Raw genomic sequence first — 236734 nt, forward strand, 5'->3', positions numbered from 1 at the left:
TATACCTACCTACTTTTACAGGCTTTGAACTTTTTTTAGTTCAATGCTTGGCTATATCCAAAGGAGTGCCGGTTTATTTTAACCCATAAAGTCAAACTTGTTTTTACTCAACTTCCGATTTGATTCTTGACACCTTCTCAAAACCTAATGTCAGAATAATGTTCAGTATATTTTCTCTAGATACAAATTAAATTTGCATGCAATTTCACACAAGCCCCCGTTACCCCAAGCCATATATTTACCAATTACACAGATAGCAACAAAATGATTTTCATTTGTTAAATTTAACAGCAGTAAAAACCTGTAGGATGTGGTTGAGAGTTGTCATATTTGTTTTGTGTTTCCTTGAGCTTTCCACTATACCATATCGAATAATGTAGAGCACCCACCTCTACTATAATTCTTTGATTAGTCATCAAATGGGCTTGCATTCCAGAACAAAGGCTTACTTCCTGCTATACATATGTCCACGTATCCCAAATGTCTATTTTTTTCTTTTTATAATTCCTTAAATTTAAGCAAATTCACAAAACAACAAAATTGCATATGTATGCATTCTTAAAGATTGACAACTGCCAATAAGTACCTTACCAACAAACAGCGAATATGGTCAGCAGCAACAAAAGTGTACCAATATTGTGTACACCAAACTTCTAGGCTACAACCTAGTATATCTCCTCCACTTGAACCAATACCTTGTTAAACTTCTTGTTAAAAAGTCTTGTGTGCAGCTGTATACGTAACTGTCTGTATCCATATTACCTATCCGGCATGAAAAATAATGGTATCTTTTGCTAACCAATTCGAAGGTGCTTATATCAAGGTATAAAAGCTCCCACAAACTTTTATAAGTGTTCAGTTATATTAGAGATTTATATATCATATGAAGTGTTATAACGGTGATTTAGCTATAGATTTTTTTTTTTGAATTTTTTTTAAATAGTAAACTATTACCGAATTAACTTTTAGATATAATATAAAATATAAAACAAGGAACAAAGATAGTTTTCATATCTTTGTATCCCTAATTAAAAAAAAAAAATAAAAAAAATAATTGTGTCAAATTTTGTTGTGTTCGCAAAAATGAGTCTGGTACGTGTTGACAGTGGATACAAAGCTTCTATATAAAAATTTCCTCTTAATGACATTTAAACTATTATTAATATGTACATGGAACTGCTAAAAGATACCAATCTCACAGTGTGCATTAAAGAAAAAAAAAAGTGCAGTGAAAAAAAAAATTGATACTCCCCCACCAAAAATATTGAGAGTTAGCCATGGATTTTTATTAACCTGATTGTCGATGGCTTAATTGCATCCCAGTGTGCTCTTGGTGTTTGTTTTTCATTCGTTGCAACTCTTGTTGCACAAAAAAAAAAAAAAAATAAAAAAATATTGCAAAAGAGGTGAAGTGAATTTAATGCAATTATCTTGTTGGCTGAATTATTTTATGCACAAGTATACCCTAGCTATGTATAGTCTATACCGTGTGCTACACCCAAAGCAATGACATAATGGCACATTCCCCATGACTATGGAGGCGCGACACGACCGACATAGCAGCAGTGCCTTCAGGGGAAGAATTTTCAAACTTTTATAAAGTACATATCTGTGGATTGTATCTGATTCTGAAAAACATAAACCACTTTTTTCCCGCTTAATAAAATCTCTGCTATTCCAACTAGAAGAAGATAAAAGTCTGAAGAAGAAATTTTCATGTCTCAAGACATTTTGCATTGTTTGCAAAAAAAAACTTTTGGATACTCTTTAATTTACACAACAACTCAATTTTCTTTTTTCTTTTAGCTTCGTGGAATATTATTGTGCTCAATTGTGAGTCTGGTAGTGTCACAAGATTATCAAGACTTTGATCCCTCTTCACGTTCAGCACCTCCGCGACTACGTTCGAATGTGGGAGGAGGTGGTGGTGGTAGTTCGGAAGCAGCAAGAGCTGCACCAGTAGCAATTTTAAAACAAATAAATAGGTAAACAAAAAAAGTTGAGATTTTACACAGAGAGAAAATAACGCTGGTAAATTTAACTTTATTTCTGGTTAATCTAACTCTTTTCTGGTATATTCAACTATATTGTATGATTAGATATACCAGGCGTTATTTTTTCTCCGTGTATTGTTAGTTATTGAAGACGAAAAAAAAAATAATACAAAAAAACTTGTATTTCAAGGCATAATGAAGATGGTTCTTATACCTATGGATACGAAGGGGCTGATGGCTCATTTAAAATAGAAACTAAACTTGCAACAGGCGAAGTTAAGGGCAAATACGGATATGTTGAGGAGTCTGGGAAGGTCAGAGTTGTAGAATATGGAGCAAATAAGTATGGCTTCCAACCTTCAGGGGAGGGTATAACTGTTGCTCCACCAACTTTGGTTGATGAAACTACAAACAAGAATCGAGAGGTTCCAGATTATGAAGATGAAATTCGACCAAATCGTCCCTATGTAAGTTTATTTTGAAATTTCTTTGTTCGATATGCCTACACGGAGAGACAAGTATAACTTTACTTATGGTTAATTTAACTTTATTTCTGGTAAATTTAACTATTTTATGATTAAATTTACCAGATGTAAAAATATCGTTATTTTTTCTCCGTGTACTTAAGAAAATGTAAATATCAAGGTTTCGAATAGGTTTATTAACTAAGTTCAAACTTAAAGGTTCGTCCAAATCGTCCACAACCAGCTCCCCGTCCACAGCCAAGACCTCAACCTCAATTCCCTCAGTATGATGATTACGAACAGGAAAATCGTCAGCAGCAATATGCTCCTCCACCACAACAACACTCTCAACCGGCACCAGCCCCACCAAGACTTCAAATACCAGGTGCTAGACAAACAGATGTTGTATATTCACCTCAGCAACGTCCAGCCCGTCCAGAATCACAGTTTTCTCAAAGCGTGGTGAGGCGTTTGTTTCTCCTTTCCTATAAAATTTGCAATAAACATTTTTATATCTTTTTTTTTTTTGCAGTCATTTGGTGGAGATCAATCAAATCTAAGACTTTCCAGGCCATCATACGCACCAGTGCCAAGTGGTAATAGTATAAATCATGAGCCAATTAGGCCAGTTGTGGAACCTGTTCAATTTGGTCCACGTTCACAACCACCACCACCACCACCGCAGCAGCCTAGTTATAGAGCACCACCACCACAACAATCTCAAGGCAGAAGTAGCCCCAGTTTATTGGATCAATTAGCTAAAGACTATGCTTTACCACAAACTGATACGCAACCTCTGCATGATATTTCATTTGGTTACTATTAAACCTTAAGCCCTAAGAAAGAGTCTGAACAAAAAAAGCTAATAATTAATAACATTTAATTTCAAAGTGATAAGTTTATAAAATAATTTAAAATGAAAACAGAAAAATATAATAAGATTCCTCTTTCTGAAGACCGTGTTTGAGAGTTAGGGTGTAAGTGTATAAAAACGAAATTGGAGAATTGAATGGTGCATCAAGATCAAGTCTTAACCACACCCAAATGATAAAAAAAATAAATAAAAGAGAGTGGGGAGTTGTAAATAAAGTTTATATAAAAAAATTTTGTTATTTTTTTTTTGTTTAGTTGATAATAAGGGTTCATAAGTTGGAAGTTTTAAAACTTTATTCAATATTTTTCTTTAAGTAAAATTACTTCACTTTTCAACTGCAACTTGTGACGCTACATACAAAAATTGTTTTCCTGGTTTATAGCCAGAAGGTCAATTGGTTTAATACAAGATCAATGCACATGCGTTTTTATGGCACATAGTTGTTAACTAGTTATTGAAGACATTCACATTGCGCATGTTTATGTACGCATTCCAAGACTATGATCAAGGTTATGAATGTACGCAGGCGGAAGTTTTGTAACATGTTGAGGTATGTCTATCCACAGTGACAGTGACTTGTTTTCGAATTGGCCTTGAATAAGAATTAACCTCGAAATGATCTTTGCAACATATTTGTGGTTTAATTAGTTTTGAACTTTCTCCTGGATTTGTATTATTATTTTTGAACCTTGAATTCTTTATTGTGATATACATATAACATAAGTAGTTTTTATGTATGTAGGTATTTATTTAATTCAGGTATACGAAAAGAGTTTGATGAAGGCGTGTGATCTGATTTTATAATTACTTTGACAACTAGGCTTTTTGATTTTGCTTGAGATTTTTTAATTTTTTTTATTTGAACTAACTATTACTGTACTGTACTATTACAGTAGCGCCTTAAATCGGTCTTCTTCATCAACATTGAACCGCCCATGAGTTTCTGCAACAATGTGATTGGGTATCACGTGTGCACATAGTAGATATGGTACTCCACGTGTTTCGTACTTTGCTTGCATTGCTAACGTTACTTCATGTCCATTGTTAAGTTTAAAATTATTCAGTTATATAGTGCATTGCATTTAATTTTTACATAAAATATTGTTTTTGAGAATAAACCCAGTACGAGTATGCTAAAGTAAGATTTAAGGCATCTAGGTGTGTAGAAATGAGTTTGGAGCTGAAGGAGTGCCTTAAATAGAGTCGGTAATATTCCATAAACTGAGATGTTTGAAAATATGAAACAGAAAACTCGAACATTTTATGTGTTTATATATAAAAATGAATGATGCATGGCGCTACAGTCGCTTTACAAGATTGTGTATTGGATATACAAAAAACCTCTGCAAAGGACTTTTTGGTTACTTAGTAGCCAAAATTTATACAAAATAGTTTTTATGCATGTTCTGTGTAATTGAATTGGTTTTATTTTGTGTTGAGATTGTATTTATTAGTTTTTTTTTTGTTTTTGTAACATTTAAAAAAAGCAGAATTAATGAGGCTGAAGAAAAATTTTTAAAATTTTTGATTTGAAAGGATTTTGTTTTTCTGTTTATTTTCTAACACTGACGACAAAAAGATGAGCATTTTGTTCAATTATTGAGTGCAAGTGTTTATTTAATTTCGATTAGGTTTTATACTTCACATTATTTGCACCTTGTCCACGTACACTGTGGCGTATACGTAATCTTTTTTATTGTTTTTTTTTTTACCGTATAATGCATTTATTTGTTTAAACATGCTTTGTACTTATTTTGTCGATTAAAAGAACGTTCACTCATGTTTTTTCTTGGAAAAACTTGAGTTATTTGGTTCTAAATGTAGCTGATTGTCAATTACTTGAGGAGAAAAACAAACCTTGGCCAAAAAATTTCCCAATGTCAAACAAATAAAGGTGTAAAAAGAGTAAAAGTACAAGATGAGCAATATCTATTAGATGCTTATTTGCTGTGAAACCATTTTTCTAATGATTGATATCGTCGCTTTTCTTTCTCAACATCTGCAAAGTTTAGTTTCTTTTTCTGACCATATCTGAATAGCAATCTCAAGTTAGTCGAAAGAGACCCCGTCAATTCGTTTTATCTTACTTCCTTTATTCTTATTTACTGCAAGAACCTCGCAACTCGGAATTACGTTAAATTAAAGAAAAATAGTTCAAAACTACCAAAAAAAAACAGTAGATTTTCAAATACCATAATTTCTGCAATTTTAGCCGCATTCCATTGTTACCACCATCATGTTAAAAGATCAAGCATCCTTTTTTCTCCTTCATATGTTCAATATCTACACATGCTCAAATCTTAAAAATGAACTTTTTAGTAAAAACATCAAAAATGTCATTATTTTCTCTTAATTTTAATAGTTTTCGTTAAGTTTTGTACAATATATAAATTAGGTCTGTTCGTTGTTTTCCCGCTCCAGGGCACTCTGAGTCATGTCAATCAACTGTCAAACAATCAGAGTTTCTCGGGTTTTATTTTACATCGAACACCTCAGAGCTTTAGTTTAATCAGCTGATTTCTGTTTTGACATTTTTTAGTTTCATTTCATGAATTTCGTGAAAAATCTCATATTTACCACACAAATTTTGTATCCACAAACGACAAATCACTTTTCGCACTCCAAACAATTTTTATTTTTTTTTTAAATGACAACAGCTGATTTGATTTTGATAACTCTGAATTCCGCGCTCTGACAAAATACTCAGAGTTGTTCAGGGTGCGTTCAGAGCGAACATCGAACACAGAGGAAATAACTCTGGTTGAAAAAGGATCTACAAAAAACGCTTGAAAACGAATTCGGAGCTCCCCAGAGTGCTCTAGAGCTCACAACGAACAAATCTAATATCGATATAAAATTTAACTATCCGCACTAAATTTCTTAATAAAAATTTTCAAATTCAGCTTGCTTTTCAAGTTATAGAAAAAAACTCGAAAAGAAACAAAAAATTTTGCATCCTTATAAAAATGGTCGTGTCTTTATAACTTATCCATAGATTTTAAAGAAAAGTATCTTTGTCAGAAAGTGTAGCTGTGTAGGTACTACACATACACAATTAAAACTACGAGAATTCAAAAGATTTTGATTTTTTCTTTTAATAAGAAGTTGTTTTTGCCAAAATTTTCTTTTAAAAATATTTTGATTTATTGCACTTATACATCTGAAGTGACCCAGAAAAGTTATTCTAGTGTTTCTGGATTTTTCAGGTGCCGGTTCTTCTATTCAGATTGGTCATTTATTACTCAAGATATAGCTCGAATACTAAGCATACTTAGAAAAAACAACGGCAAAAAAATCATATCTCAAAAGCCTATCCATAAATATATCCTTTCTTGTGAATAAGGATCATTGTACTTTTTCTCCATGGTATCCGCCTGTTCGTTCATTAATTCTAACGATTGCTTTACTTCATGCTGTTCAAAGCGTAGGATGTTAGCTGCGTTCCTTTGGAAATATTTATCTACTGCTTAGTACTTAAAGCTGCTTTGAACTACTTTTTCAGTACAGCAAAAGTAGTTCAAAGTAGTTTTAAGTACTAAGCAGTAGATAAATATTTCCAAAGGAACGCAGCTGTTATTGTGTAATTTAAAATTTTGATAATCATACGGTCATCTTCTGATTTGTCGTCGGTCGTCTAAAGATTAGCATAATGTTCCGAATTTTATTTTGTATCAATTTCATTAACGTAAAGATTTTCCATTCTACTTGTTCTTGTTCATATTTTTATTCTTTCTTGTCGTTAATCAATAGTTTCAAGTATCTTACATCAATTTTGTTTCATTTCTTTTGAATTTGTATACTTTGTTACTCAAACCTTAATTGATAAAGAGTTCTTCATATTTTGTTGGCTCCGTTTTCTTTTATGTTGTCTGAGATGTGTTCTTTATTGTATTCTCGTCATATGTATGTAAAAGGATGTCTTCATCCCTTTTTTGATGTATACTTTGTATTTTTTCTTTTGAGTTTTATATTTTTTTCTTCTAAGGAGTCAAATATAGAGAGGATCTGAAAAAAGTTGTGACGTCAGCATAGTTTGGAAGTTGTACTCTGAAGATGGTTTCATTCTGAGTATAAATCTCGAACTGGAGTAAAGTCTGATGGGGTTTTCAATATCTTGGAACGACTTGTCACACAGAAAACTAATGAGGATGATTCAAATTTTAAATATAAATATATTTCTTTCTCAGATAAATCATTTTCTTATAAGAGTTATACTTTTAAAGTTGGAGTAAGGAACATAACGAAAATTGAGATTTATATTCAAAAGAAGCCACTCTTTAATATTGCATGGAACCATTTAATAAATATACATATGCAAATCAGTAATCAGGCAACAACTCAAACTATAAGGGCCATTTGGTTTCAGACTTTTAGTTTCTGTAATTTTTAATTTTAACTTCATCATTAATTTTATAAGAAGTTTAAAAAATAACACTGGTCAACAAGGTTTTTGCCACAAGAACCAAAATATACTTTTCTAGTAGTTTTTGGGGTGCTGAATCCGAATCTGAAGACAGAAAAGTTTGATTGGCCTTCGTTTTTGAAATATTACCGTTAGAAAATGTCAAGTTAATGTTTTTATGTTGAGTAATTCATTATGAATTAATTTGTAACGGTGCCTTTAAGAGCTAGTTTTATTCATTCAAAAAATGTTTAAATCTTTCCGATATCTCTTTTATTGCCCGAGATATTTAAAATTTAAGTAGCGGTCTTTGAATCAGAAACAACACTGGCCAACCAAATTAAACTTTTTTTGCCACAAGAATCAAAATATACTTTTCTAAAGGTTTTTGGGTTGCTGAACTCGAATCCACAATCAGAAAAATTCTATTAGCCTTCGTTCTTGAAATATTACCGTTATAAAATGCAAAAAAAGGGTTTTTTATAACGGTAATATTTCAAGAACGAAGGCTAATAGAATTTTTCCGATTGCGGATTTGAGTTCAGCAACTCGAAAGCCTTCAGAAAAGTATATTTTGGTTCTTGTGACAAAAATTCTGTTACCAGTGACTTATACTTTAGATTAAGTTTAGTTTCTCTTTGGCTTATTAAATGAAACTTAAGATATCTCCAGCAATAAAAGAGATATCTGGAAAATTTAAACAGTTTTTGAAAGAAGAATATATGTTGTTATAATAACCGTTACAAATTTGTTTATAATGAATTACCCCACATAAAAACAGAATCTCGAAAACAGCCAAAATGACGTTTTTAAGCTTTTTATAACGATTTAAAAAAACGGAGGCCAATCAAATTTTTCCCACTTCAGATTCGGATTCAGCACCCCAAAAACTACTAGAAAAGTATATTTTGGTTCTTGTGGCAAAAAAAAAGTTAAATTTTGTTGACCAGTGTAATTAGGTAGGTATAACTTTACTTTAAAACTACAAAACAGTTTCATAATTGGTCTTAATCTCCAATTGATGTATACCAAGGATTATGTATAACAAAAAAAAAATGTTTAGATTTCTTTTTTGAAAATTATTGGAGTGGGTTTTTTTTAAATAATTTTTTATGTATACAAATTTTCCAAAAAAAAATTTGATATGCCATATTGATAAAAATTATTTTTCTACATATTTAAACAAAATTTCAAGTTAATTCATTAATCCATTTTGAAAACATTGATTTATCAAAAAAAAAAATTGAAATAATACTTGAAAATCCAAAATTGACTTTTTAAATTTTGTATTTATTAAATTAAAAATTAAAGCTATTATAACGTTTTTGCAAAGATTTTCGTCGAAATCGGTTAAGTAGTTTACGAGAAAGTCAGAAATCAAGAAAACTGTTCTATAAGAGATTCCGTTAGTAAAGATCCAAAAAAAAAGTTTTTTTTCTACACTTATTAGCAAAAAAACGAAATCAAGTAAAATCGTATATTAAAAACAAAAATTGCAATGTATAAAATATTCTATTCTTCAAAATCTCTTGGTCTCATTTAAAAGCTTGAATTGTTGGTAAAAACATAAAAATGCATACGATAGTATTAGCGCTATCTGTCAATAAATTGCACTTCATTTTCTTTAAATGTTAAATTTTCCAAATACTTTCTTTTTCAATTTGAAAATCTATGTAAAACATTTTTCTTAGTTTTATTATGTCGGGTTAATTTTTTTTTTAAACTGACATTTAAAAATTCAATGTGTGTTTTGGTAGGATTTTGGAGAATTTCGATATCAATTTTTTTTTCACGAGTGGCATTGGTGTATCGAATACAAAATCATATAAAGCGACTGCAGTGCCACACCTCATTCATATTCACTTCTATATAATAATGCTGTTGATTTTGAATTAAAACAAAAATCTATCCATATTCTAAACAGCCATTTTGTAAGTCAATGTAGCAGTTGTTGCAAAATGTACTAATTTACCATAACACCATTTTGTGCTGTGTAGGGAATTCCATAGACCTATTTAAAAAAAAAAATCTATTGAAGTTTTTTCATTTGTCAGTATTTTTTTTCTGGACATTTTATAATGACATCTATAAAGCAAGATTCTGTAGCTTTATTCACAACATCTGCAAAACTCTGATGTTTTGTGCATAGATAAAAAGTAATTTGTCTTATTTTTTATCAAAAAATATAATTAAAATGAAAAAGCCTTAAACTGTAACTAAGCCTTATATGAATACTAGCTGACCCGGCGGACTTCGTTCCGCCATTTTTTGTATTTATTTTTAATTTTCGACTCTATAATTAGTTAACATTTTAAATGAAAAAGGGAATCAAAACTTGAAAAATTCGTAAAATGAGTTTAAAAATATTCACTTTTAAACTTTTAGCAAAAGTGGCCTATGTAAAATATGGCCTATGTTAAAAACGGCCAAAAAACTTTCTACATGCATGCGCATGATTGAAACCTATATTTCCTATAATTTTGAGATTTTTTGCAGACTTTAAAAAATTCCAAAAAAATAAAAGACTACTCAAAAATGTCCATAAAAATTAGGTTGTTTTTCAAAAATTTTTATTTCAAAATACAGGGCCTATGAAAAAAATCCGTTTTAGACCCCTAATTTTTTTTTTAAATATCTTTCTCATGGTGTAACTCAAATTTCTGTGCAAAATTTTGCGTACCTGTAATTAGTCTTTTGTCGAAGGTCTATGACTGCAAAAAAAACCTTCACAACTTGGTTTTGAAATTTTTTTGAATTTTTTCAATACCTTTTTTAACTATTGAATAAATTTGTCTATCATTTAAAAAAAAAGTCAACTCTTTACGACTTACCGTTTAGAAAATAGCCTCTTTTTTCAATGTCTTGTCTATTTACCCTATAAAATCTTAAATTTTTTTTGCCTTAAACCTTCTCCTCTTATGCCTCTTTGATTTAAAAAAAAAAAATTAAGAAAATAAGTCAGTCGGTGTGGCCGGTTAGCGAACGTATACAAAACCAAACTTTAATATATATAATAGATGAAGTATATTTGCTAACCATAGATGTTAAGTTTGAGTAATTGTATTTTTAAAACCGAAAAGCATAAACATTTTACTTTAAGATATATCTTCAATTGCTGAATGTATCGTTGTCTTTTTCATCGTGAAAATGTTCAATCAATCAATCTTTTTGATATAATTTGGCATTCATTTCAATATACTGATATTTTTTTAAAGAAAAATGATACTAAGACTAAATTAGTATTAAAAGAAAACAATATTATGGCATAAATAGAACAAATTTATTATTTCCTATATTACATTGTTTTTTGTTTTCAGTTTTCATTCATAGCACTTGCAATTTCAAAAAAACGTTCTATCACTAACAATCAAAAAAAAAAAAAAAATATTAACAAAAATAAAATATAGGTACACTGCAAATTTCCCAAATGGAACTTAACTTATTTTTTTAAAAACTATTGTGACAATCACTTTGCTTTCCATTTTTTTTTTGACATTTTCCGTAATTTATGTATTGTTTATTTTTCATTTTTACATCTTGGAAGATTGATCTTTTTGATTAAGCTTTTTAATGCTTTTTTCTTATGCCACAGTTTAAAATTAATATAATTCATTATACTATCACCAGATGATCACCTCAGTAATATTCATCTGGAAAAGAAAACATATTAAATTTTAGTTTAAATTAAAAAATAAATAAATAAAATATTTAAATAAGATACAAATAAAAATTAAAATAAAAGAAATAAATAAATTGTGTGTGTTTTTTAAAATTTTTTTTTTTTGAAGAATATAAATTCATCATACTTACTACAATGCTTATATTATCACATTATTGTAGATTTTTGTTTAAATAGTTTTAAATTAGAGATTGTGAATTAAGAAAAATAAATAGTAGATACATGCAAATCATCCCTGACTATATGATAATAGAGTTCTTCCCCAGTTGTGTCGTTGAGTTTTTTTTTTCATATAAATTTACATCAACATATTTCGATTAAACATTGCGGCATTCCGTATCTGAGAATCTCTGAGATATTCAAACTTTCTAACATTTTGCCTCAAGTCACGTCTTCGTTCGAATTGAGTGTCGATTTTGTTTTCCGCCGGATTAAAGTATGTGTACTGTTGTGCTTTTGACTGATGGGGGTGACTTTGACCTAATGACGAGGATGGGGATGATCGATACGGGTCAATGTTTACTTGATAACTTGTGGATTTGACTATGTTTTTAAGGACACTACCGCCACCGCCAGAGTGGGAATTTGGAGGAGGAGGAGGAGGAGGATGGAAGTTGTTTAAGGTGTTGTCACGATGATGTGGATTTGGATATGTGTATCCTTCGGCTTGATTATTGTTTGGGGGAGAGTTGTTGTTGTTGTTAGTGTCCTTATTTCTGTGTGCCATTTGGCGGTAAATATCGGATGGGTTTTTATTTTCAAAATTAGACTGTATTTTGTGTGGAAGCGGTGGTCCGTAGGCTGCCGTTATTGATTCGACATGCGATACGGATTCGAGTTGTCTCAACGGCGGTATATCGTACTGATTGAAGTCATTAGGTGGCTCCGAGTACGTGTAGCCCTCGTGTTGGTCTTTTTGAATAGTTACTGATGTCTTGGTAATTTCTTTTTGTTTATTTTTGGCAGGAAGTAATTGAAGAATTTCCTGCAGAGATTCGGCTGCCTTGCGTACTTCTTTTTCGGAAAGTTTCGTGTGTCGTCCGTAAATATTGAATGCATCTGAATGTTGTCCTGTGTATAGAATATAATATGTTCTATGTGTTTAAGTTTAATGCTATCAATTTTGTTAAATGAGTGTAAGTATAGCTGTATTTACATTTCGTTTTTTATTTTTTTGTAAGTGGGTTTTTTTTTGACATTTTTTTTTTGTTGTTGAACGTAGTTAAGACAAACATACGAGTTTCATATAGATTATTTATTTATAGTAATTCTGTCGTTAATTATTTATGTACAAGAAAAGGAAGTTACTTGAGCGCATTTCATATACTGATTAACAGCACTCAAAATGTCAAGGTATGTAGAGATAACATTATTTACATAAGGGTTTATTGACACTGTGTTTATTTTTATATAAATCAATAACTTTTGATTGGTTTTTATATTAGATAAAAAGCATTAAGTATGTAGTTGGTTTTATGGAGAATATTTTAAATAAATTAACTTAAATTCTATTAATCTAGTTGACTGAATATAGGGACTAGTGAGCCATTGTAATTGATCATGTAATTTCAAGTGACAGGTTATCAACGAAGAGCGCTAAATTTAATCGTAATGATTACGCAGTCCTTAGACAATCTATTCCCATGATGTAGCTGAACAGTGAAGAAGTTATATTATGATTGTGCTATCTTTTAAAGCTGACTATCAGTAGCTCTATCTTTGTAAATTTGATCATCATCAAATCCGTAGCTTTTTTTGACAATGATTTTTATATTCTAATTTTAGTGTGCTCATTTTGTAAATTTTAAAATTGGATGTTATACTTAATTTTTATATAGGGGAAATGGAGACAAGACCGTTTTTGTACTATGTTGTATGAAAAAAATTACCATTGACAACACTTGTAATGTAAAATAAGTGGCTTCTGGTATGATAGATCATGTCTGTATGTATGAGCAAGTTCGGTTGAAACCACAATCAGTTATGGCTAGAGGTGTAGCAAATCGTATGAATTCGTTACTAAAATGCGGGTATTAGCTTCAGTAACGAGTAACGAAACGTTACTTTCTAAACAGTATCGTTACTCGCATGTTTCGTTACTGGGTACTGAAGTAACGAAACATACGAGTAACGACCCCATTCCAATTTCAATACTAAATCATCCGATATATGAGATACGAAACGAAGTGATACACTCAATTTGGCACATTTAGCATCTCGTATCGATATCATTAGCGTAGTCGGAATGCTAGCTCCAGATAATTATCTGGAGTTTACTTTTGTCTCGATAAAAACAGTAGTGCCAAGGTATAGTTGAGTTATCGATAATAATTTATACAGAAATATCAAAAGAGACGTTTTTTTTCTCTATGTGACCGAAATATACCCATGGCGAAACCAATGTGCTTATGACCTTTTTGTTATTATTCTTGAAATGTTGCTTAAGAATGTACAAAAGTGTTTTGGTTTTTGAAAAAATTTGTTAATTTTCAGTGCAAAATGTTCAACTAAAAAAAAGCCGAGAAAACGAGGTTTGAAAATCACTGTCAATAGAAAAAAATAATGAAAAATTGCTCGACATGGTTTGAAGTGTTAATATTCCGAGATCCGCGTGATGTACTTTTGAAATAAAAGTCTCTAAAGAATTGTGATAAGATTACTGAACGGATATAAACAAAAAATTACCAAAGATTTGTCGAAAAATTAGAAAAAAATAAAAAAAAAGTGCATTTTGTTTACTCGATGATTGTACCGTTCTCTGCCATAGACATAGGTTTGCTTAAAAAGTGGTTCTGTGGTGTAGTTTTTTGCGAATTTGGTTTATACTTTTTCATGTCGCTAGAACATTTTTCGGTCTCACTATTTTATAGAGAATCATATATGAAATTGATGTAGAATTTTCCAAGGAATTCGAATATTGTATTCATAATTCCAAAAAAATGTATTTTCACCCTTATAAAGACACTTTTCTGTGACCACTTTTTATTTTTGTATGCCAAATTCGCACCCGTGTGCCGACAGATGGTTAATTATAGATGTGAAAAAGGTGCATTTTTTTAAGTATTTACTTCTTACACTTCTCCATAAGAAAAAAACAATAGTCGAGGTAAAACTTGAGAGGAAACATTTTTAGAAATTTTTTTACAACAAATTATCTTACTTGCGATTATGTATGCATTTAGGTATTATAGTGCAAAATTAGCATTCGTAAGATCCAACTTGAGAAAACAAGGAGGCATGACATTACAATGATGAAGAATGCCAAAATAGTAAGCCTTTTGAAAATTCTTCTATAGGTACAAAAAATTATCTTTTAAAAATACGACTTTTACAAATTTAACAAAATTTCTAAAATTTTTTTTTGTTATACAAGAAAAATAATGATATACTTTATTCGGGAATTAAAACCACTTAAAAATGCGTTTTCGTAACTTTTAATACTTGTTTGCACATTTCTTTTAAAATTAGTGATAAAATTAAATTGAAATTATTCTTTAATTCTATTAAAAGCTTTAGTATTCTAAGCATTTTTTACCACAAGAACAAGCAAGTGCATTCATGCATTTTATTTCTTATATAGATGGCAATGCAGTCTAGTAAAGAATATCAAACATCTTTTAAGTCAGAAAAATGTATTTCCTGGACTAGACAATAACTTTACAATTATATATTTAGTTACGAAAAAGTTGTGTAATTGTTTTCTTAATAAACCTTGCATTAACATTTTACTGTTTTCAAACTACTTTGTTATATTCAGTTTTTAAAATGGTGGTGGATTTTGAGATATTGTAGTTTTCATAAAAAACTAATGCATACTCCATTACTTTCTGTTGAGCAATATTAAATTTCCTTAATTAAATATTTTGGAAATGATAATTTTCATTCGTATTTATTTCCCTGCACAAAATACAAAAGTATGTCCAAGCAAATCGATTAATGTACTTGATATTTTAATTGAGGACAAATTACAGCCTTCTTGCAAAACTTTATTTAAATCAAGTTTAAAGTTTTAAATTTTTCAAAATCTGTAATATTAGCAGCACTTTAGTCATCTAACATATGAATTTTCAAAACATGTTTTGAAAAAAAAAAAAAAAATATTTGTATAAAATAAAACGAATAGAGTTTTGGTGAACTCTTTTTCTAAAAGCTAGTAATACAATTGCGAAACTATCTGTAGTAAAAACAAGCTATAAACAAGTTTTAAAGTTTTTTTTTTTTTTGATAAAAACTTGTTTTTTTTTTGTGTGTTAATACCTAGCATGCGGGTTAATCTTTTTTATGGGTAAAATTTTTAAAAACCAAATATTTTTTTAAAATGTTTTGACTCTTGCGCTCAGGCTTTTAAGCTTACCTATCTAAAAAATCTTGTATTATTGCCTACCAATACAAGACAAAAGCCTTTGAAAAATCATATTTCAAAAACGTATCAATAAAGTTTTTAAGTTCTATCAATACAAAAAGTATAACGAACTTCTAAGTTGGATAATTTTCTGGATTGAATATTAGATACATATTTGTTTGTTATTTATTGCTACTCTGTTAAATTTATGTACATTATTTACAAAATATATCAATGTATTGATTCTATTTATATATAATAACTTAAGCTAAGGCTAAGATGAAAGTGATTTCTACTCCCGCGGTTAAACGATAATCGGAAGGAATACTGAAAAAAATTTAAATATTTCTTAATACATTAAAAATGTGTCACAAATTTAAGTACACTCTGATTTTAAAATGAGTTAATTGCTTACTTTTATGTTTACAAATCTCTACATCTAGCGATTTAAAACCGTTTACCAAATTCCAACAAATTCGAGCGAGTTAACTGAGCGATTAATCGCTTCAAATTCCTTACTAATGCGAGTATAAATCACATTCATCAAATCCGCAGTCTTATTGTTATCAATTTTTGTTGTTGAGTACCTTCCATCTTTCTTTCCCTGACCATGAACTCCTTTAAATATTTCTCCTCCTATTTTAATTAACATATCATCTTTAAAAAAAAATTACATTTCAATGTAATCATAGTAATTACAAAAAAACAAATTTCAAATTTATGTTCAAGTGTTGAAATTCAACTTTTAAATGCAACAAAATTCATATACATACATTTAAAAGTTCCCCACTAATTAATTTATTACAAAACTGATCTCATTTCTGATTCAAAGCAAAAACAAAATTACGCAACAACAAAATTCTTTAACAAATATTATTACTATGCTTAAATATTTATCTGTATGTGACTTTAAACCATGAACCATGGCTAAAAATTCCAACACACTCAAAGACAACCGCAAACTTATGAATAAAATAAAACCGTCAACAGCACTTTCTGTGTGTACTTTCACTTTCTTTGCCAGCTCAAGATTTTTGTCTTCAAAAACATAATATTGATACGTGTAGGTCGTTTGGCTTTCTTCAAATCGTGAGACATTAATAATCACGTAAAAATTGTTGTTAGAGATACTTTTAAGTCGCGCATATATAAGATTGAAGACAACCTTTTAAATTAACATTAGTGATGCATTTTATTTTATTTTATTTTTTTTTGTCTGTTTGTATTTACAAGTCGCCCAGCAGGTCTAATAAGTTTGGTGACTTTTCAGGAAACATTGCGGAAGCCTTTTTAAACGTTGCGATTAAGAAGGTGATGCAGTTCAATGAATTGAATCATTGATAGTTTAGTTCAGTGCGTGATAATGCATGAGATTGAAAAATTTGCTTACATGAATTTTTATGTATATAATGTACAAAAATGTGGTCATAATGATTAATTTATAATTTAAGTTTAGTAGTCAGTACAAAATTCAATGGGATTTATATTTACAACTTGTGGTATGAATGTTATAAGGCGAAGTTAGTAATTCAAATTCTTACGCACCACCGTCTTCGTATGATGGGCCATATTTGGATGGCAGGTAGTTGTTCAACGGAGCTTCAAATGATGCATGATTCGCAAATGGAGCTCCACCTGAATAGCTTTGCGGTGGAAGGTATTGCTGATGTGTTGCACCGTTAAATGATGGTGGCTTAGATGGTGGGCCATAGTTGTGATGACCAGGCGGGATTTCGTATGTTGTAATAGCTGGAAGAAGAAGAAAAAGAAAATAGTAAAAACAAATGGAAAGGTATCAGTCTGATGATGTCTTGAGGCAAGAACTTGTGCATTTTGCCAATTGGTTAAATAATATAATTGATTCAAATCATTTAAGACTCTTTTTTTTTGCTTGTTTCTATCTGTCTGTAAAGTTGATCCACACGTAACAACGTGGACAAGAAACCAGTTGGGTTTTATTTTGTAGTGGAAAATGAAAGTTGTCTTGCAATTTATTCGGTCGTTGGACTCAATAACTTTACCATACAGGCAGATAGATAATCGTAATACTGGTCCATTGGATTAAAAAAAAGGCAATTATATATTATATACATTGTGTTTGTTGTCAACTTGTGTTTTATGTTAGTTTTTTTTTCAACTTCCTTCCGTTGTTTGTGCAAGTTGAACTTGATGTATGCACATGCAACTTTATTTTGCATTTTTGTATTTTAATATGTAAATTCTTGTTTAACAAAATTGGATGTTTTGTTAGCTTTTTTTCTTTTTTTTTTAATAGAATTTATATTTGGAAAGGATGTCTTGGAATAGTTTCTTCCGAAATAAATCGATAGTTAAAACATTTCCCTGAGGGTTTATTTCAAAATATTTGATTTTCTTTCAAGTGAGCCACTCGAAAGTTCTTTAAATGAAAATGAATCATTTGAATGAATTTTACATATATTTTGAAATAAGCACTTAGATTTAATATCTGAGTACTTATAAATTATACTAACTTTCTGTATGGACAACAGGTCCGGGTCCATGACCTCCACCCGAAGAGCCACCTGATAAACTACTCAATTTAAAGAAAGGATGTGACGATTGTCCATGTCCTTCCGATGGTGTTGGAGACAATTGCGCAGAATTAATAATACTTTTGCCAACATCTGTGACTTTATCGCCGGACGCTGCTACTAACTGGAAAATGAATGTTATAATTTAAATTAAAGTAAGGTTTTCTAAATGATGTTTAGATGTTTAGATACATACTTTACCACCAGCACTTAATACGTAACCACTACCTTTGATAAGTTGTCCTTTAAGTGCTGTTACTCCACCAGTAATTGCTTTGACAGCTTGGAAAATTGTATTTAGGACTGATTTTTTTAGCGACCATGGATCAAATTCTACAGAATTGCCCTGTAAATTAAATCAAATATAAAGTGTCAAAAAATAAAAAAAAATTAATCCTACATTAATGTCGTTTTCGATTGGTTTCACTCAAGGATTCACTCATTCTGAAATCCAATAAAACAGTTTGAATCACTGTCACTCAATTCTGAAATTTTATATCTGTATTTGTTAATAAACAAATAAAATTGTGAACTTTCAAACGTCAAACATTAAATAATTTTTTTTTCCTTCAAACGAAATAATATAAATTAATATTCAAAAACGGTAATATTCAACAAATTAATAGGATAGATGGGTGGTAAAATATTTTAAATAAATATAATAATGCTCTTATTTGTTTGAAAGTAAATTAAAAAAATAATTTCAGAAAACAAAACAAAAGAAACTGATTGAGTGATTATTTTGACTTTTGAATATTGATGTATTAGTGCTTCTTGACTGGATTCTGATTTTGAATCGAGAAGAGAATTTCTCTTCTGAGAAGAGTTTTTTCTGTCATTTTCGTTCGAATAAAACAGTTTCAGAAGGCTTCTGAATGATTCCGGACGCTTCCGGAGAGCCAATCGAAAACGACATAAGTTTGTTTTATTTTTTTTAAATTATATATTTGACAGTTTTGTATTGCACTTTAGCTCTTATTTTTGCTTCTTTTTCGTTTATAATTGACCTGATGAGTTTCTTCACTGTAACCGAGGTTTCTTTCCTTTGGCCGACCACTGCCATTTGCTAGTGTTCGTTAAACATCGATAGTCTATCGATAGTATCGATAGTAAAAAACTATCGCGTACATCGATAGTTCTAAAAAACTATCGACAAAACTATCGATAGTTTTAAGTTTAACAGTTTACCCCAAGCTTTTCGTTCTAAACGCAATAGCTTTTTAATTTTGAACTCCTAAAACACTGAAAAACTTTTGAAAATTTAGTGAAATCTTTGGGATTGGGTCAAAATTCTGGCTTCAAAATTCTGCTTTTCAAAATTCTGCTTTTTTAACGAAAATTCTGCTTTTTCTCTATTCTGCTTTTCAAAATTCTGCTTTTTAAATTCTGCTTTTCAAAATTCTGCCAGCATTATACTTAAACAAAAAAATTCTGCCAATTCTGTTTTTTTTTTATAGCATATGTGCTGACTAAAGAAAAATACACCTCATTAATGTAATTCAACATTATTACTTTCCTAATTTTTTTTGTTTAAGTGTCGGAAATATTTTTTAAATGCATAGACTGACTTTCTTTCGAATAAAATCTATAACTTATTGGAACCGATGTTGTTTGATACAAAATATTCCTTTTCTTATTCAAATTTTTGATTATTCATCTTTATTTGATAAATTAAAAAAAATTTGAATTATTTTCGGAAATGTTTAGTATTAAAACAAAAATTAATATGCATTCAAAGAATGACAAATTATGTAGGTAAGTAATCAAATAAGCAGACAATTTATCAAGAAGATGATTTTACAGAATTTTGCAAAAAATTAAAAAAGGGGTTGGAAAATGTTAAAAAGAGCGCGCTTTTTAACATTTTCCAAACCCTTTTTTAATTTTTTGCAGAATTTTGAAAAACAGAATTTTGAAAAGAAGAATTTTGAAAAACAGAATTTTGAAAAACAGAATTTTGAAAAGCAGAATTTTGAAAGCAGAATTTTGTAAAGCAGAATTTTGAAAGCAGAATTTTGACAAAAGAATTTTGACCCCGGCAGAATTTTGACCCCAACCCGAAATCTTCATTTCTCATCATTTCAATTATTTATGAATGATTTTTCGTTTGGGAAACCACAGAATTATAATACTAATTGTCATACTATGTCACTGTTGCATTTTGTTTACTTTCGGTTTTGGTTGCTGCGCGATTTGTTTCAATAAATTTTATTTTATTGTATTGTGTTTTTAGCTGTATCATTTCAAAAATACATTCAAGGCAATAGTTTGGTTCGTTATGACAACATCAAATAAAAAATCATCTGCTTGCTTAGTATTTTTGTCAAGCCGGTCGGTCGGTGGAAACACGACTAAACTTTATTTTTGAGCCCTTTTTTAGTATTTATACATGCACTTACTAGAATGTAGGACCTTTATTCTCTTTGTTAAATAAATATGTATATGTAGGAATCGACAAAGTTACATTATCTTATTTGCTGATGTACCTAAAAGAGTATGCAGTACTGCTAGATGTATGTATGTATTATACATATGTATATCTATTTATACAAAAATGTTCTCTTGTGCTCGATAAACTCGTGCACATATGCGTTAAATATTTTCATCGAACCGAATATTTTTTTTTCGGACCTCAATACATCTGGTTTTTTGTTTTTCAAAATGTTTTGCAAGTAAACAATTGAAATATGTAATACATTTCCAGTTGCTAAAAATAAGTTTTAAATTGCAATATTCTGATTATTAAACGTTTTTTATTATTCAAAAAAGCCTTTTTAAAGCTTTTTAGGAAATTTGGTAAAACTATCGATACTATCGATAGTATCGATAGGGTTTTCCCAAAACTATCGATACTATCGAAATCTTAAACTATCGATGTTTAACGAACACTACCATTTGCCTATTCCAAAGTAACGGAGAGGACATATTGAAGAGTGTTTCCAGTTTATCTCGTTGGAGAATCAATCATTTTTCTTAAAATTTGGTGAGACTAATGTCGATTTATTTTAAGTTTCACGAAAAAACTAATTGATCGTAGACAAATTATTCCCAGATATTCAAACATATTCAGACAGATATTTGATTGAGGACATTTAAATTAAGTATATTGCAGTTAAATGTGGTGCCATGGCATCCTCGAATCATCGAAGAGGACTTTTTGGTTACTAAATAACCATTAGGTAACTAAAACTATAATCAAAAAACTATATTTTTATTTTGTTTGTTGGATGTTGACTTGTAGCCAAAGTTGTAATTCAATTTATTTACACGTTGTCCGTCCACATGCACTGTGGCGTATACGTACTCTATTTTACATTTATTTGCTGTTTATTTTTTAAGAACACATGTAGTGGGGTCGGAGAAGACGGCTCGAAACTAGAAAATTTAGATTTATCCCATGTGGCTATATGACTCATTATTTTAAATTATTTTATAATGCTCTAAAATGTTAATAAAACTCGCTTAAATAATGTACTACATTTCTCGGAAATTAGCTTTTTATTCTTCTCAAAAGATCACTCTTTGAATTTGGATAGTTAAGGGTGATTTTGTTCACTAGAAGTTGAGCATAACTTGAGGATTTTTATCTTCAACTTCTGGATTTTGTTTTGTTCACGCAAAGTTGACGTTTTTAACTTTCGATTCTCAACTCGAGAGTTTATAAACTTTCGGTTTTCTCAACTTCCGGAAAAAGTAGAAGTTTGCCGACCAAACTTGAGAGTTTGCTTTAAAATTATTATTTTTTTTATTTTTCTGTCAAAATTTTGTTGGCAGTTATTGTGATAAAAGTTTATGTTCCGAAGGAAAAAATCGAAAAATAACATTTTCTTTTTAGTGGTATAGATATAAAATGTTGCTCATGGAAAAGAACAAATTCATAGAAAAAAATATGATGCAAAAACAAAACGAAAACAAAGACAAATTTAAAGAGAAAGAATTGCATTATTTATTTTCTTATGTATGTACATATTTTATTAAAACATTATTTGTCTTTGCTGTCACAAATATCCCAGGGATATTTTCAAAACTGAAAGTTGGCCAACTTTTTTTTTTTAAACTCGAGAGTTAAGAAAAAAATAGTGAACAAAATAGATTCTCAACTTTTGTTTTAACTCTCGAGTTAAAGTCAACTCTCAAGTTTGTCAACTTGAGAGTTTGCTCCAAGTTGAGCAATAGTGAACAAAATCGCCCTAAATAAACTGTTTTTAGCCTAAACTATCCCATTTCCATTTCCAATGTTCACAAATTAAAAAAAAAAAAAAAAAAATTGGTGTTGGGTTTCGATACATACACTCCTGCTCAAAATTAACGCACACTTTTTTTTTCTTTAGTTATACCCCTGCATCTTGTTTGAAATGGCTTTAAAATTATTTGTTGTATTTTTTTGTGTTTGCTTATTGTTTAGCAAGTCAGAAAAATGCTAAATTGCAACAGTATTATTAACCAAAAAAAAGATAAACCAAATTTAGCAATTCAAGGTCTGAAAACTGATATTAAAATAATTTTTGTTTTTTAAGAAAAAAAATTTAAAAAAATGGAAACGCGTGACAGTTCTTTCCAATAATTTTTTTCAATACTTGGCATTGTCTCCTCTAGCGCATATGGTAATTTGGAGTAGTCTATTCATTCCACGAATTAAGTTTTGAAGGTTTTGTTGTAACTTTTCTTTCACTGCAGTTTTCTGTTAATCAAGAATGCTTGGAGGTGGATTTCGGCCGCAAATGCATTTTTTTCAACATTTCCTAGACATGTTCTATTGAATTAACATCCGGATATCTGTGTGGTCAATTCAAAGGTGGCACATTTTAATCATGAAGATATTCTCAAACCACTCTAGCATGCATTATCGTCCATCAGACTGATTTGTGGACCAAATCTAGGGGTGATTGGAACCGCATGCTGTTCGAGAATATCAGCCAAGTATCTTTGGGTACTTAAATTAGGTCTAGGAGATCTCACTAACTCCGTAGGTGTTGTGAGGCAGAGTTTACTCCATGAAAATTTATGACTCATCTCTAAAAGGTTCGCGGGTTGACAGATAGACTTCAGCATACCTCTCCAAATCTTCCCCACAAACATTTTATTCCATACCTTCAACTTAAGCTAACTCCTGTCTTATTTGAGAAAATAACCACGATACTGTGAGATAAAGTAATAGTAGGACTTTTTTGTAAAATAAATATAATGTGCGTTAAATTTGAGCAGGAGTGTATGAACAAAATTTCCAAAGAAATCATCGACGCATTTTCGAAAGTTTAATTTTTTTAATCCTTTAAATAGATCCAGAAGTAGAAAACAAAAGTTCGAAATTTTAAGAAATGGCTATAAATGTATAAACATAGAAAATTTAATTTCTGTCTATAACTTTTTAATTATGGAATACCAATGGAATGGACCAGTTACCGGGATACAAGGAAAAAACATTAAAATAGAAATGTGATTTTTCTATTACCTAATATTGCAAGCAAGTGGGAATTTTTTGACAGATACTAAAAAAAAAATTAAAAAAAAACGTTTTGGAAATACATGAATAAGAAAACTATGTCTCTTTCCGCTATATTTAAAGAGAAGCTTCTTAGGTATCAAATAAAAAATGCTTCTTCTTCATGAAGAAGTTATTTTTCCAAACCAAAAAATTGATGTTTGTTTTCAAAAAAGTCAACGAAATTAATATCTGCAAAGAATTATCTTAAAAATAATAATAAATTTTTTAATCTCAACATTTTGAGGCCTTAACAATAAAACCTTATTTAGGATTTTACCAGTTGCATTTTTTCCCAAGTATCATAAAATGTATGAGTTTTCTAGCAAACTTGTGAATACCTTTTTGTGTTTTATTTTCTTAATAAGAAACATTTATAAAATACTATGTTTATCATGCATTTTTCGAAGAGAGAGATCTCAAGTTAAAAATTTTTAAAGGACATCCTTTAAAAATTATTGTCTGAGTTATCCAAAAAGATATCAATATGTTTTAAACACAGTTTAAAAGAAAAATCAGCAAACGTAGTGGATATAGTGTATTAATGTAAAAGATTTTTTCTTAGAATATATCCAAAGAATTACCACCTAAAATTTCTTTATCTACTTACAGGACTTCCTGTACATTAAATTTTAGTTTTATACTCACATGTCCACTATCAATTGACTTATAGCTGCTGCTACCACCAGAACTTCCAGATGCTATTGATGCTGATGCTTTACTTATGCTTGCTAATAGTCCCTTAAAAATCAAACTTTAACGTAATTTTAATTTGAAAGTAAATATGATCATAGTTACCGATTTAATATGTGTCACTAGATCAAGACCACCAGATCTTTTTGTTATTTGTGGATCACTTTCAGCTAATTCACTATCTTCACTTGAATTTGTATCGTCTGTTGGAAATGTATGGCATAGCAGTGGTAATATAAGAAGTAGTATGTGAAGGTACTGAAAAATGAAAATAATTTCATTTTATTAAACCGCAGAAATATTGAAATTACTTATTTATTTAAGTAAGTAAAGGTAAAAACTTTTGTTGCATATAAAAATTTTGTACTGTACTGTTGCTTAGTTCCAAACTAACGATTGTTTTCATAAGATCTTCAATTATGAAAAAAAAATGTTCATTAATAAAAAAACACGTATACGCCATAGTGAACTCTAGAAAAATAAAAATGTTTAAAATTGTTGGTTACCATTTTTTTAAACTGTCACACACCGATCTATTTTATGGCTTACGCATTAATCAGAGTGTTTTAAAAGAAGAAAAAATAATACTAAACTAATAGAAGCAAAATGATTTTCAATGAAGACTCTAAGCAAACGTAATGGTCATCCCTTTGCATGAGAGAAAATAAAATAAAACCATCTTTCTAATGTGATTCTTTTTCGTTTACTACTTACATAGAACGTTTCAAATAGGGTGTAGTAATGCAATGCATCAGTTCTCTGTTCTACCGTAATTTTGGAAAAAAAAAAAAATGATGTACTATGATGAGCATTCATTTGACATATATATCATTTCCGTTCGTTTCACCCACCTCCAATAGAACTTTTCCAACTTTTTCACACTTTTCAAGTGATTTAGAAAAAAAAAGATTACCCAAAACATCCCCTTTGCAATGCAAGTTATGTCAAGTAAGACTTAAATGACAAAAAAAAGTAAGATCGATAAAATAAATCGTAAAGTCAACTACTAAATCCCAAAATCATCACACAAACTATTTATTCACATATTTTTGTGAGAATTAAGTCAATTACATCATTGAGAGATTTCTTTGAATTGAAGTATTTAAATGGTATACTTATGTACCATTCATAGATAAATTCATAAATATTACAATAAAGCATGAACATAAATTCATCTGCATTAAATAGAGCAGAAAATTACAGATAAATGCAATTCTTGTTGTACTATAAAATTCATTTCTACTTGACTTGTTTTATATTTTTTCATTCATGAAAATATAAATTTAAGATTTGAAATCTAGTTCACATTAAATATTCATATAAAAAAAAAAACGTTTGAATAGGTTTTGTATAAATGCATCATTTATACTTTTTTATCTGTTTACAAGAAAATATACTTGAATTTGTTAGCAAAGGGGAAGAAAAAAATTGTTATGTTATTCGAAAAGTTTCTTTGGCTTTTAGTTAGAAAAAAGTGAATTCAAAATGATTTGGATTTTAATAATAAATTGGAGTAAAAGGAAATCTAACAGGCTCTAGTGGAGATAATTAAGTTTATATACCCGTAAGTCTTAAGGAGGCTCTTATGAAAGATGAAAAATTTAAATATCAAGTTTGTTACGCATTATACAAGATATAGCAACGTATGCGAATCCATTGGATGCCAATGTACTTATAATAGAAAAATACTCAGATACAAGGCCACAACTATTAAATAGGCAAAACAGACCTTTTAAGATGAAAATGAAAGAGTTTGAGAACTTGTAGCAAAACGGAGTTTTTCCCTTTTAATGCAATAAATAGGTAAAATAATTAAATGAAAATCGGTATTCTTTTTAGGCAACATAATGTTAACAATATCATTCTACCAATAAGTTCACCAAAGAACAATGTCAACATACAACACCTTCTCATCTAACAGTAAATGGGGCGCTCTACAAAAATTCTCCATCACATTTTTTCATAGAGTGAATCCTACTGAAGATATTAAAACTTAAAGCTCAAAAGATATGAAACAATGACATTTATTTCGTTAGCCTTTTGCTAGGGTAGTCGTTATTTAAAAAAAAAAAAAACTGGAATATGTTTGCTCTCAATAGACCCAGGGTCGATAATTTTTGAAACCCAAAAAAATCAAAGTAGAATGAAACCCATTGAAAAATTAGGTGAATATGATGAAAATTAAAGGAAAAATAAATAAAGGGCGAGCCGAGTTCGGGAAGTGGGTGGGTTGAGTTTTTAATGGTAAAAAATGGTATATCTCGTTTTCCGGCAAAACTACAAGTCCTATAGAAAAAAGTTGTATGACAAAGTTGTAGGTAATAAAAAGATCTACAACTTTTGTATCAACAATTTTGTCACATAACCTCAAAATTTATGTGAAAAATTCAAAAAACCGAGTTTTTGGTTTTTTAATTTTATCTTTTTCAAAACCAAAATTTTTTCTACGAAATTTGGTGAAAACTTACCTTATTATATCCCAAATACACTGTAATTTATTTGATTTAAAATATTTATTTTTAACCTTTTTTTTGACTTAATACCAAAAAACACCCTAATTTTCAATCGAAAATTCACGTGTCAAAATATCAGCTTTTTTCAAAAAATCGGTGGGTATTTTGTTCGTTAAAATCTCTACTTTCAAATAGTGTAAACAAAAATTTACATTAGTATACCATAATACATGTTCTAGGTAAAAGCAAAAAGCTTCAATTCGAAAATTTTTTTATCATTATTTAAAATTTTGGACTATTTATTAAAATTTACACTTAAATTACTCAAAAACCGTAACATTAATCAATATTACATGAAATCCTACGTTTTTTGAGTAATTAAAGTGTAATAAATAGGCCAAAATTTTAAACAATGATAAAAAAAATTTTTCGAATTCCAGCTTTTTTCATTTTTTGCATTTTACTAAAACATGTTCTATAGTATACTAATGTAAATTTTTTTTTACACAAGAAAATAGACATTTTAACAATCAAAATGCCCACCGACTTTTTGAAAAAAGCTGATATTTTGACGCGTGAATTTTCGATTGAAAATTAGGGTGTTTTTTTGGTATTAAGTCAAAATAAGGTGAACAAATTAATATTTTAAATCAAATAAATTGCAGTGTATTTGGGACATAATAAGGTAAGTTTTCACCAAGTTTCGTAGAAAAATTTTTGTTTTTGAAAAAGATAAAAATAAAAAACCAAAAACTCGGTTTTTTAATTTTACACATAAATTTTGAGGTTATGTGAAAAAATTGTTGATACAAAAGTGGTAGATCTTTTTATTACCTACAACTTTGTTGTACAACTTTTTTCTATAGGACTTGTAGTTTTGTCGGAAAACGAGATATACCATTTTTTATCATTAAAAAACTCAACCCACCCACTTCCCGAACTCGGCTCGCCCGTAATTTATTTTTCCTTTAATTTTCATCATATTCACCTCCTTTTATAATGGGTTTCATCCTCCTATGATTTTTTTGTACTTTTTAATGTTTTTGAAGGCATCGGCACTGGTCTACAAGGGGTTATATGGCTGGAAAAAAATAACAAAAAAAAGTTCAACAAGCTTAAAGTCTTTAAATAAATTCTAACCCTTACCATCTAAAGGTTAAAGTTTCTTATGGGAATAACATGGTATTTTGGACCTTGTAAGATCAATTTTAAATTCCAGCCAAACTACACTGGTTTATACAGCCCAAATGGACAGTCAATACCAATATTTTTTACTAACGTACTTTGACCTCCGGGACTCGGATATTACATTAAAAAAATTACAATGGATACGTTTTCGAGATATGAATAAATAAACAAGAAACACTAGAATTACTTTTCTTTGTCACTTCAGATGTTTAAGTGCAATGTATCAAAACATTAAAAAAAATCGATACTTTAAAAAACAAAATATCTTACTGAAAGAAAAATTCAAAGTCTATTGACATATAAAACTTGTATGTGAAGTACACTATCTAGCAAATATAACAAGATACTTTCCTTCAAAATCTATGGATACGTTTTAAAGATATGATCATTTCCATCAAAATGTTCGACTCTTTTTGCTACTTTCCTTTATCTCATAACATGAATTGAGTACGGCCAAAACTGGATAAAATATGGACTTTTAAAATGTACTGTTTTTTGGTATTTTTGAACTATTTTTCTTTAACAATTGTATGCATTTGTTAATTAAAAGTACTTCTTAATTATAAATTTAAATCATAAAATCCCAAAACTCATTGGGTTGGGGTCAAAATTCTGCTTTTCAAAATTCTGTTTTTCAAAATTCTGTTTTTCAAAATTCTGGTTTTCATAATTCTGTTTTCCAAAATTCTGCAAAAAATTAAAAAAAAGTTTGGAAAATGTTAAAAAGCGCGCGCTTTTTAACATTTTCCAAACCCTTTTGCAGAATTAATTTAAAACATCTTCTTGAAACATTATCTGCTTATTTGATTACTTACCTACATAATTTGTCATTCTTTGAATGCATATTAATTTTTGTTTTCTAAATGAATGAATTCGAAAATATTAAGAAAAGGTTTTTAATATAATCACTTCCGAAAATAATTAAAATTTTATTAATTTATCAAATAAAGATGAATATTAAAAAAAAAAAATATTTTTTATGAAACAACATCGTTTCCAAGTAGTTTGTAGATTGTATTAGAAAAGAAATTCAGTATTTATGCATTTTAAAAAATATTTGCGACACTTAAACAAAAAAAATTTACGAAAGTACCAATGTTGAATTACATATGCTATTAAAAAACAGAATTGGCAGAATTTTTTTTGTTCAAATATAATGCTGGCAGAATTTTGAAAAGCAGAATTTTAAAAAGCAGAATTTTGAAAAACAGAATACAAAAAGCAGAATTCTGAAAAGCAGAATTTTGAAGCCAGAATTTTGACCCGATCCCAACTCATTGCAAGAAATATTTTCAAAAAAAAAAAAAAAAAATACAAAACTACTAATTACCTACCACTTGTAAAATGTGTTCAAAAATACCAAAAATTAATAGATTTAAAGAGTCCGTATTTTATTCAATTTTGGCCGTATCCAATTTGTGTGACCATCATTTACAGTGAAAAGTTAATATTTTAAGTTAATACTTAAGCTAAGGAACCGGTAGAAAAAAACATTAAAATGTATTTAGGTACCCACTATTAAATAGGTATTAATTTTTAGTTTGTATTTAAAGTTTAGTTTTATGATTTCATTGTTTGATTTTTTTAAATAAGAATTTAATTTTGTTTTCTCTTATTTTATTCAGTATTTTTATGTAGCTAATATTTCTTGCACTATAAAAGTCTACGTTTTATTAGTACTGACCATCAAGATAAAAATAAGTTGAAAATTAAAATTTACACAGTAGACGAGGAAGACTTGTTGCAGTGTTCCTTAGCCCCTCTTCAATTAATTTGTCAATTCAATGATAATCTATTTCATGTAACTAAGTTCAGATTTACATAATAATTTTAATGAGATTTTTACTACTTAAAAAAAGGAAATATTTAAATTAACAAAATATTTTTTTTTTATAAAAAAATATAAAAATAGCAGTGCGGTAAATATCATTCAATTGCGTTATATGAGTTTGTTTGTTATCCTTATGTGTATAATAATATTATGATTATCTATTGGTTTTAATTTTTTAATTTAATTTGCTTTCAAATGCAAATGTACATAAATCTACATTATTTACTTACAAAAATAAAATTCAAGTAAAAATAAATAAACGGATAACTTAATATTGTAGCTCATCATGTATCATTTACTATCAACTAAAATTTAATATATTTATTCATGGATGGCTTGGTTAACTTCAAAACTGCATGGTTCTGTATGGTCTTTAACCTCAATACACATAAAAAACTTTAAAATATTTTTGTTTTATGATTATGTTTGGTAATCTTCATATGTTTAGTACCAGTAAAGAGGATCTATAAAATTTACCCTACATCCTTAAATTTTAAGGAAATTTGAATCCTGCTGCAATCATTTTGAATCCAAAACTAATAAATAATTGAAAACTTAATGTATGAGATATATGCATTCCCTAAGGGGGAATAATGCTCTCGAACCTAAAAATAGCTGCAAGCTCTCCGTCTACCATACATCTAATATGATGATATCTTTGTTTCTTTGATAATTGGTTTACCATAGTTTTATGTTTCTGAATTTATATTTGACCCTGAATTGATTGCATTATATTATTTCAATAAATCAAAGCATCTTTAAAATCACTTTTACTTTCGAGACCTTGTACTAAATTGATTTCATCCGATGAAAGTATTTAATGTAAAATTATGTGTTTCATTAATTGCATTTGAATGAATGAATGATTCGCATAGTTAATCATTTGGAAAATCTTTGAATTTCTTATTTTAATTTTTTTTTTTTTTTTAATTTTAGTCGAAGATATGATGAGGAAATATCTTCCCTCATCCGCTATTTGAAAATGACCAAGATAATTTTTCTGAAAATGACAAGCACTTCATAGTAAATATAATGTTGGTAAGTCAAAGCTTTAAGTACATCATCTTTCTTAACTTTACAATCCAAAAGTGCTTTACTTGAAACAAATAAATATTTGAGAAAGTTTATTTTCTATTTAGTTGAAATTGTCTTTTTTTTTTGTGTTTAACCAATTTGCAGTGCCAACAATTGAAAATGAAAAGTCTTTAGCTCATAAAGTATTCTTGTCGTATTTAAGTCAAGTCGCCCCCTGTCACTAACATAATTTGTTTGTTTTGGTTTCACTTTGTGTGTTCTTCACAAGTAAGTAACAGGCATCTTTGAATTCACTTAAGAGGTTTAAGAGATTTTCTTATTTTTTTTTTTGTATCCAATGCCACTGAAGTAAATGGCATACTAAAAAGTAAATTGATAAGATATTTATGTGCATTGAATTTATTCGGACTATTAACTTTATGTGGGTCTTTTCATATATTATTTACATATTTCTAAATCAACTAAGAGAACAGTCGCACGTAATTGTTCTAGTAGTTCAAAGCAAGCATTTTATATAAGTATATTTATAAAAAAAAATTTGGTTGATTTTTCGGAAAGAGCCAATTTAGAGATCAGATTAAAATAAGCTACTTTTTTTATTTCAGATTTTTCAGATTTTTAAGAAAATCTGAAAATGTTGTTATATTGAAATTGCTTTGAATATTATGTGTGCAATCAAAATTGTTTGAGTCATTTTCAAGATTGCAATAATTTAAAAATTTGGGTGCACATGTTTTAAGCGAGATATAAAAATAAACAAATAATTGGTTGTCTTTAAAGTCGGTTTTCGGACGGTTTTCTACATAATGACCTCATAAGAATACATTGATAAATATTTTAAATAAATAGTGAAATTTATCATTTTGTCAATTTTTGTATATGAAATGTTTACAAGAAATTATATTTTTTAAATACCCCCAGAGTATTGAGGTTTTGACCCGGATAAAATCATAAACAGCATTTTTATTGGTGGAAATTGTTGCGAGCAATACCCTGAACAACATACCTATCCTAAATCAAAAAAATGCATCCATAATGCAGTTTTCGGTTGAGCTATATCTTTAAAACTAATTGTTTTTAAGGCTTCATTTAAAAGCCAAAACAAGCTTATTTGTATGCTGAATCTAACAAAATTTTAACCAAGGGCCAAAAGAGTGCATCCAAATATAATGGATGAGAGGGTGATTTTTTCTATTACCTACATTAAATTGAATTTATATTGGATTTAACGCTGATATCTAGTAGTATTGAGAGGATCTTAAGGGTAATTGGTTCCCACGATAGTAATAGCTATCACCCTTGTGATCCGATAGACATTCAGCTTAATAGAAAAAAAACATTTTCCCCCATAATAATATTATGGTCTTTTTTATTCTTGATGTCAATGACCATCTGTATTTTAATTTTTTAGAATTTTTTTCAACACTATTGTCATTCTTTAAACAAATTTGTCTATCGATTATGAAAATTCAACTCTCTACAACTAACCGTTTAGAAACTAATTTTTTCTTACCATGTCATTCTACCCCTATTTAGCCTATATGTAGGTATGCTAGGGCGTTCGTTATTTTTGAATCAAGTTCCTAAGTGGAAAAACTGTTTCTAAATAATAAAAAAAAAAATCCCCTAATTTTTTCAGATTTATATTTTGACGCTAGATGGCACCCCAAGAGGGCTAAAGTTTTTTCTCATTTGAAATAGGTATATGTTGACTTATTATGCCATTTTTTTAGATATAGCCTAAATGTAAAATTTGATGAGGTTCTATTCTATATTAAAAACCCTTTTCAAAAAGATATAAACCATTTTTCTAGGACTAGGGGTTTAGTCAGGACATGCATGTCTTTTTTTTCAAAATGGCCTAATATGTCAACATATACCTATTTCAAATAAGAAAAAAACTTTAGCCCTCTTGGGCTAATGGATTTTTTTTTGTTATTTAGAAACAGTTTTTCCACTTAGGAACTTGATTCCCGAAAAAAAACCTAAGTAACGAACGCCCTAATGTATACATATGTAATGACTGAATTTTAAGAATTTATTTCTTGGTGTCCACCCTCAGAATATTACCTTTAAAATAAGCTATAGTACATTTTGCCTTAAATTAGTTTTGGCGTAGTATAAAATTTATCCTTTATAATCTATACCACACTGCTAGTGGAAAATGGAACGTGTGGTTGAGTCAGCCTTTTTCGTGTTTGCAGCCGAAATTCATTGGTTTATAAGTCAACGGGTCATATGCATAAAAAATACTTAATGATTTTACTTGAAAAATTCTAAAGTATGAACGTTTTTTATCCACATTTTGTGCATATCAAACCTATTATTGCTAAAAAATAATTTTATTATGTGCGATAGAGTATGTCAAGAAAGTGGGTCTCGCAATTCTGTCTGTATGTATCTTTGAACCTCTCAAACTATTGATTGCAATTTTCTTCAAACTTGGCAGTTGACAGCTTTGAAAGATTCCATAGAGTGGAAATTGAAACCAAAAGAAACGGTACCTGTAATAATAACGAAAGTACAAAACTTTATTTATTTTTTTTTTTTTTTTCAAAAACGGCTCTAACGGTTTTGATTAAAATTTGTTTGTTTCAAGCAAATATATAGTATAAGTATTTTTGTTTGAAAAAAAAAAAAAAAATTGAACCGATATTAACGGTACCTGCCATAGCACCGACACAGACGGGTTTTAGTAACTCTATTATTAACTTTTTTTAATTTTCAAAAAAAAAAATGCATTTTCGGATTTAAAAAAAATTTAATTTTTTGTTTCGAAAAATCAATTTTTTGAAAACGTTTATTTTTTAATTTCGTTTTTAAGTGTTGATTAATATTTCTTAATTTTTCTTAATTATGTCATATATCAACTATTTCGTTGATAAACTTTAGAAAATTTTTAGATGAAAAATAATATATTGTTATAAATGTTTTTAATTGAAATTCCTTTTATACAAATCAAATTGCATACTTCGTCTTCTGGTGTTTATGTAATTCTTAAAACAAATTTCATATTTTTTTCTTACGAAATTTCTTGTAATATGAAATTGAAGAACGCTTTAAATTTTTTTTTCCATTTGTGACTAAAAAAAAACATAAGATGTGATAGGGGTATCTTTTGTCAAAGAAACATGCTGATTATTCGTTGCACAGATAATTCCTTCAATTGGTTCCTTCTTAAAATGACTCTGTATCTTTATTTTTATATGCATTGCTATAGTTGTTATATGTTTTTCATCCCACTTAACTACCCCTTACTCACAGTATTTAAATTTACAATCATTGACATAACAAGAGTAAGTATTTATAGTTTTATGTTTACTCAATCCAAAAGAAAAAAAAAAAATAAAACTCCAATTTTAACATGAAAACTGTTGGGTAGTAAAAGATTGTGACAAGAAAAACTCGAAAAAGTGTAAAAGAAAAGATGAGTTAATTACTTTACGAGCATCAATTTTATTACAACAGGTCTTTAAGCAAAATAAGTTACTCAAGTTACTCAAGAATCGTAACGGACAATTAAAAAATTGAATTAATTAGACAAAAGATTTTAAAAAGAGGACATTCAGCTGGTTTTGTTTGATGCAATAGGGTATCTGTTGACACAAAGCAAATTAGACGACGACGGAAAGGTTATGAATTCTAATTCCTCCAGCTGAACAAAAAAGTGTAACAACAAAGTATCAAAGCCATTATTATACCTCAATTTTTTTAGAAGGCTTTAATTTCTTAATTTAGTGAAAAAAATTAACTGGCACAAATAAGCAAACAATTTCCTCAATTATTTAAATCAGTTTAGTGTTTTAGCGGATATTTAAAAACCCTTCCGTTTTACTTGCTTAATGTCTGCAGAGTTGTTTTTTTTTGCTTCTTAAAAATAATATTCAAGTAAATTTTATCCACATGTTGCAGAATTATAATTGCAACCTTTATAATTGTAAGTTATTAACAACACGCATGATTTTTCTGTAACAGAATTCAGGTTTTCAGAGACAACCTAGTCACAATTAATAAATTGCACGACTGGGGTCGCACGTACTTGCTCTTATGCTTAAAGTAACTACACTTAAGAGCAAAAAAACGGAATCAAAAAAGATAATTTTTATTTAAAACAAAAATTGCAATGGATAAAATAATGTTTCTTCAAGTTTTATGGTCTCATTTAAAAGCTTGAATTTTTTACTTTTAATTGTTGGTAAAAACTTCAAAATGCATACGATAGTATCATAGCTATCTGTCAATAAATTGCACTTCATTTTTTTCTAAATGTTAAATTTTCTTGATATTCTCTGCTTCAATTTCAGTTTTTTTTTCCTACCGTTACTATTGACGTTATCTGTCAATAAATTGCACTTAATTTTTTTAAAATGTTAAATTTTCCAGATACTCTCTGTTTCAGTTTCAGTCTTTTTTTGCTTACATGCTTCATTTATGTTGATTGGATCCTTATAAAGTGAACGGGTTTTAAAGTTCCTAGTATTGATTTAAAGCCTTTGTTTCAAGCTTTTTAATGGTGCAATTAACATTCATGTATGTCAATTACATCCTGGCCAATTAACGTTTTAAAAAAACGCAAAAGTTTGGTTCCATTTTTTTGCTCCTAAGTGTATAATGTTAAAGCTTTTTATTCAAGAAATTTAAAATTTGATATTTTGAAGAAATTTCATAAGTAGTATAAAAAAATTAAATCTGTTTTTATAATTAATAAAACTCCGTTTTAAAATATCTTAAAAAAAAAACAAATATGCCATTTTATTTCTCGTATAAAAATGTATTTATGAAAATTGTAGGAGCCGTTTTTTAAAAAAATAATTTTTTATATATAAAATTTTTTTAACATTTTTCAAAAAAAAAGTTGGTATGCCATTTTGAAGAAATAATTAATTTACACATAAAAACTAAATTTCAAAATTTTTCATTGATCCGTTTTCAAAAAATTGATTTTTCAAAAAAAAATTTTGAAATATTTTTTAAAAAACCAAAAATGCGTTTTTTGAAAATTTTCTAAAATTTTAATATTACCTTTACTTACACACTTTTGTATAAAAATTTTCATTTAAATCGGGTTAATTTTGTACGAGATATTCAGAAACGAAAAAAACCGTTCTATGACAGGTACCGTTAATAACGGTACAAAAAATATTTTTTTTATTTAAAAAGTTGGCCCTTGTGTGTAGTACTACACACAAAAATTTTAATCAAAATCGTTAGAGCCGTTTTTGAAAAAAATTACCTTTTCTATTTCCGTTATATGGCAGGTACCGTTAGTTTTGGTCATAAAAAATAAATTTCAATTTCCCCTCTAGGGAATCACCAAAAACTGCTAACTACCAAGTTTGAAGAAAATCACTTCACTCGTTTAGGCTGCAGCTCCAGATAGAGACAGACAGACAGACAGACAGACAGACAGACAGACAGACACACAGACAGAATTGCCGGACCCACTTTTTTGGCATTCTCCATCATCGTAATGTCATGTAAAATTGTTATCTCGAGTTCGATTTTTTTTACGAATCCTAAACTTGCCCTATAGTACCTATATCGCAAGTGAAAATTGCACACGCTGTTGAAAATGAAACAAGAGTTGCAAGAAGTTTTATCACCACCAAAATCAATTGCTTATCACACGGTGATTGTTAGCTTCATAAAAAGAAGTTATTATTATTTGCTTTTTTTTTTTTTTTTAATAAAGTACAATGATGTTTATCTACTTTGTAATTATTTTAAAAGAAAAAAACGCATAAATGGTATGAGATTATTATTACTGGCGATGAATTAGATATTATCTGGTGGTTTATGGAAGGACATTAAAATTGATATGACAACAGCATTTTTACTTATTTTAGGAATAATATCGATTCTTGGAATTTTGAATACATAAACATAGAAAAGTTCACCTCCCATAAAAAAAATTTAAGTTATTGTAATATTCTTGCAAATTTCAGAACTGCGTTTTTAGTTTTTCGCAAGAAAAATACGGATAATCTGACTTCTTTTTTCAACTTTTTTTTCAACTTTTTTTTCTCTACATTTTTACTGACGCTATAGGTTAGGTAGGTACTATAAGGCATGTTTAGGATTTGGAAAAAAATTGAACTAGAGATAACAATTTTATATGACATTTAGATGATGGAGAATGCCATCTGTCTGTAATATCTCGAGCTACCGCCTAAACTAATGGAGTGATTTTCTTCTGATTTAGTAGTTATGTAACAGTTTTGGGTGATTCCAAAGAGGACAATTTGAAATTTTTTTAGGATCAAAACTAACGTTGCCTGTCTTATAACCTAAATAGAAATGTTAATTTTGTTTAAAAACGGATCTAACGATAAAAGCTTGCTTTGGAATAAAAAAAAATATTTTTTGTACCTACCGTTATTTACGGTACCTGTCATAGAACTTTTTTTTATTTATGAATTTATCGTTAACAACGAAGCAAATTTCGACCAAAGTATTGATCCAGAAATTAATACACAATAATTATATAAAAATTTTCAAAATTTCTCAAAAAACACATTTTTGTATTTAAAAAAAAAATTATTAAAATTTTTTTTTTGCATAATACATTTTTTTGGAAACGGGTTGATGAATTTTATAGAAATTTCGTTTTTATGTGTTGAATAATATTTCCTTAAAAATGGAATACCAACTTTTTTTTTGAAAAATGTGAGAATTTGTATACCGATTTTCGAATTTTTTTTTTCTTAAAATTCCTTTTTATGCAAGATATCGAAGGTATACTTGGTTTTGTGTAAAAGGTCATTTAAAACGGAGGTTTATTAATTATAAAAACAGATTTTATTTTTTTTGTCACTGCTTATGAAATTCCTTAAAAATATCAAATTTTAAATTTTCCCTAATTTTGTTCAGTAAAATGCTGTAACATGAGAGTTACTTTGAGGTGTTAGCATAAGAGCAAGAACCTACGTGCGACCCTATTCGTTCAATTATTTTAAACTTTTTCAACTATTTAATCTTTCTTTGGATAAGGCACGGAAGGGCGATGCATGAAATCCTGGGCCAGAAGTGCTAAAACCGGCATTATCCATAGTTGCATTATAAAAAACTTTGATTGGCTATTAAAATGATCACAATCAACTATTTTTTTTACTATTAAACAAAATCATCCCGATTGTTTAAAAATAGTTAAAAACAAATCTGTAGTAATACATTACAGTTTTTTTCTCTGAGTGTATAAACCAAACCAAAACAATTTGTTATTTGAGAGACAAATGTTGAAATAAACTTTTTTTCAAGGATACATAGCTAATTAAAGCTTTATCAGCTCAATACACTTTTTGGTATGCCACAATTCTTTTGGTTAATAGTGTATAATGCAATAAATCTTACAATTTTGACTTTCAATTTCAAAAAAAGGAAGGTAAGTTTACTTGTATTTAATTCAAAGAACGCAGAATAAATTCATTTAGTGGTTTCTTCTATTTTGTGCATCAGATTACCAATCATTTTTCAATATGGTCATTTGTATCACTTCAGCTTGGCCAACATAAAGTGGGTTGTCTGTTTCCGTATTAGGTATAATGTCAAATAAAAGATTAACAAGTCTTCTCTTTGAGGTAAACTTTATACGTAATCAAAACTTAGAGATACACTAGAAATACAGCGTTAATCAATATATATGTTCTTTCACTGTTTAATTATTTCTAAATTTTTTAGGCTTAAGCCTACACGGAGAAAAAAAATTTCACCTTATAATAAGACGAAGCGCACATTAAATTTCACCACCTTAAAATAAGAGGATATTCGCTTGAAATATGGTGATTTCATCTAAACTCAGTTAAATTTAATGTGAACTTCATTTTATTTTAATGTGAATTGTCATCTTCAAAAAACCGACAAAAAATAAAAATTTTAAAATTATAGTAACACTTTAGCTTTAGTTACAGTTTATCATGCTAATTTCCAACAGTGAGATAGCAAGATGGTATAAGGCACTCGCCTAGTGACCCAACAGTTGTAGTTTCCCCAGTGGCTGACAGTTCTTTTTTTTTTATTTGAGCATTCAAGAAATGTATATGATTTGTCTCCTTAATTTTAGGTGGAAGTCATCTTAGCAAAAAACCATGCAGAAATCCGCTTAATATAAGGTGGGATCCGCTTAATTCTATGAGGTCTTTTTTCTCCGTGTACAAAACCCTTAAACATTATGTTCTATCATTATCCTATCTAATAATAATTTCATGTTCTGAAAATGAATATCCTACCATGACTATATGAGTTTTAAAATGAAAAAATTAGCAAAAATCTTTTCTTTCAATATGTAATCTGTCTTTGATTTTTTTTCGTCCACCAAAACGTATAGTTTTTGCTGTAAAATATTCATAAGAATATACAAAATTTTTTTTATGCTGAATACAATGACATCTCCATAAGGTCAATGTGAAAGGGTGTTTTCTTTGTGGTGTTAAGAAAATGTGATCTTATTACAAAAACTGTGTAATAAAGGTAATTTTGGGTCAATGGGTGTTTTTTTCGAGGGTAGTAGATAATTTCTGTGATATGTTCCAAAAAGGCAATGATTCATGTAGTACGCCTTTAGTATAAACATTCAATTTCCTTGGACAATTATTTTGGATGAATAGATGTTTTTTGAGCATCAGAGAGGTTTTTGTTTCTTTCACTCAAAAAAAAAAACACCCTTTCAACGAAAGGTTTGTTCTATTCATGATGTGCGAAAGCAGAACAACGCCAACGTCTACGGGGTCAGTTAGTTTTTAATAATCACTTATTACACTGGTCAACAAAATTTAACTTTTTTTTTGCCACAAGAACCCAAATGTACTTTTCTAGTAGTTTTTGGGGTGCTAAATCCGAATCTGAATTCAGAAAAATTTGATTGGCCTTCGTTTTTGAAATATTACCGTTAGAAAATGTCAAAAAACGTAATTTTGGCTGTTTTCGAGGTTCTGTTTTTATGTGGGGTAGTTCATTATAAACAAATTTGTAAAGGTTATTATAAGAACAGATATTCTTCTTTCAAAAACTGTTTAAATTTTCCCGATATCTCTTTTATTGCTCGAGATATCTTTAGTTTCATTTAATAAGTCAAAGAGAAACTAAATTTAATCTAAAGTTTAAGTCACTGGCCACAGAATTTTTGCCACAAGAACCAAAATATACTTTTCTGAAGGTTTTTGAGTTGCTGAACTCAAATCCGCAATCGGAAAAATTCTATTAGCCTCCGTTCTTGAAATATAACCGTTATAAAAAAAACCCTTTTTTGCATTTTATAACGGTAATATTTTAAGAACGAAGGCTAATAAAATTTTTCTGATTGTGGATTCGAGTTCAGCAACCCAAAAACCTTCAGAAAAGTATATTTTGATTCTTGTGGCAAAAAAAAGTGTAATTTGGTTGGCCAGTGTTGTTTCTGATTCAAAGACCGCTACTTAAATTTTAAATATCTCGGGCAATAAAAGAGATATCGGAAAGATTTAAACATTTTTTGAATGAATAAAACTAGCTCTTATTGGCACCGTTACAAATTTATTCACAATTAATTACTCCACATAAAAACATAACCTCGAAAACAGCCAAAATTACGTTTTTTGACATTTTCTAACTGTAATATTTCAAAAACGAAGGCCAATCAAATTTTTCTGACTTCAGATTCGGATTCAGCACCCCAAAAACTACTAGGAAAGTATATTTTGGTTCTTGTGGCAAAAACCTTGTTGACCAGTGTTATCAACGAAGATAATTAGAAATAAAAATTGTTTGAAGTTAGTTTTGTACATAATCTGTAAGTCAAAAGCAGCTACATATATAATATCCGAAATATCTTTTCGTTTGAAAATAATTAAATATGCAATCGCTGCTAATGATGAAACAATTTTGTAACAATTCCCACATGCAAGTACTTTCCGGTCTTGGATTTAGTTATGGTGCGTGATCGTTACTCTACAACACCTGTCTTAAAAAAAAATTAATCTGCTTCCTCCATATAATTGGTATACACCACTTTCGATTTCACTTTTAATCGTTATATTTTACAGATAATCCACTTGTAACTTTTTGTTTATTGGACTAATTACTTTGGGGTCAAGAGCCCTATCAGTTTTCATTTACAATTATCAATTCCTAAGAAAACATAAACATTTACACAAATAAATTAACAACTTTTCCATAAAACATCACACCCATGATACAGAATAAGCAAAACAATATACAAACATGTATTTCTTAAAAAAAAAAAAAAAAAATGAAGATTGGTAAGTATCCACATATTGTATTTCCTTTGTAACTGTACATCGCTATCGGAAGGAAGTAAACTGTGATCACTTTCACTGAATTGTGACACATCGACGAGTTGGTATAAGTTAGGTATATTACACTAGCAGTAGTTACTTTTTATTTATTTTGAATTCAGGTAGGTACTCTTGCTTAATGCATTTTTAGGTATGCGTTTCACTTCTTTCACATGCAAATAATACACTGTTAACACTTACCTTCATTTTGAAGTGTTTTGTCTTTAGTAACGACTTAAATCCGTTTTAAATTTCGCTTTTATTTTTGGATTTTTTATGAATTCTCAAATCACCGAATTCAATTCATTAAATTGGTACAAAGCACTACCACTTTATTAAGAAATTAATATTTCTTTTATTTTAAACACTTCATAAACAATTTGCAAAAATTGAAAGCAATCTATTAATAGGTATTGGATAACATGCACTCGAAATGGCTCTTCCTTATTTCTCACGATACGAATACATCAACTCAACGGTTCCGATAATTTTTGATTTTTTTGAGTTAATTTAAAAATTTCTCTTCCAACATTTCTCATGTGACTGCGGCAACTGCTAAAGATCGTTTGTTTCAATGTCTTTCTGCGAATCTTGGTTTTAAATGAAATGCAATCTGTTGGGGGGCTCGGGGCTTTTGAAAAAAAAAATTTACAAATTTTGGATGTGTGCTCTCTTTTTACCTACCTTCTTTTGAACAGTGCGGTTCAGCTTCGTAGAGCCGTTTGTTTCTTCTTTTGTTATTTTTTTTGTCAGTTGAAAAAAAAATGCATTTGAAATAAAAAAAAATATTTATTGAAAATAAAAAAATTGCATTAAAAAAAATATTTATTGGAACTCAAGAAAATTTGCATTAAAAAAATTGTTTTGCAACGTAAAAATATTTGCATTGAAAATAAAATTTTTATTGCAAATAAAATGTGTACATTACATAAATATTTTTTTTAATATTCGTAGAATTTCTTACAGTTTTGGCTATTTGACCATAAATTAACTTAAAATTTTATAGTTGAAATAGCTTATGTATGGTCAAAGCTCAAAATAGTAAGATATTTGATGAATAATAAAAAAATATTAAATGTATACAATTTGCATTGAATTTATTTTTCAATGCAACATTTTTTTTAGTGCAAAATATTTTCATTTGCAATAAAATTTTTATTCTCTATGCAAATATTTTTAAGTTGCTGTAACGTTTTGTTTTGTAATGCAAAATTTTTTTATTTGCAATAAATATTTTTTTTGAATGCAAAGTTTTTTTTAATTTATTGCAATAAATATTTTTATTTTAATGCAAAAAATTTTCATTGGCAACAAATATTTTTTATTATTTAATTTGTAATGGAAAACAAATGCATTAAAAAAAAAAATATTTTTTACAATCCTGGGTAGAAGTAGGTAGCTAAAATATCAAAGCTATTATGTAAAATATAATTAAACAAGAATAATAATATTGTAATTTGATTGTTTTTTATAAGAACTGCATATAAAATATAAAATTTGTTTATTACAATTACTAATATCATCAAAAATGGTTTTCAATTCCATATTTCGTTGTCACCACTTTCTTTCTTCACCACTGGTTATTCACCTTGACCTCGATACATATTTCACCACCGCCAAAAAATAATTTGAAGAAAAATCATCAATTTTAAAAGGAAAATTTTTAAATTTTTAAGGAAAAAATAATGTACAAGAATGCAGGAAATATAGGCTTTTTCGTGGAACGAAATTAAGGAAGGCTGATTTTTTCAAATTTAAAAGAAGGTTCTGGTTTACGGACTTGTTGTTGTGGTCAAAATTCTGTATGTGCCAAAATACAGACTCAAAAATTCTGTAAATTCAAAAATTCTATGTTCCAAAAAATTTAAATTTACACTAAAACCACTAAAATTATTAAAAAAACCTGTGTAAACAAATATGTTTTATTTTTAATATTTCGAGTTTAAAAACTTATTTTTCATTCCTGGGGGTCGAAATAATATTATTTTAATCACTTCACATCTTTACAGAACGAGAATTGGCCCTCTGATGTGTGATTTTTTAGTAAACGACGTTTTTGATTTTAAAGAACATTTTGATATAAAAAAAAGTCATGTGTGCAATTCACACGTGGTAGAAGTGAAACCTTAAAAAAAATTTTTCTTGCAAAAAAAAAGAAGAAAAAATCTACCTATTTTATTTTCTATCTCCTTTAAATACATGTTTTTTATATTAATTTTATATCATCTGAAAGCTTATTGTTTCAGCTCAAAATATTTTTATCGTCTATATTTATAACATCTACAAAAAGAGCTTATTTTTTTCAAACCAAATCACTTTTCATCAAAAAAGCAAAAAAATCAATCTTTTTTCTCTTGTAACACCATTAAATATATTTTTTTAAATGACAACCTATAGTAAATTTTATATCATCTGAAAGGTTATTTCACCTTTCATATGACGTATGAATCATATTTGTACCATGGTTAGACAAAAAATAAGAGTTTTTTAAAGCCAACTATGTCGAAATTTCAAAATTTCCTTGTTGTAAAAGAAATTATACAAACTTAAATTTTAAATGAATTTTAAAAAAAGCTTTAATATTTTAAGCAACTTTCTATCTTAGAGCAAGTACGTGGTACTTAGTCGTGCATTTTATTGTTTATTTACAATCTGAGTTGTTTTGTTTGTCATTTAAACCAAACTATCAAACGACAACCCTCCTTTTTTTATTTTCTTTTTAGACTAATCATTTTATACCTACCAATAACTTTAACTTTAAACTTCAAGGGTTTAGTAGATAACTCGACGTGTAGACGTGGACAAAGTTTCTTTTTCGCAACGTCTCTTGTGGCTTAGCATAATTTTTCACTTTTTATAATTTTATTATGTAAACATAAAGATTTATTTTTACACGAATAGGGCTAAGTAAATTAAAAAAAATAGAATGCTGTAATAATAATAAATAACTAATCATATGAACCGGAATGTATTTCATTGTTGCCACAAACGCACATTGGCTCACCAGAGGAAGCCAAACGAAATCAAAGTAAAACCATCAGATGCCTGGAGATATGCGAATGGGTTTTGGTTTATTGAGAGAAAGGCCCCCACCTTTTGGTAAGCTCTCTTACAACTTCGAATCGAATTTTTAACCTTTTTTTTTTATTATCAAACTCCACGATGAAATGAAAGTGAGTGGCAATGGTAGTCGTCGTCGTGATGTCATAAGAGTCTTAATAATATGATGCAGGAAAACAAACTAAATTAAAATAGAGGCAAAAGGCTAATACAAACACACTAATACGATACGATATACGAGTAGAGTATTGATGGTTTTGATAATGAAACTTTGTATGAGACATCTGAAGCGGCAAATTTTATTTTATTTTGTTTTTATGCAGCAAAGAAAAAGAAGTGCAAGAAAACGAAAAGATACTCATGGTCTTTTACTTTTTTTTTTGTTTATGGCGATATTTTTACTGTAGGCTAGTGGACCTGGGGTTTACTGTCGTCAATTTTTACTTCCTGATGACTTTTAAGGGCATGTTATGATGTGGAATGAAATTCATATGTGAGAAGTAACACCTTCTCTTATTATTTTCAGTATTTTTAGCTTCCCCAGATAGGTTTTTCATTTATGGTTCTTCTTTAAAAGTATCTTCGGTATAAAAAAAAAACAAGTTCAAACAACTAAACAACCATGATTGTGAGTGATCCATAATGATTTGTCTGTGATTGATGGCAGATATTTGATTCGGAAAATATTACATCAGGAATGTATCAAACTGATGATAGAAATATTACATCATACATTTGTTTTTGTATTCCTGGTGTTTAGTTTAGGTTATTTTCATTACATTAAAAAATGTGTTTATGCCAAGGGCTTGAATTGAAAAGTGTAACATCTTTGTAATTATAAATCAAACGTCAACCGTCGAGATACCTACATAGCTCATAAGACAAGAGGTTGGTGTCAAATGAAAGATTAGTTGCTACTGAAAATGACAAAATAGGGTTGCCACATTTAAAATGGAAACATCTATGTGGCAACATTATTTAAAAGTAAACATTTTCTCATATGTAACTAAAACTGTCATATCTTTGCAGAAAATAAGAAAAATTTTTGAATGTAAAACAAAAGCCTAAAAAAACTTGGCAACTCTACGCAAATCTAAAAATTGTTTAAAACACTTATTTGTCTCCCAAAATGTATTATATTCAATACAGCTAAAAGTTTTAACATACATCAACCCTGAACTCTATTAAATATTCTACATTTTGACTGAAAAATCAGTTTTTTTGAGGTTTTTTTTTGACATAATACAGATTTTACTGTCTCTTATAAAAAAACACCCTTTCATTTATTCTTGCTTTCTATCCCAAATTCAACGTTTTTACTAAAAAAAACACCTTTTTAACCATGATATCCTTTCACTTTAGATTCTTGTTTCTTATCTCAAAAGTAACATAATTGCTGAATTTAGTTTTTCCAACCTACCCACATTTCCTCTACACCTAAAAAAAACACCCTTTCACATGAACAAAGTTTAAAGACTTATTTTATTCGTAATTCCCTTGGGAAAGACAACATTTTTAATACATTTCGTAAGGGTAACTTTTATACCATTAATTTTATCGGACTTAAGGCGGATTTTCGTTACTTCCCAAGAAAAACACCCTTTCACCTTAAACATTTTTATAGACTGCTTAGATTCTTGGTTTCTGTTATAAATGAATCATTTGTACCAATTTTCATTGGGGTAACATTTATTTCCCAGTTTTTGTGGTACTAATTCCGAATGTCGTCGTTTCTTAAAAAAAAAAACACCCTATCACTCAATATAATTTTATAGACTCTGTAGATCAACGGCGTATACAGGGGGGGGGTCACGGGGTCATGACCCCCCCCAAGAACTCAAAACATAAACAAAAAATTGTTATGTGATTTGCAAAATGTCGAAGTTTTAGAACATGAACGAAAATGAAAAGTGAAAAAATTTTTCGGTATTCAAACCAACTATTTTCCTATATTTGGGGATATTTTTAGCAACCGCTATGCTGAATTAGGATTATTTTGATTCGTTCGATAATGTAAGGCATTGATAGGCTACAAGTTAAGCTGTGTTGTAGAGTTTTGTATGGATTTAAAATCCAAATATTTTTTTAATTTTGACTAAACCGATAAAATAGATAAGAGTATAAGCAAGCTTGTCTAAAAGCAAATTAAGTATTTAAGCAAGCTTAGATCACTTAAAATATCCTTCGATAATTAATTTAAGAAAATCTAATAAATATAACTGAATATGTTTTATATTTTAAACCGCCAATAAATACCTCAAAGCTGACGAAATCAGAGCCGAAAATTGTAAAATCCTTAGTGAATGATCTAAAGCATTTCTTTAATTAGTATTGGCGTTTGAAATTTCGAAAAAATATATACCCTAAAACTAGCATAATTTTGTTTAATATTTTCTGTTACGACAAAAATATTTTTTTGTCTTTACTATTTTCACCTATTTGAATCGTCTTAAAAAAATAAAAATTCACGTACAATTTTAAAACAAAATTTAAAAAAAATTATATTTTCAAACACAATTTTTTTGGAAAAACTTTGCGATTCGTTTGCCTGAGGTTAGAAAGACAATTAATTCGAAAGTTACGAGTGTTATTAAATTAAAATGATTTTTATTTTAACTTATAAAATAATTCTGGACTATCGGAAAACAATGCAGAGTTGTTTAAAGGCAAATTATTGAATCGAAGGACTTGTACATTACTAGGGATCGGGTTTCCATGCAAATGCATGTTTTTTTAGGAAAACCTCGGAAGCATGGCAACGAAAGATGTACACGAATCAGGATATTTCCTTTAAATTTCAATCAGTCGTTAGTGCATATTTTTGCATATTTTGCATTTATTAGCATTTTTTTTTGTGCATATTTTGACATATTTTGGAAATAAATGCATGTTTTTCGTGCATATTTTCGCAAAAATTGGCAAAAATAACGAAATTTCACGCTTAAAATTTTTGACTAAATAAGTGACTGAAAGTCAATTGGAAAAAAGTCAAAAACGTAAGTAAATGCTGTGCAAAACTGGCAAATCAACATTGTCCAAACTCATAAAAAACACGCTCAAATGATAAATTGGATCATTTAAGAGTAAATTTTCGCCATTTTTATTTATTGTTTTTAAAGAAAACCCCAATATTTCCAAAAAGTTACATCTTTGAACTCGGAAATGGTTTCGTATATAGATTTCATAAAAGTTACGTAAAATATTTTTATAATTTTAAAGAAATATTGATATTTTACAAATTCATGTGGCCTTAAAAGCATATTTAAAGTGCATACATTTTTTTAAGAGTATATTTTGAGAGCATATTTTTCGTTTTTAAGTGTATGAAAATCCTATCCCTATACACTGTACTTTAAGGACAGGATGGTCTTAATTAGTTAGACTTAAGGTTGAACCCTAAACAAAAGCAAACGAATCACACAACGTTTTTGTTTGGTTATATTTAGAACTCTTCGGAACTGCTCGATTCGATATGCAAAACGAGCAAACTTAGCACATTTTCAAGTTTATGCCTACTATTAAAACTTTTGTAAAAAAAAATTTGGCATGACCCCCCCAAAGAAGAAATCCTGTATACGCCCCTGCTGTAGATTCTTAGTTCGTATAGCAAGCAGCTGTTATGATACCTCTTGTCCGCGAAAAAACACCCATCCATCCAATTTTTTTGTATAGACTTTTTTGGTTCCCATCCCAAAAGCAAACTTTTTGACAAGTTGCATATTCTTTTTTATTTTACCATTTTACCTTTACTACTTGTATATAAGATATTTGGTGATATTGTTTGGAAACATGATGAATTGCAGAACTATATTTTGAAAATTCGACAGTATAACCAAACTGCCTCAAGATCCCAGAAATTAAGACATGAATGTCAATAATAAATTTTATAAATTAACAATTAAACCTTTAATCATACCTAACAAAGCAATCTAAAAATAAGTATTTCATATCTGGTTATTGCGATATGTTTTGAAGTATTTTTTTTATAACTATATGTATTATTTTTTTTTTTTTCAGAAAACTGACCGTAGCCTAGCCTAGCAGTGTTTTGATCAAGTTATTATTTTTAATTATCTCTTGTTATAAGTTCACACAACTTATTTAGAAAGAAAGCAACAATATTTATAAAATATCACTTTTACCACACTCTATAAATGTTCATACTAAAATCTTATTAATTTATTTATACCATTGTAAGCTGTGGGAAAAAATAAATTGAATTTGTTCCACAAAAAAAAAAAAAAAAATAGTAACAAACGCACGAAGCATGCAGTAGAAACAAATTGCTCTATTAAATAATCCCATTTCAATTAAAACAGAATCATTTAACACCGCAACATCCACGAACACGAAAGATACTCTCATAGGTCGATACTGATAAAATAAAATAAAAGTTCAGGTTCGTTAGTATCTTCAATCCTTATGCGGAAACTTATTTTTTATTTACCAAAAGCCGGAAATAGTGCAGAATTATAAATAGGAATGTGTGTTCACCAGAAAAACGTTAACTATCTCAGTCTGCTTCAACCCATAGCACATATCCCAAGATATGTGCTGTGTATCCTAACTAGTGAAAGCTTAATAAATTGGTCCAAACCAGTCCGAGTACGAAATAAATTTCAGGTGTAGGTAGGCTCTTGTCGGAAATTTGTTAACGCACAATGAAAATAATCTTGCAATTCCATACAACTTTTCCTGGATCGATATCAGTATTTTTTGGAAGGTCAAACAACTCAGGGAACAATTTAATTTAGATACCCAACACCTCTTTATGCTAACATTATGTTATAATTGACGGGTCAGAACAATTACCTATTTCAATGAAGTAAGTACCGAAATATTGCAATATGAAACATTTTGAAAATAAAATATAAAACAAACAAAATTATGACCCCTTTTGGAGGATTAACCTCATGGCAATGAACCGTAAAGGGCTTACCCTCGTTTATGAAAGAGTAATTATATTTTTAGTAACCAAAGCAAAATTAAATAACAATGTCACGATTTTTTTCTTTCGTTTGTTTGTTTTTGAGGTGGATAAATAATAATAATGCGTATTAACAAATTTTGTGTGCTAAGGTTGACGAAATTAATTTATTAGGTGGCATAATTTTTCAAATGTCATACAAAATGTTGTACTTAGTCTGGTTTGCTCACAGGGCGTTAACCAAATGACTTAGCCTTATAAACTGTTTCAATTATTTTTTTTTCGTATGAAATTAAATCACAAAATTAATAAAATTTAGCACTGAGTTACATGGATTTACATATTTATTAAAGTTGTTTTTTTTAGTATAACACACTTGAATGTGTGACTTTAAAAATTAACTGAGAATAGGGCTTTAAGCCAGAAGAATGCAACTCTTTTGATTGATTTTATTGCTGAATTATTTGCAATCGAAATATTTTTTTTTGCTTCATTCGGAAACAGATATTTTCGGATCAAAGTCCCGAAACATGTTTGGGTTTACAGATATGAGATAACAGTAAACAAGCCTATGCATTCAGATTACATTCAAATTACAAATTTATTTTTTAAGATCTTCGAAAATTATCCAAGGGGTATAAATTGTATACAAAAACGGAATTTACAAAAATTTTCTCCAAATCCATCAAATGAGACATCAAAAGAAAGGACTCTTAAGACTCTATTCATAAATGAAAACCAAAAGTTTGTAGGAGTTCGGGTTGCTGAATTATTTGCCAACGAAACATTTTTATTCCTCCTTCATTCGGAAGCAGATATTTTCGGATCAAAGTCTCGAAACAAGTTTTGGTTTACAGTTATGAGATCACAGTGTCCAGGCCTATGCATTCAGCTAGAAACATTACATTTTTTTTTTTAAGATTTTCGAAAATTATCCAAGGGGTACCCCTTGTCTAAAAAAACGGAATTTTCAAAAATTTTCTCCAAATCCATAGAATGAGACATCAAAAGAAAGGACTCTTTAGAGTCTATTCTTTACTGAAAACCAAAAGTTTGTAGGAGTTCGGGTTGCTGAATTATTTGCCATCGAAACATTTTTTTTCCTCCTTCATTCGGAAGCAGATATTTTCGGATCAAAGCCTCGAAACAAGTTTTGGTTTACAGTTATGAGATCACAGTGTCCAAAAATTTTCTCCAAATCCATAGAATGAGACATCAAAAGAAAGGACTCTTTAGAGTCTATTCATTACTGAAAACCAAAAGTTTGTAGGAGTTCGGGTTGCTGAATTATTTGCCATCGAAACATTTTTTTTCCTCCTTCATTCGGAAGCAGATATTTTCGGATCAAAGCCTCGAAACAAGTTTTGGTTTACAGTTATGAGATCACAGTGTCCAGGCCTATACATTCAGCTAGAAAAATTACAATTTTTTTTTTTAAGATCTTCGAAAATTATCCAAGGGGTACCCCTTGTCTAAAAAAACGGAATTTTCAAAAATTTTCTCCAAATCCATAGAATGAGACATCAAAAGAAAGGACTCTTTAGAGTCTATTCATTACTGAAAACCAAAAGTTTGTAGGAGTTCGGGTTGCTGAATTATTTGCCATCGAAAAATTTTTTTTCCTCCTTCATTCGGAAGCAGATATTTTCGGATCAAAGCCTCGAAACAAGTTTTGGTTTACAGTTATGAGATCACAGTGTCCAGGCCTATACATTCAGCTAGAAAAATTACAATTTTTTTTTTTAAGATCTTCGAAAATTATCCAAGGGGTACCCCTTGTCTAAAAAAACGGAATTTTCAAAAATTTTCTCCAAATCCATCAAATGATACATCAAAACAGAGGACTCTTTAGACTCTATTCATAACTGAAAACCAAAAGTTTGTAGGAGTTCGGGTTGCTGAATTATTTGCCAACGAAACATTTTTATTCCTCCTTCATTCGGAAGCAGATATTTTCGGATCAAAGTCTCGAAACAAGTTTTGGTTTACAGTTATGAGATCACAGTGTCCAGGCCTATGCATTCAGCTAGAAACATTAAATTTTTTTTTTTTAAGATTTTCGAAAATTATCCAATGGGTACCCCTTGGATAAAAAAACGGAATTTTCAAAAATTTTCTCCAAATCCATCAAATGATACATCAAGAGAGAGGACTCCTTAGACTCTATTCATAACTGAAAACCAAAAGTTTGTAGGAGTTCGGGTTACTGAATTATTTGCCATCGAAACATTTTTTTCCTCCTTCATTCGGAAGCAGATATTTTCGGATCAAAGCCTCGAAACAAGTTTTGGTTTACAGTTATGAGATCACAGTGTCCAGCCCTATGCATTCAGATAGAAAAATTACAGTTTTTTTTTTTTTTTTTAAGATCTTCGAAAATTATCCAAGGGGTACCCCTTGTCTAAAAAAACGGAATTTTCAAAAATTTTCTCCAAATCCATCGAATGATACATCAAGAGAGAGGACTCCTTAGACTCTATTCATAACTGAAAACCAAAAGTTTGTAGGAGTTCCGGTTGCTGAATTATTTGCCATCGAAACATTTTTATTCCTCCTTTATTCGGAAGCAGATATTTTCGGATCAAAGCCTCGAAACAAGTTTTCGTTTACAGTTATGAGATCACAGTGTCCAGGCCGATACATTCAGCTAGAAAAATTACATTTTTTTTTTTTAAGATTTTCGAAAATTATCCAAGGGGTACCCCTTGTCTAAAAAAACGGAATTTTCAAAAATTTTCTCCAAATCCATAGAATGAGACATCAAAAGAAAGGACTCTTTAGAGTCTATTCTTTACTGAAAACCAAAAGTTTGTAGGAGTTCGGGTTGCTGAATTATTTGCCATCGAAACATTTTTTTTCCTCCTTCATTCGGAAGCAGATATTTTCGGATCAAAGCCTCGAAACAAGTTTTGGTTTACAGTTATGAGATCACAGTGTCCAAAAATTTTCTCCAAATCCATAGAATGAGACATCAAAAGAAAGGACTCTTTAGAGTCTATTCATTACTGAAAACCAAAAGTTTGTAGGAGTTCGGGTTGCTGAATTATTTGCCATCGAAACATTTTTTTTCCTCCTTCATTCGGAAGCAGATATTTTCGGATCAAAGCCTCGAAACAAGTTTTGGTTTACAGTTATGAGATCACAGTGTCCAGGCCTATACATTCAGCTAGAAAAATTACAATTTTTTTTTTTAAGATCTTCGAAAATTATCCAAGGGGTACCCCTTGTCTAAAAAAACGGAATTTTCAAAAATTTTCTCCAAATCCATAGAATGAGACATCAAAAGAAAGGACTCTTTAGAGTCTATTCATTACTGAAAACCAAAAGTTTGTAGGAGTTCGGGTTGCTGAATTATTTGCCATCGAAACATTTTTTTTCCTCCTTCATTCGGAAGCAGATATTTTCGGATCAAAGCCTCGAAACAAGTTTTGGTTTACAGTTATGAGATCACAGTGTCCAGGCCTATACATTCAGCTAGAAAAATTACAATTTTTTTTTTTAAGATCTTCGAAAATTATCCAAGGGGTACCCCTTGTCTAAAAAAACGGAATTTTCAAAAATTTTCTCCAAATCCATAGAATGAGACATCAAAAGAAAGGACTCTTTAGAGTCTATTCATTACTGAAAACCAAAAGTTTGTAGGAGTTCGGGTTGCTGAATTATTTGCCATCGAAACATTTTTTTTCCTCCTTCATTCGGAAGCAGATATTTTCGGATCAAAGCCTCGAAACAAGTTTTGGTTTACAGTTATGAGATCACAGTTTCCAGGCCTATACATTCAGCTAGAAAAATTACAATTTTTTTTTTTAAGATCTTCGAAAATTATCCAAGGGGTACCCCTTGTCTAAAAAAACGGAATTTTCAAAAATTTTCTCCAAATCCATCAAATGATACATCAAAACAGAGGACTCTTTAGACTCTATTCATTACTGAAAACCAAAAGTTTGTAGGAGTTCGGGTTGCTGAATTATTTGCCATCGAAACATTTTTTTTCCTCCTTCATTCGGAAGCAGATATTTTCGGATCAAAGCCTCGAAACAAGTTTTGGTTTACAGTTATGAGATCACAGTGTCCAGGCCTATACATTCAGCTAGAAAAATTACAATTTTTTTTTTAAGATCTTCGAAAATTATCCAAGGGGTACCCCTTGTCTAAAAAAACGGAATTTTCAAAAATTTTCTCCAAATCCATCAAATGATACATCAAAACAGAGGACTCTTTAGACTCTATTCATAACTGAAAACCAAAAGTTTGTAGGAGTTCGGGTTGCTGAATTATTTGCCAACGAAACATTTTTATTCCTCCTTCATTCGGAAGCAGATATTTTCGGATCAAAGTCTCGAAACAAGTTTTGGTTTACAGTTATGAGATCACAGTGTCCAGCCCTATGCATTCAGATAGAAAAATTACAGTTTTTTTTTTTTTTTTTAAGATCTTCGAAAATTATCCAAGGGGTACCCCTTGTCTAAAAAAACGGAATTTTCAAAAATTTTCTCCAAATCCATCGAATGATACATCAAGAGAGAGGACTCCTTAGACTCTATTCATAACTGAAAACCAAAAGTTTGTAGGAGTTCGGGTTGCTGAATTATTTGCCATCGAAACATTTTTTTTCCTCCTTCATTCGGAAGCAGATATTTTCGGATCAAAGCCTCGAAACAAGTTTTGGTTTACAGTTATGAGATCACAGTGTCCAGGCCTATACATTCAGCTAGAAAAATTACATTTTTTTTTAAGATTTTCGAAAATTTTCCAAGGGGTACCCCTTGTCTAAAAAAACGGAATTTTCAAAAATTTTCTCCAAATCCATAGAATGAGACATCAAAAGAAAGGACTCTTTAGAGTCTATTCATTACTTAAAACCAAAAGTTTGTAGGAGTTCGGGTTGCTGAATTATTTGCCATCGAAACATTTTTTTTCCTCCTTCATTCGGAAGCAGATATTTTCGGATCAAAGCCTCGAAACAAGTTTTGGTTTACAGTTATGAGATCACAGTGTCCAGGCCTATACATTCAGCTAGAAAAATTACAATTTTTTTTTTTAAGATCTTCGAAAATTATCCAAGGGGTACCCCTTGTCTAAAAAAACGGAATTTTCAAAAATTTTCTCCAAATCCATCAAATGATACATCAAAACAGAGGACTCTTTAGACTCTATTCATAACTGAAAACCAAAAGTTTGTAGGAGTTCGGGTTACTGAATTATTTGCCATCGAAACATTTTTTTCCTCCTTCATTCGGAAGCAGATATTTTCGGATCAAAGCCTCGAAACAAGTTTTCGTTTACAGTTATGAGATCACAGTGTCCAGGCCTATGCATTCAGCTAGAAAAATTACAATTTTTTTTTTTTAAGATCTTCGAAAATTATCCAAGGGTTACCCCTTGTCTAAAAAAACGGAATTTTCAAAAATTTTCTCCAAATCCATCGAATGATACATCAAGAGAGAGGACTCTTTAGAGTCTATTCATTACTGAAAACCAAAAGTTTGTAGGAGTTCGGGTTGCTGAATTATTCGCAATCGTAATATTTTTTTTTCTTCATTCGGAAGCAGATACTTTCGGATCAAAAAAAAAATTATGGCAGCCAAACGTCCAAGATAGCCATATTCTCCTTTGTTACATTTATTGGGCTAGAAAAAAAAAAAAAAAAAAACAAATTAAAACAAGAAATATTTGCATTTTAAGGAAGAAGGGTGGAATCCTCACATTTATAAAGAAATACATAACCTAAAAAACCTTTTTATATTTTTAAGTTTACTATTATCAAAGTCAAGGGCTATACTTTCCAAAAATAAAACTTTTATGTTGAACTTACCTAATGTAAATAGATTTTTCATATAGAAAAAAAAAATTGACTCCTGTTTTTGGATTTGTGTGTTTGTTGAGATCTAGTTTTACTTAATTATGGCAATTAATTAATTATGTTAATAAATTGTTTTTATTTGTGATGACAAAAGTTATGGGTAGAGATATATCTATTTCTATATATTAAGTGTAAATGAATGGAAATAAATTAGGCTGATTGAATTCATATATTTAATGAGTTTTGTAAAAGTTTCAAGGTTGAAAAAATGATTTTAAATCACCCTTTTTCTTCGAAATCCAATCAAAAAAGCACAATTTTCGTTTTTATTTGACTTATAGAGCATTTAAAGCTTTAATTTCAAACTAACATTATGATGATGTAGATGTCCGAAAAACTGGTTTTAGTCATATACTCTCCTTCGCAAATTGATGCCTTTTATTAATTTCGTGGCGAAAAAAAATTCATCTACACTAAAGAACTTCACTGTGTTGATTGTTGAACCAATATACACATGAAATTAAACAATCATTTGAGCTTGAAATCTTCATCATAGGTAATACCTACAAATCTGAACTTAAAATGGCACGTACATTAAAATTGTCACATCCATAATTCTATTCCATAAAGATTATTTGTATTAAATTTTAAAGAAAATCTTTTTATCCGATTACATAGGTCAAGGGTCAATGAAATAATTAAAATGCGGACGTATTAGCTCTGGACTTAATCAATCTCCAAAATCGAAATTATTGGTTTAGCTGAAACCCCACTCGATATTTTGTAACCACTCAATCAATTATCAATTAATTTTTAATTCTGATAAAAAAGGATGAAAAACATAAATGTGTCTGTTATTTTGCGATAAAAATAAAATAAATACAAAATTAAAAAACCAAAACAAAAATAGTAAATTCTTCAATAATAAATGAATTGAATAATTGGGAAGCCCGAGCAGTATTTTTTTTTTTCATTTCTACGCTGTTATGTGTAATTTGAATCGGACTACAAACTCATGTAAAATGTATTTAATCACAAAAAAATTTCATTTTATATCTGCAGATGATATTTTTGCAATTTCACAAGTAAAATTTACCAATTTGTTTAATTACAACATACCTACATTTTAAAAAGTGATTTGATTAATAACTGACTACCTACCACCCTACATATTTGATAGATTTTAATATTTTTGTAAGCAAAAATATTTTCAGTACATTTAGGAGGTAATGCCAAGAGTTGTTTTTAAATAAAAAGCCTTGACATATGCAAGGTGTCTCAAAACAGGAGGAAAGTTGACTACCGAAATTTTTTTTTGTTGCATACTTTTTTTCAACTGTTTTTGTTAACGGTGAAATATTTTGAACTCCCTATATTTTGTTGTTAAGCCTTAACTACAATGACCTAAAAAGTGGGAAAAGTGGGAAATTTACAAAAGTAAATTTTTTTTTATTTCTTTCTTGAAAATTGATTTTTAAACCAAAAAAATAAGCTTTCTGCATTAATTTTGTGATCGGAAAAACTGTCACAAAATTAATTTAAAAATTTTTATACTTTTTCCCTTTTTGCAAAAAGTGGCCGTTGTAGTTATGCCTTTGGTCAATAGTAAAGTAATACAATTTTTAAGAACAAAGTCAAGTGAAAGAAGATGGAACTTAAAATTGATTATAATGTACATATGTTGTGGTTTAAAATGTAGGATCAACTTATGCTAAATGTAAGTATAACGATTTTTTATGTGAAAAATCATAAATCATTTTCTGAAAAAAATTAACATTAAGTTGGTAGGTATCTATCTACCTTATGTCATTTTGTAGTATGTAATTTTAAATTAAGGACCTTTTATCAAAAGGCGCAAGTCCAAATTAATCATTTTGTGGGAATTTATTTTTAAAAAATCAGCAAAATCATTTATTTAACGAATGTTTTAAAATGGCAATCATAAACGATTTGTATGTTTTCAAATTTTTAATCAAGTTTTAAGTTAAATACAAAATAATAACAATATTATTTATTTCTGAGATTTTTTAAAGATTGGATCTGCCTTTAAAAAATATGGACCTGTCTTCTTTTTGATGCAAGGTACTAACTCAATTAAAATCTTAAACAAAGATTAAAAAAACAGTGTTCCGTTTTCGAAAAATTGATTTATGAACACAAATTTTTATTTTTTTTAATCCAAAAATTAATGCTTTGGAAAATTTTGTGAAAATCCGAAAAAAGTTTTTTTGAGTATTTGTTAAAAATTAAATATTTTGGTTACTTTAATGCTTCCTTATTATTAGTTTGGTCGCTTACAAGAAATAACGAATAACGGTCCAAAAAATAAAAAAGTGAATCTTGAAAAAAAATTTACTTTTCTCTTTTGGTTATATGGCAGGTAGGTTTTGTTTTGATCCTAGAAACAAAAATACAAAGATATAACCAATTGACTCTTTAAACTAAGTGAAGAAACGGTTCTTCGGTGGATACCGGTCAGAGTTGCCATGTCGTGGACTAGTTCGGAATCGAAAAATCACCCCAAATAGTAGCACATTACCATTGAAACAAATTTTAATTAACTTCAATGCAATTTTTCGTTTTTCGTTTTTGTAAAGTAAAAAATTGTCATCATCTCGTCATTGTCATCCTCGTGGAAATTGCTATTGTATCACGTGGGTACATTTGTTTAAATGAGAAACAATTCTGATTAAAACTCTTTCAAAATTGGAATTTTGGAGAGGGAAAACAAAGAAAATTACTTAAAATTTAACGTTCTATAAAAGTGTCATATAGGTGAATTTACTTAAAATTTTTTTTTGTTATTTGACTTTTTTGAGATTGCTTTGAGTATAACGTCTTCAAAGTTAAATCAAAATCGTTAGAGCCGTTTTCGAGTAAATTGCTATAACGTGAACAATTTGTATGAGAGGTACACCTTTAAAGCGAGATATAAATAAACAAAAAAACGAAAGGACAAGGGCGGCAAAAACTGAAAAGCCTATACCATGAAAATTTGTAAATCCGCCTCTGGCTGGGTGAATATCAATTTGGGAGTTAAGTTCGCAAATACTTGTTTACTCTTGACAAGGTTAACGAAAGACTGCGAAATTTCACAAAGTTTCTTTAAATCAAATTAAGCTTCTTTCTTTATCCAAACTATTCTTTATTAAGGGCACGATCATACCGAAAAACGCAAAGTCAAATGTGCCCGGTGTTAAATGTATCCCCGCTTACCCTACCTACATAAAGCGACCCGGTTTTCTATTTCATTTTAATTAATAACATGATAAAAGCCAAGTCACTCTTCAATACAAGTCTTACTTTGTTATTATGTATGTATGTTTGTATGGTATGTGCTTCTGTTTTCCCAGTTTCGAATACATTTTGTTTAAAACAAATAAAAATGAATGTATTTATTGATATTGAAATATAGATATGAAATGAACATAGTAGAGCTTTTTATTTGAAAGGTCATGCTTGTGTGACACGGCCGATTAACTTGCTTTATTTATGTTTATCTATGTACATGCTCAAATAATAAAAAAATAATCCCAAGAGAAACTTGTCAGAAGTTAACCTTCACATTCGCCTTAATTCATTGCAGAACATAAAAGAAAGAAAGCCAGTACTCATTTATAAAGAGATATACAGGTTGGTATTCTGAAACATTTTTATTAATCGATTCCAAATAGAGGCTTCTGCTGTCATGATGAGGGAAAAGAAATCCCACCTGTTATTTTTTTTTTTTTTCATAATAATACAAATTGAGGAGGTACCAAATCCAACTGAAAAACTATAGGGGGTTCTTGAATTGAGAAATTAACCAAGGTAAAATATTCTTTCCACACCTCATATACAAATGAATTTTGCATAAAGAGTGAATAAGAGAATAAATATTGAACAAAATTTAAATTGCATTCAAACCAAACATTTATAGTTTATTCTTTCTATTGAAATATGTTTACTTTCAACTTTTTTTTTTTTTGTCATTTGGTCGTTTTTGCTTGATTGATTTTATTTAAATCAGACAAAAAAACGCATATTCAAATTTATTATTTAAATGCACATAAAACTTCACAAAAAAAAATTTAACTGCAATTTCAACCAAACCAAAGCAAAATTAGAAGTTCAGAAATCAGAAGTCTCCATTCAAATCGTTCTCTGAGAGGCTAACCAAGAGATTATTATGTAGTTTTGTTTTAGTGTTAAGTGCTGGAGGGTAATATTTTCAGAAAATTAATAAGAATGTTTAAATTTTGCCTAGCGGAAAATTATAGAACCAGAAAAAATTAATTCTACAAATAAAATAAGTTGGTGACAAAAGTTTTGCACAATTTATGTTCTTTTAATAAATTTTGAAATGGGGCACAGAGGATGTCCATTGTTTTTACGTGTGTTCTTCAGAGAAATGAGTTAACGTTTCAATAGAAATTTTAGTATTATTTATCGAATACGGTGAGCTAAGTTGAGTTTAAACGATTTTAAATTCGTTTGAACGATTTTAAATGCTTGTCTCGATATAAATAGTTTAATGTTGTCATGCTTTTTTATGTCTTAAACGGCTTACAAAGTTTTAGGTGTTTAGTTTTAAGTAGGGACAGTCAAGTTGACATAAAAATGAAAAATACAAAACAAAAAACTATTAAAATAAAAAATAATGTTCTAGTTTAGAAGAAGTTTTTAGGTTTTTGAGGCCCATTTGCTCATACTAGTCATAAATTCTAATCTTAGCTAGGTCAAACATAACTCTTATGTTTTACTTAGTTTATTCTAAGTTGCTAAAAAATATTTATTTTCAACCTAGCAATGATTTACTTTCATGCGAGAAATCGCTGAGAACTTCAAATAAATTTGTCAAAACTATAAAAACGTCAGTTAGTTTTATTTTTTTTTTTTGAGAAAATTTATCAAAAATATTGTGAAAAATGGCTTTAAATTAAAAGAAAATGGTGAAATTAGTGAAAGTCTAACAAAATTGGTGTTAAATTTAGTAAATGGATTAATTTTAGCGAATGTGTATGTGTTTTGTGAATGTATGTGTACGTCAAAATTAGAATTGAGAATTTTCTTACCTATAAACTTAACAAAAAACTTTAAGGAATGCAGATAGAATATTATGTCAAAATTTAAAAGCGAAGAACTTTTTGAGATTTGCTATGAAACGCCAAAAAAACATAAGATTTTTTGCATAAAGAATATGCACCAAACATGTTGAATTCAACTTAGGATTTTTCAGAGAGGAAAAGAGATATTAAAAAGATTTAAACGGATTTTAAAAGAAGAAATTTAGTTCTTTATGAAACCGCTCCAAATGTAATTTTAAAATTATCACGCAAAAGGACATAACCTCAAAAACTGTTAAAAAAGGGTATTTTTGATTTTCTAACGGTAATATCTCAAAAACTTGATGTGATGGAATTTTTTTTGACTTTGGATTCGAGTTCAGCATACGAAAAACCATTGATTAGTGAAATCGAATATTGCCGAAAAAATGAACGGACCTAGATTCGAATATCTGAAGATCTAAAAATGACACTAATTTGATTGAAACGCAGTTAAAAAGAGTCATATTTCTTCTAAAAATAAAGCCATTATTTGAGTTTCTACCATTATTATTAACAGAGTTATTAATAAAAACGTGAGTGAAAGTACGTAAAAGTACGTTTTTTCATAACTAATTAAGCTCGCAAAAATACGAATAGCTCGGTAGAAGATTTTAAAAAAGCTTTTTTCTTACTATTTCATCAAAAAATCTGAAGTGCAAGACACTTCGACTAGTGTCGCGTTCAAACGACCCGTGATTACTTTATTTAATTTTTGTCCATTTTTGTACCATGGCATCATTTTTTGAGATGAATTCTCCCTTTTTTGCCAAATAAATATGCTTAAGTAGAACATTAACTACTTATGTTCTACTATTTCTTCCCCCTAAGTTATGGTTAAAAATCACTATTCGCGGCATCTCTATACAAAATGTTTTGGATACTCTACAGAAGGGTTTTCTGATCTTTGTTGCCAAAAGTTTAATTTTCACAAAACGGCTCCAACGATTTTGTTAACAAAATTCAAATGTTAGTTTTTAAACAAGATCTATCTTTTAATTTATAGCTATATTTATTTATATAGGCTTGTCTACGCTTTAGGTTTTTTTTTTCCATCTATTTTAATCAGTTTTGTTTCAAAGGAAAGAAAAGGTATACGTACGTTGTCTATCGACCAGAACAGGGTTGCCTAGCCAAAAGTTTCCCTTATACAGGTTGCCTGCATTTAAGATTTTTAGCCCAGGAAGTGTCAAAAATATACCCCATATGTTATTTGATCGATTTTTATTTTATAAAGTGTATTCGATTAGATAGGACTCAGTTTTGGCTAAACAACCCTATTTTGGTGGACAGGGCAACGCGGAATACTCTTTCCTTTGACAAAGAACCGATTTTTTTAATAGTAGGTACCTGCATAAAACAATTTTTTTAAAGCGGATTTTCTCCCAAAATTGACTTTTTAAGATTTTTTTCATACAAAAGCATTTTTGTAATTATAACATAAGGCGTGTTTTTTCTACAACTCAGTAGCTACTCATTTTTTTATTTTATTCGAAAAACAATAAAAACAAATACTTACTTGTGTAATTTGTATTATTGTTTTGCGAATAAAATGAAAAATGAGTAGCTACTGAGTATTAGAAAAAAACACGCCTATAAATTAAAAACAAAATTTCGAAAAAATAAATTTTTGAATTTAAGACAAAAATATTTTTTTTTTTAATCAAATTTTTGAAAACAAGACATTGATGTTTCGAAATTTTAGTTTTTAGTGTTAAATAATAATTGGTACTAAATGGCATAGATACAAAATTTATTTAACTTTTTTTTCAAAAAATTATTTAGATATACCTACAAAATTAAATTTATACAAAAAAAAAAACGATTTTCTAAAAATGTATTTTATTAATGTTTTTTTTTTTTTTTTTGAAGAACGAAATTTATATATATTTTTTATACACATTTACCAAATTTGTGTATATAAAGTTTTAAATATTTAGCAGTTTGAGTTCTTAAACAAGTGTGATCAAGTCGTGTATTTTATTTTACATATTTTTGTATAATTTGTATGGCCTTATAAGCTGCTAAAATTTTTTATTTTAATTTTTTTGTTTTGAGTTTTGATACACTATTATTTCTATAAACATTTTTATATTTGTAATCCAACTACTCTCAGTCGTGCAATTTCTTTTTACTTACGAAATTCAAAAATAACATTAAGAAAAAGAGAAGTTACGATTCACGCAAATCTCTTACCTCCATCTGACAGCACTGGTCTCTATGCAAATGAGAAAATAATTCAGTCTGCGATGTTTCGTCTCCCAGTTTATACCTATCCCATACTCTATTGTCTCTTTTATAGTGTCTTGATCGCTGGCTTTCAATTGCTATAACCCAAAACAACAATAACTTTATTTTAAGCGAATTTTTTCTCCTGACCTGACGTTTATAGATTTCGTGCTCTGATACCAAGGCGGATTGTGTGTGTTTACATTAATCGCCGGACATTAATTAAACACTTAATAATTTCTCGCTAAAACTTTATAAATTACACCAAAATATTCATTGTACTTGATAGTGCTTAATAATAAATTTCTATTTAATTTATTATGTCATGCGCAACGGATATTAATTTTTGAAGTTCAAAGACAGTTTTACTTACATTTTGACACTGAGAGTCGAGATTTTGGTTGAAAACTTCTCTTTTTATTTCTAAGCCATATTATAAAAATGTTTTCGATAACAAAGCTATTAGTGCTGCTTATTATTTGTGAAACGGTAGGTAATGATAATATTTTTTTTTTTTTTGATCGCAAAGTATCTTTAACTTTTAAGTTAAAACTTGTTTCTTCCGCATTATTATAAAGCTTTGATAATCAACTTATTTAAATATTAACCTCTGGTGCTTGGAACTTTATTTTTATTTTTTATTTTTCAATTTATTTTTTTTTTCGATTATTTGTCGTAGTCTGTAGAAAATATTGCACGGTGTGGTTTGAAAAATATTAAAAGAATAAACAAACTGCCTCACAACAATTGTATTTGCTTCGAATATTTTTCAATTTTTTTGTTGGTTAAAAAACACTTGTTAAATCGGTAGTTAGTTAAACAAAAAATAAGTATACATGTGTGTTGGTTTAAACAAAAATATAGTATTTGTTCAGTAAACTAACCAAGATCAGTGAGTATGTAAATTATCATATCACGAATCGATATCATTCTTTTAAAAAAGTCGTGATACCTATTGAAAATTTTTTGCATTCTTAAAATTTCTTTATTTTCTTTTATTAAAAAAGACGTTTAAATGATTCATTAAAGGGTTTTACCAACTATACGAAAAACGAGTAGGTATATAAGAAAAGTGCCAATTATCACGATCATAAAAACTCTGGCTCAGCTGAGTTGTGAGTATCATTTAGTCATTTAAAAATACCTATAAGACATCTAAAAATAGTTTAATGAATTATTAATATGTTTTATACACTCTCATGTAGGTACGATAAGAACATCAATTACCTTTAACAAAAAGTCAATTGATGATTTATTACTATTACCTACCTGAAGTTCAAGATCGACGATGAAAAATATTTATGCAGGTAGAAGAAGAGTCGTTTTGAATACATTTTATTTTTCAGAGTTTTCTTCAGAGTTTTGATTTGTGTTTGATCGGAATGATTTTTTCAAACCGTCCCTTTATCAAATTGCAATGTTTACTTATTTCACAAATGACATGTTAATTTTTTTTAAATAATTATTTAAAACAGCTGAGACAATTTTTTGGAATATTGTTGATAATTTTGTATTCAAAAAAGAGGTTTGACGTAAGAGTTTTAGTTTAATTTAGGTTTGAAAGATAATGGTATACTTATACCTGTTTTGTCTAATTAATATATATATAAAAAAAATAACAACTTGTGACTTTGGAATAACAACTAAAATGATTTCTATTGCAAGAAATTTATAAATGTTTTGCAGGTGATATTGTTTTTTTTTTTTCAGATAGAATAAATTTATTAAATGTGTTTTATGATTATTTAGTTGTTTAGTTGCTGTATAATATAAAATATTAAATTTCTAAATTGTTTTAGTTATTTTAAAAATTTTAAATAGTTACTTAAAAGATTTTTTTTTATTTATTCATAGCAGAAGTTAAAAAATAAAATATATAGAGTCAGTTGGGGTAAGTGCGCGCACTTTTCACTTTAAGGCAAAATTGTGAAGATTCTATAAGAGATATCAGAATAAAGTTTTTTACGTTTGATAAACCTATATTTTGGGAACAAGAAAACACAAAAAAAACACAAAACAAAACTTTGTTTCAAAACTTCCAAGTTTTCACTAAAATTAATGAAAATATAAAAGAAAAAACAAATTAAGTTCAAATACAAAAACTTAAACTTTATTTACAAAATAAAACAAACAAAATAATATTTCTAATTAAATTAAAAGAAAACTGCCTTTCTTTTTTGAAATTAAGGAATAAAAGCCTTCGTTTCTCAAGATTCAAGTTTGACATTTCTCTGTCTTGTTGAAAAAAGAAAAGTTTAATATGGGAAGAAGTGCGCGCTCTTACCCACAAAAGGACTGCGCGATTTTACCCACATTTCTATTTATCAAATTTATTATAAAATATAAGAAAGTCTAACAAATTTTTGACTTAAATCAAATATAAATAGGCACAATTCAAAAATATATGCTACTTTCGGTATATAATGCTCCCACGCCGACGCCACACACTTTTCCCGCACAACTTTTTTTTTTTGTTTTTAGTCATATTTTTTCAAGCCTGTTTTAAAATAAAATGGAGCTGAGCACACACTCCCGAAGGTTATCACTTATTGACGTCTTACTAAGCACTGATTTCCTCATTTTCAGTTTTAGTTTTTTTTGGACACAACTCGAGAAATAAGCAGTGCGCGCTCTTACCTACTGCGCGATCTTACCCCAAATGACTCTATTTTAATTTAATAAAAGAATCGACAAGATCATCAATTTGTTCACCCTGAGTGAATAAAGTGTGAGGTAGGTAAAATGGTTTTCTTGACCTCTTTGAACCTTTTGAACAAAACCATCTCAGTATTTCAGATTGATTAGAGTTGCTAATAAAACAAATAGTTAAGTACCATTGCAAAACAAATTGCCATTCGCCGAGTTAAGTTAGTGACACAAGACAAGAAATCCCATTCATGAATGATTCAATGAAATCATTAGCGAATATTTGTTTTAATTTGTTTAAAAAAAAAAAAAATCTTCATCATCAATTTCTTCAAAAAATGAAACATAATATTGAAATTATGCAATAATAGTCTATTTAATAGGATTTGTGGAATATTCGTCGAAAACAATTCGTCGAATTACAACTTTTCGAACACAATTCATCGAAAAAACAATTCAGCTAACAACAATTTGTCGAATGGCAATTCGTCGAAAACGATATACTTTAAATACAATAGGTACTTCGAAAACAATTCATTGAAAAAAAATTATGTGAATAGCAATTCTTTGGATGATAATTGTTTGCCCTCTAAAGGTATTAAAATGTCTTAAGTCACAAAATAGCATTTTTGGGTTTTTGACTGAGTAAAAACTTCTTTAATTTGGTATCAAATGCGTCAATTTTATACACTCCGTGTACCGAATAACAAAAAGAATTTTGTTAAACAAATTGTTATTAAAAAAAACTATTGATTATTTCATTATTTGTAAGATGAATTTCGATACATTTTCCGTAAATTCTTCGAATGAAAGTTCTTCAATGACAATTCCTGACATTCGTCGAAAACAATTCATCGAATAACAGTGTAAGAAAAGTAAAAATGAATAATAAAAATCAACGGTTGCCATCACATGGTTTTGGAGAAGTTAAAAAAAAAATATCTAAAATGAGAAAAATAGGAGAAAACCAATTATTCGAACAAACAAATTTTAATTCGTAACGATCAACTTGCTTCTTCATATTTTTGTATAAATTGTGAGAAGATTGCTTCTTCCGATTATAAACATCGGAAAATTTTCCCTATTTCCATTATAATTTTTTTTAAATCTATATGGATTCTACGTTAAGGACATAGAATTTTCAGGTATTGTTCCTTATACATTATAAAGTGAATCTTCTTCGTTGGCTATAGGTCTTGATTTGAGTCTATCTTTTCTTCTTTGTCGACGTTTCACGTGTGCTTACACGCTTCTTCAGGACTAAGAAAAAATAATTCTATAAAGCTCTAAAAACGTATAGAATAAATACTTATCTTGAATCCTCTAATGATCCCCAATTGATTGCAGTTGATTAAAGTTTAGGTTTTTTTATCAAGCTTATATATTTTGAAAATCAATAAAAAATGTCTTGAAAAAGACGTTTTTAATTATAAAAATTAAAAACGTCTTTTTCAAGACATTTTTTATTGATTTTCAAAATATATAAGCTTGATAAAAAAACCTAAACTTTAATCAACTGCAATCAATTGGGGATCATTAGAGGATTCAAGATAAGTATTTATTCTATACGTTTTTAGAGCTTTATAGAATTATTTTTTCTTAGTCCTGAAGAAGCGTGTAAGCACACGTGAAACGTCGACAAAGAAGAAAAGATAGACTCAAATCAAGACCTATAGCCAACGAAGAAGATTCACTTTATTTAAAAAGAAAGGTCACGGAATAAGGAAGTACTTATACATTATAGATTAATTTCAAGGCTGTAACAAAATGTTATCATTTGAAAGATGCAGCATGCAGGCACAGGGTTACAAATATTTTCTTATGTCGGGGATTTGTCTATATTTGAGTTGCAAAATTGAGAACAAAATTTTCTGATTGGACTCAGAAACTTATTCGAAATCGATAAGTTCATTCACCGTTAATGTCACAAAAGCTTGGACTTTGGCTAGAACTAAAGACATATATACACATATTGCACGCCTCGTATTGAGTTTCATTTTTAATTCAAGTTCGATTCTTTTATCAATCGAACAAAATTTGCGTGCCCTGTATGGCAAGTGAAAGTAAATACAAAAGCTATAAATAAATAATTTTCTTACATCTCATTGTCATTATCATAAGTGTTCAAATTATTTCGATTCACTTAAAATGACTTAAAAAACCATATTATGTACATTAGTTAAGCACAGACGAACATGCAATTAAGTTCATCACCTTAAATGATCATTTCTCTAATCAATTTCATATAATATAAAAAAAAAAAAACAATTGAAAAGTTATTCAAGTTCACTAGATAAGAAAACGATTTACATTTTTCTGCATATGCATACTTAGTACCTATCATGTACTCATTTAAGTTTAATTTAATTTTAATTTTTAATTATATTCAGTTGTGTAGCAGTTTAAGGTTATATTTGATTTTTTTGGTTTAATTACTATTTTCTCATTTTTTTTTTCATGAATGATGAACTTTGCACATAAAAAATATCATCAAAGTTAAATGGAGAATTTAACAAATTATTTTTGTAATCATATGAAAATAATCTTATTTTTAAGTAAATTTTTGATGCAGAATCTAATGACATTAAAATAATTTTAACATAAACGTGCTTGTTTTTTTGACTACAATACGTAAAATATAATAAAACACATTTAAAAAATATGATACACTGATAAAATTCGGATTTTGGGTTTTAGATGAAGCAAAAATAATACACAAGGAATCCATTAAGTTCTCAAAAACATTTTTGGTTAAAGGGTGTTTTTTTTTAGTTTTTTATGAGAAAAAATCCATAACAGCTGACAAACATTTGGTTTTTTTTTTTTTCAACTTGGTGAAAAGTTTCGTTATTTTTTATAAAAACTTAGAATTAGAACAGTCTTAAAAATTATCTTGAGTTTTAGCTTAATAATACCCAGTGAAAATTGGTAAAAAGATTGGTAAGAGATTATTAACTCTAATTTTATTCGAAGGCATTTTTGCTTTCTTCACTAAAAAGCTTAAAGCACCCATTCACCGCAAGGCTGATTTTATATCTATTCTCATTGCATATAAATCTATACACTTAAATTCTTAAAGAATCATTAGCTTTTTTGGTCTTTACGACCTCCATAGATGCTTGACTCGTATCCTAATTTAACATTATTTATAGTTTTCAACCGGGTAACATTTTTTAAACTGATTTTTGGTAATTTCACTAAAAGTTCATTTTATTTTTGAATTCGAAAAAACACCCTTTAAACCATTATATTCTTATAGACACTAGATATCTAATCTCAAAAGTAGTTGTAGTTGCTGAGTTGCGGTATTATTATTGCTTGGTTTTTGCAATAAACTCACATTTTCCCTACGTAAAAAAACACCCTTTTACATGAATAAAATGAAAAGCAAATGCAACATTTTTAATAAAATTATTTCCAAAACACCCTTAACCTCACTTAAAATGTTTGTATGACCCTTCATCCTTATTGCAAAAGAAAATTGTTTGTCAAGTTTCGTGAGAGTAACAATAATTGTTTTTAAATGCCCATACCTATTACCTGTAAAAAATCAGTTAAAAGTATAAATAACTAAAGTAACCAAAAACTTTACATTTCAAATAGTTAACAAAAAAAATAAGTATCTACTAAATAATCTTCAGGCCCAATTATGTGTAACACAGTAGTTAATTTTTTGTATGTTTTTGGATAAAAACACACAATATTATTTACTAAGTCCGTCACCAGACCAAGAGTCTGAAAATCAAGGGGCACGGTAGTGCCCAGCCAAGTTCTCTAGCAACTTTGGCACTACACTTTTATTTACAGGAAACAACTCAGGCCATTTTCGACCCCCCTCTAACTTCCACACCAAAGATGCTCCAAATTTCAAACTCTACATTTATTGAGCTTGTCAAAACCAAACTCCTCACAAAATTTCAGCCTTTTACGATGAGTAGTTTCTGAGATATACATAGGGCTTCAAAAATCGCAAAAACCGTAACTGACTGACTGACTCACTCACTCACTCACTAACAGATCATCACAATTATGAAGAACTTCCCGTTAACGTAGAAACTTGAAATTTTACACGGTGATAGGGCTTGTGGTGTATAAAAAGGGAAAAATTTGAGATTTTCAATTCAGGGGGCGTGGCATCCGCCCATTTCCGCTGAATTATCATCAATCTTGAAATTTGGTAGAATGGTAGAGCTGGTAGTTTATACAAAGGAAAAAATTTAAAATTTGAGAATTTCAGCCAGGGGGTGTGGCATCCGCCCATTTCCGCTGAATATTCATTAAATATAATAGAGCACTTCTGATTATCGTAAAATCTTGAAATTTGGTAGAATGGTAGAGATGGTAGTTTATACAAAGGAAAAAATTTAAAATTTGAGAATTTCAGCCAGGGGGCGTGGCAACCGCCCATTTCCGCTGAATTTTCATTAAATATAATAGAGCACTTCTGATTATTGTAGAATCTTGAAATTTGGTAGAATGGTAGAGATGGTAGTTTATATAAAGGAAAAAATTTAAAGTTTGAGAATTTCAGCCAGGAGAACAATCAAAATTTTATTGATACGAATTTGAACCCAAACTTTAGAACTTGGTACACTTTTACATCTCAGTACTTTTTGTGCCAGCATAATTTCAACATAGGTGAACTTGGCTCCTTTTTAACAGTAATGTTTTTGTTGTGATTTATTTCACTGAATGATATAGATATATTGCACTTTGTAAACTGTAACTAATCACCTAAATTGCAAACACTCTTGTATAAAGAAATAAAGGATTTATAGAGAAGCCAATTTTGACGACCAAAGCAATAATACGATTTTAAACTACATATGTAATTGGGGTTTCGAGATACTTGGGTAACGGACATTACTGATTGTGTAATTCTTAATAAAAAAGAAATTATTCACAAAACTTATTAGTTTCTTTATTCTTTTTTATGCTAAATAAAATTTTTTCGTTTTTATTTCCTTTATTTCCCTAGATTTTTACTTTCCTTAACATTTTTTTATCCTTAAACTTATGTTTCTACCTACTTGAAATTTTAAAATATTCCTAACTTCCGTTAAATTTGTTTCCCAATGTAGTTTGATTAACATTTTGTGACTAACTTCGTTTTAATTTCCTTTGATTTTTCTGTGAATTTATAAAAAAAAAATTGATAAAACTTAAGTTTATAAAAAATGTTAAACAAATATTTTGATTTTAGACAGTTTGTCAAAATGATTACTCATTTACACGGGCACGATTTCGAAGAGAAACTCGAAACCAAAATGCAAGCGAGGGGACAGATTCCGAAACACAAACGGTCTTACATTTTTCATTTTAAAAAATATAAAGATTGCTTAATGATGCTCATTTTAAATAATTTAAACATATTTCAAGACTAAAGCTGACGTGGATGAAATTATTCCAAAAATCTTCTCCGTGAATAATTCTGGCCTAGTACTGTTCAACATGACCAATGTAAGATAGATTATTATTTGTTTTTTTTTGTATTAAAACAAAATTGTAAGAGTTTTTTTTTCTAATATTATATTTTTTTTTACGCTGATATATATTTTTGTATATTATGTTATTCATAATTTGAAAAAAACTAAAAAAAAAATTACAATAAAAAAAAGACTCCCACCGATCCCAATGAACCTCAACAAGATCAGCCTTTTAATGAGAAACAAGATTTTAAAGTGCAAAGAAATCCCGATGGTAAGCTGAATATTGTTTTTAATGATGTCTTTTTCCCTCAGAAGTCATCAATGCCACAACGAAGCAATACGCCAAGTGCAGAGAGGACCTCAAATACTGCTGCTCAACGTAGGCATCCTCCAAAAGGTATTTTAAATACATATAATTGTATTCATTCAAAATTCAACAAAAAAAAATTACAAAACTTTACAGATTTCTTTTTCCCTGATGAAATCGATTCGGAGCCAAAATGTCAGGAAGAAGGAAAATCATTTTGCACCGATGTGCAAAATTATCCCGAACACAAAGTTGAAGATATGCTAAAAAATCAAATTTCTAAATTTGATGTTTTATTTGGAGATGATGATATCCCTCAACCACTTAATATTAGCCAACGTATGAGTCCTGGTGAGGATTCACTTTGTAAAAGCGTTGAAAGGGTAATATACCCTAAGGCAGGAGAATCCAAAGATCTGAAGTGGTTATATATTGTTAACCAACAGAATTACACTCAAGCTGTGAAAATTGAGGAATGTGTGTAAGTACTTACTAACAACATTATTTAGAACAAAATTTACTCAATAACAGAAAATTAACAACCATCTCTTGAATATCTTATCGTCTTAATATTTCTTACCCTTCTCTTTTCTTTCGAACAACTCTCTATAGGAGCTCGAAATAGTCAGTTGCAACTGCAATCCTCTTCATCCATAGTACTCGTGTTCTTAGAAAAATCTTTAGCTTCAATTATTTCTTGTGTACAACTTCAGATGTACGGTATTTTGTCTTAAAACTGTTTTCTTGCTTTCTTTTTCTCTTAAATGACTTATACGATTTCCACGAAAATGTCTATATGGAAGCGTTTGCGTTTAAGTAACCGTTATCCGTAATATGTATTAAATTTTCAAAAAACTCATTTTTAGTTATAAAAAAAAAATGTAAATTTAAATGGGTCTATGAAAAATATCCAAAAAACGGCATATCTAAAAAATGTGTGACGTGGGAGTATCTAAAACTAAAACAGTTTATTTAGCTATCAAAACTTAAAGGGTGTTTTTTTTTAAGAAAATGAAAAGTTTAATTTTAAAACTTAAATTTAATTTCGGAGCAATGGAAGCATAATTTGAGCGTGTTTTTCAAATTGAATCTTTAAAAAATCTGCAATTAAAAATAAATTATTTTATATCTCAGCATTGAAAAGTACCTACCCTTAAATTATGCACAACATAATTCCATTACTCCGAAATAAAATCAAAGCTTTGAAATCGAACTAAAAAATATAATTTAAAATCTCAACTAAAAATGCCATTTTCTAGCAAACAGCCTTTGTTCAAATACCTAAAAATAGTTCATAAGAACCAAAACCCATGTAGCAAGAACGAATAAAAGAAATTCGAAAGTATTATTAAATACTTTAAATAGTGACCAGATTGCATTGAGCAAAGTTTTCTATCTTGATCAACCGCGGTTACAAAAAAAAAATCAAGTTTAAAAAATAGCACGTATACGCCACAGTGTATGTGGACAACGTATAAATGATGTGAATTTTAACGCACCCAAATCGATATTGAATAACACTTGCAACAAATAATAGAATGGGAGCATATTGGAATCCCGCTTTTAAAAATCTTGTTTTTCAAAAATCCCGAAAAAAAGTTTTAAAAAGTCTTCTAAAAATCGGGGTTTTCCAGTTTTTTTCAAATTATACTGTTGAAATATACAGTTGAACTAAAAATTTTGTATTGCATAAAAAAACGGGATTATAAAATACCGGAATATTAAAACGGTACTACAAAAAGTAGGACTATAAAAAAACAGGATTATAAAAGGTAACATTATATAAAAAAGGATTTCAAAATTGAAAATCGAAATTCAAAGACGAACAAGGATTTTAAAAGCAGGGCTTTGAAAAACGGGAATATAAAAAGCGGTATATCGAACCCAACCCATTTCAATCTGATCAAGAGGTTTGTATTGTGTGGAGGCTCTAAGAGCTGATGTTGATTTTTTTCCGAATGACAAATACAATTGTCACAATCCAGTTGAATTTGTCATCTGTGAAAAAAGATTAAAAGTGGTAGTAGTGTCTAGTAAAGAAAATCACTTCTTGTTTCACATTTTCCACCTAAATCTTTTTTGCTTTTGATAACCAATCGAGACCAATAACATTTGAGTCTAGTTTTGTAGCCCCCTGTAATATTCTACATTAAAAAACAGTTTTACATATTATGCCTGTATTACTCCAAAATAAAGTATAAAATATACTAAGAAAAAGTCGGCCGACTAAATAATCAGTGTAGTGTGAGAGTGCTCGAAAAGCTATAGGGCGGTTAGCTTAAAAAAAAAACTACTATTTTTATTATTATTTTTTTTAAATTGACTTTTTTTTATCAATCATTTGGTTACTATGTCAAAAAAACAATTTCAATAAAATAAGAAAAAAATAAAAATATTTTTTAATAATAACTATTTTTTTAATAACTTTTTACATTATGACGGAAACGAAACTCAAAATGAGTTTTTACTCAGTTCTTTCACCATAAGTAGAGCAGATATGTAAATAATTGTTTTGAAACCCTGACACTTTATTCAACCTTAGAAATTCGTTAACGAATTAATCAGAAAAAATTAATAAAGAACAGACCATTGCGTGTAGCACCTGATACGAGTCCTTTTTATACAATGTCCAATGTCTTTTTCTTATTGGTATCATCGAAAATTATACATATCTTTGCCAAGAGGTAATATACTAAATGCAAAGTGCTTAATAAACCTTTGATTTATTAACTTTTTCTTATAATGAAATACTAAAACCTATGAAAACTATGTGTAGCTAACGAAACGATGTACTAACCTACTTATAAATGACTTATACTATTAATGAGGTGGGCGTACCTTTTAAGTTCTAGTTTTGTTAGTTCCAGTTTAAAAAAAAAAAAAAAACTTTTAAACAGAAAATTCAGCTCATTTTAACCATCACCTTATCATTTTCCCGTCGCTAAAAGCAGGCTTTAAAAATGCTAATGATAGTTTTTTGGATAATTTGCATTTAGTTTGATTTGTGAAAAAAAAAAACATAAAAATTCATGAATTCATTCTTGTAGTTTTAAAATGTATGTTATTTAAAATACCTCGATTATTTACATAATCAGTTTGACCCTTATTTTTCTTGACGTCTATGCATAACAAGGAGGTTTTATGTTGTTTAAGTGATTATTCCTTTTTATCAATTAAAATAACCCAAAAGTTATGCTCTTAATATTCATGCATGGAAAAAACTAACAAAATCTGTAAAAAGGGTTACAATTGGATATTGGAGGAAAAAAATTGTATATTTTTGCTTCCGTATAACCATGAGTTTCTCATGCAATAAGGATAAATATTAGGGTGCATTTTATTTAAATATTTGTTGTTCTTTATAAATACGTCCACAGTGCAACGATAGCCAAAATATTGTTTAACACAAAAATTAAGAAATCTTCGCGAAATTGGACTCTTAAGGCTGAGTGGACCACGTAAAAATCGGGTTATTGTTTACAAATCGGTGCATAACTTTCACATTTTTAAAGATAATTGAATGAAATAAATTTAATTATTTAGATAATACAAGGCTAAGCCCCGATTTGTTCACACTCGATTATCTTTTAATCAAGGATTTTTGTATGGAATAATCCTAGATTAAAAGATAATCGAGTGTGAACAAACCGGCCCTAAATATCTTCATCCCCACAATTTCCAAATTTGTGCACTTGTAATTAAGAGAGAACAAAATATGATAAAATTTTCGTTGTTTTAGAACGACCTGAAAGATATCGGTTTGTTTCTTAGTTAGACTAAAATGTTTGTTTTTTTTTTTATTTCTATTTGGATTGAGATTGAATCAAACTACGGAGTAAAGCTATTTTGAAAAACTAAAAATTTATTTTTCATAGAAAAAAATTAATCGAAACTGAAGCTATTTTTCCTTATGTTATACAATGTTTGAAAATGTGTAACTTTTGCAATTATTAATATAAATTTTAAGGGTTAAACAACAAAAATTGTTAAAAAGTCATTTTTTCTTAATTTTTGTTTTTAAGTGGTTTAATTTCTTTGTTTTTCAAAGTATAATGTTGATTTTTATTTTATTTAATAGCTTAGCTTATTGACTATGGAGTAAAGCTATATTTTGTTTGAAAATATTGTTTTGTAATCCTACAGTTGCTTTTTAATTAGTCCCAAAAACAATAAGCTGTACTTAGAAACCAAAATTTTAAAAATTTTTTGTTATATGTTTTTAATTTTTTTCATTATTTTTTCTATCAATATCAAGTTAGAAAACAAGAATTGCTGTAATAGTTTTCTTACAATTAATTTTTGAAAAATAGTCTACTTTCCATTTTGTTCCTCAGAAATTCATGGAATGCGTACGTATTGGAATTTGTAGTTCAAACAAATTCCGCTGGCGCTAGTTGTATCTCTCACATTATTATCTTCTATTTTGTTTGTTAAGCTTTAGAAATCGTTAAAATGTTTTGAAAATGAAACTGTTAATTTATCTCTAATTCGGCCATAGTACCTACTTATATATGGGTTCAAATAAGATTTAGGTTACAGGACAAGATTTTGTAAGAGTCGATAAGTCAAAAAACCCAAAGCTTGGTTCCAGTTTTGGTTATAGGAATAATTCTCATTGAATGTGTAGAACAGTAAAAAATAAACTTCCAAAATAGACACCCTAATTCACATGTAAGTTGGTAGGTATTCAAATAAAATAACTAAATTCTTTTTTAAAATTGTTACAACCGTTTCGCTTATTGTGTAATCATCAGATTTTAGTTTACAGGCGGTGCAAATTGGCGATCCGAAAGGAACTCGTTAGAGAGATAAAATAGTCAATTAAAACGAGTCAACGATTTTTTATTTACTTTCAATGCAAACTGGCTCATAGGAAGATATATAGCTTAAAAAAGTTTCATAACAATGACGGTTATTTGTTTTATCCCGGAATTGCATATGCAAAACCAATTTCAATGCAAATAGGTGTGATGTAGACTCTCAGCTTCAGTGCCATTTTGTTTAAACTTCATGATTTTTTTTTTTTTTTTCTATGCCTTAACGTATGATATATGCACGTTTTGATTTCGTCATTTTTGGATAACCAAAATTAAATACTGTTCACCACGGAACTGTGATTAGATATTTGAGTCTTTATTATAGCTGGTTTAGCATTAATATAGGAGACAAATATTAACTTAAAATATTCCCCTTTAAGATTTTCGATTAAAAAGCTGCTTTAATAACTTTTATGAATATTATTTTTAAATTAAAACATCTCTTGATTCTTTTTTTTTCAGAAATCCCGAATCGGCGTGTATGTTTGCTGATAGTTTTCCAAATGGATATGTGACAATGTGTAAACAAAGTTTTATATATCGACAATTAGTTGCTTTTACGAAAAATGGTGAAATTGTTAAAGATAATTTTAAGTTACCATCATGTTGTAAATGTATTTATAAACAAAGATAAATATTTATATGATTTTTATATATTCCTGCTATGTTTTTATTCAAGGATTGAAGAACAACATTAAAAAGTAAGTATTTTAGAGCCGTTTGTTCAAACGGAACTAAGGTTTGTATTTGTTTATTTTTTTTTTTTTTTTGATTATTTTACAAGAGAAATATTTTTAAATATTTGGTTCGTTTTTAATTATGTTGTAATTCATATTATTGAAATGAAACAATAGGTACATATATACAGTACCTTGCCATATTATTAGGCCCAAGCGAAAAAAAATACAATTTTTTGGTTCATGTTGAATATTTAAAGTTTTGTCGAAATATGTCAATTTTTTTTTTTGTCTCATTTACTTACACTTATCATGTAGATACGGATTGACTAAGAAAAAGTTAAAGAATTGATAATTTTTCATAAAAAACAAGGTCCAAAAGGTGGAAAGCCCAAAAAGACGTTTTCTATGGAATTCATGCCTAGAAAATTACTAGACCGGTCTAATACATACATTTTTGTACCGAGGAATAACGTGGCATTCTTTACTTTATGGCAAGGACCCAATTTTACATAAATATAGAAGCTTCGAGCCCCGAGCATATTTTGAAATCGTAGAATTAAAACGTTCCCAAGCACCTTTTTGTATTGGTCTGGAGTAAGGGCGTTTTCCACAATATAAAAGGAATTTTATCCTTTTCCTGAGATAGCAGAATACCCAATAATGATCAGAGGATGTTTTGTTATTGGAATAACGAACTGTGAATTGCTCTTCTGATCTGATCTTATAAGAAAGAAAAAACTACCACAAATCTAAGAATATTACGTACTGTCCAGACGATCAGAGCTTCTATATTTATGCAAGATGAGGTTCTTGCCATAAAGTTTAGAATGTCAAGTTATTCCTAGGTACAAAAATTTTAGTATTAGACCGGTCTGGTAATTTTCTAGGCATGAATTCCATAGAAAACGTCTTTTGGGGCTTTTCACCTTTTGTATGTTATTTTTTATGAAAAAGTGTCAATTCTTTAATTTTTTTTTTAGTCAATCCGTATCTACATGATAAGTGTAAGTAAATGAGACAAAAAAAAATTTGAGATTTTTCGATAAAACTTTAAAAATTCAGCAACATGAACCAAAAAACTGTATTTTTTTCGCTTGGGCCTAATAATATGGCAAGGTACTATATATTGTTGAAATGTTTTCCACGTGCACTGTGGCGTATGCGTGATCTATTTTGGTTTACTTGTTTCATATAGGTACTATACATAATTGACGTTATTAGACTAAATTTTTAAATAAATACAAAACAAAGCAAATTTAAAACCAAAAATTCTTAAAGTCCAGAAAAGATGGAAAACCAAGAGGGTCAGAAATTAATTATAACTCATGATTTAATAATAATAAAATTCATAATTATCGGCGCAGAACTTCAACTTTAATAGCAGGTTCAAATTCATAGTTTTGATTTTTAAAATTCTGTAAATGCTTTATAACTTGAATTTAAAATTTACACCTTTTACACTCTAGAAACAATTTTTTAAAATAGAATTGGAGAAACCAAATTTTGGCACGAACAAAATTTTTAGTCAACAGAAAACTACAAAAAGAATAAGTAATTATGCGAACTAACTTTTTTCTTAAAAAAATCAACCCAGTTACCCTTTTTGCACTCTTGTAATAATCAGGTAACTAGGCATTATTATCTTTCAATTAAGCCATTGAAACCTAAAAAATTATTTAGTGGAATATTTTTTACGAATTTTTAAAAACATGCGAGATGAGAGTAACGCTGGGTCCGAAAGGATTAGGAACACAGTAAGACCAAAAATATAAGCTAGGTGGTTCTTATGTCTGGTTTAGTTGTTATAAAATTTATAAAATAAATAACGTGTTTAGTTGCAGCCAAATGCATTCAATTTTACCGCCCGATGCAAAACCGCATCATTGTTATGTTGTGTAGCTTCAAGAAAGAATTAGCCAAACAGAATTGCAAGACCTATTTTTTCGCATTCTCCGTCATCGTAATGTGATTCCTTATTTTTATCTCGTTTTAGATTTTTGTTACGAATCCTAAAATATCCTATAGTAGTTTACTCCTATATCGCAAGTTAAAAAAAAAAAATCATTATTCCGTACGCATCAATAAATTGTTTCAACAAACGTTAATGCTGCTCATTGGGTTGTATTAAAGAGGGTCATGTTCTCACTAATTGTGCGAATCGGCTGAATAAATTCTTGTCAGTTTTATATCGGGATTTCTTAACAAAAGTTAAGAAACAGTACTGATGGCCATAAATCCAATTTATCAACAGGAAGTTCTCAAAGCAAGAGCTTTGTTAAAAAAAATCATTCAGCAGATTGTATCAAAACTTTTAAAACTTTTGAAAAGAAATGAAGATTCAATAGTTTCTTGGAAAAAAATAAACAGATATGAATTAACATTTCAAAAGACTCTTGTAATTTAGGTTCTTTAATAAAAAAAATAAGTTAACTAAGTAAAAGATATTTAAATTAAAATTAAAATTGATACTTTCACGTGTGTATGGTGTTATTAAATGTTAAAATTTAACTCTTTTTGGAACCAATTAGGAAAATGTCCTTATCAGAAAAGCAATTAGCAAGAATGTTTGTGGTTAGTGTGGTTTAACGACATTGATTGACAAAAGCATGTTTAAAAATTATATTGCTTTTAAAGGATTTATTAAATATACAAAGGTTTGAAGTTGATTTGTTGTTTATGCGATTTTTGTTTTGTCAAACTCATCCAAAGGACGACTCATATGTGACGTTAGTATGTGTAAAAAAGTGTCCCTTCTTTCGTATAGACACTTTAAGCGAAACACCTTTGCTACATAAAAAAAGGACATAGCAACAAATCTAAACCAACTTTATTGATTTTTGTTAGTGTTTTGTAAATCAACAGTTGTCCATTTTTAATGGCCCATTTGCCTAAGCGCTTCTATTTTAATGTCACTTGCCGCAACAAAACCAATAAAGCAATGTTATATAAATTAAACGCACGACTTGGTCGCATGTTTTCACTCTTTTTAGTCAAATCGTAATTTGAAAAAAAGTAACCCAACTGGACTATAGGGCTGATTGGTTTTATTTTAATCCTTTTTTAATATCGAACCAGAAGAAGAATGAATACACTTTTCTTAGAGTAGAAATAAAAAAAAAATAAAATACACGGCTGGGTAAGTTCTAAGTTCATTCTATACAAATCAAGTAAATTTATTTGAAAAAGAAAACATTAAATTCGTTTTGCAGAGATAAGCAGAAAAAAAAACAAAGCCTAAGATGAATTTTAGCTCAAAAAAAAAACACAATTAAATTTTTTGTATTAAAATCCATTTGTTAGAAAAAAAAAACCAAAATCGTTAGAGCTGTTTTTTTTAACGAATTCTTTCTAAATTAAAAAAAAATGTTTGTGATTGGCTTCATTTAACAAATGAGAGTAAGGGATTTTTGAGTTTTATTTTATCCAAATTTCTCAAACTAGAATTTTAAAATTTCCTGTTCTCAAATTCAACAAAACTAAAGTTGTATGACATGACATCTCCATTTTGGATGGAAAGGCCGCTACAGTCAGTTTAAAATGCCTTATTTTTATGACTTCTTGAATCACTCCAACACTTTTATTTTGAACTTATGCTTGATGGTACGGAAATAAGCTCACTGTGCGTAATGTTCTTGCGTCTGCTATTATTTTTACTTTCCCAACATTCGATATTATTTCTCAATTTAGGACCTAGCGTTCTTTAACTTTAAAAAAGTGCAATATAGCCGAATATAGAAATTCAGCGTTATCTTTTTTACCTTTATAAAGTGCATGACCATTTGAAGTTTCCCAATTCTTGACATAATTGGTTATCTTGAAAAGACGATCTACGGAGAGGCAAAAACATTACAAGTTAATAGATATCTTTTTCAATTATTTGTTATATGAAATTTTTCAGAATCCAGAAATCCATCCACACACGAAGAAAAAAGACCACTTAAAAAAAAGCGGATTTCTGGATGTTTTTTTTTTTTTTTGCCAAAATTATACCGTCTTAAATTATGCAGAAAAATCTTATTAATTTCTTGAATGTGCAAATTTAGCGGCCACTTGGGATTGATCGTACAACTGTTGGGACACTTGGCGATCAATCTCACTGTTGGAAATGAGTATGATAAACTGCAACTAAAGGTGAAGCGATCATTTTTAAATTTTTATTTTATTTTTTTCTGTTTTTTAAGATGAAAATTTATATATTTCGTTTATTTTATTTATTTATAAAAATTCATATTAAAATGTAATGTTGTTTACCAACAAAATTTAAGCGGATTCCACTAATTTAAGGATTTAAGGTGAGCATCATCGTATTTTAAGGTACCTTTTTTTCTTTCTACACTTTATTTCTAAAGTTGTGTGTGTGTGTGTGTGTGTGTGTGTGTGTGTGTGTGTGTGTGTGTGTGTGTGTGTGTGTGTGTGTGTGTGTGTGTGTGTGTCTGTCTGTCTGTCTGTCTGTCTGTCTGTCTGTCTGTCTGTCTGTCTGTCTGTCTGTCTGTCTGTCTGTCTGTCTGTCTGTCTGTCTGTCTGTCTGTCTGTCTGTCTGTCTGTCTGTCTGTCTGTCTGTCTGTCTGTCTGTCTGTCTGTCTGTCTGTCTGTCTGTCTGTCTGTCTGTCTGTCTGTCTGTCTGTCTGTCTGTCTGTCTGTCTGTCTGTCTGTCTGTCTGTCTGTCTGTCTGTCTGTCTGTCTGTCTGTCTGTCTGTCTGTCTGTCTGTCTGTCTGTGTGAATGTGTGTGTGTGTCTGTTTCTGTGTCTGTGTCAGAATTATTATTTGAAAAGCAAATATGCAATAACATTCGCAACTTTTTCACTTCTATCAAATCAATGTTTTATTTTGTATTAAGTTCAATTTTTTTTTCGAAACCAAAATACACCCTAAAGTATACTTACAAAAAATGACAAGAATATATTCACACATAAATACTTTTTATCCAGTAATTTAGTCCTTCAGACTGGACAGTTACAAATGCATTGGCAGGTGGTGGTAAGGTATAACCTATAACATGACACGAATGAACACCGCATTTTAGTGATTCAATAAAACAGATACGCTGTCCGTTCAGGCTTTTCTAATGATAGGTACCTTCGTCGGTTGTGTGTCTCTTGCAACAATATAATTATTGAATATTCCGATTTTTTTCTACTGAATGTATAAGGAATATTCTACAAACACTAATAGCAATAATAATGATAGCACCACCGTTGTTGTTGACACGAAAAAACTTTTAGTCTTCCACTAACTATTTAGTTTCCCTTTGGGAGTCTTTGATATTGGTCAGAGAGACATTGAAAAGTTTTCAAACTCGCAAGTCGCGAAGCTGAAGTTTTAGTTTAGTCTATTTTGGTTGCAAGGAATACCTACGATAAAATATTCTTACCGGGTCATTGGTTTGTTTTCACAAGCCCTTTGGCAAAAATCAATAATGAACAATCGATTAATTTTACCAAACTTCAAGTAGATATTCCCACATGTGTTCGAACTATGTGGGAATCACTATTATATTGGGTGTTGTTATGTTTGCTGAAGTGCAACACATATCCATCGATATCTATACTTGATTCAGAGTAATGAATTATTTTCGGTAAACCCCATGTGTTTTTGGGGGTGGATGGTATTTTAATTTTTGTCTTCAAATAAAACCTTCACTTTGATGGAGTTAATGCAAATGAAAACATTGATTTCATTTTATTTATAAAGCAAGTCACTTAGAAATTTTCGAATCATTTCGTAGAAAACCGTTGAGGTTAACTATAGTTTGTTGTTGAATTAATATTCAAAACGGTTACATGCTAATTTAACGTTAGAAATAAATATTTCATATTGCCGACGTATACATTATAGAATAAACAGTTTTGTGCAGAAATTATTGTGATATTTAGTTAGTGCCATGGATACGCGAAGTCGAGTGTGGACTACCAACGGTGAACACAGTTCAAATAACCCAGGTATAGCCAATAATCCAATAGTGTGAGAGTTGTAGAAAAATTGAAGGTTTTTTCGTCGGTTTATTTTATTTTTTTATTTTTGTTTGTTTGGTTTTGTGCCTGGTTTATTTACATTTTAAACTTAGCACACAAATTGGTATTAAAGCAAAACAGATTTGAAACAGCAGTCCTCTGAAAATATCCTGCATGCATATCCTATGCCTATGTACCTTCTTGTAAAGCGTTCAAAAGAATATTGAAAATTTTTCCACGGTTTTAACAACTCTGCGAAACACTTGTTTTTTAATAAAATAATTTAAAATAAAATGCCAAATGGACCTCACGTATTTGCTCTTGCAGTTATAGTTTCCATAAGCATACTTTCGGAAATTTAAGAAAAAAAAAATATCTAATAAGAACAATTATTTTTTGTTTGTTTGATTTTCAATTTTTTGTTGATATTGTAAAATAATAAAAAATATCCCGCGGTAAATTTTCGAGATACATGACTAAACACGACTAAAAATCGCTAATATTATCAATTTGTGGCATTTCTAAATTCTTTATTCACTGTACGAGTCCCTTAGAATAGAACCGTTTAATTTTCCTTCTGAGGAAAAAAATACATATATTAAGTAATTACTTATTAATTATAATTAGTGAAGAGACTACTCTCATAAACTAGTTTTTGGAATAATTCCAGGAAAACATTTTATTTATTAAACTCTAGCCAAAGTTGGAAAAAAAAATATTTTATTAGCATAATATTAATTTTATTGTTTGAAAAATATTCGACTAGTGTATCAATTTTTAAAATGTAGAAATGTTAGCACTTTTAGGTACAGTTATAGATGAATCTTAAAAGTGGAATAAGTCGAAATGTGAAGCTCTTTCCTAATCTAATACGTACAATTAGGGTATTTGATTAAAATAGGTCCCTGAAAATTTGAGCCCTTAATATTAATGTTAAGTACTTCCGCTTCGCACTTTTTTATTTCTCATAAGAATAACACAGGACATTTTTTTTTACTTCTGATCTTTATAACTAATGAAGGATGAATTCCACTGCCATGGAGAAAGTATTTGGTAGAGAATTGAACGTTCTACAAAAAGGGTATCGGTGATTTTTTATTTAATCAACTCAATCAAAAGTTATTCGTGGTCAAAGGTAAATTTTATTCGTGGTCGAAACTAAATTATACGTTTTTAAATTTTTCAATATTTTGATTGAATAAAAATCGTTTATTCGGGAATCGGAATTTCTTAAATGTTACAATACCTATGACAAACTTAAAAATCTTATGCATAACGAAGTTTTTTTTCTTCAAACATATTAAAATGTCCTAAGTCCTGTTAATTTACGAATTTAAGTATTTATGATATTTGTGCTTCAATTTGATAAGTTAATAACTTAAAAAAAAAGCTTTTGGATGCATTCTTTAAAATGTACTCACTGATTTTTTTTTGCAAAGATAGACATATTTCTTGGTTTTTCGCTTATATTTCGTTAATCACTTAACCAAATTTTTGAATTTTGCAGACGGATACAATTTTAATTAAAAAAAATTATAATTAATAGGTAAGAGCAAATACGTGTGACCCACTCTTTAATTTTTTTCCTAAATAATGCATTTTTATGTCCGTATCTCAAATTGATTTACGCGATTGCATTATTTTTGCCAGCATTGTGAGCATTTATCATATTTTTTTTTGCTAAAGTACAGTATTGTAACAATTGTTTAAAAAATTAGTGTTCAAAATTTACAGCACTTTCACAACGGTATATCTACTCATAAACAAAATTGTATCCATACGTTTAACTAATGGCGTTTTCGATTGGCAGTCCGGAAGCGTCCGGAATCATTCTGAAAGCGTTTTATTCGTACAAAACTGACAGTTTTGTGTGAATAAAATTTTTTCAGAATGATTCCGGGCGCTTCCGGACTGCCAATCGAAAACGCCATAAATAAATACTCCTCAGTTCTGATAGTATTATATGAATATTTGAAACAGTTCAAAAACCTAAAAACAAACATCACCGGAATTTTAATTTTAATTAAATATTTTACGAAACTCACCGCGTATTTATAAGAAATATTAAATTATTTCTTCGTCCCGACATATTAATGGTTCTGCCCAAATTCTTGAAAAAGCTAGTGCATTATTGTTGAAGAAAGCTATATCCAATAATTATTATGATGTGAATTGTGTGTCAAATGAAATATATGATTTGCATTTAATTTTATCAAAATGTATGAGTGTAAGTGATTTTCAATTGTGTGATAACATTATTTTCATACAAACGGAGAAAATCTCAGAAAAGTGTTCTCTTAAACAAACAAAAAAGTTTGATTCGCTTATGAAGAAAGTTGATAACAACAACAACAACAACAACCCTCATGATGCTGATGATACATGTGTGGTGAATTTCTCCAGCAAACAACTTGATGAAAACACAATATCGATTTTGTCAAAAGGTATGAATTTTGCATTATCACCCTCAAAAATTCCAACGGAAAATATTATTAGTAATATTGAAGAAACTATTAGAAGAAATAAAATTGATAAAATTTCTGCTGAAATTATAAGGCAAGACGTATCAGTTTTAATTAGAAAAGCCAAAGAAATAAAACAAAATACAACATTAAATGAAAGAAAAGCTTTGAACAAACTTAGAAAAGACAAAGATATTATTGTTTTACCTGCAGATAAGGGAAACTGCACGGTTGTTCTAGATTCTAAAGAATACGATACAAAAATACTTTCTCTTCTAAGTGATGAACAGACGTACAAGGAGGTTTCATATGATCCGACGTTGAGAGTATTAAGGAAAGTTAGACAGACAGTAAACCAAAACAAATCGGTCTTATCTAGTTGCAACATCATAACTTCATGCCCTCAACCACCTAAATTATACGGCCTTCCTAAAGTACATAAAGAAAATGTTCCATTAAGACCTATCGTCAGCCAAATAGATTCACCTACATACCTTTTAGCTAAAGAATTAACTACAAAACTCAAACCATTGTTGACGAATTCCATCTCGTCGGTAAAGAATTCAGAAGAATTTGTACGAATGGTCAAAGATTTCCGAATTAAAGAAGACGAAATCATGGTGAGTTTTGACGTAACGTCTTTGTTCACAAACGTACCTATCAAAGAGTGTCTGGATGTAATAAAATCAAAACTACCAAATTCCCAAAATGATTTCAAACTGCTAGAATTGATCGATTTGTGTCTAACTTCCGGTTATTTCATTTATAATGAAAAATATTATCTGCAAATTGATGGGGTTGCAATGGGATCTCCCATAGCACCTGTAATAGCTGATATATGGATGCAGTATTTTGAGGAACTTGCGTTAGATACATCACCAGTAAAACCAACAATCTGGAAACGATATGTAGATGATACTTTTTGTATCATTAAAGAAAATCATGTAGATAGTTTTTTAAATCATCTGAACTCGATACATGAAAAGGTTAAATTTACAATAGAGAAAGAAAAAGAAAATTGTTTGGCTTTTTTGGATGTGAAATTAATTAAAAGACATGATGGTTCCATCGGACACACAGTATACAGAAAAGACACTCACACAGACAGATATCTCTATGCTACGTCTCATCACCATCCTTCTAATTTCACCTCTGTAGTATCGGCACTAGTAAATCGTGCACACAAAATATGTGATCCTGATCACTTACAAGAGGAATTAGAGTACGTAGACATGACTTTAAAAAAGAATGGTTACAGCTCAGGACAAAGAGCATGGAAACCCAAATCAAATGAAGCACAAAACACGCCATTCCAATTAGAAAAGCGAGCTTTTCTTCCCTACATTAAAGAGATTTCGGGTGGAATTGCAAGAATTTTAGGAAAATTCGGGATAAAATCTATTTTTAAACCACCCGCCAAAGTTCGACAGTTCTTAAGAACACCAAAAGACACAATTCCTCTCCAAAATCCTGGAGTTTATTTGGTTCCTTGCAGTTGTGGTTCATCGTATATCGGAGAAACAAAAAGAGCGATCAAAACAAGATTAAATGAACACGTTAAAGCTATTCAAAACAATGCAGTCACAAAATCTGCAATATGTGAACACATTGCTTATAACGATGAACATTTTATTAGGTTTGATAAAGCTAAATCGATTGCCGCAGAAAAGTTTTATGTTCCTAGGATAGTAAGAGAAGCTATAGAAATAAAAAAACACAAAAACTTCAACCGCGATTCTAGCTTCAAACTATCAATAACATGGGACCCACTGATAAGCAAGCTTAAACCAACAAGAACGAACATACAAGTAGCTGACGTCGTGAGCGTTGTGTGTACACAAAACTACACAAGTTCAATTGAAGAAGAACCAAACCCGTCATCACCCACTGCAATAGAAAATGCACCAACAACTACGCACAGGTACAACTTGCGTGCGCGATCGAGAACAAACAACAACAACTAACAACATCCATCAAACCCATTGTAATCCCGTGACCACGAAGTTTGCAAGTTCTTCGAAACGTCGGGACGAAGAAATAATTTAATATTTCTTATAAATACGCGGTGAGTTTCGTAAAATATTTAATTAAAATTAAAATGATTGATACCCGCGAAAATCATAATTTAAAATCTTATATTGTGAGCCTGTACGGAGAGGCAATTCACAAACAATTACGACGGTTTGAGAAATTACGCGCTAAACGAGTGCGAATATTAAACTCGATTGTGTTCCTAAAGAGGTGCCGCAAACATAATATTGTACCCAATTGTGTTAAAATAAGTAAAAAGAGGCATATTAATGGTTCTGCCCAAATTCTTGAAAAAGCTAGTGCATTATTGTTGAAGAAAGCTATATCCAATAATTATTATGATGTGAATTGTGTGTCAAATGAAATATATGATTTGCATTTAATTTTATCAAAATGTATGAGTGTAAGTGATTTTCAATTGTGTGATAACATTATTTTCATACAAACGGAGAAAATCTCAGAAAAGTGTTCTCTTAAACAAACAAAAAAGTTTGATTCGCTTATGAAGAAAGTTGATAACAACAACAACAACAACAACCCTCATGATGCTGATGATACATGTGTGGTGAATTTCTCCAGCAAACAACTTGATGAAAACACAATATCGATTTTGTCAAAAGGTATGAATTTTGCATTATCACCCTCAAAAATTCCAACGGAAAATATTATTAGTAATATTGAAGAAACTATTAGAAGAAATAAAATTGATAAAATTTCTGCTGAAATTATAAGGCAAGACGTATCAGTTTTAATTAGAAAAGCCAAAGAAATAAAACAAAATACAACATTAAATGAAAGAAAAGCTTTGAACAAACTTAGAAAAGACAAAGATATTATTGTTTTACCTGCAGATAAGGGAAACTGCACGGTTGTTCTAGATTCTAAAGAATACGATACAAAAATACTTTCTCTTCTAAGTGATGAACAGACGTACAAGGAGGTTTCATATGATCCGACGTTGAGAGTATTAAGGAAAGTTAGACAGACAGTAAACCAAAACAAATCGGTCTTATCTAGTTGCAACATCATAACTTCATGCCCTCAACCACCTAAATTATACGGCCTTCCTAAAGTACATAAAGAAAATGTTCCATTAAGACCTATCGTCAGCCAAATAGATTCACCTACATACCTTTTAGCTAAAGAATTAACTACAAAACTCAAACCATTGTTGACGAATTCCATCTCGTCGGTAAAGAATTCAGAAGAATTTGTACGAATGGTCAAAGATTTCCGAATTAAAGAAGACGAAATCATGGTGAGTTTTGACGTAACGTCTTTGTTCACAAACGTACCTATCAAAGAGTGTCTGGATGTAATAAAATCAAAACTACCAAATTCCCAAAATGATTTCAAACTGCTAGAATTGATCGATTTGTGTCTAACTTCCGGTTATTTCATTTATAATGAAAAATATTATCTGCAAATTGATGGGGTTGCAATGGGATCTCCCATAGCACCTGTAATAGCTGATATATGGATGCAGTATTTTGAGGAACTTGCGTTAGATACATCACCAGTAAAACCAACAATCTGGAAACGATATGTAGATGATACTTTTTGTATCATTAAAGAAAATCATGTAGATAGTTTTTTAAATCATCTGAACTCGATACATGAAAAGGTTAAATTTACAATAGAGAAAGAAAAAGAAAATTGTTTGGCTTTTTTGGATGTGAAATTAATTAAAAGACATGATGGTTCCATCGGACACACAGTATACAGAAAAGACACTCACACAGACAGATATCTCCATGCTACGTCTCATCACCATCCTTCTAATTTCACCTCTGTAGTATCGGCACTAGTAAATCGTGCACACAAAATATGTGATCCTGATCACTTACAAGAGGAATTAGAGTACGTAGACATGACTTTAAAAAAGAATGGTTACAGCTCAGGACAAAGAGCATGGAAACCCAAATCAAATGAAGCACAAAACACGCCATTCCAATTAGAAAAGCGAGCTTTTCTTCCCTACATTAAAGAGATTTCGGGTGGAATTGCAAGAATTTTAGGAAAATTCGGGATAAAATCTATTTTTAAACCACCCGCCAAAGTTCGACAGTTCTTAAGAACACCAAAAGACACAATTCCTCTCCAAAATCCTGGAGTTTATTTGGTTCCTTGCAGTTGTGGTTCATCGTATATCGGAGAAACAAAAAGAGCGATCAAAACAAGATTAAATGAACACGTTAAAGCTATTCAAAACAATGCAGTCACAAAATCTGCAATATGTGAACACATTGCTTATAACGATGAACATTTTATTAGGTTTGATAAAGCTAAATCGATTGCCGCAGAAAAGTTTTATGTTCCTAGGATAGTAAGAGAAGCTATAGAAATAAAAAAACACAAAAACTTCAACCGCGATTCTAGCTTCAAACTATCAATAACATGGGACCCACTGATAAGCAAGCTTAAACCAACAAGAACGAACATACAAGTAGCTGACGTCGTGAGCGTTGTGTGTACACAAAACTACACAAGTTCAATTGAAGAAGAACCAAACCCGTCATCACCCACTGCAATAGAAAATGCACCAACAACTACGCACAGGTACAACTTGCGTGCGCGATCGAGAACAAACAACAACAACTAACAACATCCATCAAACCCATTGTAATCCCGTGACCACGAAGTTTGCAAGTTCTTCGAAACGTCGGGACGAAGAAATAATTTAATATTTCTTATAAATACGCGGTGAGTTTCGTAAAATATTTAATTAAAATTAAAATGATTGATACCCGCGAAAATCATAATTTAAAATCTTATATCACCGGAATGATTATATTCGATATTTATTTGCATTTGGTAAATTTTTGGAACACTATTTTATATTACAGATGTTATAAGTGTTCATAGATCTGCTGCAAATTCAATAACAAGAAGTGCATTAAAAGACCCAAGGCTGAATCCAGATTTTATTGGAGTACAATCAAAGTAAGTTAATCAAAAATTTTAATTAAAACCTAAATATTTTCGTATTCAATATTGTAAGAGTTTATAGTAACACTAGAAAATAGAAATAATCCTTCGGATGTTGAATCCTTCATCCATGGGCGTACACATAATTGGGGCAAGTGGCGGATTTTTGAAAGAAAAATTATATTGTCTTAGGGCCCTAAAAAATGTTACTTGAATAATCTCTGCGACCAAAAAATGATACATCTGGCCCCCCCTCAAAAAAAAAAAAAGGAGGGCGTTTACGTAATTTTTTATTTGTTCTTATTTTCTATATCAAAGGGGGGAAAGGAGCTCCAAAATTAAGCTTTGCCCCGGGGCCCAGTCAACTCAACATACGACTCTGCCTCCATCCGAACTCATACTCTGACCGATAGATATATTTTCGTTTGTTTTGAACAGTTTATCCAAATTTTTCAACCTGGTTTTAAAGTATTATCAATTAATTTTGTCATTATTTTTTTTGGGACAATTTTCCACTTAATAACTGAAACCTGTAGAGATGAATATAAGGATTTTTTAGATAACTTCGAGTAGTAATATTATCTTACTTTTGGTTTCTTTAATTTTGAGGAACAGCATTCTTGCGTAATTCGTTTAATTTTTAAGTGAGACCTTGTTCAGGCCTATTTTACTTTTTTTTTTATAAAATAGAAGGTTTTTGAGCTAATATTTCTTCAGCGTCTTCAGCCAATATAAATCAAATGTATAGAATCACCGATATCATTTAGAAAACTGTCAGAATTAATATTAATCAAGTTTATTTTTAAACATAAAAAAACAGCTAATTAATTGTACTTTTTTACCATCTTCTTTCTACTTTCCAGATTTCGAAGAAAATATTATTACAAAATAATAGTGGCCTTACTTATATTATTAATTATTATTTTACTTACAACTGTGATAATTCTTGCATGCTTTAGTAAGTAGATTCGGTTTAAATTTTAATTGCCAAGATAATATATTAGAAAATTTTAATTTTTCAGGAGCTTATTCAAAAATAGATACATGTAAAAGCAAAGAGTGCCTGCGAGCTAGTGCGAATTTGCTATACTCTATGGACCTAACTGTGGATCCATGTGAGGATTTTTATAAATTTTCATGTGGAAATTGGGAAAACGATCATCCAAAGCTTGATTCGCTATCATCGAACGACTGGTTTAGAGAAGCTCAAGCTAAAACCACTCGAATCGTAAGAGAATTTCTCAAGTCCGATATTAATGAGACAGAGCCAAATGCCGTCAACAAGTCAAAACTAATGTTTCAAGCTTGTATGGATCTTGATTTATTAGATGAACTTAATTTAGCGCCATTAATGCGTTATTTAAAAGTATTCCAATTACCTCGAATACCACCTGCACTTAATATTACACTACCAGCGGAAAACAAAGAGGAAGATCCTGAATTCAATTGGATTGCAACCTTAGTTCAGATAAAAATTCATTTAGGAATGGATGTAATTTATGGGTTTGACATATTTCCCGACTATTACAATAGAACAGTGAATAAAATTGCAATTGGAACACCAGAATCAGAGTCTGAGTTGCCATTGTAATAATAATTTGAAATTTATACTGAAACTTTATATTTGAATATAGGTCAATGTTTTTTTGTAGCAATGACTATAGCCATAAACTAATGACTAAGGCTAAACATAAGATTATTGCATCGATGAAGGAAGATGATGATACTGAGGACGACGACGAAGAAGATGATAAGGACTCAACTGTATCAGAAGGTTTATCATCATTTGTTACTTATGTTAAGAAAGTTATAACAGTCATTGCAATATATTTGTATCCTGAGATAAATTCTGAGGAATTTCAAGTGGCAGCTGGAGAACTTACAATGGATACCATTAAAATGATGAAACATTTTTACAAAGTAAGTATTGATTTACATATTTGAAATTGCTAGAAATTGATTCCCTAACTGAAGTATTTTAAAAAGTCATTGCAATACCTACAATGGGTAAAGAACATATATCTTAATTTTGTACTGGATTAAAAGAACGAGGCCTGAAATTTATTCCGTATCATATTATCTTCAAGTAACTGAAAAAATTGTTTCTAAAAAGTATGCGAAGAATAACCAAATGCATTTAGATTGTTTTTTAGGATAACTAAACAAAAGTAGATACCTACCTACGAAAATCATGTTTCTGATCCGTTCATAATGTACGAAAACTTTTTTACTGAAGAATAAATAAATTAAAAAAACTATTAAAAAAAAAATTTAATAGCCAAAATGTTAAAACTACACTATAACTAGTCAAACACCTTTTTTTATTTAAAAATTGAAATAAATGTTTTGGAAGGGAGCGGGTCAAAAAATCTGATTAAATTCAAAATTCTACTTTTTTTTAACGAAAATTCGGTTTTTCAAAAATTTTCTTTTTCTGTCTTTCAAAAATTTAATTAAATTTGGAAAAAACCTTCTCTTAATAATTTGAAATTAATAAAAAAAATATTACAAAAATTGACAAATTACATAAGTAATCAAATAAGCAGCAAGTTTTGCGAGAAGATGATTTTACAAAATTCTGGTAAAAATTAAAAAAAGGTTTGGAAAATGTTAAAAGGCTCGCAGAATTAAAAGGTTAAAAATTTGCAGAATTTTGTAAAAAAGAATTATGAAAAGCAAAATTTTGAACAGCTGAATTATTTTGATAGCAGAATTTAAAAAAAAAAAAAAAAATGTTAAATTGGGAGAGCTTTGGCGCAAACCCGTTTTTTAATTTTTTTTTTTTAATTGGGTTGATGAATTTTTTTTAACGACATTGACTCCCACTGGATTCAAAACCCATTTGAACTGCCTTATTCTTTTTCAATTCACTACGTATTGCTCATAATCCCCTATTTTGAGTCTTCAATGGAAAAAATGAAATCGGGAAGCTTTCGAAAATACACATTTTCGCAAAAATTGTGATTTTTTAAATACCTTGTTTAAAATTCCACCTAGAGAATAGATTTCTTTTCGCATTTCTTATTTTACTCAAGTTATAAAAGATCAGATGCGTGCACAACAAATATTTTGAACTTCTGCCCAAAGCAGTTTTTGAGTTTCAAATATTTTAATGGCAGCTGCACGGAGAACAAGACCAACATTTAGCGGATTTCTGCATGGTTTTTGATGATTTCCGTCTTAAAATAAGCCGAGATCCACTTAATTTAATATGAAAAAATATTTTTATTTTCATGATAATTAGAAGATTATCTTAAATTAAGTTGATTTCCGCTTAATTTAAGACGAAAGTCATCTTGAAAAAAAAAACATGAAGAAATCCGCACTTTGTGATAAAAGTATGAAATTAACATCGTTGGTAGTACTCAATATAAGAGTTATTTTGAGATATTGGGCCACCTTGTAATCCATCCAGAAGGGTAGATACAAGACTTTTTCTGTGTTGCACTCGATTTGTTGCATATCATTGTAGAGGCAACGAAATATTTTTATTAACCCTAGTTTACAAATTGGGGTTCGTGCGAACCCCAACGCATGTTTAAATGGTTATAACTTTTTTCTAAATCGTTTTTTCGACTTGGGATGAAAACTCAGTGAACGAAATTCATTTTTGTTTACGTTTTTTGTCTTTTTTCCATAAAAGCGGTTTTATATTATTTTTTGGAATTTTTTTATGAAAAAAAGTCACAAACCAAACTTGGGGTTCGTGCGAACCCCAACGCATGCTTTACTTTTTTCTAAATCGTTTTTTCGACCTGGGATGAAAACTCAGTGAACGAAATTCATTTTTGTTTACGTTTTTTGTCTTTTTTCCATAAAAGCGGTTTTATATAATTTTCTGGAATTTTTTTCTGAAAAAAAGTCACAAACCAAACTTGGGGTTCATGCGAACCCCAAGACTTTAAATGGACTATTTTCAACAATTTTTATTAGGTATATTTTGGCAAAAATATACCTGTTATATATACGTGTTATCATAAAAAGACACCGCAACTGTCACCTTAATCAATAACAGAAGGAGACAATGCATCAAATTGTTGATAATGAACAATTAGAGGTGCATAAAAGCTTTGGGGTTCGCGAGAACCCCCAAGTTTGGTTATTGCATTATTTTGCGTGATGCTGTAAACTAGGGTTAATATGATACATGAATTCGAGGTTTTTTTCTAACGCCCGATCGAATAAAATTAATACCAAAATGTCTCGACCATCATGTAAAAAGTTATTGGACTCTTTATGAATTGTCTTTTTACTTAAGGAACAAGAGTCAGAATATTACCAATTACTCATTGGAAATAAGTGGTAGGCTGATGAAATTTTGTGTGGACGTCTCATATATCATAGAAAAAAATAATAAAATATGTTCATCAAAAAATTTCAGGTCAAAGGGTGTTTTTTTTAGCGAGAAAGAACACTTTTGAAATGGTGCCATTGCACCTCATGGAAAATTTATGAATTTTTTTGAACTGCATATATATTTTATACATCCTATGAGAATCAAAAAATTAAAAAAAAATTAATTATATTTACCATTGAATGTTGAATTTTCATGAAAAACTTAAAGAGCTTCCTTTTATTTTTTATTGAATTTTCATACAAATTAATACATATTTTAAACGAGTGAGGTGCATAAGTAAAAGTATGAAAAATAATTGTGCAGTTTGTGATAAAGGGATCAAATTAATAGGAATGTTAGTACAATATGTACCCCTCATTTTATGATATTGGACGCTCTAGTTTAAGAAGAGATAACTTTTATAAAAATAGACAATATAACTAAATCAAAACAAGTCTTTTAATTCCCTAGCTCATGACTAACCTTATTTCTGTTTTACAGTTGCAAGAAGAAGCAGAAAATACAACAAAGAAATCCGTCAACCCACTAGAAGATCTTGTATTTTTAACAATAGAGGAATTACAAAATCAAACAGACAATCTGATTGATTCAAATTCTCTTCCCATATGGGAATCATACGTTCAGCTAATGATGGAATCAAATAAACGTTTTAAGGCATCCGAAGAGAAAATCCTTACCAGTCATGCAGACCTTTTGTACTTGCAAAAAGTTTCCGAGTACTTAATTGACATATCCCAACATCGTCTTCAATTTTATTTATGGCTAGATGTAGTATTGGAACTCATAGCCCATACAAATTCAGCACTAAGACATTTATACAGTGAAAATATACAATCGCTAACGCAAACTGAAGGTTCAACTTCTCGGTCGATGTATTGTGCAAATGGAATAAGCAATTTAATGGGAATGGCAGTAAGCTTTAGCTTAGCTAACCAGGAATTCTTTACAAATTCATTGCCAAGAGTTCAAGAAATGTTGAATTTAATACGAGAAGCCTTCAACGATTTAGTACGAACAACATCTTGGATGGATAGCCAAACAAAGGAAGCTACAATTCAGAAATCAGCGGCAGTTAAAAGTCTTATAGGTTTTCCCGACTGGATATTGGATAAACATTTACTCGATGAATTCTATGCTGATGTGAATGTTAGTAGAAAAACGCATTTGGATAACTTGATTAATGTTGTAGCATGGCAGATGAGGTCGAAAATCAATGCATTTCAGGACGTCAGTGATGGTGATTGGAAACTTTCGCCATCTTTTGTGAATGCATTTTTTGAATTCAATACAAATACGATAAGTAAGTTTTGAAATTTATGGCATAAAATCCAATTTATACACGGAGAAAAAAGTTTCACCATAATTTAAAGTGACAGTCATCTTAGCAAAAAACCATGCAGAAATCCGCTTAATTCAATGTGGTCTGTTTTTACCGTGCATTAAATTTAACTGAGTTTAAGTGGAATCACCTTATTTTAAGCGGATATCACCTAAATTTAAAGTGGTGAAATTTATTGTGCGCATCATCTTATTTTATTTTGACACTTTTTTCTCCGTGTAGGTATATCAAATGCGAATTAATATAAAACCACACCATCCCTTTATAACCCTAGGCCTAGATATTTAAAACCAACCATTTCAAAAAAAAAAAATTTTTTTAGTTTTTTTTAAGTTCAAGTCTTTATTATATGAGCAAATTTAATCTTAGTCTTTCGTTGGGCAATTTACATTTTACATTTTCGAGAGTCATGGCTTAATCGTTAACGTTAACTCTCGTGATTCATGATTGAATCTTAAGCAATTGAAACATCTTTTAACTACTTAGTCCTCAAGAACGTTGATCTATCCCAACGAATGTTTACTTTTCCTTCGTCTATGGTGGTTTAAAAGCTTTTAGAGTCCATTTCTACCACTGCATTGACATACTTCAAATTATTGCTTTTAGATAGTTTTTCTCAATGTTTTGTTTTGTGCTTTTAGACTTTTCTCAAATTGTTCTTCACTCATTTCATCACTTAAGAATGTGAATAAACAATTTGTTTTTTTTTTTTAGTATTGGTACTTTCTCTGTACTGGTACTTATTGTACCACCAACTTCTTTTTAATTTACAACAGTTTACTTTTACCTTTCTTTTTAATTAGCACGTATCCTTTCAACTACATATTGTGGAGTAACTAAAGCAAATTATAAGGGAACCCGGCCGAACCGCTCTGATTTTGATGGTCTTTTTTTTTTCAAATTAAAAATACTTTAAAGTCTATAGGGCACCGAAAAACTTCAGAAAAGTATATTTTTGTTTCGGCAACAAAACCCTTGTAAACCAGTGTTATCAGCTAAATTCCGAAGAGGAAAGTTTTGAAAACAAAAATTAAAAATTACTTCAATTTCATTGGATTTTTTTTGATAAAAACTGAATTTTTGCATTGAAATTATTGATTTTCTCAAAGACTTTGGCAAATAAGAACTCTTGCTATTTAACTTTCAACAAAAAGTGTTATTGAATGAAGAAAAAATAACTTTATATTTAAATGTTGAACTTAAAAAAAAAAATAAGTTAATTTTTTTTTTTTCAAAACTTTTAGGTATTAAAAAATTTCCTCGAAAATGAAATACTTTTTAATTTTTTTCATAAACTGTAATACATATTGACATTTAATTTTATAGTTTCAAATTATAATAAATGTGCCCAAACAAATTTGAAAAACAACTGCATTTTACCTATGTTACGAAAAAGTTTAAAAAACGACATGTTAAAATTTTTTCAATACATTTTTTTCCAAAATCTGAGTTTTATTACCAATTTTTCAAAAACTCTTTCTTCATTTTTTTTAATTTTACAAAAATTTTAATAAGCTTATAGCTTTTTAAAAATGTATATTTAAATATTGTAGGTGTTGCCGTTATGTTCAAATATTTATTTTTGTGTTTAAAAATTGCATTTATCGCCTAAACGATGGAAGATTGTTCTTCACTCCCATATTTTACATTAATTGCGTAGACAATCTTTTGGCATTAGTAAATTTATGAAATTTAAGCAAAATTTTTGAAAAAAAAATCTTGAACCTTTTTAAAATAATAATCATTTTATCAAACAAAATTCTCCCACTTTTTTGTTAGAAAAGTAAAAACAAACACAATTTTGAAAATTTTGGTTTTTCAACAGTTCTAACGATTAAGCTAATTTACTGTTAGAAATAATATATTTTGTCATAAAATTCTAAAACATGAAGAATGTAGCTTTCACATGCTTTTTTTTTGTCATGATGCGATCATTTTTTAAGACTAGTACATACTTGGTGAAGCAAGTCGTAAAGTGAATCCATACATTTTTTTTTGGTCACCTGTGAATGTTCCAGTGAAATTTAGTGGTGAAAAAAAATTGGAGAAAATTATTTTCTTCACAAGTGAATCGTTTATTTCAGAAACAGCATAAGTCCATGAGCACTAACTTTTCAGGAGCAACAAAAAACTGTTTTTTATGTTAAAACTCCACAACACTTCAAATTAAGAGTATGACGGGTTATAATCTAGCTGAAGACGCATTTAAAAAAACTTAAAAATATAAACCTTTTTTCAAGTCTTAGCGGGTTTTTAAGCCTTTAAAGTCGCTGGACTTATGTCGTTTCTGAAATAAACGAATTTTTGTTGGTAAAACTTTTGTTTTCATCTAGCTATAGCTTTTGAACCCTGCTTCTGATTTTAATGAATAAAATAGCAGTAGATAGAGTAGATCTTTACCTCTTCATTGTTGTATAATTTTTAAGCTTGCGTGTCATGATGGCTGCCAAAATAATTAAAAACTGGTAAAATTTCATATATTCAACAGTTAAAAACGCTACCACTGCGAGAAATCTAGCTATAACTTTTGAACCCTGAGTTCAATTTTAATGAATTTGATAGATATAGATAGAGTACCTTACCTTTTTATTGATGCATAACAAAAGGGTGTGCGTATCGAGATTGCTGCCAAAATAACTTAAAACTGGTAAAAAGTCATGTATTTAGCAGTCAAAAATGTTGTCACCGAGTGAAATATTTCCATATATTTTGAACCCTTTTCTTTCAGTTTTCGTATTTTGGGGGGGCCTGACATACATATGTACTTAATTTTTTTCCAGAAGATGTATAACTAAACTATACATAAATGAGAAATCTCAAAAAAAAATTTTTTTGGAAAAATGGACTTATGATGTTTCTGAAATAAACGATTCAAGTATGTACTAGGCTTTACTGAGATACAGCCTATCAAAAATCCTTCGCTTCGCCAATATGAATAGATTTAGTATAATTAAGTACTTTACTTAAGCTTCCCAAAGGAGATGGCACATTTTTGGGCCCAGTGTGTTCACTTACGAAATGGGTATCAAATGAAAGGTGACGGTAAGCACATTACGTGGGTAAAATATTTTCAAATTCGTTAGTGGGGTTTTGGAGATATTTGAGTTTGAAGTTTCGGATTTCAAAATCAAGATTTCAGCTATTTTTGCGATCAATTAATCGTAGAATGCGTAGAAAGGACTTTTTAGATTGGAAATTAGTTAATCTTTCTTTTTCTAGTACATCATTTTTCTCTAGGAGTTATACTTTCAGAGTAACAGAACCGCAAAGTATCTCATTCTCAGTAATTCCGCACTTAACTCTTATAGTACAGGAAAGTTAGTAAAAAAAACAGGCATTTTGTGGAACGAAATACAGGACGGCTGAATTTTTCAAATCTGAAAAAGGGGTATTAGAAAAGCTTAAGTCCTGGTTTTCGGGACGCCACCCCCCTGGCGAAATCCGCCATTTTGGAAATCGCGAATCACTCTATATCTCCAAAACTATGGGTCCTATAGAAATGGTTGTCAGACCAAAGTTCTTGGAAATGTAATTATCTTTTTCTTTGTAGTACATTATTTTTCTCAGGGGGCAATAGTTTTGAGGTTATGTTGTTTTAATTTATTTTTTTTTCGGTTTTCTTAAGATTATAACAATCCCAGTACTAGTTACATAATTTTTTAAACAGTAAAAGTTATAGACCATCAAATTTCCAATAATTTGGTATATTTTCAAAAGTCATGCGATGTATGAGTCGAAAGTTATTGAATTGAAAACTATAGTCTAAGTACAGGAAAGTTAGTAAAGAAATCAGGCATTTTGTGGAACGAATTAAAGGGAGGCTGATTTTTTCAAACCTGAAAGAAGGGTATTAGAAAAGCTTAAGTCCTGGTTTTCGGGACACCAACCCCCTGGCAAAATACGCCATTTTTTAAAACGCGAATTGTTCTATATCTCCCAAACTATTGGCTTGATCGAATAAGTTACTGAACCAAAATTGTAGGTAATATAAATATCTTTTCTTGTGCATGCACTGTTTTTCAGCGAGGATATCACTTTTTAGGTTATGTTGTTTAATTTTTTTATTTTTTTCTGTTTGACTTTTGAAAATATACCAAATTATTGGAAATTTGATGGTCTATAACTTTTACTGTTTAAAAAATTATGTAACTAGTACTGGGATTGTTATAATCTTAAGAAAACCGAAAAAAAAATAAATTAAAACAACATAACCTCAAAACTATTGCCCCCTGAGAAAAATAATGTACTACAAAGAAAAAGATAATTAAATTTCCAAGAACTTTGGTCTGACAACCATTTCTATAGGACCCATAGTTTTGGAGATATAAAGTGATTCGCGTTTTCCAAAATGGCGGATTTCGCCAGGGGGGTGGCGTCCCGAAAACCAGGACTTAAGCTTTTCTAATACCCCTTTTTTAGATTTGAAAAATTCAGCCGTCCTGTATTTCGTTCCACGAAAAAGTCTATCTTTCCTGTACTATAAGGGTTGTTTAAAATATTTAAAATATCAAAAAACACACAATTTTCGGTAGTGTAACTCTGAAATTATAACTCCTAGAGAAAAATGATGTACTAGAAAAAGAAAGATTAACTAATTATCAATCTAAAAAGTCCTCTCTAGTTTTCTGTCCGACCAGTCGTTCTCGAGATATTGAGACAAATACGTTTTTCAAAATGGCGGTCGCCCCACAAGACCAAACAATACGCAATCTGAGATTTGTACTTGGGATAAACCCCTCTTCAATACTGCATTCAAACTTAGCTCAAGTCATAGCTTTTTCCAGATTTTTCCCCATTGACTGAACTATAGTTTCTATTCTTATTATTTAATAGGCATATTTCAGCGCGTTTTTGTGTATTTTGCTTATTATAAGGTTTTTGTATGTTTTATAGAACTATTTTATATATAGAATTAAAGGTAACACATTAAGCTATCGAAAAATTACAAAAAAAAAAGTGCATGTCACCACTGAATATTTTGATATTTCGATGTGCCAAATGCCTCGCTTAAAAAAATCACCTTTTGAGAAGTAAATACCTAATATGTATTATTTTTTTTTTAACAAAGAAAAAAACTTTTGATACAGATTTATAGACAAGAGAAATACCTTTTATTTTATACCAATATTATTTCTGTACACCCATTATTACGCATTCTACGATTAATTGTTCGAAAAATTAGCTGAAATCTTGATTGTGAAATCCGAAACTTCAAACTCAAATATCTCCAAAACCACACTAACGAATTTGAAAATATTTTACCCACGTAATGTGCTTACCCGTCACCTTTCATTTGATACCAATTTCGTTAGTGAACACACTGGGCCCAAGCTCCATAGAAAAATGTGCCATCTCCTTTAGTTATATTTTATTCTGAAATTATCATGGAAATGACATTTGAAATTCATAAAAATCAGTGTGGTTATTTGCAAAACAGAAAAAAGTTCAATCAATTATTAAGAAGACAATCTTTTATTTCTTTCAATATCAAATATAAAACTAAAAAAAATCTATTTTATCTTTTCAGCTGTTCCTATTGCCATATTACAATATCCATTTTACAATTTAGGACTAGAGTGAGTTTTTCATTCTTGAACATAAATAATTAAAACTATCAACAAAATTTTGTTTCATAGCACCTATTCTTACACAGATACAAAAAAAATCAAGTTTTAATTGCACAGCACGGTTTTTTGAAAAAAAAAAAAAAAATAAGGATTGATTTTTTGTTCAACTTGGACTGATAATAATGTTATTAGGGCACTTAACTACGGTGCTATAGGCTCAATTCTAGGACATGAGCTAACGCATGGATTCGATGATAGTGGACGTATGTTTGATAAAACTGGAAATATGCGACAGTGGTGGAGTAATAATACTATTCAAGAGTATATCAATCGAACTGAATGTTTTGTTGAGCAATATGGCCAATATCAGTTACCTGATATAGGAGAATATGTAAGTAATAGTTAAATATATTTATATAAAAAAAATAAAAAACTTAATTCGTGCTAAATTAGACTAGATTAAAGATCTTTTGCAATTCGTAAAATTATAAAACCTCCAGTGATTTAACAATTGAAAGCTTAACCTGGTTAAGAATTTTAGACATAAAATAGCAGCAAATAAAATTGAAATGGTCATCGAACCCAATAAGCCAATAACCTTTATAATCTTTAAAGAAGTCGTCACTTTTACGATTCACATCATGAAGGATTCTCATTCCGCAGGAAATGTATACCAACCAATACGTTTCAATCGTTAAAATCAACAATATAACCTAACTCCTGGGATGTTATTGGATTGAAAAAATCTATTCTTGACTTGTCTCGTAGCCACCCACCATTTCTGGCTTGCAAAATAGACTATGAAAAAATAATTATACTCACTTTTTATTTCAGGCTATAAAGGAAAAGACTGATTTATTTTTTTTTTCTCTCTCGTATGTCTCTCGTTTCAGGTGGATGGTGAATTGACTTTGGGAGAAAATATTGCAGACAATGGAGGAATGCGCGAAGCCTTTTATGCCTATAAAAAGTATGTTCGAAAGACAGGAATGGAAAATAAATTGTCAGGAATGGAGAAGTTCAGTCATGAACAATTATTTTTTATATCATTTGGAAATCTTTGGTGTGAAACGCTAACGCCAGCTGCTAGCCGTCATGTGTTGGAAGATGTACATTGTCCTGGCAGTATTCGGCTAAAAGGAGTCTTATCGAATTCGGAGGAATTTGCAAAAACTTTTAAATGCAAACGTGGTTCTGGAATGTTTCCGGATAATAATAAATGTAGAATATGGTGATTTTTGTACTATCAATTTTTTGTGAATGGTGTAATTTTTGTTTGATTGAATTAAAATGTTCTTTTTTATAGCTCATAATATGAAATAATTTGGAAATTCTTTTTTTTTGTTTTTTTCTTAAGTTAAACACTATAGAAGACCGAAATATGTAGTCTTGTTTGATTTTATATGGTGTTGTAATCTATTTAAATTTTTGAATAATTTATTAATCTTTATTAATATTCATTTCTTCTGAATGATACTGTTTGTAAAACATAAATAAACCCCTTTTATGGTTTTGTTTTCAATATTCAAACAAAACGACAACAATCTTTTTTGGTATTGAAAGGTACAAACCACTCGGATTAAAACAATAGGAAAAGCAAACTTGTTCCTTTCCAAATCTATGACCCATAATATTCACATATTTAAGCTCTTTAAGGGATTATAATGTGTTTTAAAAGCATCAGAATGGGAAGTAAATGGAATCCTTCGAAAAGCATTAAACAATAAATGACATTTCCTCTTCTGTGCTTTGTAGAACGTATTTGTTCGTTTCATAATTTCTAACATAACTAAATTAACGGAACCCATGTGAAAGGGTGGCTTATTAAAAAATTAACATAAGAATCTTAATAATATATTATAACAAAAATGTAATTATAACTTTTTTATAGAAATGTGTAGGCAAAGTTACTTATACACATAAATCAACAGATTCTGGTTGATATCAATTGGAAAAATATAAGAAATTGTTTATTTAATAAATTTTATTAATTGGAGGAGTTACTTTGGTTGGCGTCCCGAAAACCAGAACTTAAGTTTTTTTAATACCCTTCTTTCAGATTTGAAAAAATCAGCCGTCCTGTATTTTGTTCCACCAAATGCCTGTTTTTTTTACTAATTTTTCTGCACTTAGATTATAGTTTTCAGATCAATAACTTTCGACTTATACATCGCATGACTTTCAAATATGCACCAAATTATTGGAAACTTGATGGTCTGTTACTTTTACGGTTAAAAAAATTATGTTACTGATACTGAATGATAAAATCTTTACAAAACCGAAAAAAAAAAATAAATTAAAATGACATAACCTCAAAACTATTGCCCGCTCAGAAAAATAATGTACTACAAAGAAAAAGATAATTAAAATTCCAATAACTTTGGTCTAATAACCATTTCTATAGGACCCATAGTTTTGGAGATATAGAGCGATTCGCGTTTTCCAAAACGGCGGATTTCGCCAGGGGGGTGGCGTCCCGAAAACCAGGACTTAAGCTTTTCTAATACCCCTCTTTCAGATTTGAAAACTTCAGCCGTCCTGTATTTCGTTCCACGAAAAAGTCTATCTTTCCTATACTACTAGGGCTAAAAGGAATACAGTTGTAGATATAGATATACCTACATAGCTTAGCTAAAAGTGATTCCAACTCGTTGATCGTTAACTTAATTATTGTTTTTTTTTTTTATTTTATCTTTTTCATGTTTACAATAATTTACAAAATAATAATTCTAAATGAAAAACTCTAAAATGCATTAAAAAAAAGTAAAATTTAAGGCTAGTGACGAATGACCCTTTAAAATTTTAAATAACGTTAATAATTTTAAAGTTAATTTTTAAAGAATGAATTTCTCATAAATCAAATAAAAATGCTAAAGAAAGTAATAATAAAATTCATTAAAGATGCAAAAAGTTATAAATAATGAAAATTCATAAGAGAAATGTAATTATCAAAATTTATGAAAACATAATAGTCTATTTAATAGACTTGAACTCCGGAGCAAAAATAGAAAAAAATCGTTCAAGAATTTTTTTGCTGAAAAAGATTCCTTGTGGTAAAAGAAAGCTTTAGCCAAAAACGCTACCAATCTTTTTGTTAATTTCTGAGAAAACCGCAACACTGTTCAATTTTCAGTTTTTTTTTTTTTTATTTAACTTGAAACCTAATCTTAACTTTAAAACACTTTTCATAGAAAATTAAATTTTCTAGCAAATTCAGGTGATACAAAATTTTAAAAATTAGTTTTATAAAATTATGACCTAAAGTCAATGAAAAAAAAGTTTTCAACTAAAAAATATTTAAAAATGTGATAAAAAGATAAAGAAGTAAAACAAATACCTACGCTTAGAGAAAACTTTAAGTAGGTACATCTCTAATAAAGATGTTTAAGCGGTAATATAAAGAGATTTTTAAATAAAGGCCATATGGTGAATTATCTTTTCTTCTTGCAAATAATTCTAATTATGTATATGCTTTTAAGAAGTTCAAGTGTATTGCAATAATAAGCTATGGTATTACTTTTTCTGTTCAATCCCTCGCATATAGTTAAATAGTTTTAATATTGCATCTTCTGTTGAACCACCTTCACGAAATCCAAATTGGCTATCACTTAAGAAACCTGTTGTATTTAAAAAAAAGTTCCCATTCGTGAGTTAAAAACTTTTCAAACACCAGAGTTGTAAAAGATTGCAATCTTTTTTGAATGCAATCTTTAATGACTTCAATCAAAAGATTGCATTCATTGACTTACATTTGAGACTTAGACTTCAAATTTTGCAATCACCAATCATTTTCCATGAAATGATTGCAATCTTTTTTTTTTTCCAATCAATTGACTGCATTCAAATGATTGCAGTCTTTTGGGACTGCATGCAGTCTTTGCATTCTTTTTGCAATCTTTCCATTCCTTGGCAGTCTTTGCATTCCTTGGCAGTCTTTTGCATTCATTTGCATTCCTTGGCAGTCTTTTGCATTCATTTGCAGTCTTTTGCATTCATTTGCATTCTTTTGAATTCTTTTGAATTCTTTTGCATTCTTTTGCATTCTTTTTGCATTCTTTTGAATTCTTTTGCATTCTTTTGCATTCTTTTGAATTCTTTTGCATTCTTTTGCATTCTTTTGCATTCTTTTGAATTCTTTTGCATTCTTTTGCATTCTTTTTGCATTCTTTTGCCACACCCACACCAAACGTATGGATTTCACAAAAATTTTAACATTTTTTTAGTTCAAGGATGAATTTGATAGTTTTAAGAATTAAGTTCAACTATAGTATCATTGTCTGTGCAGGAGTAATAGTACAGTCAAATACAGTGAAAAAGGGGTATGCCTCGGAATGAATTCTAATAATAATATTTTTTTTGCTTAATATCTTCGTTTTGGCATTCTATAACTTACCTCAAAAATCTCATGTTCGGAGGTCGTGATTTTTAAGGCCAAACCACAATGGTATTATATAAACATATGATACATGATTTCAGAGATATGTTTTTGTTATGATTGTTAATGATTAATGGATATAAAAGCCTTCATGCAAAATTTGGTTACTCTACCATAATTTTTAAAGGTTTTTTGGTAGTAAGTTTGCAAGTGTTTTGATAATATAGGTTGAAAGATGAAAAAGAGTTAAAACTTTTTTTTAGAGACGTCAGATTTCCTGGATTTTAGTTTTTTTTTCATCATTGAATAATACCATTGTCTATTATTGCTTATTTCCAAAATCTTAATTTTGTGGTTTGGCCTTAAAAATCACGACCTCCGAACATGAGATTTTTGAGGTAAGTTATAGAATGCCAAAACGAAGATATTAAGCAAAAAAAATATTATTATTAGATTTCATTTCGAGGCTTACCCCTTTTTCACTGTATTTGACTGTACTATTACTCCTGCACAGACAATGATACTATAGTTGAACTTAATTCTTAAAACTATCAAATTCATCCTTGAACTAAAAAAATGTTAAAATTTTTGTGAAACCCATACGTTTGGTGTGGGTGTGGCAAAAGAATGCAAAAAGAATGCAAAAGAATGCAAAAGAATTCAAAAGAATGCAAAAGAATGCAAAAGAATGCAAAAGAATGCAAAAGAATTCAAAAGAATGCAAAAGAATGCAAAAGAATGCAAAAGAATTCAAAAGAATGCAAAAAGAATGCAAAAGAATGCAAAAGAATTCAAAAGAATTCAAAAGAATGCAAATGAATGCAAAAGACTGCAAATGAATGCAAAAGACTGCCAAGGAATGCAAATGAATGCAAAAGACTGCCAAGGAATGCAAAGACTGCCAAGGAATGGAAAGATTGCAAAAAGAATGCAAAGACTGCATGCAGTCCCAAAAGACTGCAATCATTTGAATGCAGTCAATTGATTGGGGAAAAAAAAAGATTGCAATCATTTCATGGAAAATGATTGGTGATTGCAAAATTTGAAGTCTAAGTCTCAAGTGTAAGTCAATGAATGCAATCTTTTGTTGGAATTGTGTAACTGAATGGCAATGACTGCATTCACAAAAGATTGCATTCTTTTACAAGCCTGTCAAACACCTTGAAGAAAGTAGGTATAGTATGGAAATGGGTCTATATTGACTTAAACATTTTCTGCTGCAACTTAGGGATTTTGGAAAATAACCACAGGTAATACTCTTTTTAACCAAATAGATAAGCTAAAATGCCTACTATAAAAAAAGCAATCTGATTATTTGTTACATCATCCGAGGTACTTGAATGTTTTTAATCAAGCGATATAATACCTTTGAAAATTTTGACGAAAATATTCAAAAATAAAACTATTACATTGAAAATCCTCAAAAGCTAAATCTGAAAACATATCACAAATACAATCGTTCTATGGAGAGCATGGTTTTCATTCAGCTGCTATAGATATTCGGGTGGGTCAAAAAAATCGAAATTCTTTTTTTTGATTTGGTACTCCAAAAAATCGATTGCTAGACACCTCTAGAATATACACACCAAATATGAGCTCTTTATATTAAGGGGAAGGTCCTCCGCTTTGCAATTTTCCATTTTTACATCAAGCTTCTACTAAAAAAAAATAATTTTTTTATTAATTGACTTCTTGTAGGAAATTGAACGCTCTACAAAAAAGGCCTTATACACTTTTTTCGTTTATCTAACCGTTGAATAGATATTTGAGGTCCAAAAATTTAAAAATTCGTTTTTTGTTCTTAATTTTGTAACAAATTGAAAAATTATAAAAATCAAACGCGCAAGACATATTCTTGTTGGAAATTGATTGCTTCACAAAAAAGGTCTTGTTAACTGTTTTCATTAATCTAACCATTCTAAAGATATTCGAGGTCAAAGTTAAAAAAAAATATAAAAACATTTTATATTTTTAAAAAATTTCCAGTTCACTGAAACTTCATTATTTTCAAATTAGCAAGATATGTTCTTGTAGGGGCTTAAACGTTCTACAAAAAATTTCTTGGAATCAAATTGATTGCTTTAATGGTTTAGAAGATAATCGTATCCAAACCAATGCCCACTGATTTCAATAGTTTTCTTATGACCCGTATGCATTGCGATTTGGATACGAATATCTTCTAAACGGTTAAAGCAATCAATTTGATGCCAAGGAATTGTTTGTAGAACGTTTAAACCCCTACAAGAATCCGTCTTGCTAAATTGAAAATAATGAATTTTCAGTAAACTGGAAAATTTTTAAAAATATAAAATGTTTTCATAATTTTTTTTAACTTTGACCTCGAATATCTTTAGAATGGTTAGATTAATGAACAAAGTTAACAAGACCTTTTTTGTGAAGCAATCAATTTCCAACAAGAATATGTCTTGCGCGTTTGATTTTTATAATTTTTCAATTTGTTACAAAATTAAGAACAAAAAACGAATTTTTAAAGATTTTTTTTTATTTTTGGACCTCAAATATCTATTCAACGGTTAGATAAACGAAAAAAGTGTATAAGGCCTTTTTGTAGAGCGTTCAATTTCCTACAAGAATCTGAAAAGAAATTTGCTAAAAAGTCAATTAATAAAAAAATTATTTTTTTTTAGTAGAAGCTTGATGTAAAAATGGAAAATTGCAAAGCGGAGGACCTTCCCCTTAATATAAAGAGCTCATATTTGGTGTGTATATTCTAGAGGTGTCTAGCAATCGATTTTCGGAGTACCAAATCAAAAAAAAGAATTTCGATTTTTTTGACCCACCCTAATAGATATACTAAAAAATCACTAAATGCATTTGCAATTTCAACAGGGTTTGAAAGTTTATAATTTACAACTTCAATTTCCAGTTCATCTTCTATGTTAATTTTCAAATTTAAGATATTTTGAATGACATTTTTCCCACACGAGATACAAAAATCGATACCTTATTCAATGATACATGATGTGTTACACCGAAATCGCTAATTCTCCTTTCAATACATTTCGACTCAAACACCTGTGTTGCCACCAGACTGCAGAGGAACAATTACCGCTATGAAAATACCCAAAATACCTAATCAATTTCCTGAAAGTAGTTAACTCATCCAGCTTAAAAGGGGGAACAATAGATCTTATAGGCAGAAAGCAGTATAGTTACGGTGACCATATTTCTAAGAGCAAAACCCGGGACAGTTAAAAATTCGTTGGATCGTTTTGAAAATCTCGATTAAAAAAAAAAAAATTAATTTTTTTTAAACGACTTTTCATAAGTTTTCCTTTTTTGAGGTCTTGATTTCTTTAACGATTTTTATGGAAAATTTTCGGTTAAATCATTTAAACGTTTACAAGGAAGTCAGAAATGAAAATAAACCGTTTTATAATAGGATCTGTTAAAAATTCTAAAAAATATTTTTAAAGCTTTTAGGTATCCCGAAAATAAGAAAAACTTTTATTTTCCAACCACTGTTTTCTTGTTATCCGTACAAAGTAATTAAAATTTTGAATACAAAAATCAGGGAATTTGTAAATACGGAACAATCACGGGACGAATTTCAAAATACGGGACACTTATACGTCCCGTGTTGCTTAAATAAAAACCCGGGACAAGCTATAGAAATACGGGACAGTCCCGGGTTAACCGGGACGGATGGCCACCGTAAGTATAGTGCATCTTAAACACCAAACATCAATCAATCAATCAAGGTCAGAAACATTAATTTATGATTGGTCTCATCCTCTCTATAAAGCAGGTTCAAAGTTCCTCAACTACATTTAAAGTGAAAGATTATAGGGGAGGAGGTCGTGCTTAATCAAGGTGGAACATTTATGGTGATAAAATCTAGCCATATGACATGAAATTAAAAATATAAATCGAATGAAATAAAACATCTTCCAATATTTTTTGAATACAACAAGTTATAAATGCAAGCAACGGTTACAAATAATTATACGCTAATAAAATTCTAAAATGTTGTTTTAATTTCGCGTGAGAACGTAGATTTTGAGTGAAATGGGATTATACCTATTTGGAACTAGTACCAAAACACCCTGTGAATAAAATCCCAAGCAATTCGGTGAAAGTTTTGCAGCTAGCATGATAAAAAAGCTCATTCATATAGTCAAGGTACAGGGTGTTCTTCTCGAGAGAAATAAAAATTAGATTTTTTATTTTTAATTTTATTTCGGAGTTATAGAATTATGTTGTGCATGGTTTAAGGGTTTTATTAATATAATATTATGAATTTAATAATAAACTTAATCACGTAAAATATGCCTCCAAAATAAAATGTAATCTATATAACCTAATATTTCATTCCACTCGAAAAAAAACACCCTTTTACCTGGGGTATTTTAATACAATATTGTTTTCAAAAGCGCCCCAGATATGGTGGATGTATCCGTTTTGTATAAGTTGTAGTAGCTCAAATTGATTTTAAAACAGTTATATATCCTTAAGGTCTCATTTCATACAACTGAAGGTTTATGTTCTCTTTGGATGTATATAAATCATTCATTGAAGTCCCTTTTTGACAAAATATGTACATCTAAGATTGATGTTATGAATGCCTAATCCAACGAAATTAACGCCAAAAACTTGTCGCCTTCCAGCTTTTAACTGAAAACAATACCAACTTTAATTAAATCTTTATTAATCTTGTCCCTTTAGGCAAAGGGGTTCTTTGCATTATTTTGATGGTAGGTGTTTGGTTTCATGTTTTTAGTTCATCATCCAGGGCATGTTTATTGTTTATTTTTAATCATTTACAAAATTTTCATTATCAAGTCCTGATTTGGCTAATAACACACCTACATTTAATACCTATAAAGTGAAACAGAAAATTATTTCCATTGATGTTCTTTGAATTCCCAAAAACCTCATCATTATAAGATACCACCAATCAATGGGATGCGCATAAAGCATAATGATTTCGTAATGGCGGGAACTTTAATTAAAATGCTAAAATTGTTATATATTCAAGGATATAAGTGTGTTTGCAACAAATAATCGTCTCGGCATACAAATTTCAAAAGAAAGTGCGATGCCTTTATAAAAGTCGAATTGATTTATGTTAATAAGAGCATTTGGTTTATTTAATTATTCCGATCGAAAATTGTAAATTCAGTAAGATATGAGCCCGAATTGGGTTTCTGTATCAATTTGCATTAAACACAAGTCCCAAACAAAGAAAGTTCCTCATAACAAAAGATTTTTTTTTGTCAACCAGTCTGCGTGCTTATGCAAGGTCGTACGGTCATCATTTTCGATATAGATTGGAGGTTCATTACCTTGATATTATGGATGTCTTTGAAATAAGGTTTGGATGATTTTGGTTATTGGTAAGAATCACCATTAAAGGACTTCACTCTCCTTTCTCATGAATTCACGGTCCTCGTGTAAGGATATTGAGTATTTTATTACTGCAAGTTATCCTTTACAATAATAACCCAGATAACACGTTTCTATGGATTAATTTCAAAATATTGAGACTCATTTGATTTGACTTGTTGAGAAATTCCTTTTCATTCTACTCAATTGATATCAAATTTTACCTTGGAAACATCATTCTGCCTCGATATTTAAGTATTTCTCGAAATTACAATTAGTACCTACCTATATGAAATATGAACCTAAAAGTTTTGAAGCTTGCTTTGAATCGGCTTATCCAACCAGCCTTTGTTTTAAATGGCATTTATATGTAATAGTTGACTGTAATTTCAAAATTGTTTTCAAATTCTTAGCAGCATTTTGGACTTTTATAAATAAAGCCATCTCAAAACTCAATAATTTCCACCTTATCTGTAAAATATATTAGGGGTATTCACGTAAACGCGGAAAACCCGTAGAAACCGTAGAAACTGTAGAATTTTCTATCGGTAGAAATGAGCTGTCAAAATTTGTATGGGAAAAATATTCCGCAAATCATAGAATTTTATCTCACAAATTTGAAGTAGAAACCGTATTTACGCAATTATTTTCTTCTGGGGTGTTCATTTAAACCTTTTGCGGAATTTTCTATTTTTCTGCAAAGTAGAAAATTATCTCGTTACGTGAATACCCTTATTGACAGTCTATTCACAAAAGGTAAAAGATCAACTTTGTTTATAATGAAATAAAAATATAAAAATAAAAATTATTTTTTTTTTTCAAAAATTTTAAGGCATTTTAGCATCTTGTTTTCAGTAGTTGATTTGAAATTGGTAAATAAATTGAATTTAGTTACCAAAAGCAAAGCTTGATAACGTACAATTTGGAAAAAAAAAATTATTTACGCAATTATTTTCTTCTGGGGTGTTCATTTAAACCTTTTGCGGAATTTTCTATTTTTCTGCAAAGTAGAAAATTATCTCGTTACGTGAATACCCTTATTGACAGTCTATTCACAAAAGGTAAAAGATCAACTTTGTTTATAATGAAATAAAAATATAAAAATAAAAATTATTTTTTTTTTTCAAAAATTTTAAGGCATTTTAGCATCTTGTTTTCAGTAGTTGATTTGAAATTGGTAAATAAATTGAATTTAGTTACCAAAAGCAAAGCTTGATAACGTACAATTTGGAAAAAAAAAATTAAGTTAACAAAAAAAAAAAAACAAAAAAAAAAAAATTCAAAATTTTGAGTTTAAAATTTTTAGCATATGGTTTTCAGTAATTGATTTAAAAGTAACTAAGGAATTAAATTTAACCCCCTTTAACCCAAGATCGAACATTTTAAAACTAGTATAATGCCAATCGATTTGCCCTTAACTATATGATAAAACACGTATTTTAAAAAAATTTAATATCTTCATTATTTACTTAGTTATTACGAAATATACGGAGTAAAAAAATAAGTTTGAATAATTTATTTTTGTATATAAATGCAAAAATTCAAACAAAAAACTATCTAATAATTTTTTTTAGGCACATTCCTAAAATCCACAAATAAAACCTCGTTAGTTTAGGCAGGAAAAATATTTTTTCTGAATTTCGTAGTTTTTACACAAATTTGCTTGTTTTCAAAAAAATTCGAATTTTCAACATTAACTGCCAATTAAAAACTATTGGTGCTGGTGCCATTTATTATAAATATGGTGTACTATTTCGATAAAGCAATATCTAAAAACTATGTTATAAGCTTCAAAAGAAGAAAAATATAGTATATACAACTTGTGTGTTGTTGGTTTGTAACAGATATGTCACATCTACAAGGGGTTAGTTACCAAAAGCAATGCTTGATAACGTAAAATAAAAAAAAAAAATAAATAAAAAAAAATGTTAAAATGTTGAGTTAAAAATTATTTTTTCAAAAACTGTTCACTAAAATAGCATTCTTTGAATAGTTAATAGTTAAAAAAAACTGATTTTTGGCTTAAAAAAAAGATATAATATGAGCTTGTAGGTATTGCCGTTGTATATTAATATATTTTTTCTAAATAAGATTTAGTTTGGCACTCTTCGAAGTAAAAATAAAAAAAAACAAAATAGAACCCGTCCAGTCTGCTTTCTGACAATTTGGCATTGGCATTTGCTTGCTTATCCCTCCCATATCCAACAATTTCCCAAAAAAATCCATTCCCCGAATGTAGTTGAAAACTTGTTGCCATCTCTTCGTCCATACTGTGTAATAGTTATTTGAGACAAAAGCATTCTAAACATTAATACTGTGTAATAGTTATTTGAGACAAAAGCATTCTAAACATTAAGGGATATTCTAACTCCTCTCTCTCTTGTTAAAAGTTCACGACCGTGGCTTGGGAACTTAAAGTATGTTATATACCCAAACGTAATTCCTAAGGCTTAAAATGATAACATTATTATTGTGTTCATTTATAGCAATGTCTAATAAATCTATAACAACCTGGCAACTGAGGCCTTCAGCAACAAGAAATCAGGTTATCATCACTGACAAAATATTATGCTAAGCTCCCTTGATGACTACATAAATGCAGCAGTAAAATCAAAGATATTTAACTATTTATGAATGTTTGAATTTTCATTCAATCGCCCTATCCAATTAGCCTGTATTTGAAAAGACATTAATATGTAGGTAATAATTGATTGTAATTTCAATGTTTCAATGTGCATTTTTGTAAATGAAACCATCTCTATACTGTGGAAATTTTCACCTCTTCCGTAAGATAATTTGACATCCTGTGCACTGAGGCTAAAAGATCTACTGTGTCTATTATGAAATATGATGGTATTGTTATTTGAGACAAAGATATTCATAATATTAAGGGATAACCTACCTCCTATCTCCTGTTTAAAGTTCACGGTAAATGGTTTTGGAACTTAAATTATATTATACCTAGACATCATTCCTGAGGCTTAAAATGGATAGCATTATGTAAACAATTGTTATGTGTTCATTTAATGCTCAGCAGCAAGAAGGTTCTCATCAATGACTAACTTCATTACTATAGCAGTAAAATTAAAGATAATGTCCTATTTATGAAAGTTTGAATATTGCATTAAATCACACTAGGTACCCAATTATCATATCTATTTGAAAAGAGATTTGTATGTTATAATTGACTCCATTTCAAAATCGGTTTCCATTCTAAACAGCAAAGTCCTTTGTTATTAATGAAAGCAACTCTATACATACCTGGGAAGAACTATTTGACACTAAAGCTAGAAGATCAACCATCAAATTGTTATTTGAGGCAACTGCTACCCATTTGTTGAAGGTTGTAAAGTTACTCAAGCGTTTTCTTAATATATAGCAAGATATTTCTTAACCAAAAACAGTGTTAGGTCTATTTTCATTCACTGTCCCTAAATAAGAATTCTTAAAAGGTGTCACAATATGTCAATCAATGAGGGATAATGGTTCTCCTTTTTGTATATCCACCTGCCTAAGATTGATTTTTATTGGTGTGTTTTTGATTCTTTAGAAATAAATCTTTTTTAAACTGCCTTAAAAAAAAAAGATGTGTTCTATTTTTGAAAACATTAAGTTTACGAGCATACAATGCTTCAATTTGTATTTGTATACATTATTTACCAGAAAAGTAATGAAAGTAAAGATTTTAAATTTTTGGACCAATCGTGGAATGATTTTCGCTAAAATATATGTATATTAGGGTGGTCCTTAGGAAAAAAAATTGGAGACGTCGCTCTATTTTTTTCAAATTTTTATTCCTAACCCTTTCTGACCGTATTTCACTAAGAAGTTTTTGTTTTTTACAATTTTTGGATACTTCACCATTTGTTTTTGAAGGAAATGACTCTCCCCTCTTTACTTTTATACTTTCATACGGTATCATACGTAAAATACTATCATACCTATTATACGTATGAATGATCAAACATCCGCCACTGGACACAGATATCGCCCCTACTCTAGTAACTGCTTATCAAAATAGGGCCAGGAAGGGTTTATATAAAAATAAGAAAAAAAGGGCATTTTTTTTCCTAATTTGGAACCAAATTAGGGGGCGTCGCACTCAATTTTCGCAAAAGAGTAAAACAAGGACCACCCTTATTTACATATATGTATATTGTATAATCTAAAATCAATTCGTTGATTGGTCAGCGATTGAAATTTTATACTATCCGTTTAATTTTTTTGCAGGAATAAATATTACGCATACGCCATAGTGAGCCATATTCCACTTTTACATATAAAGCTGTAGTTTTAAATTCTTCTTCGATCTTTAAGACTTACAACAACCAACAGACTTACAATAATTCAAACAGTAATTTAATTATACTATGAAAAATGCATGCAGTTCTGTTAATAATTTGGTGTTTTAAGTTTTTTTGATATAGCTGTCGATTTTAAGGTCAAGTCATGGAGCATCAAATTCAAGAAATTATCAACAAACTAGCATCCAATACCAGTATACTTAGTACAGTGATCCTGAACAAGTTTAAGGTTGACCTAAAATGACGACAAAAACTAAAAATGAGGCTTTGCTCCTGAAGGCCTCAGCAATAATAATCCGTTTTTACTAAAATCGGATTAGCATCTTTTTTCGAGATATCCCCCGTAAACGTGTTTTTTTTTTGTGAAAAATTCATATCAACGCAAGACTCGAGTATGATAATAATGAAAGTAGTTTTCCTTTTCTGTAATTTTCTAAAAAACTAGAAGGCTTAAGAACATATATGGTTTTCAGTATTTGATAAGGAATTCATTGAGGTAATTTACTTTATAGATTTATCCTGTATTTAAATCCATAGTCTTGACAAAAATAGTATTTAATGTATTTTTTTAAACTTATTTTTCACAATTGTTGAAAAAACTGATTAAAATAACTTGATTTAAAAACTCAAATTAAGTATACAATTCTAGGTTTTGAAAAAGGTATCATTGATAACTGGAAGTGTTGCCGTTGTTTCTTAATAATTGTTTTAGCAACAACTTTAACGGGTAAAAGGAGTATAGCATAAAATCAAGATTGGAGCACTTAATTAGTTTACTACATAGTAAACATAAAATTTTGGATTTTTAGGTGTTTTCACGTTTTCTCGTTTTATACACATATGTTCCATATAGATGCATTCAAGCCTCACAAGACATTTTGGGAATGAAGGAGTTGAAATGAAGATTTTTGAAAAGGTTTCAAGAATCTCTTTTTTTCATACCATTCTTTTGACTGTGTGATCATTTTAAGCGATTTGACTTTTTGAAGTACATTTAAAGAGCAAAACGTGGATCATCAAATTCGATATAAGAGCACTAAATTTGCATCAAACTAGCACCAAATTCCTATACATTCTCAGATTTTGGAATTTCCATTTTGGCGTACCTAGCTAGATCTAGATTTTTCAAATTTTAAAAGAACGGCATTCAATGTGTTCACAAAAAATGAAGATTTCTGTTTCCAAACTTTTGAGATTGTATAATGTTCAATATAGGATAGATACCTACTGCTTTTCATGCCAAAAGAGAAATTTCGAAATTTTAAAGTTTTTATTTTTGAGCATTCCTGTCCTATTTTTGATTTTAGTTAAAACTTAGTGTAACCAAATGTATCAATTTGTTGTAACAAAATAAATAAACCTAGTAAAAAAAAATATAAAGCAAAAAGCATATTCATTGATTTGACCAATTTATCGTGATTTTGAATGCACAATATTGTTTGACTCTAAGAGTTGATTGCTAATCAACTGCTTTTTATTGGCATCAGTTTCACTGTTTATATACTTTTGGTGCAAACCCCAAACTCTATCTATGCAATTTGAGCCACTTCCTTTTTTTAACATAAAAACCCATAAGATCAAGAACATGTGACGCATTCGTGCCTTTAACTTCTATTTTTTTTTTTTGTTTACCAGCAAATAATGAATTTCGGTTTGCAATAAAAAGTTCTATTGCAATCGGTTGACTGATTGAACAATTAATTCTTTCTTGTGTCCTTGTATGCGGTGGCTCTTGTTTCTATTTCATAGAAGCTACACAGCGGGACTGTACTAGTTTGCTTAGTTCACACAAAAAAAAAAAAAGTATCGTGAGTCACTCAATTTCTACCGAGAAAATAGTAGCACACACAGCTAAATGCTATAAATCTCAATGTTGTGAGAATTTACGTTTAAAGTTTAATTTTATCCTTTGTCTCCTTTTTGTACTTATCTGCACTCGATGTCAATGTTTCTTCTGATGTAGTAGTGGCAAGAAAATGTCCTTTTTTTTGTCTTATACCACTCAGTTCAATAATTCCATATTAATCATTAATGCATTTTTTCCCACGACTTCAGTAATTTAATTTAATTTAATTAACCTTTATAAAATTAACTTGCCCACATAATTTGGCATCAGGACTTTACTCTCCATTTTATAATACATAAAGTTTTATTCTTCAATATCATGTGTGTAGCCACAATATTGTGTGTAATATATTTTAAGGGTGTCTTTGGTGAAAATGTATTTTATATACAAGTGTGTATGTTTTATATGAGCTTCTCACACAAGGGTAATAGGAGCACTTACCTTTTAAATTGAACCAGAACCATATTTTAAGGATTGCATACGTTATCAAGTTTACCATATAAACCGAGTTTTTGTTCACATCACATTTTTGTTTTTCCCTTTTATTTTTTATGTCATATAAATTTAAAGGTCTTCCTTTGCTAAGTGCGATCACTCAACTTTGTGTATCCCAAAGATTGACATGTAAATTTATTGAATCAAATAATTTAACGGATGTTGAAGTGAAAAACATAGGAAACAATGGAGTTTGCTGTCACTTACCTTGATATGGAAATTCCCCCATCGTAACGATAATGATGTTAAACAAGAAAAATACATAACACTTTATGCAAAATCATTTTGTTTTGTTTTTAAAAATGTAAATATTTTGTTTTTGTTTTTATTACATTAATAATATTTTTCTTCTAAGAAATTTTTGTGTATTTCGTATCAAAGTACTTGACTTCTCATCGTATTGTATGGAAATCTATCCAATTTACAAAGTGTTTTTTAGAAATGGATAATCCTTAAACTGGGGTGAAACATATCAAATCTACACGTACTTGAAACAAATAGAAAAATAACATATCTATTCGCTTTAAGCTTAAAAAACGTTCATTTAACAATTACGATAACATTGATTTTTTTTTTGTCAAACTAACAATTATTTCTATTGGTTTTTTATCTAATAAATAATTTGTTTCATTGTGGCACTATGCTACAGTTTAACTATTTAGTATTTGATTGAAACTTTTATATTTATTTGTTGTAATCCTTTGTCTGATTGATTTTGAATATTCTGTTCCACCACTATCTTAGGATAGTTGTTTCTGCACAGGAAAATTGACTCTGGAATTATACAAAAAAAAAAACTCAGATTTAATAAGATTTTTTTACAAAAACAACAAGCTATAATGCTTACAATGCAGAAAAATCACATCAACGAGATTTTGTTTATACACGCAGAAAAATGATTGGTTAAAAACAACGTAAGACTTGTGTAATATTAACAGAGGGAGTTTGCATCTATAGCACCTGCAAACTAAACACGGTTAAAATTACACGAGTCGACTCGGTTATTCAAAATTGTTTAAACCTACCAACTTTATTGGTCAAATTGCGGTTATATCTCAAATGTTAACCGAGTATTCGATCAATATGAACAAGTTGATCGGTTAAAATAACCTTCTTAAATGGTTATTTTAAACAATTTAATTTAACCGAGGCGTTGATTGTAGCAACGACAACAACGTAGTTAAGCCCTCGGTTAGGAATAATTATTTTTCTGTGTGTAAGCATTTAGTAAAATAAATAAAATTAAAACCTAGAATTAAGTACTTAAATATATCTTTCTTAAACGGTATACATATGTATGTCTAAATTGTTAATGTTGTTTTAACAAAAATAAAGGTACCTGTCATATACGGATTTTGCAAAATTTTAATTTCCTCAAAAACGGCCCCAACGATTTTGTGAAAAAAAAATTCATATCTTTTTTATACAGTTTCTATCTTTAAATGAATTTTTTTTGCGAAAATCATTTTACTAACGGTACCTGATATAGAACGTCTTTTTTTTTAATCTGATTTTCGCCTCACAATTTTTTTATGCTAAAGCACTTATACCTACTATTAACATTTAATTTAAAATAAAATTTAGAAACAAATTATTTTTGGATTTAAAAAAAAAATTAAATTTTCGAAAACAATATATTGAATTTTTTTGAAATATTGGTGTTAGATGTTGATTAGTAATTGCTACAAAATGGCATAGGTACCAATTTTATTTTAAAACTTTTTTTTTAAATATATTTATAAAAAATTAGTTTTTTAAAAAACGGCTCTAACGATTTTGATCAAATAAAACTGCATACTTGTTTTGGAGGGCAATTTCAGATGTTTTTTTTTTTTTAATTTTTTTGAAAAACAAAATTATATTTTTTTTGTTTTCTATTCTATTTCTATATAAAAAGTCTTAAAAATTTAAGCAACTTCAACTCTAAGAGCAAGTTCGTGCTACCCAATCGTGCGTTTTATTTTTTACACTTTGGGCAACTAAAATTTTCAAAGGCGACATCCATCTTATAAGATATTTTTGAATAATTTAAAATGTAACTCAGATATACAAAGGTTAACAATAGCCCTTCAAGACATCATAAAACAAAATTGTATAGATTTGGTGATAAAATATATGATATCAGTTCAATATCCATACACTTTGCTGGTTTGCTTTGCCTGTACGTGAGTTCTCTTTGTATTTTTTTATAGTCTCTCTTTGGGAATGATGTCCTTGACAAATGCAATATACTTGTAGCTGCACTAATTAAAATGAGAAAAAAAACGAAACTTTAACACCCCTCAGCCCTCTCCTCCTTAAAGTTTAAGGCTCTGGTTTTGGAATACCTGCATTACCTATTTTTTATGTTTTTTTTTTTGTTAAAACAAATTGGCGTATTGTTTCTTACCGCTTGCATAGAATTGTTTCTAATTTTTCTTCTCGTGCTTATGTATGTAGTGCATGTATTTACACGTTGTAGTTGAAATGTGTATTCATCACCTGAAAAATAAAACTATTGTTTACATTTTTGTATTAATTTAGCAAAATATTTCTTTTTTATCTTTATAAACATCAGAACAAAGCAGCTTTAGATTACTACATATTACAATTAAAACTCGTGACTAATTTTTTTTTATAACATTTCAATAAAAATAAAAATTATTTATCCGATTTGATAGAAAAGCTTTTAAAGAGCCTTAATATAAATCAAAAATAAAGTATTAAATTCAGGTAAAATATAATTGAAAGCAGCTTATGATTATTTGGACAGGAATGTTTTTCGATCACAACTGTTTGTCTCACGTACAAACACACTTATAAATTTTACCGTGCACTCTGCAGTCTGCACCAGTTAAAACATTATTATCATTCCATAAAACCAATTAATATTTCCCAGTATCACACTCATACCTTGTCCTTCGAAACTCCTCTCAGATCCTCGTTGGTATCTTCTCATGCAACAGCATCGACGTAATCCAGGAACCTTATAGATTATCTGCAAAAATCCACCTCTGAATCTGGCATTCATATAACAATAAATAATAGGATTGTAACAGCTGTGTGACATTGCTAGCCAATGGAATGCGAACCAAAAATAAGGTAGAGGAGTCCATTCTATAAAACTTTCATCATTTAAAAGGAGCTGAGGAGAATAAACACGTTTTATTAACAAAAAAAAAAAAAAAATTGCATAGTTTTTCATTAATTTATTAACCTACCACCAGAATGTTGAATGGAAGCCAGCAGATTGTGAAAACTATCACTACCGTGACCATCATTTTTATCATCTGAAAATAAATGTACAAAAAATTTAGTTATTATTTTTGCGACAGATGGAATCTGTCTAAAGGAGACATTTTTATTCAATTATAAAATTCGTTCCTGTTATGTTTGTTGCATTTTAAATTTTGAATCCTTGCAATTTCAAAAACTCAAAATAAATTCTATTCATGAGACCAAACTTTTCGAAAAAAAAGTCGAAAAAAAATCTTTAAAAATAAATTTAAATGTCCGAAACCCACATTTTAAACGCAGTGAATCTTTTTCTGATGAAAGGGTATAAAAATAGGCAGGTACTTGTACTTTGGTCATTTAACAAATGAAATCCGAAACATCATTAAAAGTGCAAACAATTATGTTTCACAATCCATGCGAACGTCATAAGCAGCCTTTTAATACGTTTTATATTGGCATCTTTGAGTTTTTTGATATTCAATATTCTGATTAATCCATTAAAAGTGATATCTTTGAATAGCTCCTACCCACGTATTTAAAAAAAAAAATTTAAATCGGTTCTTTTGATTTTTTCTTCATCACTATATCTGTTTCAATAAAAAAAATAAAAATAAATTGAAAATAAAAATATAATTAAAAGAAATGCACCGTAAATTCCGTAAATGTTTCGGAAAAAAAGCTTTATATTAAAAGTAAAAACAAAAATGATTTTTATATTGATACAATTTTTTTTGCAGGTGCATTTATTTATTTAATATAATTAATAGGTGTTTTCATTTCTACGAAGATGAAAATGACTATAAATATTTCAGCAATGCGACTTTATTGATCTTGATGCTATAATTCCAATAAATCTATCTACAAAGTATCTAGATACCTGTATGTAGGGATTCTCTCTATATCTTCTAAAAAAATGTGGTTTTTAAGCATGAAAATCTATTATGGTGAGTTTTAGTAAATTTCTTATGCATTGCATACTCGTGTATGGATCTTTGTAGTAGGTTGTAAAAATTGATTTGCTTTTAAATGAAAATTTTTTTATTTACAATAAAATTTTATTTTAAATGCAAAATATTTTTATTTGCAATCAAATTTTTTGTATTTAATGCACTTATTAATGTATTAATACACTTATGACCAAAATAAATTCTTATATTAAAAACAAAAATTCTTCAAAGTCTCATGGTCTCATTTTAAAGCTTGAATTTTTTACTTTGAATTGTTTGCAAAAAACATAAAAATGCATACGATAATATTAGCGCTATAATACTATCGTATCGCAAGAAACTCGAAAACGGCTCTAACGATTTTGATTAAACTTTGCAGACGTCATATTCTAAGTAATTTAAATAAAACTGCATTTTTAGTTTTTTTTAACAAACATTTTTTTTTTATTTTTGAACAAAATAAAAACAATATTTTTTTCCAACATAATTTTTATTTGTCATTTTTTTCTGATATCTAACCTAATTGATGAATTTCCTTATTTAAAAATACGGCAATGGCAGCAATTAATCAAACTTGTCTTATAATAAAAATACGGTTCCTGACATAACTAATTGCTGGATCATGTGAATTCAAAAAATCAAAATTCATTCGTCAATTATTCGGTATTCGGCTGAATAGTTCACTACATTCAGCCGGATACCGAATATAAAGTTGAGTATAAAAAAAAACTTAACGTTTAATCAAAATTTGCTATTTTTGTACCTACTTAAAATTTACTAGTAGTAACTTTTGGTGAATAAAACCTACTTTTTCTGGTTCTGAAAATAGTCTCTAACTCGTAAATGAAAAAAAAACTAATGACTGCTTGACACCAAAACAGCATTAAGGGGAGTGAAAGTGCGTTTAGATTTGCTAAAATCAGTATAAAATAATTAAAAAAAAAAAACAACAATAAATTTAGTAACAAAATGTTTCACCGTTGACGAAAACATTCCAAGTGAGCTAACTAAATCATATTTAATACTAAGATAAATATTCCAACCTTATGAATATTGTGTCCATGATAGTACGAATAAGTTATTTCTAAAATTAATTTATTTCAAGAAATGCGTTTTAATGATGCGTCTGCTGACTTAACTCTTCATCCAATACAAAAATATTGTGCGTGATGAGATTTTAACTAAACGTTGACATCATCTTTCACGAGGTTGCAAATGCAACTACTGCATCTTGGCGCCTCTCACATTTTAGCATTAGATATGTATTTAGTCATTGGACATCGAAATCATTTGAAAGTTGTTTTGGACTTATATACTCTTGCTGTGCTGACGTCTGCTCGAGGATTATCAGTTTCTAACAAATTAAGTGATGGCTAACGAGAGTTGGCCATAAATGTTATGGTGAAGTAATTTTTGTTGCTTCACACTTGTACATTAACTTCAATGCTTTCGAGAATTTATTTATCTTTTTTTCTACTTAGGGATGTTTTTAATGACATTGACTTTGTTTTTATTTTATGTTTATAGTTTATATAGGTTATAATTTTTGTAGGTGTTCTAATTTCTTTGTTTTATAGTTTTTTTTTAAGTATAGTGATTCATGAGCACTTATATAAAAAATTCCATTTGCATTTTACGAGTTCTATCAAAGGCCAAATTTTAGTTTCGCCTCAAAAATGTAAGAAAATTGCTGTCGAATCATGAAGATTTAAAAGTTTTACTAATCCAATGTAGTACCAAACTTTCCTGAAAAATGTTCTTAAAAAATTCGAAATCTCAAAAATTATTTATTTTGTATTTATAATTTATTTATGCAAAATATTTTCGTTAATGATTCCTTTAAATTAAACAATTAATCCACTAATATTTAGAAACCGCGCACCAAATATAAACGATTTCCATTCTACTTTTTCGTCGTACTTAATTTTTTTCTTTTGTTTAATTTCAATTTTTTCAGTTTATAATGAAATTCCATCATCCCTTTTTAAGTGTTGACCGCTAAACCACCAAGAACCAGCTATAAAAATGATTTTGCTGTAAAGTTCTTTATTTATGAGTTTTTGAACCTTTTTTTAGCAATCTGATTACTTAGGAAATGTTAAGCGTAATTTTTAATCCAGGTTATTTCTTTGAATGCGAAAAGAGGACATTGAGGTAGAAAGTTATTCCACTCTCAAGACCTTCCTTTACTTTTCTTACATGAAAAGGTGTAAGAGAACACAATTTCAAAAAGTTTTCTTTTGTAGATATACTTAAGATTCTAGGGTATAACCTTGTTTGAATAACTTTGAGTGTAATCAAATTCAGAAGAAATATGATGGGAAAGACAAAATATGATAATTCTTCTTAAGGATGCGGAAGAATAATGTTGGCAAAAAAAAGTTTTAATCTTAACAACGAATGCGGCAAAATAAACAACAATCTGTGTAGAAGAAATGTCAAGACATTTCCTTGAAGGAAGAGTTTCAATTGTTCCTTAAATCAACCCTCAATTTAATTTTTTTTTCTAAAAATGGATGAGTGAGGGATTTTGATAAACACTTAAACTTCATCACACAAAATAAACAGTTCCCAAACCCTTAAGCGCTCATAGTCTATTGTTTGTTTTCCTCACTTCAAAATTAAGGACACTCTCTCTCTCTCAATGAGTACTTTTCTAATAATAAAGAAGGTTAAACAAGTACGAGTTATAAAATCCTTTACAATAAATGCTTTATCTGTACGAGGATCTAAGGGATTTAATAATCAATAAAAGGAGATATTTTATAATTGTTTTTTTTTTTTTTTTTTTATAAATCTTAGAAGTAACCGGGAAAATAAGTTTTAATTGTTGTGAGTGTCATCTGATTAAAAAGTTACACAGAGTAATTCGACATGTAGTTCAGCTCAAACTCCTACAGACAAATGTTAATTTAAATGAGATTATGTAGATTAACGTTGTGACTACTTGCTTAGAGATCTTTTGGAGGTTTTATTTAATATTATTTAGGATACCAAAATGATATTTCGTCTGATTAAATACTCAAAAAGAGTACAAATGTCACTAAGGTGTTTCTTAAAAAAAAAAAGGTTACGCATACACCATAGTGACCCTGCTAATTTCCCCTAGTTTATTTACTGAGTAATAAAACATATTTGACTTTTGTTGAATATTCACTGATAGCGAAACCCTTTAATCAAAAAATCATAGTTTAATTTTTTCCCGTTAAGCAATCTGAAAAAAAGTTACGGAGAATTTAGCATTTAGTACAGATATTAAAAAAAAAAATTGTAACCCTCAAAAAATCTCCTATTGCAATAACGATGAAAATACAAATACAAAATTTGGGTGAAAGGGTTTTTTATTCCATGGAAAAGAGGGAGGGGGGGGGCCTGATGTTCAACAAACAGTAACAAAAATTGCTTGTGGAATATAATCATGTAACACACGTTTTACTTTGATGCTGAATGAGATCTTTCTTTTGATATCTGACTCGATGGATTTGGACGAGATTTTTTAAAATGAACATTTTGTTCGGCCAGGGTTAACATTGATTTTTTTTCTCAAAAATCTGAAAAAAATTAAATCTGCCTGGGAATTAAAAAAAAAAAAATATTTGGATGCGAATAACTCAGCAGCCGGACCTCCAAGAATCTTTTAGTTTTCAGTTATGAAAAGGGATTAAAGAGACCTTTCTTTTGATATCTCACTCAATGAATTTGGATACCATTTTTAAAAATAATTTTTTTTTCGGCAACGGGTTAGCCTTGATTTTATCTCGAAAATCTGAAAAAAAAAATGTAATCGAAAATCTAAAAAAAAATTAAATCTGCCTTGGAATTTAAGAAAAAAAAAAATATTTGGATACGAATAACTCAGTAGCCAGACTTCCAAGAATCTTTTGGTTTCTGGTTATAAAAAGGGCTTAAAGAGACCTTTCTTTTTATATCTCACTCGATAAATTTGGAAGAAATTTTTAAAAATACATTTTTTTCGACAAGGGGTTAACCTTGATTTTTTTCGAAAATCTGAAAGAAATTAAATCTGCCTGGGACCTCCAAGAATCTTTTAGTTTTCAGTTATGAAAAGGGCTTAAAGAGACCTTTCTTTTGATATCTCACTCGATAAATTTGGAAGAAATTTTTAAAAATGCATTTTTTTTTTCGACAAGGGGTTAACCTTGATTTTTTTTTCGAAAATCTGAAAAAATAAATTTGTAATTTTATTACCTAAATGCATAGGCCAGTTCACTGTGAACTCAAATCAAAAGCTTTCATTTGATACTAGTGTAATTGGTCATCTCCTTTCAATCTTCATGATTTTGACTTTTATAATGTGCTTTCTGCTTTAAATATGGAAGACAGGGAGTGTTTAATGTTTTAATATAATATTTTAACTGGTGAAACTGATTCAAATTATCTTTTGTCACAAATATGTATAAACTCTCATTCACGTTCATTAAGATCAGTAGATTTTATTTATCAAAGATTCAATAGAACGATCTATGGTTCACATGAGCCGTTGTATGCTGCTTGCACATTGTTTAATAAGTATTTTAATTTAATTGATTTTAATGTGTCAAAAAGTTGTTTAAAAACTAAATTGTATATAATTATATTTGCAATCTCAAAGCTAATAATTATTGTAATTTGTAGCTAAATAAATAAATAAATAAATATATCCAAATAACCATTACGTTTTTTAAAAAGCGTTTACATATATTTGGGAACAGAAATCTTATGTGTTTCCTTGTAAATATTTGTTTACTCAATGTCATCACCTTAAAATATGCAGTGAGGTAATTTGATACTTTTATACTTAAACAATATTAATTAATTGTCAAACTTTAAGGGCCCTGTCTGCTGTCCCCCTTTTTGATTAACTGTATTCTTTATCATAAAAAAACACCTCACCTTACCACTTATGAAAATAACAAATAATGGATAAAAGAAAAAATTTAAACTCCAGGAAAACGAAAAATAACTCTATAATATAAAACGAAGAAGTAATTTGCGACTAAATGACGAATAGCCTGGCGCGGTTAATATGGTCCACCACTTGGCATTTTGATTTTAAATTTTTGATCAGCCTTTTTGATTTAAATACCCGGGCCACTCCCCGTCTTGAGCTACACTGCTAGGAACCTATCAGATCCTGGGAAAAAGGGTTTGGGAAGTCAACTAAAGTGGCTGTCTGTCTTCACCCGCTTTTATATCTTTTAACATACAAAATAGACAAGAAACGAAAACGAAATTAATCCATAATCTGATTAGAATTCTGCTAAAATTTATTGAACATAAACATAAACAATCAAAAAAAAGTTTTGCTTTATTTTTGTAAACAGAATAAAATAGGTAGGTATTGACAGCAATGTAAACATGCCAAAGAATTTTCAATCCTCTAAAAATGAATTTGCTTGAAAAGCAAGAAAGGATATGAATGGAACCTAACGAAACTTTATGTAACCACTACATTTAACAAACATTTGGCACACATACGGCGAGGAACCCTTTCGTGTCCATTTATCTCTTTTTGGGTTCAACACATTTTTCTCACATAAACAGGAGCGTGATGCGATATACCCTTACTAGGATTGTCGTCGCATTCTTGCAAATGGCCACAGTCTAAGAGTATCTTTAACCAAATAAAAAAAGCTATTCATCCTTTGTCATGTGCGGTATCTGAATGGTTCTATCTAAAGGAAGTATATGTATATAAAAATAAATGATTCAGTAATACTTTTTTTTTTCATGATATTTTCACTACTTTATCTCTATTAAATAAGTGTATCAGACTTCCAAGCGTGCATGATATTTTAAAACACTATTTTTTTTTACAGTATTCTGTTGACTTTGTGTATTTTTTTGAAAAAGGTCAACAAGTAGAGTCCATTTATTTAATGAGAAATACGGTCTCTTCAGGAATAAATAAATAATAATAAAAAAAATGCATGGACTGCTACTACGAATTTGCTTAATTTAAAAAAAAAAGCCTGAAATTCGTTCATACAATTTTCAACCAAATAAAGTTCTTAAATGATTTTGAATTCCCTCTCTCGAATAGCTAAGGTGTCTCTTAATACCCCAGTTCTGCTCTACTTGTGACTTCGAGGGAAAAAACCACCTTCGGGCCATTTTTGTTCACGTTTGCGACATGGCGACTTGAGAATAAGATACAACAACCAAGTGTACTACAGGTTGGACCAGAATCTTTTTGGTATAAGTTGACTCGTGTAACCCTAAGCCGAAGTTAACGAAAGTGAAAATCCCCATAGAAGAATCCATATATTATGAGGCTAGAATCAACTCGTTAAAAGTCGGGGTAAGTAAGTAATACAAATTTGAGTTCAAGATCAAAGAATTATCAATATTACAACATACAGATGAATCCTTAGGATCAAAGTCTTGAAACAAGTTTTAGGTTACAGATTTGAGTTCACAGTGAACAGAGGCGTATGCATTTAAGTACGGAAAATACAAAAAAAATATTTCCAATTTTTGAGAAAAAAAATCAAGGTTAACAGCTAGCCAAAAAGTAATGCATTTTGAAAAACTTCCTCCAAATTCATCGAGTGGGGTTACAAATGAAAGGTCTCTAAAGACTTATTCAGAGCTGAAAACCAAAAGATTCTTGGAAGTCTGACTGCTGAGTTATTCGCATGCAAATATTTTTATTCTTAAACTCGGAGGCAGATCCCTGCGGATCAAAATCTCGAAACAAGTTTTCGTTTATAGATTTGATATGCATTAAGTTAAAAAAAAAATAATTTTTTCCAACTTTCGAAAAAAAATGCATTTTAAATAATTTCCTCCGAATTCATCAGTTATTATCTACTATTACTTATGTCGGAAAATCGGTCATCTTTTAAAACTTATCTCATTATGAGCCCCTTAAAGCACAAGTGTTGTAGCTCCAATTTTTCTTATTTCTATATAAAAAAGGGTTTGCTACAAGTTGTCAGTACTGCCAGAGTATTTTAAAGGCAAGGAGCCGATTTTGAAAAATCTTCGAGCCAAAAATAGCCGCTTTCAAAAATAGTTCAAAAAACGCAAACAATTTTTTTTTGGTACCTATGAGATTTTTTTTTTTTAGTTTTCAGATAACTTTTGCAAAAAAGAGACTTTAAGTATAATTTGTACTTCATTTTATTGATATATCCTGGTTTTCGTGGTCATAGACGGGCATGAAATTAAATTTGTAATACAAAAAAAATGAAAAATGTATGCAAATTGGTTGTCTCTGTTCACATAATCTGGTGGATTTTTTTTTTTTTGTAAATGCTTGGATTGTAAAGGAGCCTTAAATCGTCAAGTTCAAAATCAAAAAAAAACCAAATTTCGATAAATCGGAAATCAAAATTTTAAGGAGCGAGTGAAATGTTTGGTGATAAATAGCCGGCTCTGGCAATACTGCAAGTTGTATATAAAAATCAGTATATTTTTTACAATGAAAATTTTTAAAAAGGTAATTTTTAACTTAAATTGACGTTTTTAAATCATTTTATTTATTAACTAATAAAATGTACATATTTATTAATTTGGAAAAAAAAATGGAGTTACACGACTTATGCTTAAAGGCCTACATATATTTGCATGAGAAAATCGCATTATGTTTCATAACTGCAAGAAAACATTTAAAAGAAAACAAATCCAAACATTCAACGGCAGCAAATACCTTGCCAGCTTCAAGTTCAATGCATTTTTCATCATTCACAATGCAATGCAGATACACCCGTATACAATTTCAACTTCCTCATATACGGAAGTCGTGTGGTGGTAAGTAACCCAGTAAACCATTCGTGATAAACTATGCGGTAAAAACATGGCATCAAGCTACACACAAAAGGAAGTTAATCATCATTAAAGTGTCAAATCACGACTGTTATGGATATTTGTGAGATCAGATAAAAGAAATAAATAAAAAAACATTAAATTTTTTTTCATCGTATTTTGTCACCGTACTTTTAATTGCAATAAAAAATAATTCTTAAAACTATAATAATTTCCTAAATTAACACAACTTTGTCACTGCATCCCTTAAAAACTATAAAAAAAACATTTACACACAGACAAATAGGAAAGATTTTATATACAAAAAAATTTGTTCAGCATAGAAGAAGAAGGTTTTGTAGAAGCGGGTTATAGAGATGTATATAGTTAAAGAGTTATATAGGACTAGCTATATAGTTGTAGCCAAGCACCATTTCCGTTTTTAGTATGGACCAGATTTTCCAGGTGGACCATATGATGTCGATGGTCCTGAAATATCACCTCCTCCAAATCCAGTCGATCCACCACCACCGGATCCTCCTCCAATGCCGATTCCTGATCCTCCACCAATTCCTGATCCACCACCAATACCTCCACCAATGCCAAGTCCTGAACCACCATCACCTCCACCGGATGAGTATCCACCACCTCCGGATCCACCACCGGATGAGTCCTTTTGTGTCTTGTACTTGATGAAGTATACTTCTGGTTTTGAGGGTTGAGTTGGTGCAGCAGTTGGGATAACAATATCGGGCTGTTCTTCGGGCTTCTTGACCAACACGTACACAAGGGTCTTCTCTTCGTTTTGAGCTTGGACCGGAATGACTGGAGCCTGGTACGATGGGGGTGATGGTGCCTTGATGAAGATTATCTTGTAGTGTTTCTGTGATTGTTGGACGGGAATGTTGGGACGTTGACGGTTTTCTTCTTGCTCTGGTGGTGGAACATGTACATAAATGTGTTTCTGGACAATGGTTGAACCACCGCCTCCTCCACCGAAACCACCAATGCTTCCACCTGTAAAGAAAGGAGATATTATTTTTAGTATTTTTAGAACTTCAAATTGAAAAACTGAAGCTCAACTAACAATTTTGCTTCTAAAAAGCCTTACACAAGCTATTTTCACTTCTATAAAGCTTTATAGAAGCAGAATTTTTACTTGGCAGTTTTTCACTTTTGCTTATAAAATATAAAATAAAATATTTATGAACTTACCTCCGAATCCACCACCGCCGCCGCCTCCTGCTCCTCCTCCGAATCCACCACCGAATCCTCCTCCAGATCCACCACCGCCAAAACCTCCACCGGAACCACCACCACCGAATCCTCCTCCACCGGATCCACCGCCACCAAAGCCTCCACCACCGAATCCTCCACCGCCACCACTGGATCCTCCACCGAAGCCACCACCACCGAAACCGCCACCACCGGAACCACCGCCAAATCCACCGCTTCCACCACCACCACCGCCACCACCGCCAGGACGATTATAAGCGTAGCCAGCTTCCGGCCTAGCCGAGGCAAACGCCAAACAGGAAATCAAAATAAAGGCTCTCATTGCAAAACGGAACGAACGAAAAATTAAAGTTCAAAGGTTTTATAGAAACTGATGAAGGAACAAAATTTTATAATAATAATCCTTTTTATGGAAATGCGCGTCTGGATGGCCGATCCTATGGCTAAAGGAGTGTGATGAATAGAAAAGATTATGTGTTGATAACACTAAGCCGAGTTGTTTACTGACGATCTGCTTCAATGGATTCTCCCATTTATACCAATCAAAAGCCTCTGCAAAATCGCATGCATATACACAACAATGAAAGATGAACAATTATGGAATTCGAATGGCACCATGATGGAGTTGCGGCGGAGAATCCAATGTACGGGAGAGGTATAGGCAGTTTGGTATAGGTACATCGAGAAGAAACAGCGCGGTGCGGCGGCGCGACGTTGGATCGCAACGGACGACGACGACGTCAGAGGTTATTATCGGTTCAACACGGTCGGCAAAGTATCTGCGCTCCCTCTGGAGGGGCGGAGTAGAGGGAAGGAAGAGCCCACACATTTGCGGGATAAGCTAAAGTACTCACACTCAAACAAATCAACGAAAAAAAATCCTATGGTTAAACCAAACGATGAGAAATGTCACTTTCGTTTTCTTATTCAACTCGACGAAAATGCACCGAAAATTCGAATTACACCTGTGCAGTGGTGGGGTTTGATTTTGCAAAATCACACGAATCTTCAGAGAAACTTTGTATAACCCATAAGCTGAAGAAGATACACAAAACAGACGGACGACGAGCCAAGCGCCGCCGACCACGACCATAACATCAGCAGCAGCACCACCACAGATGGCACTTTTATTTTTATTTCACCCGCTCTCTCAGTGCGATCTGAAAGAGATTGCAGACAAGACAACTACTCTGAGAAAAACCAACAATGTACCTACAATAATACATAATTTACAGTTACACCAGTACTATCTTCAATTCAAACCATGAGGTTATGTTAGGTAGCGGTAGCCAAGACTATGTCTGCAAACTGGCTTCATTCACGCGTATTTACCGCAGTAGTGATCATGTCTTGTTTTTCGTATACCTTACATCTAACAAAAAACAACAACAAAAAAAATACAAATATATTCGCATAAAAAGTTAAGAGCGGTCCTCGTCACCTTGAGAAAAGCTAAACAAACGCATATAGAATAGCCATTCAACTAAGCGTAGGTCTTGGAATATATGCTAACCAAAACTCCTTCAGTTGCGATTTGTGCGACTTGTAGAGGCCTTTACCCTTTACGGCGCGCATGTTTACTAGTACATCGGAGAACAAATCATTTGAATGATAGGGATGCCAACATAAGGTTTCTAATACTAAAAAAGATGTTTGAATATATTTAAGCTCAGTTTTAAATTATTTGAAAATTATAAAGTAACGGCACCTGCCATAAACCAAAATTAAAAAACAGACTTTTCTCAAAAACAGTTCTAACGATTTTGTTTAAATTTATTTTTGTATGTTTAAATAATAAGGTCGTTCTTTCTATTAAAGATACCTGTCGTAAAACCGTTTTCTTCATTTCTGAAGAAAACTCGTAAACGACTCAATGACGTTCAACAAAATTATTTGTGGAGGAACATTTAAATAACAGTTAATTGAAAAATAAGTAAAATTTTCGAAAATTCTGTTTTTGGATTAAAAAGAAAAAATAATAATTTTTTTTTTTGAAGAATCAATTTTTTTAACGGTGTCCTGAATATTTTCGAAAAACTTGCATACCAACTTTTTTCGAAAAATGTTTAAAAGAACGTTTCTTACGATATTCAAACTTTTTTCTAAAAAATCCTAATACGAAAAAAAAAACTGTCGAGCATTTTATTTTTGATGTTAATAATACAAATAGAATTAAAATGCACGTCTGAGTCCCGCGAACTTGCTGTTAGATTTCAAGTCGCTAAAATTTTTAAGACTTTTTGTATATTTGGTAAATGCATTATGTAAAATTCGTTTTTCAAAGAAAAAACAATATTTTAAATTAAATTGTGGTATGCAATGTATGCAATTTAATTTCTTTTAATAACATGCATTATATAAAAGATACATTTTGAATCGTTAGAGCCGTGTTATTTTTAAGCTACATAAGCATGGGCGGCGAGCACCCCAGACATAGTAACAAAAATTGTCAGGTAAGTTTTCAGGTGTTATCAATGAAAAAAGTTGATCAAATCAGGGTTAATCCAATACGGTATCGCTTTAATGTATCCTTACTTAAGCCTGAATGTTTAAAAAATATTTGGCGAATGATTAATGTTTCATAAATTAATTTATCAACAAGTCCAGCCATGTAAAATCAAAAAATAAAGAGGTTTTTTAGAAAAAAGTAGTTTTGGTTTTTTGTTAATTTCTCGAAAATCACAAGATATTTTTCAATCTGGTTTTCTGTTTTTGTTTCAAAATAAATAAGAGCATCGAATTTTAAAAACTAAATTAGTACTTAATTACATGAAATTTTGAAAAAAATTACTTTGAAATTATTTTTTCCAATTTTTTTTTCAAAATTTTGATTTTAAAAATTAATTTTTCAAAAACTGTGCTATAAAATGGATTTGTTTAAAATGTTTGTAAAAGACTAGGGTTTTGGCTTTACAAAAAGGTATAGCACGTTATTGTAAATACAACCGTTGATTTTATATATTTTTTTTTTAAAAATAAGTCATTTTATTTTTAATTGCCCTCACCGCTAAACGAAGTTGAATAGACCCCCCCCTCCCATACGATTTTTTTTCTTGTCTCGACCTTACCTACACTCTCTAGCATTTTGGCACATTACTCCTGAATCACCCTGTATATTATAGCTGTGTAATTTTTGAAAAAAAAAAAAAATTAATTAAAGTGGCATTTTGTAAAAATGTCTCGTTCTTGAAAATTTGATTTGAAAAAAAAAAAAAACATTTTTGTTTCAAAATCAAGAAAGGACCCCGCACATTTTGTATGGGAAGTGGCCCGCCGTGAAATTGTCTGAAATTTTAGTATGTTGTTCTCTTGAAGCCCTTGATCAAAAGTCGATATGGGCAGACATTTTTTGAGGTTATCTTGAAAACCTGACGTGATGGGGCAAAATGGACTTCGGATTCGGTTTCAGCGACCCTAAAAACCTATGGATTCCACTAAAAAATAGCGCAAAACACAATATAGAGAGTTACTATCCCTTTTTCGACTTTCTGCCCATATCGACTTTTAATCAAGGGCTTCAAGAGAACAACATACTAAAATTTTAGACAATTTCACCAAGGGCCACTTCCCATAAACCTTAAAAATTATGTTAAATTTGGTTTAAAGTTGAAAACTTTTTCAATTTTTTATTAAAGTTGAATTATTCATTTGGGAGATATTCAGCTCTAAAATTATGATTTTCAAAAAAAAAAAAATATTAAAATATAGACCTAGTCTAAAAACTAACGAATTTTTTTAATAAAATCTCTGGATCCGTTTTCGATTTTGATACATGACATATACTTTTATTTTTGGTTAAAAAAAAAGGTTGAATACCAAGTTTGATGTTAATCGGTCCATCCCGTCATGTTTAAGCTCTTTTTTACAGAGAGACTGGCAGGCTGATAGAAAGCCTGTTATACATACTTTCTTATAAAATTCGAATGATCAGCTATGAACAACTTTTAACTGTTCAGTGATAATAATTATTTTAAGTTGTTCTATAGAAAAAAAAAGTTACGCATACGCCCCAGTGACTTATTCTTACATAACATGACTGATGTACAAAGTGAAAGAAGATACTAATAAATGAGCACACAAAACGTTCTATCATCTCTTTAAGAAGTTTTCTATTCATGTTACGAACGAATTTAATTTTTTTTACATAATTTTTTTTTAAATACATTTTGGTAACTCTGCCTGCACAATTATCTGAAGGCAAGATTCAATCTCATATAGACAAATAAAATAGTCATGAAGTTTGGTAAAACAAAACAAACAAAAAAAATAATATTAACAAAAACAAAACACATAATACACAATACAAGAAGAAGTACTTTCGATTTCAATATATGCCTACGCCAAGACCATGATGTGTCGAGAAAGTTCCCCACGAACCACGAAGACAACGCTGGCTGCCGAACATCGTCGCTGATGATGATGGTATTTACCCATGGGAAGCAAAAGAAAGATACAAAAAGAAGAACAATGGACATGAAACCTTAAATAATATACAACAAAAAAAAAGTCAAAGCATTGAGGAAGACCGAAGAAAAGATAAAAAAATTCAATGGAAAAGTATCTGCGAATGCATCCATCGACTTTGAGTTGACTATGGCACTATCCTAACCATAAGCTATCTCTGTGAATGCATCTTCGTTTCGTGTCGGCGAGTGCACACAAAATGTGTTAATTTGAAGTTTAGTGTTTGCACGTTGAGAGAAGAGAGTCGCAGGAACAAATGTTTGAATTTAAAAACAAGTTTAAAGTACCTATAGTAAATCCATGGTGATCTAGTATTTATGCAATTTTCTTCAATTATGATGTACCTTACATACAATAATTGTATTTCTAGTTCAATTTGTGTAGGAGTCGGTATCCCAAACTTCCTATTTCTTTGTCCAAATGTATTAAAAAAAAAAAATTGGTGTTGTCCATTTCAAATTTCCTAGGCACCCGAACCGGTTCCAAAACGTTCATCTTCGCATATTAGCTTGCAGTTATCATATTTCACCTAGAGATCAGTTGTCAGACCTCTTTGACTGGCAAGCAATTATATCTGTATGTTTTCTAAACGTGATTTGGGAGCTACCATGAAGGAGGAAAATATTGGAAAATATGGTATAAATATTCAAACAAATGTATTCAAGTGATGGCGTCCACTTTCAACTATCACACGGTTAAGTAGTACATATCAATATTTATCTGAAGAAAATAAATGAAATGAAGGTGCACATTAACTAACATATTTAACGCTAAGTAGGTTTGTACTTTTGTTACTTTTAAATTGATTTGTAAGATCAATATATACATATATGGCAATAACCCATTAAAGTAGGTATAAATCGACTTATTCTTATATTAAATTAATGATGTTTTTTATTTCTTGTGCTTTAAATTTTTTAAATTAAATTATTTTCATGGATTTTTTGGGATATCGAATACAAAAGCAACTGTAGCGCCTCATTCGTAGCGGATTTCTTTCCCGGTATCTCATTTTCAAATATAATTAGGTATTCAATGGTAGTAGGCAATGGGAACAAAAGAGATATTAATGTAATTGCACTAATGTTATTATTCGTTAACATGAAAAGATAACACATTTGCAGCCAAGTTGACTTATATGGCTTTTCATTCATTAATTATATAAAACGAGACAACAAATCAAAACAATATAATTTTAAAATTTTGGAAAAAAATAGAAAAAAATATTTTGCATCGCTTTTTAATTTTATATTTTTTATGTTATATTATGAAATAATTGTTTTATTATTTTCTTGATTCTTCCTAAAGTATGTGCAGTAAAATCTTATTGCCGAACAAATTTTCTCAGTAATTCATAGATAGACTTTGAAAAAACATAAAGCGTCTTTAAATGAGTAGGTACAAATTAGGAGTTTTTATTTAATATTTTTTAATAATTTGGAATGAGAAACAGATGTAAAATTGATATTATAAATTGATATTATAATGTCAAAAAAGATTTAAAAAGATTTAATTTGATATTTTAAAATATTAAAATGATGTTGTTTTTTTTTTAGTGTAGAATTTTCATGTATCATACTGCACAAAAGGTGGTATTTTGAAATGAAGAAAATAAATTAAAACAATTTTTTGAAACACTAACGACAGCATCTATGTAGCTCTTATTGAACTGTGTTTTTTTTTTTTTTATTTATTTTATATTTTTACTAAATCTATTTCAACACAATTTGAATTTAATTTAAATTTTGCTACATAACGCCATAGAATAAGTATTAGTACATGGTGTCCCAAAAGTAATGGTTCAAATGAAATATGTATGCTGATAGATCAACTTAAGGGGTTTTAAGAAAAGAATACAATCACTATAACAATGGTTAGTTATCAAGAACAATTAATTGATCAAAACATTTTTTATTTCTCTCGCCATTCCGCTACATATAAGATAAAAATTTACAATTTACAACTTTTATTTGAGATCAACACCTTGAAAAAAATTGTATGGTGTGATACTGGTTTATAATTTTTAAAACTTGTTCAGTTATCACGGTTCTCAAAAAAGTATATACGTCTACAAAGTTTAAGTTAGAAGGAAAGATATCACAATTTGAATTCAACAAAACAGGATTTTTTTCAAAGCAAAAAAAAAATCATGTGTGCAATTCACACGTGGTTGAAGTGAAACCTTAAAAATCATTTAAAAAAAAATAGAAATATATAATTTTTTTATTTTGTACCATCTGAAAGCTTATTGTTTCAGCTCAAAATATTTATATCGACCAAGTCTATACAACATCTACAAAAGGAGCTAGAATTTTTTTAACCCAATAAGTTTTCATAAAAAAAGCAAAACAATCAATCTCTTTTCTCTTTTAACGCCATTAAATCCATTTTTTTAAAGACAACCTATAATAAATTTTATATCATTATTATTTCACCTTTTATATGACGCTTCAATCATATTTCTACCATGCCTACAAAAAAAGTAAGAATTTTTTAAAGCCAACCATGTCGAAATTTCAAACTGAGATTACGGTACTTCCTCTACTGCTCGCTGGTCATCGGCAACAAACCTTCACAGGTGTTTTGAGGTATTTTTCAAGTTTTTCAATTGAAGATTATATAACTTGTAGAGCACGCACCGTTATGTGTGATATATTAAATGAAAGGTAATATTATCAGCAATAGTATTAAAGTTAAATAAATTTGTTATGTGCTCTAGATCAAAAGATATAACGTGTTTGGAAAAAGAACATCTTTTTACCGTTATCTCAGAATTTTGAATATGAAATTAATTGAAATTTTGCACAATCATAATTTATTTAATTACTTACATATCTACTGTATAAATTTCATTTATCTATCTATAAAAACAAAAAATGTATGATCAATTGATTTTTCGTGTCGCTTTTTCGTTTCTTCTTGTTTCAAATCACTACGATACTAAAGAAGTTTTCACTTAAAAAAAAAACAGACAAATGCATATGCGGTAAAAAAAAAAATGTAAAAAAAGCACGTATACACCCCAGTGTACGTTGACGACATGCAAATAATGTGAGCTTTGGCCTGGATGCGAACACACCCTAATCAAAATAATAAATACTTGCACTCAATGATTGAACAAAATGTTCATCTGCTTGTCAAAAATAAACAGAAACAAAACCATTTCAAATGATAATCAAAAATTTAAAAATATTTCACATGTCTCGTTAAATCTTCTTATTTTAAAAACATTACAAAAAGAAAAAAAAATGTATCCTAACAGAAGAAAAAAAATATAAGTAAACAAAATATAAATAGCATTTTTAATTATAGTTTCGGATACTTAGTAGCCAAAAAGTCCTTTTCAGAGATTTTTTAGCTATCGAATACATAATCCTGTAAATCGAATGTAGCGAAAACCTCATTAATAGCGGATATTTTTCCCGATGTCACTAACACTACTTTACAAGGTTTTCATTGCTGAAACCAAATTATACTTTTCCTAAATTGTCGGTGTCCTGTACCGGAATCCCAGGTTAGGAATTTTCTATTAGCTAGCGTTTTTTAAATATTACCATTAGAAAATGCAAAACACACATTTTTTGACTCCTTTTGAAGTTATGCTTTAATGGGAGAAAATTTGAGATTTTATTTTTAAATAACTGTTTTCCTTCTTTCAAGAACTATTTAAATCATTCTAATATCTTTTTTATTGCCCGAGATATTTTATGGTGTATGAAGTAAATGTATTTCGCTTAATATATCATAAAAAAAGATAATCATGTTATATTTATTCTTTATGATATAATAAGCCAAACAACTGAAAATATCTCATAAAGAACTTTCAATTTCTTACAACTACCTAATTTATTTCTTAACATCTATTATTTAACTTGACTATTTTATATGTAGAACTTAAGGTGATCCCTCCTCATGGAATATGATTTTAAGCAAATTTCATTTAAAACTTTGTAGATAAAACTTACTCCCATTTAAAGCCAAATTTCATTGACTTTTTCTTGTAAAACTGTGATTTTTGGGTAACACATAAAATAAACTTAATTCAAATATAACACAAGGATAAGTGCGTTGATGCTCTTCATTTTTCTCAAGGAGTCTTGATCAAACAAAGTTAGGGGTGTATACTTACTTTTGTGACTGAGTGTATAAAATATTTATATTATATATGTACTCAGAATATACCTACATACAAAGGTAGGTTTTTCTTACATTATTTATATTATGTTCAAACTCAATATGAACTTGATTAATGATACATACATGTATCGAAAAAAGGATCCTGATTTTACCCATTTTGAAAGAAGTAATCAAGTTGTTGACAATCGAACGTGACTTTCATCAATAAATATAATACTTTAATGATAGCGTGTTTGTCATAAGAAAATTATGTTTAAGAACTTTTAAATAAGAGACAACGGAAATAATTGTGGCCTATTTTACTTGTTGTCATTATAGAAAATACCTTAAAGTAGCTCGCTTGCACAAAAAACTATAAAGGTAAATTCTGTTTTCCTTTTTGTTAGTTTTTGTAACTTCCAGAAAACCTGTATGAGAGGCTAGTGCCACCTACCAAAGAATAACTAGACCTTCATAAATATATGCAGCAATACAACTTTCAAATCAAATTTGGTTAAGGAAGTGAATAAATAATTTTGTACAATTTTCGTTTTTTTTTTTGCAAAATCAGGTAGGAGGTACATAGGTATCAATTACGTACCTAGCCAAATTATTTTTTAATTTGAAATTAATCAACTTTTGTGTTCAAACGACAAACCAAAAAAAAAAAAATGAGAAAAGAAGAAAGATGAGAAAGACTTGAGGCTTCCAATATAACCAGCTAGCGGCCACATCTTGCTAGAAATATGCAAATTATGTAACCATCAGGTAGGTAAAGGAGATTAGGCGGAGAAAAGAGATTATTTATTTTTTGTTTTATTTTCTGGGAAGAGATTCACAATAGGAAATTACCAGGCTATACGAATAGGTACATAGTATTATTAAATCAGTAAAATCCTTCAACACGAAAAAGCAATAAAAATGTTAGTTGGTACCAACAAAAAAATAAAAATAATGGAAAATATTCCCTGGAGGCTTTTTTGGGTATGGTTATGGTAGGTATATGGGTGTTTTGCTGTCAGGCAGACCATATCAAATTGTTTTATGGGTTTGAATATACAACCGGTTCGTTTGGTTAGGCTGTATTGGAGTGGTCCTCGAAGAATTACTGTGGTTTATATCTTGGCCTAGAAACAATGATGATGGTAGATTAAAAGGAATTCGATTTCTCCTGCAAAAGACTTTTTTTTGTGTTGTTGGTTTGCAAAAAGAATTAAGTAGAAGGGCATCTTATAGACTCGCATATCGAATAGAAATTTAATTCCAAATTTTAGGCCAATACAAATATCGGAAGCGGGTGTAATTATATTTCATTGACTTTAGGGTCACTTTGAATTTCCTTAAACTTAAACAATTGATGCTTTCTATTAACAATAGGGTTTATTATTTTTATATTTTTGTGAGTGTTCATTATTTTTGTAAATACAAAATTTTCTTCCTATAACTCAGTAATTACCAAAAAGATATTGTCAAAACCGTAGCTAAATAATAATCTCGTTTTTGAATAACTTATTTGTTATTGGATGCAATGCATGTTTTATGTCCGATTTAACCAAAGTTTTTAAAAAATTATTTCAATCACCGATAATTATAGCAAATTCCACAAACATACAAAAAATAATGGTTGAAATGTCTGCAAAATAATAATGGAAAATAATTGAGATTTTATTTAACGTGGTCAAATTGAGTTACTTATTTGCGATTATTACACCAGAGCAGGGTTTTTTAAAAATGATTTTTTTAAATGCATTTGTCTTCCACTTCAAAATTTTAAACAAAATAGGTATTGCAAATGAAAAACAATTCAATGCAAAATAAGTAGGTACGAACTAAGAACACAATTCTTTTCTATTCGAAAAAAAAAAAAAATAAATTGTTTTTGTTTCACGCAAACAGCCTTTGTTCTAACACCAAATAAAAAATTCATACAAAACCTATTTTTTATTTTTTTTTTTTTTTTTTTTCAAAAAAGCAACAACAAAAAATAAAAACAAATTTGAATGAATGCAAATTAATTATAGATCCTCCTATATGCAAAACTATAACTGAACGGACCCCACTTAACAGGCCTAAATTTCTGAGTGTCTTGTTTTTTAACGTATTTGTGTTTAGGTAACATTTTTTGTGTTTTCATGTGAGACAAAGTGAATTTTGGTTTTTCGAAAATTAATTTTTTTTTATGTATAATTTCATGCCGGGGTAGATTGAAAAAGTTTAACGTGTTAGGTTGTAACACATACAAATTTAAAAGTCGAAGATAAAAGTGCTTTTTTTTTTACCACTCTAAAAAAACTTCCTTTACTTTTTGCTTATTTCCCAAGGAAAAAGATAATTTATGAAAAAGACGAACATTTTTCTCTTTCACAAAATTCTTAATTTTAAGAGAAAAACTGTTTATAAGCTGTTACTTCAAACCCTGTTACTTCTAATCCTGGTCAATCCTTCTAAGAAAATATTCATCACTTCATAAAAAGGTTTATACATTTTTTTAGAGTGGTCGTACCGGGTCTCAATATAAAATTATGTGTCATATGATCAGATTGCATCAATCTATGTTAATTTGTAAGCTTAATCTATGTAACTCTTGTACATGCCGTTAAAAAAGCCTATAAAAAATAAAATAGATCACGTATACACCACAGTGTACACGGAAAAAGTTCAAATAATGTACATATATTAGAAGAAATAAAGTAACACTTACACTCAATAACTGAACAAAATTTAATATTCGCTGCCGTCAGCGCTCATAAATAAACAAAACAAAAAAAATCATGTGTGCAATTCGCACGTGGTTGAAGTGAAACCTTGAAAATCATTTTAAAAAAATCGAAAAAATATAACTTTTTTTATTCTATCACTTTTTTTATATGACAACCTACAATAATAATATATAATACATTTTATATCATTATTATTTCAATTTTTATATGACTAGCCCAGGGAAATTAGTAATTTAAATCGCATTTTTCGCGGGACAAAATTTTTTTCATGGAATGTGTTCGGGTGGTTGTCCTTATCATAAAAGTCAATTTGTTGGGAAAATTGGAGGTTGGGAACAGCCGCCATCTTGGAAAAGAGATTGGTAGCGTTTTTATTGAATAGCTCCATTGTTATTCATTTTAACAGAAAATGACAAAGGTAGGACTTATTAACAATAAAATTATCTAAACAATGATATACAAAACAATTCCGTGAGTTGATTAAATAAAATTTTATAGTTGGTCAAAGTGCGGGTTTGTTTCGCAAGGTTGGGACAAAATGACATTTTTTCATATATCTGACGAACTTTTGATTTGTTTGGATAATTCTTCAAGAATGAATTATAGTACTTATAATTACCTATAAAATGAGCCCACAATCGTTATTGTAACCATCGTATTGTAGAAGTAATCTAACTCCGAAACTCTCCATGTACTAGTCAAAAGTGAGAAAAAAGCTAGTTTTTTGCTAGTAGGCCGAGAAAATTTTGGGAGTAGAGGTATAACCAAAATATAAGTACGCAGTTTTGTTGCCATACTCGTGTTAATGTCGATTTCAAAGGTCAGACAACTCTAATTTTGGGCTTTATACGGTTTTTGGGGGGTTAAATAACGTAAGGTTTCTAGTTAACGTGAATGGGCTAAATTTATACTATTTGAAATTATAAATATACAAGCTGATTCCCTATTATTTTTCCTAAATCTAGACACCCCAATCTTGAGGATGTGACCAATAGAACTCAAGATATAAGCCGTTTATACGATTATGTTTTAGAGGCTTTTTTGTTTCGATTTTTGTTTGTTTATTTGAATTGAAAAGCCTGATATGGTTAGTTAAAAAACCTTACATCGTGAGTTCTATTAACCCCATAGCCGAGATTAAGGTGTCCAGATTTAGGAAAAATAATAGAGCATCAGCTTGTATATTTATAATTTCAAATAGTATAAATTTAGCCCATTCACGTTAACTGGAAAACTTACGTTATTTAACCCCCCAAAAACCGTATAAAGCCCAAAATTAGAGTTGTCAGACCTTTGAAATCGACATTAACACGAGTATGGCAGCAAAACTGCGTACTTATATTTTGGTTATACCTCTACTCCTAAAATTTTCTCGGCCTACTAGCAAAAAACTAGCTTTTTTCTCACTTTTGACTAGTACATGGAGAGTTTCGGAGTTAGATTACTTCTACAATACGATGGTTACAATAACGATTGTGGGCTCATTTTATAGGTAATTATAAGTAATATAATTCATTCTTGAAGAATTATCCAAACAAATCAAAAGTTCGTCAGATATATGAAAAAATGTCATTTTGTCCCAACCTTGCGAAACAAACCCGCACTTTGACCAACTATAAAATTTTATTTAATCAACTCACGGAATTGTTTTGTATATCATTGTTTAGATAATTTTATTGTTAATAAGTCCTACCTTTGTCATTTTCTGTTAAAATGAATAACAATGGAGCTATTCAATAAAAACGCTACCAATCTCTTTTCCAAGATGGCGGCTGTTCCCAACCTCCAATTTTCCCAACAAATTGACTTTTATGATAAGGACAACCACCCGAACACATTCCATGAAAAAAATTTTGTCCCGCGAAAAATGCGATTTCATGCCCATATTTTGACTAATTGCCCTGAGCTAGACGCTTCAATCAGATTTCTACCATGCCTACAAAAAAAGTAAGAATTTTTTAATTCTTACCATGTCGAAATTTCAAACTGAGATTACGGTACTTCCTCTACATGCTGGCTGGTCATCGGCAACAAATCTTCACAGGTGTTTTGAGGTATTTTTCAAGTTTTTCAATTAAAGATTATATAACTCGTAGAGCACGTACCGTTATGTGTGATATATTAAATGAAAGGTAATATTATCAGCATGCGTATTAAGGTTAAATAAATTTTTTATGTGCTCTAGATCAAAAGATATAACGTGTTTAGAACACGAATATTTTTTCACCGTTACCTCAGAATTTTGAATATGAAATTAATTGAAATTTTTCACAATCATAATTTATTTTATTACCTATCTACTATATAAATTTCATACATCTATCTATTAAAATAAAAATGTTATGATCAATTGATTTTTCGTGTCGCTTTTTCGTTTCATCTTGTTTCAAATCACTGCGATACTAAAGAAGTTTTCACTTCAAAAACGCAATCCTTTCAAATTAGAATCAAAAATCTTAAATTCTGATTATTTTAACGCTATTGCATTCAAACTAACGATTCGTTACAAAGCCGTGTCAATTCAGTTTCTGTAATAAACTTATAACTTTTCTCTATACACACTTCAATACTTTTTTGACATCCAGACTATTCTTACTAACATTCAATATCCAACACCCATCACCAAAACTCAATCATCTCAGTTCTATCATTTACATATATGTAAAACGATATCGCTGTGATAATACGCACTATGAAATACTAGTACCTGCCTTCTACTCAAAAGCAATACCCTTGATCTATATTTGCAACAAGTTAAAACTCAATTTCCTTCATTATTTTTCATAACATTCTGTATCCAAAGTACAAACAGCTGTTTCTTTTGTTTTATAATTTTGTTTTTGGTGGGTTTCTCTTTTTAGTTTTTCATATTTGGAACAAAATGAAATATTAACGACTCCGTTTGGAGACTCATAAAAAATAAGTTTTTTTTTCAAGCTGCAACACGAGTTTGTATCCTTGGAGATATTAAAAAACAAAAGCTATCGAAATAAGATCTAACAAAGGAAGCATTACTTTCAATTAGAAACATTTTTTTCTTTCTCTTGTGATGCCCATCGCGCGTCTGCTACGACGAATATCTGAACAAATTGCCTTTCGTATGAAAAAGGACTGAGTCAGTTGGTCGTTTGGTCCAGTTTTTTTTTTTTTTTTTTTTGTATTTTTTAATTAGTATACAACCCAAAGGCTTTATATACACCGTCTAAACACCTTTGCCGTTTATTTTCGCCGAGCTCTCTTTTCATTCATTTGGAAAAGTTTTAAAATTCTTTTGTACCTTTTGCTTGCGTTGTAGCTTTGCCTTTGTCTTTTAAAGTCTCTTTTTATTGAGTTTTCGTTCGTTCGTGTAAACCCTTTTCACTTTAAGTGTAGCTTTTTTGTTGGTTCATTTGGAATCACTTGAGACTATAAATGGGTAAAAATCGGAGCCCAGTAAACTTCAATGAATTTTTGATTTGAATTTTGTAAGTTTAATAGATATAAATTATGAAAACAAAAAAACTATCCAGATGGCTGAAAAAAGACACACAATCTTAAAAGTTTCAACAACTTTTATCAAATTTAGTCGCTTGGGGGCCTAACAAAATTAAAGTGACACCCTTATAGCCACCAAGCTTCCAAATTTTTTTCTTTTTTTTTTTTAATTAATTTTGTTTATTCTAAACAAAAAAAAAAAAAAGAGTGTGTGTACACATGTACACGCGACTGAAGTTATACTTCTCATTCAGTATATGTAAATGAATTTCATTTGATATTTTTAATTTCTATTATGAAGTAATTAATCCACACTTAGTTTTTTTTACATTTTTATCAAGTGAACAATAAATTAATTCTTTCATCCTCCTTGAGTCCATGTAATTTTCAATTTATTCTGTGAAATTTACTCATGTTGTGCGGTTCAGAACGTACGGTATATGGTTAACGAAAGTAAATGAATTGCGCATAAAATGTGCGATATGGTAATTTTATGAGAATTGTGTGTGCTTCAGCACTAGTAGTAGCAATATGGAACTTGCAGGGTTGCTACAAAGCTCAAAAGTTAGCTCAGCTCAGCTCATAGCTCAGCTCAAATTTTGAGCTAGCTCACTTTTGAGCTAGCTCACTTTTGAGCTATGTATGTACCATAGCTCAGCTCATTTGAGCTGAGCTGAAAGTGAGCTGAGCTGAAGGTTGAGCTGAGCTGTTGGGTGAGCTGAGCTGTTGGGTGAGCTAAGGTAAAGTGAGCTGAGCTGTGATGGGTGAGAGGATACATTGATTTTTATTTGGAAAGTATAGTGAAATATGAAGATATTTTAAACTTTTATAAAACACCATAGCTTAAGATGTTTGGTTCTAGTTATTAATGGAATTATTTTAACACATGGATATTTTTATAAATAAAACAGATAATTTTTCGTGATCTTTTTTCTTGGTTTTTTTAAAAGTAAATATATTTCTATTTTTTTTAGTAAAATATTTCTTTTTTTATCATAAAAAAAAAATTCCGGTACAATCCGGTTTTTCGACTTTTTTTAAAATTCCGAGAAAATCGTGTTTGAAAGTAAGGGTAAAATTTTTTTTCGAAAAATCCCCGAATCTTTGAACGCTCCTGGAAGCTAAACCGTTTGAGAGCAATTTTTGGGAGTGATGCCAAATGATAGCTTGTATCATGGGCCTACGCTTTGCACATTGTCAGATTTTTAAAATATCGCCTTTCATTTTAAACCGCCACATCATGTCTATTTTATCAGAATCGTGCATAATTTTTTTTTACTTTTAAGTTCTCCCGGTTTGAGAACGCGTGGACCTACAGGGATAAGAGTTGTACCCAAATGTAGGTTAGAGTCCCCGCTACCTTTTGGCATCAAAAATTTTATTTTTCATTTTCTTCAAAATTCCGAGATATAGGCGTTGGAAGTTGGGGGCGCTCACTTTCAGCTCAGCTCACTTTCAGCTCAGCTCAAATGAGCTGAGCTATGGAACCTAGCTCAAAAGTGAGCTAGCTCAAATTTGAGCTGAGCTGTGAGCTGAGCTGAAATGTGAGCTTTTTGCAACCCTGGCAACTTGCCACATGGAAATTACCACATGCAACTTGTCACATGCAACTTCCCACATGCAACTTGCCACACGCAACTTGCCACATGCAACTTACCACACGCAACTTGCCACATGCAGCCTGCCACATGCAACTTGCCACACGCAACTTGCCACATACAACTTGCCACATGCAACTTGCCACATGCAACTTGCCACATACAACTTGCCACATGCAACTTGCCACATACAACTTGCCACATGCAACTTGCCACATGTAACTTGCAACGTGTTGTGTGTTTTATGTTTGCCGTACTGCGGCGTACTGCATTTTTAAATACTAAAGTACTGACTACTCTAAAGGTTAAACGACATCCCTGCTACCCATGGTGATCGCGTCATAATCCCTTTGACATTCTTGTCAAAAAGTGAATTTTCATACTCACCCTCCCATAAGAAGTATAACTTCAAAAAAAACTATTTTTGTATCCGATAGAAATTCATGATATCTTGCTAGTGACATCCCAGATGGTCTAAGAAGACGCCCCTAAGGCCTTAATAACCGGAGAGTATGAAGATTTATATGAAGAATTGAACTTAATTAGTTACTCTTTTCCATTTTATTATTACATTCCTCAAATTTCACTATAGTTTGTAAGTGTTGAGACTTTTAAAGAGAATCATTAATTTTGATTACCGTTACACAATGTTTCCGTCAACACATCATATTTAAACATAATGAAGAAGTGTACCTATCTTCGCAAAAAAGCACAAAAACAAAAAAAACATAACAAACATGGCCAATTTCTTACAAAACAAGTAAGACAAGATATAAAATCTATGAAATCACAAATTGAGATTGGCAATCTTTTAATCGAAAAATACGCACCTTTTTTTAAAAAGAATAATAATTTCATATCATTAATTTAAAAAAAGAAGTGATAATTATAGTGGTTATGCTGTTATATGATGAGAAGTGGTAATTACCTTTATCATTGATTGTTTGTAGCTCTTAACTCTTAAGGTACTTATACCTATGATACGATACTTCACGGGGTGGATCTATCATATAATTTTTTTTTTTTTTTTTTGACTGCCATACGTTTTTATATCGACGTTTATTACCAAAACATCATAGCGAACTTCGTCATAGTTTAAGAAATAAAGTTGCTTTTTCGCATATCAATGTCGCAGAAAGTAGGTTTTCTTTTCTCACTACCCCAAAGCAGAGTTTGAAGTTGTTTAATGACAATCTGATGAAGTTTCTGCGTGATTTTGTGACAATAGAAGAAACATGGGTTCAAACCGGGGTTGTAAAAATATCAAATGAAAAAAATGCTTTTCAAATTAGAAAAAAATATTTATTTATATATCATAATTTTGTATTTAAAAAAAATGTTATTGCAACTGAAAAATATTTGCATTGAAAAATAAATTTTGTTTGCAAATAAAAATATCTTGCATTAAAAAAATTTTATTGCAAATAAAAATTTTTCTGCAATGAAAAACAAATTCAATGCAAAATTTGTGCATTATACTTTTTTTAATATTCGTCGAATTTCTTACAATTTGACCATACATAAGCTATTTTTTCTATAATATTGAACCTTATGTATTGTTAAATAGAAACAAAAATTTTAAGAGATTCGAAGAATATTTTTAAAAAATATTTAAGGCACATATTTTGCATTGATTTTTTTTACTTGCGATATAGGTACTATAGGGCAAGTTTAGGATTCGTAAAAAAAATCGAACTCGAGATAACAATTTTACATGACATTACGATGATGGAGAATGCCAAAAAAGTGGGTCCGGCAATTCTGTCTGTCTGTCTGTCTGTCTGTCTGTCTGTCCGTCTGTCTCTATCTGGAGCTGCAGCCTAAACGAGTGAAGTGATTTTCTTCAAACTTGGTAGTTAGCAGTTTTTGGTGATTCCCTAGAGGGGAAATTGAAATTTTTTTTTTATGACCAAAACTAACGGTACCTGCCATATAACGGAAATAGAAAAGTTAATTTTTTTCAAAAACGGCTCTAACGATTTTGATTAAAATTTTTGTGTGTAATACTACACATAAGGGCCAACTTTTTAAATAAAACAAATATTTTTTGTACCGTTATTAACGGTACCTGTCATAGAACGGTTTTTTTCGTTTCTGAATATCTCGTACAACATTAACCCGATTTAAATGAAAATTTTTATACAAAAGTGTGTTAGTAAAGATAATATTAAAATTTTAGAAAATTTTCAAAAAACGCATTTTTGGTTTTTTAAAAAATATTTCAAAATTTTTTTTTGAAAAATCAATTTTTTGAAAACGGATCAATGAAAAATTTTGAAATTTAGTTTTTATGTGTAAATTAATTATTTCTTCAAAATGGCATACCAACTTTTTTTTTGAAAAATGTTAAAAAAATTTTATATATAAAAAATTATTTTTTTAAAAAACGGCTCCTACAATTTTCAAAATTTTTTTTCTAAAAATACCTTTTTATACGAGAAATAAAATGGCATATTTGTTTTTTTTTTTAAGATATTTTAAAACGGAGTTTTATTAATTATAAAAACAGATTTAATTTTTTTATACTACTTATGAAATTTCTTCAAAATATCGAATTTTAAATTTCTTGAATAAAAAGCTTTAACATTATAGTTACTTTAAGCATAAGAGCAAGTACGTGCGACCCCAGTCGTGCAATTTATTTTTTTTTTCAATGCAGAAAATTTCTTATTTGCAATAAATTTTTTTTAATGCAAAATATTTTTATTTGCAATAAAAAGTTTCTTTTCAATGCAAATATTTTCTAGTTGCAATAACATTTTTTTTATGCAAGTTTTTTTTTATTTTTCAATAAAAATATTTTTTTTAAGCAAATATTTTTCATTTGCAATAAAAATTTTTTTTAATGCAAATTTTTTTCAGTTGATTTATTTTATTTTTTTTTAGTTTAATTTGTAGGTAATGGAAAACAAATGCATTAAAAAAAATATTTTCTACGACCCTGGTCCAGACCAGAAACCAAGGAAAGGTAGAAAAGGCAGAGCGATCACAATGCTCTACTATCCCGAATTATTGGGTCGATTGAGAAAAAATGACTCTTTCATAATTTAAGCGCATTGGCATGAAGTAGCTTATTTAGTAGAAAGTGTTATTTTGACGCTTTTTATCGACTTCGGAAAGTCACATTTAGTTGAATACGACACCCTCTAGAGTAAAATGTCAATAAAGATTTAAATATGTCGTTAAAAAAACTAAAAATCGACTACTCTTTAATCGTACTCTAAAAAGTGTAAAACAATAAAATTTTCATATCAGAAATATTGTTATATGATGTTCATTCCACAACCTTGTTCATTAGATCAGTGAAGTCGAATGTGTCATGATATACATTTACATAATTCTTTTGTATTATAAAACGCTTTTGTTGTTTCTTTATCCTCTAGTGAGTTTATTTAATTGTATCCTTTTTATATGAAAAGTGAGTAAACTTTTATAATTACTGTTTTATATTTTTTATATCAACCAACTTCAAAAATGAAGAAAAACTTTAAGTCCTTTCTGGTCATTTTAAATAGAGCATTAATTTAATTGTTGCAGCTATTATTACTACAAAGCTTAATGTGTAGTCAAATAGTGATTTTTTTTTTTGTTTACTTTTGAAGTATACTGGTTTCAGTTTAATTGGCCAACATGCTTTATATTTTCGGTGGATAATATTTCGTGTTTACAATAGTCCTTATAAGCAATTTGTTTTTTCTTGTATGAAGGGAGAATATGTTAGTCATCGAACAACAACCCGATAGCTCATTGAAATAGTTTAAACTTCACTAAATTATCTTCTGTTACGTTTTATGCAGAAGGTATCACCATTGTATGAACTTTTCTAGAAAAAAAAAAAAAAACTATTTCTAACTACAATGGCAATCTAATTTCCTTAACAATGGTGGTTTCAGTGAAGAGAGTAGGAAAACACACACTTTTGTGTAGGGACTGGAAGAAGGTATTTTCCCAAGGATACTGAAGAAAAGTTCAACATTATAGCGACAGCTATAGGTACACTGGATGACATTATATATTTGGAAACTCATACTCCAAGTTTCTGGAATTAATAACTTTCAGCAAACTTATGGTTTTTGGGGTCTCTATTTCAAAATGGAAGCATAGTTAAAAGTTGATTAATTAGTCTTCTCTTAAGTCTGGGGACACCGTCTGATTTGTGGTTACGCATTCCAAAGTCCAGTTTTGTTCATTGTTGAAATGTGACATAAAAAAAAAGAAACCTAAATGTGATACCGCTGAGAGAATTTGTTTGAATAAATTGTATGATTTTGTAACAAATTGAAAAATTCTTTCTTTTGGAGTAAGGTGACAGAAATTCATTTTTTTATTTTAGTACATACCTGTTTCTAGTTCACTCAAATTAGACGATAATTCGGGCATAAATATATCCAAAAAAAAAGTGTGTGTACACATGTACACTCGACTGAAGTTATACTTCTCATTCAGTATATGTAAATGAATTTCATTTGATATTTTTAACTTCTATTATTAAATTAATTAATCCACAATTCGTTTTTTTACATTTTTATCAAGTGAACAATAAATTAATTCTTTCATCCTCCTAGCGTCTATGTAGTTTTCAATTTATTCTGTGAAATTTACTCATGTTGTGCGGTTCAGAACGTACGGTATATGGTTAACGAAAGTAAATGAATTGCTCATAAAATGTGCGATATGGTAATTTTATGAGAATTGTGTGTGCTTCAGCACTAGTAGTAGCAATATGGAACTTGCAGGGTTGCTACAAAGCTCAAAAGTTAGCTGAGCTCAGCTCTATGTACCATAGCTCAGCTCATTTGAGCTGAGCTGATGGTTGAGCTGAGCTGTTATGTGAGCTGAGCTGTCGGTGAGCTAAGGTAAAGTGAGCTGAGCTGAGCTGAGCTGTGATGGGTGAGAGGATACATTGATTTTTATTTGGAAAGTATAATGAAATATGAAGATATTTTAAACTTTTATAAAACACCATAGCTTAAGATGTTTGGTTCTAGTTATTAATGGAATTATTTTAACACATGGATATTTTTATAAATAAGACAGATAATTTTTCGTGATCTTTTCTCTTGGTTTTTTTAATAGTAAATATATTTCTATTTTTTTAGTAAAATATTTCTTTTTTTATCATAAAAAAAAATTCCGGTACAATCCGGTTTTTCGATTTTTTTCAAAATTCCGAGAAAATCGCGTTTGAAAGTTGGGGTAAAATTTTTTTTCGAAAAATCCCCGAATCTTTGAACGCTCCTGGAAGCTAAACCGCTTGAGAGCAATTTTTGGAAGTGATGCCAAATGATAGCTTTTGTCATGGGCTTTTGTCAGATTTTTTGAAAAAATCGCCTTCCATGTTAAGCCGCCACATCATGCCTATTTTTTCAGAATCGTGCCTATTTTTTTTTTACTTTTAAGTTCTCCCGGTTTGAGAACGCGTGGAAGTACAGGGATGAGAGTTGTACCCAAATGTATTTTTGAGTCCCCGCTACCTTTTGGCATCAAAAAATTTTTTTTTCATTTTCTTCAAAATTCCGAGATATAGGCGTTGGAAGTTGGGGCGCTCACTTTCAGCTCAGCTCAAATGAGCTAAGCTATGGTACCTAGCTCAAATTTGAGCTGAGCTGTGAGCTGAGCTGAAATGTGAGCTTTTTGCAACCCTGGCAACTTGCCACATGGAAATTACCACATGCAACTTGCCACATGCAACTTGCCACATGCAACTTGCCACATGTAACTTGCCACATGCAACTTGCCACATGCAACTTGCCACATGTAACTTGCCACACGCAACTTGCCACATGCAACTTGCCACATACAACTTGCCACATGCAACTTGCCACATGAAACATGTTACTTGCAACGTGTTGTGTGTTTTATGTTTTCCGTACTGCGGCGTACTGCATTTTTAAATACTAAAGTACTGCCTACTCTAAAGGTGAAACGACAGCCCTGCTACCCAGGGTGATCGCGTCATAATTCCTTTGACATTCTTGTCAAAAAGTAAATTTTCATACCCACCCTCCCATAAGAAGTATAACTTCAAAAATATTTACAGAAATTTCTCTGCATTGTATTGCACCTTGGAATATAAATAAAAACAGCGTCAATTTTACAAATTGGTTTATTTTAACTTACCGACCCAGCCCTCGAAATTCGAATGCCACTATATTTATTTAGTTACTTGTCAATCAATAAAAGACAGAGCATTCAAGATTGTGTCAATGTGAACCAGGGTTGTAAAACTTTCAATAAAAAAAAAAATGCATTTGAAATTTAAAAAAAAATATTATTGCGAAAAAAAAATTGCATTAAAAAAATACTTTTTGCAACTGAAAAAAATAAGCATTAAAAAAAATTGTATTGTAAATGAAAAATATTTTATGCTGGTTTTCATATTTTTATATTTTTATATTTTCATGATTTTAAATCATATTTATTAAAAATAAACGGTGTTCAGGGAAAAAACAATTCGACTGTTAACAGTCAAATATTTCTTAAGTGCCAAAAAAATTTTGCATAAAGAAAAAATGTTATTACAACTGAAAAATATTTGCATTCAAAATAAAATTTTTCTTGCAAATAAAAATATTTTGCATTAAAAAAATGTTTACTGCAAATAAAATTTTCTGCATTGAAAAAAAAAATCAATGCTTACATTGAGTACATACATTAAATAATTTTTTTCAATATTTGTCGAATTTTTTACAATTTTTGACCATACATTAGCTATTTGAAATATAATATTGAACCTAATGTATGGTTAAATAGCCAAAATTGTAAGAAATTCCACGAATATTAAAAACAAATAATAATGCATTTGCATTTTGCGTTGAATTATTTTTCCAAGCCGGAAATTTTTTATTTGCAATAAATTTTTTTTTTAATGCAAAATATTTTTATTTGCAATACAAATTTAATTTTCAATGCAAATATTTTTCTGTTGCAGTAACATTTTTTTTAATGCAAATTTTTTTTTCTTTGCAAATATTTTTCAGTTGCAATAAATATTTTGTATTTAATGAATTTTTTTTTTATTTGCAATAATTAGTTTTTTTTATTATGTAATGGAAAACAAATGCATTAAAAAATGATTTTTTTACAACCCTGATGTGAACAAGAGTTGAACGACCATCTATTTGTGTTTTTTTTTTTTTTTTGTTTCTTATAGGCCGTTTCAAATCAAAAGTCCCATGGAAAATTGAGCAAAAATAAAAAAACTCATTCGCTTACTGGAAGAAAGCATTTATGAGGCAGCTGAACTTTTTCTAAAATAACGATAAAATAATGAAGAACAGTTTTTGATAACCCTATTTTAATTAATGAATGAGTTTTTTTTATTTTTGCTCAATTTTCCATGGGACTTTTGATTTGAAACGACCTATAATTATTTTTTACAAAACAAATCCAAACGTTATGAAACATAAATTAGAAAGACAAAAATTTCAGACATGAAAAACTAAGATTTCTCTTCCCTCTTCATCTTTCCCCCTCTGTTCTTCACTTTGGTATTTTTGACAGATTATAATATTGAAACTCAAATGCAAAAGGTGAGTTGGAAATAGTTACAAAATGCAACATCATGACTTTCTAACTTTTTTGCATTTAGGAAAGGAATCATGAAAGATAACAAAAATTATTGTTACAAATAGTTAACATGGGATCATAAAAGAACGGAAAAAACTCAACATCAGCATTAAGGAATATCTTTAAATGATGCCATAAATATAATCTGTACTTTTAAGGAAAAACAAAACTTCGAAAAGTTCAAGTCAAATAATATGACTGCACTTCGTCCTGGTTTACTCATACGGAAAAGATTTATTTTATGATCTATTTGCGAGAAATAAAATAAAAAGAATTTTTTACATTTAAAAGTTCAAACTTAAATGGTCACTGTGGTGTATGTGGAACATTTTCTACAAATAATTAAATTTAATAAATAATAAACTTTCTGTTTTAGTTGAGCTCCCAATCGGAACTCACAAGTTGTTATCTTCAAGACTAACCCATAGAAAAGACAAACTGCTATTTTGAATTATCAAAATTTCGAAGTTTAAACACCTTATTTACCGAAACAGCAAACATAAATTATTTAAAAGAAAAATAGTCAACGCCTAACAATGATAAACCGAAAAAGGAAAAACTTCAAAAATTCAATCTACACTTTCCATGTTTGGCATAATGAACTGAAAACCTCCATTCATGGTTATAGTGTAAAAATTATAAAATCTAATACATTATGCAATGCCATCTTAAAAAAAAAAGTGTAACAATTGTCAGCCTAGGCAAGGCACTCATGAGATATGAATCAAATGGTATATGAGAAGAATATTAAATTAATAACGTCAACAAGAGCAATGCGACTTAAAAACTCTCACCTAGCAACCGAGTTGAATATCTAAGCATATAATAATAATAAGAAATGAAGATGGTATGACCATCATTACCTCTACCAATTGCGCAATCTCTTTTTCTTATTATTTCTGGTTAGGAAAAGTACCCCGTGCTGTGTATGGAGTGGCGGCGACACATTGTATGCGCACAACCAGTGTCGTACTTACAAATAATGATGCAGGATTTATATATGAATGTCTCTGGGGCACCATTAAAGCATTAACTAATGAATAGATAGCAATTTGAAACACACAAAAATGGTTTTTGCTTTTCATACATTTTAATTGTAAAGACATAAATCCAAGGAATAGAAAGTGAAAATTAAAAAAATAGGTTGTTAAAGTAGTCTACTCTGCACTTACATTTTGATGTTTTTTTTATATTTAAATCACTTCAATAGTAGATAGGTAGTATCGAAATCGTACACTAATGAAAAAACAGGTTAAAATGAACAAAAAACAGTAGTTTGATTCAATTATTTTTTTAAAGATTTTGCGTCAAAGATGAAAATTTTAAATCATCTCCAAAACTATCTTTAAATCAAATATTTTTCGTTTTTTTTTTAAATCACACAAAAATCTGGCAGTAGAGAGAACCGATATTGATATATCCTTGGATTATTGGTCGAGTGCCCTACCATCCGGTCCAGAAGCGTTCCTGCCATTTGGGGCAATCGGTTTGTAACCCTGGGCCTCGGACAAATGTCAGATCATGCACAAAGAATTTTGTTAATATAAATAAAATAATGGGGCAAACAGATTGATCTAAAGTTCAGTTTGCTCTCTAAATTATCTTAAGGACATGGATCACAGAAAACACTCTTAATGTATGGGCCTTTTTACTTTCTACATTACTAGCCCCACAATTGCTAGGACCCCATGCCATTTTGGGGCATTTGAAAATATTAAATATATTAGACCCGAGAAAAATTAAATGGATTTTTTAAATGCGGGCTGTGACAAACATGTCTTTGAGACCAATATTAAAAGATTTAATAAAAATATTTAAATGGGATCGGGTCAAAATTCTGGCTTCAAAATTCTGCTTTTCAAAATTCTGCTTTTTAACGAAAATTCTGTTTTTCAAAATTCTGCTTTTTTTCTATTCTGCTTTTCAAAATTCTGCTTTTTAAAATTCTGCTTTTCAAAATTCTGCCAGCATTATACTTGAACAAAAAAATTCTGAAAATTCTGTTTTTTTTTTTATAGCATATGCGCTGACTAATGAAAAACACACCTCATTAATGTAATTCAACATTGATACTTTCCTAAATTTTTTTTTTTAAGTGTCGCAAATATTTTTTAAAATGCATAGACTGATTTTCTTTCAAATAAAATCTATGTTTAACTTATTGGAACCGATGTTGTTTGATACAAAATATTCCTTTCCTTATTCAAATTTTTGAATATTCATCTTTATTTGATAAATTAAAAAAATTTTAATTATTTTCGGAAATGTATTTAAAACCTTTTCTTAATATTTTCAAATTTATTCATTTATAAAACAAAAATTAATTTGCTTTCAAAGAATGACAAATTATGAAGGTAAGTAATCAAATAAGCAGAGCATTTTTCAAGAAGATGATTTTACAAATTTTTGCAAAAAATTAAAAAAGGGTTTGGAAAATGTTAAAAAGCGCGCGCTTTTTAACATTTTCCAAACCCTTTTTTAATTTTTTGCAGAATTTTGAAAAGCAGAATTTTGAAAAACAGAATTTTGAAAAACAGAATTTTGAAAAGCAGAATTTTGAAAGCAGAATTTTGTAAAGCAGAATTTGGAAAGCAGAATTTTGACCCCGGCAGAATTTTGACCCCAACCCTATTTAAATACCTGTTCACCGTCTGTAAAACAAAACTTGTTTAGAGGCTTATATCAGCCTCCCAATTAAAAAAAAATATATACATATATTTGGATGCGAATAGCTCAGCAGCCACACCTCCAGGGATCTTTTGGTTTTCAGTCATAAATAAGGCTTTAAAAGACCTTTCATGCACTTTTTTCGACACTTGATTTTTCCTCGAAAATCTGGAAAAAAAACAAATTCGTATTTTTTTTTTTCTAAATTCATAGGCCTGTTCACTGTGAACTCAAATCTGTAAACCAAAACTTGTTTCGAGACTTTTGGTCCGCAGATATCTGCCTCCGAATGTAAGAAAAAAAAAAACGTTTGGATGCAAATAACTCAGCAACTAGACCTCCTAGAAATATTTTGTTTTCAGTTCTGAATAGATCTTAAAGAGATCTCTCTTTTGATGTCTCACTCGATGAATTTTTAAATCCTTTTTTTTTCGTCAGGGGTACCCCTCGAATTTTTTTTCGAAAATCTGAAAAAATAAATTTGTGTTTTTTAGCCTTAATGCATAGGCATGTTCACTGTCGACTCATATCTGTACCAAAACATGTTTGGTGAGTTTGTTCCGCTATTAGTAGCTACGAAAACCACAGGTCTTCGCATCCGCATCCTGGCACGATTGGCCCTCTTTCATTTCCAATTTGAATTTTTCTTTAGCTTCAGTGGCCGCCCGCTCTTAAGTACTTATGCTTGTCGAAGAAGCCCTTAAAGAGTCCATTTAAACTCCAATACTTCTGCTACATACGATAACTCAGAGAATACTTACTTCATTACCTTCGAAAAAATCACGTGCATGCAAGCAAAAATAATGTAATTGCATTTTTTGATGCTTTTTATAGTTAAAATTGCCCGATCTAAACGTTCTTGTGAGTTTTTTTTAAATTTCTATCTACTATTTTAAACAAAGACTTGAGTGTAAGTGAAATTACATTAAATATACCTAACGACTTTTAGCAGAGTCCTCACTATGTGAAGACAAATTTTGCTTCCAAAACCCTTATAGAAGCTATTATAGTTGTTATCATTTGCATATAGAAACAAAGTTGTTACAGTTGGAGGATAATATAATTAGGACATTATTTGTCCGGATTTCTTTGAAAATTGGTGGAAGTACTTCTCAACATCATTACAATATGTTAATGGAGAATATTTTCACTGCGCCTATTAAAACACTATAAAGTAGGTACTCCAGAGAACATTAAGAGAAGAATTATATGAGCGTTGATCTCGAACCCTAGGTATGAGGTATAGGAACCTTTTTGATTAAAATAGAACTTTTGCTTCCGAATTCCAAAGAAAAAATTGAACAAATGGCAAACATTATGAAGAAATCCAAACAAAAGTAATAATAGTCGAAAAATTTCTAAAAAAGAGCCGCCAAATTTAGTTTTGTCCCGGGTCCGCTGATCAGGCCACGTCATTTCAGAACAAATTACAGTGATCAAAAAAAATTGAAACACTTAGAAATTGACTATACATATTTCCCTGATGAATGTTGCACTAGCTTGCCTAAACCTTCTTGAATTTCCTCTTTTAACTATTTATTAGTTTTCAATATTGAGGTCTTTAACTTAGCTTTTTCTAATTTTCTAATCCGACGTTTCGAGTGTGTTTACACACTAAACAGGGCTAAACATTTTTTGAAATCAAATAATTTATTAGTTTTCATTACAGACGTACGATCGGCAAAAACAAAACGTTTCAAAACGCCCTTTTTGGTTTAAAAGACATTAATGCGGCACTGTCACACTACCGAATATTAGCGCAGCCGCAACGGCTCTTTCACTCCACTATAACTGTGGTGTGGATATGACCGAAGCAAATTTTCTTTAAAGAAAAACTGGTTTATATACCATCTTTAATGAAAATTTACTTGCGGCTAATACGCGTACTTTTATTTTATTTATTTGTTTTGTTTACATACTTGTTTCTTCTTCTTCTTTTTCTTTAAAATTTTGTCGTATATATAAAGCTTCCTTTCAAAGCCTCGAGGCGTAATGTGCGCGATAATTTTATCACGTAATACCCTGAGAAATGTCTTTGGGGCGACAGGCTTGTTTGAAGTCTCTCGTAATTGAACAGATTATTATCAATTTGCTTCCTAACCACACTTTTTACTTTGTTGTCAATTTAAATTATACATTTTTTTGGCACCAAATTGTCGTAGGGTGAGTTTGATTTTTTTAATAACTTCTTTAAAAAAAGGTCCCAATGTTTGTTTAGGTTTTTGAATCTCTAAAAGGTATTACCAGGAATATATATTAAATGATACAGCATATTTTTGTTAAACTTAGGTACATAAGCATTTTCAACAATAAGTAGGTAACACCTTTTACAACTACAATCTTTGCTTACAATCTTTATTTTCTTTTAATTTCATGTAGGTAGTTATAACACATCAAGGTAACTGTTAGTATCTCTTAGACTCTGGACCTTGAAGATTCCTAGATTACACAAAAAAAGACACAATTTTTTTGTAATTCCGTATTTATGGTAGGTATGTGAATAAGAAAAAAAATTGCTTTCCACAACATTGCAGCAGATGACTCAAGTCTACGTTTTTTTTTTTTTTTTTCGTTGTATAGTCTTGAAGGAAGATTGACTAAAATTGCAGATAAACTTGCTAGCTCATGTTGAATAATTACTTTTGATGGGAAATATACAAGAAACGAAAGAAAATAGCGCCAGAAAGAAAATATAAGAGATTTAGCAAGGCCTATTTTAATTTTTCGTACATATATACCAAGAGTCCGAGACTGCGATGTTGGTTTGGCCTCCTCTTCTTCTTATTGTTAGGTAAGATTCCATTAAAGTCATGAAGAAATTGTAAATGACTTGACCATTATGAATGTTACTTTATTTAAGTGGTTTTCGTTCGTGATCAAGCCAAGTTTGTCTCTCTCTCGGTCTTATCAGGAAGAAAAGTCTTGAAAAAGAGCAATGTGTAGTTTGTTGCTATAGCAACTGACATCAATAGTTTGTTTGGATCAGCAAAGCTAGCTTACACAATGTATCTTAAGTTTATAAAGTAAAAAAAAAAAATCAGATATTAACATTGAAAGTATAAAAAAAAAATATAAATTATCTAATGACTGAATTTTATTTAAGCTGAATTAAAAAATTAGGTAGAACCAAATAATTAATACAAAAAGTAGGTTAAACGGTGTAACGTCAAACTATTCTTTCCGATTTTAAGGTTAAATTCGACAAAGTCAACTTTCTTCTTTTTTTTTTTCCTCTTTTTGGTGTTTTTATGATGCCGATGTTGAGGATATCGTTATTCTCCCACGTTGCTTTACACTTGTCAAAGTTATCCTTACTCCGTAGGGTAACTACTCAAAATTTCAAAACTATTCTATAAACCAATCAAAGAAGGCTTCTTCAAAGGAAACAATCGATAACTTCTTATAAAATAAGGATATTTTTGTGAAACACGTGTTCTATTGCCAAACTACCTCAATAAAAAAAAAAAAAAAAACATGAAGAAGACAGAATTTGAATAAAACAAAGATTCATTTCCTGATCCCTTACACCTGTTTCTAAGGTAAATAAAACACAAATGACAAGGATTTGCGGGAAACACATACAAAACGAATCTGATTGCTACCAGATTGTTCAAGTTTAATAAATCCGAACAGCCCTAAGAGTTAAATAATCATATAGATTCCTGGAATTTATGTTTGGATTTGTCTATTCTTTAGGGATTTATTTGCGTAAAAAGTTGCTCAAATTCCAATTTACAAGTGTTAAATAATATCCAAGACTGTGTCGCATATATTTACACTTAAAAAATGTATTTTCCCAATATTTGAAAATAAAAGGAATTCAAACAAATACCTAATTTACATTATTGATTTTAGTCGTTTTTTTTTTTAATTTTTTTTCTAGAGCTATAAGCACTCTTCTAGAATTTAATAAATAGAAGTGTTGGATTTGATTTAATCGTGTTCTTTTTTTCTCGAAACCAATACATGACCTATAAAGCAAGTACACTTTTATGGAGCAAATAATATATACCTATGTACTTTTATCCAACAAATGCAAATTGCTTTTAAAACCCAGTTACTAAAGAAATGGATTTGACCAAGAACTAAACAAGTATTGTCAGTTGAAGCATTTAAGCTGAATTATTGTTGTCGGTTATCGAAAACATTTTCTTACAACATTTTAAATTCCATTTTACCACAGGTGATATTTCCAAGCAATATTTTAAGTGATTTGAATGGCTTTAAATGGAGACAAAATCATTGATGAAGAAGTTAATAAGCTAAGCATTTAGAACTCAAGTTATATTTAAAAGGTTAAGAACAATATGAGATACGAATAAACCAAAGGCTTAAAAATAAATAAGATATTGTTTGATTTGATTTTTCAAAAAAAAAAAAAAACTAAATTTTGTTTAACTTAGTTTGGTAATCAAAGCCATTTGAAAAGTATTTTGTTTATAATACAAATTTTGTATTAAAATTTAGGATATGAATTCCTTAAAAAACTGGTGAAATTTTGTTCTTTCTTTGGAAAAATGTACCTACACCAATTCTATTTTAATTAAATTTTTTTCAAATAAAATATTATTCATAAATTAAGAGGGCGTTTCAGGTCCTTTAGATACTTAAAAGAACTTAAAGACCTTTTTTGTGAGTAAATAGGTACATCCTCTCAGAGGCTTTTACTGGCACAAGAAAAACTAAACTGAAATAACGACGGTTAAACTTCATAAACTCGTAGGTCGAAAAATTCGAAAAAAATATTATTAATGCAGAAAATTCAGAGCAATCTTTTGGTATATTCAGTTCAACAATGTTGTTTTGAACATTTTTCAGGAATGACGAAATTCAAAAGCTCGTATTGATAGATTCCATACAAAAACCAGAAACACAACATTGTTTTTTGATTTCTGAAAAACTTGCAAAAACGACTTACGAGGTTATGAAGTTTAACCGTCGATAAGCATCTGTTCATTTGAATGTTTAAAAAAATATAATACATATATCGTTTTTAAAATATTTTAATAATAATTATTCTGTTTTCTAAGTACAGAAATAATTACATACATATATCCATTTTTTTCTGGTTTTCGAGTCAAGAACAATAAAATTTTCTTTCTTAGCCATGGATCTACCTTCATCCTTAAAGATACAAATTTTTGGAAATCATTCCAATTTTTCACAGAAGAATCCTATAAAATCTTTAAAATTTCCCAAATAAAATCTAAATCAACCTTGTTGTATTTAAATGAAATGGCACAGCAATTGAACATGCAACAATTTTGGATGGTACAGATACAAATACTATCTGAAGAAGCCATAAGAAAACGAGTTCAATTTATATTCTTTCCAATATCCTTTTTCTATTCAACGCATTAATAAAATACATTTCTTAAATTAATTTTTGGTTTTTCCTTTACTCAAAGATAGGCATTCGATGAATCGGAAAGATATTACATATGACTCTTTTACAAATCTATCCCTTTTTGCAATTTCACATATTCTGAAAATCTAAAAAGGATTAAATCATTTCAATATATGTCCTTAGGTTTTCGATCAATTCAAATGGAAATGTTTTCTTAAGAAATTGGTGCCCTTATAATTTTCCTAATATGACTTCATAGCTTCAAAAAAATAAGAAAAAAAAAAAAAAAAACTTAAAACTGGTTCAGATTTAACGCATCAAATCACATCCATTTTATTTATTTTCCAATTCTTGCTTCAATGATTTTCAACTAAGTTAGTTGCATTGGGGGCTTGTGTTTTCTATATACTGACGATATAGCTACCTCTCATATAAAAAAAAAATCCTTTCAAAAATATTTTTAAGGGGATTCCAAACACTGCAATCGATTGTTCAAAATCATTGAACTCTCAATGATGATGACTGGTTTGATAAAGAGTTTACCTTAAATCCATAATGGTCGGGTTAATTTTTCGCCTTTACTTTTGTTTGTTCAACATAATAGAAAAAAGCTCTGAAATTGAATAGGGTTGTTATATTCAGAGATTAGCGCAACACAAAATTTAATATCATTATATTTGATTCTATGTACGTTGAAAAAATTCTCTCAATTATATTAAGGTTATTTTGTGTCGATACATAACACTGGTTAACAAAATAAAACTTTTTTTTTTGTTGCCGAAACAAAAATATACTTTTCTTAAGGTTTTCGGTGTGCTGAACTCGAATCTGAAGTCAAAAAAAATTAATCAGCTCCCGTTTTTGAAATATTAGCGTTAGAAAATGCAGTACTTCGGACCTTTTTCTTTTATATAAGGAAAATTTTTTGAGCATATTTAGTAACGGTTTTCATAAGTACTATTTACCACCTTTTTAAATCTGTTTAAATCTTTCCGATATCTTTTTTACTGCTCGAGATATCCTAAGTTGTTTGGTATTTTTATAAATTTAATAACGTCATTATCTCCTTTATGATATATGACGCCAAACCCACTTACTTCATTTTAAGATATCTCGGGCAATACAAAAGATATTCAAAAAATTTAAACAGGTATCAAAAGATGGAAAATAGTTCTTATAGAAACCGTAACTAATAAGGTCCGAAGAACTCAAAAAAACGTTTTATTGCATATCTCAAAAACGGGAGCTGATTAGTTGTTTCTGACTTCGGATTCGAGTTCAAAAATGATGAACCGTAAAAAGGTGGTGAGCTTGATTAATTTAAATTTTGGATCAAAGTAACTAATATTAATTATTTCAAAGTGAAATACTTATCTAGTGAAGAAAACTTCCTTTAAAAAAGCAATCCACATATTTATGTTATCACTTCAATGTAAACGTTAAATCGCAATAATTATTAATTTTAAAGTATAAATTACATTAAATAAGAGATTCCGCATTTGGCCGAACATAGTTCACCACATTTGGCCAAATGAAAAATTTCAAATGAAGAATGATAAAATGCACGACTGGGTTGCACGTATTTGCTCTAATGTTAAAAGTAACTGAAAATAATAAAGTTTTTTTTTTAAATCTACATTAAAAGAATATTTTTAATTAAATTTTATAAGAAATTTAATTAAAACTAGAAAATAACATGAAATTTGTATAGGCACACGCGCACAGCCTTTTTTTGTGACATGATAGACACACGGGTGTGATTTGGCCTTTACTTTTTCATGTCACTAAAACTTTTTTCGGTCTAAATATTTTACAGAGAATAAATAATAATATATAGATAAATGATAAAGAATTTTCCGAGGAATTCGAATTTTGTATTCACAAATCCAAAAAATTGCATTGTCACCATAATAAAGAGACTTTTTTTGTGAACACTTTTTTGAAATATCGTATTTATATCCAAAATTTATAACTTTTTTAAATAAGAACATAAGGTAATGAAACTTATTGGAAAATGAAGGAAAATACTTATAAAAATAATACTTATAATAATAATTTTTTTAGTTTGGGGCGCAAAATTGAATTTGCCTGGGGCGACAAAAGTCCCAGGTTCGGCACCAGTACTCAAACGAAATACAAATGTTATAATTTTTTTTTTTTTTTTGAAAATCGTTAGAGACTTTTTTTTAATAGTTTGTTTATAAATTTATATTTTTTAGAAGTTGGTACTTATGTCAATTAAAAAGAAAAAATATTAAAAGACAAAAAATTGTTTTCTTCAACAAAGATTTTGAAATTTTCCTAAAAATTCAAAAATTAATTTTTTATAATTTTACAGAAACAAAATTTGGAGCCTTGCGATAAACTTTCAATAAAAGGTTTACTCTTTTGATAAAAAGACTTTTGCAATTCGGAACATCTGTGATTGAGTGCATTAAAAGCTTTTTGATATTGATAACACTTCGATTAGCAACTCCTCTAATCAACTATCAACTTAAACCCACGCTCACCCACATTATTGCTAACAATTTATATTACAAGAGCTATGGGTATCAAAGTAGCGCAATCTCACGCGTCTTGTGATTTGAAGGTAGCTGCTCTTAAAACCGCCATAAATAGTACCTCACACATATACCTTAATATACTGCAATAGCATTCGCTCATTAGCAAGAGCAAATTAGTTACACTTTATAACAACAAATATATTAACCATAAACTATAAGCAAACAAACGAAAGCAAACAATTAAAATTTTAAGAAAATGAAATAAAACAAAACCCAAATTTACTGAACCTTTTTGGTATGCAATATTCCATTCCATTAAATTAAACAAATTTGTTTTTAATTTAAATAGATTTGAGTTTTGTTTAGGCTATTTACTTTCTTTTTAAATATAATTTATTTGTTTAAGCACTGATTTTTCAATCGTCAGTTAGACTATCAAAAGAATAAATGTCAATATAAAAAAAACTTTTATTCCTAGGAATAAGCTCTATCTGAGGTTTATCTGACTATTGAAAAATTGGCCCTAAATAGCAAAAAAATATATTTGCTTTTTGGTTGAATAAATGTACAAAAGCTACTACTTGGAAATTTTTGTCTAATCAACCCAAGAGAAAGTTTATACAAATATACAAAAAATGAATTCAATGCATAGCTTTCAAAATTAAAAAAAAAAAATGTATGTCACAAAAAAACAGATCTACAAAAGATTGATTGATGCATTTTGTGATAACAAACATTGGAATACACTTTATGTGATCGAAAGCTCACACAAACGGGAAGTAAAAAATATGTGTAATGTTGGAAATTTAACACTTACTGTTGGACACATTGCTGAGGATGGTGGCAAACGGTAACCGAACGTCTCGTCGTCATAAATATTATTTGTTGTTGTCTTCATAACAAGTAGATAATAACTTTTTTTTGGTTTTTTTTTTAATATAGGAAAACAAAGTTGTTTTATGTTATGTACCTATCCTAACCTGATCATTATTACCAGTAATAATGATTGTTAACAAAAAATAAATAAAAAAAAAAATCTCGCATTAAAGTCAAAGACTCTTTAATTGCAATGCAAATACATTAAACCAATATTTTATACACAATAACAAATTAATCTGGAAAGCTATAGATTATGACGTGAATAGCATATAGATGATTGCAACATAATGAATATTAATGAGTTTAAACATACAATTGTGAAGTTTATTGTATGCAAATAATATACAGGTAGTTACTACAAAAATACTGTGATTTTCTTGTAAATCTACTTATGAGTTTTATTTCTCCGGCCTAACCTGCATTATTGTTATTTTATCAATGAACTTCAAATTTAACATAATAATATAACATGATGTGAATTATATTTGAGTTGTTTTTAAAATAATATAAAACATGACGGGGTTTCTCGAACTTGCTCAGATAGTTAGTACATTTTGATTACACTTAAAAAAAAAACACCCTTTTACATGAAAAAAAAGTATAGACTTATTTTATTTGCAGTTCTCATGGCAAAAACAATATTAGTATCTAATGTAGTTAGTAAGGGTACAATTATTTAGGTATATACATAATATACTCTTCAGACTTATTGCGGATTTTTCTTATTTACAAAAAATAAACACCCTTTAACCTAAAATATTTTTAAGTCTGTTTTCATTCTTGCTTTCTGTTTTAAATGAAACATTTTTACATCTTTTCATTGGAATATCAGTTTTGTCACTGTTTTTATGGAAAGTATTCTGAATTTTATCTTTGCTTAGAAAAAAAAAACACCCTGTCACTCAATGCATTATGCTGGTTGTCTTCAAGTTGTAGTTTACTCTTAATTTTGTTGAAATACAAATAAATAATTAGAAATAAAGTAATTTGTATACATACTTATTCTTATTGATTCTTATTTTTAATTTAAATTTCACAACTTTTTTATTTTACGTATTTACGACGCGTTTCGGTGGTGCTGCTACAATATACTTTTTTTCACAATCAAAGTAAATTTTTCCTGGACAATAGATGGTGCCATAATATCTGGAACCATCAACCAAAATGATTGTAAGAAACTTAACTTTAAAAGGGGTCCACATTTATTTTGAGTGTTTTTTGAGTGGGCAATTAAAATTTAAAACTAAACTCACTCACCAAATTCGTTGAACTAATTCTTATTAACTGAACGGAATTCCGATGTGCCTTAATTTTCTGCTACATTCTCTTTTACATGTTTCAATTTATAACTCCCGAGAACCGACTCTTGTTGTTTAGGTAAATTTCATTTCATACCCCACCACTAAAAATGTTTCCTCTATTTTATAAAATGATAAATTATTGAAACTGACAAAATAAAATTACAAAAGCACTTAAATTACTTCTATATAAACTATAAATAAATTAAGTAAGCCTAATGAAATTTAACACTTTAACTGCACACCGTTCCAAATAAATTTTATTATTATTTTTTGTAGTGTTTTCTTCAACAGAAATTGATGTATTGTTGTTAGGAGCCCTTTATTGTGGAATCTAGGTACCTATGTATATCTATGAAAGTACCCAACCATTAATGGGTTACAATGGACGAGGACAATCGTTGTTGTTGTTTTGTGAGTATGGAAGGCAATTCGGACGAGGAGGCCATTTGTATGGGTTTGGTAATTTGGTTTTTGATTTATTTTTTTGATGTTTTGACTATAGCTCTTTGTTGATAAGAGTTCAGTTTTCGATACTTTAGGACGGAATTTCCTTGACAACATGAGTGGAAAGAAAACCAGACTTTTTTTAAAGTTTGTTGAAAACTCGTGGGAAACAAAATTTTATAAAACCGACTATGTCTACGACTTTAAGGATGCCCTGCACCATTTTCTTTTTTTTATTTTTTGAATTTTTTGTATACCTACTGATACTGGCAGTTTATTTTTGTTTAACCCTTTCGAACCCAAGGTATGAAAATCAATACTAAAAAATGTTTTTTCGGTATTATCGTGTCAACAACATCACAACTAAGAAATATGAATAGCAAAAAGTTATTTTCCAAAATAATAAATAGCAAAACTAATGTGTTATTCTCATGTTTAATGTAAGTAACATGCACTGCCTATGACCACCAAAAAAAGTCGGAGAACGGAGAAAATAACTTTTTATGAAACTATAATGTATGTTTCTTCTTCTAGGCAAAAAAAACAAAACACTTTCTGCATTAAGATTTTTTATATTTTTTTTTCAAAATTATGACCATATTTAAAAAAAAAATTTTTTGCAAAAAAAAAATGTGAATTTCAGCCCCTTTTTCTATAGAAAAAAATTAAAGGTATGATATTAAACTAACTTTTTGTAATAATCCAGTAACTAGGCATTATTATCTTTCAATTTAGCCATCAAAACCTAAAAAATTGTTAAATTTAATATTTTTTACGAATTTTTAAAAAAATGTTACATGAGAGTAACGCTGGGTCCGAAAGGGTTAAAATTTGTGTGGAGTCTTTAAAAAATCCAAAATGTTTAAAAATTTTGAAAATTTTTTTCTCTTTTCCCATAAATGCAAACATTTTTATCAATACAAAAATTAAAAAAAAAAAAAACTTTTCAAAAAAAAAAAAAGGTACTTGTTTTTTGTGAGAAATTTAATCAAAATTTCAAAACATGGTCGCATCGATCTTTAAAAAAACAAATTTAAGCTGAATAAACACGTTATCCAATCCATATAGGTGGTGGTTAAGTTGGAAAATTTTTGTCCAAGTTTGTAGACCAAAAAAAAAAAAAAAAAAAACGGAAAAACATCCGAAAATTTTTTATTTTGGTTGGTATTTATTTGGACTATGCTTGATTTATTTAACGTTAAATCTCATAATGAGAAAGTTTCGGTCTTTAAGGGCCATGTGCTGAATCGAATCTTAAATAATTTATGTTGAACATAAACTCTTATTCCCTACTTTTTCCTCTGCTTAAACTGTCATAAGGATCACATAAGGATTTATGTAGAACTTAAATGCTTAAGTATCGATTCTGCAAATGGCTCTAAAAGCCTTTTTTTTTTTAATTCCAATAAAACCATATTTACGGGAAATACAGTCAACAAATTTGGATTTTTTCGATTTTTTAATTTTCCCACTAGTTTTTTAGTTTAAAATAATGACAATAAAATTCAATTCTGCATATAATGGACAGGTTCAGAAACGTTAAGTGTCTGCCACTTGCGATCTGTAAAATTCTTAAGTAAATTTCGAAATTTCACAACAATGAAATATCCAAACTAATTTAGACAATTTACTCAAATTTCCGTTCAAAAAATGAAGTTGCCTAAATATTTAGTCTCTAATATTCCCTGAACGTGCCCAATATAAATTTAAAACAATTTAAGAAGAACAAATTTAAGAAGAAAGTTTATAGAAAAAAAAAAATAATCTCAAATATAAAATAAAAATTAGAACACATATATTGGACATTATGCAAAAGTCCTAAATGAGTTGGTTGACTTATTTTTATAGCAAATCATATTGACACCTCACCTTTGGTAAAATGTTAAATAAATTCCTTCAACAATTTCAATGAAAAAACAACTCGATTATGCCAATCAAATACTTAATTCTAGAAAAAAAAAAAAAAACAGTCAGATGTCAAGTTGAAAAGTATGTCTATAAATCAGTTCTTTCCATAACACTTGAATTTAATTTCGTACAGTATTTCTACATTACATTTCCAGAATCTTATTTAGTCATTGCAAAATTGAAACCCTTGTCAAAGTCATTCATCCATTAATCATGAATTCCAATCGAAATATGTAATTCATTCCAAAAAAATGCCCGAAATAAAATCCCGTTCGAGAGACTCCGCCAAACTAATCAATTTCTTCCAAAATGAAAACTGACACCGACCATGGAATGTTAATATCGTCGTTTATGAGTTCTGCAAGGGGATTATAGTCTGAGGCAATGCGCTACGCTGTATCCCCTTTTTTTGTGTCTTTGCCATTAATTTGAACCATGTCTTCCTCGGCACTATAAATAATGTCTCATCTCTTTCTCTGGCATAAGTTAGTAATGTCCGCGTACTTGGAATTTCATCGATAAGATGCAAAAACGAAAAGTTACATCTTAGTGGCATTAATGGCAGTTTGTTGGAAGATGCCCCCTTGTGTGTTAAAGTTATACTACCATCAGCAAATGTTCCAATGAAAGCGAAAGTTTAATGTATTTTTTTTTTGTTTTACCTTTATTTTTAAAGACGATACCAGTTGTGCATGACTTCTGCAACATCCGCATAAAAAAAGAAGAATGTAACTGGTTGAGATTGGGACTCGTCTTGTTGTTATTTTATTTTATTTCTTATTATTTTTTTTTTTTTGAGAAGATACTTCGATAGCCGCAACGCTTTATTGCATTCATTTTTGCAGAAATAGCGTGGATACATCAAGGTTTTTTGCGCACTAGCCACAAGGGTCTGGGTTTGTTTTTGGTTGTTTCAGGCGCTTATTTCATTTTGTTTTAGCCTCAGGATGGGTTGCAAACTGTCTTTCGCATCGCTGGCTCTGCGTTTTATTCATTCTTATGTTTTATTCATTTTTATGTACACTCTTATAACCTTTACAGACGAAATCCCAAATAACGGATTCCTGAAATTAAGGCATAGGAAATCTTTCATAAACAAAATTGTTGAAACAATTTCCTCCCAACTGTTAACAATGTGTGCCGCCTTGTAAATCAATCTTTTAAACCAAATGCATCCCTGTTGCACCAAACCACCAAACCAATCGACTTAGCTATGCACAGTTTTATATCATATCGCTAAAATAGTGGTGATGGTATGCCTTTGACTTTTTGCAGACAAGTCTTCATCAAATGTGTCCGTTCTGTTTTTACGATAATTGGATTTTAAGGAGTTTACTTAGTTGGCTTAGAAGACAAAAGAGACTTCGTACTCTGTTACGATTTTTTGAAAACACAAGTCGTGACATTGTGGTGCTCTTCTGGACGAGCTAACTAAAGCTAGAGTATGTACTTGAGTTGAAAGGTTCAGTTTTTTAAGTAATTGCATTTGTATGTTTTGGGTGGTTAGTTGAAGTTGGTTGGTTGGAACTCGAACTCTTGTCGTTGACGGTTTGAAGTGTCATCATCATAATAATATTGTTGTTGATGGTCTCCGTTCACTTATTCACAATGAAGACATTTTGACTTCAATACATTTGTATACAAGCCAGTTTGAAGAGCTATTAATGGTTGGCATTCGATAAAGTGACAATCATTGAAAAAATAATGTTACTTTGGAAATGCCACTGTTTTAAATGTTGCTGTCTATATTGTTGTTTACTTTCAAATAGCATGTTTGAAAGAAGAATGTAGAATTTTAAAAATTTTTATTGGTTAGAAGGATTCAGTTGAAAAAATTGCATGTTAGGAAACAAAGGGATAGAAATTTATAAATAAGTATGTTTCAGGTTCAGGGAGGTAGATACCTAAGGTATGGAATTGACAGTTTTAGAAAAAGAATAAATTCGAAAGTGTCATCCTTAGATGTAGACACATCTTTTAAATCGAAAAAATGCAAAAAGAAATATTTTGGCAGTTGAAGTTACAATGGGGTGAAACATCCCAAAAGTTTGAAGAAAAGAATAAATCCAAGATAAAAATCTTGACACAATATTTTTGAGATATTATGCTCTTAGTAAAAAAAAATGCAAAATGAAAGGAGATGGGGCGTTTTTGGGCCATGAGCGTACATTAATGAGACTAGTCTCGAATTGAAGCTGGAGCTTAGTATATTCAATATATGAAGTTTTTTTTAAAATCGAAAGTCAGGGTCCTGAGATATAAGGCTCCAAAGTTCGTTCTGATAACCATTTTCTGTCCCTTTTATATGCAAATATCATTAGAACTATAAGAGCTATATGTATGTTTTTGATGTCAAATGAAAGGTTGTTTTTGTGCCTTTTCAACAATATATAACACATATTACACATAAAAAAGAAACGGCGAAAAAATAAAGAAAAAGTAAAATATTAATGAAAAAGAGAGTAATCCTGAACAAGTTTAAGGTTGACCTGAAAAAATGACAAAAACTAAGGATGAGGCTTTGTTCCTGAAAGCCTCTGCAATAATAATCCGCTTTTACCAAAATCGGATTAGATATTTTTTCGAGATATCCCCATAAAAGGGTTTTTTTTTTGTGAAAAATTCATACCAAAGCAAGGCACGAGTACGATAACTTAGGCGCCGAGAATTGACAACGGCTATTTGTAGAGGTGTTCAATACACATATTTTTTCTTACGGGAGGGGGGGTCAATGTCCCTCCCTTTAGGCGGGAGGGGCAATTTTCAAAAGAAATACTTGAAATCATAAAAAAATTATTAAAAAACAACGGCAACACTTACAGTTATCAATGATACTTTTTTCAAAAGCTAGATTTTATTTTAATTTTTAAATCAAACATTTCAATCAATCGTTTTTGAAATAATCGATTTCAAAATCAACATTTGGGAAAAATAAGATTAAAAAAATACATTGGATACTATTTTTGTCAAGTTTTTCAATGAGAAATTGATTGATGAGTAAATTGTATCAATAATTTCCTAATCAAACACTGAAAACCATATCTTCTTATGCCTTGCTTCTATTTTTTGAGAAAAATGAAAAAGAGAAAAACTAATTTCTTAATCAGATTTTTATTTTCTTGGCTGTTTACCATTATCAAAAATCAGAAAAGATCGATATTCATACATAGAGTCAGTAAAGAGCTTTGTTCTTCTTAAAAAAAAAAAAAAACTAGATTCCCATTGTACGCTCACCGCAGGAGAGCCCTGATGGTGCAGAGAATAGTCCCCAAAAACTTAATCCACTGAAGGATTTGAAAAAAGTTTTCTTATTTTACAATTTTCTCAAAAACTAGAAAGCATAAGAAGATATGGTTTTCAGTGTTTGATTAGGAAATTATTGATACAATTTACTCATCAATCAATTTCTCATTGAAAAACTTGACAAAAATAGTATCCAATGTATTTTTTTAATCTTATTTTTCCCAAATGTTGATTTTGAAATCGATTATTTCAAAAACGATTGATTGAAATGTTTGATTTAAAAATTAAAATAAAATCTAGCTTTTGAAAAAAGTATCATTGATAACTGTAAGTGTTGCCGTTGTTTTTTAATAATTTTTTTATGATTTCAAGTATTTCTTTTGAAAATTGCCCCTCCCGCCTAAAGGGAGGGACATTGACCCCCCCTCCCGTAAGAAAAAATATGTGTATTGAACACCTCTACAAATAGCCGTTGTCAATTCTCGGCGCCTAAGTTATCGTACTCGTGCCTTGCTTTGGTATGAATTTTTCACAAAAAAAAAACCCTTTTATGGGGATATCTCGAAAAAATATCTAATCCGATTTTGGTAAAAGCGGATTATTATTGCAGAGGCTTTCAGGAACAAAGCCTCATCCTTAGTTTTTGTCATTTTTTCAGGTCAACCTTAAACTTGTTCAGGATTACTCTCTTTTTCATTAATATTTTACTTTTTCTTTATTTTTTCGCCGTTTCTTTTTTATGTGTAATATGTGTTATATATTGTTGAAAAGGCACAAAAACAACCTTTCATTTGACATCAAAAACATACATATAGCTCTTATAGTTCTAATGATATTTGCATATAAAAGGGACAGAAAATGGTTATCAGAACGAACTTTGGAGCCTTATATCTCAGGACCCTGACTTTCGATTTTAAAAAAAACTTCATATATTGAATATACTAAGCTCCAGCTTCAATTCGAGACTAGTCTCATTAATGTACGCTCATGGCCCAAGTCCCATATAATTTTGCCCCATCTCCTTTAATACCTTAGCCTCCCGCCCTCTCTTCTTAAGAACAGGTAAATCGTGTATCTGTTCTGTTCTAAAAGGGAGGGGGTGAATTTTTTGACTGCCCTTCTGTAATAAATGGCATTGGAGTCCAAATTCCGAAACACAAAAACCCTCTCATCATGTAAATTTCATATAGAAGGCTATAGCAATGAAGGATTTCGTCTGTAGTTTGCACTCAATATATGTAGTTCCTTTTGATGTTGCAGAAATTTCTTTTATAAAGTAAACTGTATCTCATACAAAAATGCTCTTTGTGTGTCCTTTGAACTTTTTTGATTGGCATTAATATGTATACAATTGTACATAAAATAGTCTGGGTACCTAAGTAAAAAACTGCATTTGATAAAAAAAAAAATCAAATCTATCTTTCTATAAAACGGACAACAAATTTGCAAATATTTAATATCCTTATTGTAAAAACAATTGTAATGTGAATATGTAATAAAAAATAATAAATAATGTCTCAAATTTTGTATAGGTACCTACCATATTTTTTTCCACTAAAACTAAAGAGTTTATGAAGTGTATAAAGGATTTGAAAGGACATAATGAATCATCACCTCATTTACATTTAACTAGAAATTTCGTATATACCTACATATAACTCTGAGTGTCTTTAATTTGAATCTCTTACGAGGAGTAAATTATAGCATAATGGCGCCACTGGAAGACATAATGTTCTTCATCAACACTTTATTAACCTATATCAACCACAATCATGGCAAGTGGCATAGAAACTTTTTAAAGGAAGTCTTTAGAAAAAACAAAAAAAATGTTCGACGTTGTTGTTGGTATTAAGAGAAAAACATTTTCTGTTCAGGAAGCTTTTATGTGATAATTGAGGAATATTTTTTTTTTTTTTTGTTTTCTTTTTCATATCGTAAAAACAAAACAAAAAAAACAATAATTAGTATGTGGAACATAGATTAAAGCATGTACTCGTTTTCTTTTCATTAAAAAAAAAAAACAATGTTGCCTGAACTCCCAATAGAATTAAATACTTTGAAATTATGGTTATTTTTTTGTAGGGATTAGAAAGTATATCTTAGGAGCTTGCATATTGATTATTTGTGTAGCACGGTTTTGGTCTACTAAGATTTTTTTTTATTTTACCGCTGGTTGAGTTAAAGTGAGATTCACTTATTCATGGCAATACAAATACTCTTCAGTTCATTTATTAACACTGAAGACAAAGAATTGTTCAGTTACTGGTTTCCACTGTAATTTAACTTCGATTTGGGTGTGGTGTCACCTAGGCCAAAGTTGTAATTCACACCACAGTCCAAGGGCACTGTGGTGTATACGTACTTTTTTTCTATTGGCAATTGGTATGATATTTCCATTTTTTTTAAATGACTGATGTACTTGTACATCGTTAGTTGCAATTTTCTAACGATTTTGATTAAATTTGACATACATAATTCTATCAGTAATTATAACTAAACTGCGTTTTTAATTTTTGAAAAAAATATGGTAAATTTAAATGTTTTAATGCATCAAAATCAATTTAGACACATTCACAGTTGTTTTAAAAATCCATTTAACTTAACCTGATGATAACCAATACAATTGTAATAAAGCCAGGGGTGTCCATGACAGATGCCAGGGCCCCACGACACGTAGTGAAGAAACCTCTTAATATAAATAAAATAACAAAGCTCGCTCCCCTTTAATATTTTTTCAACCAAAAAACCTCAAGACATGAATCACCAGGAGCAAAAGAAATACAAAATTAAATTTTGTAGCTAAAAATTAGCATTTAATTAGCTACAATTATTTTTCCGAGCGCTAACTTCAGTCTTATTTTAGCGGTGTTTTGGAAAATTAAAAAAAAATTGTTGAGGCAATAAAAACAAAGTTTGTGGAATTTTAACATTTAGAAAGCTTAAAATCTGGATGTCAGCCAAACCTATTCTTTTAATTCATTTCAGATTTTGTCCTCTAGCTTCAGACTTATTTTAGTAGAAAATTCATTAATTCAAAAACAATGCGAGCTACAAATTTTTGGTTTGCGCAACAAATTAGCATTTTATTTTTGTTTTGTATTCCGCCACAAAAATGTCAAAATCGTTATAGGTATCAATTAGGCTTACTAGATACAACAGACCTTAAAAAAAAACCCTGTGAGGACACTGCTGTTATTATTTTCTAATAATAAAAATGCTATATCAAAACTAGCGTTGAATACTTCCAAAAAAAAAAGGATGATACATACCCACCCAGAAAAAGACAAAAAACATAACAACAACCCTTCATCATTTTTATAGTGTAGACATAAGAAAGTTTGCTTTTTTCCGGAAGTATGAAATTTTAACAGAAAAATATTGGAAATTTATTGAAATAGATGCAATATAAACTTAAAGGTAGATTTTTGTATTATGTATGTTTTTTCACTAATATCAGGAACCATCCTTGAAATGGAAAATTCACATACCATTTCATTGCATTTAATCAAAATAAATTGAACAAACATTTAAATTGTGTAGAGCGAGTTATTCGAAATTTGAAAATAGAAACTTCTGCGAACAATTTGATAATAATGTGAAGTAAATAATTTATCAACAACTTAAACCACTTTCAAAATTCAATTCCAGAACTAAATTAAAATCGACTTTAATTTGAAAAAAATCGTCCACCCTTTTAGGTTGTAACAGACGAAAACCATTTATATTTTAAAGAAATTTTGAACTTCAAATTTGTTAAAAAAAACTATTATTCACAAGGCTATATCAACTTACTTTTCTTTTCGATCTTGCCATTCTTTGATCTCTGGAATTTTCAGCTTCACCCGGTGGACGTTTACCCCAAACTGCTATCGCTATTCTTGTGTAAGTGAAAATTAATACACTCAATGGTATAACAAATTGAAGAGTTAACAATGCTATGGTGTAGTAAAAATTCTGCTCACTCGATGGCCAATCTTCATGACAAATATATCTAAAATTAAAAATGTAAGAAAAATACGAAAAAAAAAAAAGTTAAGTTAACAATTTGTAACTTACCGATCACATTGAACATGCCACATATCTGGTTGAGCTAGTTTCGATACAATTGGAATTGGAAAGGCAGTCATTAATGCTATCAGCCAGACAGCAGCAATTATACACTTTGCATATCTGAAACAAAAGTCAAGGACCAATTTGAGATACGAAGTAAAAAACATGAGCTAAAACCATTAAACAAGAATACTTCGTTTTTTTTTAATTTACTTTAAATAACGTAAATTTTAAGTTTTTGTATGTTAAATTTTCGGGTTATTTGTAAAGAAAATAAAAAATACTGTCCTTGATACGCCTATAAAACAACAAAAAAAATCCTCTCTTTTACAAAGACCACACCACAACATAGAGAAACAAATTACTCTATCACACTTTTTCATATCATTATATCTATCTACCATATATTCGTATATTATGGTTGGTGGGTTGAAAGAAAATCGTTTGTTTCTTTTTTTGTATATAGATTGAAATTAAACCGCTGAATACATTTATCAAAGTTGATGTCGTCGTTCTATAATGGTTACAGTTTGGTTTGTGTGTCCTTTTTGCTTCCTGTAAGAGAAAGGAATCTACAATGCATGCATTGCTTTTCATTTGAATGGTAAACATCCACGAGACCACGACATGTTTCATTCTGGAAAGGACATACACACACAGGACTTCATGGGAAGCGAATAGCATATTGCATTTAATTAAAAGAATGTTTGCTTTTTAACTAGAATAACCAAGTACTACGCCATGTTGATGCATCCAGAATTTTGTATTGAGGTTTTATTATCGAAATAAGTAAAAAGAAAAACAATACTTAGATTTATATAATATGAATTGTAGATTTATGCTTAAAGAAGAGTTTAGTCCATTTTGTCAAAATATTAAGAAATAAAATCGAATTAAAAAAAAATTGCACTTAAAAAAGGTTTATTACAGTCAAAAGATTTTTCTCGAAAAATACCAACAATTTTATACAATCACTAACAAACACTCAAAATGTGGGATCAATCGCTTGTACACACACTTTTTATTCATTTTCGTATTTGTTTGATAATATTAAGAACCTTATATTAGGGATTTGAAAAACCGGCCGGTTTAAACCGGTTTCGGTTTTTTTGATTGGGTCAACCGGTTTTTTCCGTTTTTTTTGTCCCCGCGTATTAAACCGATTTTTACAAAAAAACCGAAAAAACCGGGTGAAGAAAAACGTCCAACAAAAAAAAGATCCGACGAGACAAAAACTGAAAACCCTTAAAACATTCATACCCTCTCTCAACTTACCATATAATTATAATTTTTTTTTTTTTTTGTTGACAAATTAGGTTAAATTTTTTTTTAGTACTTAATTACATAAAAATTTGAAAAAAAAAAATAGTTTGAAATTTTTTTCCAATTTTGTTTTACAAAATTTTGATTTTAAAAATTAATGTTTCAAAAACTGTGCCATAAAATGGCGCTGTTTAAAAGTTTTGTAAAAGACTAGAGTTTTGGCTTTACAAAAAAGTATAGCACGTTATTGTAGGTGTAACCGTTGATTTTTGATATTTTTTTTTTCCAAATTAAGTCAATTTTTTTTAAATTGCCACTCCCCGCTAAACGGAGGGGAATAGACCCCCCCTCTCGTACGATTTTTTTCTTTTTTCGACCCAACCTAAACGCTCTAGCATTTTGGCGCATTGCCCCTTAATCACCCTGTATAAAAGTACGAAAATAATTGTTACCGTTTTTTTGTGAAAACATTTCAGCTGCTTTATATAAACGCAATCTGCAAAATGAGCACATCAAATTGTTGCAAATTAAATGATCTTTAAAAACTGTCATGAGTATTTTTTCAATAAAAGTTGTAGAAAAAAAGTTATAGCATCTTAAAGATTTTTTTCTTGAAAATGTACATCTATTTTCAAGTATAACTTTCTTATTTTCAGTTTTACAGAAAAAAGTACCGAATACCTACTACCAAATTGTAGAAAAATAAATTATCTACAAAAACGATGTTAACAATTTTTTTGTGTGACATACGGTTCGCAAGATATCGGTAAATAACAGTTTTCATCACTTTTTCCAAGATGGCGGCCAAATGGGGGGGGCCGCCGAAAACTAGATTGTATACTCACATTAACCTCATCTACACATCAAAATAAAAAAAAATCTTGTCCTACCCAAAATGCAAGGTTCGGTCAAAATTTTGTAACATTTCAATGGACTATAGTGTAACATTACACATTCCAACAGCAGCATTTTAACCATAAATGACATTTGCGACACTTAAGTTGATAAGGCAGTTTTTTTAAAGAAATTGCAGTCTGTTTTTTATTGTGATTTGTGATTATATTTTGAAAAATTTTTGATGCATGTCCAAGGTCAAGGTATGTACTTTATGTTAATACAGAAATTTTATATATATTTTATTGAAAATATATTAAAAATTGAGATGACAAGAGTGCATAGAAAAACGTGAACATTTATGTTATTTTCGGTAGAAAAAAAGGTGTTTTTGTTATAGTCTCTGGTACGATCGGGTAAAAATTAATCTTTTATATTTAACTGTACATCTTTATCATCTCATGCACATACAAATAATTTCCACAGTTTCCACCTTTTTTTTAATGGGTTTTTTTTAGGTATTTTTAGGTATTTTTAGTCAAATTGCCTTTTGTTGCAAAAAAAACTACTTATTTTCAAAATATAACAATATCAACAATATTTAAATATTGTTTTATGTAAAAATTAGTTACATGAGTTAAATAAAGTTGAAAAAAAAAAATTATGTACTTAGTTAATTTTTTTTTTTTTATTTAACCCGAAATTTTTTTTCAGTGTAGCTTTTTAATTCATTATAAGTTATAAAATAATGTTTAGGCCAATTCCAATAAGAAAAACACTACAAATATTTTTGACCGGATTTTGAGTTCGAATACTCCTGTGTGCGATGGTCACAATTTTGTATTCGAAATAACGAACGCATAGATAAATTCACATTAAATGTATCCTTGTTTCCATTACTCTATTGTTTAAATTCCAAAAATGACTTTCTTGTCTTCAGCTTGGTACTAAAATCGCAGAATTGGAAGCTTAGAACAACCTTGAAAGCAAGCATTTACATTTTATTGCCTTTACATAAATCCAAATCAAAATAAATTTTCAATAACTACAGTTTATGGTTAAAAAAAAATCAAATTCTCTAAAAATTGATTGTTTTGAAATTTTGGTTTTTTTGTGTTGATTAACTATTTCTACTATTGTTGTTGTTGTTGTTGTTGTTGTTGTTGTTGTTGTTGTTGTTGTTGTTTTTGTTGTTGTTGTTGGTGTTGTTGTTGTTGTTGTTGTTGTTGTTGTTGTTGTTGTTGTTGTTGTTGTTGTTGTTGTTGTTGTTGTTTTTTGTTGTGGTTTTTGTTGTTGTTGTTGTTGTTGTTGTTGTTGTTGTTGTTGTTGTTGTTGTTGTTGTTGTTGTTGTTGTTGTTGTTGTTGTTGTTGTTGTTGTTGTTGTTGTTGTTGTTGTTGTTGTTGTTGTTGTTGTTGTTGTTGTTGTTGTTGTTGTTGTTGTTGTTGTTGTTGTTGTTGTTGTTGTTGTTGTTGTTGTTGTTGTTGTTGTTGTTGTTGTTGTTGTTGTTGTTGTTGTTGTTGTTGTTGTTGTTGTTGTTGTTGTTGTTGTTGTTGTTGTTGTTGTTGTTGTTGTTGTTGTTGTTGTTGTTGTTGTTGTTGTTGTTGTTGTTGTTGTTGTTGTTGTTGGTGTTGTTGTTGTTGTTGTTTTATTCAATTAGCTTTTAATAAAACGGCTCTATTTTTCCCAAATAAACAGCTTGAAATATTTAAATAACTTCAACTCTAAGAGCGATTTCGTGCTACCTAGTCGTGTTGCAAATGACAAAGAAAAATCCGCAACACTGTTCGTACATGATATAAGAAGTAGGTAGGTATGTGCCATTCGTCTGAAAAAGGATACAGGTAAGTAAAGGAATACGTGAAGCAGCTATATCTCTTTCCATCATGAACAAGTTAGTAAAGTGATGGCAAAAGTACTTTAAAAGTCCATGAACAAAGTTCTAGTGAATGTACCTCCTGCGAATGCACATTCACCGGTACATTCTTGAGCACTAAATTTTTTGCTTCACAAATAATTCTAATGGTTATATTTTTCACTGGTTTTTATCCGTAATAGGATTATTTTTTGTTTTCTTCCAAAAATTTGTTTAGGTTTTGAAAGTGATTTCGAGGAATTATTCACTGTATTTCTGGAAAGCTGAAAAGTAATTTTATTATTATTATACATAATGTATGTAGTTAAAAATGTAGAGAATTAACATTTAATAATTAAGGGGAAAACTAAATTGTTTTTAGAGAAATTTGGCACTTGCTATCGCAACTCAACTAAAATAAATGGAAAAGTGTAGCGATTTTGTTTAAATTTATATAGGAATGAAAAAGAAGCTACTTTTTACATCGCTCCCTTTCTCCAATTCAAAAGTAAAGTGTTAATTTTGTTTGTTTCGAAGGGTATTAAAAGAAACATATAGATACATTAACATAATAAATTTTGTTTGTGGTTGTGTTTTCAATCAAACTATTGAGCTTTGGATTGCGGGCAATAAATCACCTCTAAGAATAGTACCGTCCACCCAACTGATCGTCACTTTTCACCCTTTTCTACCCAGCACCATCAAGGAACAAATTGGTGCATGAAAACTCATTATTTATGTTATCACTTTGTTTCTGCTGTTAAATTGCTTAATATACCCATTGCCCTTGAATGTGCGTGTGATTGATAAGTTCAATTTGTTTAAGGCCGCATGAGATCTAAAAACTATTTCTGTTGTTAATTACATTGTGTTAAAAACAAAACAAAAACCAAAAAATTCCTTAAAACAAAATGAAAATTTATTTAGCTTTGATTAAAAATTACCTTTTCGTTATCCGTGGCCGGAGTGGCCACATAATTGCGATATAACGATCAATACTTATAGCTACGAGAGTATACGCACTCACTAACACAGAAACAGCTTGCGAATAATTCACCAAATGACAAAGGACAATTCCAAATGGCCAGTAATTTAAAATCAATATCGACACAAATGAAAACGGTACACAAAACATTGACATTAGAATGTCACCAACAGCCAAGTTGGCAATGAAAAAGTTCGTCACAGTTCGCATTCGGGGCGTGGATTGCACAATGTAGCAAACAGTTCCATTGCCTAGGAGTGCAAATATAAATATCGATATGTAAAGGAGATATACACAGGACTTGAAATAGCCACTGGACCAGCCTGCCAGGTCATCGCTGTCATCGTCGTCGATGCTATCACAAGAATAATTCCCGAAATGTTGTATTTCTCGATCGTCTTCGTAGACTGTGTGATTTTTTGAATTTAACGAATGATAGGTAACATCATTCACGAAAGCAGAGTTATTTCTTTCAATGCTCTTTGAATAATTTAAATAATCAAGAGCATTGTAATAGAATGGAGATTCGATTTTATGATTTGTTGTTGGATTGCCGGATGGACTCCTTGGACTTGTGCCTGTGAAGAATGCATCCATAGTTAGGTTTTTTTTTATTGAGCTTATTGCTCACATTCATTTATTTAAGCATAGAATAGATTGCTGTTGAGGTACATATTTTCTTTGGATCGGAATGTATTCACATTGCATTTGTAGTTTATCTGAAATGAAGAAAAAAAAAAAACATCTTCTTAAAATTGTGTTAGAAAATAATAAAGTAAATTTAGAAAATTTAGATTCTACCATTCATAGTAAATGTGTGCTTTAAGAAATGGGTACTTTTAGAAAAAATTGCAAATAGGGTACCAATGATCCATATGAAAATACCCATTTGCATGTTAACTGGCCCTCCTTCGTTATTAAAATTATATGTTAAGTTTCAAAACTTTATTTTGCAGTTACATATGTACATATGTATATCTGATAACATTGTGTGACAAAAACAAACTTTTAAAATAATAATTTTCTCGGGACCAAGAACGATTTGTAGGGCTTGTTGAACTACATATCTACTTTACCTACATTTTTCAATATACCCCCAAAATCAGGATTTTTGGGCAAAAAATATTTTTTTAATTAACCATTGCGAAATTTTTAGTGACACTTATACCTTTTGGAAGATGAAAAAAAAAATAAAGTTTTGATATAAAATAACCTAGACTTAAGAATTTTTTCTTAATATTTTCCACTTTGACATTGATTTCAATTTTGTCCAACTAAGATTGTCAGTCGCATTTTTACACCAAACGGCTGTGCTTCGACAGTTAGAAAAAGATGAATTTTTTTAATAATTTTCCATTTTTACTCACGAGTGTTTAAATATTTACATTATCTGCTACGCATTTTTAAACGCACGACAACGCTTCATTTGGCTTTCTTCATATACAAAAGGTTGAAAAAAAAATGATCTTGAAAGCTCTTTTAAAAAAAAGGAGTGTTTTATAAAGGATGGTTACCAATGGTAACCCTTAAGCAGCCTAAGGGTTAATTAATGCTTAATTTCGATACAATGGGTAGCACGTACTTAGTCTTAGGTATGGTAAAGCTATAATTTGATGGTTTTGGCAGATTTTTGTGTGTTTTCGCTGTTATTTCTTTAACTATTCACTTACTTATGCCATTTAATACATCAAAACTTAGTACATTTATTTGTTTCATTGTTCTAATTATTAACGGCCAATTTCTTCACAGAGTCCTAGCGCTAGTACCGGTCCTAGTCCTAAAGTTAGTACTCAAATCGGTATCAACTCATTTCTTCACCCAAGTACTAAGCCCTAGAACTGTCAGTTTAGGACGGTGTACTACTTAGGACTCGGTACTAGCTAGCTCCTCAAAATAAGCTAGGACCTGGTTATTATACCAATCGTTAGTACTCAAATCGGTACCAAGTGATTTTTTCACACAAGTTCTAAGTCGTAGTACTGTCAAATTGGTACCGAGTTTTACTTAGGACTTCGTAAAAGTTAGAACCTAAAAATCGACAGTCTAGCGACGATAATACTCAATTCTTATTGAGTTTTTGCATTTATTTTAAAATTTTATGAGCATTTTTGAGCTTTGGTGTCTTTTGAAATGTGTAATTTTTGAGTTTATTGAATTTTATTCTAATTTTGGCATTTTGTAATTTGTATTTTTTTTAAAAGATGTATCGCAATAGCAATGCAGTCTTTGAATAAATTGTTATGGAACAAAATCGTTGGCACTGCAGAAGATTATCCATTTCTAATAAGAAAACCACAGTTTATGAAAGTATAATTGAAGCCACCTGCATACAATCACTCAAAATATATTCTATTTTACGGGCATCAGTGATGGCCGTCCGATATCTATCTAACAATTTCCAACACAAAATGTCTTTGCAAGAAGATTCTATTTACAAATAGTATTGCAGACTATGATCAAAATTATCTTCATTCAATGACTGCTAAAAAACAAAACTGCACCAAGACAATAAAGATTCAGTTTTCAAAAATGTTATTTTTATTGAGATATACATATATGAACTGTCTTTTTTAATAATAAAATAAACTGGTTTATCTGTGGCTTTTCCAGGTTTTCCAGAGTCGTTAGTGAACTAGCTATCAGGCTTGCCGGCACTTATGCACAAAATCGTCACATTCTCGTCATTCTTGATAGTGAAGGTTCTTGATATAATTTATCTTCTTTTCTTGTTGTCTTTGTTCTCAATCATCACAATATTTTTTAAATTATTTTAATGTTAATTTCATGAATGGACTGTTTTTTGTCTGTTAATATTTTGTAAAATCTGTTGAAATATCAAAATAAAATATTTCAAGCATCAAAATATTGTCAAAATGACAGTTATACCATTTTTATACGATTTATTTCTTAGGACCGCGTTGTTAACTTAGATCAGGTCCTATAAATGTGAAGAAATGCTCAGGTACTAACTTTTCCTTAGGACCGAGTACTAGTGCTAGGACCTGACCTAGCTAGACCGGGTACTAAGCTGACTTAGGACTTATGTGAAGAAATTGGCCGTAAAAGTATTCCAACTATTTTACTGTCTGAGAACTGAGATATTTTCAAATAAGATGTAACGTGTGTGATGTTAGAAAGTCACACCCGTTACATCTTATTTGAATATATTCTCAGGCAGCACAATAATTGAAATACTTTTAATATAGAAACAATATGAAACAAATTAATAATACTAAGTGTTGATATATTAAAATACTTAACTTACGGCCAATTTCTTCACATCAGTCCTAAGTCAGCCTAGTACCCGGTCTAACTAGACCAGGTCCTAGCACTAGTACTCGATCCTAACAAAAAGTTAGTACCTGAGCATTTCTTCACATTTATAGGACCTGACCTAAAATCACAAAGCAGTACTAAGAATTAATACGTCTAAACTGGTCTAACTGTCATTTTGACAATATTTTGATGTTTGAAATAATTTATTTTGATATTTAAAGGAATTGAACAAAACAAATTTAGACAAAAAGTAAAAAATAATAAAAAGAATATTGAAAAAATAAAAAAAAAAATGTGGCTAAACTTAACAAGAAGCCAAGAAGCAAAAGAAATTTGATTTTTTATCAAGAACTTTCAGTCAAGAATGAATTGATGAGTGAAGAAATGTATGATTTGGTAAACAGACAATGCAGAGATACAGGTCCCCAAAAACGACAAAAGTGTCATTCAAGTACTCGAGGTATAAACGGATCTCCGACCTTTATGCAGCAAAGCCATTAGGTTGGTGTCAGTTTCAAAAAAAACATACATGTACATACTATATATTTTTATAAAAACTAAAATTTAAGAAAAACATGTCCTGTGTCTTTTTTACTACATTGCGGGAAAAATTTTATCCTGATTTATAGGCAAGTTCGAGGTAGTCGTAGGCTTCTGCTTTTTATGTCTTATTGTTATTTACTCATAAGTGGCTTGCAGCTCAGTCGGACGTCGAGGAATGCTAATGCAGAACGTCTAAATAAAGACCATCTTTCTTGACTTGGTTGTCGATTTTGGAAAGATCGAACAAAATGGAAATATTTTTTTGGTACTTGTTCATGAAAAAGTGTTCTTTTGTCCATTGTTCCCGTTTCGGCATTGCATTTCTCACTTCAGGTGGTTTAAGTAAATTAAAAAAAAAAAAATTTAATAAAATTTTAATCACATGTTGAGCGAAAACCAAGAAATTAAAAAATCTGTCAGATATCTCTAAAAAAGAATGAAATCGATTGCATTTATTCAAGTACTAAGCGTTAGACTACCGATTTTGAGGTCCTAACTTATACCGAGTCCTAACTAATACTCGGTACCAATTTGACAGTACTAGGGCTTAGGACTTTTGTGAAGAAATCACTTGGTACCGATTTGAGTACTAACGATTGGTATAATAACCAGGTCCTAGCTGATTTTGAGGAGCTAGCTAGTACCGAGTCCTAACTAGTACTGGGTCCTACATTGACAGTTCTAAGGCTTAGTACATGAGTCAAGAAATGAGTTGATACCGATTTGAGTACTAACTTTAGGACTAGGACCAGTACTAGCGTTAGGACTCTGTGAAGAAATTGGCCGTTAGTGAATAGTTAAAGAAATAAGATCGAAAAAATATACATTTCAAGGATGGTTTTGATTAAAACCATCATTATGGACGATGGAGAAGTCCGAAAAAGTGGGTTTCGTCATGACATGACGTCCGAAATAAGCTTCAATGATGTATGAAATTAAATAATTTCCAAATGTAGGTACTACTTTAACTCAAAGAATTTAAGTAAAAGTATATTTTTAAACTTATGTTCTTTTATTTTCGTTTTTATACTAAAAGAACTGCGACATGCGACCCATTTCGAAACATATTTCATAAATCTACACTGACAAGGCAATGCGTCGTTATGCTAATTTGTATGACATAAACTGACTGCAAAGCGGAGCCAGTCCCATATGCAATAAAGTTTTAAATAAAAGTGTGTCGAATAAAAATCCTCAGAGAAAAAGAATAGCAGGTTTGTTGATGGCCTGGATTTATGGTAGTGACGTTGCGGAATCTGATATTGATTTTTTTTTAACTTAATTTACGAAGGATTGTATTAAAAATAAATTAAGAAGAACCTACCTATACTTCTATTTGTGCCCTTGATTATGAAAGTGGACTAAGTCACTTTTTGCATTGTTTAAAGAAAAACTTACATAATAATTTTCTTATAACGATTTAATTATATTTCTTTTATGAAATCACTAGAGGAGCAATAAAGAAGTTTATTTACTGCAATTTCGCGTTCAAATAAACTTTACCCCTTAAATAAAAATTATTTTTAGGCTAGATTTGATGCCATTTTTAGGAGTGACTTAGTCCACTTTCATAATCAAGGGCACATTTATTTCTAGATCATATTTTCTTATTACACATATTCATATTCATTTGTTTCTTCTTTAAGATCTTTAATTTCAATCATAAGATATGAAATTACCATATTGTAATGCTCTACGAACGTACCTTAAATGTTTTATATTTCCTTATAGGTTATATCTATACTGATAAATTGCTTAGTTTGAAGAATTGATTTGAATATGTATTTTTAATAAAAGAGCAGAAAATAATGTTGCTCTTTTATAAAAAAAAAAATTTTTTTTAATATGTAGCTTTATACCTACCTACCCTTCTTCGAATTTAATATTGCTGCATGGCACATCCTTTCCAGCTTACGGAAAAAAAGGAAAAAGGTATATCGATGAAATAAATTTGCTACGTCTATATTCAATCAAGGTATTGCTAGAGATATTTTCACTTCAACATAAATTGAATAATATATTAAGTTAAGCACAACCTTTAAATAAAATGAAATGTGCTTCCTGCTAGTTAACACATCCTTGCATGTTAAAAATAAAAAATCAGGTGAAAAAAAAATTTAAAACTCCTGTCATCGATATTGATTATTCTGAGCAAACATAGTCGTGGTTTTCCGATAAAATACTATATAAGTAAATGTTTCATAAAAAAAAGAAAAAAAAAATAAACAAAAAAACATAACAAAATTAAATTGGGTGGATTTCATATTCCAGCATTCCAATAAAATCAAATTAAATTCCAACCTTTTTTCATAGGATATGCCTACTTCGAATTTTTGAGGTCTATGAACATGAGAGGTATGTAACATACATTGTAAAATGTACATTGTACCTGTATTTAAAAAAGGCACAAAGGGTTTTTGCTATTCTTTAGAATTGACAATAAAAGTAGCTCGTAATACGATATTATATGTATACATAAAAATAAACTCGAGTTCATAAAAGCAAACTCACTGCAGCACTGCACAATTTGACTGTAAATATACGTTTATTTAACAGGACATTTTTGCAAATTGTGTATACATTCGTTAAAAAAAAAATATCAATAAATCTAAAAAGTAAAAAAATCTATCAAAAGAATTTTCATTGAGTGCCTAAATTATAGGTAAATTTTTGCATGCTGCAGAACTTTTACATTTTTTAACTCGAGGGAATTTAATTATTTAAATACACAGAATTTATTACTCGTTCTTGCGATATACTTACTTCATATAAGGATTCGTGAAAAAAATCGAGCTCGTGAAAGAAATGTGAAGAAAGAGAATGCGATTCTGTTACCCTGGTTTACAGCCAAAATGGACACTCAATCCCACTATTTTTTTCATACGTACTTTGACCTTGGGAACTCGGAAATCACTTTAAAAAAAAATTAAGATGGATACGTTTTCGAGATATGATTTTTCAAAGTATTATGTCGTTTTTTTTTCAGCATACTTAGGGCCATTTTTTTCACTCGGAGTTGAACATAACTTGACAATTTTTAATGTAAAAAAGTTATTCCAGTGTTTGTTGCTTATTTGATTAGCTTTCAGGAACCAGTTTTTCTGTTCAGATTAGTTGTTTATTAAACAAGATATAGCCCGAATACTAAATATGCTGGGAAAAAAAAAAAAAAAAACGACAAAAAACTTTGAAAAATCATATCTCGAAAACCTATCCATAAATATTTTTTTAGATAAAATTTTCGAGTTTTCTGGGCTCAAATCTATACGAAAAGTATAACGGCACTTATTGTCCAAAAATTTTTTATTTTTTTGTAAACTAGTGTTATCGGTGTGCCTGTCTGTCTCTATCTCGAGATAAAGCCCAAACCATGGAATCAATTTCCTTCAAACTTGGTATTTTGAAGTTTTAGGAAATTGAATTTTTTTAAACTAAGGCTGGTGTTACCTTACCCGTCATGTGAGCAATATAAAGAGCTAACTTACTTTCTTAAAAACGGCTCTAACGATTTTGATTAACATTTGCGTGTATACTGTCGCAGATAAATAAAGTGTGCTTTCTCCTATTTTTAAGTTCAAAAAATCCTAAACCATCTGTCATTGAATAGTTTCCTAATTTTTCTGATTTTTTCAGCAACTTTTAAACGACTCTTTTATATTATTTGACTTGTAGGTTATAATAATTTTGTTTATACAAAAGCATTAGGTAATACAATTTAATAAAAGGAAATTGAAATTTTTTTTCGAAAGATCGAATTTCCGAAAACGGGACATTGGTTTTTTTTGAAGTTTTGATTTTAAGCGTTGATTAATATTTACTACAAAATGGTATGCCAATTTAACATGATTAAAATTTTTTTTTAATTTTGATATTTATAAAAGAAATTAAACTGCATGCTTGTTTTGGCGCTCAAATTCATTTAGAGAGTTGTTTCTTTTTTTTCATTTAAAGAAAAAAATGTATGTATTTTTTAATTCTTTGTTTTTTGAATTCTAAGAACAAGTACGTACGACCCAGTCGTGCATTTTATTTATATTGCTATTTGATTTTTTTGAGAAAAAATAAAAATGCAGCTTAAGGTAGGTACCTATTGCAATTGTTTTGAATTTAAAAAATATTTAATCAAAATCGTTTGCACCGTTTTCGAGATATTTGCAATAGCTTCAAAATTTCGTTCTAAGTGATATATAAAAAAATTAAAAATCATCTGTACCATATTTGAAGAAAATTACCAAACCCTTTTTTCCCGCTATTACATGATTGTAATATTATTATAAACCAATAATTGCCCTTTAAAGCAAGTAATTACGTTTAACTGTAATAAAAAAAAAATATTTTTTTTATCAAATTAGTTTTCAGTCTATGACTTTTCATAAGATTTAATTTTTTTGTGTCGATAATTAAATTAAAAAAAAAAATTAAATAATAAACACTGATTTTTCAATCGTCAGTTAGACTATCAGAAGAATCCGATCGAAGAAAGTATAGCATTTGAATTCATGTACAGCAAAATTTTTTTTAGAGAACAAAGGACCCCCTACAATTACGATTTATCGGAGTTTTTGATGTGTTGCTCTTGACATCCTCCCAATCAAAAATGTCCGTAGGCTCAAAATCCGAAAATGGGCAGTTTTCAAGATATTAAGGACAGAAAATATCAAAAAGTGTGTATTTCAATGAATCTCATAATGAAAAAAATGCTCAAAAAGGTGTCTTATCGTGTTTTTAATATCGCTGAATGCAGATTCGCAATATATTGGAACGCATTAATTGGGGGTCAAGGACATTTGAAGGTCAAATTAGGAAATGTCACTTTAAAATGTGTATTGTTTTTAAAATGAACATTGCAATCGAAGAAATATTTTTACGCCAATAGGTACCCTTATCCTTTATCATCTATATAGAAAATTTAAAATAATATCGATTAGTATATTTTTTAATCAAAAAATGATGTATACAAATTTACCCCTTAGAACATTCCTGCAGGAAGGTAGCGATTTTATAATTTCAAGCTGATAAATTTCTAATAGGTACCGTCTTCTCATCCCAATTTTAAAGTCATCATAAAAAATCAAATATGCTAAGCCCGTATTCCTCCACAATCCATTAAATTTAAAGTTCCTATTTTAAATTAGAGACCTGTTAAATCGCATAATAATTGTGAAATTTCCTCTTCTAAATGGCGACTTCAAATTTAATGGGATAGGTATGAATAAATTAGCCTCAAATTCTGCAGAGTATGACATATTCCATGCAAGACAATTTTAATACGTTAGAGTGATTTTTTTTATCAATTTTTTAGAATCTTTTTCGATTATTCTTGATCAATATGTTTAAAATTACATGCTCTAAAACTTTAATCATAAAAATAAATGTAAAAAAAACTATCAAAGTGTTATAACCAATAAAAAAAGTCCTCATAAGTTTAGTTGAAATTTAAACGAGTTTGTGTTCTTTGCATAAACAAATTTAAGCTTTGTGTAGAAATAATAAATTCAAAAAATGTCATTCTCAAGCCCCGCCTTACAGAAACCACACGTAGATGGGTCAAATTATTAAACTCTCTGAAGTAAAAACTTTTTTCGGTTCTAAAATAGAGACATTCAATGCAAAAATCAAACTTAGATCACAATGCAATGGGTGTGCAATACGTATTTCAGCCTCTTAATCACAAATATGTATTGATTTTTTACAGTGCTTGTTCAATTGCTTATCTAAAGTTATGGTAAATTCGCCACAGATGGCAGGTTATATTAGTCTCCCTTCAAATTCCAACAAAATGTTTCCCTACCGCTTTTTGCTGATTTCTATAACCCACCATGGTAGTCGTGCATATTAAATTATTCTATTCTACTTGAGAAATGAATCTGAATTTAGCTTTCAAGCAACCAACAACCACCCTCAAGCAGATAAAGTACTTACATGTGTTCGCAAATAGGGGTAGCCAAAGCGTAAACCTTCCCTCTTTTTTATAGATACGATTTTTATAGCAGTTTCATGATATTGATCACTTTTCAAATAAATGTGTTCAAGGATTTGATTTTATTGTGAAAAATTCACGATGATTTGGTTTTCCGAACGAATACAACTTACAAAAACGACTTTGGTGGTCAAAATTTACAGCATTGTGTTGTTTATGTGAACGTATCTTTTCTTTTATTTTTATTTCGTTTGGGAAGCATTTTTGTTTACATTCTATCTACGCTACGCGGATTCAAAAAGAAACCGTTTTTATTACCTGTTTATTGATAACAAGATAATAACAGGGATGCCGTTACCGTAAAAAGGGAGATTTAAATTTATTGCAAAAACAATTATGGCCTACCGCAAAACGACAAGTATTATTATTATGACCAAAAATGAGCAAAAGATAAAAACAATATACGAAAGATATAATGTAGATTTATGATTTTTGCTGTAGGGTATTTAATTTTTGTTTAAATTTATTTCTTTTTGGGTTGATTTTAGGAATTTTGGGTTTTTGTTTTGAAATTTATTTGTTTTAATAACTGTACCTATTTCAATTTAGATTGTACCTACAAGAAGAAAATATGCAAATCTCATTAAAAAAGAATATATTAAAAGGTGAATTAAGACATTAAGCTATTTTAAAGGTCTTAAGAATTTCAAAATATTATCATTGAATAATTTATGTATAAAACCGGGAAAAATCCGCTTTAAAGGAGATTAAGCGCTACAGTCGCTTTCTATAACCAAAAAATCCCTTAAAAGGACTTTTTGGTTATTAAGTAACCAAAATTATAATAAAAAATGTATCTATTTATATTTTCTTTTTTGAATTTTTACTTGCGATACCTATAGGTACAAATCAAGTTATGCATTCGTAAAAAAAAAGTTCAGATAGCAATTTTCCATGATATAACGATGATAGAGAATGCGAAAAAAGTGGGTCTCGAAAGTCCGTCTGTCTGTCAGGATGTTTGTCGGCCTGTATGAGGAGCCTAAACGGATGGGCCGATCTACTTCAAACTTTGTATGTAGCAATTCATGGATTCTTTACAGAGGGAGTTTTGAAATTAATTTTTTTACCAAAAATAACGGTACCTGTGATATGCAACTTTTTTAAAAGTTTAATTTTCTCAAAAACAGCTCCTACGATTTTAATACAAAAATTCAAGTAGGTATTAGTTCTTAGATAAGATCTATCTTTTCATGCAAAAAGTGTTTTTTTCGAAAATCGTTACTAACGGTATCTAAAATGGAACCGTTTTTTTTTTTTAATCTGATTTTCTCCCACACGATTTGTTTAATTTCAACAAAATTTTAATTTTTATACAAATCAAAAATTAAATTTTGAAAATACATAATAATTCTTGGATTTAAAAAAAAAATGAAATTTTTGTTTTTTGAAAAATCGATTTTTCGAAAATGAGAATTTTTTTTCAATTTTGGTTTTAAGTGTTGTTTGAGAACAAATTTATTTTAAAACATTTTATTAGAAAAATTATTTATACAAATTTTTTTTTGGATCTCGATTTCATTTTAAGAGTTGTTGCAGAACGAATATGTTTTTTTTATTTTCATATAAATTTACCAAAAAGTATTAATTTTTGAGGGAAAAAAGTATTTTGACAAACGCTCTTTTCCAACGTTGGTAAGGTAAGGCAATGCATTTTACTGACAGACTTGTTAAGGCCCCGATTTGTAAAAAATTGGGCAAAACGGCGGAACTTAACATTGAAATTAGTGCATCTTCTGTTGCAAGTCATAACTTCTGTGTGTCTGTTAAAAAATCTGTGGAGAACTGAATTTATCGCGGGAAACTAAAAATTACCAAATATACAAACACAAAAATATAATTATACTATTCAAAATTTACCACAAATGGACAAAAAATGAAAAAAATGCACTAAAAAAAATTGAAGCATTTTGAAGAATTCACTTTATCGCGGATTGACTCCAAAAAGTCTGAATTTGGAAATGCCATTCTTTCATCAAAAACTTTGTTAGCAAAAGTACCCTTTGCATTGAACTCAAAGAAGACAATTTTACCATTTTATGGGAAGATAATACAGTATTATATCTCATAAAACAAAAATCGAAAAAAATTTAATTCTCAAAGGGACATGTTGTTGTGCTTTTCGCTTCTGGAATAAACTTGACCAAATTTTTACGGAGCTTCAACAGTTCCTTTTCGTTTCCCGGATCATTGAGATAGAAATTTGTGAGAATGTGGTCTATAAAACTTTGTTTTTGGGTGAAAACAGAGGGTATGTCCTGCTAACTTTACATGGAAAGTGACTAAAAAATAGGTTCTTTAACTTTTTTGCAAAAAACCAATAGCGCGGTAATTTTTTTGAGTTTGTGGTTTTTATATTAACCCAATTCGGCAATTAATTGGCCAAAAAAATGGGTTGGGGTCGAAATTCTGTATGTTGCAAAATTCTGTATTCAAAATACTGTATGCCAAAATACTGTATGTCAAAATTCTGTATGTGCAAAATGCTGTAGGAACAAAATTCTGAAAGTCAAAATTCTGTATAGCAAAATTCTGGTTGGTCAAAATACTGTATTTCAAAATTCTGTACATCAAAATTCTGTAGATCAAAATTCTGTAAAAATGCTGTAAAAAAATATCGTTTTGATAATGCGCGCGCACTTTTTTACATTATCAAAACGATATTTTTTTACAGCATTTTTACAGAATTTTGATATACAGTATTTTGCCGTACAGAATTTTACAAAACAGAATTTTGCATGACAGTATTTTGTTCATACAGTATTTTGACGTACAGAATTTTGTATTTACAGTATAATGACGTACAGAATTATGGTATTACAGTATTTTGACCCCACAGAATTTTGTCGTACAGAATTTTGACAAGCAGAATTATGACCCGCTCCCCAAAAAAATTTTAAAATTGACCAAGGATTTAAGAAATACAGGGTGTGTCATGCTAACTTTATATCGAATAGGGTTAACAAAAAATAGATTTTATTTTTTTTTTTGAGAAAACCAAAAGAGATATATTATTTTCGATTTCACGGCATAATTACGGAAATTAAACTTTAAATAATTAGCGAAAAAAAATTGAAATTGATCAAAAATTAAAAGTTGTCATGCTAACTTTATATAAAGTTAGCATGACAAACTTGGTTTACCAGTTCTGACCAAACTAAGCGCGCGGCAATTTTTTTGACTTCACGGCATAAACACGGCAATTATGCGGCAATTACTGAGCCAAAAAAAAATTAACTTTTCAAAAGTTGTCATGCTAAGTTTATACGGGTGAAGAAATAGCAATTTTTAATTTTTTTTTTTTAAGATTTTGTTTTTCTGATTATTTATTAACACTGATAGCAAGAGCATAAACATTTTGTTCAATTATTGAGTGCAATTGTTTATTTAATTTTTATTAGGGTTTGTATGTATCTAGACCAAAGTTGTTATTCACATTATATACTTTGTACACTGTGGCGTATGAAAAACAGCAAATTTGTTCATGAAACCAATGAAACTCAAAGCAACAAATCACTATATAGGTATTGTATATGTATTTAATTTGTATATCAGTTGCCAGAGAGCAAATGAAGATAATAAATTACATTTTTAATAGCATTTTTCTCTTTCGTGCGGTTGTGTCTCTCTTCTGATTCGTAACCAAAAGCCACAAAACTCCAAGCCGAACAAAAGTAGATTGTTCCAATTGTGGTTGATCACAAAATGGTTAAGCTGTTACTTGCAGATTCTTTCAGGAAATACATTCATCTACTACAACCTACAACAGCGAATCCTGTACAACGACAATGATGTGACAAGGATAGTAACGACGACGCTGCCGGGCGGTGCACAGAGAAATATAATTAATTTGCATTGTTTTACGTATACTCTTGATATAAGTTTTGTATATAATTAATTAAGAAAATAAAAAGAGAAAATGGATATCTAAGCTGTGAAGCAAGAATATGTTGAAGTAAAATAATTGGGTAAATTTTTCTTCTAAGTTGTGAAAATCTATTGAGAAAGCTATTAATTCAAACAAGGGTAAAAACGTTACAAATTTAAGAAAAAATTGTTTTTCTTGTCTATAGAAGTCCGGCCTTATTTCAATACTACCATAATGCGAAACAATAAGACACAAAAAACACTAACTACGCCACTGCTCTTAAATGTACAATGTACTGTACATACATAATGTGGTTTTATGTTAATTATAAATTGATATTGTTTTCAAGTTTTGCAACATTAAAAAACTTTTATCATTTAAAAAACCAATTTCAAAAACAAAATTTACATACGTCTACAGTTGAAAAATGTGAATCCTTGTAGTATACTTTCATCCATCACTTATGTCCGCATGTCTCGTGATACGGTCGGTGATGGTAGAAGACATTTTTATGATGCGATAATCATCAATTTCTTTGAGGACGGTAATCATATATTCTTGTCGATGTTAATTACTTCCTTTATTGATTTTAAAATTATTATAATTCAGGAAGTAGGTAGACAAGGTGTAAAGCTATGAAATATATTTTATTGTATCCATCGTTAACGGCAGCAGCAGCAGCCTTTTACACCAAAATGCATTCACGGTACAAAAAAAAATGTTATAGAAAATATAAGATAATGAATTACCGTAAACTGGAGTTACTTTGCTCCAATTTTATAAAATGTTTTTAAAAAAAGTGTTAAAGTGTTAAATTCTTTTCACTTTTTAAATATTTTCAATTTTATAGTCGCTTATAAAAAAAGATGTCAGAGAATAAGAACAAAATTGTAACAATGGGTCACACGTACTTGCTCTTATGATAAAAGCAGCTTTTACTTGTTTGTTAAAGCTTTTTCGAAAAAAGTATGGAATAAGTAATAATTATAATTTGATTTTTAAGAAATTAAATAAATATATAAAATTAGTTTTTGTAATAATTATGTCCCTTTTCAAATGGTTTTGAACACTTGTATAAAAAATTTTTTTAGAAACAAAATTAAACTTGATTTTTAAAAAAAATGTGTATAAAAATTGTATAGCATTTTTCAAAAAAAAAAAGTTGTAAGTCATTTTGGAAAATACAGTCAAAAAATTTAATTATTAAAAATTCATAAAACCGTTTCCAAATAAATACACAACTGGATCGCACGAACTTGCTCTAAGGGTCCAAGTTGCTTAAACTTTGGGACTTGTTATTTATTAAATTTACTAATGAACATATATGTATGTATAAAAAAAACATAAAATTTGTTTTTCAAAAGAAAAACTATAACATCTTAAATGAAATTCAACGCCGAAACTATGCATGCGATTTAATTTAATTTCTTTTATTCAGATGCATTTTTAGGAGAAAATATCTAATCGTGCAGCCATTTTTTAAAAAAACTAATGTTTTTATAAATATTTTTTTGAAAAAAAAAATTAAATAAAACCGTTTTAATTTTTTTTTCAATCCAATTTTTTTAACTGCTCTACAGAGCAAGTATTGGTTTCGTGTCGAAAAAAATTTGAAGTTTTGATCAAAAATAATATTACGATGATGGAGAAGTCCGAAAAAGTGGGTAGACGGATTTTCTTCAAATTTGGTACAGTTGATTTTCATAGAATTTTGAAAGTTTTTTTTACATCTCGCTTAGAAAGTGTACCTACAAATTTTTCAAATTATAACAAATTACTCGAAAATGTCTCTAACGATTTTGATTAAACTTTGAAAACGTAATATTCAAAGCAATTGCAATAAAACCGCATTTTTATTTTTTCTCAAAAAAGTCAATTAACAAAAAAAAAATGTTTTCCTTTAACAAAATTTTGCCCTAAATGTCGGCTCTTCCCCAACATCAAAAAATTTCTTTAAAATTTATATAGAGCCAGCTTGTAAGAATATTAATAATATTAATAACGATTCATTAGCTTTTGAATTAAATAAAAAATATAATACAACATAAGTTTTGTACTTATAAAATTTGACATAAAAATATCTAGGTCACCAACATATTAACACACGTGGGACATCTAAATTTTTTGTTTATCCAAAGCGGTAATAATAATAACAAGCAAAGTTTTACTGCTCTCTTTTTATATTGTAATAGCTTTATTTGAACTCTTGGTTGATACCATCTTCTTCAGTTACTCCTCATGGAGTACTCTACTCATACTCGAAAAAAAAAACTTAATTAAACCTTAACACATTCTCGACGTTATGAGTACTTTTAGGCACTAAAAACAAAAAATAAAGTAGGTTGATATAGGAGCGTGCATTAAATGAACCACCATCACTTCTAAAATCACTGTCGTCGCACGCAATGAATTTTGGAATTTCGAGTACGTAGAGGCAGCATTTTTTTTTTCCTTTTATTATTGTAACACGAACAACGATTCGGCCGAATTTTCCTTGTTGTTAAATTTAATTGAATTTTTTTGTTTTTTTGTTTACAATGAAATCGCTTTAAACATGTGCTTACTATGTATTTGAAGGTCAAACTCAATAAAACATTTATTTAGAGTTTTAAATAATGCAGCTAATTTGAATAAGGATAATGAACATGCATTTGTAGTTTGTGTAGTCTTCTAGTTCTTTTGCTTCCAACTAACTTTTAAACTTAAAAAAAAATTTAAGTTAGAACATGTTTGATTTGTAAATTATCGCTATGGAAATTACGACATTAAAATAACATCATAATGTGCAAATTTAAAGACGTTGTAATGTTTTCAAGTGTCATAATTCATATTTCTGGCGACAAAATAGAATAATTTCACACTTCCTCTTTAGTAATTTATGTCCTTAGATTAATAAAAAACAAAAAAAAACATCCTTGATGTTCAACTATTTACATAATTTAAAGCCATAAAACCTCTAAAAGAAAGTGATAATTTTTAAAAGCTTTCACTGAACAACAACACAAAAAATAAATGTTTATATTGTGCGAATCTGCAGGTCTTCACGATATACAAAAATGTTATAAATTCACTTGGGGGAGATTTTAAACAACATTTAAGCCACAAATGTTTATATTCAGCACTTTAGGTAAGGTTTTGTGATTATCTTTATTCTATTCAAGTGTTTTTCTGTTGCGGTGAAACAATATTATTTTATTTTATTTCACGAATTTTTCACATTGGTTGACATTTCTACCCTTCTTTCTTTATTTGTAGGTCTTTATGACAAACATTGAGCTTTCATGGAATCTACATGTTTTCTAAAAAATACACATGTTTACATTTATTTAATATTAACATGTTAGCATACAAACGAAAATAGAAAAAAAAAACTGGCTTCTTTAATTTGAAACACTTGAATTGTGGTTTAGCTTTTAAGGATTCTTTCTACAACAAGGATTTTTTCACAAAAAGGAACAGTTAGCTGATAATAGAATGTTTTGAAGACAATCATATTAAGAATAGCCCAGACAGAAATAAAAAGTAATTGATATTTTTTTAATTTTTAAATGTTAAGTGGATCTTTTAAAATTATGCAGTTCTTTGGTTATGTAGTCGCTGAATTTTTGATGAAAGTTAGAACGGTGGCGTGGTACTTCAAATACAAAGTAAAAATTAAAAATTTCTACAATTTGGAATTAGAATAAATGTTCTGGCTGTGTTGTTAAAAGTAATTGATTACGCAAAAAAAAAGAAAACATTAATTGCAACATTAATTCCCTGCTACAATAAATAAATAAAAAAAACAGCTCGATTTTTTCCTTTGGGACCAAGGATTGTTGTGAATTGTTTTGTCTAACGTGAAGAGTGTGACGACGAGGAGCTATCCTATAAATGAATTTGTAATGCCGACAACAAACGAAGAACGAAGGCCGAGAGGCCTGCCACTCTAATCAAATGTGCGTGTAATTAGAATGCACGAATCGATAAAACCTTAACAATTCTAATGAGTATGAATGGCTAATGTAAGATGCATTTCTTTATTACGAGTTTTGCAATTATTCACCACTCTGAGTGTTTTGCACCGCTTTGGCTCTACTTTTGTCAATAATCCTTTTACAACTGTTGGGAAAAAACGAACATTTTATAGCCCATTGGTATATGGTATAAATGGTCAAAATGTAAGAGTTAAATTATTACTGACTGCTTTAAAAGTACATTTGTTTGAAAATACTTTATAGCTCACTCAATGAGGATTCAAAAAAGTTGTCTGACATCAGCAAAGTTTGGATGAATTTTTCAAGAGAGTTAATTCTGAACACAAATTTCAGTTTGCGTAAATGTTTGGTCTTGTATGGCGGTATGCGGCACAGTGGATCGACTAAAATTGCGAACACAATTGCGGATATTAGGAGATTATTTTTTGCCAAATTTATCTACTTTTAACACCAAAAGATTTTTATCAGGGCACCCAACTTTTCCCAGAACATAACTGCTTTTTAAAATAAAACGTCAAAGTTCAAGTTTCTTTTTCAGTTTTCTGACTTAATTTTTATGCAATCTCCTTAAAATTAGTTTTTTTGGTCTAGAAATACATACTTACTGCCTTTAAATTAAAAAGTTAAAAAATCAGTAAAAGAGTTTTCCAATAAAAAAATAACAACCATTTTTTAAAAGTTTTTTTTTTGGAAACCAAAAATAGTAACTTGGTGATAAAAGTTTTGTATTAACTATTAAAGTTTTACTAAGGAAAAAAATAGTACTCATACACCACAGTGACTAATTCTTTCTCATTTAAGACATGAGGTACTAAATGAAAGAAGATACTAAGAAAAGCACACTAAACGTCTTGTCTTTCTTTGTTTCTCATACAAGTACCTATACATTATTTACAAAATGTATAATATACATATATGCATACATTTGTATAAGAAGCAAGTAGGCGAGACCGAGTCGTGCATTTGTTTTGAATTTTTGTTACCGACTTTCAAAAAGGAAGAGATATTCAATTCGTCTGTATTTTTTTGAAGTGAAAACTTCTTTAGTATCGTAGTGATTTGAAACAAGATGAAACGAAAACGCGACACGACGAATGAAATTTGTACTGTAGATAGGTAATTAAATAAATTATAATTGTACAAAATTTCAATTAATTTCATATTCAAAATTCGGAGATAACGGTAAAAAGATGTTCTTTTCCAACACACGTTATATCTTTTGATCTAGTGCACATACAAGTTTGTTTTAACTTTAATACGCATGCTGATAACATAACCTTTTATTTGATATATCACACATAACGTTACGTGCTCTACAAGTTACACAATCTTAAATTGAAAAAAATTTAAAAATACCTCAAAACACCTGTGGAGATCTGTTGCCGATGACCAGCCACCAGTGTAGGAAGTACCGTAATCTCAGTTTTGAATTTCGAGATGTTTGATTTTAAAAAATTCTTACTACATATTTTGTAAGCATGGTAGAAACATGATTGAAAAGTCAAATAAAAGGTGAAATAATAAGCTTTTAGATTACTTAAAATTTATTATTTTTTTTAATTTAATAGGTTGTCATATAAAAGATATGGATTTAAAGGTGATGGAATAAAAAAAAAGGTAAATTTTTTCGATTTTTATTTTATGCAAGAAAAATAATTTTTAAGGTTTCACTTCTACCACGTGTGAATTGCACACATGTTTTTTTTTTTATGTTTGTTACCTCATAACTTTGGACTGAGTGAACCGATTTTGATATTTTTTTTGTATTGGAAAGCTGTTGCCTGCAGTATGGTCCCATTTCAATTTCGTTCAGTTCCGGTCATAGAAACTATTAGAAAAACCATAAAAGAGTCGGTTTTGTTTTTTGATAAAAATGATTATTTCAAATTGAAAATAATTTTGCGAAACATACTGTCTATGAGAGAAAGAGGTAATTCCACGGAGGGGTTTTGGCATGATTTGATTTCATTCTTATGTATTTAACTATTCGCCAAATTAAGCTTTTTTATTTTGATTGTTTTTCATTTTAAAAGTGTTCTAACTATTTTGCTGTCTGTAAATATCTTAAAATAAGATGTAACGGTTGTGACGTTAGAAAGTTAGTGAAAAAAATTAATCTGTTCATTAAATTCAAAAGTTATAGTATTCCAAAGTTATAATCTTCCAAATATGTCAAGTACTATTTTGGCTAATTGCTACTGTTTGAAAGTTACAATGCATTTTCTTTAAACAAAATTAGGCGTTCTAATGGTCATAGCTTTTTTTCTGTCACTTAAATTGAAAAATGTATCAAAAAGTGGTAGAGATTTCAACTACCTATCAAAATTGTTTGCTCAATACATAAACAACAAGTCTCGTTGTGTAGAGAATTATAGAAAGAGGGGGAAAACATTCAAACTGAATTTTGATTTTGGTGTTTGATAAATTGTCAGTACACAAACCAAAACCCACCATTTGCACAACTGCAATAATTTAACAGCTATTTTACTTTGAAATGTATTTTTTTTAACTCGCCTACCTTTAGTCTTAATGCTTTCTGCCTGTTTTCGAGATCATACCAATTTGTTTACATCGTTTGTAAAATCACCCATTTATGACTCGACCGACAGATTCTGAAGTTATTTCATAAAAAAATGTTTATTAAAAAGTACTTCTGACATACTACAGTAGTCCCTCGATAATGTGAATTACCGATAATGCGAATTTCTCTAAAATGTGAATCGCCAAAAATTTACATTGTCATCTCTATAATGTGAACTTTGAAAATTTTTAGACTCTGTAATGTGAATTTCTTTTGTAAAAGCTTGTGTGTTTTTCTTGTTCGTGCACGCAATTTTTTTATAATCCTGAGTAATAGACAACTGTTATTGTTCTAGATAAATCTTAAGATATATTGAATGCGATGACTTTTTTTTTGATGTTTTGAAATGGAGTATACTCGTATAATTACTTGTATTAAAATTTTTTTTCAATAAATGCTTAAATTTAACCCCAAAAAATTTGTGTGTGTTACATTCATTGCTTATAAATATTGTTTTAATCAGTTTAATGAGAATTAGAAATAGTTCCAGTAATGTGAATCCTTCTAAAATCCGAAAACGCCTTGTTTTAATTAGTTCACATTATCGAGGGACTACTGTAAAATATGATTGACATTTTTGCTCAAGTTTAATACATAATAACAATTCAAAGTATACACCTGTGTGATATGATATTCATTAAAACAAATTTAAAGAACTTGTAAACACACTTCTTATAAACATTATCATTACCTGAAAGTGATAGTGTTTATACTTTATACAAAAAATACTTCTCCAATTTATATGGATACAATTGAGTATCTGCTCTGCTAACAAATTTATTAATAAATCAATAGAGTAAATAATTTATAACACCAGCAGCATCTTGTTTGTCTTGCTCAGTTGTTAACGTATTGAAAATGCTTCATTCGCCTAGATGTCATTAATAACGGAGCCATCTAAGATGTTCGAATGCGGGTGTTTATTTATTGTTTTTATCTTTTTCTTTTAAGTAGAACACCTACCTTTAAAATCTTAGAAATGTATTTGGATTTGCGAAAGTATTAACGTTTATAAACGTGCACACGCGCACATTTTCTGAAATCAACTCCTTGGCTTAATTGAGTTATAATTTATTTGTGTATCTGATCTACCGAAGTACCTATGTAGTTTTCATTTAAACTAATAAATAACATATTAATTTCTAGCAGGGCCGTAGCCGGGATTACGTTTCGGAAGGAGCTCGCTTCAAATTTTCTGTGCCAAGTTTCTAGTTTTCGAAAAGATGTAAAACTATTCAGGTAAATATGTTAAAGTTCGATTATTTATTTAAGAGGATTTATTACAAAATACAAAAATACCAATTTGATCGATTGAGCCAGCTACAGTATTATTCAATATTCACGATAGCTAAAATAAATAAATTGCACGACTGGGGTTGCACGTACTTGCTCTTATGCTTAAAGTAACTCTAATGTTAAATCTTTTTGTTTTTATTCAAGAAATTTAAAAATTTGATATTTTGAAGAAATTTCAAAAGTAGTGGGTAATAAAAAAATTAAATATGTTTTTATAATTAATTAAACACCGTTTTAAATGATCTTTTACAAAAAACCAAGTATGCCATTTTATTTCTTGTATAAAAAGGTACTTTTAGAAAAAAAATTTTGAAAATTGTAGAAGCCGTTTTTTAAAAAAATAATTTTTTATAAATAAAAATATATTAACATTTTTCAAAAAAAAAGTTGGTATGCCATTTTGAAGAAATAACTAATTTACACATAAAAACGAAATTTAAAGATTTTTCGTCAAACCGTTTTCAAAACATTGATTTTTAGAAAAAATTTTTTGAAATATTTTTTAAAAATCCAAAAGTGTGTTTTTTGAAAATTTTCCTAAATTTTAATATTATTTTTACTTAAACGCTCTTGTATAAAAATTTTCGTTGAAAGCGGATTAGTCTTGTACGAGTTATTCATAAATCAAAAAAACCGTTCTATGACAGGTACCGTTAATAACGGTACAAAAAATATTTTTTTTTATTTCAAAAATTGGCTCTTATGTGTATAATACTCTACACAAAAATTTTAATCAATATCGTTAGAGCCGTTTTTGAAAAAAATTAACTTTTCTATTTCCGTTATATGGCAGGTACCGTTGGTTTCGGTCATAAAAATAAAATTCCAATTTCCCCTCTAGAGAATCACCCAAAACTGCTAAATACCAAGTTTGAAGAAAATCACTTCACTCGTTTAGGCTCCAGCTCCAGATAGAGACCAGACAGACAGACAGACAGACAGACAGAATTGCCGGACCCACTTTTTTGGCATTCTCCATCATCGTAATTTCACGTAAAATTGTTATCTCGAGTTCGATTTTTTTTTACAAATCCTAAACTTGCCCTATAGTACCTATATCGCAAGTAAAAATAAATATTGTGGTACGATGGGACACCCCATTAAGGAGCAAAGTCTAGTGATCAACAACTGTCAACCAATCTGTTTTTTTTCTTTCAACCAATTTTCCAAAGAAATTTTGTACAATTTATTTATAAATATGAATTGAAAATAATAGGATTTAGTGGAAGAGTATAGGTCCCAAATCGATGTCAAAGTAGAAAAAAATTGAAAAAGCAAATTGTATTTGAACATTCATTAGCTACTACATATCGTCGGCTTAGAGTGTAAACCTGCTAACTCCCACCTGCTAATACCACATAAAAATGATTTCAAAAATTGATTAAAAATACAAAAAGCTTTCAAATCTTATCAAGTCTTTTACATTTAATAGTATGAAATCTAAGAAATAACTTTATGCTGGCTTGAATTAACTCAAACATTTACAAATATTTTATTTTTTAACAATTTTGTCAGCAGTTAGCAGGTTTACACTCTAAGCCGACGATATGTAGCTACTGTATTAGTAGCTACATAACTTTATAGGAGACTAACGTTGTTCCTATAGTTTCAAATAGAAATATCAGAGAGCTTAATTATAATAGAAATAAAACTGAAATTTGCAGTAAAGTAACGCAGTTGTTTGGTTTTGATCACTTTGTGTTTAAACTGTCATAAATATAGAAATATCATTCAAAACATCGGTGCAAATGTTACTTTACAATAGATTAAATTATTATTATTCTATGTCAACTAAAATATATGAAAATATATTGTTAAAAATTTCCATATTTTTTTTCATAATTCACTGTCCAAAGAGACAACTTTTTATTCACTAAATAGTATTTTGGTCCATACACCACAGTGCACGTGGATAAAGTGCAAATTATGTGAATAACAACTTTGACAACATCGAGTATTTCATCAGTTAATTGAGTTTACCTTATTCCATGACAATTGCAACAAATTAATTGAGAAGAAAATGATGGTCAAAATTGTACTGTTTGGATACATTGAAGTGATGCTTTCTTCCAAAAAACAAAAATTTGATTTCTTCACCTTGGGTTTTTTCTTTAAGGGTTTTCGAACTTGCTTAACCAACTCTTATTCAGAAAAACAGAAAACAAAAAGAATTATCCAAACCGGTAGAACAATTTAAGGAACAACAATTGATTTTTATATTGAATACCTACTCGAAATACAAATTCAAAATGTTCGCACCCCAACTCTAAAGGAGATATGGCCAGCAGGTACTTTACATCAATTTACTCATTCAGAGTTACATAGATTGTGTTCATATAATTTGGTTAGTGTCTCGGCATATTTGAAATTATTTCGATTAATTTTGTTTCAAATTTGAAAGAGAAAGACTATATCTATCAGTCCACCAACACCATTAAAAAACGCATTAAAAAAATCCATGCTAATTTTCATTTCTAATTTCAATAAACGATTTTTTGTCTGAAGAAGTCCTATCCTAATGCTGCCAAAGCGCTCTCTCACTAATTTAATTGTATTATTAATATGCCTACATAAATAATTGGCATCATCAGCGAGAAATAGGGTGTCAACAAAATTTGTAAAGCACTTTATTTTGTAGTTAACTGTCCATTAGGAAAATGTATTTTTTTTTTTTTTGGGACTTGAGTTGAGATGTAATGGCCAGGGTACCACAAATATACCAACGCGATTAAATTTGTCCCTTTAATTAGTTTAAAGCTGTCTTTGATGAATATTTCTTTTTGTAATATTTCTTTTATTGATTAATTAAGTGTACAAATTGATTTTAAATGATTTCAGAAATTTAACTAGGTATTCTAATTAAAAATTAATATGAACCTTCTTGTAATTAAGGCTAATGTATTGCAATAAATAATTAATTTAGATTTATTCAACAGTAATGGAATGGAAGTAATATGACAAATTTAATCAAGCAAACAGAAAAATTGCAAATAATAAACTGAGTTTTTTTTAATAAATTGCACGATTGCAGTTTTTTATACATAGAAATTTTCAAAAAAAAAAATAAAATAAAAAAAAATTGGTATTCAATTAAAAAAAAAAAAATATTACAAAACATATTTATAAAAACAAAATTTCAAAATTTTATTCCATAACAAGAGCAAACTATTGCTCCGCAAAACTTAACATACATAAAACATAAATAGGTACATTTTTGACAGCCCTCATAAACATAATAATAAAATATTCAATAATACATTTTCTCCAATATTTGAACTCATAAGAAAAGAAAATAAACTGTTCTCTTGGTCTCCTGAGAAATCTTTAAATGTTTGAATGTCAATTTAAAAAAAAAATATTCATTCACTTCTAAAATTGAAATAAATTTATGTTTGGGTTTTAAAAATGATTTCTTATTGATTAAAAAATATTTGATCTTTGACTTAATACATTTGCTAATGGATTTTTTATAGAGAAAAATATACATGGCAGAAATGACCTTGGTGTTCAAATTTTTTTGAAGAATAAACAAAAAAAAAAAACAATATAGTTTACATTTAGTTAAACAAACATAAAATTCAAAGTAATTTATATCAAAGCAACAAAAGAATTTTTGTTTAACAAAAAGAGATCAATTGTAAAACATTTAAATAATAATAGATAGAATGTGATTCTTCAAAACGAAAAAAAAAATTGTGTTTTGCTGACTTTTCATGTGCTTTTATGAAAGTGCTCTGAAATTATAATTGAAATGCAGTTTTATTGGTATAAATGCATCCTGATAATGCAATTAAAAAGTATGGAAGCTTTAATTTGCAACAGTATTATATATGTTGTTGTTTCGACAAACGAACTTATTTTAAAACAAATTGAATTTGAATTATATAAAAAATGAATTACTATTTGAATTAAAAATATTATATTCGTTTAAAAAGAAAGGTAGGCCTAAAAACTCCTGGTACAAGCAAATGCAAAAACACCAGCATTCAGTTGGCCTCAGAAACGGAACAATACAAAACCGGGAGGCTTGCCGCCGATTTCTGAGGTCAACCCGGCGAACCCCACAGGCGGATCACTAGTGTGAAGCAGTAACGTGGGAAGGTTATGATCCCCTCGACATCGAGATCATAACAGCGCCGAGAAAAAAGGAAGAAGAAGAAGATATTCGTTTAAAAACTTCATCATTGTGAACTAATTTTAAATGGTATAAAATTCAAATTTCGCGCCCATCCGGCCATATTTATTTCAATTTCAAAAATGAAGAAGAAGAAGAAAAAGAAAAGACAATAAAAAACCATTCCACACGAAGTAACCGCACAATACGCACCGTCTTTTTATTTAAAAACGTTCTCGTTATTTTTATCTTTTTTTTTTAAACTTTTATTTTCGAGCTCAAGTAAGAGCTAATCTACAAAAAAGCTTGTAGAAATTTCATGGCGCCCGAGCAGGGACAAATTAAAACTAATAGTTTGTTCCAATTTAAATTAATTCGCGAAGTGCTATATATAACATATATATATATATATATATATATTATTCAATAACTTTGAAAATATACGCGTGTGATTTAATTTAAAAAACAATTCAATTTAATAAAATCGGTGGAATCGTGAAGTCGTGCGTGAGTGCATAAAAAATAGACATTAAAAATATATACGGCAAAACCACCCCCAAAAGGATCTATTGCTGCAGTAAAAACCTGCACCAAAAACAACAACAACCATAAAGGAATACCCCGGAGCTCCAAAGTCACCCCAATGTCAAAGGATACGGACCCAAGGGAAGTCGACACAGAAACTGAGGTATCAACAAAAACTGAAAGTTTAATTTAATTGTTTGCAAAAATTGCAACATTATTGTTTAGTAATTTATTAAAACTTCAATTCATTGTTGTTGTTCATTCAAAACCTTCAATATAAATTGATTTAATTGAATGCAAAAAATTGCAACATTTATTGCATACTAAAAACAACAACACAACTTTCAGTTTTTGTCTTTCTTTGCAATACACATATACACATACATATTACATATATTATATTGGTGAAACAAACAAAAGTGCGGTTTTATTTTTATTTAAAATTTTATTGAAATATATCATATATATTTATAAAAACAAAGTGATGTTAAAACTAATAATAATTCACTACATAATCTTAAATTTAATTCATTAATCAAAAAGTAAAATTGCATCTTGCATTTCCATCTGTCGCGCTGCCGCCGCTGTCATCGTCCGTCGTACACATCGATATTTTATTTTGCAAAAACACACTCATAATTACTTTGTGCAATTGTTTCGAACTTTACGTTCATAGAATTGTAAACGCGATTTGTTAATTCAACAATAATTTGCGAGTTAATCAATTTAATTAAATTAAAATAAAACAATTTGCAAAATTCCGAAACTCGTGAAATTTGTTTACAATTTGTTTTGACATTTCACTCGTTTGACAGTTCGTTCAGTTGGTACTCTCTCTCTTTCGTTAAGTTATCAGCTGTCAACAGTGGTCGTGTTCAGTGACACAAAATAATTTCCAAATTCATTATTCGAAGAGTGTGTTCAGCAAAATATTTATAAAAAATATTTTATTTTTTTTTCTCGTTTCAAACAATTTCGATTTGAAATAAATAACTTTCGGCAATTTGCACATAAATAGTTTTTTGAAATTAACTTTATTTTCGAGGAATTTCGTATATAGAAATAAACTAATTTTCTAAAGATTTTCCAATTTTTTAAATTCAGAAACTTAAGTGCAAATTGAATAGTTTGGATAAACTAATTCCAACAAATAAATTATTTTTCGAAAGTTACTAAGCAAATAAATTAATTACAATGACGGGCAAGAAACGGCAGGCATCACCAAAAAAGAATGCAGATCTTGAGAATTTAATTCATCAGCGATTACAAATTAAAAATAATATAATTCGCATTAAAACGGGTCTTGAAGAAAGAACTTTATCGTTAAATCCAATCGAATTAGAATGTCGATTAGATATTTTAAATTCATATATTGACCAATTAATGAATTGTCAGTCGGAAATAGAATCCATTGATCGAAATGATGATTCCCGCGGTGAATTGGAAGACATTTGTGTTGGTGCAAAAGCACTACTAATTTCACATGTCAACAAAAGACGAAAGTCGAGTGCAGTTGACTATTCTTTTAGCAACCCACACCATTCACGACTTCCAAAAATGTCTTTGCCTAAATTCAGCGGCAAATACTCTGAGTATAAAAATTTCATCAGCCTTTTCGAAAGTTTAGTAGACAACGATCCAATGCTTCCGGATATTGAAAAGTTCAACCATTTAATTTCTTGTTTATCTGGTGCAGCTTTAGGAACAGTTAAGGCGTTCCAAATTACCGAACAAAACTATCCGAAAGCACTGGCGAGTTTAAAGAAAGTCTACGACAATAATTGTTTAATCTTTTTCGACAATGTTTCAACACTTTTCGAATTAAAAGAAATTTCCAAACCATCCGCGTCTTCATTGCGAAGCATGATCGATACAGTTTCTGCAATTTATGATTCGCTTCTTTCATTGGGAGATGAAAAGAATATAACAAACGCGATCATTATACACTTAGTTATGTCAAAGGTGGATGCAATCACAAAGTCAAAATGGGAAGAACAATTAGATTTCAACACTCTTCCTTTATGGAAAGATTGTGAAGAAGCTCTTAATAAAAGATATCAGCATCTTTCTGCTGAAGAAGCTTCAAGTTCAAAATTCAAGTCTTCCGATAAGCAATCCAAACCTAATCAAGATTCAAGTCGTTTTAAAAATCAAAGATCTTCATTTGCTTGTGTAAACTCGCAACAAAATAAATCCAAATGCATATATTGCAAATCAAACGACCATTACATAACTACGTGTCAAAATTTTACTTTATTGCCTGTCCAGCAAAGATTCGAATATGCTAAAAGTGTTCCAATTTGCATTAACTGCCTTCGAAAAGGACACACAGTTTCTAAATGCAAAATGAGTCGGTGCAGCGTTTGCAATCGATCTCATCACACATTACTGCACCAGTACGAATCAACTTTTAATAGTCCACCTACACAAGCATCAACAAGTTTTCAAGCTATGCATGCTTCTGTTTCGAGTGATAAAGTTATTCTTGCCACTGCAATCGTGCAAATAAAAGGCAGTTCTGGAGAATATATGCCAGCTCGAGCATTACGTGATTCTGGCTCTCAATTAAACTTCATCACAGAAGAATTAGCCCAAAGATTAAAACTTCGAAAAGAAGAAAAACCTCTGAATCTGCTTGGCATTGGAAAGGCAAGTACTACAGTAAATAAAAAAGTACATGCAGAAGTAAAATCAAGACTTAATGATCATTCGTTTTCTGCTGATTATTGGGTAATGAACTCAATATCCTCCTACCAACCGGATCAAGCAATAAATACTTTGGATTGGAATATTCCTTCCAACATTCAACTAGCTGATCCGTATTTCAATAAGCCACAAAAAATTGACCTACTTATTGGAGCAGACACATTTTTTGAATTGTTGTCAGTTGGTCAAATTAAACAAGGTCCCGAATTTCCAACTATTCAAAAGACACTTCTTGGTTGGATAATATCTGGGAAATACCCCAAGGGTACAAATAAAAATACCAAGCATTGCAATCTGGTATGTCAGTCTGAAGATTTATCAGATTTAGACGAAAAGATACCAAAGCTTTGGTTATTGGAAGAAATTCCTGGAGAAACGAAAAAATATTTCACTCCAGAACAACAATTGTGTGAAAAGCACTTTGTTGAAAATACAAAACTTTTGCCGACAGGTCGTTTTGAGGTAAAACTTCCATTCAAATTATCCTCAAATTCGCTTGGAGCATCATTCGAAACTGCCAAACGCAGATTTCTCGCACTTGAGCGAAAGCTATCCAAAGATAGCATTTTGAGAGGCATGTATATGGATTTCATGAAAGAATACATTGCGTTGGGTCATATGTCACCAACAAATAATGAAATCCCAAAGGGCCCGCACTATTTCATTCCACATCAGTGTGTTTTGCGACCGCAGAGCACAAGTACAAAGTTGAGAGTTGTTTTTGACGCCTCAAGTCGAACATCTACTCAACTATCACTGAATGACACCTTGATGGTTGGGCCAACCATTCAAGAGGAGCTATTTTCGACGTTGCTCCGTTTTCGTACACATAAATATGCCATTACGGCTGATATTACGAAAATGTACCGGCAAGTTCTTGTTGCTGAAGAGCACACGAAATACCAGCTCATAGTGTGGAGGCAGCATCCTTCACAACCACTGCAAATCTTTCGATTAAACACTGTAACGTATGGTACGTCTCCGGCGCCATTTTTAGCGATACGGTGTTTAAAGATGTTGGGCGATGCTAACGAGTCTTCTTTCCCTACGGGGTCAGATGTTATTCGAAGAGATTTTTACGTTGATGATCTCTTAACTGGTGCCGATAATCTCGAAACACTTAAAATAATGAAATTCGAGATTCAAGAAATCCTTACAAAAGGAGGGTTTCAATTAGCCAAATGGTTCTCAAATCATCCAGAGTATCTAAATACTGAGAGTTCTGAAAAATCAATAAACTTTAATGATTCAGACTACACAAAAACTCTGGGAATTTGTTGGCACCCCAAAGAAGATACATTTAGCTTCAATTTGGACAATAATTTCCATGATCTACGAGCTACTAAGAGAAACATACTATCAGTTTCCGCTCGTCTTTTCGATCCTCTTGGTTTGTTATGCCCCATATTAACCAAAGCAAAAATCTTATTACAAGAGCTTTGGATTGCAAAAATTGATTGGGATGAGTCGATTCCATTGCGCCTTGATACCAGTTGGCAAAATTTTAAAACTAATTTATCTCAACTTGGCGAGATAAAACTACCAAGATTTGTCGAAACTCATTTGAACGCTAAAATTCAAGTTCATGGGTTTGCCGATGCTTCGACGAGAGCTTATGGTTGTTGTATTTACATCCGAAGCCAAAGCACGGCCGGTATCAAGTCGACGCTATTAACTGCAAAGTCTAGGGTGGCCCCTTTGAAAACGAAATCGATCCCTCGATTAGAACTTTGCGCAGCGCATACTCTTGCTAAGTTATGGACAAGAGTAGAGGCAATGTTGAGTCTTGACGTCGAACAAGTTATTTTCTGGACCGATTCCGAAATAACTTTACATTGGATAAAAACACATCCATCTACGCTTACAACTTTTGTAGCAAATCGAGTGTCCGACATCCAAGAGTGGACACAAAAAGTATCATGGAGACATGTACCAACAAAACAAAATCCAGCAGACATTCTGTCAAGAGGCTGTAATGTTGAAGAAATCAGTGCGTCAATTTGGTTCAAAGGTCCACAGTTCTTATTGAACGAACAATCATCGTGGCCGGTCAATTCGCATTTTGAGTTGTCTCCAGAAGATGAAACCTTAGAAAAACGTAAAACAAATATGGTTCTAATAGCAGTAGAAAAACCTCGAACTAAACTTCTAGATTTTATAGAAGAAGAATCCTCATATACCGACCTTATTACTACGTTTGCATACATAATGCGATTCTTTAAAATATCAAAAAACAAAACAGAAAAGATATTTGAAGAATTGCCAACGGCAAAAGAGAGGAACTTGGCGTTTCTAAGAATAATTGAAATCGTTCAAAGTTATGAATTCCCAGAAGAAATTGAAAAACTTCGTAGAAAGATAACGCTTCAAAATAGTATTCAAAAACTCAACCCTTTTATTCATGAATTTCAAGACAACGAATTTTCATTTTCGCTGATTCGTGTAGGAGGTCGTCTTTTGAACGCCCCAATTGAATATGATGCAAAATTCCCACTTTTGTTAACCAAAAATTCACCATTTGTAAAAACGTACTTAACGTATTTGCATCGAAAAAATTGCCATGCTGGACCTCAAGCTATGGTGGCATTGCTTCGAGAAAAGATTTGGCTAATAAATGCCAAAGAAGCTTGCCAAAAGGTTGTGCGGCAATGTATTAATTGTTTTAAGTACAAACCGAAATTACTTACCCAAATCATGGGTAATCTACCAGCGGATCGATTGCGAGCGCAACGACCGTTTTTAGTATGTGGAGTAGATTTCTGTGGCCCGGTAAATACCACTCTTAAAATTCGTGGCCGGCCGCCGAATAAAACTTATATTTGCGTTTTTGTTTGTTTCGCCTCCAAAGCTGTACATATTGAATTAGCTTCTAATTTGTCGTCTGAATGTTTTATTCTCGCCCTCAAAAGGTTTATCTGTCGCCGAGGGATTCCGAAGACGATGTATTGCGACAACGGGACGAACTTTGTCGGAGCTCGGACGATCTTGAGGGAGATTCAAGAGGAGATGGAGAGAGGCGCAGAAGCCGTTCAACGGTACGCGGCAGAGGAAGGCTTCAGCTTCGCCTTGATACCGCCCAGGGCACCGCATTTCGGAGGCCTATGGGAGGCGGCGGTCAAAGCGGCGAAAACGCTGTTACAGCGTACCGTGGCCAACGCACTCCTTACAACCGAAGAGCTGCTCACCGTGGTGATCGAGGTCGAGGCAATCCTCAATTCAAGGCCAATCGCACCACTAAGCGCCGATCCCAACGACGGAGAAGCCCTCACACCAGCGCATCTGCTAATAGGCAGCAGCTTACGATCGCTGCCCCCAGAACCAGTGCCGGAACGGCAAACGGGCTGCTTGAAAAGATGGCAGCTTCTATGCTGGCTCAAGCAGCAGTTCTGGCAGAAGTGGTCCAGGGAGTATCTGCTTGGCCTACAAGTGCGATCCAAGTGGGTACTGGAGCAGCCCAATCTCGTCGTGGGCAAACTCGTCCTTATCCACGAGGACAACTCACCACCTCAGCGGTGGAAAACAGGACGAGTTATAGGGGTCGTCGAAGGGCAGGACGGCAAGGTCAGGGTCGCCGACGTCAAAACGTCCAACGGCGTGCTTAGACGCCCAATCGTAAAACTGGCCCCCCTTCCCGATGAAGACTCTTGAAGACTACAGCCTTTCAACGTGGCCGGTGTTTCGACAAACGAACTTATTTTAAAACAAATTGAATTTGAATTATATAAAAAATGAATTACTATTTGAATTAAAAATATTATATTCGTTTAAAAACTTCATCATTGTGAACTAATTTTAAATGGTATAAAATTCAAATTTCGCGCCCATCCGGCCATATTTATTTCAATTTCAAAAATGAAGAAGAAGAAGAAAAAGAAAAGACAATAAAAAACCATTCCACACGAAGTAACCGCACAATACGCACCGTCTTTTTATTTAAAAACGTTCTCGTTATTTTTATCTTTTTTTTTTAAACTTTTATTTTCGAGCTCAAGTAAGAGCTAATCTACAAAAAAGCTTGTAGAAATTTCAGTTGTTTTCGAGAGGCCAAAAACGCAAATTTTCAAATTAACATAATAATCCAAATTCTTCACACTCAGCCGCACAGTGGGAAAAAACTCATTGGTGTGAAAGCTGGATTTTTTTATATGTTGGAAGTTTTTCTTACAGTTATTATGTTGTAGAATCAGGATGTGAAAGCATTTCTTTCAAAAATAATTTCTAGATATGGAAATTTGTATTGAAAGTTGAAAAATTATGAAAACTGATGTAAATATGAGTATTTTTTGAATGGTATAAAATCAAAAAAAAATTTTTTGTAAATATATTAAAAATAAACAGTTTAACAATATCAGTTACAAGTTTAGCGGAAAAAAAAAATAATTTTCCGGAATTTTGAGTTCAAAAATTGTTTTAACTACTTCCTCTGTTTGCCTCTGTGGGCGGGCTCATATCATATGATAGTGTTGAATCTGAGCAACATTTGGCACCAAAAATCTCATCCTAGTTCGTCCTAATAAACTTTTTAGAGCAATTTGAAACTAAGCAAATGTGAAAAACGTATTTTCTAAAAAAGGCAGATTATAATAAAAAATGGAAAGATTTTTTTTAAAACCATATTTTTTAATATGTATTTTGATTCGATGAATTCAAATCTGACGTTAGTTTGAATATACCTACCTATTGAAAAAAAAATTGCACGTTTTGTGCAATTTATTTACAATTGTCTGGGGTTTACGATTGTTAGTTTCAGAGCCGTTTGCTGAATCGAAACTTAAGCATTTATGTTCTAAATAAACTCTTATGTGACAGCTTACGCAGAGGAAAAAGTAGAGAATAGGAGCTTATGTTCAACTTAAATTATTTAAGTTTCGTTTCAGCAAATGGCCCTCAGAGCACAAAAAAACTAAAATAAAGATAGGACTAAAATTAAAACCTACAAATTGTTTCAATAATTAAGCTTGCAAGAAAATCTTATTTTCTGAAACTTTATTAGAAAGAGAGGGGTTAGTATGATCATTTCTGAGTACAATTCAGTCTAATTTTTATGGTAATTAATATGGTAGATATACCATGCCAAACAACTCATGATATCTCAGGCAATAAAAAAGATATCGAAAAGATTTAAACAGGTCTTGAAAGAAGGTAATCAGTTATTATATAAACCGTTACTAGATATGTTCAGACAATTTTACTTATATAAAAGAATAAGGTCGGAAATAGTCAAAAAAAAACTTTTTTTGCATTTTCTAACGGTAATATTTTAAAAACAGGAGCTGATTAATTTTTTATGACTTCGGATTCGAGTTCAGAACATTGAGGACCTTCAGAAAAGTATATTTTGGTTACTGCAAGTCACGTTGTCTTCGTTAAATTTCATACAAAAGTACTTGTTTTCGACTTTTTTGAACTTAAATAGCCATTTTTCACTTTAGTGGGCGGGGCAGTGGGCGGAAATTACTGGTGTTGATATATCTTCTTATTTCCTATTATTCCTGAAAATTTGAACTACAATTCTTTTTTAAATATTTTAAATCGAATGTTTTTCTTTTATTTCTTCTTATGTTCCAAGCTAATTTAATTCGTTTATTTGTTTTCATTAGTACTCGTAGGTAGTGGGCAATGGCAGGCGCGGATACAGAACTGGAGTTTTGGGAGGGGTCACAAAACAAACCAGCGGAAATTAACAAAAAAAATTTACAAAATATTTTAAAACCCTAACAAGATGTAGAAAACGTATGTATATCCAAGTACCTACATACAACAGGAGCTAAATAACAAGACATTTAACAAAAAATTCTTGTCGATGTTTTCAAATTGCATGTATTTTAACAAATTCCCCTAAAATATTAATATTAAAAATCACAGTGTAATGAAGTATGCAGAATCGGTTAATATCGAAAAAAGGTTTGCATCTTAGAAGGGTACAACACCGTCTATATAACTGATTGTTCCATCTGTTATCCTGGGCGAAAAGTGTTTTAACCAAAAGTCACTAAAACCATTGACACCGTAAAAAACAAGCTAGGAATGAGGTGTAGCGCTACATTTGCTTTATATGATTGTGTATTCGATAAAAAAATTTTTTATTTATTTGTATTGGTTTTGTTTAATGTTAAGTTTGTATTTTTAATTTTTGATAATATTTCAAAAAAATAAGCAGAATTAACGCGGCGGGAGATATACTATTAAAGGACTTTGGTTTTGTTTTTATTTATTAACACTGTGACGACAAGAACATGAACATTCTGTTCAATTATTATTGAGTGCAAGTGTTTATTTAAATTCGATTAAAGTATGCTATCATCTCGGCCAAAGTTGAAATTCGCACATTATTTGCACGTTGTCCACGTGCACTGTGGTGTATACGTGCTCTTTTTTTAGTTGCTTTTTTAAGAGCATATATGAAAGAGTAGGTTTGCATGCTACTTCCTTTGCTACAAAATTAAATTTAAGTTATACAACTCAACTTTTCATTCTTCACAAAAGTACACCCTTTTCACTTGGGTAATTTATTAAACTCTTTTAGTTTTAAATTCTCCCATTTCCAAAATGTTCACAAATTTTTCCAAAAAAAAAGATAGGTATGCGACATTCTTAAAAAATTATTATAAGACACATAAAAAAAGAATTTCCAAAAAATAAATTGATCAATTTATTTTTTTTTTAAATAAAAATTTGAGTTTTCGGCTAATTTAAAGCTTCCATTCAGAAATTTTCGTGGAAATCGATTTAGTCATATAGGAGATACTAGATAGAAACGAAAGGAAACGATTTTATGACAAGTACCTTTAATAACAGTGTTTTACAAAACCAAATTATTTTTAATTAATAATCAATTTACATTACATTAGGTACACTACATTTTAATTGAATCCGAAGATAAATCTACGGACTAAAAACACAGAGAACTAATTGGCACAGAGGTGGAGATATACTTGAAAATCTTGAATACTTGAAATTCAGTTAAGCTTGCGATTTAGAAAAAATTGGGCTCGAACCCAAGATGCCAGCTCTGCAGTCAACTACCTATTACTTTGTGCCATGGCCACCTTCATTGGATTTTATGTTTGTTTAACTAAAAGTAAACTAGTCTGTTTTGTTTATTCTTCATAAAATTGTTCGTTTCTCTATATTTTTCCCTATAAAAAATCCATTAGCAAATGTATTAAGTCAAAGATCAAATATTTTTTAATCAATAGCAAATCATTTTTAAAACCCAAACATAAATTTATTTCAATTTTAGAAGTGAATGAATATTTAAAAAAAAAAAATGACATTCAAGCATTTTAAGATTTCTCAGGAGACCAAGAGAAAAGTTTATTTTCTTTTCTTGTTAAAATATTGGAGAATATTAGCTGCGTTCCTTTGGAAATATTTATCTACTTTTTAGTACTTAAAGCTGCTTTGAACTACTTTTTCAGTATAGCAAAGTAGTTCAAAGTAGTTTTAAGTACTAAAAAGTAGATAAATATTTCCAAAGGAACGCAGCTATTATTGAATACGTTATTATTATGTTTATGAGGGCTGTCAAAAATGTATTTATGTTTTTATGTAGGTATGTTAAGTTTGCGGAGCAATCATTTTTGTTCTTGCTTTTCAAAAAAATTAATGTAATTTGTTGTTTTTGTTTATATTATTAGGGTTTCAATTCCTGATCTTATACAATCTTAAAAAATAACGTATCAGCGTTCGTTTTAAATTCCTTATAGAAGTCGTTTGTTACAATTAGCCCCCACATTCGAAATTTAATAGTATTTAAGATCCCAGATCAGATCACCTTAAACCGTCATCGCTTTTACCAGCTGGAGAGTTCTATTTTCCTAAAAGTAGTGTCTGAAGAAACAGTTGGCATAGGATATCAAACGATTTCGTTTGTTTTTTTTTTTTAATAGCTATATTTTATTCATTTTAACATTTACAAATTTGCCTGGACAAAATAAAATATTATAAGTACATAGGTACAATTGTATAAAAATACATAGATTCCGAAATGTGAATTTAATTGTTTTGGAAAACAATTAAACTGGGCTAAAGGACAAGGTTGGCGAATGACTTTCAGACGATAGAATTTATTGACGATACGTGTTTTCCCTAAAATATCTAGATCTTTTTTTAACAAAAGTTCTTGCCAATATATTAAGCTTGCAATTAAATAAAATTATTACCTCGAAAGTTAATGCATGTAACTTAACAGCGATATAGAACTCCAATTGTGAATGGACAATAGAAATTCAATTGCGAAAGCACAATGGCTAACAATTTATTGGAGATGGCCCTCTAACGTCCAACCAATATAATGTCATTTGAAAGGTACTTAGTTTTACGTAAGTTATAATTTTATATACAGGATAGCAGGATTAGTCTTAATTTGGTGTGAAAAAGTCATGGACACAATAGATGTTGGGTAGTTGATATTATCATGATATACCTACTTTGCACGTAATGGTGGCGTGACGCATTAACATGCAAGATGCAAGGAGGGATGGGTGAAGGGTCTTGAAATAAAACTCTTCTTTATATCCATTTTTATTATTATCTTAATATAGATTCAAGCAAAGTAATTTTTCGGACTTTAACTCTTTATATGCCTCAATATCTTTTTAGTAATTTAGCTTAAAACGTTTTAAATTATATTTAAAACATTTTGTAGTTTTTTTTTTTATGAACACAGAGTTATAATAACTGTCTCTTTTTTTAGGCATTCAGTTTTTTTAAGAGGAAGACTATTATGGATAAATTTATTGCACCAATTGAGAAAATCAAATTTTTTATTTAAACCCTTTCGGTACCAGCGTTACTCTCTTGTAACATATCTTTAAAAATTCGTAAAAAATATTCCATCAAATAAAAAAGTATTCCAAAAATATTCCATATAATAATATATGCTCATAATTTTGAAAAAAAAAAAATATAAAAAATGTTAATCCAGAAAGTGTTTAGTGTTTTGGCTTAGAAGAAGTAGCAAACATTATTGTTCTATAAAAAGTTATTTTCTCAGTTGTCCGACTTTTTTGGTGGTCATAGGCAGTGTATGTTACTTACATGTAACATGAGAATAACACATTAGTTTTGCTATTTATTATTTTGGAACATAACTTTTTGCTATTCATATTTCTTAGTTGTGATGTTTTTGACACGATAATACTGAAAAAAAACATTTTTTAATAATGATTTTCATAGCTTGGGTTCGAAAGGGTTAAGATTTTTTATTGTACAAAAACACAAAAAGGTTAATCAACTAAATTTAAAATAAAAAAATCATTTTTGGTTAATTTATCGAAAACCTTGTATTTTGGCAAAAATATAAGTTTATTAACCGACGTCAACTTTTTAACATGTTTGTGAGATATAATTGGCGTTTGAACATATAACATAGAGCAAAGATAGAAGAAATTTTTTTGTGAAAGAGCAAGGCCTGGTGACTTACAACTGTCAACCATTCTTGTGTACTCGTGTATAATTTGCAAGAATGGAAGGGACTTACAATTTACTTCTGAGTCTAAACAGCTAAGCCGTAGTCGGGAAACGAAATAGAATAAGATGTATTTAAAAAGTTTCATGAATTTATTTTCTAGGACTATAAAAATGATAAAATGGTAGTTGAAGTAACGATACAGAACTCAGTCGGAATAAAATAGTAACGGATTTTTGCAGAATAGTCAAATACAACTTTTTTTACCATGTGAGGGGGCTCTATTTCCCCCCTTGTAGGAGGGATAGATAGTTTACAGAAAAATGACTAAGACTCGAAAACAACACTTACCGTCATGAATTATAAACCAGAGTTCCACACATAATTTTAAATTTTAATTTTTGTTTAACATTTTAAAAGCAATGGATTTTATAATAAATGGTATGACTTTGAATTTAAATACAAAATTATAGGTACTCATAAAATTAGGTGCCCCTTTTGATTTCTTATTAAACACTGATAACCATATGCGGGTCTCAAATTTAAAGTGGTGTATAACTCCATGCAATTGAATTTCGAGATAACAAGCTTTTAACAAAATGATAACACTATAACACTACAAAAAAAAAAAAAACACTTTCTATCGAAAATATATTGTGTATTTGGAGATTCACTTTTATATTAAAAGATATTAAAAAATGTGATACCGCTAAGCAAAAAAAAAGCTTTAAATAAATAAGGTACGGTAAATGAGTCTATCTCTTCTAGTTTTTGAGAAAAATATAAAAACTATTTTCTCAGTAGCTAGAATACTTCAATTACGAATAAATCTTTAAAAAAAACTATCCACGGCTACGTGAAATAATGCCCTACGAAATAGCCACTCATTTCAAATGTGGTTTTATTTCCATGTGAAAACGCTGCATTTGGCTTTCCACAAATTTGCCGAACCCCGGAATTTTGTTTGGGATTTGGGTTCACTTTAAGCACTGCTAATATAAAAACAATCTTCAATTATGCTTTTTTTGCCAATGGCCGTGCTTGGGGTTTGAGATTAAAAACACTACCTTACCTGCAAACCATCAGCTTTGCACCAGAATTATTTTTGATGCAAAAGCATCACTGCGTACATTAATTCGGTCTTAAAATTTAACAAAGCTGACTAGAACCAAATTCGTAAAAAAATTAAACTCGAGATAGCAATAATTTTACATGACATTACGTTACGATGAGTTCCAAAAAAGTAGGTCCGGCAATTCTGTATGTCTGTCTGTCGGTCTGTAAGTACCTCGAGCTACAGCCTAAACTACTGCAGCGGTTTTCTTCAAACTTGGTAGTTAACAGTTTTGGGTGAATCCCTAGAGGACAAATTGAAATTTTTTTTTAGGACCAAAACTAACGGTACCTGTCATATAACGGAAATAGAAAAGTTAATTTATTTCAAAAACGGTTCTTACGATTTTGATTCAAATTTTTCTGTTTAGTGTTACACATAAAAGCCTTTTTTTGAAATAAGGAAAACATTTTTTGTACAGTTATAAACCGTACCTGACATAGAACGGTTTTTTTTTATTTATGAATTTCTCGTAAACGACATAGTAGATTTCAACCAAAATTATTCAAAAACGATTAAATAAAGGTTATTTAAAAATTTTATATAATTTAAAAAAAAACCATTTTTGGATTTTTAAAAAATGTTTCAAATTTTTTTTTTGAAAAATCAATTTTTTGATAAATTGTTGATTGATTTTATTGAAACTTCATTTTAATGTGTTGAATAATATTTTCTTTAAAATGGCATATACTAACTTTTTTTGAAAAATTTTCTAAAATTTTTATTGATAAAAACATATTTTTTTATAAAACGGCTCTTCCAATTTTCGAAATTTTTTTCTAAAAACTCCCTTCTATAGGTACAAGAATCAAATGGCTTGGTTTCGTGTTAAAGGTCATTTAAAACGGTATTTGATAAATTATAAAAACTAAAATTGTTCAATAAAAAGCTTTAAGATTAAAGTTACTCTTGCCATAAGAGCAAGTACGTGCGACCACAGTGGTGCATTTTATTTCTTTTCCGGATTTCTTTGAAAATTTTTTGAAATATCTTAAGACTTTTAGTGGAATTGTATCTATCTGCAATACATAAAAAAACCGAACGTTTTCAATTTGTATATTTTTATTATCAAATTCTTGGATAGTAATCCATTTTGTCTTAAGTGGTAATCATCTTATTTCCATGGACAATAATGGTATTAAAATTACATTTCTAGATATCACACATGGGTCAAGCTTCAAATTGAATTGCGAGTAGATACGAGTAGGTGTGTCACCCAACCATTATAATCTATCTATATAAATCGTATTAGCCAGTTATCACATGCTTAATAAATAGTCGGTCATTTCAATGCGATTGTCTCTCTAGAGAGTTAAGAAAAAATGAAAAAAATATAACCAGCTTCGCACATAGAATGTTAAATGTAATTTCAGTTATTGAAATAATGAAAATAAATGAATGAGTTATGAAGATTAAAATCTTGTTTTTGATTACGATCTAAAAGAGACATATATATCTACTTACAATTGCACCCCCGGCTTCTTGATTCAAAGAACGTGATAATAATTATTATATTGGTGATAGATCATTTAGACACTTTTTTAATCTATTTTGTTACAAAATGAGTTAAGGTGATGCACTTATTTATTTATTTTTTTTTTCTATTTATGAAAATAATTTTTAAAAATCACAAACAACTTTAAATTTTTTTTATTTATTTCATCAAATATACATGATGTTATATTATAGGCGTGCATGCATGAAGAAGGACTTTAGGTCATAATTAAACTAATTAGAAACTGCACTTGATCTAGAATGGGTTTGTTAGAATTAACACTTAGTTAAATCGAATAACAAACAACGCAGCAACGGTTTTGAATTGAATTTGAAAAAAAAAACGAGTGGATGCACAGAAAGAAATTACTCACGAACACGAAGACTACTGCACTCAATGTTAGGAAAGATATTTTTTAACCCAACACGCTAAGATCCCGCGAAAATACTGTGGAACCGATGCTAAACTTTAGATTTAATTGCTAATATTTTACAAAAGCTTTTATGTACTAAAAGCCCTCACTCAACACAATACTGCTTACTGCTGGATATTTCAATGCGCAGGATTTCAAAAACTTTTTTCTCAAAAAAAGGATGGCGGTACGATTTTGTGAATGATATCAGCTGAGCTAGTATAGCACGTGGTGTAATATTTTTGTTTTGATTACTTCCAATGTTTTAGCCAAGACAACATGTGTGCAATTAGTGCAGGTAGACGGTAGAGTAAAGAATTTTGTTTATTATATTTCATATTTGAAAAGTGTTTTGTGTTAGGGATGCCAAGTAGTGGCATTATTATATGGGTATGTGTATTGTAGTTTTAAGATAAGTAGCATTAAGCATTTTGAAAAATCTGCATAAACATTGAATCATTGAATTATTATACATAATGTATATAGAAGAAACACCGATAGTTTGTTAAAAATAAAAACTAACAACGCAAAAATAGAGCACGTATACGCCACAGTGCATGGAGACAATTTGCAAATAAAATATAAATTACAATTTTGGCCTCGATGGAAATACACACTAACGGCAATTAAATAAACACTTGCACTCAATATTTGAACTCATCTTCTTGTTGTCAATGTCAGTAAATTAACAGACAAAAATTAGAAAAATAAGAATCAAAAATTTAAAAATGTTTCTTCAGCATCGTAAATTCTGCTTATATTATTTTAAAAATAGACATCTGGAAAATTTATCAGTAAAAAAAAAGGCAAATTTATTGACAGATAGCGTTAATACTATCGTATGCATTTTTATGTTCTTACCAATAATTTAAAGTAAAAAATTCAAGCTTTAAAATGAGACTTTGAAGAAAAGTATTTTATCCATTGCAATTTTTGTTTTTAATATACAATTTTCCGTAATACATATTTAGCTTTTTTTAATCCAAATCAGAAATTTCAAATTGGAATTTTAACGTTAGTTATGTTAACCGCTAAGTTTTGAAATATCATAAATTTCTATTTGCTATATCTTTGGGAAAAAAAATTAATTTTGAAAAAAAAAGTACCGATTTTATTTTCAATATTCCATTGTACTCCAGGAGGCCTTTTCTGGTTCTGTGAATAAATGAATCAAATAAATTGTTTTCTCTTTCTCTCCCAAACATTGCTTTCACTTTTTCGATTCAATTAAAAAAATTCGAAAAATTTCGTATTGACTCAAACAAAGTTATTGTTACAACTGTGTTATTGTTTTGAATTTATTGAATTTGGTTGATTCATGTTATGTGTACCTACATTAGATTTTTTTTTTCACTTTTATATTCATTTCGAAACGTTCGGCGAGAAAACAAATTCCTCAGAACGAGAATGCGAACTCCCGCAACTCCTGCCAGATTATTGAAAGGAAGACCTGAGGTTTTTTGATTTTCAAAATTCAAAACATAAACTACATTTAAAAATCAATATGAGCGTTAAAAGACAAAAAAAAAATTGTTTCAGAAATGACAAGGAAATCAACCTGCTTTCAAGATTTTTAACATTTTTTTATGGTAATGTATCAGAAAAATTACTGTCAAATAGGTAAAAAAAAAAAACTGGAATTCATTTGGGGACGTAATGTAAAATAAAACTTAAGATAGTACAGTAATTAAATTAATACGCCTTTTTGCATATTGGTACCAATAATTTTCTAATTACTCTTGTTTGGGCTTAAATGATCCGTTTTGTAGATGCAATTAATTAAATAAAAAATTAATTCATATTTTACCCAACGTTTCGCTAGTATTTTCCAGCTTCTTCAGGGGTTAATATTTATTATCTTTAAAAACAAATTATAAAAATTTTGGTTTTAGTATTATGTCTATTTTTATAAAATCAGTTAATAAAGAAAATCATACATTTTATTTTAATTATTTAAATTGTTAATTATTTGGTCTATTGCACTTACTTTTTTGAATGAATTTTGAAATTTACATTATTTTAAATAAATTAACATTTAATAAACAACACATTAATAATTTAACATTTATTGGATTGGAATTATTAATGTGTTGTTTATTAAATGTTAATTTATTTAAAATAATTTAAATTTCAAAATTCATTCAAAAAAGTAAGTGCAATAGACCAAATAATTAACAATTTAAATAATTAAAATAAAATGTATGATTTTCTTTATTAACTGATTTTATAAAAATAGACATAATACTAAAACCACAATTTTTATAATTTGTTTTTATTAACCCCTGAAGAAGCTGGAAAATACTAGCGAAACGTTGGGTAAAATATGAATTAATTTTTTATTTAATTAATTGCATCTACAAAACGGATCATTTAAGCCCAAACATCAATTAATATAACGTATAATATATGATCAAATAAATAAACTAACTCTTGTTATGATAAAAACTATTGCTATTTGAAATTCTCTTTGAACGCGCATATTTTTTAAAAAGTTGGCCACCCAAGTTTCTATAGATTTTTTTAACCATTATTATAAATAAAGGATATTGATAAAATTTATTCATTCGTGGTTGTGGTGAAAGAAAATGTAAATTGATGAAAATAAAAATACACTAAACGAAGAAGAACTTATATTTTATGAATTGGTTGCGATAGAATTTTTTTATTTTCTTTAAGAACAGTCATAAGTGTAGCTATTAGCCATTTCAGGCTTATCCATTCCTTACCGGATTTCCTGCCTATTATAAAATATGTTCACCTGGGCGTATACTTATCCTATTTTTCTCAAAGAATATATTTAGTGATATATAGTGATTTTATCAAATTAAACATTTTAAAAAAATAATTTTGTCCATGTAATAAAATGCCATACGGTTTGAAATTGTTCATAAGATATCATCTGCGCTATTTTTATTTATTTAATTTTTGTTTTTTTTTTTTGTTCTATAAATTCATTAGAAAATTTCACAAATTCAATTTTTTAGTCAAAAAAATCTGATTCGGAAAATCTTTCCCAATTTTTTGTTTCATGAAAGATATTGGGCAGGTTCAGAAACGTTAGGGCCTAAATATTTAGGTAATTTCTCGGCCTCTGATTGGTCAACTGTCAAAAAAATCCTTCCAATTTAGGTAATTTTATTGGAAAGCTGACTGGAAAGTAAGGCAAGAAATTTTTACCTAAAATATTAGGAAAGTTTTTTTTGTCAACATGACAGCTGATTGGTTTTAATTACAGAATAAAGATAGCAGAATTAAATTTATTTGTGTGAAAACGATTAAAAAGTGCATTATCGGTTATAATAAATATTATTTATTTATTAAAGTGAAGTGAAATTTGGTATCTGTCCCACGCGATCTCTAAAATTCTCAAGTAAATTTCGAAATTTGACAATAATGGCGTATCCAAACAAATTTAGTTAATTTACTCAAATTTCCGTTCAGAAAATGACATTACCTAAATATCTCGTCCCTAATATTTCCTGAACGTGCTACGTGCCCATTCTCAAAACATTCAATTTCATCGGCATTCCTTGTTTTTTTTGTTCGGTCGTACTGTAGAAATAAAATGCACGATTGGGTCGCACGTACTTGCTCTTGCAGTTCAAAATACTTATATGTTAGTTTACTTGCAGATTTTGTTGATGTTGGGGAAGAGCCAACAATTAGGGCAAAACTTTGTTAAATAAATTTTTTTTTGTTATTTGACTTTCTTGAAAACAAACTAAAAATGCAGTTTCATTGCAATTTTTTTGAATATTACGTCTGCAAAGTTAAATCAAAATCGTTAGAGCCGTTTTTGAGAAAATTGCAATAACTCATTAATGATGTCAGGGAAGAGCCGACATCAGCGATTTAAAAAAAAAGTACCATATTTTCATTATCCGTATTTTTTATCAAAATCGTTAAAGCAGTTTTCGAGAAATTTGCAATAATTCGAAAATTTTGTATGGGAGGTATATGTTCTAAGCGAGTCTAGGGAATAACGTAAAAATCATCTGTACCAAGTTTCAAGCAAATCCGTCCATCCGCTTAGGCCCTAGCTCGATGGACGCACAGACGCACAGACCGACGGACGGCATGACGAAAACCACTTTTTTGATCTTCTCCATCATCGTAATGTTGGTTTTGATTAAAACCTCAAATTTTTTTTTTCTACACGAAACCAATATTTGCCCTATCCTATAGAGCAAGTAAAAATGTTTATCCAACGAGTTCAAATGCGATGCTAACAAAATGAGTTCTGAATAAATTTAAGAGACGTCACTGCTTTTTTGGTCTTTTCTGTACTCATTATTTCGTACTGGTACATAATACTATTCTTTACTTCATACTTCTCCAAGCTATATCTTCGATGACGGTTTTGTCATTTCTGCGGTCAGCGACACTACAATAGTCTTGAAGGTTTCTATGTCAGCCAACTTCTGCTGCCATGTACTGTGTGGTGATAATGTCTCTCTATCTTCAATTGAAATTATCGTTTATAAGTATATTTTTAGAACGCTCTGCGCCCATAAAAGTTGAATAAAGTCCAAAACAAATTTCAGTTCAATTAATTCATTTGAAGCAAGATGTCGAATCCACAGCAGTCTATCGTTTATACCAAGGTAAATATGCCGCATACATATTTTTGTTTTTTTTTTATATATTTTTTGTTTGTTTTTAATTTTTAAAACATTATTTATTATTTGTTATTTAAAAGCTTTTCATAAATAATGAATTTGTGGATGCAGTTTCGGGAAAAACATTTGAAACAATCAATCCAGCTACAGAAAAAGTTATTGCTAGCGTTTCAGAGGGTGATAAAGTAAGATGTTTATTTTTTTTTTTGTATTGATTTTTCAAGGGAACATAATTTTTCTACTTGGTGAATTAATGATCGATTCTAGGCTGATGTTGACCTTGCTGTAAAAGCGGCCAAAAAGGCATTTTCCTTAAACTCAGAATGGAGAAAAATGGAATCACAAAAACGTGCCGACTTGATTATAAAGTAAGTAATAAATTATTTTATATGCAAAAGAGGTGTGTTATTTTGTTTTATCTACCCGGCCGGCATCGGCATAAAAAAAAATAGAAATAAGTCTTATCAAAATTTCGATCATAAGATACGCAGAGTTTTAAATTTAAAATCCACTTCAATAGCAAATTAACAACATCCGTTATCAGAATAAATTTTTCCATGCATACCTATTATACTTTTAGCTTTATGCACATATAGAATACCTAAGCCAAAATTTTGAATTTTAATTTGACTTAGATGTTGGACTTCTTGTCACTTTTTTTTTTTTTTTTTTTTTTTTGTTTCTATACAAAATTTTCAAAACTCTTCTATCAGGAAAGTATTGTGGAAGTCAATTCGAAACATCATTGTAAAATAACTTATGCAATGCATACATAGTTGCGACATTCTTTAACGAAAAAACAAAAATCTTGCATTAGATATTGTTGCTGTATAAAAATACTAGATTTATAAGTCTCCAACTCCAAGCTTAAACTCTTCCATTTTTATTAATTTTTTTTTTATTTACATTATAAAAAATGTGTATTGGAAATTTCGAATAACCAAATATTTGCTTTGCAGATGCTTAAATAGAAATTTTGATAGGTATAAACCAAGACAGTAGCAATTTATTTTAAGGAGGGGATACTAGGCCTGTAAAAGTAACGACAAAATGAATACCCGCATGTATACGTTACTTTTGATACTAGTACCCGCATCAATAATATCGTTACTCGTTACTTTCGTATGTTTCGCATTTTTCGCATATTTCGTATGTTTCGGGTGTTTCGCATGTTTCGTTACTTTCGTTACTTTCGCATGCTTCGTGTGTTTCGTACATTTCGTATATTTCATGTATTTGATAGGTTTCGTATGTTTGGTATTTTAAGTATGTTTCGTACATTGGTATATGGGTGTAAAAATTTTTTTTTTTGAAAAAAACCAAAAACAATTTCTATAATCTAAGCTACATTTGAAGGTCATAAACATAAAAATTAGTTGCGGCATTCTCATGTAGGTAATAAGAGGAATTTTTTTCGTTTTTTTTTTAATCAAACGTGGAAACTTTTTTGACTTTTTTCCAAATTTTTCGACAAAACTTTGGTAATTTTTTGTTTATATTCGTTCAGTAATCTTATCACAATTCTTTAGAGACCTTTATTTCAAAAGTACAAGGCGCAGATCTCGAAATATTAACACTTCAATACAGCCATGTCGAACAATTTTTCATTTATTTTTTCTATTGAGAGTGATTTTCAAACCTCGTTTTCTCTGCTTTTTTTTGTGTTGAAAATTTTGCACCGAAAATAAACAAATTTTTTGAAAAACCAAAAAACTTTTGTACATTCTTAAGCTAAATATCAATACCATTAACACCAAGGCCATAAACAGATTGGTTGCGTCGTGGATATACATATTTCGGCCAAATAGAGAAAATAAAAAAACGTCTCTTTTGATATTTCTGTATAAATTATCGACAACACAATGATTATTGAACCTTGGCACTGCTGTTTTAATCGAGACAAAAGTAAACTCCAGTTAATTATCTGCAGTTAGCATTCTGACTATGGTTACGATACCGACACGAGATGCGAAATGCGACAAATTGAGTGTATCACTTCATTTCGTATCTCTTACATCGGATTTAGTATTGAAACTGGAATCGCGTCGTTACTCGTATGTTTCGTATCTCGTACGTTTCGTATGTTTCGTTACTTCAGTACCCAGTAACGAAACATACGAGTAACGATACTTTTTAGAAAGTAACGTTTCGTTACTCGTTACTGAAGTGAATACCCGCATTTTAGTAACGAATACATACGATTTGTTACAGCTCTAGGGGATACTAATACTATTTTGAAAGTGTAACATTGATCAACACAATCGTTTTGTTACAGAAATCAAAATACATTTTTCTTAATGTTTTAGGTGTGCTGAGATCGAATCCGAAGTCAAACAAAAATTTTTCACATCACGTTTTTCAGATACATATTCTCTTTAGAAAAACAAAAATGCTCTTTCGGGAATGCAAATAGAACGTTTTACGTTAGATATGTCAAAATTTTAAAGCGATCGGTTAAGAGCTTCTCAAGATTCGTTATCAAACGGATATGAGCTTACGATTTTTGTTTGTGTTAAGAGTAGATACATGTGTATAAAAAACAAGTTGACTTCAACTTAAAATTTCTCGAAGAAGAAAAGTTTTCTGACTTTGAACTCAAGCTCAACACACGAAAAACCTTTAGAAAAATTTAATTTTTTTTTGTAAACAAAATCTTGTTGATCAGTGTATTTTTTTTACTATAATTGCATAATGTTTTTTTTATAACAATAGCCGTGTTTTGTTTGCAAATGGTACTCAGTATGTTTTTAGTTTTCATTTTAAATGTAAATGTAAGAAAATGAAAAAAGGCGAATTACTTATAGAGGCCCAATTTTTTCAAACCTCAGATAGAGCTTATTCCTAGGAATAAAAGTTTTTTTTTATATTGACATTTATTTTTCTAATAGTCTATCTGACGATTTAAAAATCAGGGCTAAATCTAAGGAATATATCAACAAAAGTTATGTACATTAATCTAAATAATCTATACAAACTGCTCTTTTTGAATAAATTAAAGTTATTTTTAGTTACTGACATTGATAAAGATTGCGGAAAATTTTTTAACGGTATTTGAATCTAATCTTTCCAATTATAGCGAATTAATAAAAAATACTCTAAGAAACTGTTTAGTTAAAAATTCATAAACAAATTTTAAAGTGTTTAGAATCATAGCCACCCCTCTACCCCCCTCTGTAGTCACTCAGCTACGCCCTTAGTATACGTAATAAAGTAATAAACAATACATGACGCATTCCAAAAAAGTCGAAGTCAAGTAATGCACAATAAAATCGAAATATTATTGGCAGAAATTATCCCAATAGTTTAGTTAATTTTAGCTGACTCTTTTATTTCACTAGATAATAAATTGGTAGCATTTTTTACATAATTTAATGTGTATAATAATCTTAATATAGAACTAGGAAAGAGTTGGTAACTTAGTATTAAAAAATATATCAAAGAATACCTAGATGTGAAGAACAATAACAACGTAGGTATTGAGTATGAAACAGATGTTTTCAAATTCCAAGTCAATGTCACAGAGAACAATATTATGATTTGCAGCTTTGTGCTGAACTCTGAAACTTAACTCTAGATTTTGGATTTGAATATATACCTAATAACCGTGATGTTAATGGTTAACTAAGCTGGTTATCATTCCCAATTTCTACATGTATCTTGATGTTATTCTGCATGAACAGAAGGACTTATATTTTTCTACCGAATTCGACTTACTTATTGGGTCGTATGAAAAAAAATGAGCTTAATCTCTTTTCTCACTTTCCAGAACATTTTCTTAAGATCATAAGTACCTGGGTTGCAAAAGTCGATACGATTGTACTTTATTCGATACAGTTGGCTTGGCTTAAGTACACAAATACACTTTTACTAAATTCGATACAGTTTTGTCCTTCCGCTTATATCAATGTCAAAGGTATTCTGGATCAATTTTTTCTTTTCAATTCTTCTAAGACATTTTTAGAACTACACTTTTGATTTGAATTTAAAGTCTGTATTTAATTTTCTTCGAAGAAATAAAACTTTCTTTTAAGGACATTACTTTTTTGTTAACATGTCAGATTTATTAAAAAAAATTGCCACAGGTTAGGTTTTTTAATTTCTTCTTTTGAAAATTGACCTCAATTTTTATAGCTATTGACGATAAGATTTAAGTCTATATTTTGAAGTTTAATACATTTGCAATAAAACTGCATAATTAATCACTAAAGGTTTTTTTTATAGGACCAAAGTTTTGAGTTGTAATGAAACATCAGTGTATTGCAGTTGTAAACAACCCATTCCTTATCACAGTAACAAAGAACAAAATCAAAAATGCACTCAAAAGTTTTTCAGAATTTTTTTGAAATTAATTTAGTTTTTGGTTTATCTTAAATAGTCCAGTAATTTTAGGTTTTATCTGCGGAATTATGCCTACGTTTGAAATCGCTCTATTCCGAAAACAGTTTATTTTACAACTTCCGAGCAATAGGTCGCGAGTTATATGTATGCGAAAAAACTGATTTTCGTGACCTTTTGACCTCTTTAATTTCTGTCGCCGGCGCAAATCAATGTCGATTTTTCACATCTTCATAACAACTCCGCCGTAACGAAAAGGTCTATACCAAAATCGAGCCCAGTAGGAATTTTTCCGCAGATTGGGGTTAAAAATGCCTGGGCTAAAAGTTATTCGTTCATTAAAAATAAATTTTTCGACTTGTTCTTTAAAAAATTTGAAAGATTCAAAAAGTACAATTCCATACACTTTTTATTTCACTTTCGATACAATGCTCAAAGACGACTTTTCATCCCTGGATCATACTCAAGTAAATGAGATTGTTCTCAAGAAAATGTTCTTAAAAGTGACAAAACATTATGATAGCAAAATATATTCTCGTGGAGACTCTGCAACACTTCATTAAAAGAGAGAGAATGGAATGTACCAAGACAGACCTTAGATCCATAACATTACATTACATTATATTAAACATTTATATTAAAAATAGTGTGTGGAATTTGGATTGTATCCATTGAGCATGATGGGTATCTTCAAAAACTCACCATTAATTTTGTTATTGAAATATTTTATTTATATTCTTTATTATAACTTAAAGTGTTTTTTTTTATGAGTATTGTAGTTTTGTTTCTAGTGTGTTAAAATATCACCATAAAGTCAGTTTATCTTTTTATTATAATCAAAGACGATTTAATCTTAATTTAATTTTTATTTTAGCTATTATAATAATAATAAAATTTACGACAAGGCAATATGTAAATAACTGCACTGAAAAAAAATAACAATTAAAACAATAACACTTTGATGTGGAACTAGCACAGTAAACTAAAACTACCTACACTTAATAGCCAGATTCACATTATTTTATTTCTAAGTTTAAAGTTTGTTGTTAATCTAACATCTTAATTGAACGAAGGTGTATAATTGTATTGTGTATATTAATTAAGAAAACTATTTGATAAATTAAGATGTTACACCCTAGCAAACATTTCCCTTCAGATTTGAGTCATAATTGGTAAACATCAGGGGCGAAAGCAGAAAAAAATGCTTGGGGTGTGGGGTGTTAAAACAGGGTTACATATCGCACCCTCAGTGCAAAAGAGAGAGAACTCAAAAAAGTTCATTTCGAGAAAACGCTTCTGCAAAATACATACTGACTCTAAACTTTCCCCTATAACTTTCCATGGGACAGCAATTTCCATAATGTCAAAGCTCTATTACAAGAACCATTATGTTTATTTTGTAGTTTTAATAAATTAATTATTTAAAATTGTTTAAATTAGGAAAGAGTAGTTATTGGATAAAAACAGTCATAATCTTTCGAATTTTTCGTTTACGTTAACAACAAGCCCTTCAAAAGAAAGACACTTTAAAAAGCAACATTTCCTCATCATTATCTCAAAAATGTCATTTTTTGACTTATCGCTCTTTTGCACTGAGGGTGCGATATGTACAATTTTGAAAAAAATTAGTTCGAAATTTTATTTCTCATTGTTTTCTCAAAACTTTGATTTTGAAAATGAGTTCTTAAAAAAATTCTAAAATTTATTATTTTTTTTTAATTTATATTCATTTTAACATTCAAGTTAATGAACGTTTATGTACAAAAATTTTCATTGAAATCGATTGTGTCGCTTTTAGGTGAAATTTAGACATCACGAAAATGGTTCCGTTAAGAACAGTCCAAGAAATATTTTTTTAATTCAAAAGTATATTCTGATTTGTCACTCACTAATATGTATTTTTGTAATCAAAATCGTTAGATTTGAATTTTAGCTCTTAAACAAAATGTGCAAACATTGCTGACATTGGCGCGATTAAAAAAAAAATATTTTTTTGAAAAAAAGAATAAATAAATGAAGTTGGTACGCCATTTTTAGTTATTTTTTATTAATCATAATTTAAAACCAAACTTTCAAAAAAAATCAAAAACTGATTTTTCAAAAAAAAAAAAGTTTAAAATCCAAACATTTATTTCTTCAAAATTTTATTTTTGATTTATATATTACAGCTATATAAATGCTCTTGTATAAAACATGGCTGGTACAGTAAATGATTTTCGAAAAAAAATTGTCAAAATAACATTTAAATTTTTTATCGAAATCCTTTCAGCCGTTTTTGAGACAATTAAAATATTCCAAAACTTGTATATGGGAGAAACTTTATATTTTTGGTTCAAAAAATTAATTTCAAAAATGCCTCTTAATAATCTTCAAAAACGCTACCAAATTTTAACAAACTTGATGTTAAGGCCCATTTTATTCCATAAGTTTAACAGTTAAAAAACAGAGACACTGTACTTTAAAAAATTATAAATTTTTAATTGAAATTTACAAAATTTATTTAAATTTTTAGGTTAGCTGAGCTCATGGAAAGGGACAAACACACTTTGGCCAATCTTGAAGTTATGGATAATGGAAAAACTTTTGATGCTGCTTGTTTTGATATTGACTGTTCCATCGACACTTTAAAATACTATGCAGGCTGGACAGATAAATTTTTTGGTGATACCATTCCAGTGGCTAGTTTTATTTCTATGACAAAGAAGGAGCCAATTGGTGTTGTTGGTCAAATTATCCCTTGGAATTATCCACTTTTGATGTTAGCATGGAAATGGGGTCCTGCACTGGCTGCTGGTTGCACAATTGTCCTCAAACCAGCTGAACAAACTCCTCTCTCGGCTCTACACATGGGAGCTTTGACTAAGGAAGCTGGATTTCCACCAGGTGTTATAAATATCGTAACTGGTTTCGGACCCACAGCTGGTGCAGCTATTTCCACGCACAATGATATCCAAAAAGTTGCATTCACTGGATCTGTTGAAATTGGTCGTATTATTATGGAAGCAGCAGCTAAGTCAAACTTGAAAAAGGTTTCACTCGAATTAGGAGGAAAGAGTCCAATTGTTGTTTTCGATGATGCTGACAGTAATGTTATATTGAAAGTAAAAGCATTATAGAATTTTTGTTTAACTTTTGTAACTTTTTTTAGTTGATTACGCTGTTGAAGTAGCACACAATGCTCTTTTTGATAATCATGGACAAAGTTGCTGCGCTGGTAGCCGAACATTTGTACATGAAAAGATTTATGAAAAATTTGTTACTAAGGCTGCACAAAAAGCAAAAGACCGAAAAGTTGGAAATCCTTTCGAAAATGGTGTCCTACAAGGTCCACAAGTAGATACTGAAATGTTTAACAAAGTTTTGAATTATATTGAAAGTGGAAAGCAAGAAGGAGCCAAATTGGAATGTGGTGGAAAACGTTTTGGAGATGTTGGATTTTTCATTGAACCAACTGTATTTTCAGATGTTAAGGACGATATGAAAATAGCTAAAGAAGAGGTAAAAATATTACAAAGAAATTGTTTAAAAACTTTCCAAATAATCTAGTATATGCAAATATTTAAGTAGGTATTAAGTTTATTTAGCTATTGAAAACTAAATTTAGAAACTTAAAATTATAATTTGCCCACGTACACTGTGGCGTATACGTGCTATTTTTTTACTATAATTATCTTCCTTTCTATTTAATACAGATTTTCGGACCAGTTCAATCCATTTTCAAATTCTCTTCAATGGAAGAAGTAATTGAAAGAGCTAATAATACATCATATGGTCTTGCTGCAGCTGTTATCACAAATGATATCAATAAGGCTATTCTTTTTGCAAATAGTGTGGATGCTGGATCAGTTTGGATTAATTGTTATGACGCTGTCTTGCCACAAACACCATTTGGTGGATTTAAACAATCTGGATTTGGTCGTGAATTGGGAAAAGATGGTCTCGATAATTATTTGGAAAATAAAACAATAACAATTAAAATGCTTTAAAAATTTCACCAATTTTTTGTAAATACCAAAATGCATAATATTGTTTCAAATAAAATTTTATATTTTGAATTAACATTATTATTTATTTTTAAATCGAAATTAAAATTTGTTTAAGATAAGATTCAAACAAAATCTGTTCAGCAATATGGTACCATACTGAATTACTAACTTTTTTATTTTTGTTTCTTATTATTTTTTTTTCTCTAAGAGGCCAATTTTTCAATTTCCAGATAAACCTCAGTTAGAGCTTATTTCTAGGAAGATCTATTTTTTTATATTGAAATTATTTATTTGATGGCGAAAAATCAGGGCTAAAAGTATTTCTTTATTTTCATAGCTACATAATATGGAATAAGTTTTTTTTTAATTTGAAATCCGGTGTTTATTATTTAAATCTCTTGATGGGTTCTTTTCTTGCTGCAGAGCTTAATAATAAAATTGTCTTGAAAGCTTATTAAACAAAAATCAAGAGGTGATTTTTTTTTTTTTTCAAAAAGTAAGATGCGGAACAGTTTAGAAGGTGTTCAAATGTGATCCATCCCCAAGTGAAAAATTTTTTGTAAAAAAAACTAAATTTGTAGAAGAAAAAGGTACAATAGAACTCCTAGAAGCTGGTGCTCCACAGATGTCCTTTTCCAGGATATCAATCGAATTTGACTTTTACATTCTGACAACATGCATAAAAAAAAATACTGTACACTTAGAGAAAAAAATAGTTAATCGACCATATCACGAATTTCATTCGATTCGGAAATTTGCTATGAATCCCGAAAAAAAAACAATCATAAAATCCGATCGTAGCGAGGATTTGTATGCAATGTTTCATTACGAACGGATTCCGTGATTGTTGTTTCGGAAATCGTATAAAATTTAAGATAGAAATGGAA

At 29.7% G+C, this 236734-nt stretch overlaps 8 protein-coding genes and 1 long non-coding RNA gene across 17 annotated transcripts; 6 read left to right on the forward strand and 3 right to left on the reverse strand.

Annotated features, from left to right (window-relative positions):
* The first annotated feature begins 923 nt into the window (after window positions 1-923).
* Window positions 924-3549, forward strand: LOC129915735 (uncharacterized). Of its 2 annotated transcripts, none has more exons than XM_055995397.1 (5): window positions 924-1092; window positions 1807-1985; window positions 2185-2461; window positions 2678-2917; window positions 2991-3549. In XM_055995397.1, exons 1-5 carry the CDS (start codon window positions 1084-1086, stop codon window positions 3282-3284), a joined length of 999 nt encoding a protein of 332 aa, XP_055851372.1. In that variant the 5' UTR covers window positions 924-1083; the 3' UTR covers window positions 3285-3549. The 2 variants fall into 2 exon arrangements, with proteins under 2 accessions (XP_055851372.1, XP_055851371.1); XM_055995396.1 differs by having other exon boundaries at window positions 932-1092; window positions 2678-2920.
* Window positions 3550-7075: 3526 nt separating this feature from the next.
* On the forward strand, window positions 7076-7524 carry LOC129915747 (uncharacterized). The gene is made up of 2 exons (XR_008772365.1): window positions 7076-7235; window positions 7318-7524. It is a non-coding gene; the product is annotated as an uncharacterized LOC129915747 (long non-coding RNA).
* A 4033-nt stretch (window positions 7525-11557) lies between these two features.
* LOC129915743 (uncharacterized) lies at window positions 11558-41819 on the reverse strand. Its single transcript, XM_055995409.1, has 7 exons — window positions 41459-41819; window positions 24588-24740; window positions 24438-24530; window positions 18504-18653; window positions 18248-18431; window positions 17304-17504; window positions 11558-12484 (listed from the first exon to the last, which is right to left on the reverse strand). The coding sequence occupies exons 1-7, from the start codon at window positions 41462-41464 to the stop codon at window positions 11712-11714; spliced, it is 1560 nt and encodes a 519-aa protein (XP_055851384.1). The 5' UTR covers window positions 41465-41819; the 3' UTR covers window positions 11558-11711.
* Window positions 41820-62384: 20565 nt separating this feature from the next.
* On the forward strand, window positions 62385-76215 carry LOC129915737 (protein spaetzle). Of its 5 annotated transcripts, none has more exons than XM_055995400.1 (7): window positions 62385-62849; window positions 70210-70308; window positions 70386-70466; window positions 70625-70687; window positions 70748-70832; window positions 70899-71223; window positions 76022-76215. In XM_055995400.1, the coding sequence occupies exons 1-7, from the start codon at window positions 62802-62804 to the stop codon at window positions 76191-76193; spliced, it is 873 nt and encodes a 290-aa protein (XP_055851375.1). In that variant the 5' UTR covers window positions 62385-62801; the 3' UTR covers window positions 76194-76215. The 5 variants fall into 5 exon arrangements, with proteins under 5 accessions (XP_055851375.1, XP_055851376.1, XP_055851374.1 ...); XM_055995401.1 differs by having other exon boundaries at window positions 70751-70832; XM_055995399.1 differs by having other exon boundaries at window positions 70625-70832.
* Window positions 76216-81763: 5548 nt separating this feature from the next.
* On the forward strand, window positions 81764-102167 carry LOC129915726 (endothelin-converting enzyme 2). Of its 4 annotated transcripts, none has more exons than XM_055995386.1 (9): window positions 81764-82179; window positions 89531-89627; window positions 90476-90570; window positions 90617-91184; window positions 91247-91532; window positions 94450-95269; window positions 100836-100884; window positions 101068-101266; window positions 101769-102167. In XM_055995386.1, exons 1-9 carry the CDS (start codon window positions 82122-82124, stop codon window positions 102108-102110), a joined length of 2514 nt encoding a protein of 837 aa, XP_055851361.1. In that variant the 5' UTR covers window positions 81764-82121; the 3' UTR covers window positions 102111-102167. The 4 variants fall into 4 exon arrangements, with proteins under 4 accessions (XP_055851361.1, XP_055851362.1, XP_055851363.1 ...); XM_055995387.1 differs by having other exon boundaries at window positions 81765-82179; window positions 90617-91199; window positions 91265-91532; XM_055995388.1 differs by having other exon boundaries at window positions 81765-82179; window positions 90635-91184.
* A 15236-nt stretch (window positions 102168-117403) lies between these two features.
* LOC129916539 (RYamide receptor) lies at window positions 117404-223076 on the reverse strand. The gene is made up of 8 exons (XM_055996544.1): window positions 222465-223076; window positions 181568-182327; window positions 176680-176793; window positions 176416-176614; window positions 120442-120510; window positions 120134-120365; window positions 119631-119722; window positions 117404-118015 (listed from the first exon to the last, which is right to left on the reverse strand). Exons 2-8 carry the CDS (start codon window positions 182203-182205, stop codon window positions 117977-117979), a joined length of 1383 nt encoding a protein of 460 aa, XP_055852519.1. The 5' UTR covers window positions 182206-182327; window positions 222465-223076; the 3' UTR covers window positions 117404-117976.
* Window positions 129396-131836, reverse strand: LOC129916540 (uncharacterized). Its single transcript, XM_055996545.1, has 3 exons — window positions 130369-131836; window positions 129817-130170; window positions 129396-129762 (listed from the first exon to the last, which is right to left on the reverse strand). The coding sequence occupies exons 1-3, from the start codon at window positions 130709-130711 to the stop codon at window positions 129596-129598; spliced, it is 864 nt and encodes a 287-aa protein (XP_055852520.1). The 5' UTR covers window positions 130712-131836; the 3' UTR covers window positions 129396-129595.
* On the forward strand, window positions 208963-214076 carry LOC129915084 (uncharacterized). The gene is made up of 2 exons (XM_055994544.1): window positions 208963-213303; window positions 213384-214076. The coding sequence occupies exons 1-2, from the start codon at window positions 208963-208965 to the stop codon at window positions 214074-214076; spliced, it is 5034 nt and encodes a 1677-aa protein (XP_055850519.1).
* Window positions 223077-227384: 4308 nt separating the features above from the next.
* On the forward strand, window positions 227385-235920 carry LOC129916538 (aldehyde dehydrogenase X, mitochondrial). Its single transcript, XM_055996543.1, has 6 exons — window positions 227385-227511; window positions 227607-227711; window positions 227794-227894; window positions 234374-234945; window positions 235010-235359; window positions 235554-235920. Exons 1-6 carry the CDS (start codon window positions 227476-227478, stop codon window positions 235845-235847), a joined length of 1458 nt encoding a protein of 485 aa, XP_055852518.1. The 5' UTR covers window positions 227385-227475; the 3' UTR covers window positions 235848-235920.
* Window positions 235921-236734: the final 814 nt, after the last annotated feature.

Source organism: Episyrphus balteatus, chromosome 3 (assembly GCF_945859705.1).
Source record: "Episyrphus balteatus chromosome 3, idEpiBalt1.1, whole genome shotgun sequence".
Classification (NCBI taxonomy): Eukaryota; Metazoa; Arthropoda; class Insecta; order Diptera; family Syrphidae; genus Episyrphus; species Episyrphus balteatus.

Excerpts from the sequence above, each read along its gene's own strand:
- LOC129916540 (XM_055996545.1), bottom strand. The coding sequence starts at position 130,711 with ATGAGAGCCTTTATTTTGATTTCCTGTTTGGCGTTTGCCTCGGCTAGG. Across the intron at positions 130,171-130,368 it reads CGGCGGTGGTGGATTCGGAG|GTGGAAGCATTGGTGGTTTC; the intron begins GTAAGTTCATAA and ends CTTTCTTTACAG. Across the intron at positions 129,763-129,816 it reads GACACAAAAGGACTCATCCG|GACTTGGCATTGGTGGAGGT; the intron begins GTGGTGGATCCG and ends ATGGTGGTTCAG.
- LOC129916538 (XM_055996543.1), top strand. The coding sequence starts at position 227,476 with ATGTCGAATCCACAGCAGTCTATCGTTTATACCAAG. Across the intron at positions 227,512-227,606 it reads AGTCTATCGTTTATACCAAG|CTTTTCATAAATAATGAATT; the intron begins GTAAATATGCCG and ends GTTATTTAAAAG. Across the intron at positions 227,895-234,373 it reads CGTGCCGACTTGATTATAAA|GTTAGCTGAGCTCATGGAAA; the intron begins GTAAGTAATAAA and ends TTAAATTTTTAG.
- LOC129916539 (XM_055996544.1), bottom strand. The coding sequence starts at position 182,205 with ATGGATGCATTCTTCACAGGCACAAGTCCAAGGAGTCCATCCGGCAAT. Across the intron at positions 119,723-120,133 it reads GAGGAGTTTCGAAGGACAAG|GTGATGAATACACATTTCAA; the intron begins GTATGAGTGTGA and ends TTTATTTTTCAG. Across the intron at positions 118,016-119,630 it reads GAAACAATTCTATGCAAGCG|AGTCAATTTTCCTGTGCAGA; the intron begins GTAAGAAACAAT and ends GTATAATTCCAG.
- LOC129915726 (XM_055995386.1), top strand. The coding sequence starts at position 82,122 with ATGGATACGCGAAGTCGAGTGTGGACTACCAACGGTGAACACAGTTCA. Across the intron at positions 91,185-91,246 it reads ATTGGAACACCAGAATCAGA|GTCAATGTTTTTTTGTAGCA; the intron begins GTCTGAGTTGCC and ends ATTTGAATATAG. Across the intron at positions 91,533-94,449 it reads TGATGAAACATTTTTACAAA|TTGCAAGAAGAAGCAGAAAA; the intron begins GTAAGTATTGAT and ends TCTGTTTTACAG.
- LOC129915737 (XM_055995399.1), top strand. The coding sequence starts at position 62,802 with ATGTTTTCGATAACAAAGCTATTAGTGCTGCTTATTATTTGTGAAACG. Across the intron at positions 62,850-70,209 it reads TGCTTATTATTTGTGAAACG|ACAGTTTGTCAAAATGATTA; the intron begins GTAGGTAATGAT and ends TTTTGATTTTAG. Across the intron at positions 70,467-70,624 it reads TACTGTTCAACATGACCAAT|ACTCCCACCGATCCCAATGA; the intron begins GTAAGATAGATT and ends AATAAAAAAAAG.
- LOC129915743 (XM_055995409.1), bottom strand. Across the intron at positions 24,531-24,587 it reads TAGTGACACATATTAAATCG|GGACTATTAGCAAGCATAAG; the intron begins GTAACTATGATC and ends TTGATTTTTAAG. Across the intron at positions 18,432-18,503 it reads TATTAAGTGCTGGTGGTAAA|TTAGTAGCAGCGTCCGGCGA; the intron begins GTATGTATCTAA and ends TTCATTTTCCAG.
- LOC129915735 (XM_055995396.1), top strand. Across the intron at positions 1,986-2,184 it reads ATTTTAAAACAAATAAATAG|GCATAATGAAGATGGTTCTT; the intron begins GTAAACAAAAAA and ends TTGTATTTCAAG. Across the intron at positions 2,462-2,677 it reads TTCGACCAAATCGTCCCTAT|GTTCGTCCAAATCGTCCACA; the intron begins GTAAGTTTATTT and ends TCAAACTTAAAG.
- LOC129915084 (XM_055994544.1), top strand. The coding sequence starts at position 208,963 with ATGACGGGCAAGAAACGGCAGGCATCACCAAAAAAGAATGCAGATCTT. Across the intron at positions 213,304-213,383 it reads AAACTTATATTTGCGTTTTT|GTTTATCTGTCGCCGAGGGA; the intron begins GTTTGTTTCGCC and ends CGCCCTCAAAAG.